General features: G+C 49.5%; 1 protein-coding gene across 1 annotated transcript; it reads left to right on the top strand.

Moving 5' to 3' along the window:
* The first annotated feature begins 11,677 nt into the window (after positions 1 to 11,677).
* Positions 11,678 to 203,194, top strand: GRIK4 (glutamate ionotropic receptor kainate type subunit 4). The gene is given in 21 exon segments (XM_051638644.1): positions 11,678 to 11,705; positions 70,300 to 70,431; positions 127,961 to 128,125; positions 135,039 to 135,136; positions 137,375 to 137,540; positions 141,625 to 141,803; positions 145,412 to 145,465; positions 157,375 to 157,536; positions 164,891 to 165,043; positions 166,341 to 166,445; positions 174,078 to 174,185; positions 175,196 to 175,399; positions 185,490 to 185,603; positions 192,035 to 192,144; positions 194,557 to 194,730; positions 194,851 to 195,016; positions 197,492 to 197,717; positions 199,429 to 199,557; positions 201,854 to 201,972; positions 202,819 to 202,983; positions 202,985 to 203,194. Coding segments are annotated over 20 exon segments (2,880 nt in total). The 5' UTR covers positions 11,678 to 11,705; positions 70,300 to 70,349; the 3' UTR covers positions 203,186 to 203,194.
* The last annotated feature ends 3,266 nt before the right edge of the window (positions 203,195 to 206,460 follow it).

Below are 206,460 nucleotides of genomic sequence, written 5' to 3'. Positions count from 1 at the left end.
TCCTTTAAAAGTCAAAAACAAAGACTCAGGGGAAAAAAAAACAACAACCTGCTGGATCTCAAGAGATTTTAATCAAGTCTTAACAATTCTGACACTTAAGGCACCAGGTAGAGACCATCACAGTAATAGTGGTTTATAATATAATGAGTGTCTTGCTAAGCCAGGGCCAAAAAAACAACTCATGAGATAAAATAACAGCAGAGGATGCTTGTTTGGGAGCTGCTTTTTAAAGGATGCTGGTGTTTGGTTCCTTGCCAAATGCAGTCTTTATTGTTCAGGGAAGAATGTCCCTCTGTGTTCCCTTCCGTGTTGCCCAGTAAAGAGGAATTAGCTCAAAGCATCAACGACAAGAAAACAAACAAATCTGCCACTTGATCTAAGCTGGGAATGACACTTCAGGACCTTCCCCACGGTAAGTGATGCCTTGGGTGTCTTTTGCACAGCATGTGGTGCACCTGTGTTTTCCTGTGGTTTTGAAGTGGAATTTTGGAAGTGAAATTTAGCCCTTCACAGTGAATCTCCTACCTAGGTGCAGCACCCTCTAGTGCAGTCACAGGAATCCTTTTTGCTTGCTGATTGTTCACTCTTTGTGTCACTGTTTGTTCTTAGTTTTTAAATGGATTCTGCCTGGACAGGATCTATCCATATGGAGCCTTTCAGTGTGATACTGTGGTTTAGTATCTGGCAGGTTTTTGTAGCATCACAGGATGGTTTGGGTTGGAAGGGACCTTCAAGATCATCTAGATCCACCCTCCTGCATGGGCAGGGACACCTCCCACCAGCCCAGGCTGCTCCAAGCCCCATCCAACCTGCCCTTCAACACTGCCAGGGATGGGGCAGCCACAGCTTCCCTGGGCAGCCTGGGCCAGGCTCTCACCACCCTCACACTCCAGAATTCCCTCCTCGTGTCTCACCTCAATCTCCCTCTTCCAGTTTCCATCCCTTCCCCCTTGTCCTCTCCCTCCCTGCCCTTGTCCCAAGTCCCTCCCCAGCTTTCCTAGATAAATTTTATCAAGGAAAAAAATGTTACCATTTTTTTTAATTATACATTTTTACCATTTTAACTCTGGCCAGACTGGCTCTTCCCCTGAAACTTTGTTGTGAGCATTTGCTGCTCAACCCTGAGGCTGCAGCTTCAGATCAGATGTTGGCCAGAGTCAAACTTTTTGCTTGTCTTCTGTCAAGTGAATCTTCTTCCTTTATAGATGCCTTTTGGTTTTGAACTTGATACCTTTGAATAAGTTTGGTTTCTTCTGGCAAGTGAAGAGTTTCTAGAAGATGAAACTTCACCCTTGTGCCTGGCAGCCCTTGCCAGCCCTTTACCACCTGTGGGGACAGTCCCATCACAGGAGCTCTTTTATACTGCTCTGTATCATGGGAGCACTTGAGGCTTTTCCCTTTCCATTCTTTGTGCTGGGTATTTTTCCTTCCACTAAGAGCAAACAAAGTTGAAAGAAAAGTGAAATTGAAACTTGCTGTTGAAGGAACTTGCACATTATTTTTCTTTTTACAGGCAACATCTGTGCTAGGAGTTTTGTGCCAAGGTCTCTGTTTTGTTGTATGATCTGCAGAGGAGTCTTTGCATGACTTCCTATCATTTGGTGATATTCCTGTCTTCAGCTTTTGACTTCCCTGGGAAGTAATGCAGTCACATTTCTGATAGACAAGCTGATTAAAAAATAAATGAATTTAAAAAAACCAACAACATCAAAACAGAAAACAAATTGAATCAGGTTTATTCCTGAATGTTTAGAGTCCTCTTTTTTTTTTTTTCCTTCCTTCTGCAATGTGTCTGTGGAGCTCCTTGAGAGATTAGTTTATTATAATTGGTAATCTGAGCTCTGTTATGCTTTCCTAATGATGCTGTTTGTGTTTTGCCTATTTAAATGTTATTTTATATATTCCCTTTACTGTGCTGCTGTAAATACATGATTCAAAATAAACAGCTCAGAGGAAAGAAGAAATGTGTGTCTTCTCCTGCAGCCTATGCCCTTGAACCCCAGCTGGGGATGGGAGAGAACCATTCTGCATCTTCTAGGGCTCTTTCACATGTGGCTTTTTATTCCATTTTGCTCCAGGAAACATCTTCTGGGGAGGGTGGCCTTGGTATTTGCTGAAGACTGTCTATAAGTTACCCTTTCTTTTGATCAGCTTGTCAGTGGATTTTAGATTGTTGTTGTTGCTGGTTTTCTTCTCCCAAAACATTGAGGAAGGTTGGCATAAAATGGCATGTGTCCAGTCCTTGGCTTGTGTTCTTTGCCAGTTGGTCTGATGTTGATGATGAGGGTAAATGTGTCACCAGAAAAACAGACCCGGGCAGAGCGACACAAAAGGAAAGCTTGGATGTGTTTGCTCCAAGTGTGATCCAACATTTAGGAAATACAGGAGTGTGATGCTACAGGGTGAGATTGATACCTGGCATCTGTCTGTGTCAAGGTGCTGGCTTAGCAAATCCTGAAACTTTTTAGGCACTGGTTATTTACTCATAGAATCCCAGAATGCCAGGTTGGAAGGGACCTCAAGGATCATCTGGTCCAGCCTTTCCAGGCACTACTCTAGTTTACATGAGGTGGCTCAGCTCCCTGTCAAGCTGAGACTTCAAACTGTCCCATGTGGGGGAATCCACCACTTCTCCTGGAGACTGTTCCAATGTCTGACTGTCCTCATGGTGACAAATTTACCTCTTGTGTCCAGTCGGAATCTCCCCAGGAGCAACTTGTGCCCATCACCCCTTGTCTTTTCCAAGGAACTCCTTGTAAATAGGGAGTCTCCATCTTCTTGGCAGCCTCCCTTTATGTACTGGAGCATGGTGATAAGGTTTCCCCTAAGGCTTCTCTTCACAAGGCTGAACATTTCAAAAGGAGGGTCAGGGTAGGTGCTGAAGGGCAGGCTGAATCAACCAAAAGGTTTGATACAGCTTCCAGCTCTACACTGGAAAGGCTGGAGCAGGAAAGTGTGACTGCTACTGTGTGAGAGACTTCAGAGCCAGCCTGCAGGGCTGGAAGTGTTGCAGACTGGTTCCCAGCCCCATCAACTGACTTGGAAACTAGTTCTGGAAGACGTGTGTGCCTTGACTGAGAAGAGTGTAGATCCCTCCTGCCTCTCTCCATATCACAGACCAGAAAACTGACAGGGCTTTCATCTACCCCTCCCCTTCTTCCTCACCAGATGGGAATTTACAGCTGCAAATCATCAGCTGGGCTTTTGGAAGAACAGAACACCCAAAATATCTCTGCTGCTTTCTTGAACCAGTTTGTTTGTTTCCAGCTGTCTGCAGCTTATTCAGTGTGAAGTATTTTCCCTGATCAATATTTTAACCTTCTTGTTGATATTTACTCAGCACTGATGAATAAACTGTGTTAAGTGGAGCTCCATGGATGGGAGAGTAAATCTACATTTCTATCAGCTCTCTGGAGGTTTTGCAATAATTCATGTTATCTGAGGTTATTGTTATACTAGGATATTAATGAGCACATCTTCCTTCCTCCAGATCCCACTTCTGGTGCTGAAACATCATCTCAGTTCTGAATTAGCTTTGTGGTGGCCTCTTGACAGCTCCAGTTTGAAAGAATACTTTCTCTTTGCTTTTCTGAAGGTGGATTTGAGGTAACTTCAACTGTTCCCCTTTGACCTTTGTGACGGGAAGGAGATTAAACCCTTTTCTCTAGGTCTTCATTCCATTTTTAAGTCCTGCTGAGGGTGTGCACTCCTTCTACCCTCTCCTTTTAAAACTCTGAAACCTAATTAGCACTGACCAGCAGAGTTGCCCTCCCTTTTCTCCAGCAGTTCTGCTGTTCTGTTTTCTATTCAACACAAGAACTTGATTATAGAGCTGCCCATTCTCTGTTCAGCTGTGCATGCCCTTTATCTACTATTTCACCTCCAAGCACTGACCTTTTCTTTATTTTTTAATTTTTTCTTAGCTTTCATCCTGGGAGAAACAGGTTCATAATGTTCTGAAAGCCCCCCTACCCCATCCATCACCATCATTTCAGTGGATGCATGCAGCAGAAGTCAAATAGCCTCAATTGTATCTTATATTGAACTCATCTTTTTTGCCTCTGCCATCTCTTTATTCCAGTATAATAAAACTCCCCCTGTCACTGCTAAATTATTGCTCATCTGTCTCTCTCTCTCTAAGATGGGCTCTGCGTCTGGGCTGGAGTTGGCAAGAAGAAAGTGCTTCTGTGAGGTAGGACAATATCAGTCCTTGGAAAAGAAGAAAACCTCCCCAAAAAAAGGATTTCTGCCATGCTGCTAATGCTGCTGGAGGTGGCAGCTGCAGCCCACCTGGGGTGGCAGTGACTGTGGATGTCAGTTACATGGAGGAGAGCTCATGGTAGCTTAACCATTCTTGGCAAAAAAGAAGCAGGGAAAGACTCTAGTCTGGGCTTCTCCATCTGCTCAGGAAACCTGCCCCTCCTACTGCACCAACATCTGCATGGGGAGCATGTTCTGGGATGGCTCTTCAACTGCTCCTTGAGGTCTCTGTACCTAGCAAGTGCTCCAGAGACCTGAGGGCTCTGCAGATCTAAATCTTCCTCTTCAGGTGGCCGTGCTGGTGGCACAACATCCCAGGCCTTGAGCCTTGTCTTCTCTGCTTTGCTTTATTAGCTCCCTGTGGAAGTGTTAGTGCTGGAAAACACTGCTGGTGAGAAAGGTCAGAAGGGGATGCTCAGAGCTTGGCTGAATCAGGTGTTTGCTGGCTGGAGACAGCTGGGTAGCTGGGCTGACCACCCTGAGAGACAGCTAAGTCTGGCACATCCACAGTTCCTTCAGAAGCTGGAGAGATAAAAGGTGGCTCTGCATCTCTGAACACCCTTTCCGTGGAAACCAGAGGCTTTATGGATTGGTGGAGATTTAAGGGCAGAGTAATTTGCCCCAGAGGGAGTTACAGCCAGGGCAGGGACTCCAGGACTGGAGTCCCCTCAGTCCATGGCAAAGAAGGGGAAGCTGCAATGCTCCTGCTGGCTCCAGGAGTGGCAGAGCCAGAGCAGCTCAACCAGCATCTTCTCTTCTCTCGGCTGTGTCCCTGGACTAACCTGCTGATGAGATCTCTGCAGTCAGTTTCATTCCTCATTACTCCCATTTCTTAATTATTTCTCACCTGAAAGTCTCTTCATCTTGTGCTTTCACATCTCAAAGAGAGGTAGGTTTTGTGGGGTTGTTTTTTTGGTTATTTTTTTTTCTCTTTTCCCCCCCTCCCTTGCTTTTCAAATGACTGCTTTTATTTTTCTTTAGTGTATGAGTAGAATGCATACAGGAGAAAACATCCTTTGATGACAGTAATTACAAGGAAGAGAACACCAAAGAGTAAGGAAAACTGAGATGCAAGAGAAGATAAACACTTTGCAAATAATCAGTCCATTATTGTCAGAAGAGAGTAGATCTTGTGAAAACACAGGTCAAGGACTAAAGAGGGTCTGGGTTTAGCTCTGAGATGTGCTGCACAAGCCTGTGTGACCTTCCTGAAATTATATCATTGCTCCAGCCCTCTGTTTGCCATCTCTGACATGGCAAGGGACCCTGTGTGCTTGTTTGAACCTTGTTTAAATGCTCAGATCTTCCAGGATTGCTTCCCATGTGCAGCACCTGAGAGGGGCTGTAATCAATCTCTTTTGGAAATGTTAGGCACTAACTGTACATATGTGTATATATTTGTGAGTTTTAATTGATCTGAGGGCTGGAGCAGCTCTGGAGACAGGCTGGGAGAGTTGGGGTGTTCAGCCTGCAGAAGAGAAGGCTCCAGGGAGACCTTAGAGCAACTTCCAGTGCCTGAAGGGGCTCCAGGAAAGCTGGGGAGGGACTTGGGACAAGGGCAGGGAGGGAGAGGACAAGGGGGGATGGATGAAAACTGGGAGAGGGGAGATTGAGGTGAGACATGAGGAGGGAATTCTGGAGTGTGAGGGTGGTGAGAGCCTGGCCCAGGCTGCCCAGGGAAGCTGTGGCTGCCCCATCCCTGGCAGTGTTGAAGGGCAGGTTGGATGGGGCTTGGAGCAGCCTGGGCTGGTGGGAGGTGTCCCTGCCCATGCAGGGGGTTAGATCTAGATGATCTTTCAGGTCCCTTCCAACCCAAAGCATTCTGTGATTCCATGAAGTGGTGGTTAATGCAATGGGTTGCTTTCACAACTGGGGATAAGCAGAAGTGGTCTCTACATGTCTCATTTTGCACAGCCTCACCTGCTGCATCTCACTGCTGTGAGTGCTCTGGCAGGGGCAGATCCTCACCTCTCCAGACAGGGTTACTGGCTGTCCCCCCGAATTTTGCCTCAGGATCACAGATACCATTTCTGACTTGAGCTCTTTTAAATTCACACACGTTTTCTTTTGACTTAAAAAAAAAATAAATAAAAAAGCAAACAAACTGTTCCACAAATGTTCTTTATTTATCTAACTCATCCTGCTAACTTCTTTGAGCCACCTAAATATATATATATAATTAGATGAGCTTTTTTATGTAACTACCACAAGATATTTACTCTGCTAACCGGTTCCTTCAAAGCTGTTCTTATCTATAGAATTATCTAATTTGGACACATTCGTAAAAGCTCTGTAAAGATCTTAAAAACCTTGAAGAAAAGAAAAATAATCTGGCACATATATATTAGATTTGGTTTTTTTATATTTCAATCAAGTGAGGAATCTTGCTTTTTTCAATGTCTTTTATCCCCAGAAATCTCTCAGTACTTCCTGCATTTGACTGACTCCTTTTTCCAGTGGTGCTGTTATTTACTCTTCTGCTGAAATAAAACCACCTATGAAGATAAATGTAGCAGTCGTTTAAATGATTCACAACTCAACTTCACGTCGAGTTGAGATCAGAGCCCCTCTTAGTGCAGCTGAGAGGGAACAGATAATTTAATTGCTTGGAGAGATAATACGCCGTCAGGTAAGCAGTGTGATTGCTGATGGTGGCTGTTCCCCCCAGGTGTTTGGAGCTGGAGGTGTTAGATTCCATGGAAAAAAAGAGGGGCAGACTGATCCATACGCAGCCCTGCAGGCTTTCTTATACCCTGCATGGCCACTGCTGAGGAAAGCATATTGTGGGCTCTATTGAGCTGGACCCACAGTAGTTCAACTATTGTTTTGAGCTCCTGTTTTGAACTATTACCTTGTTTTCTAAGGCCATGGGATTTTCCCCCCTGCGCCTTGCAGACCTTAGGGAGCATCTCAGTGATTCCTAGAGGAGATTTCAGGGCTGTCTGGTGCAGCAGGGACCTGTGCTCTGCCCACAGGGTCCTCTGAGCCCCTGGGACAGATGCTGCCTCTCTGAAATGTCAGTCTCTCTTCCCTGCCTTTCTGTGTGAGCAGGATCCCAAACCCTCAGTCATCTTGGGATTTATAGTCTTTCAGCAGTAGTTCCTTCCACAGAGTTTTCTAGGTCATTAAACTGCCTTGCTATTGCAGGCAACTGTGTCAGGTAACCTCATTCATAAAATGACCAAAATCTGCTTTAAAACTAGTTGGATGGCTTCCCTCCTCCTCTCCCCACACACCCTTTGTATCAGAAGGCACTTTCAAAACCTCTCTCTCTTAGGGTTAGAATCCTTTTTTGTTTCCAGACTAAACCAAACCGGATTTATTTGCAGATAGTTTCTATCCCGTTTGTTCCCTTGCTCAAATATCTCAAGTGTAACGATCCCAAAAGGTTTTTACAATAAAACACAACTGCCCAAGAAGCTGGAGGAAGCGAATGAAGTCGGAAATAATTGGAATCCCCTCATCTTTGCTCCAACGTGGTCGGGAGGAGGAAGAAAGGAAGAGAGGAAGGAAGGAGGGGGAAAGGGAGAGGGATGGAGCTGAACCATGCTGCCCTTCACTCTGTCTGGAGAGAATCCTAGGATGGGACTGGTGCTGTGGGGAGAGGCTTGTGGGGCCACACTCTGCTGCCCCCCACCTTACCTTGGGCTGCAGGTTTGTCTCTCTCAGCTGAGGTGGAAGGAAGACTTTGCCCCTCCGGACAGCGGGGGGCTGGCAGCTCCTCTGCCTCCTGCTTTCCAGCGCCCTGGTGGCCACAGACAGCTTCTCTGGAGGGCTGTCTCCTGCGGATTGTTTTCTTTTGAGTAGCTGTCCCCTGCTGCGGGCGGACAAGGCTGCCCTGACTTGTGATTCTGTGCTGACCTCCAGAGGAAGGGCCCATGGAGGTGCTGGGGTGAAGGGGCCATGATGAAGGGGCCAGGGAGGCACTGAGCCGGAGGCCTTGGACCAGCTTCCCCAGCCTTAAGTTACCATCTAAGAGTTCCACATCAAGGCTGAGCCTCCACAACTGGCAGGCAGGACTTTGCAGAGAGATACGTGCTCTGTGCAAAGGGTATCAGCCAGAAGGCAGAGCGGGGTGCACAGCAGAACCCCTCCCAAGGCCGGAGATGGCGGGAGCGACGAGGAGGAGGGCAGACCCGGCTGGGGCATGCAGAGGTGTGCTCAGACCTGAGGTAAGAGGTTGGCTGTGTCTATCTCCCTCTTCTGGATTTGTCACAGTGGCTGCCCTCGGTTTGGAAGCCACCCTGGCTCTGTCAGCCAGACCTGTGTGTCCCTGTCCCCCAGGCCCCCTGCCCTGTCCCTTCTCAGGTCCCAGCAGAAGGTGCTGCTCCCCGCAGGGCTGCACCACGGCCCAGACAGTTGGAACCTGGACCTCCAGGGCCACAATCATCAATTAAAAGCCAGTGCAGACAGACACAGGGAAGTGCTCTTCCGTTCTGAGCATGATGAATGCTTGGAACGGGCTGTTGGGGCAGGGGCATGGGGGCAAAGGCACAAGGATCATTCAGACAGCAGGCTTGTAGATGTTGTCCTAAGGGGAGTGATGTGTAAAAGGGATGAGCTCAAATCACCCTGTGCCTGTTACCTATGGATCTTATGAGTAATTTTTTCTCTGAAGCAGAGGCGTTTGTTGTTTTTTTTTTCCTCTCCTGTGAAGCTGATTCTTTTCCTCCAGCATATTTCTTCTCAGCAGGAGGGGAAGATGAATTTCTGTCAAATACTAGTTCATTGCTCCTAATTCAAGAGTCCAGTTAATTGATGGTTTAAAAGCTTTGCTTTTTTGTTGTTGTTGTTGTTGAAAGCAAGCAAGCAAGCAAACAAGCAGGCAGGAAAACAGAACTGCAGTGTAGCAGAGAAGGCTGGAGCATGACAGTCCACAGGGACGTGGCTTAGGGAGCTGACTGGGGCTGCATTTTTCAGCCTTAAACTACAGGACAGGTCCTGTCAGTCCCAATCCTGCCGTTTTCCCTGTGCTAGATGATGTCTCTTGCCCAGCCTGCATTCCTGTTCAGGGCACAAGGAGCAGATTAGCATTTCATGTGGAGATTTTAGGAGCTGTGGGCAAAAGTGTCTCACCCTGTGTCCTTCTCAGGTGGTGCGGAAGGAGAGGATACATGGTGAGAGGTCAGAGCCCTGACTGGTAGCAGGGAATCCCAGAGCAGTTAAGGGTGTGGGGAGAAGGAATAGCCTTTCCAAAAAACAAACAACTCTCCCACCAGTGCTCACTCCCAGCTTAGGAAACGTGGTCAATTTCAGAAGCAACGGTTCAGTTAGAAAAGGCTGGCTGTTCTGGAATGCCTTGTGGTGGAGCTGGGCTTGTGAATGATTTGTCTTAGAATACCCGAGGTCCCCATTGTGTGCAGGGACGTGCAGGTCTGATGCTGAGACAGACTCTTTAATGAACAAGCAGTGTTGATTCTGGGCGGGGGGGGGGGGGGGGAAACTCCATGCAGAAACCTCTTCCTAGGCCCAACTTTATTCCGTGTTATTGATGCACAACTTCCCCGTGAGCTCCCTCCCTCCTCCCTCCCCTGCCCTCCCAGCTTCTCCCCTCTCTCTATCTCCACTCCCATTCTCCCCTTCCCCCTGCCCAGCCCTTCCCCTCCCCATTCCTGACCCCCACCCTCCCCTCCATCCCCAGCCCTCTGCTCTCCCCCACATCCCACCTTCCCTCACCCCACCGGCCCCTCTCCCGCATCCCTCTCCCGCATCCCGGCGCTGCCCCGCAAGCCCGCGGGGAGGCTCCCTCGCCCGGCAGCCCCTTCCCTCGGAGCCGAGCCCCCGGTAACCGCCTCCCGCCCTCTGTAATTCCGCCTCTCTCCGCCGGGGACCCGTCTCTGCCTTCTCCGCTACCGGAGCCGGAGCCGGAGCAGCCGCGGGCAGAGCCGCGCAGCCCAGCCCAGGTAGGAGAACCGCGGCAGAACCGCAGGAGGGTGAACCGAGGGAGGGAGGGGGGGATCGGGTGGCCCCCCGTCCTGATGGAGGGTCTAGAGGGGAAAGAGGGGGGCTGCGGGGCTTGGAGGAGGCAAGAGTCCCTCGTCCCTACATCCCCCCCCCTCCCGCAGGACCGTTCCCCGGGGGTGGCCGGGGTACCCCGCGGGATGCTCGGCAAGACCACCCGCTCCGGGACCGGGACTGCGGGGCCGGGAGACGCGGGGAGCCCCGGGGCAGCCTGAGCCCCGGGCAGCCTGAGCCCTCAGCAGCCTCAGCCCGAGCAGCCTGAGCCCCGGAGCCAGCTGCCACCCGGCGCCGGTCTCTGCCGGCCTCTCGGATGGATGCCGGCCCCGCATCCCGCTCCGCCCGGGATGACAGCACCACTTGCCAAAGGACTTTCTCCCACCAGCCCCGTGGCGGGGTCGCCGCCGACCGCGGGGCTTTGTTTTTCTTAGCGTGGCAAGAGTTGCGAGATGTCGGAGTCGGGCTTTCAGGGGAGCCGAAGTTCAAAGAGTCGGTGTGTGTTGGGGAGGACGGACACACGACTCTATGGCTGCAACTCCTTTGGATAACCTGGGGACGATTCCCGGGATGTCTGCGGGATGTGGAAGGGGAGAGGAGGAGCGGGCTGGCTGGCATGGATGCTCCCCGGTCCTTGTGCGTTGCTGTGTTTGCAGCCTGCCTGCTACAGTCGTAGGCAGCCAGGAAAACCCCGTGGAACCGGGATTTTTCTCAGGCTTCGGCTTGGAGAGAAAAGGTTGGTTGTTCTGGAATGCCTTGTGATGGAGTTGGGCTCGTGAATGATTTGTCTTAGAATACCCGAGGTCCCCATTGTGTGCAGGGACGTGCAGGTCTGATGCTGAGACAGACTCTCTAGTGAACAAGCAGTGTTGATTCTGGGCAGGGGGGGGAAAAACTCCATGCAAAAACCTTCCTAGGCCCAACTTTATTCTGTGTTATTGATGCATAAACTCTGGCACAGCCTGGAGCTCTGCATAGGAGAGAAATGCTGCAAGCTCCCATTTTCTGTTGGGGTTCTTTCTTTCTTTATCAGCCTGGCAGGCTTGAGACCTCAAGGTTGTGACCCCCCAGGAAAGTTAACCTAATGCAAGCCAGGTTTGCTTTGTCTCCCACATGTGCCTGCTTTGTGGCCAGGTGTTTCTCGTTGGAGGATTCAGAGCTTTGCCCTGCCTGCTTGGGGGCCTCTTGCTTGTGAGAGCTGATGAGGAACATTCCTGCTGATTGCTAATGGGCACCAGCTGCCCCAACGAGCAGCAGGAGATCCACCTGCTTGCCCCAGCAGGAACTAGTCTCTCTTTCTCTCTGAGGCAAGACAGTCTCTTCTCCAGGAAGGTGTTCAGACCTTTCTCTGCCTTCCTGGACAGGGAGCTGAAGGTTTATGACATCAGAGAACAAGCCAGCATCCCCATGGAGCTGCTGGTGCTTCTGTAGAGCTGCCAGCAGCTGCTTGTGTGACCAGAGCCTGGCTGTTGGGACATGTGTGCTCACAGGTAGGAGCTGGATGTTAACTGTACTCGCTGCTTTTCTGCTTGCTTTACTCTTCATTTTGCACAGGGCTAGAAGTGTGCTCCTTTAAAACAATCTGCAGTGAGGCTCCCCCTCTGCCAAGGCGTTTTTTAAAGTGTCTTGATGCAAGTCTGCTTTAGTATTTATGCATATGAAGCTGTGTTTGAAGGGAACCATCTGGGTGGAGAAATGGATGGTGAGCAGCTGAACCTTCTCCCCGTTGATTTCCATTTTCATTGGGCCTGATTAGCAAAGCCAGAAGTTGGTGAAGTTGCTGTGTGGCTCTCCTTGCTTTGTAGGTGCTTTTTAGCAGGGACACCTGTGCCTGGGGGTGAGGGAGCTGATACTCTGTGCTGGGCTTGAGACTGGCACCTGAAAAGGAGAATAATATCTTTTTTTTTTTCTTAACTGTATGTAGGCTGTAGGGATGCTGGTTTCCCTGCCCTTGGTGGGGAGAGCAGAATGCCTGAGGCAGGTGAACCCCAAAATGGAGGGCTGTGTGTGGGGACTGGCCAGGGTGGCTCCCAGAGCCTTGCTTGGGGTGGGATGGGAAGGGAAGAGAGCCAGGCTGGTGAAAGGCATCAATATCTCCGTGAGAAGAGTCACCTCTGGGAGGTTGGCTCTAAATGGAGGGTTTAGAGCAGCTGCCTGAGGCTCTGAGAGACACAGAGACAGTGCTGCTGCTGCTGCTGCCTGCAAGTTTCTTGCTGGAGATTTCTTTTGCAAGCTGTGCAAGGAAAGTAAGCCAAGGAGTCATGTGGGCTGGCAAAGGCCTGGATACCTAGATGCCAAGGAGCATGCAGCAATCTGAGGGTGAATGGCAAGTGATTTGGAGGAGCCGGTCTTCAGAGAGCTCATAAAAGGAACAGCAAGGCAGGTATGTGCAGTGCTGCCTCCAAATTATCTATTCTGAAAGCTGAAGTGTGCAAGGAAATCCCATCTCCATTGTTGTGTGTGTTGCTCATGCTGATTTCTTTCATTGATGAGAAAACAGGAGTGAACTTAAAACTCACCCAGGATTTGGGGGAGATCCTCAGCTAGATGCTGGCTGATTTTATGAGTTCTGGTGGGAGAGCATCTGACTGCAGTGTTAGGATCTCTGCTTTGACCATGTTGGTTTACATTCCTCTTTCTCTGGGACAAGCAGCTGGTTTTGCAGGTGTGATAGGGCCAGAGGAGACCCAGGTCAGGCCTCTGGTCCCTGTGGCTGGGAGAGAAGTTCTGTGTTTCTCCTGGGTGTGCATGCAGAGGGGGGATGCTTGAGCCCAGGTGGGGGCCTGCCTGGGTGGGTGGAAGGATGGGCTTCGTGTCAGTGGAGGAAGAGGAGGAACACACTGACATTGTGGTCTAGCAAGATGAGAACAGCTTGACTGGTGCCTCTTAGACCTGAGGGAATTTGATGGGATGTCAGTGACTCTATGAGTAAAGCTTTGTATGGGAATGGAAAGCTGAGCTTTTTGGCTTTGTGAGGAAGAGATACAACTTTTCATCTGATCTGTGGGATGTGGCTTGGAAGGAGGATTTGTGGTGTTAATATAACTATGCTTTTCATGCTGCTTGTGCCAGTGCCTGCAGAAGGCAGCGTGCTACAGATGAGGGTGGCTGTGGCAGGTGCTTTTAATGAATGTGGAGGAAAATGTAGTGAGGATCAGCTTAGACAGGGTTATTTCCACACTGGTCAGCAGTGTGTGGCTGATGGGTATAGCAGAGCTGGCAAGGTTCAAGCACTTCCAAAGCTATCCAGGCAGCAAAACCAGAAATGGCTCCTGTATCTTAAAATAAATGCTCAACTAGTTTCAGGAAGGCAGCTGTGGTGAACAGAGGCTCCCTGAACCCCAGGAGGCATTGGGAGCCATGGCTGAGGGACAAGGGGAGTCACTTCCCCCTGCACCAGGGTGTTGAGGATATCCTAATTTACAGTGAATTAGCAGTGATTGGAATTGTTTGAAGAGACAGGAACAGGGCAAAGGAAGAAGCCTGAGTGTTGTAAATCAGTAGGGCTGGGAATGGTTCATCCAAGGGTCCTGAAGTAAGTAAAAGGTGAAATAGCAGCAGGTATTAACTTGGAAGGGATGATTCTCCCTCCTTGCTGGGAAGTTACCAAGGCAGGACCCCAACTGCTAGGGAAAGCAGAAGTGGTTTTATCCCATGATGCTGTTACAGAAACCAAACCTGAGAGGGGAACCAGGGTATAAGGCAGGTGAGTTTTGCTCCTGTCCTGTGCCAGCCTAATTATCACTCAAATATTTGGATGGGTCTAACTTTGGGAGTCAAATCACCATAGTTCATGTAAAGAGGATGGGTGAGCAGGAGGGAAGCCAACCTTTTTAGTGCTGCTTGCAGTTTGATAGGCTGATCAAACAGGAACTGAAAATGTACCCATGGACCTAATTTATTTAGACTTTTCATTAGAGGGACTCGAAAGAGATGATTTTAGGAAATAAATAGCAGAATGTGGGCAATAAGTAGTTGTAGGATAAAGGGCAGAGTTCAGTGCTGGCTTTCCTAGTTAAGCTGTAGAAAATAGAAGTGTAATGGAGGAGTGCTGATGGGAGCACGGATAGGTGATTATGTGAAGGTTCCTCACACTGTGGCTAGGCTTATTTATTATCTTTAATGATCTGGAGGTGGAAATGGATCAGAGCTGGGTTAGAGGGAGCAAGTGTGCCAACAGAAAGGGTTTGCTTTTGCTGCTAAACATTTGGAAGAATTAAGAGATAAGGCTGCTGCATTTGAGTGTGCCAGGGGTTTGGTCAATGTGATGCATCTCAGACCCGAGCAGCACACGGAGGTGGGAAAAAAGGAAAAACATGAGCAAATCTTTCCCTAATGATGTAGCCAGGGTGCTTGTGTGGGATTCTGCCAGGAGGATGTGGAGGGGTGTGATGTGTGTGTTCTGTGTGTGCAGCTGGCAGGGAGCCACACAAACAAAAAATAAACAACTGGTGTGGCAAACAGTGCTCTCCATCTGGGGCAGCCTGTGGCCCAGGGGCTTTCTGCAGGGCAGTCACACAGCAGTGACAATTGGCCCTTCCCAAAGCCCCTCACATCACACCAGGGACTTGTTGCTGCTGGGGCCAGGGTGCTGCTCTGGCTGGAGCAGGGGCTGTGGGCACCCAGACTGTGCCAGCATCCTACCTGGCTCTGCATTGCCTCTCACCCAGAGACCTGGGAGGTGCCTGCAGGGTTTGAAGGGGGTGTTGCTGCTGAGTGCCTGAAGAGCAGGGTTTGAAGAGGCTGTGGTCTCGTGGTGGTGGGAGGGAGATGAGAGAGCCCAGAGTGTTTGTGTTCCTGCTTGATTGCACATCCCTGAGCCAGGTCTCAGTCAGGTGGCAGGGAAGCAACATTGATTCTGCCCATCCTTTGCATGGAGGTGGCTGTAATACCCAAGCAGTGTCTCAGCCCAGCACCCGGTGAGCCCTCCAGCACAAGGGGATTTTCATCTCCTCTGAGATTTCCTGGCTTCAAAGTCTGCAGAATTTATTTGCATCCTTTATGAGGGAGAGAGCCAGGCATAGGTTTGTGGTTTGTTTTTTTTTTCCCTGAGTCTCTCTGTTCCTCTCCCCTTTCCCCACTGGCTTTTCAGTTTGTTTATTTGGTTAGCTCAGCATCAGCACAATGATGTGGAAATAAAGCAAGGGAGATTCATCTTGGCCTTACTGCATATGCATAAATGAGAGAAATAGATCATACTGGCAATCCTTAGCTGGGCTACAGTTAATGGAAATTCTTCTGTGACCTTATAAACCCTGCTTTGCAAGGGTTTATAATGAGTCTGCAAAAATTCATTCTGGGCACAAACAAGTCATCTGAGGTCTTAGGCCCTGTGAGCACAAAGCAATAATACTCATTTCCCACCCACTTGAGCATGTGCTCATCTCCTTAAAGATTTTACTATTTTTAAAAAAAGCAGGTTTTGGGTTTTTTTTTTCCTTTCTGGGACTGTCAGAATATTGTGTGTGTTTCCTGGGGAGGGGGGGCTGGGTGGGGAGATGACTGGTGGTGAGCAGCTCTTTCTGTGCAGTGGATGACCAGATCTCCTGCATCACCTCCCTTGGGAGAGTCCCCGTGGGTCCTGCTGTGGCTCTGGCAGGAGCAGTTCTACGTCATGAACTTTGCAGCCTGGTGAGCTGTCTGATCACACCTCAGCTGGGTCAGCAGAAAACCAGCTCTTTCTTACATGATTGTGCCTCTGCACCCTCTTCTCCCCTTCCTGCACGGGGATCTGAATCTAATATCAAAGATAATCTGGGCCTGGTCAGGAGGGGATGGATTGTTAAAAATCCCTGGAATGTTTTTCTTCAGCCTCAAGGTGGGTTGTTTGTTGTTTGTTTTTGGTTTTTTTTTAAAAAAACTTTTTGCTGAAGAACAGGGAGTTTCTGGTTCAATGACAGAAGCTGACATTTTTCTGAAGAGTATGTTGTGTTTTGATGCTGAGGGGTTTTTTTTACTGGCTCTGTGGCCCTGCTCAGAGACAGAGGGATTGCAAGGCTGGTTGTCACTGGTGTTTGAGTCCTCAGTGAGTTCCTGTTGGGCTTCCTCTTTGTAGACTCTGATGAGGAAGCAAATTGCTGTGTCTGATAGAGTTGCTCCTAATGAGGCTGATCTGGGGTGAAGAGGCAAGGCTGTGAAGTACCCAAGCCCCAGAGGGAGCCTGGCTGCAGGCACACTAGTGCTGCTACACAGTTCATTGAAACCAGTGCTGATCTGCCAACTCTTACATGTTCCAAACCTGCTTTTTTCACCCATAACAGGTTGCTCAAAATACTGGACCCAGGCTCATTGTTTGCCCTTGGTCTTTTTTTGTTTTTTTGTTTCACTCTGCTTTTTTCTCCCCACTTTTGCTCCACCTTGTGTGTGATCTGCTGAGGTCTAGTGTGAAAAGGCTGCATGTGTGCATGGAGAGCTTTGAAAGCAGGCTATCACATCTCTTTTTAGGCTGAAGAATGTTTGGGGCTGAGCCTGTGCTAATGTTCACAGAGCATCTGGTCCTCTCCAGGTCCAATTCATCACTGTCTTGCAGCTTGCATTATTGTTCACACCAAGGGAAAGTGGGTGTGAAGCTGGAATAATAATGTTTCACACTTGCTCTGCATTGGTTTTGATATCCAACAGCATTTTAACCTATCAGAAATGGCATAAAGGAGTAGAGTGGTGGGAAGCTGGGAACAGTTGACAAGTAACATGTTAATTACCCTCACTGAGAAAATGACCACTGTGCTTGGTCCTCTATCACTGGCAAATTTAAAAGCAAGGTGGGATTTTAAAATCTAACTCCAACATGGCTGGGTAACAGGGGTATTTTCCTGAGTCTGCAGAGAGCCCTAACAATACCTCTCTAGTGTTGTATTCCTTGGTCATGGTGGAAATACAGGTCATTAAATGTTGGATGTCAAAGCTGTAGTTTCTTTAATGAAACCTGATGGCATAAAGATAGAGAAATTCTAATGCTACCTGGTACCCCTGAAGTTCTGTGTTTGGGAAACAGGGCCTTTTGATATTATGGTAGTTGGACTTCCCAAGTGTCTGTAAGGAGATGTGACATCCCGTGATTTGGGCTGACGTGCCTTTTGTTCCATTCCTGCTGAGTGTTAAATAAGATTTGAGTCTCCTCAGTCACTACTTAGTTATTGAAGAACATCACAGCCAACAGAAATGCAAAGAAAACCGTCTGGATGTTTGTTTATGCAACAGATCATTAGAAAGTCGTTGGAAAAAAAAAAGGTTCTGGTCTGTTAGATAATTAATCTGCATTTTAAGAATTGTCTGAAGACATATTTGCAAGCTAGTCCATTGAGCTGCTGCACAGCTAGTCAATAACCCCCATATTTAATAGTCCCTAAGAATGTATTTCCATAATATGCTGCAAGCAGTTAAGAAATCTGCATCTTTTTTGTCTTAAGATGTCAGTGCTCACACATTTTCTGTGACAATTTTTTTCTGACAATTGGTGATAAATCCAAACACATGAGCTTCTAGCTGGTAGGTCTGGGGATAGGGAGAGAGGAGGCTTCTTGAGGTGAAGCAAACCCTTGGGCCCAGATGCCTTCAAATGCTGAATGAGTTGGCAATTTCCATCTGGCGTTGTGGTCTGAGCCTGCAATGTGCTGGCAGCCTTGCCCAAAACACAGCTCTTGGCCAGTGGGTGTGGGGAGAGGGGCTTTGCTGGCTTCCAAAGGCCCCAAATCCTCTCACGGAATTCGTTCACAGAATGATTGGAGTTGGAAGGGACCTGGAAGATCATCCAGATCCAACCCCCCTGCATGGGCAGGGACACCTCCCACCAGCCCAGGCTGCTCCAAGCCCCATCCAACCTGCCCTTCAACACTGCCAGGGGTGGGGCAGCCACAGCTTCTCTGGGCAACCTGGGCCAGGGTCTCACCACCCTCACACTCCAGAATTCCCTCCTCATGTCTCACCTCAATCTCCCTCTTCCAGTTTTTATCCATCCCCCCTTGTCCTCTCCCTCCCTGCCCTTGTCCCAAGCCCCTCCCCAGCTTTCCTGGAGCCCCTTCAGGCACTGGAAGGTGCTCTAAGCTCTCCCTGGAGTCTTCTCTTCTCTGAGCTGAACAACCCAACTTTCTCATTCTGTTTTCATAGAAGAGATGCTCCAGCCCTGAAGAACCAAATCCTTGTCCTGTGGGTGCCAGAGAAGCAGGAGCACATCTCTGGAAGGAGGGTCTGAGGCGTGTTCTTGAGTTACATCTGAGCCAGTGCTGTGTGTGTTAGAGGTGGCTCTGTTGGAAGGGATGTGAAATACACTAGTCCTGGTGTGGAAGATTGTTTATGGCAGGAACCTGGAGAGCAGCTACAGTGGCACTGCTTGGCTTTGACTGCTAGAGCTTGTTGGGCTCCTTGGAGCTTATTTTGCTGCAGTAGCACCAAGTCCAGCTTGGGACCTGCAGCTGTGTCTGTGCAACGGGTGCTTTGCTTCTGCCTGGGACCCTGACAGCATCAAGTTCCCTCATGGATGATGGGCCAGGCTGTGGTTTTGGGGTGTCTGCAGCAAAAGTATCTACCCATGTCTCCTGAGCCAGGGAAACCTGTGTTCCTGCACTGTGCCAAACGTTGAGGGTTTGAGAAAGGGGGTGAGGTTTAGTCAAATTAGCTTGCATTTATAGTGGAAAAAGGGTAAAAGCAGGGACATGTCATGCAGCAAGGCTGGCATGTGATAACTCCCTAACCCACATTAATGAGAGCAGGGAGTGAAATCCACACTTTGAGAGAGGAACCCCTGGGAGTCACCATGTCAAGGTGAGAAGCTGGAGCTTAATTTCGTTATCTTATCAATAACTAGCTGGTCTCATGCTGTGTTGTGAATTCTCAGGAGTATCAATGCTATCTTTGGCTGTCTAAGCAAAGTAAAAATGAATACAAGTAGGGACGAGTATTGTGTGCAGCCCTGGTATCTACACCTTAGATATGGTGTTGGCAAACTGGGGAGAGATAAGAGAGGAGCTACAAGGGTGATGTGAGGTCTGTAATGCATGCTGAAGGGAGAGACTGAAGCTCAATCAGTTTCTTTTTAACAAAGAGATGATTAAGGGGTGATTTTATTATTGTCTGGGACCAGGGGAAGGGACTTCTGTAGGAGGTGAGGTTCTGTTCCTTTGGACAATGAGGTGGAGTCCCAAAGTTTCCTGTGCACTACATTTCAGTATGGTTTTTTCACCCCAGGATCACCTGTCTTCCCTGCCTGACTCCTCCAGTAGGCTTCCTCCCTTTCCCCTGCCCTTCCCCTGGTTTTCTTCCATCTCAGAAGGTGTTTGGACATGCTGGTGGTGGCTGAAGGGTTCTGTTCTCATCAGACTTGCTCTTCCACGAGAGCCACCGACCTGCAAGGCCTCCAGGATGTGTCTGCACAGAAACAAAGGATGTTGTAGCCACAAATCCCTTATGCCACCACCCAAGATATGTCCAGCAAACTCAGGGAGAGAGATTAAGAGGCATCATTACCATTCAGTCAGTGGCTGGCCTGTTAATTAGGGCACACAGTGTGCTCAGGAAGGTTACTTTCACCTCATGCCCAGCTTCCCTCCACACTTAAAGATGCAAAGCGGGGCAGGAGTGGAAAAGGAGCAATGACAAGACTATGCAGTGACACGTTGCACCTTGGAACAAAGTGTCCCAGGTGATTGGGGCAGGAGGGTGGTCAAGTCTGCATCTCCCTTCCAGGTGGAAGGTGCTGCCAGGTGGTCATCCTGCAGCCTTGTCTTCTTTCTTCCCACCCCTTTGACTCGGCTCCTCTCAGGTGGTGGCATCTGGATGATTTTCCTTTCTGTGTTAGATGTTGGTGGATTGAAGAAAATTAAATTAGGGTTCTCTCACTGCAAGGGAGAGTTTGCCATTTGCAAAACCACGTTTTGCTTAAGTTAGTAATATTGTAACTGTTAATTAAGTGTTCATTGATTGCCTGTCACTACCTTGGTGTAATCTGTTATTCTTCCCAGGCTGATGTTCCACCACTGATTAAATAGTTTAGTTGCTCTTGTACCACTTAACTGCCTTGACTGTTAGTTTTTTCTCCTCCAGTGGTTCCATTTCACCAGCAGTATAATTACCATCATCTCCTTTTTGGAGTGATCTCAGCCTGCATGCCATCCTTGTTCTTTACCTTTAATGCACCTTATACTTCAGGGTTTTAAAGTGGCTGGAGACAAGACTTTAAGCAGGGGATGCATTTAACTGCAGCTCAAGAGCTGTTGTCTGGATGGATTTAGGGTCTGAGTTTCCACAGAAATGGCTTCATTCGTTAGAGGTTCTTTGTTGCTGATGGTTCAATTATGGAAGTGAAGAGTGTTTTATGGGGAAGGGGGAGGGAATAAACCCCAAACCCTCGCTCTCTTCTGGTGCCTTTCACATAAATGGCTCCACAGTACTCATGGACAAGTCCTTCAGGGTAACTGGCATGTAGCAATGAGACTGTGTGGGTGCTTGTGTGCTGCTTTTCACTGGAGACCTGTCAGAGCCTTTTCCAGTGCTTCAGGGGAGCTCTTCAGGCTCCCTGTGTGTGTGCAGGGCTGGGAAGGTTCCCGTGCAGGGCACACGTGCTGCTGAGCCAAGGGAAGGGCTGGTGCAGCAGCCTGGGCAGAGGGTTTGATGTAGCACCCACATCCACAGGTCCTTGAGCCCTCCCAGTGCTTCTGCAACACAAGCTGAGGAGCTGGCAGCACATTCCACTAATCCCCTGCACTAAATGATGCTCCTCTGCTCTATCCACTGTATGATCCAACGTGTCCAAAGTAATTGCCTTTTTTTCCTCAAAGAATGAGACTCGTGGCAAAACATGGGACTTTTTTGCATATTCAATTATTTCTTCCTTGCCAGATTTTTGCAGGAAATCTTGAAGATTTGCAGTGGGCTTTCCTGAAGCCTCAGGTTCTTTCTTCTGTGTGTTTAGTGGGCTCAAGCACCTTTGAAAGATTAATTAACCCTAGGTGAGAGACTATGTTTCAACATTTATATATGGGGAAGGAAATTAATATTCTTTCTGCCATCCTGAGTATGTTTAAACTTCCACTTTCTGCTTGTCTGACTTGGAATCTCTTCTAACTAGTACAAATGATAGAACAATTTATTTTAGATGCTGGGTTATGAGAATATTGTTTATGTGCCCAGAACATGACATTTTCAATCACATCTTCATTGCATTGGTAAGAAAAAAGAAAGATGATGATTTTTTGTATCTTGACATGTTTAACCTCTGGAGACTGAGTCAATTATCATATTGTGTAAGAGTTCACTTAGTAGCTCTTAGGTCTCTGGGAATATCAACATGTTAAAAGGAAAATCCTCAGGGGTTTCTCCCAGCTGTTAGAAAGTCAGGGGGAAAGCAAAAGGTTAGAGAGCTCTACAGGTGGCTTTCAGGAATAGAGAAATCACTTAATAACTGTGTGGTGTTAAAATATGTAAGATACAAGCACAGAAAAGCTTTCATGGGGAAGAAAATCTGTCCTGTAATACCTGCAGCTTGTTCCAGTCCTCTGCTACCCTCAGAGTCAAGAAGTATTTTCTTATATTCAGGCCAAACCAGTTTGTGCCCATTGACCCTTGTCCTGTCACTGGAAACCACTGGAAGAGTCTGGCCCCATCCTCCTCTGTCCTAGAAGGGTGCTACATGGCTCTCTGCATCCTGCTGACATCTTTATTTTTATTATTAAATGTGCTTTTTTGGTTTTTGGTGATGAGCAGCTTCAAACCTTTCTTCAGGGCCAAAAGAACTGGAAACTTGCTTTCCATCAGCCTGTTCAGGTGCAGCTGGAGATCCTCTTCTAACTCTTGAGCTGGGGATTCAGGCCTTTTATCCACCTATAAGAAATCATGAGTTGAATGATCAAATCAGCTGTGGCTTAAAGGGCTTTGTACCCCCTGCTGAGGTAACTGGTGGAATTTGAGCAGTGGTCTGCTCTGCCAGGGTTCATCCTGCTGGGAACTGCAGCAGTTGGAGTTATTGTCCTCTCTGTGCTGGTGGATTTGCTGGTTGTTTGGTGAGGGGCGCGATGCTGGAAAGAGGGGAGGGAAAAAAAAAACAACACATGGACAAGCCTGTGCTGCTGGAATGTGGCAGATTCAAATGGGTTGGCACTACAGGAGGGAGAAGTGCTGCTCTGAAAGTAACAACTCCAAGCAGTTTTCTCCTTGACTGTATGTTGAGCAAATTTCCAGCCACAGCAACAAAAATCTCCGTGTCCCATTTGCAGCCATTGGGGTTAATACAGTGCAGATGATATGCTCCATTTGCTTGCATAAATGCAGCTTTTAAAGCTGTCACATATGCTCCATAGAGCACTACCCCTCACCTGCTTCCTCTTGGAATGGCAATGTTTAGAAGGCAGTCCTGAGACAGTGGGGATGATGGTTGGATCTATACATTTGTGCATATGTTGGGGCCAGAAACCTACCATTTCCAAGCTGCTGCATGCAGCGATGCTGCAGATTAAGTGCTCAAAAAGCAGTTACACAGATGAAATTTTTGAGCTGTGCACCTCAGCTGAGACACTCCTGTTTCTTTGTTTACGTGGAGAAACTCTGCTGGCTTTTGATTTTCCCATTATCCAGGTAGTTATGTTTTTATAGTGTTGCATTACTCATTGGTTCCTTTTATTCTTTCCAACTTTGTCAGCCATGACTAATGAAGAGTTTTGCTGCAGCCATTTTATGGAGTGGAGACTCCAGCTGGGTGAAGAGGAGCCTTTTCTTTTGCCTTTCCCACCACAGAAATTTGATAATGAAGAGTTGGTGCTTTCAGTGGGAAGCTGTGAGTCCTTTCTACCCCCACAGCCAGACCAGGAGGGGGGATTCAGGAGTGCTGGTGTGGTGGCTCCAGCCTGGATCTGGCACACTGTGGGCAGAGAGCAGTGCATCCCCTGGAGATGCACAGTCACAGCATCACAGTGCTCAGGGTTGGAATGGAGCTCTGGAGATCATCTTGTCCCACCCCCTGCTAGGGAAGGATCTCGAGTCCCTGTGTTAGATCCTGGGAGTCCCTGACTAATGGTGCTGGGTTTTGGGGACAGTTAAGACTCATGATGGGTGTAAGGATTTGAGAAAATGTTCCGCCTTGTCCTGGAACAGTGACAATAGCCCTTCTAGTTAATTTTGTGTCCGTTCCTGGGGTGTTTGTGCTTTAATGAAGAGCTCCAAGCTGGTAAAGGAATTAGTGTCTGCCTTGGTGAAGGGATGAACTTTTGTTCAAGTAACAATCTGAGGCATTGGACCTGTCAGGAGCTGACCTGGCTTGGCAGGTGAGGGCCATTTTCTCCCTGGCTGTTGCCTTTGGGATGCCTGTGGTGTCCCTGTGTGTCCCCCCTGTTCCCAGCACAGCTTCTGACCTATTTGGGATCATTTAATGAAAACACTGTGGGTGTTTAGCAATGGCCCTCAATGTTTTGACAAGGTCAAATGCAGGGACCTACACCTGTGCTGGGGACAGCTGAGTTATTTCTGCTCCCCTGCTGATTTGGTGCCAGAATGTTTATCTTTCTCTGCCTCTCTTACGCAAAGCTTTGTCTTCCACACTGAGAAGCTCAGCAGATGACCTGGAGTCTGTTACACCATCTGTTTGGGTCATGTCCCCCTGCCCCCAACTCTTGCTGATTGAACTGATGCTTTCTTGGCACTGTGTCTTTCAGCTGTCAGTCAACCCTGGGGAGCTGGATAAGATGTGAGCAAGAGAAAAGAGGAGGGAAGTTAACACTGCTTTAAATAAGAATAATTCTCCCCTGCTCTTGAACCGCAGCTGCTTTGCCTGGACAGCTCCGTCCTGGGGTGAGGTGGTTTCTGCAGGAGACCCCTCTAGGTCTGAGGAGTGGTGCTGAAGTCCACGTGCTTTGCAGTGACCCAGAATCACAATCTGTTGAGCAGGAAGAAAGCAGCAGAAGCTGGTTTGTGCTGGAGGTGGTGTGCCTTGAGATGAGAGTAGGACTGTTTGTACGAGAGGTACCTTGAACAGCAGGTCCTGCTGAAACATTTGGGCATTTTCTCCCAGTTGGAAAATACTGATTTTTGTGATGGAGGCTGTGGAGAAGGAGAAAAAGATGGACTGTTGTTTGCTTGGTGTTGATGCCCATGGGCTAGGGAAGGTCAGCAGGCAGAAGACAGGGGTGTGGTAGGTGGCTGCAAGAAATGTAGTGCCTTTCAATGAGGGGATTGTCCCCAAGCCTTTTCTTCACAAAGGTGTTGCAGGAGGGTGAAGGGATCTGCCTGGGACAAAATGAAAAACCCTGGGGCAGAGCTGAGAGATGCACACACATCTCCTGACCCATCCAAATTAGCCCTGCTCATCCCACAGCTCTGCAGTGCTACCTACCAACCCTCTGCTCTGAACGTGAAATCTCAGCTCCGAAATTAAATCTTTCTGCATGTTTCTTGTGCCAGGCATTGGCACCTCCTGGAGTGCAGGTGAGTGTAGGAGGGTCCCACCAGAGCAGGTGACAAACTGTGCCTGGGAGGGCTGTGCATCCATGCTGTGTGCTGGCTTTTTAAACCTCCTTGTGATAGAGTTGTGGTTGTCACAGGCACCCCAGAGAGCAGGAGCTCTGCAGCTTTTCAGGGCCAAGGAGTGCTGATAAATATGGAGCCAGGTGTCCATTTATAGCACCAGGAGGCTTGGGGGTGGGAAAAAGAAGGAATATCCACGAGTAGGGCTTGGTTGTGTGCAAACAGTAGTTCCTGGGGATCATGGTGAAACCTGGATCTAGGTACAGAAGTGACATCCCAGAAGGAGCTTGCTGGATAGGACCAGCCTTTTCAGCCAACTGGAGATGTGTTCTGGCTGCTTCTATGTCTGACCAGCTGCTTCATGCACACAAGCTCTAGAAGGCAAATTGCATGACCTGACCCTGAGGGAGATGGGCTACAGCAGCACAGGGCTGAGCAAAGCCAGGGTCTCTCTAGAGAAAGACTTGAGCTCTGGTGAAGACCAGGAAGGTCCTCTTCACCACTTGGGCTGTGCTGTAGCTTGGTTGGAGGTAGAGGCCAAGCACAGAAGGTCAGGCTGTGGGAGCCTCCCAACCCTGCTGGCTGTGTTCTCAGCTGGTCCTCAGCACAGAAACCCAGCCCTGCTTCTTGCTCTTCCTCTCCTTTTTGTGCAAGCAGTCTCTGAAGTCTGGACTGAGAAAAGTGCGTGAGTGGGTGAGTTCAGGTGCTGTGCTTAGAATATCTTTTCTGACAGGGAAGCTCTTTTCAACTGAGACATGAATCCATGGGCTTTTCTGGGCAGAACCTGTCCTGGAACCTGTAGAGCACCAACAACCAGAGTGCTCTGAGCACCAGTGAGGGACTCCACTTGCATGGGATCCCAGTGCAAAGGATGAAATGGTTGGAAGAAACCTGAAATCAGTTTTAGAAAAGATCTGTGAGGTTCATTTTGATTCAGCTGGGCTCTCTAATGCTTTAGGGGTCATGGCATGTTTGGGTCTTGACACTGTTAGGAACGGCAAGGGTTGTAAGTGGATAATGTTTCAAATGATCTTTCACTCCATCTTCAAAGAATAATGGATATATAATATTCATAAAAGATGTTTTCTTTGTAAAAATTTGGATCAGTGTGACCCCATGTGATCCTTCTTAACTGTGAACAATTTGGGATGTGGGAACAGGTAGTGTTGGATCAGCAGACGTGACTTAATTTCTATTAAAAATGTCAAGAACAGTTCCTATCCTTAAAAAAACCCAACAAACCCAAAACAAAAACCAGTGGAAAACAGGTTGAGATGCCTTTTTTTTTTTTTTTAATTAAAGGAAGCTCTTGTCTTGTGTATTTTGATATTCTCACCTAGATGACTAACTGCAGAGTTTTATCTCACTGCACATTTTCTGTTCACTCTTTTCCAGACTCTCTAAGTGAACTTTGCCCTCTGGGTTAGCCTTGTTAAAGCTTCCAGCACCTCTAATTATTGGAGAAATGGCTTTCAGTGCATGAGAATTAGCAAGCCAGCTGCTGTGTATGTGTTGCCTTTTTTTTTTCCTCTCCTAGGTGTGGATATATCTATTTAATTTAAACAACAGGGAACATATAAGTGTGGCTTGATTGGTGTGTCTGCATTACTGGTCTAATCTGGCAGAATGAGATGAGCTTGTGTGTGTTTGCAGGTTGTGCCTCTACTCCTGTTCAAGAGAGCTCAGAATTGGTCTGGAATTGGGATATTTGTTGTTTTGCAAGTGAAATGAAGTAACATGGGCATTTTTTTTTCAAAGGCACAGAATAACCTGGAGCCTCTGGGAGCAGTTAGGCAGTGAACACAAAAATGCACCAGCCCTAATGATGACAGGGAGAAGTTCTTTATGGGGGCTGGGAGCAAAAGGCAGGGAAGGAATGGGTACAGGCTGCAGAGGCACAGGATGGAATTCATCAGGGAAACAGGGCTTGCAAATAATTGTATATGCAGTTGTTAATGTACCAGGTGATTTGTCAGGTCCTGCTGTCCCATCCTTCTTTGGCAAAGTGTCTGCAAGAAGGAAAAAGAAGGTTGCATGAAGTTGAGAGGAGCGACACAAAGGGTGTACCAGCATTACGGAGTAGTCTGGGGGAATGAATAAGAGGAGGCAAGTCTTCTAATGGAGGCATCTGTCTGGATTGTAGCTATTTGCAGTCAGGCAGTTATTGGCAAGAGGTTTTATGTGTGCGAAAGCAAGCCCCTGGCACATGGAACAGGGAGGGCAGTTTGCTGCCTGGTTTTCTTGTCTGTCCATGAAGACAATGAGCTTTTGAGTCCTGTGGCCCTGGCAGTGCTGGGCACAGGAATGGCAGGCAGGAGAAGGCAGGAATGACTGCTCCAGGAGCAGTGCTGAGGGGCTGTCAGAAGGCACAGTGCCTGGTGCCTGCTGCAGGGAGCTGGTGGGTGTCCTCCCTGGCCCTAAAGGGTGGCAGAGATGTGTGCTGGGAGGCTGTGCATGAGCTTGAGCTGTTCGAGCAGTCCTCTGGGCTTGTGGTTGGACAGAGGAGTGCTGCAGAGAGGAGGTTTGGGCCACAAAACCAGCAAATACAGCCATGTGGGAGAGCATGCCAAGGGCTGGCTCCTGCTCCCACTGTGTCTGACAAGGGAGCACCAGGGCAAGGTCCTCGGGCTGCCTTTGGGGGGCTGGGTGCTGTGGGGTCAGCTGAGCACCACCTTTTCTGCATGGATGAGAGGCAGGCAGCTCCTTTCATCGTGCAATGCTTGATGGTGAAACTGGAAGGAGGAGGATGCAGAACTGTCATGGTCCACTCTGGCTCTGGGGGTCTGCAGAATCCCATCCCTTCCCAAGCTGTATGCACAGCCAAAAATCTCTGTGCCTAAGGAAGAGCTGGGAACAGAGAGGCTGCTCAGCAGTTCTGCCTCAGCAACAGGTGTGAGATTTTGCCTGTCTCATTTGCATTGTGGTTACTCAGGGAGCTTTGCTGCTTTTTCATTTGCTTCCCAGCATGCTCTGATTTTTATTCCCCCCCTCCATCTTTTACTTTGTTTAAAAACTTGCTGGTGCTGCCTTGGCCCTGATTGGTGGTTGCTAGGTCCCAGCGAGCTGGCACGGTGCTGCTTTCCTCTCCTTCTGCTTTCCCAAGGCCACAAGCCAATGTTTCAAAGTCGGGAGCTTAAAGCTGAACTCCAACATCCCCTGGTAAAGCACAAAAACAATCCTGTGACCGTTGCATCTCTGAAGGTGATTAGCTGCTCTGAAACAGAAACTGATTCTTTGGGTGCCTGAACCTGAGGACCAGGGTCTGCCTTCTCTGTGGTCAGTGTGTAAGGGAAAATCAGGCCAGTGCCATTAGAGAGTGGCTCTTTCTAACTCTTTCAACTTTGGTTGCCAGTTTGAGACTCTAATACACAGAGCTCTAATTTGTGCTGTTGCTTGAGCTATGTCATATGCATAGGCTTGGATGGTGGTACAAGAACAGCAAATTTCCAAGCTGGGCTGGCAGAGGGCAGTTTAAATAAGATGGGCTATCAGTTCTGTTCTGTAATGTTTGATTTATTAAAGCCTGGAAACCTGCGGCCATCTCAGCACTGAGCACACACCCACAGGAATCAAACAGAAACAATCTCAAAGAAAGGGAATGAACTCTTCTCAACAGCAGAAATTGCAGCAAGAAAAATTGAGGCTGGACATGGGGAAACATTGTTGAACAGTAAAAATAGTGAAGCACTAAAATAGATTGCAAGGGGAGTTTGCAGAGTATCTGTCACTGGAGGTTTTAAAGAAGAGATTAGACAAATGGTTTGGAAGGATGGACCTTGTTAGATGGGGGGGGGACTGACAGAGCTCCTCATTTCTCCCTGTTTCCCACGGTTCCTTTATCAGTGTCCCAGCAGCCTGATCCAGCCAGGGCAGTGGCTGCATTTTGCCCTGAGCCCTTTACTTCACCTCTGCTTGGCACAGTCTGGTTCTGGGGCATGCAGGCTCCTGGAGGCAGGGAATTTGGGGTCACCCTGTTGTTATAAGTACCTTTTTTTAGCCCTGTGACCACTGAGGAGTCTATGCCAGGTATTGGCAGTAATACCTGAGTAGCAGCCCTGGGCCACTGCAAACTTAGGTTTAATTCACAGCTCTGGCAGAGACCTCTCATCTAACCTTGGGCAAGTTGTATTAACCTCTTGAACACGGGCCAAACTTTAAGCAACAAGTAGAGGCATCCAGGAAAGCTGGGGAGGGACTTGAGGCAAGGGTGTGTAGTGACAGGACAAGAGGTAGTGGTTTTAAGCTGGAAGAGGGGAGATTGAGGTGAGACATGAGGAGGGAATTCTGGAGTGTGAGGGTGGGGAGACCCTGGCCCAGGTTGCCCAGGGAAGCTGTGGCTGCCCCATCCCTGGCAGTGTTGAAGGGCAGGTTGGATGGGGCTTGGAGCAACCTGGGCTGGTGGGAGGCGTCCCTGCCCATGCAGGGGGCTGGATCTAGATGATCTTTCAGGTCCCTTCCCACCCAAACCATTCTGTGATTCTGTTATCTAAGACAGGGACTTGAGATGAGTGACGTTCTTTTACAGTCAATGGGTGGGATAGTGGTGATAAAGAAGAAAAGGTCTTGTATCCCGTGATTTCTGAGAATAAAAGCAGGGCCAAAACCAGTAATGAACTGGTTTTGCTCTGGATCAACACCTCTGCACCCCTTCTTGTGCAGGCTGGGAATGGTTCTGCTCCCCGTGGTGTGCAGTCCTTTCCTTTCAAGCAGCTTTTATGTAAATTGGGATGGGTGTTATATGAACACATTATACTCAAGGCTTTCAGTGCTCCTGGAAGGAAAACAAAATACATTTGGAAAATTAAATATTTCTGTAAAAAGCATGATAAATCTTTCCCCTTTTAGGAAGGTGAGAAATTAAAATTGCAAAACAGGCAGGAAGGGAGCAAGGCAGTGTGCGTGGCAGGGTTGGCTGGGTGTCTTGACTTCAGAGAGACTGTGAGGGAATCAGCAGAGAGACAGAGCTCCTTCATATTCAGAGAAGCCTGAGAGCCTTGGCATGGCACAGCTGTCATCTTCATGTGTGTGTAGGGTAGCAGCAAGCTCTTCCCATGTCGTGCTGCCTGCTTGTGTCTAGAGCTGGGCAACTGACTTAGGAGTGTTTTCCCTGTCTTTGTAGTGCTGTGATACGAGAGTGCTGAGAAGACTGGGGGGGCATATATCTGTGTGCTTCCCCTGTCTGTTTTCATCTGCAAAACCTCTACAAAGAGAAATGGTGGAGTCAGTTGAATAGTAGGTTCAAAAGTCAGTTTGCAAATGTGGAAGTGTAGGGAGAGGGCCAGGAGAGAAACGCACGGGTCGCCCGGTGATCTGGAGTTAGAGTATCAAGCTGAAGGTTCAGATGTGCAGTGGGGCAACTTCTGCCTCGCCCTCCCTTGAGAAGGAAAATCACAGGGTATTTTCATTTGATCTGGAGAGACTGCGTTCTCTGTCTTAGAGGGCTGCCTTAGCACTTGGTGTACAAAGCACAAGTTATGTCCTCCGTGTCGAAGAAAACCACTTCTGTTCAGCCTTTGCTGGTCGGCTGGCTCCCTGAGGCCTGGTTTTGCTGTAGAAAGCAGAAGACATCGTTGCTTTTTATTTCAGACTGAAGTACATTCTGTGAGAGATAGCCGATGCATTCACCTGTCAAGCATCCTCGCTGTGCTCGTGTTCAACTGTATGTCCAAGCCCTTACATGGGGGGAAAATACCTCTGGAAAACCTGGGTGTTCATCTCTGGCAATTGCAGTGAGGGGTAAATAAGTGATCTGGTCAGCACAGAGACTCTGGTCTGAGACACTGGGCTCTGGCTGGCTCTGGAAGGTGGGCTTGGACCTGGGTGGCAATACCCCCATTCACAGGGGGGAAGGAGTGGCTGATCCAGAGTCATTTGAGGACATCTCCAGCAGATGCCAAGAGCAGATTTTACATCTCCAGGGGCCTTCCCCTTTCCCCACTCAGCAGGAGCTCTGGGGGCAGATGTCACCCCTCGGAAGGGCTAAGAGGACCTCTTACCCATCTCCCCAGGGTGGTGGCAAGCAGGGTGCCAGGCAGCAGCCCCTTCCCTCCCCTGAAGCATGGCCCTGGCAGCTCCAGCACCTCCGTTACTCTGGCAACAAACTGCCAGCAGACAGCTCCAAGCAGCTGAATCCAGCCCCTTGTTCCAGGAAAAAATGCTCTTATTGAAATTGAGCCGGAGCAAAAACTCTCCTGCCTTCCTTCTGCTGAATGCCACCAGCATCCACTCTTGTGTGTGTGTGTGTGGTGGGGGGAGAGCCCACCAAGAGGCAGTGGTGGGCACAGCCACATCCTAACCAGGGCTGCTGTGCCATGTCCCTGGTATTTGGAGGTGGCCAAGTCCCAGGGGATGTAGAAAGGAGGTGAAAGCTGCGGGGGGTGGAGGTGGTGAGAGTGCAAGAGAGCCCAGGGATAAACAGAGTGGGGAGATGCTGGGGAAGAGGTAAAAACAGGGAGACCTGTGGGTCCTGTCACCCAGGCAGAGGGCTGGAAGTGAGAGGGAGATGGAAATCCTGCCCTCATCCCTCTGGAATAAAGTGCTTCTCTCCCTCTGCCTGTTTGTCAGCTCACAGAGGCAACAAAGGCTTTGGTGGCACCGGGGCTGTGCTGCTTCTCTGGGATGGAAGGAGCTGCCCAGAATGATAATTGGGGCCTTTTTCTTTTTTTTTTTTTTTTTTAAGGAAGCTAACAGGCTACTGCACAAAGTAATTAACTGGACAGATGGGTATAGCAGGATTTGTAAATGATGACAGCAACAAGAAGGCACTTCTTTTCTTTTTTGAAAGGCCTTGTGTCAGCAGAAGGGCTCCTAGTTGGGGCTAGCTTGCAGAGAAGCTGCAGAAATAAATGAAACTTTAAAAAATTAATAATCTTAATAGCTGCATATGATGCAGGTGTCTGGTGCTGGCTGTAAGGGTAGCCAAAAAGTGGAGGGGAGGGGAAAAAAAGGCCAGGATTTCAACTCCTTGAGTGTGTATTTTGGTTTGTCTCTGCAGAACATCCCCTCTCTGTGCACGGAAAAGAGTAGTTCCTCAGTGAGGTTAATCTGTTTTTCCTTGCAACTGGTCCCCAGTCTGTTTTCATCAGAGACCACATCTAGGACTGGGCATGCCAGCTAATCAGCAATTTATAAATGTTTATGGTCATCTCTTGGCTTCTAGGAGCTGAGATCCAGCAAACTGCTGAGCTACCACACTTCATATAAGCAGCAGGCAAAGGAAACAATCTTGAAATCCTTTCTTGCTTTGGTAGCTATAAACCAGCTTTACAACACACAGTGTATTGTGGATGAATTGTCTCCAATCAGGCCAACTCCTTGTTCTCCTTTAATGGGAAAAGCCTCCAGCCATTTCTGGGTGGCTTTACTGTTAAAAGCAAGATGATGTGAGCAGGTGAAGTGCCATATATCTGCAGGATCTTTCACAGGCAGAGGGATTTCTGGGAGCACAGCACCAGTGTTGCATCCCTTGGATTTTCGTGCTCTCTGCCAAAATGTTCAGGTCACTTAGAAGACAAGACTCCTGCCTTGGATGTAACAGCTCTGCTGTCAACTGCTGTAGTTCATTATGGTTTGATAATTAATAGGTGCTCTTTTCAATCTGCTGGAGCTCAGAGCTGTCAGGCAGGGAGCAGGGGCAGGTTGTGAGCCTTTGTGCATGACCCAAAGTCTTCTTGTGAACAGATAGCAAAGGAATGGAAATACCTTAAGAAAGATACAGCAAGTCAATGGCAACACCTGGAATAAAACAGTCTGTCCATTGACACCTTGCCTGTGTGAAAATGGGGAAGGATGTAGCCCAGGGGCAAAGAATGGCCAGGCTGGGCACCAGCATCCAGGCAAAGGAGAAAGGCTCTGAGCTGTTATTACAGAGCACCACTTCAAGCCATTAAAGTGGAAGGGAAAGCAGTAAAATTAGATAGGTAAAAATATATGAACAGTATAATCAAGTGGACTATTAGCTGATATTAGGCTGGAAGTGCTGCTGTGCCCCTGAATTGAGGCACTTGCCTTCTAGGTCACTGGAGCTGTTGCGCTGGGGAGAGGAGGCAAACACAGGTCGTGTCCCTGCTGCATGTCAGCCCACTCCCTCTCTGCTCTGTCAGTTTGTGTGCAAATAAAAGGCAGGGATAGCTGCTGGCCAAGAGTGTGTCTGGCACCTTCCTCAGAGAGGGCTCTCCTGCCTTGCCACGCTGGGAATGGGGAAGAACTTCTCCTGACTCGGCCTGAGAGCACACGTGGCCCTGAGGAGCCCAAGTTATCCCACCTGCCTCCTGCTCTGTGCAGGCTGGAGTGAACCCATGGGAGTTGGAGGAGGCTCCAAAATGGCAAAAATACATCAGTGGGAAAAGAATTGCAGCTTTGGAGATGGCAAACAAAAGTCACATTGCTCCTTCTCGTGGCTTCTTTTCTGCTTTTTTGTTGGTTTTTTTCTCCCCCTTTTTCCCCCTTTGGTCAGAGCTTTTTCTTCCAATTACCCCTAATAAAGGAGCTGGAAGCTGAGGGTGTTACTTGAGGGGCTTGTGTGAAAAATTGGAAACTTCTTGGGGAGGGGGCTGAATTGCAAAAACTACCAACTTTTGGAAGAAGGCCATTCACTTGACAAAAACTATTTGAGAAATTCTCCCCGGCTCTAGCTCTAATGTGTTTTGGCCACCGTCCTGTGTAATCACAGTTCATTATTTCTGAAGCACGGATGCTGCCTCATCTGAAACATTTCCCACAGGGGGAACAAGGATGCCTCAGGCAGGCAGCCCCACACCTGACTGAGGGTGCTCTGCCTGGCTGGGGGTGCAGCTTGCCTGACCTCTGCCTCTGCAGCGAGGCCAGGGAGGAGTGAAGAAGCAGTTTTTCTTTACCCTGTGGTGATGGATTGATTATGCAGTTTCAAGTTCCTTCAATTTCCTTGCCTTGAAGCAGACAAGAGCATTTTGCAAATGTTTTGAAGTGCCAGTGACAGCAGTACAATGCTGGTACCGTTCTGTTTGGTTCCTTACTCTACCTCTCCTTCCTTCCCCCTCCCCTCAGCCTTCCCTCCTCCCTGAACACCTGCCTTTTATCCAATTTAATTTTCACACCTCCTCCTGCTGCTGCTGTCCTTGCCAGTTAGCTCTGTGGTTAGGCAGTGGGTGTCTTTTGCCTTTACTGGAGTGGCTGCCTTGCAGCCTCGTATCCTGTGCCATCCCAAACATGCAGATCTGCTCCCAGAGCTGACTCTCCCTCTGTCCTAAGGTAAAACACTTCAGAACCCCAGCGAGATGGTACTAAAGCATAAAGTTAACTTCAAATTTGTACTGAAGTCCTGCTGATTTCAATCTAAGCAAGTCCCTTTGTCAGCCTGGCTCCTGTGTGTAATTGCCAGACTGGTACAGTGGGGAGGAAGGCACCTTCCTCCTCTGCCTCTGGGGACTTGTCTAGTGGTTGCTGTGGGATGCAGCTGCCATCACAAAGGTGTCAGCCTGGGTCCTTATTACCTTGTTTGGGAAGGGGAAGAAACTTTGCTGCTCTAAGACATCTTTAAGCTCTGTTTCAAGCTGTGATTGAATGTGGGGAGAGTGGTTAGCAGGGGTTTCTTAGTGGGGCACAGTAATTTCCATTCCAACCATGGTACCTAATGAGTCTCTTAGTCATGCCTCTCTTCTTGATGGCAGTGACCATCTGATAGTAATTTTCATGTGGTTTCATCCTTGGTACACTTATGTGCTTCAGTCAGACCTCTTCTGTGTTTATGCTCCTGCTAGCCCTGCAGAGACAGCACAGCAGCTAGAGGAGATGCCATCAGCTGCTCTGGCATCACCAGAAGTGCTATTGAAGTCTCAGTGGAGAGCCAAGCAATTCCATTTCTATATCCCCCCAACCAGAGCCAGCTTCTCCTGGGCCCAGTGGCCTTGCAGGCTGCATTTGGCTTGCGTGATCTTTATGACTCCTAATGGCCAAAAAGGATGGGACCCAGCATGAATCCTCAGCTCCTGTCTGAGTTTGCAGGATTGGCAGTTAAGAAGAGGAGAGAGTGAAAGGATGATGTGCTCTTAACAGAGAAATCTGGGCTCATTTGATCAGAGTCACTAATGTGCCAACGGGGATGCTTGCTCTACTGTTCCATGTTTCAGACTCCTATTCACTTTTAAATGGCTGGGAAGGCAGAGGCTGAATAGCAAGGAGCAGAAAGGCAGCAGGTTGGGCACAGCCACATCAACAGGACCATCCTGTTTGCTATTAATCTCTGGCTGAAGATCTCTGAGCCCTTCTCTAAGGTAAAAGAAGGGTGCTCAGAAATCCTCAGCCAGAGGTTGATAACGAGCAAGGTGCTCCTCACTAGATGAAGGGCCCATTCCCTTTGGGTTTAGTGCCCAGTGCCACCCTAGGGAGGATGCAGTGACTTGTCTTGGACTCTGCCTTGTCTCCACAGAGGATTTTTCCCAGTCATAAGACTAGAAGAAGTACTGGCACTGCTCTCTGCAAATGTGTAGGACCTCATAACCATTGACCTCGAGGAGCAGATGTAGTGTAGAAGACAGAAAAAGCCTCAGAGCACGAGTTACATACAGATATCCACTTTTAAACTGGAGAACTGTGTCTCCCAGCTAGTTTTCCAAATACTGTTTTTGCTCTGTGCATAACATTTAGCACTTGCATGAAATAATGGGATCTGGCCATGACTGAGAGGCACCATTCCTGAGAGAACAGGGAGGGTTTGTGATGTGCTGCTGAGGGCACAGTGGCATAGAGGGGTGGTCTCCCTGGAGCCTTCTCTTCTCCAGGCTGAACACCCTAATTCTCTCAGCCTGTCTCCAGAGCAGAGCTGCTCTGATCATCTTTGTGGCCTCCTCTGGACTTTCTCCAGGAGCTCCATGTCCTTCTTATGATGAAGGCTCCAGAACTGGACACAGTGTCTGCAGCCTCGTGCTGTTTCACTCAGTAAAGGACACAGGGTGAGATGATTATGAGGGACCTTGATCAAAAGGACAGAGATTGTCCTAAGTGGGAGGAGGAAAAGATGGTGCCTGCACAGCAGGGCTGTCTGCAGCTGGTAACCTGCCTCCATCTCCTCAGTGCCCTTTCCAAGGGAGGAAGCAGGGAAGGGGGGAAAATTGCCATCATTTGCTGGAGTGAAAAGAAAACAGAGGATGAATGGTCATAATTTAGTGGGCTCCTGGGTAAATTTGTATTCCATTCTGATTATTGAGTGCATTCCCTAATTGCAGCAATAAAAAGGAATAGTCCATCTTCTAAATGCAAACGCCAGTGCTGATTGTTATTTAATTAGTTGATTCCAGTGGTCGAGGGGTGAGCTTGGAATTACAATTGCAGCTTGTATTATTTCATGGAGATTGCCAAATTAATTAGGAGAACAACAGGATTCTTCGTTGTTGATGTCTTAAGAACTGGTGGCAATAAGTTTGAAAGTGAGGAAATAATAAAAAAGTCATAATGGGTGTTTTTTTGGCCAGGCACATGAGCACTGCAGAGAAACAGGAGGGAATTGTCCCCCCAGCCTCTTTTTCCTCCTTCACTGTCCTTCTCTGTTTACAGGGAAGTTTCTAGCCTTGGTGATGTGATCTGGAGACCAAACCCTACATGATAAATTCACCCAAAAAGTAGAGAGGGGACAGGGGGGAAATGGATGAAAACTGGAAGAGAGAGATTGAGATGAGACATGAGGAGGGAATTCTGGAGTGTGAGGGTGGTGAGACCCTGGCCCAGGTTGCCCAGGGAAGCTGTGGCTGCCCCATCCCTGGCAGTGTTGAAGGGCAGGTTGGATGGGGCTTGGAGCAGCCTGGGCTGGTGGGAGGTGTCCCTGCCCATGCAGGGGGTTGGATTGAGATGGTCTTGAAGGTCCCTTCCAAACCATTCCATGATTTTATAGAAAAAGTATACTTTTTCTGCATTTGATGTGCAAGTTTTCCTCTCTGATGAGCAAGCCAAAATGCATGCATAGATCATTCAGGTGTATCCATTGGGAAAGACTAGGTAATTTCAAGTCAAACTTGAGTTGCTGATTGTGGGTTAATTCCTAAGTACTGTGGGAAAATAGCCCATGGTATCCCTTGTCACACGGTATAATTGAAGCTGAGAGCAGATATTTATGTGGCTTATCAAATTTTTTACGCAGTTGTGACCTTAAAAGCACAAATTAATGGAAAGTTACAAATTCTTCTGCTTCAGGATATGACCTAACTTCTGCTTAATGAGAGCTGAGCAGAAGCTGAACCTCAGGATAAGCTGTTCCCTTTGCATTTTCTACTCTACTACTTGATGCTGGCTGCTGTCAGGCCCTGAGAGCCAGACCAGAGAGACCACTTGTCCCAAGAGAAGCTGAGTCAGTGCTCAGCTGGGGGATCTGCTGGCCCTCCACCCCAGGAGGTGCTGTCTTTCAAGGCATCCCACTGTGAGGGTTTTGTACAACTGGGGAAAAAAATCAGGAAACTCATGTGCCTTGTTCTCCTTGCTGTGCTGGGGGAGGACGTTTTGCATCCGTGTCAGGATATTGGTCAAGAAAATAAGGTCCTGACCTCTGCCACTAGCATCCAGATTCAGTGCCTGAGAATGCAGGCTGTTGGGAAAGGGCATTTCCCTCGAGGATGCTAATGGCTTGCACAAAACAATTCCTGAAGTGAAAAACAGAGAAGTCTTTAAGAAGTGAGGCAATCTGCAAGTGTGCCCATGAAAGTGATGGGCAAGAGGCACTGAGATTTTGCTCTGAAAATATTGGCTTTATTGTTTTCTTCTCTCTCTCTGTGTTTTTTTATTTATTGAAAATGTGTTTCACATAATGGCCTTTCAGCTGGTTTATTGTGATGTGGCTTTTATTGTAGCTGACTGAGTATTTGTGGGGATATTACAGCCTTGTAGTAGAAGAAAACACAAAACAGGTTTTCTCAAAATACATGGGGGGCATTATTATGTTAAAGTAATAATTTTTCCTGACCCAACTTGGCTTCCTCTTTCATGGGTGCTCTGCAGAGAGTTGATCCTTTCTTGCGTGTGCTTTTGTATTGTCAGGATTAATTTCTCAGAGGGAGAAGTCTTCATAAGGTGAATTTTATCCCTTCTTTCCTTTTTAGAGGCCTGAGGTTAGGTTTGTTTTTTTTTTTCCTCTCCCCTGCAGAAATCCTGTGCCTTGGATCTACCACATGGCTCACTTTCTTCCCTTCCAGGGTTTGCTGCCAACCTCTCTGTTTCCCCCTTTCTTTTTATGTGAGTTTTCTGTCTAGATTGGAAGTGCTTTGAGGTAGGCTCTTTTGTGGGAGTTTGCAGGTGCCCATGAAAGGCTGGTGTGCCCAGAGTGAAGCAGCTGGGAGTGCTGCAGGGCCCCTGGGGCTGGCTGAGTGTCCTCTGCTCTCAGCTGGCAGTGTGGGAGCTGGGAACCCCTCTGCCTGCTCTGTAGGTGCCCACTTGGGTGATGCTGAACAGAATGAGATGGAAAATGATCTGCATGAGCAACGTGGTAAATATTAAAAACATGCACCAGGGTGCTGCTTGGCAGGTATTTGTCTCCAGCCATGTCATACCAGGCAGAAAGGCACCCCTTGCTTTCACAACTGCTCTCCCTTCAGCCCCCTGCCCCTCTCTTTGGTGTGCCTCAGCTCTCCTGCTCCCAGCTCATCCCAGGAGATTTCACCTGTCCCAAGACCTCTTCTCTCTGGCTGTGCTTTAGTTGAGCTTTTAGCCAGGTGGGAGTAACTGCCTGTACCCCAGCAGAGCCAGGAGCTTCATGAGGGATGAGCTATGCCAGAGCAGGGCCTGAGCTGCTGGGAGATGGGGCAGGGAGCAGCCCTGGGGCCAAGACACCCTCCTGGTATTCTTGGTCCACAGCAATGGGAGGAGGCTGGCTGCTTTTTGGGGTGTAGGAGCTGGGAAAAGGTGAGTCTGGGCTGAGGAGGAAGAGTTAATGCTGGGGGAAGGAATGGGGTAAAAATCTGTGTGTGCCCCCACAGGTGTTTTTGGGGAAGGGGTGAGAAACAGCAGGACTCTGGGAGAGCCTTTGGTAAGGGAAGGGTGGCACGGAGAGGTGACTGTTCAAGGTGGGTGGGTTTGGGCAGACCTGCCCCTTTCAGGTCTGTCACTTCCTCAGTGTCTTGGAAGCTGCAAAAATCTCCTGATCCTGAACCTGAGGTCCAGAAGCTGGAAAGAAAATGTGTGCTGGTGTGTCTGTGTCCTGGGGAGAGGGAGGTGGGCTCTGGTAGATGTGTGAGGGCAATGGGGATTGCAAATGAGAGAGAGAATACCGTTTCCCCCTGCCCCCTCTGGTTTTGATGTCAGAGTGCTGCAGGCTCTGTTTGCTCTCATCAGAAGGGAGATGGTTGTGGCATCAGTGTCTTCACTTTCCTCAAAATCATTCTGAAGTGCAGGGCAGAATAGTTTGCAGTATCTTCTCTTCGTAGTCTGGCTTCCCCCTTCTGCTGTCCCTGCTTCACTTCTCAGCCCATTTTCCCTTGGCTTTTGCTTGTGCCTCTGCCTCTCTGCAAGTACCTTCTCTCTCTCTCTCCATTCACTGTTTTTTTCCTCTTCATACTCCAGAACATCTCTAATCTCTCTTCCCTTACTGATAAGTAAAATGAGTTCTTTTCCCCAGCCAGCAACAGCTCAGCTTGGACAGGGCTGAAGGGCAGTTCTGCTCAGGCTGTGATTGACAGAGGATCTTTGGGATATTGTGGGCTGTGTTGATTTATTTCCCTCTTTCCCACCCTCCCTTCCTCCTGAAGTTTGCCACCTGCAGCAGAAAGGGCAACTGAGCTCCATCCATCCCTGGCATGCAAGGAGCAAGGGGAAGGAGACACTGACCCAGCAGGGCATGGGTGAGATCAGCCTTGCTGGACATGGGTGGTCAGGAGTCCATCAGCCAGGAGCTGTGAGGATAAAGAAACCTCAGGGGAAAGTGGGGTGAACTGGAGAGGTGAAAAAAAGAGAACAAATAGCAAGGAGGAGGGAAAAAAAAAAAGAGTGGCACCCTGGAGATCTGGAAAGGAGCCAGAAAGAGCAGTGTACAAAATACCAGGGAACTGACAGTTAATTTACAGTCTCCAGGAGAGCAAAGGGGGGGAAAAAAAGTCTTTGTTGCAAAGAAATGAGTGATATGGGAGGGAGACAATGGTGGTGTGGGAATAGGTGGCATCTTAGTGAGGCTTTCTCCTTTCTTCTGCATGATTCCTTGGTGTCCTAGTCAGTGCTAATTGCATCTGTCTGAGGATCTGAGGGGAAACCCTTGTCCAGGAGCTCTCGTGGGGAGGTTCTAGGTCAGACAAGGTGAGAGGAGAAACACAGGAGCTGGAGCTGGACCCTGATCAGAAAGCTGTTTGCAGTGAGGCTGCAGTGAGGGGTATTTGTTTTTGTCACAGGTTGGATTTGAAGGGGGTCACCCCCCCAACAACGGGCACCTGCCCAGTGAGATCAAAGTGTGTCCATGTGGGGAAATGTGGTTTCCTGTTTCTGTGTCATCTTCTGTCCCTGAGAGGGACAGCACTTTGCCCTCTGGTCTGGCTTCAAGCTTTGCCTGGTCCCATTTTCTCCTGCTGCCTTCCTGTAGAAGAGTTTCTGGATTTGCTGAGCTTTTGCCCACTCCAGCGTGGGTTCTTCAGAGAACCACTGGGTGTTGTGTTCCCTTATCTCAGAGCTGAGGTTGACTGTAAACCTGTGCATCAAGTTCAGGTTTTGAGGGATAGAACAGATCTCTTGTATCCAGTGATGCAAAGCCTTGCATTCTGCCTGGGTGATGTGTCCCCAGAAGCAAGAAGCCTAAAGACAAGATGTGCCAAGGGGGAAGACGAGAGCAACTCATGAGTTGTGTTGTTTCTTTGTCCTTTGAGTTAAGAGCTCTAAGCTGGAGTTGCTGGAATGAGCAAGTCATGAGGCATATGGTGGCACACCTTGCTTCGTGCTGGACCCTGCTGTTCCCACCAGGAAAGCATTGCTGGCAATTAGGAACAACTGCTCAGCACTCTCTGCCTCTCCAAAGGCTTCCTGGAGCAGGATTTGCGTGTCCCTGCTGCAGGACCAGTGCTCCCAGCTGGAGCAGCACCTGTTCCAGCCTCCCCCTTCCCAGCAGAACTGCTGCCTGCCTCCTTAGCTCCCCAGCTCTCTGGGATCACTGGCTGCTCTTCCATTCATGTCAACACCAAAGTCACCATGTCCCCTTCTAATTTGCTGAATAACTTTCAGATTCTGCATTTTCAGCTTGGATGCAGCGTCCTCTCCTGGGAGAATCCCCAGTTAGGTTAATGGGATGCTTTAATCTGGATGAAGCCAGGGCACTGGGGAGAGTGATCCTGCTCTGGCAGGGGAGCTGGACTAGATCATCCCCAGAGGTCCCTTCCAATCCCACCATTCCGTGATTCTGTGCCATCTGGGAGTCTGAGAGGATGTGTCCAGGTAGTTCATTCCCTGGCCGATCAGCCACTGTCTCCTTTGACAGGAATATAGATGCAGTGGTTCTTTTTCACTCTGTCTGAGATTGCTTTGTAATAACAGTAGGAGTCAGAGAGGCATTTTTATTGATTAAACAATTGAGGCTATTTATCTTTACATAACCCAAAAATATAGAGGTGTCTTTTGCTTCCCACGTACACATTATACACATTTATTATATGCAGCAGGCTCTGTAATCAAGCTGATGTTTATGAAGGGCTGGTTTATAACACTGGATTGAGATGGTGTAATGTGAGCTGAGGTACTAGGGAATCCTGATGTAAATATGCTGGGTAACAAGGACTGGAGCTGAGGCAGAGGGAGGGGAGATGCTGGTTTCTTGCAGGTGAAGAATTACTTTTGAAATGTCTGCTCCTCTGCTCTCTCCCAGCAATGCACCAGTGATTTCTAACACATTCCTTTGATCAAACACCATTTCAGCTATTGGAAAATTTGTAGCTGCATCTGTCTCTTGACCCTTTCTGCCACTGGAGCTGTGTGCTTGCAGAGTGTCTGTGTTCCTGTGAGGCTGAGGCAGGAGACATCTCTGGTACGTGTGTGTCTGTGCAGGAGGAGCACCTCTGGTACATGCAGCTCAGGCTGCTCTGCCTTTGGCACACAGGTCCTCTTGTTTTGTGGCTTTCTCTGCCCTCCCCCTTGTTTGGCTAGGGTTTCTAGGTGGTACCTGTGATGTGCCAGGCCCAGAGCACTGATACAGATCTCATCTTTTTATTGGTGTTCGTACTAGCTCATGTGTAACTCAGGGCTTGGGAACTGGACCTGGCTGCTGTTACTCTTACAGATTTCCTTCTTTTTTCCTTTCCCCCCATTTCCAAGTGGGCACAGGAGTGTTTCTCTGCAAACAGGAACATGTGCCTAAAGACACCCAAGCTCCATCACACACACGTGGACTTTGAGGTCAGCCACTGAATCCAGTTTGTGTAACCTTTTCCAGCAGCCAAATGTGAGAGCTCAGCTGTGTCTGACTAAGTCCCCAGCTTTGGGCTGGCAAAAGGGGCTTACTTTGGCAGGCCTGCATTGCAATACCAAGTGTTTCTCCTTTGTTTCACACTTGCAAGCTCTGTTGCCTGCATTCCCAGACAAGGACGTGCAGTAGGAAGAGACCAGAGCCTTACCAAGAGTGAGTGGTTTGTCCAGGCAGAAGTGAAGCAGCTTGAATTTGACTGAATCATTAAGAGACTGGTGGAATGTTATCACCTGATGCTGGGTTGTTTGTTCTAGCTCTTTCTGGCTCCTTTAGGGAGCTGTGGCATAGAGATGGGAGAGAAACCAGTTTAACATGAAATGCCTTTGTAGGTGTGTTTGTTTATAAGGTATCTTAGGTGCACAATATGTCTGTGTATGCCACAGCCACCTTCATCCTGAAGAAGTGGAAGGCTTGGCTGAAAACACTGTGTGGCACATACGTACCATTGCTCTGTTCTCTCTGTGTGATGTGTTGAAGGAATATTGGATGTAAGCCCAGATGGGGACCTTATAAGACACACAGTCCCTGCCATCACAGGGACCTCCTCTGGTAAAGCTTAGCCCCTTGTTTTTTGCCCCTTGTTAGTTTTTGGGAGGCCTGTTCCTTGCTGCTCTAATGGATGGGAAGCCTTGCAGCCTAAATTAATTCAGAACATGCTTAGCTCCATAAGTTTTTGTGTCATTATTATCCTTGGACATAAATGGTCATTTAGAGGAGCTGCCCACTCAACTCATCTTCATCTGTAACTGTGCAGTAATGTGAGCATCCCAGTAGCAGGTTTCTGCAGGCTTTCCTGGGTTGGGTTTTTCTTGAAAGTCCCTTTCAGAAGGAAGTAAGAAGAAGGTGCCCTTGGCACTGCAGCTTTGCAGGGGATGATTTGCACTTCCACAGAGCCCCCCTTCAAAAGAACTTGTCAAACTTCCCCAAGTTAAAATGATAATGAAGGAAAACAAATAGAATTGGTAGGAAAGAGGCATCTTGTGGAAGATGTTCTTTAATGAAAAGTGTCTTTTTTGATGTGATGAGCACGTGCGTGAGGTAACATCAGAGCTTTGATCTTTGCATGGTTTGAGAACAACCAGCTTTGTCATGACCTAGGAGTGAGGAGAGGAAAGGATGCCAGTAGAAAGAAGCTGGTCTCTTGCTTTGGGTGGAAGTTGTCTGGCCTCTGTCAGGGGGCACAGTCACAGAATCACAGAGTGGTGGGGGGTTGGAAGAGACCTCTGGAGATCATCTAGTCCAACCCCCCTGCCAGAGCAGGATCCCCTAGATCTGGAACTGGTGTTTGCTCAGTAATGGGTGGGAGAAGTCCCTTGGCACAACATGGCGAGTGCTTTTGTCCCTTGGCTTCTTCCAAGCTGAGTCAGCTTCCCCAGCTCTTGGGTTCCTTCAGTGGGGAACAGAAAAAACGAGGGTGGTTTAACTGGCACACGTGTGTCTGAGGTGGAGGGCCAGCTGTAGGAACCAGCTGGTGGAGGGCTGAGCAGAGGGACCAACAGCCACTTTGGGGTGGGGGCAGAGGCAGAAACTGCTCTTTGGTTTCTCATGGCTGCTTGCAGAGATGAGGGCACTTGCTGCCTTCTTCTGCCTTGGCTTAGGATTCATCAAGTCATCTTCTTCCTGCTGCAGTTTCCCTTGATTCTAGTCTTGCTCTGTCTGCCCTAATTGGGTACCACAACAGTTATATGTGTTAAAATAAATGAACTTTTTGCTGCAAAAAGGGAAAAGAAGGAAGACAGATGATCCCTCAGCAACAGCTGTTTAGAGAGAGAATCCCACAGAAGCTGCTTCCTTCACTAATTAGAAGTCTGCTTTCTTTTAGGAAGGATAATGCCTACATTCTTGACTCCTGTTCTTGCTTCTAATTACTTCTTGGAGAAGTGAATAAAGACACAGTTTCACATGTTTTTCTTAGAGTTGCTGAGGCAGAAAATGTTGGGTGGAAATGTCTTCTGGAGATGGGAAGGGAGAAGGAGACTGAAATAAAGATGTCAGATGGTAGTTTGAATTTCAGGAAAGGGGGGTGGTTTTATTCTAGCAAGAGCTGCACGAGCACTGGGCTAGAAGCAGTGGTAGAGCTGACATGTGGAACCTCCTGGGTCTCTGGGGAGAGGATGCTGTTCCTTAGAAGGGACAAATCTGTGACAAAATGGGACATGGGGCTGATCACAGTGAGGGACTGTGGACAACTGGATGGGTCTACTGTGAAGCCAGCCAGGAAAGAGTTCCCTCTCCCCTGCAAATCACAGCTCCCTTGCACAGTGGCTTTTCTGCTTCATTTTAGTAAAAAAAAAAAAGCAAGAGGGTGGTGGTTGTTGCAGTAGCTGTGTTCAGCCAGGAGGGAATGAGTGATGGAGGATCTCAGAAGGGATGCAGGCCAGAGGGGTAAGGAAACGTGGAACCTTTCTGTGCAGGGAGTTGGGCTGAGGTTTGCAGAGGTGTCACTGAAGGCAGGGACCTGCAAGGAGGTGTAGAGCAGATGCTGACAGGAGCCTGTTGCAGGCTGTGGTGGGTGGCAGTGAAGGGAAAGTGCAGGAGTTTTGCAAAACAGCTGCTGTGGGAGGGCAGCAAAGTGAGTCACCACCAAAGCACCAGCATCTGGGGGCAGAGGTTTGTTTCCAAGGAAGGAAACAAGTGGAAATAAGCCTGGATACCTCCCTTGCTTATGGTGGGAATTACCTGTGTGAACCATTTCAGGGTTCTGGCCTGGTGATCACAGCACAGAAGGGGCTCCTTTTTGATACCTGGTGAATCAAGCCACTTCTCAGAAGTTTTCACTAAATTCATCCCAAAAGAATTGCTGGGAAAAATGGAATGTTAAAGATAAAATTCTAGAAAAGAGTAAAAGAGCTAGTTTGGCATCTTATAGAAAAACAGGCTTTGATTGTTTTCCAGTAAGAAATAGTTTTGTTTTGAAATGTGTGACACATTTTTGTTGTGGTTATAAATATAGAAATGGGAGAAAAACCACATGTTATTCAGCCTGAAACAAAGAATTCTGTATTTTCCCCAAGAGCTGGTGGGCAGCCTGGTAGGTGAAGGGGCCTTGGAGAGGAAGCACTTCTGCTCTCCACTGGAGAAGACACACTGGGGTCTGTTGGTCAGCAGTGGTGCTGGTTTGATTAAATCCTCTCTCTGTCCCTGCTGAACTTCTTAAAGCCTTGAGCAGGGGTTAATTTGCAATCCAATTACCTTTGGGCAATAAATTTCAAGGTACATGTTGGAAGCTCCATCATGTGAAGTAGCAATGTTTTTGTTCATTCTTCTGGTCGAGGTAGTATCATCAGCAGTGGAAGTAAATGCAGCCTGGTTTCCTATGGATTTCTTTCTCATGGCTGGATTCTCTGATAGCTGAGTGAGTGTGAGCTGTGGATGCCCCAGCCACAGAAAAAGCTTCAGAAAAGGTGCATTGTCTGTAAATTCTCTTTAATAAGAATAGAGCTTGTGTTGCATCCTGCCCGTCCGTGAGGATGTGGAGAGACTGGCTACTGTCTGGCAGCTCTTTTTGTGAAACTGGGAGCACTGGAGGGAGCTGGCTCTGTCCAGTGTGGCTGCAGGTGGCCAGTGGGTTCATTTATGGCTGTGGGAGGCTGGCAGACACCTGCTCAGGGGAGCTTGTTTCCATGGGAAAGCAGTTTAGAAATACAGGTGAGTAAAGAACAGTTTGGAAGATGTCCCTTTGATGTGACCCTGGTGGAGTCAGTGACACCATTTCTGGACTCTCAGAGGAGGAAGGAGCTTTTTTTTTCCCCCCTTGGGAGCTGGTTTATTCTGGGAGTGTGTGAATAAACATGTCCATTAATACAGTGACAAACAGGACTTGGCAGGCAGGGTGGGTGAGCGTGGTGCTTAAATTAAAACTGCTCGTTAACCATGACCAGTGGATGGGATTTAACTGCATTGGGCCTTGTGTTTGGTGAGTGCCAGATCTGCTGTTACCTGAGGGTTATTTAAATGTATTAAAAAATGATCCATTTCTCCACAAGCTTGCTAAAATCCCTTTACCTTCTCAGTCGTTTTCCAGAGTGTGTTTTCACAAAAGCAGTGAGGAGTGTCTGTGGGTCTGGGCAATAAGAAGGAAGAGGAGTGAAATATGGATTTCATAGGAGCCATATGGATGAGTTCCTCCAGCTCTGAAGCTGATGAGGTGGTGCTGGTGTTCTGCTTAGCACCCAGTGTAAAAACCAGGGCCAAAATCCGAACAGGAGAGCTGAATGATAAATATTTCTGTACAAATAAGCTGAAAACTGGAAGCCCAGAGAGGTAATTAATGCCATTGGTTAAATTAGCTGATGACAGAGATCTCCTTTAGTGTAGAGGTTTGCATCAAGTCTTTCTGCCCTTCCTTGAAGGCTTGCAGGGGATGGCTGTGGAGGATAGACATCTCCAGAAATTAGCAGTGACTTTCATGCAGAGGAAATGATTAATGGGAATTTATTGCTCTTGATGGACAAATGAAGCTCCTCCAGTTTGCTTGTGAGTGATGTTCAGCTTTCTTTTCTCCAATAAATGATTCAGCAGCTCAAACTTTTCTAAGAACAATGAGAGGTAAAGAGAGGGGAGAGAAGGGAAGAACTGGCCCCTCTCAGGTTGATTTACGATCTAACTCTTCTGTAACAAGATTTCCAGTGTTGTAAAATATTAAATACATCCTTATATTCAATATCACATTTTGATACATTTCATGCCTCATTTGCTACTGGAGTCAAGGACAACTTCACATTTTTCATGGCACAAGGCCCAGATTTGTCTATTTATTTATTTTTAATCGCCCCTTTTTTTCTTTACCTGTATCAATTGGGAGTAAATCTTGGCAACCATAGCAACCTATTCCACTGGGTGGTTTCAGGCCTCCAGAAGATGGGAACTTTTTGGCTTGGCTTGTCCTCCACGGGCTGCTGTGCAGTAACCATCTGTAGGGGATGGTGGTGAGCAGGGAATGGCTGAGAGCTGGTTCTGTGCTGAATGTGAGACTGAGACAGCTCTGGTTGTCAGGAGTGTCACTTTTAAACACTTTTGTTTAACAGCTCATGTGATATAATAGAGATTAAGTGGAATTTGCTGCCACAGTTAAAGGAAGATGCATGTAACTCCTGTTAATTAGGAAGGGCTTAGTATTTATCTTTGCCTTGATCTGTGTGGGAGTTTTTTTGATTATTGCTTCTCACACTGGGGAGTGACAGCTGAAGCCTGTTGCCTTTGTATCAAGTCACCAGGACACAGTGACTGCTCCTGCAGGTAGAGGTGGCAGCTTGGGATGTAGCAGAGCCTGAGCTGCATCTTTCTAATTGGAACATGGGCTCCATCCTCTTTCAGTTGTCAGACCTCTGGTGTACCCTTTTAAATTCCCACGTTGAGTGAAATTGTTTTTATGGGACTACTTGGACAGCTGGGCTCTGTGGAGGCTGCTGGGGACATGTCTGTGGTGGCCAGGGGTTGGGTGTTTCTGAGGAGGCCTCAGTTCTCATGCACACACCTCACCCTGGCTCCATCCCTCTTACCTTCATCTTATCTCCTCTTTAAGTCATGGAAGAGGAACTGGGCTGTGTTCCCTCTGGAGGTGATATCTCAGATGTGAGTCATCCTCCTGGGCTCAGGGTGTCTACTTTCTCTTTACAAAAATCTATTTTTTTCTTCCTGCTGGCAAGGTGACTCCATATTTTTATTTTTTTCCTTCTCCTTCTGAGAAAGTACAAGAAGAGCCATTTGCAAGTAAGTGGAGCTCAAGAAGTTCTGCCTAGAAATAAACCAGACGTTTTTTGAGCAGTGAGGGTAATTAGAAACTGTAGTATCTCCCCCCAGGCTTGTGGCCAATTGTCCATGAATGGCAACTTTACATTTGATTGGATGCTTTTCCTGAAAGCTGTGCTGCAGTTGAAGTTGGAATGAGCTCAAGAAGGCCCGTGGCTGGTTCTTTTGGAAGGGAGTCTGGACAACCACAGGGGTCCTTGCTGATCTGTAAGTGGGAGCTGGTTTAACACTGGTCCAGTGCTCACAGGCTTTTTCAAGTTCTTTTGAGCTGCTCCAGCTTTGCCTTTGAAACCAAACTCCTGAGAGAATGGCCGTGAGACTTGGAAGAGTTTGGCTGGATGGAATCTTTTACAGCTAATCTATTGGTGGTGTTGCTCCTCCAGGTCTCAGGGGTGTGAAACTCCTTTGTGAAATGCCCAGCACCCAGAAACTAAAGCTTTTCAAGCTGAAATGACAACATCTCCCAAGGGGCAGGCACTTGGCTGCCTTTAGGGGCAGGTCATCACCAAGGTCTGGGGACCTGAGTGAGGGACTTTGAACCTTTGGTCCATTGGTAAAGGAGTCTGTGAAAGTTCAGAGCTTCACAAATCATGAATAGATAAACAAGCTCCCCTATGGGAGCTTGTGTCTGTACTGGAGGAGAGCTTGTGTCTGTACTGGAGGAGAGCTTCTGAGACTTTGGATCAAAAAAGCTTCAAAGCCCTTCTTTTTAAATGAAAAGTGTCAATAGGAGTCTGGGGCTGTATTTAGGGGCTCTTAAAAATCCCACTGGGTGTTGTCTGCCTCTCCTAGTAGCTAATATCCTTTGAAAATCTATCCCAATGTACTCAAATCACTCCTGAAAATGGAACTTCCCCTTCTAAGTTGCCTGCTTGCCTGACAACACTCTCCCTAGCGTTGCCTTTTCCCAGTAGCCACATCTATCAAAAGCCTCCCTGCCTTTTGCTGCCAGCAGGATCTCCTCTCTGGCAGGAGAGCTGGAGTCTCACCCAGCCTGATTTTTATGATCCCCAAGCTTTGCAAATGAAACCAAATGCAGTGAGGGAAACCTGTCTTTGTGCCCTTCCTTCCCATCCAGCAAACTAATTGCAAGCAACATGAATGTTAATGATGCATTTCGCATTGGGAAGTTAGAGGGGTGATTAATACAGTGTATGTTGTGTATTAACACCTTCTCAGGGGCATAATGAAGACAAAATATATGCTCTGAGATGAGGTTGTTTATTTCGTGGCCTGTTTCCTGTGTTTCACCATTTCTTCTCATGTTGAAATACAAGCTTTCCAATCCAGAGGGTTTTGTTTCAAAGCATAATTTTAAATCAATAAACTTTTATGTTTTAATCCTTTTTTGTTTTTTTCTTCTCTCTCTCCTCCTCCTCTTTTGGATTGGATGGCTGAAATGAATGTACGAAGGGAAATGGAGCTGTGAGGAAGGCAGGAAGAGAAAAGAAGAGCTAAGAGGATGATGTGAAGGGCCAGGGATGTGGCAGGTTCCTGGTGCTCTCTCTTCTTGATGTTGGTGGAAATGGTCTGTTATTGCAGAGCAGGCTAACAAAGGGTGCCCTGCTAGAGTCCAGGGAAAGGTCTTTCCCCTCCCCTGCTCCTGGACTGCTGGCTCCAGAAGCCTTGCCATGCTTGGGTTTCTTTTAATTATTGCAAGAACTTGCTCCTGTGAAGTCTCTGGTGTGGCTGGAGGCTGACTCTAGGGATTAATCTGTGAGGCAGTTTGGCTGCACTGAGGGCATCTGTGTGACAAGCAGAGATCAGTCTTCCCTGGTACTGGAAAGACAACTGCTGGCTCCACTGGGAGCTGTGACTTCTGGTGACCTGTGCACGTGCTTCCTTGTCCTGCAGCACCTCACCTGCCTGAGATCAGCTGGGACTTGGGGTCTTCTGTGGCCACAGCCTTGCTCCCTGTCACAGCTTCTTGCCTGGGCCACATTTCATAGAATCACAGAATGGTTTGGGTTGGAAGGGACCTTCAAGATCATCCAGATCCAACCCCCCTGCATGGGCAGGGACACCTCCCACCAGCCCAGGCTGCTCAGAGCCCCATCCAACCTGCCCTTTCAAAACCTCTTGGCTTCCAGGAGGGCTTTCAAACGGGCAGGGCTTTCTGTGCAGCAGTGGTGGCAGGGAGGTGACCTGTCTTTGGCACAGCAGTGACCAGCATCAGGCTCCCTGGCACCCAGTGCCTGATGGAAACCCTTTCCAGCCTTGGCTGAGGTTTCAGCTGAGCAATTTCCTGCTCACTCTGCATCTTCACGTTCTAGAAGGGTTCAAAAATTGCCAAGTTTTCTGATTTTGTTGCAGATGTTTGAACGGGCTTGTAATTTTGAAAGCAAGCTGCAGTTCCTGGTGTCCTGGATCTTCCACACTCCTTCTGCTTTGCTTTTCTGAACCAAAATAAGTCTCTTGTTTGTGAACCAAACCTTAGGCAAACAAACCTGAGAAAGCATGCTTAGAAACAGGAAGGAAACTAAGGATGGAAGATATATTGGTGTTCATGTGTTGCTTCATGTGATAATATGGGTTGGGAGGGTTGTTACTCTTCGTGTGATTGTGTTACTGAGGTAGGAGTTGTTTGCTCTGATTGTGGTTTTGGCTGGGATCATGTAGGATGTGAAGATGTCACTTTTATTTTTTTATGTAACATGGTATGTGCCTAGCTCAGGGCCTCACATGGTAGGGTGGCATCCATTGAACTCATAAATTGCAGGCTCAGTGAAGTTGTTACCTGAGAAAGCCCCATAACCCTTCCAGGTGGGCAAGCAGGGCGGTGGTGTTGCATGGCTTGTGTAGCAGGAGAAGTCAGCAGATCCACAACTGCATGATAAGTCAAAACCTCAGCACCTGTTGGCAACTGAAGATGCTCCTGCAATCTCCTAGCCCTGCTGGCTAACCCAAGGAGCAGGGCCCCACAGCTCCTGCAGGTCACTTCAGCCACTGGCAGGGTGTTCACCACTCCCCGTGGTCTCAAGGGCTTCCTGAGGACCACAAAGGGTGCTGAGAGCCTGCATCTTTGTGTCCCTCAGATTGCTCACAGCAAAAAAACTCTGGGAAATGACTATTTAGCAAGATCCATCCCTTATGCTCTAATATTGTTGTAGGTGGGAGCTGGTGATGCAAGTGGCTGCAGGAAGGGAGATCACACGAGCTGTAACACGTCTATAATTAAGCACAATGAATGGCTATAAAACAACAAACACTTCTAAATGCCATTCTTGGCCACAACTGAATTATCTTTCTTCCTTGGCAAAGTCATTAAAGGGGAAGGCAGCAGGTGGGGGGTGGGAACGTGTGTGTATCAATCCACTCTGTGTTTGAAACCTTTTTTTTGTTCTTTTCTTTTTGATGAATGAAGCTTAAAAGTCTGAGAATGAGCAGAAAGTCCTCGAGAGAATGGCTCAGTTCCCCCAGGTTGGAGGCAGCCTGGCACTGCTGTTCCCACTGGCTTGGAGGAATAAAGAACCCCAATTCTCAAGTGTGTTTCAAAAGGCCAAGGGGAGGAGGTGAAATCAATCCACAGTAATTACTACTTTGAAAGTTCAGTGTTTATTGATTTTTCTGAATGGTGTTGAATTGAAATCTGCTTTATTTATTAAAACATGTAAAATACCTTTTTTTTCCCCTTCATAACTTGACATATTTTCTCCTGCTCTTGCTGCCCCCTGACCCTTTTTCTCTGCCATAAAGCTGTGTTTGCATGAAACCAGCTCCATCCCTCTTGTTTTGTCAAGGCTGAAATGAAGGCCCTCAAGCTTCTTGGTGGCCTCTTCTACCTGGGTTACTTGGCTTTGTCTCCCTGCCTTATGAGCAGGATCCTGTGGTTGTGTATATGGCCTTAACCTGTTGTGGCTTTGGTCTAATTAATCTTCTATTAGTAACACAGCCCAAAAGGTACAGCCATGGATTTCAGGAGTCCCATCTGGAAAGATCTGAATCTTAGAGCAGTGGTGCTAACTACAACCATGTCATCTTTCAGGATTGTGTAACAGAACAGATTTTATCCTTCTTCTGTAATTTCCAGGCCAGCTGTGGTAGGAAGCAGGATTTACTGCTGCTCATCCCTGGCAGACAGGGTTGTTCCCCTGACCTTCTGCTCCAGCAGCCATTCCAACCTGGACATAAATCTGGGGCTATTGCTTCTCCCAGTCATCTTGGTGATCTCAGTGCTGCCTTGTGCTCGCTGTTGCATGTCTGTCTGTCTGCCTGCCTCTCCTCTTCTGCTCAGATCCCACTTTTCTGGGGGACTCATGGGGCTGTGTCCTTGCTTATCTGCAGCTTGCAGGGTGCTGGAGAAACACATGGAGGGGGGAAGGTTATATTTTCACAGTTCAGGCAGCATTTCTGGCATGAAACCTGATGTGTCCTGAGCAAAACTTGGTGGATCTGGTAACATGGATAAAGGGTAACTGCCTGGGGCTGGATTGCAATTGACTGGAGAGAGGAGGCAGTGCAGGAAACTCCCAGGGAGGTGGTGCAGGAGCTGCCAAGGCTTGGGGTACCACCTATATCCACGAAGTTCATGGTTATTTCCTGTAAGAGAAACCATTTTGAAGGAGGAAATATAAGGTCCTGAATTGCTGTTTCTGGTCAAAGATTTGTCAGCCCTCTTTCTTTGGTGCAACTGGGGGGCCATCCTTCTCTGCTCTGGAAGTGCCTGTGCTGTGCTGACCTGCTGGGCAGCTCTCAGAAGCCTGGAGGAGTTGCTGATGGTATTGCTCAGTGATCTTGAGATCAGATGGGTTGATTTGATGGCTGCCTTGGCAATTCAGGAGCTCAGGAACAGTCAGGCAGGAGCCATAAGTAGCTGCTGTTGTAATTATTAACATAAAGAAGTTTCACATCTTGAAGGAGCAGTGCATCATAATCCATAAGCACAAGTCCTCATATACAAGTTCTTTGGCAGATTGCACAAGCTGCTTCCAGAACAATAACTCAGGTAATAAAGAGTCCCCAGGTTCAGCTTAGTAATAGCTTGTAATGACTCCCAGGGAGTGATTCCAGCCTCCCTGATCCTCCCAGCCCTACCCACCTTCTACAGCAGTGCCTGGGAGGAACCACACCTCTGTCACCAGCCATCTTGCCCCTTGTTGAGAAGCTGAATGCAGTGCTGGTGGTGGGGAGCAAAAGTAGGGGGGAGATGGAGAAGCAGGTGTTTTTTTTTGTCATGGAGTTGGGCACAGTGTGTGGGGAAACAGCACTGAAGGCAAGGAGGAGGGAAAGGGGACTAGGCTGGCAGGCAGAGGAGATGAGGAGACAGACCTGAATGTCATTTTAGACACTGATTCAAAAAAATTCAGACTTGGAGACTGTTAAGACCAGGCTTATTTCAATAGGCTTTGAATGAATTCCTATGGAAAGGAAGAATTTGGTTGTGACTTTGTAGGCACAGTGCAGGAGAATTGCCCCCAAAAGAGTAATTCCAGCCTTCCTCTCATCCAGATACTCAGGGATCTTAAAACCTGTCAGGTTTTAGTGGGCTTGGATAAGAAAAAAAAAATGGTGGGAGGGAGGTGGAAATTAAACCACAAATGTTCACAATAAAATGGAAGTGGATTGGGATGAAGAGAGCATCTGAATTTAGTCCCAGGAGACCAGTGACTTCCCAGGGCATTCTGAGCTCTTCTCCAGTCTTCTGTCTGTGTGCTGCAAAGGCCTGTGCAGGCTGAAGTCAATCCACTGTTGGGGTTCTGGCACATTTTGGTGTGATTTGCACCCAGGCAAATGCTTAGGTGCCCCCCACCTTTTAAAATCAGTGCAGTCCAAGCCTAAAAGGCAGTCCCAGGCCTGAGCTCTCTGGTGAGTGCATGCCAGAATGTTCTGCTGCAGCAGGGCCAAGCATTCCTTACCTCTTGTCAAATCAAGCTTCTTTAGGCTTATGTTCTGCAAACAAATAGGTTTTCCACCTTGAGGCTGAGCTCTGTGTATATATGAGAAGCTTGTTTTTTAATAGTGATATTTCATTTTTCTGTGGTACCTTAAGCTCCCAAATCTCCTTACAAAGGAAGGAACAACCTTGCCAGTGTATGTATATGTTGCCTTGAAGGCATCTTTTCTCCATGTAGCTGGTGAAGGATTCTTTAATAAGAAGTGTTTGAATCTGTGTTGGGATTTCCAGGCAAGTGTATGGCATGACTGAAATGGAAGGTTTGAAGCTCACTTGGATAGATCCATGCAGGACCAAGTCAAGAAGACCTAGTAGGGAGTATTCCAGTTTTTAGAGGGGGTGACAGTGGGAAGAAGAGACAGTGAGTTATTTAAAGATAGGGAATAGGGCAGTTGCAGAGCTAAAAATGGATTTCTGGAGGCCCAATGCAACAGACCAAACTATCATGCTGTGCATGTTCTCTTTTACAGGCTCACAGGCAGGCACAAACGTGTACCCACCCACACAGTTTTAATCTCAGTTGCTGTGTCAGACATTGCTGATGGGTGAACCCTGAAAACTCCAGGAGGCAATTTTAGAGGCTTTGCCAAAATTTCCCTTGCTGTTAGTCTAAGAGAGTCCTCCCCTTGGGTCTACCAAACTGAGCTGGGAACCCTTGGAGAAGCATCTGTTATTTCTAGCTGTGGAGTTCCTGAGAACTGGATTCCCCTGCAGACCGTTGAGCTGTGATTTTGTCCCACCCAGAGCTGAAAATGGGAACAAAACCATGAAACTTCTGCATCTTCCCGTGAATGTACAAAAACCTGGGTCACATTTTGATAGAGCATCTGAAACATGCAGGTGAGACTAGATGCTCTCTGCACTGACCTAAACCTGCCTCCTGGGCAGATGGATCAGGTACTGCCAAACCCAAATGGTGTCAGAATGCACTGAAAATGCTTTGATATTCTTTTCTTGGACTGGAGAGCCAAAACTGAAAGAAGTTTCCTAGCTACATTTCATGAAATCTTGTCTGTAATGTTTTTCCCTTGGTGGGTTTAGTGGGAGGAAGAAAAGTGGGATGTTTCAGGGCTTGTTGTGTTGTCCAGTGATCTCAGTTCAGTGCCCTGTCAGCCGTGAGCTCCTTGGTGGTTCTCTACAAATTCTTTTGTCTCCTCGAGTCTGGGTTTTCCCTTTTGCAAAGTCAGGATGGATTTATGGTACTGAGAAGTGGTGAGGAAAGGCAGGGCTGAGAATGGAAGGAAGATCTGTTGCTCTCTGACTCTTGCTGGCCAGGTTGGATGGGGCTTGGAGCAGCCTGGGCTGGTGGGAGGTGTCCCTGCCCATGCAGGGGGGTGGATCTAGATGATCTTGAAGGTCCCTTCCAGCCCAAACTAGTCTGGGATTCTATGATTCTATGAAGTACCAGGTTTATTTGGACATGTGTCTTTAGGGAGGGCTACTTAGTCTCCTCTCTAAATGCCAGCAAACCCATGCACTACTTGACAGCCCTTCATGTTGAGCTTTGATGCTCTATTTACACATGACAGAAATGAATTGCAGGCACAGCGGATGACTAACCAGATTAGTTACCAGGTTGTTAATTACCTTCATCCCAGCACTGCTCTGGAGGCTGCTCTGAGGCAGAGCAGTGACCTGAGGATACCAGCTCTGTGCTGCCTGTCCTGAGCCCTCAGCAGGATGATTGGAATTGCTTCAAACTGGTCAATCGCTGCCCTGTGGCTGGCTGTGGGCACCTCTCTTGGTTTGATCTGAGCCTCAGTTTCTCTCCTTGATGTAGCACCACTGCCTCCACCCCACAGCCAGGGTGTATGTGTTTGACCTTGGGGTAACCAGGTACCTGACAAGGAGGGGTGGGTCAGAGTCCCCTCGGGGAGCAGCCCCCCCCGAGCCCTGGCTCTTTTCCTTGGCTTCCCCTCCATTCCCTGCTGCAACTCAAAGGTGTTGGCTCTCCTCCCTCAGCTTCTTCCTCACCCTGGGGAAGAGCTGGGTCTCTCACAGGTGGCCAGGACAGTCTGGGGAGCAGATTCTCTCCGTATTTGTGAAGGCAAATAGGCTTTGAAGTGACTAAACTGCTACAGCAATAATGACAAGGGAATTTAGATGGGTTTTGGGATTGTTCTTAGGCTTGGTTCCTTGGGTTGCAGCTGGAGGCCCTGGCACGTGTAGGGAAATCCTCTGCATGTTTGCACGTCCCTGGTGGCATCTCAAGCTGCCCCTGACTGCAGGTTTTGCTCTGGACAGTGACATTGTGTCACAGTTTGTCCAACGTCTGCTGATAGTCACTTGGAAGGGGATATTGCCTCTCTCTTGGGAAACTTCTTCTTCATTAAGGAGTTTATCAGTTGAAAAAGTCACTGGGATGGAAAGAGCTATTTCTGCCCTGAGGAAAATCCCTGCCATTTATTTTGTGAGCTAAAGGACAATTTGGCAATGTTCCCTATTTAGATAAAATATGAAACTTGCACTTCTCTGCTGTAAGCCTGTGCTTGCCTGCCCAACTTTTGGTATTTCAGTGTGTCTGTAGGAGGGAGCAACATATATTGGAGAGATTCTGGTGCTCTTTAGGTCTCTTACTGACTTGGAGGCTTTACTCCCATCCCTACTGGATGTGCAGAGGTTGCTGCTACTGGCCATGAGCTGATTAAATGCAACACATCCAAGTTAGAGAGCTGGAGATTACCACTGCAGCTGGGATGGGCTGACAGGATGTGATACAGCCCCCAAATTCTAGTCAGGCTAAAATCAAATTAAAGTTTCCCAGCATGATATTTTAGGAGGGTGGGAGAAAAAAATTAAAATTGGAGAGAAAAAGAAAAACCCCAAACAAAAAAAAGCCCCCTGCAGAGCTCATCTGGTGGATGGAGTTACATTAAGGGAATGGAAATTAAAGGCTTTTCATAGAGATCTTCAGTATAATTTGATGGAAGACTTTAATTATTTCAAAGTGCCTAAGAAAAGGAGCTTGGAAAGATTTGGAGGGGGTGAGCTCTCATAAAAATATCTTTCTTCACAAGCATTTTGAGCTGTTGTTGGGCTGAAAGGCTGCTGTCAGCTCAAAAGGAAGGATTTGAAAATCCTGTGCCCCCCATCCTCCCCAGAGACCAATTCCTGCATGAGTGGCAGCCAGTCTCATAAGAGAAGGCCAGGGAGCTGCCGAGGAGGTGGGTGAGGGAAGAGCAAAGACTTGAGTGCTGCCAAGCAGCTCTCTTTATCAGCCTTCACAAGATGTGCAGGATGGAGAGGGCTCCTGGCTGCTAACGTGAGGATGGCAGGCTGTGGTTGATTCGGATCTCTCTTGGCATTTTGGACAGTAGAGCCAGAAAGAGCATCTCCTCCCTGGCACCCCAGGGAGATGGTCCATTGAAGTCATAATGCTCAAGTTGTCACTCAGCCAATTCTTGCTTGGACAGCCCAGGAATTAATGGGTCTTTGTCTAGTCTCCAGGTTGCCATAAATTCAAGTATCTGGAGGCCAGCCATTCTTTCCCTGGTCCTTGGATGCTCTTCTGTCCCCAGCCTCCTCACTTTTAGGCAGATATGTGGCCTCTTCAAGCTCTGAACACCCAGTGGTTTTGACTCCTCCAGACATGCCATTTTTGAGCTACCCCTCTCTACCTCCACAAGCCCCCCTCAGGAGGGTGGCCCAATGGTGTTGCAGGTACATACTGCTTTCCCGGGCTGTGGTGGAGGATTGCAGTCAGAAATGAACCCTGGGGCTTTGCTCATTTTGCTGCAGCCCAAGGGTTGTGCAGCACCAGGTGTTTCCCATCAAGCATCAACTTGGTCCTGATGTTGATTTCCCTGCGTGGGGCTTTGTGGGGGCAGCATGTGCTCTGTCAGTGGCTCGCCGTGTCCTCTCTGGTGTGCCAGCCCATCTGTGGGATAATGGCACAGCATTCCTGCAGGGATGCTCTGAGGAGAAACACGACCAAGGAAGCTCACAGAGAAGGAGAGTGGAGAAAACAGAACCAGCTTAGATAAACAGGTGGGATGGGGAGAACCGTGGGATCCACTCCGAGGGACTGAATTATCCAGCAGGAGGGGGCAGGTGCTCATTTCTCCTGCCTGTGAGAACAGGTGTTTGGCAGATAACTACTGAAAAGGCCGTGCTGGTAGCTGTGGGGATGGGAGAAGGGGTGGGATGCTCGGTTGCAGGTAGGAACCAGAGCGAAAAAGGACAGGCACGGATCTAACCAGCTGCACCAGGCAGATGAGCTGCCTCCACTTTCAGCAGCCTGTTGTCCTGAGCGACTGCTGCCAGGCTTGGGGAGCCACTGGGCTTGCACAGCTCGTGGGTGAAGTGGTTCCCAAGAGGGACCCATTGGGATAAACATCCAAAGCAACTGTCTAGAGAAACGAACTTTCTGTTTTTAGGAGGTTTGAGTGACTGCAGAGTCATAGAGCCTGCTTGTGAGGAGAGAGGGGGAAGGCACTGCAGTTTCAGAGAGAAGCTTGATCTGAAGGGAGATGGTGTTCCTTCAGCCCTTAATGAGCAGCTCCCTGAAAGTGCTGTCAGGAGAGGTCCTGTGGGGTGGTGTGTCTGGGAGCTGTTCAGAGGACACAGCTAACCCAGAACTTCAGCAGTAGGAAATGATGCACTGTTTATTGCAGCAAATGTGTTTTTCCTTGGTGTGTCAAAGACTCTGCACCAGTTGATCTTTGCTGCACCTCAGGTTGCTCCTGCCTGGTGCCACTGTGGAGATTGGGGTGTTGAACTGCTTGTGTTGTCTTGTCTCGGTACCAAACCACCCTCATCCAACCACTCTCCTCCCAAATCCCAGCCCCTGCTCTCTGCAGGTGCTTGAGCCGACACACGCTTGTGTCAGGGAGTGATATTAGAGTCCCCCATGAAGCCTGTGGGCCCTGAAGAAGATGATATTCAGGTCAGTGGCTGAAATCCAGGTGTGAAATCACCTTCCCCATGTGTCATCTCAGCAGAAGAGCTGCTTTGGTAGGAATAGCTGCTTGAGCACAGCCAGCAGAGTGCTGGATGCAGACAGCTTCCTAAGCAGCATGTCTTAAGGGCAGAGACTATTCACATAAGAGGAAGCAAGCACGAGGTGATGGCAGTTGGTTTTGTGTTTAATTTAAGGGTCTATTTGCACACACCAGGCTGTCCTTGTTCTGCTAATAACAACATCCACACGCTGGGGTCAGCATCTCGCGGCGCTCTTTGAGGACGTGTTGTTGAAGTAACAGCATTTGCTGGGGGTGGCAAAGAGAAAATGGCCCCCTAATGTTTAGTGATTGAACTTCTGGCAAAGCAGGCTGAGAGATGGAGGGGAGGAAGAGCTGCTCTGCATGGGGCTGGGGGAAGAGCTCAGGCTGGGGGTCTGGTAAGAGAGTGCCTTCCTTCACCTTCAAAGTGCTCCGCGTTACCTGTCGCTCTGGGGGTTTGTCCCTCTCCCACCAGCAGCATCTAAGCTGCTTTTGAAAAGGAGCAGTGTGGAGTTTAGCATGAATAGCTTTCCTTTTGGGGGCAGGAGGAAATGCAGAGGCTGCCAGGCTGCCATTTGACAAGCAGTTAGCCACCATCAGCTGAGCTGATGGCTACTGGGGTGGTTGGAAGCCTGCTGGGCTCAAAACTGGTTCAAAATGAGCTGTGCTGAATCACAGCCCCTCAAAACTCCCCCTGCTTGGAGTGGATCTGAGCTGAAGTGAATCCCAGGGGCTGAGGGGAGAAAACCCAAGTGGTTCCTGGGAGCTGGGGAGTTAAGGCAGCCTGGCGTGCAGTTTATGCCTCGTGGCTGGGCTCAGTAAGCTCTAATTGATGATTTTCCCTCTATTTGGGGCATGAATAACATGTATAACATTTCTCCCTGTGGATTCCTTGGTGTCTAATGGGACTCGAGCTAAACTCCCAGCCCTTCCCTCTGTGGAGAAATCTTTCTCTCCTCTACGAGACTGTTGTATCATGAAACTCAATGGAAACTGAGGGTTTTGAGAATCTGTGAATCCCTGTGAAATCTGGGTGGAAAATGGCCATCGTATTCCAGGTTTATTAGGGATGGGCACATCAATGGGTATTTGAAAGAACAACTGCTTAAGCCTCATTTTCTCTGGTGTTGAGACCAAACCAGAAGTGTCTGGATTAGAAAGAGCAAATTCAGGATGTCAGATGCCTGAGTCCTGTTGGCTCATCTGGCTTGACAGGCTGTGAATTCAGGCTTCGGGATAACAGCTGCATTGGAACGTGGTGCTGGATTTTGGATGGATTATAGGTCAAGATGCAAACATTAAAGTTGGGCAAAGGCTGGTTAATGAGGACAATTTATGCTTGGAGCTGGCAGAGAAGGATGTGATCAGGGTTTTCAGAGTGCTCAGTGTGGGCATCACTTCGTCCCTTTGTACATCCCTCATTTAACTGGAATTGATGTTAAGCCAGTGATGAGAACAACTGAAAAGCCAACTCTGGAAAGGGTTGTTCCTTGCTCAGTTTGGAAATTGGATATCACTGATGAAGATGAGTGCTCTGGGAGCAGTTTTGAGAATGCTGCTAAGTCAGGAGCACAGACAGCCTGCTTATAGCTTACTTGGAACAACAAGAAGGCAAGGTGGTCAGAATGAATTGGTTCTGTGAACAAATTTGTTTTTCACACTGAGGCAATCTCCTCTGCCTTTGTAGGCCTCTGTGTTATGCTGTGTTAATGAAGCCAAGTGATCTTTGCTTGCTCCACATCAAAACCCTGGTTAGAATCCTCAAATGTGGTGTCATCCTGCTTGTATCACCCTGCAGGTAGGAAGGGAATTCTTGTGCTGGGTTAAGAATGGAGTAGGGAGGTTGTAGAAGCCCTCTCCCTGGAGGTGTTGAAGGGCAGGTTGGATGAGGCTTGTGCAGCCTGGGCTGGTGGGAGGTGTCCCTGCTCATGCAGGGGGGTTGGATCTAGATGACCTTTAAGGTTCCTTCTAACACAAACAATTTGATGGTTCTATAAAGGCCTGCTAACTGCCTGTCAGATTTATCCCACCCTTAACTCTTCACAGTGATGGTAAAATGTAGGCTGGATTTGGATAAAGGGTGAAATTCTCTGCTGGGGTGGGATTTTAGTCAGGCCAATCCTGAGGTCAGCATGACAATTGAGTGCAAATCCCATCAGCACTTTCAGAGACCTCTGCTGGCCTTTGCTATAGAAGAGCTTAGATCTCTTTCAGGGCAAGAGAGAAGGCTCATGGCACTTGGCTTGCTGAAGGGAGAAATGGTAAATAACTTGGGCAAAACCAGATGCAAAGTCTGGAGTGGTACAGGAATTGTCTGTCATGGCTGTATCTGAAGGGAAGTGGCCAGATATTGGAGAACTAAAGGATAAGGCAGAAAGCAGGTATCCTGAGGCTTATGAAACTTTAATGGTGCTGTGTTCAAAAGCACTTTGTGCATCTTCAGGCAAGCTGCTCTGTGCCCATATTTCCTGTCACACAAAAGGCTCTCCAAGCCTTAGAAAAAATACATGAAAGGCCACGAGACAGAGAGAAGAGGATGGTGAGAAACTGAGAGGTGCCAGAGCCTAAACTGTGGGGAGAAGTCATGTCTTTTCCTGAATTATCTGGGCTGTCGTGAGGGGAGAAGCTGAGCAGCTATTTGCCAAGGATGAGTGTGTGAAGATTGCTCTGGTTTTTGCCCAGGATCAGCAGGCCTAGCAAGAAATTTTGCTTCTGCCAGCAAATGTTGCCTCTCTGCTGTCCTTTCACCATCACTGCTCCAAGGGTGCTCCTCTTGCTGAGCCAGGAAGGTGAGGGCTCATTCCTCAGCCAGCTTGTTTTAAAACTCTTTATTGGTTTAAATGAAAACCCTGTTCTCTCTGGGTCACATCAGTGATTTTTTTTTCTCTGAAACACTGTATACTTGTCTGGGGGCTGTTTCTCATGTGGCCAGGGCTCCCCTCACTCATCTGCTGCTGCTCATGTGCTGTTTGGGCTGTGGATGCAACAAATGGGGGAAAAATGCCAGAGCTGCCCATTCTCCTCCATCCCTCTGGGACCTGGATGTCTCATCTCAGTAACACAGTAGCACTGCACCTTGAATTAGGTGCTTTCTGGTGTTAAACTGTTAATCAGACATGTAGGCTTCTGGTTTGAAATCATTCCTGTGTCATTTATGCTACAAACGTGATTAAAAGCTTCTCTCATGCAAATTAACACCTTTTAAATGCAACATCCCTTACCACTTTGAACTTGAGCTCTGCTTGCTTGTGCAAGACTCTTTCTACAAGGCACTCCAGAACTTCAGCAGCTCTCTCTGGCATCTGGATGTTGTGTGCAGCTGTATTGCTGCCTCCAACTGCTCTGTTTCCCTCGCCTACCTTTAGTTTTGCCTCTTTCCTTGCTCTCTTGTGCAAACTTTCTTCCTCTGCCTGCTCTCAAGCACCCCTGTGCTTTCTTGTCTATATTCTTAGCTTGGCATCTGTCCTCTTTCCCACCTCCTTTCAAATCCATATGCTTCCTGTCTTCCAAGTGCACACCCCAAAATTCTTGCTCCATTCAAACAAACAAACCAAGTCCTACAAACATCCTCTTCAGCCATTCTCAAGTCTCCTCCTCCTGGCCTCAAAGTACAAGCTTTTTGAGCTTCTGTGCATCAAAGTGTGATAGATAGGAGATTATTTATTTCACTTTAAAAAAATATATATTTAAAGCAGCAAAACTAGCTTTTTGGCCATAAATCCACTTCTTGCAGGTTGATTTGGTAGTGGCTTCTATCTTTTCCTTTCTTATCCCTCTTGAATCTGCCAGAGATTTTAAGTGAAATGAATAGAATAATCTTCATTCTGTAGCCCAAAGATCAGGTTGATGCATTTAAGAGTCTTTTTCTCCCCCCAGACTCCTGATATGTTGAAAAATCTGATTAATGTTTTAGAACTTTCTTCATGTCTAAAGAGACTCAGTGGTAGAAGTAATTCTTCACTAACAGCTCGTAGGGGTTAGTGCTTGTTGGATTTTTTTCTGCAAGAGCTGGAAATTTCCCATCAAAGCATTTCTTGATAAAAGGAAATTCTGAGGAAAAATATCACTCTTTGGCTGGAGGGGAAAAAAAAACCACACCAACAAAACACCCAAAAAACCCTTCTCAAAACATGAAGACCTGCTTCAAAAGAAGAAGTTGTTCTCTTGCAAGACAGTGTGTCTTCCAGAAGGTTCAATTGCTGCAAGCCAAGGGGCTGAGAGCAGATTTCCAGAGTGTCTGTACTTCTCCAAACAGAGCTGTAGAAACGTCTGGCTGGAAAAATCATCAGTTTTCAGGAGGGGAAGATGTTTGTCTGAGCAGCTCTGCTTTCTGTGATGAAAGGGTGTGCACTGAGTCTAAGTTGGTCTGGTGGAAAGGGATTCTTAAAGCAGTTTATTCTAGACACATTATAAAGCTGGGGTCCTGGTGGCTGGGTTTTTTCTTCCAGGGTGTGAACGAGCAGCAGCATAGCTTGGGGAGAAACAGCCAGGCAAGTTAGAAGAGCAGAGGGTTTGATGCCATGGGGGTACTTGGGGCTTAGACTGCTCAGGGAAACTTGTGTTCGTGTCCTTTCCCAGTATAGCAGTGGGAAAATGGAAATGCCTGGCTTGGTCTTTCTCTTGCCTGGCTGCCCAGTGATCTCCAGCCATTTCCTACATTTTATTATCACAGAACAGTTTGGGTTGGAAGGGACCTTCAAGATCATCTAGATCCAACCCCCTGCATGGGCAGGGACACCTCCCACCAGCCCAGGTTGCTGGGGAGGGACTTTTGACAAGAGCTTGTAGAGAGAGGACAAGGGGGAATGGATGAAAACTGGAAGAGGAGAGATTGAGGTGAGACATGAGGAGGAAATTCTGGAGGGTGAGGGTGGTGAGAGCCTGGCCCAGGTTGCCCAGGGAAGCTGTGGCTGCCCCATCCCTGGCAGTGTTGAAGGGCAGGTTGGATGGGGCTTGGAGCAGCCTGGGCTGGTGGGAGGTGTCCCTGCCCATGCAGGGGGTTGGGACTGGATGATCTTGAAGGTCCCTTCCAACCCAAACGATTCTATGATTCTATAAATTCACTTCTTACTGGAGACAAAAACAAACAAACAAACAAACCCCAACAAACACACAGACACAAAAAAACCCCAAAACACAAAAAAACCCAACCAACCAACAAAAAAAACCCAGCAAAACTGAAAACAATTAAAAGAGAAAACTGAGCTCATATATTATTTTCTCCCTCCCTGGTGTCTACAATTTATTTTTATTAACAAACCAGAGCAGTTCAAAGCACTGTGGTCTCACACAGAGATGTCTGCTCTACCCACTTCAGACACTCTTAATTGGCTTGAAGCTGATAACTTAAAGGCAAAATCACAACAAGCCTGAGGGAAGGGGAGTGTCTATGGCTGGAAGATCTGAAAGGCAGATCTTGCAGCCAAGGACAGCAAGCTGCCACCAACCAGGGGCCAGAGTTGTCCACGCCACAGAATCATGGAATGGTTTTGACCCAGTGCTCCCAGGGAGGTGTTTGGCAGATGATCTCAGGGGGGTTGTGCTGGGATGGTTTGGAAGGTGCTCACTGGTCCTGTAGCCCCCATGGTTGGGTGGCCCCCTGTCTCCTTGGCTCACCTGCTCTGGGTACGGTGTAAATTGTTGCTTAGAAGCTGTGCATGTCCATCATTTTAAGCAGCTTGATGCCTGATCTCTCAACAGCCAGGGGACTTTCTTCATTGCTGAGGTGCTTGAAGGCTTTGCCAGGGTCCAGCAGCAGGCAGACCGGGTCCTTTCCTGAGCCCCAAGGGCTCTGCCAGTCTGGTTGTACTGACAATGTTTCCTAGCAGAGAATCAGCTCAAACCCATGCCTAGAACAAAATAAACTGCCCCAACAAATGAGTTTTAATGCTATAAAGTGGAAGTCTGCAATGGAGCTTTTGCAAGTGTGACTCTGAGGAGGCAGGGGGGGGTTCAGGCTTGTAATTCCCTTCGCTGTGCCAGTAAAGCTTTCAAGCACTGTCTGACCCTGGCAGGCCTGGCAGGTCGTGTGAGAAGCCTGCAGAGCAGTGGATAATTGAATAGAAATGTCCTGTGACTCAGCCTGAGACTGTAACTGCTGAATTCTCCCTGTGTTCACAGGTCTGTGGTTGATAAAGCTGGGGAAAATCTAACTTGGAGATAACCGAGTCTGTAGGCAGCTTGTATGAGGAATTAGGATGGGTACATATTGCTTTTATCTCTAAGCAATGATAGGAAAAGTTGATCAGGCTTTGCTAATGCTGGGGAGGATTGAGAAGGGGGAGACAAGAGAGAACTCAGGGCTGTGGGGCGAGAAAGTTAAAGAAAATAATCCACAGGAAGAAGAAATGTCAGGAATACATTTGTCCTTCTGCTTCACTGCCTCCAGAATTCTTTTCTCCTTGAAGTTTCCTGCTTCTTTTTCTAAAAGTCATGAAGTGAGGAGGAAAAAAAAGAAGGGAGAGATAAAAGAACACAGCTAGGAGAATAAAAAAAATATATAATCCATTTTATGTATCAGCTGAGCAAGTGTTTATCACCAGTATCACCTTCCCTTGAATATCCCCTACTCCAGTGCTACCTGAATGACCCTCACAAAGCTGTGCTGGGGGGCCTGAGGGCCTTTTATCCCCCAGCACCTGGGGAAGAGAGATACCACTGGTGTGTCTCTCACCACAGATGAGTTCATCCCTGGCAAGCCACGGTGGTGTGAATGTTGTGAGGACAGGGAAGGGCTGGTGGCTGGAGGGAAGGGCTGGTGGCTGGAGGGAAGGGCTGGTGGCTGGAGGGAAGGGCTGGTGGCTGGAGGGAAGGGCTGGTGGCTGGAGGGAAGGCAGGCTCTGCAGTGCTGGTGAAATCTGAAAAGAGACATTTTAATAGGAACAGAGAAATTGCTAGACTGGAACAGAAGTGTGCTTCATATTGTTAAGTGTCCTTTTTTAGTACTAGCTGCTTCCAGGAGCAGTGTGAGGAGCCTTGCCCCAAGCAGTGGTTCTTGCCATCCTCGGCACAGGGGGTTCCTGAGAGCATTGCAGCATGAAGGCTTTACACACCATCCAGTGCCTTCTTATAAAGTTGTTTTTAAAACTTCACTATTCTACTTCTAGCTATTCATTCACTTTCTAAGTATCTGATCCTTCTCCCAGTCGTACTGAGGTTTTGACTGCAACAAAACCTCGTGGTACTGATCTATCTGTGCTAATGATGCATTTTGCAGAGGAATGTGCATTGTTCCTGGCTTTAAATGCAGTCATTTCTTAGTTTATTTGAACTTACATCTCTAAACCCCTGGGGCAGGCTTGCAAATGAGTTCCTCCCCTCGCCCTGAGACCCACAGGTACTTTCTCAAGCCCAGCAACATTCTCCTGGTGAGATGTTTTTCAGGTTCTTTCCCTCTTGTCAGTTCCATTTAAATGTGAGCCTCTCCACAGATGAAGCTTTGCAAAAGGAAATAGCTCTCTTTGCTTGTCACAAGAATGAAAAAGCCTCTGTGAAGTTGTTTGTTGATATTTCCTGACAGTTTTTCAGAATTCCTTGCTGCTCTGCAGCTGTTAAATTTGTTGTCTCAGCTGCGAGGATTACTCTAGCTTTGCTTGAGCTGCTTTTTCTCACCATTCATCAAGCTTCTGGTGATGCACAGAAAGATCCATCAACACCAAAGCCACCTCCAAACTAGCAGTTGGGTAAAAAGTCTGTCTCCCGATTCCCTGGGTAAGATTGAAGCTGTTGCCAATTTTTAAAGGGTGTGTGTGGTTTCTCTGTGAAAAGTAGAGGTAATTGGAGGTTGCATCAGGATAAAGCACGTGTGGGGGTGTATGAAAGCCTGGTCCTGCACTGCCTTCCAGGAGCATTTAGAGATGTCTTCACTGCTTGTGTGGCAGCTGCAGGAGGAGAGTTTTATTCAGTGGTTTAACATTTGATTCTGCCTTTTTGGTTTTTGCTGTGTTGTCTAAGAATTTTTTTCTGCAAGAATCTCAATGTATCAGGAAGATGTGGCAGCAGCAATGAAGAAGAGCAGCATCTCATGTGGTCATTAAAAATGTATAAGTGGTTTCAGAAGCAAGTTGCTTCCTCTGAGAAGCAAATCGTCCATAATTCTGCTTGGTATTTAGAGACTTTTATCTCCAGAGAGAACTCAAAACTATGCAGCATCCTCTGGATTTATTTTATTCTCTGGAGTTTTCAGAGCTAAAGATGAAAAAGGGCTTAACATGGGGAAAAAAACCCACATACTGGTGTTGTGCAGAGAGAAGCCAGGGGCCAGCCCCATGAGCCACCAGCTCTTCAGCAATTCTCATACCATCCTGAAGGACCACTCAGCCCATTCCTTTTGGGAAGATCCAGGCTGCTTTATGAACAGCTGCCCATCAACCAGGCTCACTTGCTACCATAGGAGGCCACCAGTATAAGAAAGAGGAACCATTCATGCAAGAGGTGTAAAAGTACAGGCTGATAAAAATCCTAGTGTTCTCAATGGAAACTTCACTAAAGGAATTTGGGTTGTTTTATTTCCAGCAAGCTGAGGATGGATGAGTCTGGGATAAGTGCACACGGATTAGTGCAGCAGGTTGCTAAATATCCTTGTTCTTTTAAGTGTTTTCTTGGCTTCTAAGACTTTCTGCTTCACGTTGCATGAAAGAAGAATGTCATCTTCCCTCTCTGTGTGGAATTTTGGGCTGCACTGGAGTTGATGCCCCAGTCAGAGGTGGGATTCATTGCTGCACCTGGGCAACAAGCAGGTTTTCTGGCTTCTCCTGGGGAGATGAGAGACAGAAAGCTGCACCTTGCAGCTCCAAGGTAGCAGGAGCTGTTGGGAGCTGGCTCAGCAAGGCAAAAATTACTTTGCAACCAAGGGGTTTGAACTGTGTTTATTACCTTTTGGTGCCTGGATTTAGAGAGCAGGAGGAACGTGGGGACTGGGGCGATGAAGAGAGTGGTGAGGACTGAAATACCAACTTGTTTCTTGGAGAGTTGAAACCTTGATGTTAGGCTAGAGTGACAAATCCCCCCTCTCTCTCCCTTCTTATCCCACATCTGGAATTCCAGTGTCTGTTCCTACTGCTGGGTGGCCCAGGTGTGACGGGGGGAAGTGTTCTTGTGGTGAGCTCCCTGGGGACTTTTCCAAACACCTCCAGCATCCAGATGGTCTGTGGGTACGGGTTGTGGGCGCCTGCTCAGTTCTGCTGTTTGATGCAGCCCAAGGTGTATTTCTGTTGCTGTTCTCTGGGTTCCTGCTCCAAAATCGAAGCCCTGGGAAGCTGCTGTTAGCAGTGGCTGATGTGTGAGGTGAAGGCAGCATCCCCCTGTGCTCCATATCCTGGGTAATTACAACCCTGCCGCTCACGTAGCGCAGCACAGCGGGGGCCCTGTATTTATTATTTAGTTTTGCTGTTAACTGGGAGCTGGTGGTGCACAGGCAGCTGCTTCCCTGGGAACCTTGTATTCCACCCCTTCACTGAAGCAGGCTGCAAACAGGAGAGGTGGTCTGTCTCTCAGAGCTGAAAATCCAGGGAGCCTTTCCCAGACCTTGGCTGGCATGGTTGCCCTTGTGCAGTCTGTCTTTGCAGGGTCAAAATGAGAACCTCCCATTTGACAGAATCACAGAATGGTTTTGGTTGGAAGGGAAGGTTGCCCAGGGAAGCTGGGGCTGCCCCATCCCTGGAAATGTCCAAGGGCAGGCTGGATGGGGCTCTGAGCATCCTGGGCTGGTGGGAGGTGTCCCTGCCCATGCAGGAGGTTGGATCTAGATGATCTTGAACATCCCTTCCAACCCAAACCATTCTCGGGTAGCAGCACAAAACAGACCTGAGGGGGAAACCAAGCCTGTGAGTCTTGGGAAGCAGCCCAGGAGCTGATCCTGAGCATGGTCAGCACCTTGGGGCTCTGCAGGGGCTGGAGGGTCCTCTGCTTCTTTCCTGGCTCGGCAGGGAAGGGTTGAGAGGGGACACATGTGACTTCAGTGCTGCAAGCACCAGCTCAGCAGCCTGGGCTGTGACAGCCAGGTGAGTGAATTTGACACGATCCTGCTGTTTTGTCAATAACTGGGAAAGTTTTGAAGTAACTGCTTCAAAATGCTCAAATGATACATTGCTCCACAATCTGTCCCTGCTGCTGCCAGCATTTCTAACCCATTTACCATGTGCTTAAGCTTTTAGGGCTCTGCCTCCCTGGGCATTGCTCTGTAACTCCCACTGGAGAAAAGAAAAAAGTGCCACAGCCCTCCTCAGGGGTGGCCAATGATTTCCAGGTGGTTTTTGGCAGGTTCTGCTTTTTAAATAAATGTGTTGAGCACACAGCTCCTTAAATCAGGATGGTCTTTAAATATCTAGTGGGCACTTTTGCATGGGATCCCTGAGTTTTCTCAAAAAACAGGGAATTGGTACTCAAAAAACAGCTGGTGACAGGAGCTTCCCAAGGCAGATGTGAGCCAGGAGGAGATCAAGGTGCAGGGAGCTGGACACGTGTGGGATCTGTTCAGCTCCTGTGTTGTCTTAGTTTCTGTAGCCACATCTCAGTATTTCTTCTGCCTCCCTTCCCTGTCTGCAAAAGGGGATATTCCCTCTGGGGAGTGCTGAGATGAGGTGGAGGAAGTCTAAATGGCATCTAAAAATAGCTGAATTGAAAAACGGCAGGTAAAAAGCTGCGTCTTGCTCGAACAAAACTCCTGGTAGCTTCAGAAGGTAGATTAAAGACTTTGCCTGGATCTGGACTTCAATATTGGGCCTGAGAATTAAACAAATGAAATAGAGGGAGAATGTTTGCCAGAAAATTGGAGAAAGGAGAGATAAGGTAACAGATTAAATACTCAAAGTCAGCATTTAAGGACCTTGCTGCTCATGGAGATAATTTTATCAACTTGAGGGATGAGCATTTCTCCTATAAAGTCAAATCGACCCTCTAGGTAGCTGTTTAAAACTTGATTTGTTAAAAGTTGAAAGGTGTTTCAGGAATCTGCTGTGGGACAATGAGTGCCAACAACTGCACTAAGTGTGTGGATTCTCCACTGAATCGCTCTCCATTTTTCTGGTGTTTGGAATTGGAAAGTTATCCTCTGATTGTTGGGGTGGTGTTACCTTGAAAGAGGAGAAAAAAAACTGGTCCTGCTCTTGTCCTTCAGGTCTTGTCCTGGATCCTCTTGCACCTAAAAGGGAGGGAAGGAGGTGGTGACTGTCAGTGGGGCAGGAGCAGTACAAAGAATTGGCTTCTGGTTTGGTGGCCAAAGTGACTCTCTGTCTCTGACTCCCATCCCTCAAGTTACATTTTGGTGTGAAAATGTTTTGTCCTATTATAAAACAAGAAGTCAATATTATATTTGAAGTTGCAAGCTGCTTTGAGTGGAAAAAAAAGGGGGGGAAGAAGAAAAAGATAATTTAGAGATGTGACTCAGTATTGATTTCCCCTTGTTTTTTGTGGGAATGCTAAAAATGCCAAGATGAAATATTTGGACTTTTCCTCGCCATTCTTTTCCATTTTTTATTAGAAGCTCTTTGCCCAGTTTGACTCCAGTTCCTGAATAATTCATCGTCTGTAAATAGCTTCCTCCTCCTCCTCCTTTGGTAAATAGACTCTTTGTCCCAAGTGCTTGGCAAGCTGGAAGCAGTGTCATCCTGCTGAGTCTCTGGTTGGAGAGCAGAGGTGCTCAGGGGCTGTGTGTTCTCTCTCTGCAGAGTTATGTCATGCCCAGACCACCAAAGGGCTCCATGAGGATTTATGGAAGATGCCCCGTGTCTTGGCGCCTCTGGTGCTCCTTCTGCTGTGGCTGATGAGGATCTCTGCCAGCCCCCATGCCCTGAGGATCGGTGAGTACAGAGCTTGCCCTGAGCTGTGTTGAGCCATCCTGCCACTCATTTGGACCCGGTTGTGGAGATGTGCTGGGATGAGGGAAGCCAAGCCTGGCCGGGCTCCCTGCCCTCAGTGCTGTGCTCCCTGCTCAGGTTGGGCTGAGTTCTTCATCCCACCTGCATTTGGGAAATGTTGCCTCCTTCATCTTGTACGCTTTCATGTACAGTTTGTGGTGACTGTATGTATTTGTTTTGATGTTTCTGGTGATGATGTTACCTGGCAGGGATCTCCTTCTGGGTAAATTTGAAGTGAAAACCACTCCTTGAAGAGGAGGAATGAAACTTGCTTCCCCCATGCCCTACCCACCTGGATGCTCTTCTGTGCTCCACGCAGAAGGAAATAGGTTTTGTCACAAATGTGTTTGTCCCCAGATTGATGAGCAAGGAGTGCTTGAGCCCAAACTGAACCTAGTTAAGTGGTGCCACAGGAACATTAGTAACCCTGCAATGCTCTGTTTGTGAGAGTCCTATGCACTTGGTTTCCTTTGGGCTTTATTAAAAAGTGTCCAGGAAGAGGCACCATCATCTTTGCTTTGCTGCCTGTGCAGATTAGGGAAAAGAAATGGATCCAGAAACCTTGTAATGAAACTTGCTTTGTAGTATTGACACTTGGCTCTGTTGTTTAGAAAGGAAACTGCTTTTCCTCACTGTTCTCTCTGGAGCTACTTGCTGGTTTTATTAACCATTTGCTGCAGATAAGAAGCTAATCTATTCCTGTCCCCATTTGCAACTTTCACAGGTGACACTTGAAGCAAAATTACTTCTCCCCTCTGCTAGTGGAGCATGGAGCAGCTCAGAATTATAGCAAGGGAGGGTCTGTGCTGGCAGGAGCCTGGAATGGTGGCTGGGTGTTTTATATCCCCAGCATCTGTGATTCATGTGGAGCACTCATGCTGCATAGCCTCAGCTCCACAGCCTGCATTTCATGTTGATGGGCAGATCCTCCACTCCAGCCAGCAAACAGGGATGGGCACGGACAGTATGTTATCAGGATGCTGAAGGTGATAGCTCCTTCCTCGAGCCTTGTGCCCCCGCCGTGTCCTTCTGTTGGGAATGTTCTGTGGGTGCTTGGGAGTGTGAGGGGAAGGGCAGCCCTCCAGCAGCCCCGGGCAAACCAGCCTGGGAACTGGTGTGGTTGTCCACCTCCACACTGCAACCCCAAGGGGAATGGGAAGGTGCTGGAGAGGATGGGGCTGTGCTTTTGTGTTCCTGGTTGAGGACTGGAAAAGAAAATCTGTGCTGCACCACACTGGGGGCAGCTGCCAGGTGGGATTAGCTGCTGCCTTGCAGGTGGTGCATGCTCGAGGGTTCTCCAAATGGAGTGGATGGTGGTTGCTGTGAGGCCCCATCATTGCTGACCCCAGAGGGCAAGAGAGAAGAACCTGGGTTGTCTTTATGTTCAGGAGACACACGAGCAGCTGAGGTGGTGGTAGAAAATCTGTCTCCATCCATCTGTCCAAATACTGGTTTTACTTTCTGTCTGTGCCTGGTGTCTGCTGCTGGACAGGAGATCTGGAGACACTGCTGGGGCCTGAAGGCATGTCCAGAAAAGACAAGACAAACACTTGCATACAGGCAAGGTTCTCCTGTCCAGCTCCCACTGTCTCACACAGGCACAGTGCTGTTTGCCTGTGCCCTTGGCAGCAAGGGGTGGTGAATAGCTGAGCACATGCTGGTTAAACACAAGCATCTCCTTGGCACTCTGCACCTGCAGAGGCTCAGGGTTGATGAGCACTCAACCAGCCACACTCTGGTGCTTTGGTCTCCATCCTAGAGACCACTGCACCAGAAGTTTTCAGCTCTCCCACATTGAGGTTGTGCTCTCTTGGACCCGTCTCTCCAGTTTTAAAATCCTCATGGTTCAGGCATTCTTTGCTTTTCCCTCTGCACAAGTATTGGAGCTGCTCTTACACCACCTCTGCCAAGTCCTGGATGGAAATGCTGGATTTCCTTAGTCTACACAGAACAAGGCAGTGGAAATCTGACAGCTGAATCCTTCTAGGACTGAAGAACTTGTATTAGGATGTTGCAAGGGCAGTAGAAGCTGAGATTTCAAAGAAGGAATAATGTTGTTGGAAGAATGGGGAGGAATTTTGTCAGTCCTCCTGAAACTCCCTGGAGGTCGTGGCTTCTGTGGCAGATGGTGTTGAATTTAAGAGTGACCAGAGACCCTGCAGTCAAGTCACAGGTGTCTGCAGCCTCTGGAGAATGGGACACCAGCAGTCCTGACCTTAGACCTGCCTGATTCCTACACATGAGCCTAAGGGAAGAATTCACTGGAGCAGGGGAAGCTCAAGGAGGTATTGGAGCAGGTCTCTACTACTTTAGCTTTGCTCATGGCCACAGAGCCAACTTCTCTGAATGGTGTCTGAAGCAGATAGGCAAAGAGCTGAGGAGGGATTTGGGGTTTTACTTGTATCTCCTTAAGGCACTGTTGTATTTTAACAAGACATCCAGAAAAAAGACACCAACCAGTTAAGAAAAATAAAGTACAAAATAAAAGGAGAGAAAAAAATATTCCTGGTAGCCCTGAAATCATTCCCAAATGCATCCTTTGGGCAAGGCAGGGAGATATGGTATCTAGCAACATAAATCAATGCACTGCATAGGAAAGGAAAACAGACCAGCAGGAACATTTAAATATTCAAAGAAAATGCAAGCTAACTAACATTTAAAATAATTCTGAAAGCCATCTGGTAATGGGCTGCTCAAATGCACAGTGACATGATTAGTAACGTGGGGTGAACACAGGCAGTGCCACGTCTGGTTTCTTCACCGAGTTGCTGGAAGAGAGAATTTCCTGCTGCTCTTGGCTTCCAGGGGGGAAGGAGGCTCAGTGGTGCTGAGTCAGGGGTGCTTGGCTTGGCTTCTAAACGAAGCACTCAGCTTCCCTGCTGCTGCTTCCTCGGGGTTTCGGGTGGATCTTGGCCCTGGTGTTTCTCAGTGGAGCTTCTTGGCAGGAGATGGCTGAGGCTGTGAGCTCACAGTGACAGGAAGTTTTGCTCGCCTGGACGGGCCCGGGGATGAGTGTTGCATTGCAGAGAGCTGGAGAGACACCAGCTCTGCAAGAAACTGAGCAGAATACAGCCTGCAGGGTGACCTTCCCTGTGCCTTTGGCATGCACAGGAGCAATCTGGAGCCCAGCTTGTGCTCTGTTTCTCACCCGATACACAGGAAAAAATATCAGTGCAGACTTTCTTTTTTTTAAAGCCTTTTTCTTCAGCCTTAATCTCTGTGTGTTCCCTTCTGAGCCTGTCCCTGAGGAAGTCTCCTGCTCACATCGTTCTGGAGACCTTGGTGGGGAAAAGCACTGACCCACATGCTTCAAGCAAAATAGTGACTTTTTAGTAAATAGTGACTTTTTTGTTGTTTATCAGTCAGCTCACCTTGGTGAGGTGTTTTCTCAATAGATGCTCAAAATTGATTGTGTTCAGTGTACGAAGAAGGAGGCAGGGATGGGCACCTTCCTGAAAGTTTTCCAAGAGCTCCAGGAGGTACATAAGGAGTTGCCTTGAGACATCCTGTAGCCCTTGAAGGAGCCAATGTGTCCTACCAAAATGTCCTGGCAGCAAAACCCGGTAGTTGGTGCTTGCCCATCCACACCAAGAGCACAAAAGGCAGGCAAGGAGAATGGCTGGTGCAGTGCCCTCTGAGCCAGCATCTCCCCTTCCTCTGGTTTTTACAAGGGCTGGAGAAGTGATTTTGATTTTGTTTGTTGTTTGTTCACTCATGCTCAGTAAAGTGTCAGGTAATTTACTTGAGTTATTTACTGGGTCTTAAGGAACAGACCGACAGAGCCCTAAATTGCTGTTCTCTTGTTAGATTCATTGGGTGTGCTCACAGCTCATTTAAAATTCATACAGGAGCCAAAGTTGTGGTTTATACATGGCACTGCCCTAACTAGCAGCAGGCTCAGCAGCCGTGGCACAAGCTCTGCTGACAAACTCCTTGCAAAGCCTCCTTCAGCCCTCTTCAAAGTGCTCTTTTCTGTAATTGCCTCTCTCTGTCCAAATCATCTCTCACCCTCTACCTCCCAACTTTGCAAACTTGATACAAAAGGCAAGATGCAGCTCTAGATTTTGGAGTGTTTTGTTGGGTGAGGCAAGATGCAGCTCTGAATTTCAGAGTATTCTTCTTGGTGAAACCTGGTGGTTTTCTAGCCACCATAGCAAGTGGATCTGCATCCACCACTTGCTCAGCTGATAATTGAAGCAGTCTGCACTGGTGTCCCACTGCTTTGTGGTAGGGTTTCATCCACCAGAGAAGCAATGTGTGGTCCAAGTCTCCACAAATAGAAACTGATGGTGGGGTGGCACTAGAAGTGTCAGCCTGGAATATTTGTACCTGTTTCTAGGCATGTTTCCAAAATCTGGAATACCTAAAGGGCTGTGAATCTCTTCTGTCTGCTCTCATGGTGGAACTAGAATGTCAAGAACATGTTCTTGGGATTGCCCAGAGCACGTGGAGTCGTGGGAAAGCAGTGGCATTTAGCTGTGCATGCTGAAGTAGGTGGGAAGAGGCAGATTGGAGACGTGCATCCAGCTTTTTCTGGATCACTGTGAGGGGATGGTGCCCCTCTGTTTCATCCTGCCACCCTGTCTTGGGCCTGTGTAGCAGAGCATCAAAAGCAGCCTGGTCAGCAGGGCCAGGGAGGGGATTCTTCCCCCTTACTCTGCTCTTGTGAGACCCAACCTGGAGCACTGTGTCCAGTGCTGGAGCCCCCAAAAGAAGGACATGGAGCTCTGGAGACAGGCTGGGAGAGTTGGGATTGTTCAGCCTGGAGAGAAGAAGGCTCCAGGGAGACCTGAGAGCACCTTCCAGTGCCTGAAGGGGCTCCAGGAAAGCTGGGGAGGAGCTTGGGACAAGGGCAGGGAGGGAGAGGACAAGGGGGGATGGATGAAAACTGGAAGAGGGAGATTGAGGTTGGACATGAGGAGGGAATTGTGGAGTGTGAGGGTGGTGAGACCCTGGCCCAGGTTGCCCAGGGAAGCTGTGGCTGCCCCATCCCTGGCAATGTTGAAGGGCAGGTTGGATGGGGCTTGGAGCAGCCTGGGCTGGTGGGAGGTGTCCCTGCCCATGCAGGGGATTGGATCTAGATGATCTTGAAGGTCCATTGCAACTCAAACCATCCTGTGATTCGATGATTGTGTGGCTGTGCATCCCTGTGTAATTACTTTCCCAAGGTGCTTATGACTTTGAGCTGCTTGCTTAGTGACCCCGAGGCCCCACCAGCTGCCCTGTCCAGAGCAGTTTGTGTCTCAGTGTGTCTGAGCTGGAGGCCTGAAGCCAGGGAGAAACACTGAGCATTAAAAACCTGTAAGGCAAAAATGAACGATAATGGCAATGAACAGAATTGTGGACCATTTAGTTCAGCTTCCCCAGCTCCCAGAGGATATACATAATTCTCCTAAAGGCACAGCAGAGTAGATCCCACCAGGCAGAGTGTTATTTAACATTAACATTTTAAAGGGGGATATTTCCCTGGTGATGGAGCTGCAGTGGGTCCCCTGGATGCTGGAAGAGAAGCTGGCACTGTCAGCCCCACGGGCAGGTCGAGCAGCTCCTCACGGGGACGTGATCCGAGATGGGGCACCACAGGAGGGACGAGTGGTGTGCCAGGACATGAGTGTGCCCTTTTTGGCAGGCAGGGAGAGCTGTGGCTTTGTGGCAGGTTGCCTTGTGGCAGCCCCACTGCCCTGATACCTCAACTGCAGCAGCTGGCACAGCTGGGAGCTCCAGCACTCTCGCCTGCGCGGAGGCAGAGAAGCACGTTTCACACAGCACAGCCTCCTTCCCTGCTGCAGGGCTGCTCTCTGCCCCCCCCAAGGCCTTTGTGGACAACCCCAATGCAACCGTGACAGACTGCTGTCCACCATTTCACTGTTCCCAGCAGAGAAGTGACCTCACCCTGGCTTTGAAGCCAGCAAGGCTGCTGCCATCAGCTTAAAGCAGAGAAACAATCTCCAAGTCTCGCATGGTGGTGCTGTTGCTGGAAAACCTTCCCACTTGTAATTGCAATTAGCATTTAAGCAAACCGAGCTTCTGGTGGGGGTTAGGTGGGTCTCTCTGCCAGCTGTCCCAGCGGTTTTAGGTACTGCCTGTGCAGGAGGGGGCACAGCTCCTGACTCCTCTCCAGAAGGCAGCAGGCTGGAGGGGAAGAGCTGGGCTTGGAAACAAGCAGGTTGTTGGGACACTTGTGATGAACTGGCTTCTCTGTGCAGGCACCACACTGTTTGGAAAGGATTGAAAGGAATCCTTCTGCACCAGTCCCCATGGCCAGCTGCAGCCTCTCTGTGCCCAAGGCTGTCCCCACACTCCTGGGGGGCAGCAGCACCCGTTGGACACGCACCATTGAGTCCCCTGGGGCAGGTTGAGGGGTGCTTTCTGGGCACGAGGACTGGTGAAGGAGTTAGCTGCTCTCAAAATCTTTGCCAAGTTTCCTCGGGAGAAATAAGGCATGAAGGGAGGACTGTCCCTGTGCTGTGGTGACAGGAGGAAGCAAGGGTCACACCTAGGTTGACACTAAATGTGGGTGGATGCTTTCCATGTCTATGTTAGGGATGTGCCTAATCCCTGGGATCCCAAGGCAGAGGCTTTCCCAGGGATGCCCCATGACTCCCCTGAAGTCCACAGAGTAGTTGCCTTTCTCCTGGAGACCTTGTCCCATCTTCAGCTCCTGCTTCAATTCTATCCCCTGCTCGATTCAAGCCTCACTGGGCTCACTTGAGCATTTGTGTGTAGGGCTTGGCCTGTATTGATTTTATCTTACTTTTCTAAGAAGGCTTTCACATCTTATTTGGACTTTCCTGGCACCTGGGAATCTAAAGACACAGAGAAGTGTGGAAGAGGAGGAGGAAGAGGAGAGGTAGCCACATAGTTGTTGATGCATGACTTAGCACATTTGTCTAGCTGAAACATTGTAAACGTTCAATTTCCCCAAATGTTAAAAAGGCCCAGTGAAGTTTATTAAGGTGAAGTAGATTCATAGTTGTTTTGTCATTTGCTGCAGGAGAGTAGTGAGCAGTAGAGAAAAATACAATATTCATTTGGTAACTGTTTGCCCTTTTAATTCTGTTTCCGTTATTCTTTCAGGAGGGTGACACTTTATTTATGTTTTCCAAGTTCTGCACATAAATCTTGATTTTTTGAAGGAGTCCCTGGTGTAGGTGGCAGGCCCTTTCAGCAGTGCCTTGTCCAGGTTTGCTCTTGGATTCTTTGCAGCTCTCTCCAGGTACTGCTGTGCTACAGTGCCAGGTTAGCGTGGCTGACAGTGCCCCCTCTCCCTGGCCTAGGTGGTCTTGTAAAGGCACCTCATCCAGGGAGGCAACTTCCAGGAAAAAAGGAGCCTTTTTTTCCCAGGAAAAGGCAACTGAAGCTGTTCCAAGAGATGCTGTGTGCTGCTAGTGACTGCTGCAGTCTCTTATCTGACCTGTTCTTCTCTGAAAAGATCAGATGAGAAGGGATTTTCTGGAATGCTTTTGAGATTGGATGCTAGGGCAGAGGGTTCAGTCTCCCTGCGTGTGTTGGAGTCTGAGGAGAACGTGGTTGCTGGGTGGCCACCATGTGTGGGCTGGGTTTGAACATGGTATTTCAAGGGTAGGCTGGATGGGGCTCTGAGCAACCTGGTCTAGTGGGAGGTTCCGCAGGGGAATTGGCACTAGATCATCTTTAAGGTCCCTTGCAAATCAAACCATTGGTGAGGCACTGGAACGGGCTGCCCAGGGAGCTGGTGGAGGCACTGTCCCTTGGGGGTGTTCAGAAAATGGGTGGACGTGGTATTTCAGGAGATGGTTTAGTGGTTGGGGGTTGTAGGGCGGATGGTTGGACATGATCTTGAAGATCTGCTCTAACCTTGAGGATCCTGTGGTTTCCCGGGGATGCTCGGGGTGGTTTCTCTGCCTGCAGAGGCAGGAGGCTCATTAGCACCATCAAAGGGTGAGCAGAAACTGCAGGAGCAAAGTGAACACTTCCAGCAAGGAGCCCTGGAAGAAAGCAGGAGGAATTGGGTTGAGTGCAAGTGAGTGCTTGAGGGATGGAGAAGTCCTGCATCCCTGCTTCGTTTGCCTTTGATTTTAAGGAGTGAGGAGCCTGTTTGACATGCTGACTGAGGACTGGGCACCAGAGAGGGAGGGACTGCTGGTTTCCTCCACTGTGGGTGTTTCTGCATGAATTGTCTGTGGTCAAGATGGAATGCATTTGGCTTCAAATGGGCTGAGCTGCCTGTTCCAGGGAGCCTTCGTGGGAGGAACAGGGGCTTGGTGTAAAGTGAGGTGACCCCACCTGTGTGACTCGGGCATCCTGCCCTGTATGGGTGGCCCTGTGGGACACGAGTGGCCCTGTCTCACCTGGGACATCACTGTGGGAGGGATGTGCCTCATTCCCCTGGCTGTGGTTTTGTCACATCAAACATAACGAGCTCCTGGTCTACAGCTCAGGAATCCAGCACTATCATGCTGTGAATAATAAATGATAAGCAGATTTATATCTTGGATCAATGCTGCAGGGCACGGAGTGAGGAGAGGTGTGGATTCAGCTAGCCAGCCCATCTCTTTATGTGTTTTGCACCTCTGTGAAGGAGTTATTTTGACTGATCTCTTCCTGTTAATTTATGTCTGAGAAGCAGGCTGCATTGTGCATCCCAAGGGGCCTTAAGCTTTGTTTTGATTCATTATATATCCACGTAGATTTTTTTATAGGTATAGATCTCTGTGTGCAGAGCATCTGGATGGGAAATTCAGCTGGCAGTTATGGAAAAGAGCCACGTTGCTCCAGTAGCAAGTCAGCTCAGAGCTCTGTTGGGTTTGGTTTTTTTTTCATTTCCTTGTTTAATGAAAGTTCTTTGCTCCCCAGCACGGGTGAAGCTGTGCTGAGCCTGGGCACAGCTGCTGGACTGATTTTAGAGATGTGGAAGGTGACAGAGTTGGAAGGAAGTGCTAATTCAGCAGGAAAATGTGCTTTAAGGAGAGAAACCAGGGAGAGAGAGCCTGGTCACTGGAAAGGTCATGTATATCTCTCTCTTACAGGCACAGTCCTGTTTCAGGGTGAGGGGCAGAGGCTGGGCAGGGAGAGGTGCTTGAGCAGAGTTTTGCTTCAGAGAGCTGAATTTTTTACTTCTGTTCCTGAATGTTGAAGATTCTCCAAAGATCGTGACCTGAGAGTCACAGAACTTGTTTTAGAGCTGAATACTCTTAGTGCCCCCGGGCAGCACTTTGTGTGTCTGGCTGCTGAGCCACCCTTAGGACACATCTTTTTGTTTCATGGAGTGCAAACTAGTCACAGCAAGAGCTGCTCTGTCATTTCTTTCATCATTTTTTCATATAACTATATATGAATAGAAAAAAAGTCAATTACATGAATGAAAGATGCTTGGTTCCCTGCCTAAACAGCTGCCAAAATGAATTCCAAATCTGAGCCAAACTCAGCAAAGCTGGAATTGCTGCAGAAAGCTCCAGTGTGGCATGAGACAGGCTTGTGCATCAGTCTGCATGACAGATTCCTGCTGCCCAGCCCCTCGCCCTTGGCTCCCTGTGTGGGCAGCTGAGGAAAGATGGATTTCACACTCTCCATGCTGAGCTTGACTTCACTGTGGAATAAGCCTGAATTAAATATCCTCAGCCTTCCCTTCCTGGAGTGAGTGCCATCATACTGCAAAGCAGTGCTCACTCGATAGAAAGCAGCTGCCTTGGCAGCTCCAGAGCACCTGAAAACTCAGTGCCAGCCTCAGCAACACTTGGAGCTTCAAATTTGTTCCTCCCCATGGACCAATTAACTCGCGTTCGCCTGAATTGAACAGGAGAGGGGGTTTTGGCTACAGACAGGAGCTGGGTTGAGTTACAAAATCTGAACAGGAGTGCAGGGGAAACAAACCCTCCATGTAGGCAACATCTGCTGGTGGGGAGGCAGGGAGCAGGGCTAAGGCTGGCTGCCAAGGCTGGGGCACCTGTGGGGGTGTGGCTGGAGAAGGTGGCTGCTTGCTTTTAGGGAGATGCATGGCTGCAGTGACTGAGGTGTGACCTGGAGGTCCTTTTCAGGAGGTGGAGGATGGCCTTGCAGATTAAGGTAGTGGCCCAGGTTTCTGAAGGGGAGTTGAGCTAAAGCTGAAGTCATTCTTTCCTGTGAGAGGGACAGAGCCCTGGGACAGGCTGCCCAGAGAGGCTGTGGAGTCTCCTTCACTGGAGACATTCAAACCCACCTGGACACGTTCCTGTGTGATGTGCCCTGGGTGACCCTGCTCTGGCAGGGGGGTTGGACTAGATGATCTTTTGAGGTCCCTTCCAACCCCTAGGATTCTGGGATTATCTGTGAGCAGTTAGAACCTTTCTGAGAAGGCGAGCTGGAGGATGGGAGAAGGAAGACATTCAGGAAACTCCAGCTTGTGACAGCCTGTTGGAGCAGAGCTGAGATGCTCACACTGGGAGTGCAAGGTAGGATTTCACCCTTTTTGAAGTGAGATGCCTTCTGCTCAGAGGTTTGCTCCTCATTCTCCTGTTGGCAAGTTCACTTGTCCTTGCTCTCTAGAAGGGTGGACTCCAAGCTCAAGGGCCAGCTCTCCTGGATGCAACATTTGCAGGGCTCAGCTCAGTGAGGTGTTCAAGCCTTTTTGCTAGCACCAGGCACTGCAGGACTGTTGGGCAACCTTCCCAGGAAAGGTACTTTTGACCTAAAAGGGCACTTATCTCAAGTGCTCCTCTGCAGCTATCTGCTCGTGGCTCAGTTTAAGAAAAACACACTTGTGTAAAGCTAAGAGCCCAAATTGTCCTGGCTTGGTTTCAGATGCTCCAGCTCTTGTATTCAGGTGTTTTGAACCTCTAGCATTTGAGAAAGTCCCAACCCCAAAAGCAGACAGCAACCTCCTGATCAAGACAGATCCTGGTTCCTTGAGTGTTGCTGCTGCTGGGCCACACATGGGGCTCCAGCCTCTGGGAGGAGAAGGTCCTGCCCTTCCCTCCAAAGCTTTGCTCCTGGCTTTGAGCTCCTCTCCTCCCTCACTGGGATGAGATTGAAGCTACTGCCTGAGATTGCTGGGAAAATGGTGAGGAAAAAAGGGGAAGGATGGAGAAGCAAAAAAAGTTCATGTGTCAGCACAGAGGTGGACTTGAGCATGGAGTTAGAGGAGGATCTGCAGCTCAGCCTGGTGGTTGCCACCTCTGCCAAGTGAAGACTGGGAATGGGAGAAGGCTGCAGGGAGGGATGGCTCATTTTCCCAAAGACTCCACTGATGAATTCCTCTTGCACCTCCAGACACTGCAGGGTTTTGGAGAGACCAAATGGAACTTGATGTGGAACTGATGGTTGCATGTCGATTCTTTTGTCGAAGGCAACTTGGGAGCTGGAAAGTGCTAAAAGAATTAAGATTGTTAAATGGAAATAAGTCTACTTGGTTGAGATGAAATAGAGTTTAAATGAGTGAAATTATCTGTGGGTTACCCTTGTTAGAGTACTGCCTTATTTAATAAACTGAGTTTTTATCTGCTGCAGGGATTCCTGAAGGAAAAGCTTAGTCTTGGGGGGGGGGACATGTGTGTGATGAAGGGAAAGGATTGGCTGTGCAATCACCCTCCAGAATGGAGCCACAAGAGTAAAGAGGAGGTATTAGTCTGCCCACGAGTGCTTTGTCCTTTCATGAGGATCCTGTTTGCTGCTTGGTGAGTGGTTTGAGCTTTGTTTGAGTTTCTGGGGTAGCTCTTCTCTTGTGCTGGCAGAATAGGAGGCCAGTTCTTCTGGCTGTTCTGGATGCCACGTGTTCCTGGGGAGCATGTCTGGTGGGTGGCTGTGCAGCACTTCATGCCTCTTGGGGTAGATGGAGTCAGAGCTCTCCCTGAGCACTGGCAAGGAGTGCTGCAGGGGGATGAAGCCTTGATGTATTTAGGAAGGAGAGTGCTGGAAACCTTGAGGGCTGCAGTTTCACTGGGAAGAGAGAGTTCAGTAATTATTAATGGGCACTGATTATCTGCTTCTGCATGACTAGATCTCTTGCAGAAGAGCAACCAAGTACTCTTAGCTCACTTCAGCTGGCCACCTGACTCAATGCAGATGTCACCTGTCATCTTGCAGGTGTTTCTGACCCATTTCTCTTTAGTGATAGCCAGGAAAGCAGAAATGCTCCAGATGCTTCTCAAACCGTGGGGGGACTCGATCTCGGTGCTGAGCAGTTGCCCTTCAGCCCTGGAGGACTCTGCTCTTGGCTGCCCGAGCTGGTAAATGAAGCTGGGAGCTTATGGCACATGGCTTAGAGGGGAGACTCTCCATGTGAGGTTCAAAAGGCTAATGCACAAGGAGAAATGAGGCTTGATTCTCCTCTTAGTTGTGTAACTCAGAGGTTTCAGAGCACCTGATGTTCTGTACTTGGAAAAGTCATGAATTTTCAAGCTGTTTCCAGGCAGTTTTGAGAGAGAAATCAACTCCGAAGTCGTTAGTGGTTTAGGAGTCTCAGAAGGGATCCAGGATCCACCTCCAGCCCCTGTAGAAGCCCATGGGTAACCTCTCTGGGTTGTGCTCCTATCCATTCCCTGGAGACTGTCTTTTGTGCATACTCCATCTTTGGTAGCCCTTGTTGTGGCTGTCAGAAGAGCTAACCAAGCTGGCCAGCAGGCAGAGCTGAGCCAGACCCTTCCCATCTTAGATATTTTGCTTCTTTTCCTGGGACTGTCCTGACAACCTGGTCTCTAGAAATGCTGGCAGTTCTTGCCCCTCGTGCTGCTTGAATTGTGTTCAGGGAAGACAATAGAGATGGGGCAGCAGGAAGAAGGCAGCAGAGAGGCTCTGTGTGCCCATGTATTTTTTTTTCTTGCTGGGGGGAATTCTCTTCACTCCTCTGTGTTTTAGCACCGTGCAGACTCACTGGAGCTCACCCATATGTGCTGTGTCCTCTGGAATTAGTCCTGGTTTCATGTCATAGAGGTGCAGACCAGGTTGAATGCCTGAGATGTAGCCTGAGGCTCATTCCTTATGAGTTTAAGACTTCTGTAATCTTGCCGAGCCCAAGGGATAATGAAGTCTGAAAAGTCCTAACAGTGGTGTCAGCTTGGGTTTGAGGATCTCCACATTCGTTACAGATTCCACCCCCTTCCCAACCCTGATCTGTGGTTCTGCTTGGCAAGAGGAATCCACTAACCTGTGTCCATAGGATCAGCTGCCCCATCTCCCTGCTGGAGGCTTTTGTTGTCACCAGCTTCTTACAGAATTTGTGCTTACAGATCCGTGTGTGCACTCCATGGTGTTCAACAGGACACTTGGTAGCCTCCACCTCGTGCCAGATCTGACTCACGGGCATCTCATTTTGCCATGGCAGGATGTCCCTCCTCACCCTCCTTCCTGCACCCTGCAAAGTCCTTTTCCTGGTGGTGCTCAGCTGCCCTGCACACCTTCCCAGCTTCCCAAGCCTGTTCTGCTGTTTGAACTTGGCACTTCCAATTTGTGCCAATTTATTTGAATTTGTGCACATCCTTTGCACAGAAGATAGTTTGGCTGTTGCAGATCTTAACCATTTATTATCTGTTGTGCTTCTGTCTGTTTTAGTGGCACATGGAATTTTTTGGCATGCTTGTTTCACTGGGGGCCCTGGCACAGTGGGAAGAAGTCCTGTGTTGTTCCAGGCATGCCCAGAAATGATCTTAGTGATCACACAAGACAAAACCAAAGGACAGTTGTGTTGGCAAGGAAATGTCTTGCAGTACTGGTGCAAAGCCCTGGGAATCCCATGGAACAGCCACCCCAGATGTCTTGTTAGCCCCTGAAACTGGTGTTGGGCTTTTGGGGCCAGGTGAGGCTGTGGTGGCTTTGCCCAGGCAGCGAGCAGTGCCCTGAACAGTGCAGCTCTCAGCAGAGCTTGCCTCCAAGTCCCCAGCATGACCAGTCTGGAAGAGGTAATGCTATGGGATAGCTGCCTGCCAGGTCTGGCAGAAAGAAAGCACCGTGGTGGTCCAGCTTGGCATGGCTGAGGAGCATTAGCAGGTCTGAGCACTTGAGTTTTGCAGCAGAAATCTTGTTGTCAGTGCAGTGGCTGTGGTTCAAAAGCCTGTTCTTCTCTCATGCGTTTAAATCCCATGGAGCATCTCATTAGGAACAAATGATGCCTCAGGCAAGTGAAGCTATAGAAAAGTAATCTTTATTAAGCACCCTCAGTGGTCAGAGTTACTTGATGAGCTCCAGAGTTTTATTTGCAGGCAGTTTGGGTTGTTGTTTAGCAGGAAAGCACTTTGAACTCCCCCTCTTCCCCGTCTCTAGGTTACTGGTTTCTATTTCTGTATATTTTTAGTCCCTCCAGCCCTGCAAACACTGCTGGTAAAACTGTTGACACTGGGAGCAAAACAAATGAGAGAGGCTGGGTGTGCACAGGCCAGGAACATGCAGCCAAGCTTGGAGAAGAGGCTACAAGGTGCCTGCAACACATCGTGTGTTGCCCTGAGCAGGACACAAGTTGATGTGGTGACATCTAAGGGGAAGTTCTATCTCTGAATGCTTCATTGCTGTGTATTTGGAGTAGGAATGGCCACCAGGAGAGCAGCACCTCCTCCTGCAGCCCTGTGTCCCTCCATGGTGACACATACAGTAAGCTGCTCTGCTGGTTGTCTTTCATCTCCAGGCTTTGCAAGTTCTCCACAGGTAATAGAAAACAAGCTACAGACTGTGAGCACAAAGGCCAGTGAAAATCAAAGTAAATGTAGAACAGCTTCTGGCCAGATGTTTTGCTCTTGCCAGGCAGTTGGAGGGAGAAGGAATAAACACGTCAGAAAAAGAGAGCAGGACCTGGGGCTGTGGGTGTGAAGGTGTTGCACACCTCAGCTGGGTAGCTGACCCTGGTGGCTGGTTGAGGCTCTGCTGCTGCACGGGGCTGTGGGGGGTGTTTACAGCCGGGTGTGGAGGCAGCCCCAGCCTCCCCTTCTGTTTGAGTGATGTCAGGGCACCTCAAGGTGAGTCCAGGAAGAAAAAGGGAGGGAGCAAAATTAATCTGTGGCCACTGTGCTTGGCCTTATGAAAAGGAAATGAAGTGTGGGCAGGAAACTCAGAAGTTTGCCTGCATCTGTCTAGTCAAGCATGTGAAGCTGACACATCAATGGAGTTGTTACAGGCTCCTGTGTAAATACAGGCTCTTTTTAATATTTTTTTTTTCCCCTATGACATGTCTCATTTACTTAATGGCCTGTAATTGCTCTGGAGGAGCAGTCCCTGTTTCTCAAGGAAGAGCCTCTTGGACATGTCAGCCAGCTCTGGCACTCATGGCCCACAGGAGCTTTTTGGCACCAGAGCAGCCCCTCTGCAGAGTGCAGCAGCAAGGGGGCTCAGTGAACCCCTCTCACAGAGGTCTCTTGGCAGATGTTTTCAGTTCCCCAAGCTCTGCACTGTGCTGGGGGCCTTTTAGGAGGAAAACATTTTCCACAGACACGTGTTGCTGGAGGTGGCTTTGAGCTGGTCATAGTCCTTCTCCTTCTCCTCCTCCTTGACTGGCTCCTGCCCTGTTGGGTGGCCAACTGCAAGGGGTGGGTGGCTGTTTGTTGTCCTGGGACTGCAAAGAAATGGGAAGCATTTCCAGGCTTTGGCTAGCAGCACAGAGAGACTTTGAGCAGAATTTCGTGCCACCGAGCATCCTTCTGAAAGATGTGTCCTGATGCTTGGGGAAGCAATTAACCCTGAAAGATTTGGTGGCTTGGTTTAGAAGAGCAGCAGCTTTGAGAGTTTCCTCTCCTGCTACTGAAACAAGCTACCTCTAGCAAGGAAGCTTGATGCTTTCTAACAGGAAAAGTGAGAACAAAAATAATAAAAACCCACAGCAAAACTCCAGAAGCAGTGCAAGAAAGAGCATCTGTGTGACTAACACCCCAAAGCCCTTCTGAAAAAGAGTCATTTGCTGAATATAGCTGTCGACTTTTGTTTTAAATGTCCTGCCTCTATTCTTTGCTCTCTCCCCACCCCCCTATCTGGAAACAACCCAGCATTATTCATGCCTGGAAAGACAGAACTGGCTCTCTGTGCTGCCCAAGCTGCAGCCTCAACCTGAAGGGATCTTAATAACAGGTTACTTGGGTCTTTTTTTGCAGCCTCCTGAAGGGAGAGCAGAGTTACCTGCGTGCATGGGGTGTTCTGGGGGGGCTTGCATCCCCCCAGGTCAGTGCTACCCTTCAGGGTTAAAGCTTGCTGCTCTTCTGGGTGCTTCCAGGGTGCAGGATCTGCTGCAAAACATGATAGTTCATGGTAGTTCACTCGTGGTGCTTGGAATATTATTGCTTCTCTGATGTACATTTGTCACCACGAGGACAGTCAAACATTGGAATAGTCTCCCAAGGGAAGTGGTGGATTCCCCCACATGGGACAGTTCCAAGTCTGTGTGACAGGGTGCTGAGCCACCTCATCTAAACTAGGTTAAAAGCTGAGAATCTGGAGATGCAGAAATAGGCATTGGTCTGTATGTATTTTTCTGGATATCAGTGCCTGAGTGGTCAGACCAAGTGGGTTTCTTGTTGTGCAGAATAGTTTGTTTCTTGGAGAGCAGCAGGGTCCCATAGCTGTGGTTGGTGGTACAGGGTTCTGCTCCTGGCTGGCTTTATTTCTTCATTTTGTAAGCCTGGACATGACACATGAATCTTTAGATTTCAGTCTCAGCCAGTAAATCTGTTTTCTGACCTGGAGAAGAAAATAACCAGTCATTATTTGTTTACTTTGGAGCAATTCAACTGCTCAAGAGCTTCCTCAGAAGAGCCAGGCTAGGTGATCAGTAGAAGAGGTTTATTTTGTCTTCCACAGTACATTGTGTTTAAATTCAGTAGGACTGGCTTTCTGGCTTTTGCCATTTGGAGGAGACCTGAACCTTGTAACTGCATTAAATCTGTGACAGGAGGAATCAATGGGGTGGGTCTGCAAGGCACAATGTTCTCCTCAATTCCCACATTGTTCCTCAAAGTCAATCTGACCCTGCCTCCCACTGTATTTCTGTGGAAGCTGGAGGGTGCTGAGCCTCTTGCAGACCACAAAACCTCTCTTTTGTGCTGGGATTATTCAACTAATCTCGTGATTATGGTGATAATCCCCTTTGCAATGGTGCCCCTCTCTGAGGAGCTCTCTTCCCTTGGGGACTTCTAAATCCCAAATCGCATTTTCTCCTCATGCTGAAGTGCTCTGTATTAAGTTAAGGCTCTCTCAGGGATCAGAGGTGTGTGAGTTCTCTGGTCTTTGTAGCTTTGGAGTCTCTGGTGTGTTGTCTGTCACTTGATTGGCCCTCTCCAGGCTTGGGGTAGGGATGGAGGTTGAGGGACTCTCCTGGTGGGGAAGAGTTCTCCTAGTGGAGGGGAGGCTGAGGGGTGTTCCTAGTGGAGAGGAGGGCTTTTCAAACTTGAGCCCAGTGGAAGGAGCAAGCAGGAACTGACACACCACCCATGGGGGCTGTTCCAGCCTGGTCAACGATGCCTGGGGCCCACCAGCTTGGTTGTCTTCAGAGGTTGGCTGCCTGGAGGTCGGATTTTGCTGCAGACAAAGAGGGCAGGCACCTGATGTGCTGCTGCCTCCCAGGGCAGGCAGGGAGGCAGGGAAGCAGAGCTGTTCTCCAAGCTGTGATCCCTTCCCACTGCCAGGTGCTTGGCAGCAAATAAATATTTGGCTCACAACTCATTGGAGGTGGCACCTCACCAGATGTGCTCTCACTTGGTACGGCAGGAGATTTATTTGGTTGTCCATTTATAGCTTTTTATTTTCTTCTATCTCCCCCCCAACTTAATAGCAGTTTGCTATCCACCAGGGTATACATTTTCTTCTGATTAAGTGCCATTTAGCCCTTGGCTGCTTGCTCATTTTACTTTTATAGACACATTTACAGCAGCACAGACAGAGGCACAAGAGCCTAGGAGCAAGGGGAAGGAGAACAGAGAGCTACAACAGCTTGATTAGATTGGATTTTAATGAAGTTTCCAGCCAAACTGCATCACAACTATTCCTCACTGGGGCTTGCACAGCTTCTCACCTGGTGGGACAGCCAGTGGGGCCTGCACTGGAACCAGCTGGAGGGCTTCTCCTGAACTCCTGACCATCAGGGGTGTCTGAGTTTTATGTAGCTTGGAGATAATCTCTCTAGGGGGAAGAGAGATTTTCCAGCTTTCGGCAGCTGCTAATTAGTTGCAGATGATGAGATAATTTATAAAAATTAGGAGCGATTGTCTTCATTGTGCTAATATCACTTGGTAATAAAACCTCTCTGTGAAAAGAGTGACTTTTCTCTAATGCAGGGATCAAGGCTAAAAATACACACGTGTGTGTGTCAGGAGAGCCAGAGGGCATGTTTCTTACCCAGGCATGAAGAGGTTTTTCAAAAGTTCATTTGAACCTTAAGAGTGAATTAAAACTGAAATGCAAATTTCGGTGTCGGTCTTTGCGGTGAAAAATGCTGGATGGTGTCACCGGGGTGGCAGGGCAGGAGAAAAATCCTCTCCAGGAGGCTTGAACGTGGAGCAGCCAGCTTGCATGACGTAGGGGTTTTGGCAGTGAATCGGCAAAGCAAAGGTGGCTTTTCTCCTCCTTCCCCGGGAGTGACAGTGACTCATTGCCAGTTCAGAGCATCCTCCAGGAGTAGCAACTCGCTGGGAGCAGTGGGGAGAATTACTAGAGGAGTGTTTTGTCTCCTGTGAGGAGTGCCTGAGGGAAGCAGGGTGCATGAGCCAGGGGAAGGCGTGGAAGCAGAGCAGCAGGGAGAGTTTCAGCACCTGGTGCTGCTCTCCAGGGGCTTCCCCTGACGGCGAAGCTGAGATGCGGTGGTGGGACTCGCACCCCATGGAGCATGAGACAGGGGGGTAGGATTTGTTCCTCGTGCCACGTTTGAGGGGGAGCCCAGTGCTGTGGCATGGCTGCTGGACCTCTGCACTTCTCCTGAGCCCCAGGCATTGCTTGCACCTTGAGCTGATCTGAGAGCGAGCTGAGCTCCCAAACGCGCGTGTTCATTTCTGCCCGGTCTGGTGGGAACTGAGAAACTGGGGTGTTGCTGTTCTGGGTGTTTGGAAAAGCAGATTCATTAGGCTGAAGAAGGAATTTTCCGCAATCTCGGGTGGCCTCCAGTACTTCATCAGGTTTCTAATGATTTTGTCACGGTGTTAATCCCTCAGGTGAGTGGCAGCATTTTGATATCAGCAAACAAATTACGTTTCTGCATAGATAACCCAATATGATGTCAAGCATGAGAGCAGAAAACAATTCATCAGCTTCTAAGGGAGCCTGCAGGTTTCAGGCTGAGCTGGATTCAGCTGTGGTGTGGAAGGAAGCCTGTGCCTGGGGGAGCCCTCTGCAAGTACAGGGGAGTGTGTGTCCACATGGGACAGCTGTACAAAGGCACACAGGTAACCTGGTGTAACTTGTGGTGATGCTCGGGGTTTCCAGCTGAGATGGAGCATCCCTCAGTGTCCCTACACAGTTATTTATAGCAAGAGGCAATGTCTGTACCTGAGAGTTTTAAGGGAAGGCAAATCATGAGCAGCATGGGGAAGGTGGAGAGGATCAGTTGTTCTGTGTCTCTACTGGAAGGAGAACCACAAGTTGCCCTGGGAAGCTGTGGAAACCCCATCCCTGGAAGTGTTGAAGGGCAGGTTGGATGGGGCTTGGAGCAACCTGGGCTGGTGGGAGGTGTCCCTGCCCATGCAGGGGGGTTAGATCTAGATGACCTTGAAGGTCTCTTGCAACCCAAACCAGTCTGTGATGCTGCATGAGGACATGAGGAGCAAAGTCCAGACCGAAGAGCAGGCTGTTGGTTTGGTGCACTAGGTGATTTATATGTTGATCTCCAAGGATGTTGTGACTGTAGAAAGTTTTCATAGATTTAAGGGGAAAGAAACTGGGCAAACACAGGGAAGAGAAAAGCACTTAAGAGTTATTAACTATATAAACAACATCAGTTTCACAAGCTTCCTGACCTGAGAGTAGCTGAAGGCTGGGAGGCTATTAGTAGGAATTATTGGATGGACTTTTGGTTTGACAGTAACATTTGTTCTTAGGATCCAGATATGAAGCAGAGGCACAGAGTAAATGAGAGGAACTGCCTGTAGCAAGCTCTCCAATTAGCACCTACAGCTCTCAAGTCCTGCTCTGGTGTACTGTCCATCAAGGCTGAAAAGTGTTGAAATCCAGCTGGGCTGTTAGCAACGTGCAGTGGAAACTTGTGGTCTGTGGCTGCAGGTGCAAAGGGCCAAGCAGCAGGGATCAGGGTGGGGGAGCAGCAAATGGAAGGGGGGAGCAGTTTGCTGTGTGCAGATGATGCTGATGGTGTCAGGGTGCTGAGCCATTCCTGGTATCAGGATGCTCCCAGCATCAGATGGTGGTTGCACGGGAGCCTGCAGGCTGTGTGCACATGTAGGAGAGAAAACAGCACTTTGTGAGCATGAAATTCCTTTCCAAGCCAAGGGGGATGCTGGAAAGGGAGTGTGTGTGGATGGGATAGATCCTGGAACATGCATCAGTCTGACCATGACCAGGACATGCAGCCATGGGTGCACCAGCCCTGAGCTGGTGCAAACTGACCAGCAAACACTTTTTGAGGAGGTATTTGCACTGGAAACTGCTCTTTGTAGTTATTCATTGGAAGCAGAATTAGTTTAAACCTAAGCTTGTTTTTTTCTTACGTGAAACAAAACACCCTTCTTCCATTTCCATGGCTAGATGCTCATTTCATCTTTTTAATGCCATCCTTAAATATCTGCTTCATCTCTAAGTGATTCTCTCTTGCACTTTATGGTGGAGCTATGTTGCTCCTACCCTCTCCATGCATCAGTTTTAGTTGCCAGTTTTCCTAGAAAAGCATTTTATGTTCCTTCAACCTCGATGTAGATGTTGATACATAATTCTTCTCAGCACTTTATTAGCCTCCCTTGGATCCCTTCTAATTTAAACATCTTTGGCTTGATAGTTTTGGGTGCCTTGCTTTATTTCTGTCTATACACAGAGAGCTGTGAGGGCAACCTCATTGAGGCTCTGTTAGGAGGACTTATCTCATGGATAAGATTAGACCAGGATATGCCTTTAAATCTTTCCTTACTGCAAGTCCTTTTATAATTCAGTTTCTCAGAGATCCTTCCTTCAGACCAGAAGTCTTCTGATGGTGTTGCCTAAAGCTGCATGGCCCTGGGCTGTTGTCTTGTCCATGCTCTGCTCACAGACCCACCAGGTGAGCATTATGTTGTGTGGTCACTGAGTTGCTTTCCTCCCCAGTACAGACTCCTTTGGAAACCTCTTTCCAGTTCCACAGTGGGCTTAAAATACAGGAGCTGCCAATGATGCCTCCTCTAGGAGAAGTTTGTAGAGAGTCAGGAGGTGTGCATTTGGAGCACAAAGAGGCTAGAAGCTGGCATGAGTCCTTTCCTAGCTTTCCAGTTTGACAAGTGAGCAGGAACGTGGCAGACTTTTTTCATCACTCCTGCAAGAATCCTGGATAGCATCTGTCTCTGGCCTCTCTGAAATGAGGTGGATCTGAGTGACTGCTGGATGTTCAGAGGAACAAAAAGGAGAGGCAGGAGGAAGCAGCTGTTGCTCGTATAGCTCCACCTTCCCCAAGAAGAAGGTCTTTGCACGAGGCTCCTGCAAGGAGGAAAGTCACACAAACAGGAAAGAGCAAAACATCTCGGTCCTCTTGCCCTTCAGGTCAATAAAATGAACACTTACTAATGGCTGAATCAGAGACTCAACAACTTCATTACATGTGTAAAATCAATCACCATTATCTAGCTCTCTTTCTATTGATCTGAGCTGCAGTATGTCAGCATGTTCTGCCAGATGGCTACGAGCAAATTTGGTCAACTTCCTATGTCCACATGCTGAGGCCCATTAGAAGACAGGCTGAACAGATTGGTCTCCTCCTGATGGGTCTGACCTTCCTTGGGTCTTCCATCTGGGCTCCCTGCAGGTGACTCCCCACATCAGCACGCTGGTGGGCTGCTGGCCAGAAGCTGTGCTGGAGGAATGAGGCCACAGGCTGAGCAGAAAGGTCAGCTTGTGTTGCAAAAGGCCAAACAGCCTTGTGAGAAGGGCTACTGAGGTGAATTTGTAGCTTCCAGACTGCTGCTGGGAGCCTTGGGTGGAAATGACAACGGAGCTAATAAGGTCTAATTGGCTATTAAAGAAGGAAGCAGCCCCAGAGATGCTAAGGTCCAATTAACCCCGGGAGCTGGGAGCCTGACTCTGTGTGACCATGCAGTGATGTGTGCATGAGCCTTTCCTGAGTGGATATGGAAAAGGAGCAGTGGAGATCCTTAGCAACCCCCTTTTGGAATAGCTGGGGATATTTCAGCAAGTTCAGAGGTGTTGCTTTTGTAGCAGGCTGGAGCCTGGCTCAGTGGCTGCCTAACGTGGGCACAGCATGGGCAGAGCTTCCTGAAACTCTGTGGGGATCAAAGGGGCCTCTGTGAGATGAAACATCTCAGGTGGTTTTTTTTATTGTCAAATAAAAAAGGAACTAAGAGCCATGTGAGGTGGGATTGATCCGTGGAGAAGACTTGTTCCTGCTTGCTGGCACGTGTTCCCAGTGTGTGCTGGTAGCAGGAGGGTGCAGTTGGGCCACGGCTGAGGCTGGAGCTGGGTTAAAGGCAGGAATGGCCACACAGCTGGGGACTTGCAGGGAGGCAGGTCTGCTCTGACAGGAGATGGGCCTTGGAGAGCTGAGATTGTTTCTTCAGCAGCTCAGTCCAAAGCCTGTTGAAGTCAACAGGGGACTGTGGGCGGCTCAATCAATCATTCTGCCTCAAAACATCTTCTGAGATCAGGGCCGTGGGGAGCCCGTGTTTTGACACAGACTTGTCACTAATTTGAATAAACAAAGTGTGTCTAATGGCTTTGTCCTCTAATTGATGCCAGTGCCTTCTTATTAAAGGAAAATGGCAAGATTTAATGTTGCAAAGGGAGGCACCTTGTTCCATAGTCTGTTTTTCTTCTAGGAGCCTGCAGAAAAAGATGGGAATGGGAGGATCTGGGCAGGAATTGGGACCTGTCTGGGGGTGGTGTGGGCAATGTGGCAAATATCTTTTGCTTCCCAAATCTTTCCTGCATGAGGCTGGCTTGGTGTGTTGTTGTGATGCTGGTCTGGCTCCTCTTCATCCCATCAACTTGATTATTTTTGTAATCTGCATGTTTGCTGCTCTGAACTTTGGCCATTCTGCATTTGGAGTTCAGTCCAAGCTGAGGACAAGCTCACCAGTAGGGCTCAACTCGTGGGCTTGGAGGGAGGACTTCTGCTTGGCTTCGTGCAGAGTAGAGAGAAGGGGACTGTGACAGTAGGGGCTGCTCTCCAGTAGCACAGCCATGGCTTGGCCTGTTCCAGGGGAAGAAATAAGACTGATACACTGCTAATAGCACAGTTCTTACTGTAGTTTTCCATGAGCAGAAGCAAAGAGTCCTGTCCTCATTTCCTGGTGATCCCCAAGGACACTTTTCTCTTCTTGTGTTCAGGAACAGATGGAAAGAAGAACTAGCCCTGACCTCAGCAGTATAGACAAAATTGATGAGCTCCTTGAAACCTGTCTAACCAACTTTTAGTCTGTCTGGGTCATTATACTCCTATTGATGGTCTCCAGCTGAGGCACTTGCTGATTAGACGTAAGGAGGAAATTCTGGAGTGTGAGGGTGGTGAGACCCTGGCCCAGGTTGCCCAGGGAATCTGTGGCTGCCCCATCCCTGGCAGTGTTGAAGGGCAGGTTGGATGGGGCTTGGAGCAACCTGGGCTGGTGGGAGGTGTCCCTGCCCATGCAGGGGGTTGGATCTAGATGATCTTTAAGATCCTTTCCAAATCAAATCATTCTGTGATTTTGAAGTGGTCTGGCCTGAGTTGGAGTTCCTGTTCAGGAGAGCTAGGCAGGGTGTTTGGTGCTGAGCCTGGCAGGATGCTGAGCCTGCTGCAGCCACTTGTGGGCAGGAACTTGTCCTACAGCACCGTGGCCCTTGGGTCCTGGGAGGGGGAGAGGGCATTGGGGGACAGCTTTACCTCCTGACTCAGGTACAAGAAAGACAAAAGCTGCTCTCAGCCACCCAGCCTGAAGCACTTAGCTGGAATGACATCTGTTACCTCTTCCCTGTCTCAGAGGAAGGCTTTAAAGATCCTGCTGCCCATAGCAGGTAACCTGATGAGTCTAATTTGGTGGTATGAAAACACAGCCACTCGGAGCTTTCCCCTCCATGTTCTGGCTAATTAGACACTCTTCCCTTGCTTCCTTTTGCCCACCGTGCAGTGTTGCATGTGTTCAAACACCTTACCAAGAGCAAGAGGTGTCTATATATGCATTTTTTAGTTAAGACATTTGTGGAGGTAGGAGTGGATATTATTCATTATCAGCCCCAAAGAAATCAGGATGTTCCATCTCCTGCTGTAAACATTCCTTGCTGGTTCCTCCACCTTCAACAGACCACAGGCAACAACATGCAGGTGTCACTTTGCAGTCTGCTTTCCTCTTTTGCCTTGCAGTTTTATTTATTTTAATAACCCATGTTTGCAGGCGACGTTGGAGAGGTTTTGAGGGGAGGAATGATGTTCCCTAAGGGGAACAGGCTTGGGAGTCACAGTGAGAATGAGAGAGTGGCAGGACCCCTGGGCAGCCAGCTCAGAGCAGCTCTGGGTCACTGCCACTTCCAAGCAGTAGACAGAGGGGATGGTGACACTTTGGTGCTTCCCCACCAGCACTGAATTGCTTTGGAAAAGAGGCTTTGTTAGAGGGTTGCTTGCACAGAAAGGTGAACCATCTTTTCTTAGGAGGTGGCAAAGCTGCTGGTTTCCTTCCTTCTCTGTGGTTCAGTGCCGGGGAAAATTTAGTCCTTCATCAACAGATTGGTTTGTGTCCACTGAGAGATGCCACCAGCGTGTGTCCTGTCAGCACACACACCTTCTAGCACAAACATCAGCTGGGGGGGAAGGCACAGAAAGGCAAAAGGATCTGCCTGAGGTTTCCATCTAGGCAGAAAATAGATTGTCTGCTGCTGCTTTTCTCTTTTCTAAATTGGCGGTCTCTGGAATAGGGCCAATTTGCTTTTTCTTTCTTTGGGAGTCACCCCTTGCTTCTCCAGGGAAGTCTCCAAGGGGACCTGGGGAATAAGATTGGCTGGTGGCTATAGCAAGAGGCAGGGTGCTGCAGAGGTTAATTGCATCCAGCTGAGATGCTGCTGAAAAGCAGCATTTTGGGATGAAAAACTACTGCAAAAGTGAATCCCTGGTGGTGCAACAGCCTCTGCTCCATGCACACATTCCTCCCTCTCCTTTTCTGTAGGGCATATCATTTAGGTACCTGGGCAGCAGTTTACAACTACCACCCCATCCATGTTCACACCCAAGCTCTGCTATGGTTAAGCACTCCTACACTGATGATCCTAGCAACATTGTGCCTCCAGTGCCCAAGCACGTGTTGCAAATCTTTGCTTAAACAAAATCTGATGTGTTGAAAAGCTCCACAAGCCTCTTAAAGAAAATGAGGTCTTAGCAGGAAGTCTAAAAGCAAACAGAAAGCTCTTTGTTGACCCTCAGATTCTGCTTTCACAAGGATGCTGCAGGTGGCTGTTTCCATGTAGTAAAACATGGTCTGTGGTTGTGGGTTTGTTGGTGTGTTTGGTTTTTTTCAGATGGTTACGAACCAATAAAGCTAAATTGGTAGAACTGTCTAATGTGATCACAGCAAGATGGGGATAAATGTGGTCTCATTAGATCTTGTTTTGAAGTAGGAGACTGTCATTTTCTGATGGAAAACTGAGATGGCAGGGAGTACTGGTATTTGAAGTGCCTTTTTTAAGAATGACTTGCTCTGTCTTTTTGACATCAAACATATGTATGCAGCAAGAGAGCATTGGTTTATTTTTTTCTGATGCAGAAAAAATGGAAATTTCCATTTTTAGCCTTAAGTTTTCTGTCAAAGAATTTTGTGAGAGGGGGAAAAAACATTGGATAAAAATGAGTGTGTTGTTTCTAGCAGGGCTTGTGTGATTTTTCACCCTGGACTTAAGCTGAGGCCACAGTTACATGCAGGCACCTCCCACGCAGTGGCTGCTGTGGCCCCAGGTACATCCTGCAAATTCCATCTGCAAAGGGATTTGCAGGGATAGAGGTGAATCCACTAGTGAAGGTGGCTTCTGGCTACAGGCTCCTGCATTCGGGGTATCCCATGTCATGTGCTTTGAATGGTAGGTTTTAGTTTTGGTGGAACTCTTCAGTTGGTGGCATGAGCAGGACAAGCCACGTGCTTAGATCTGCTGTTCCTGGCTTTGAGGGGTTTGGGGAAGATACAGGCTGTGTCTCGGGATGACTCCATCCAGTCCTTGACCACCCTGGAACAAGGAGTCTGAGTTGTAAAGCTGGTTTCCTCTAGTGCAGAGGGTCTCCTTGCCACTTGATAAGGGATCCAGCACTTGCCCCTTTGGTTCCACCTGTTCCTGCCTGGTCAGTTCTAGGCAGAGGGCTCAAACTGGTGCTCAGCTCCAATCTGGTTTCTTTGCCTCCTGGCTCTGATCTCCCTGTCAGTTATGAAACGATTCACAGGGACTTCCCACCACCCCTGGGATGTTAATGAAAAGATTTCCAGCCTTAAAAATTCATTTGCACTGTTGGTCTTCTGCAAGAAGCTACAAAGTAGATTGTTATTTATGCTATTAATCCCCTGGTATCTCCAGGAGACAAGCACTGGCTGGAGCCACACACACACAGATTGATTTTTCCTGGTGGTTGGGAAGTTAGAGAAATGCAATGTCTGATGCCCACTGGTCAGGAGAGGAAATCTGGGAGGCAGTGGGTAGAAAAGCACCAAGGGGAGGGCAGGAGAGAAAAGGGATGGGCCAGAATCCATTAGAGCAAAGATGATATGTCATCAACTGAGTAATGCTGACGGAAAATGTAGCAAGTGACTAATGCTGCAGCCAGAGTAATTGTTTGGGGGACTGGCTTTTCTAGTATGGAAAGATTTAGAGTGAGCTTTCAGTAAATAAAGGAGAAATTGGCCCTGAAGTTCAGGGCCAAGATTTGGCAGCTGAGATTAAAACAGGGGAGGGTGGTTTTACGTGTTTTTAAGGAATGAAACATTAATTTTCAAGTGTATTCCAATTAATTGAATAGCAACGAGAAGGGCCCGACTGAAAATCTTTATTGCAATAGAACAAAGAGAACAAGTGTTACTTCACCTGGGCAACCTGCCCTGGCCACCCAGCTGTGCCCTGCAGAGCTAAGGGGACCTTCTGCATCCCTGCAGATGTGATTCCATGTAATTATAATTTCATTCTCCCTTTTTGTGCTGTTGTAAACATTAACTTCTTCACTCCTTGGGCAATCTCTGGCGTAACAGCCTGAAACTGCTTAGGCAGGAGTTTGCTGTCTGTGTGGTGGCAGCAACAGCAGCTTTTCTGAGCAGTGGATGCTTCCCTGAGAGATGGGATTAATCCATTTCCTTCATGGATGCTGGGTAGCCAAGGCAAGGTAGAAATCCCTTTGTGATGGGCTGCCTTTGCTGTAGTCTGTAACTGGGATTTGAGGCTATCCAGAAGAGCATGCTTGTGTAAACTAATGATCCCATTTTCTTGCTCCCTTTATCCATCTCATGATCTCTCTGCTCTCTTCTGCAGCAGAACCTTTTCCACTGGGTTAAATCAAAGTGCAAAGCTCTGGTTATCTGAGTGAGTTAGTGACCCTCAAGATATTTCAAACCAGGGCAAATGGGATGCCATCAAACACCAGGTTTTGGCCCTTGTTCTTTCAGGGCTTTTCTCATTACATGTGTGGCTGGGTGCAGGAGGGATTCGTTAGAGCAGAGCACAGAGAAGCCAGGCTCTAATAAGCTGCTTTTGGGAGGTTTTATAAAGATCTGTGGAGCTGATTGTGGCTTCCCAGATGGGCAGGGATCAGCCTTTTCTTCCTCACTTCTCCCCTTCTCCTTTGGTCAGAATCAAGAGAGCAGTGTAATGTTGAGGACACAGAGCTGAGTGTGGACCCTCAGGTCCCAGCTGTGCCTCAGTCTTGTGTTGGGACCAGACTGGGAATGGGGCTATGCCTTCCCAACCATGCCAAGATCAAAGCCACTGGGGGCTTGATCCCAAGAGCTCAGGACATACCTTGGCTGTGCAGAAGCTGGTAGGGAAGGAGATAATGGTTTACATTCAAGGCACATTCTCTTTGCCCCCTTTGTCCCTTCCTGCCCACATTGGGAAGGGACAGCACTGCCAGTGTGGAGGAGCTGGCAGGGTGCCTGTCCCCCTTTGGCAGCCCCCAGGTCAGGAGTGTGTCCTGGGAACCTGCCAGCCTGGAGCTGAGCTGAGGGCTGCTGATGCTCTGATTAATGCTGCAGCAGGGCTTGTTATGCTGGAGAGGAACCTTTACTCCAGAGACATTAAATATTAATAGCAGCAATAGAGACAGAGATAAACAAGAGCGAGTTATAAACTGTTCATTTTGAGGGCAATGGTGTTAACTCTGGCAAACTTGTGTTACAGCCAGCTCAGGAACATGGGCCAAAGGCTGGTGCTGCATTTAAATCCCTGCGTTTCCACTTGTCCTTAGAGTTCCAGACTGTTTGCCCAGCTCTGCCCTGGAGAACAGAAACCTTCCTACCCGTGATCGGGCCCCTGCTGCAAAGTGGCAAGGTCTTCAACCTGCCACCAAGGCTTGTGCTTGGTCTGAGCTTCCCCAGCAACTGCCAACTGCCTGGTGTGGTTTCTCATCCCATTGCAGTGCAGCTGGTCTGGCCAGGAGTGATTCTACAAGTTCTAGAGAGCTGAAAACTTAGTTTTCAAAAATCAGACTGATATCTTTAGCCTTGTACCTTGCCAGGTCATTGTAGTGCATCCAAGCTGGATTCTCTCAGTGCATCAGGATGGGGAGGACAGCCCAGAGCTGCTGGAGACAGCAGGAAGGCTTTGGTAGGGCAAGAGCTGCCATGGGCTGGTGTCTGCTGTGATGCTGGAGCTGTAGGTGTTTGGTTCTCTCTATGGAGCATCCATGTCCAAGTGCCCTTGTAACATGAATGGTGGGGGTTGGAAGGGACCTCTGGAGATCATCCAGTCCAACCCCCCTGCCAGAGCAGGATCCCCTAGAGCAGATCCCACAGGAACACGTCCAGGCTTGGAATGTCCCCAGGGATGGAGACTCCACAGCCTCCCTGGGCAGCCTGTCCCAGGGCTGATGTTTTTGAAAATCCTCCTGAAGCATGGTGATGGTTTACAAGCTGGGCAGGCTTGGGCATGTTTTTAAACTTGCCACTTAATTGTGGAAATGTCTAAAGCTTTTGTGATAGTATCAGCTGGATAGTCAGCACCTAACTGAGCCTATAGGAAAAGCACCAAGTATTTCCAATGCAAACTGAGAAGCAAGCATTGTGTTTGCTACTTAGATTAACCAGCTTTCAGGTGAGAAATGATTGTAGACCCGTATTTTAGTAATGCAAAGTGTTATTGACTGAATTCAAAGTGCAATCATTTAGAACGTGTCACATTTCCAGTGTAAGTTATCATGGATTCTTCCTCCCAAGGGATGAGAACAGGGGAGACTGTTGCCAGCTGACATGTCATACTGGAAGCAGCTGCATTTGGGTGTTTGGTGTGGTTTTTTTGGGTGCACTATTGGCTGCACCCCATTAGGGAGGACCACTGGGACATGGAACATATAAGGAGATTATGAGGATTTGGGCCAACCAGCCAGTGTGTAAAATACTTTAGATGCATCTTTTTTGAGCAAGAAAGTCTAGAAACTGCTTCTTGTATCAGCAATGTGCTCTTGCAGCCCAGAAACCAGTCATGTCCTGGGCTGCATCAAAAGCAGCCTGGCCAGCAGGGCCAGGCAGGGGATTCTTCCCTTTTATTCAGCTCTTGTGAGACCCCACCTGGAGCACTGTGTCCAGTGCTGGAGCCCCAACATCAGAAGGACATGGAGCTCCTGGGGAAACTCCAGAGGAGGCCACAGAGATAACTGGAGGCTGGAGCAGCTCTGCTCTGGAGACAGGCTGAGAGGGCTGGGGTGTTCAGCCTGGAGAAGAGAAGGCTCCAGGGAGACCTTAGAGCACCTTCCAGTGCCTGAAGGGGCTCCAGAAAAGCTGGGGAGGGACTTGGGACAAGGGCAGGGAGGGAGAGGACAAAGGGAAAGGGATTAAAACTGGAAGAGGGAGACTGAGGTGAGACATGAGGAGGGAATTCTGGAGTGTGAGGGTGGTGAGACCCTGGCCCAGGTTGCCCAGAGAAACTGTGGCTGCCCCATCCCTGGCAGTGTTGAAGGGCAGGTTGGATGGGGCTTGGAGCAGCCTGGGCTGGTGGGAGGTGTCCCTGCCCATGCAGGGGCTTGGATCTAGGTGATCTTGAAGGTCCCTTCCAACCCAAACCATTCCATGATTCTATGAAGAATGTAAGGCTGGAGGGATAGTTTTTCCTGTAAAGCAGAGTGATGAAGCACTAACAGTGTGAGAACTCCTGGGGAATGATGTGACCAACTCACGAGGTGACCTGGGAAACTCCAGCTAAGCAGAACCATGGAGCTGACCAGCTGCAGAGCAAAAATTATCGTCATTAATGTAAAAGAAAACAAACCCCAACCAATGGCTGCAGAGGGAAAAGAGCAGGAAAATGAGCCTTGCTCTGCCATCCAACCAGTGGGGTTTAAAATCCCCTCTTAATCATCTGTGCAGCAGCAAGGAAAATCAGACTAGGGATCTTAAAAGTTTAATATTAGGAAAAAAAAACAGGCAAACAAATACTCGTTTAGAAATTTTCTCTTCTTGTAATAGAATTATATTAATTTGTTTTCTTTTTTTGTTCTTTTAAGTGCCACTGGGACAAATGCTTATTTTAATCATTGGACTTTAGCTTGGCCAGAGTCAATAATATACGAATGTATTAAGGTGGTATTTGGGCAGATCTTTTCCAACATGAACAGCTGGGGAAGAGGAGATGTTGAGTTTTTTGGTTCAAGATCTAATTAGTGCCTCTACACACAGTCTTTATGCTGCTCAGCTGGTGTCACCATGTGCTACAGCCCTGGTGAGACTTCTACACTGTCCTGGAGGATAATTTAATGGAACTAGTTACCTACCTGGGTAGCCCATACACTAAGTGGCTATAAATACATTGCTAATCAAACCATGCTTAAAAGTAACCTCCAGAAGTCTGTCATAATAGATTATCTGTCTTCAGAGCCTGTATCTAGCTATTATTGACCTTGGTATTTACACAGAATATGAAGGATACTTTCTAGCCTTTTTTACACGTGGTTGATAATCCATATTGATGGATGGATGAACTTATCCGAGATGTCCAACATTTTTAGAAAAGCTGCAGTAATTAGCTCCATGAAGCAATAGTTCTGTCTGGTGGAGATGGCAGCTGGTGTGAAATGGAGTCCCTCTGCCTGCTTGGCCCTTGCTGAGGGCAGCTTTGGCCACTCAAATATTCAAAATGCCTGTGTGGTCTCCATCTTTCCATGTCCTCAGATCAAGGGCTGGTTCCTTTCTGGAAGGTCTTAGTGTACCATGAGATACTGGGTTTCCTGTGCACACAGTGGGACAAGATGGTGGTCTCTGGGATTGTTTTCCTCTCCTGGCCTCCTGCACAAGAGTCCCACCTTGTCATAATATGTAGACCCAAGAGGTGGAACTCTTGGGACACCATCAGGCTTCAGCACCAGCTATTTTCCCCTCAGGTGGCCATGTTTGCTGTCTGCATGGCTGGGTTAAAGCTCTGCCATGGTGGCACTGCTGGTGGTTCAGGGCTGCTACTTGCAAGAGGAGACACCAGGTTGCATTTGGTGATGGTAACACAGCTGAGGGCAGTGAGCTCCCCAGGCTCATGCTCTGCTGTGGCCCTGCTTGTGTGGCACTTGGTTGGCATCTCACCATCCTTCCTGGTCCCTGACAGCTTCCCCTTGCAGCTTGTGAAGCCCCACTTTGCCACTGATGGAGAGAGAGGAGTGTCTGACAGAACTGGATGGCATGCTTAGGAAATAGCCCTCATCACTTACATTTCTGTTATTAATTCCCTTTTCTGTGATAATTGGCCATTGGACAAGGCCCCTGTCAGCTCTGCTGGTTAGAACACTTGAATGCAGTTTATCTTAACCTGATTTATGGCAGTGGCACTTCAGAGGTAATTGAGATGGCTGCAGCAGCTTCTTGAAGACATTCCTGAGGATATTTTGGGTGGTGGGGGGTGTGGAGACGACCAGCAGGCTGCAGTTCAATGTCTGACTCCCTTTTCCCCTCACTACCTGCAATGCTGGCTGAAACATCTGGAGGCTGCCTGTGCAGAGCACCTGCCTCCCCCCCAGGGAGACACACAACCAGCTTCTCCTGCACAGTATGGAGCTCCCTGTCTTTTCTTGAATGAGACAGCTTAAAAGGGGAAGAAAAATATGGAGCCAAGTGTGTGGCTAATGCTTGCTTTCAATGCACCAAGCCTTGCTATCATCATTTCTTCCAAGGGCTGCTTTTGGTGGCATGGTGAGGAGATGGATGGAGCTATTGTGAACATTATGATGGGATGTGAGCAGCGTGGAGTCAGAGGGAGAGGGGCTGTGAATCTCCTGGAAGTGCATGTCAGCCAAGATCCTACACAGGCAACAGATGTTGAGCTGGCTTAATGGTTGATTTTTATAAATCCATTTCACCTTGTTTGAATCTGTTGGTACATGGCTGCTGTTGATAGGCACCGTGGCAGCACGTGCCCAGCCCCCTGGGCTGTGAGCTGCTGTACAGATCCAGGCAGGGAGGGAAACTCAAGTTTTTCCTGTCAAATGGATGAGACACCAAAACAAACCAACCCAGCTGGAGTCGGGTGAGGTGGAGCCTTCACCCCAGCTCATGGCTTGAGCTGATCATTGGGCTCTGGCCACGACAGTGGAGTTACCCCGAATAGTGTGGGTTGGAAGGGACCTTCAAGATCATCCAGTTCCAACCCCCTGCATGGGCAAGGACACCTCCCACCAGCCCAGGCTGCTCCAAGCCCCATCCAACCTGCCCTTCAACACTGCCAGGGATGGAGCATGACATGGACAGAGCCCTCTGCCCACAGAGCTGAAGAAATCCTTGACATTTCCAAGCTCCCTTGTGAGCTCTCATGTCACCTTTCTGTGTACTCAGCTGGCTGAAGGTGTTTGTGCTTAGTTTGGCTTTCTAGCAGCTTAATCTACCCAATCTTCTCTAGTTGGAGCTCAGCTATTGATGCCTCTGCATTGTGGCACCCCAAGCAGAGGTGAGCTGTGGCCACCACTGTGGTGCCACATGCTGCCAGGGGGCTGAGGTCTGCTCTGTGGTGGCACAGCTGCTCCAGCTCCTGTGCTGGCTGTGTCCAGGGCAGCCCCCTCCCTCTTCTTCCTCCTGCAAAGCTGATGGTGATGCCACAGAGCAATGAATTTGAGCACAAAAATTGCACTGGGTTTGGTTTTGGTTGGTTATTTTATTATTATACTTTTGGGGGGCTGTGTGGGGTTTTTTGGGGTATTTTTTGGGATTTGTTGGGTTGGTTTTTTTTGGTGTGGCCCAGAGGACTCAGAGGGGAAAGAAGCAGCCCAAAGGGAAAATGAACAAGGTCAGGAAATTAGCTGGAAATTAGGAATTTGTAAGCTGATGAAAAAATTAGATCCAAGAGAGCAGAGACTCTCTCTGGGTTTTTGGTGATCAATCCACATATAATTGAGGCAGCAGAACAAGGAGGAAGCTGATCTAGAAAAACCTCTGTTCTTCTCCCCTTTCCTTCCCAGGGATCAAAGTCAGGAAGGTTTCATCAAGCAACAGAGCAGGCTTCTTAAAAATCCTTGTGTGACCATTGCACGTTTGCAGTGAGAACAAGAACATTACCAATAGCCACGCCTGGAGTTGGAATTATTGTAATACCATTTGTCTTGGTTATTGCAAAATAGAACCTGGTGCAGAGCTTTGCTGAGGAGATCATAAAGGTTGTGTGAAAAGAGCTGGAAACAAAACAGAAAGGGATTTTACAAGAAAGTAATTACACTGGGAAGGGGGTGATGCTGTGATTGTCAGACCTCTGGCAATGCTGGTGCTTTTGCTTCTTATACTGCTCCTTTTCCATGCAGCTGGAATAACCTGTCTGTGCCCACTGGCAGGGGACAGTCCCCTCTGCCCTTCCAGGCTGCATCCCTGCCTTGGAGTGTGCTCCACACGTCAGGCTTGGCAGAGCCTGGGGAGATGGCAGAGCTGCTTCTCTCCGGGGGGCAGGTGGGACAAGTCCTCCTGCTCAGCCTGGGCCCCATGGATGTGTCCCAATCCAGCTGTTGTCACCCAGAGTCTTGAGCCACTCTCCAGACCCTGTAGGGTGCACAGAGCAGGGGTGCACGTGGCTGTGGAGGAAGCCAGGACCAGCAGCCCTGTGCCCTGTCATTAGTGATGGATGATGCACTTAATCCATGTCTTCCACGGGTTCCTGTGAGCAGCCCCCGAGCCTCTGCCCTGCCAGCATCCTCCTTCCGACCCTGATTTCTCCTCATCTGAGGAGAGAAGGGACTTCTGGCAGCCCCTTGGTCCTGCTGGAGCCGTAGGGAGAGGCAGCAGGTGAGGTGTGGAGGAGGAGGGGACCGAGAGGCAGGGCTGAGCACTGGAACCTGCCAGGCAGCTTCAGACAGGGGGTGATGCCAAGGGGCAGGGTCACTGCTGCTGAGCTGCCCTCACCCGCTGCTCCCCGGGCTGCTGGGTGAGATGCAGGAGCAGGTTTTTCATGAGGGCATCATTGAGATGGAGAGCTGGGAGCCCCAGCTGTCCTCCCTCCTTTGCTTTGCTGCCAGCAAAGGGCCTGTTCCCCTGCCAGAGCCTGGAGCATATGGAGGAGCAGCCGAGTGCTCCCTGGCAGCAGAGGGGATGGAAACTGAGATGTGCAGTCAGGGAGCAATGGCCCGGGGGTGGGGACAGCCAGGCCTGTCCTGATGCTGTCTGGTCTGTACTAAAGCAGTGCCAGCCCTGCTGCCCTGCCCTGGCACTGCCCCTGCACGGGACACAGGGAGGTGACACAGCAGGGCTGTCCCTCCTGCTGGGCTGGCAGGGACACAAGGGGTCAACTCTGCTTGGTGCTGGGGCTTTGCCCTGTCTGAGGAGAGGCAAGCTGGCACCCTGAGCCAGCTGAATGTCCAGCCTCCTGCTGCTCCTTTGTTAGTTGCTGCTGAGCTGCCCAAAACTCCTGTCACACACGGAGGGAGGGAGTGAGGCTGCTTGTCCACCCCAGAGCCTTTTTTATTACCTTTTCTTTCTCTGAGACACACAGAGTTGAGCTCCCACACTTTAGGGCAGGCCATTGGCAGACCCGTTGCACTGGAGTTATTTAAACTGGGAGAGCATTTCCTTGTTGGAGTGTTCTTTTTTTGGTAGTGGCACACAGAAAATGCCTGCAGGAAAGCATGGTTTGGTTGGTGTTGCATGAGGGTTAGACTTTGCTCCTGAATTTGTGCATCTTGTTTTGCCTCCAGAGGAAACCAGAGGCAGCATAAGCAGCTGGTCCGGGTTCCATGCAAGAGGTGACTGGGTGAAAATAGTGCCTTTATAAAAAGAGGGTTGACTTTAAAAAAGCTGTGGAGAAACCTGATCTGGGCTCCTCATCTGTAGCATTTGAGTCCCTAATACTTGTACCACAAAATGGAAAGGAGGAGGTCGTTGCCATGCAGCTTTCTAGGTTGCAATGCTTCAAAGAACAGCCCTAAAATTAAATACCTCATGGATAAACTCAGGAATTTCTCCCCTGTTCACTTTCACATGTATTTATAGTTAGTAATACTGTCTGCTTGTCTTTGGATCTATCCCAGACTGAAGCCAGGCTATAGATTTTGCAGTACTTTGTAATGGCAAACCTCAAATGAAATTAAATGTATTTATTTCAGGCATCTGTGTAGACAGGATACCTGGGAGCAGAGATAAAAGAGGAGTTGTCAGGTTTTTTTTTGTTTAGAAGAGGAGCCATAAAAGAGATTTTAGGTGATGCTCCTCATGTGGTAGCCAGACACAGTTCTTTGCTATATGGTGTGATATATAATGGATTTATTACTCTTTTTTTTTCTCTCCTTAAGCCATGGCTTGTGTATCTGTTGCCTGCATTAGATCTGGTCTCAGTCACAGGAAGGGTAGGCATGGACTGACAGTTCCTGAGCTCTCCCAGAAAGGTAAGAGGGGGCACATTCCCCCTCATTCCCACAGAGGGGACAACGTTTGGCTTCACCAAGTCACACTTAAGCCCCTGGGGTGCAAGTGATGTGTTGGCTTCTCCAGGCAGAGCAGGATGCAGGCAAGGACCTCTTTGTCCAGAGGAAGTCTCAGCTCTGCTGTAGGATCCCTTTTCACCAGCATCTTGTCCTGTGTTAGATGGCTCAGCTGGCTGGGCTCCTTGGAGACATTGTGGGTTTAAATTCACCACCTGCCTGCAGCTCTCAGATTCCAAAGGTGGTTTTGAAAGGAAGCCAAGGTGGCTTTTGACAGTGAGAAAAAGATTTCAGTGGTGTCAACAGTGTGAGGATAAGGGCAGCAGTAATCCTCTTGTGACAGCACCTTCAGCCAGGTTGTTAGTCCCATGTCAGTCTTAAAATATGCATAAGCTTGAGACTGTTTCCCCACTGAAATCCCAGGTCAGCACCTTATCTTGGCTGGCTGGGATTCAGGAGGGGAGATCTGGCCCAGGACAAGGACAGAGCAGTGTCTCTCAGTGAGCCTGTAAAGAAAAGTACTTTCCTATTATCCTTCTTGGGCTTATTACACTTGTCAGTTGCTGTCCTGCTGCAAGAACCAGCAAGGAGGGGAGCCTGGTCCAGCTGGATGGGTGAGAAGCTACATTTCTACAAAGCCTTTCCCTGGCCCTCCAGCAAGTAAGAGTAAGAACAGATCTGGATTTCTGCTCTTTCTGTTTTCTGTTATCTGGATCTCTTTAGTGAGATCATGTGGGGGAGTGAAAGGTAGTGTTCTCTCTTATTATCTTCGATGTGTTTTCATATTCTTCAATTCACCTTATTGACTCAGGTATTGGGAATATTGCTCTGCTGGCTCCTGGGTTCCAGGTACTGCTCAAGGCTGGTGGGGAGAGGAGAGACAGTGGTGGCTAGTAGTGCTCTGCTGTGGCTAGTGCCTCTTCCTGTAGTGGGGTTTTGCCTCGATAACCAGCTGAGGCTCTGTGGGACACGGGATTTTTTTTGTTGTGCTTTTTTTTTTCACCCCTTTAAGTAAGCAATATGTATTCAGGACTAAAATTAAAGACACGCAGGAAATAAAATTGCTGGCACTGCCTCTGCTTGCTGGGGAAACTGCTTCCACCCCTGCTAACGGAGGGGAGAGGTCCTGCTCTCAGCTCCAGAGGGTCTGAAGAGGGGGCAGAGAGTTTTCAGCAGCCACAGAAAGAAGAGAGGAGGAGGAAGGTTAAGTAAGGCCAGGGAAAGCCTCTAAAGGTGCTTGCATATCAGCTGTGTTTGGGCTGTGCAGGGGTTTTCCTAACATCTGGAACAGCTGGACACATGCCCAGCCCTGGATGTAGGATTATCACCAGGAATACTGCTGAAGAAGCCCTCACCAAAGGCTTTGTGTGGATTTACTGCAGCAAAGGAGAAACCTTCTCCAAAGTGTTCAGAGGAGCAGCTAATGCTGCTGTAAGGCCATGTAAGCTGACAGGCTCTTAATAGAGCCTGCCATGCAACTTGGTATCCCTGGCCACAGAAAGGCCAGGATACAGGGAAAGGAGGTGAAATCCCAAACAGCTCTAAGCCCTGCAGCCTATCTGTGGGAGAGTGGTAGGTTCTGTTGGCTTCCCCTGCAGACACACCACTGGGGCCTTGGTAAACTGGAGCCAGAGCTGTGGAAATCTCTGACTTGGTCTCCTGTGGTGAAGGGAACTGAAAACATTGGGTTAAATAAGCTGGTTTTTTCTCTTTTGTTTTGGGAAAGGGAAATCCTGAGAGTGAGTGAGTTCAGCAACTGAAGGCCCAAGATTCCAGTTTCTATTGCTGTTCATTAATGTGAAATACCAAGAGTGGAGGGTGGCAGGGAGTTCTGGAGTGATTTCAGGATTTTTCCTAAAGAAAACCCACTGCAGTAGCCTGAAGGCAACATGGAGCAGAACAAGCTTTGGGAGGTCTACACAAGAGTGGAAACCTGGCAGCTTTCTGGCCAGCTACTGAAAAAGCACCTCAGGCAGCTGATGCTACATGAGAAAGGAAAAGCAAGACAGGACCCTGAAATACCTGCTGGCTGTCCCAGGGGTACTCACCTTAATGCTTCACACCCTGCTTTTGCTCATCTTTTAAAAACTCTGCCCCCTGGGCTCGTTGCCCAGCTGTGCCCCCACCACTGGCTGGTCCTGGCCCGCAGTGGGACCCTGGGGCACTGCAGAAACCCCTTGTCCCCAAGAACCAGCCTGCAGGCATCCTGATCTCCTAGAGAGTGGGGAAACCCCTGGCAGTGCCTGGGAAGCTTCCTCTGTTGGTACCAACCATCGGTGCTGGGAAACGTGGAGCAGCTTTATGTTTTTTTTCTTGCAAGCTACGTGAATGTGACAGTTTAAAAGGAAATAAAGAAATGGGGCTGGAGGTGAGAAAAAAGCATGTAGACGTAATTTCTCAGTTGCTGCTCCCATAGCTTCTTTCATTTGACTGTTTCCCCTCTGAAGTGTGAAATCTGAATCCAAATCCAGGCTGTCTCTGCTCCCTCCCTGTTGACCTCGTCAGAAACACTGAATGCAAGAGAGAAAAGAACAGTAAATTACTTTAACTCCAGGCAGGAAAACCCTGCCCTCACCTTCCCAGGCAGCCTTTCCCATCTGTTCCCTCGCTGGGCTGCCTCTGGGTTACCTCAATGAGAAAACTTAATTGAGGCAGTGTCATGTCAGAAGAAAATGCTCCATCCATTTTCACAGCCCTGCTTTTGTAGCTGGTCTCACTCTTAGCAGATCTGCATTGAGCTTCATGTCTTGCAAGCTTTTTCCCATTGTCCTTCTAATAACAAGCTCCTTTCATTCTGTTTTCCATTAACTTGTGAACATATTGGTGGCGTTAATTTTGGTTTTAATAGCTGTGTTGCAGTCACTGTCCTGTGCATGACCACGTGTGTTTAATTCATAGATGCATAATGAGGGGTAATCTCTGCTCTGCTTACAGGTTGGACCAGATAAAGCGTGAGAGAACAGGAAGAGTTATCCCCCTGCTTTTTCAGACAGGGAGATGACATGAGGAGACTAATGGGAGGTTTTTAAAAGTAGTTAGAGAGTTGACAGGCTGTGAGCATTCTCTTTCTGTCATTATCATCTGCAGCAGGGAGCTGGTGTGTGTTCAGAAGTCCTGGCTGAGCCTGTCCTGGGCACGTTCTGCTCACTTGATGGTTTGGGCTGAAGCTGTGTTGTTCTTAAGCACCTTGGTAGCACAGACACCGAGTTGAGCTGCCTTAGAGACTCCTGCTCATTTGCTGCCTTTCCAGGGGCTGCAGCACCTGGGGAAGAGCAGTCCAGGCAGGCATCAGCAGCTCAGCACTCCACCTCCTGCCTTTAAAAACCACCAGTTTTCTAAAGCCACAGAACTTGCCTGAAGAGCAGGTCAGGGATGTGGTAGAGTGCAGGTGGCTCCTCAGTGAAGCCCTCCTGGCTCCTCAGAGCTTCTGCTCAGGCTCTTGATGAGGATGGTTTAGTTTGGAGAAGGGAGACCTCACTGCTCTCTACAGCTCCCTGCAAGGAGGTTGGAGTGAAGTGGGTTGGCCTCTTCTCCCAAGTGAATAATGAGAGGACCAGAGGAAATGGCCTGAAGTTGCCCCAGAGGAGGTTTAGGCTTGAGATTGGGAAGAACTTCTTGACTGAAAGAGCAGTCAGGCCCTGGCCCAGGCTGCCCAGGGAGGTGGTGGAGTCACCATCCCCAGATACATCCAAGAAATGTGCAGATATGGCACTTCAGGGCTTGCTGTAGGGGGCATGGTGGGGTTTTTGTGGGGTGCGTGGTGGTGTTGGTTTTGTGGGGTGTGGTTGTGGATTTTTGTGGTTTTGTTTTTCTGTGGGTGGATGGTTGGACTCGGTGGTCTTAGAGATCTTTTCCAGCCATGACAATCATGTGACTCTGTGAAGAGCAGGAAAGAGGAGGCTTTGTTGGCAATGTTTTTGGCCAGGTTCCCTCCATATTGTGCCTCTGTCACCTCTGAGATCCCCAGGGTACCCCTTATGCTGCTGGGCTTGGTGAGCCCATTGCTGCTGCTGCCTGGCCCAGCACCTGCCCAGAACATCCTCCCGTGCCCAGACTTTTTTTAAACAGCTTTTCAGTGACAAGTCTGTTCCTGTCACTCATCCCTTTGCAGAATCAATGTTAATAAATGGTAGCTGAGTGAGTGGGGGAGCTGTGTTTATCCCGTGGCTGCCAGGCAGACAATGAACCTCGTCTGGCCCAGATGGCACAGGCTCTTCTCCAAGCAGATAAACAGGGCTGGTGCCATTGAAAGGGGCCCAAACAGGCAGAGTTACAGTGATGGTAATTACAGTGCCTCCAGTGACCAGCTGGACCTGCAAACTGATTTTCTATTTGGATAATAAAACCTCTTCTATGTCTCTAATATTAGCCATGTATGGGGAGGCTAATTGATTTAATTGGAGCTCTGGATGTTTGGGGCATGGGTGTTGCCAGCCTTTCCAGGCTGGGTACCTGATGGATTTTAATGTTTAAAGGAAGGAAATGGGGGGGGGGGGTGTTCTGCTCTGGAGTTAGTTGCAAAAGGAAGAGGTGTTGGAAGTCCCAAAGTCTGGAATAAAGAGCAAAGGGAGATGGAGTAGCTGCTTCTGAGCTTCTGCAGGTGAAGGGACAGAACTTTGCTGCTTCTGGTGGGGCTGGAGTCCCATTAGCTTAGAATCACAGATTGGTTTGAGTAGGAAGGGACCTGAAAGATCATCCAGATCCAACCCCCTGCACGGGCAGGGACACCTCCCACCAGCCCAGGTTGCTCCAAGCCCCATCCAACCTGCCCTTCAACACTGCCAGGGATGGGGCAGCCACAGCTTCCCTGGGCAACCTGGGCCAGGCTCTCACCACCCTCACACTCCAGAATTCCCTCCTCATGTCTCCCCTCAATCTCCCCGAACAAGGAAATTATTCAGCTCCTTGGTTGGTTTTAAATAAAAGTTATCTTTCCATGGTTTATTGGTACATATGTGCACACAAGTATTAGATAAGAGTCATGGCCAAGTGATTAATATGATTTATTTTGTACTTTAGTGACATATCACAACACTGGCCATGAGCCACAAACCAAGTCCTGCATAAATAGCAAAGCAGAAAAGCAATGGATTCAGAGCCCTCCAGGGTAATGAGAGCCCTCTCTGTGCCTTTGAAAAACTGTTGATTTGGCTTATTTTCATAAGAAATTTCCTTCTTTCTTTTCACGGTTTGAAACTCACCAGTTTCAGCCTGAAAGATGTTGTCAGGGGGTCCTCTTGTCAAAAAATGATCCATGCTTGACCTTTTTTCTCTGCCCTTTTATGACCTTTTCCTAGGAAAAAAGCCCAGAACAACAACAACAAAAAGAAAAGCTACAACCTTGGGGCCAAGTTATGAATTATAGTTATAAGCAGTGTCCTTAGCACTTTGCTTCTTCCCCTGTAGCTTTTTGCCACCCTTCTGGAGGGAAATAATTTGGATTTTTTCTTCCTATGCTTTCTCTTGTTTAAAATAGGAGATCTGTAGTGGCTCACGTTGCCTTAATTTCCTGTTGATTTTGCTCTCTCCAGATTCCTCATTAAGTGTTTAATCAGGAACATGGGAAACAATGCCAAGCATTTTGTATGAAAGGCTTGTTGTGTTTGGAGGGAGTAGAACAGCTCAGAGGAGGCACCTGCAAGCAACCAAATTGTTGGCCTGATACCTTTTTATCCCAGCAGGCAGCTGGCTGGGAAAAGGGAGATGGTTGTGACCTTGCAGGAGCAGGATGGGACTTGGGCAAATGGTAGGACAAGTTTCTTCCCACCTGGAAAACTCTGATGGCCCCAGCAGGAGCTGGGGGAAAACCAAAGGGCAGGGAGCATCTCACTGGTGAGTTTTGGTGGTGTCTGGTGTGAGCAGAGCCTGGGAGGTGCCTGGTCAACATGTCTCAGAGATCTGGGGCTTCTATGGTTGGAAAAGCAGTCACAGGAGGACAGTCTCCAATGTGCAAAATGTCCCTTGTTGCCACCAGAGGCGATGCTGGAAGTTGTGCTCTGGGGCTCCCCGAGGAGGAGCATGTGGAGAGCCAGGACAGGCTCCTGGAGAGTTTCCTCCTGCTTCCCAAGGTGGAGGCTCCTGTCAACTGGCTCTCATGGGAGACTCCAGAAATAATCTTCCTGATGTCAGTGAACATGTTAATGGGACTTGACAGATGATAATGAAGAAGAGGCTGTGACTGAGAAAGGGTAGAAGGAAAGTCATAACTCTTGGGGAAAGGAGGAGCCAACAGAAAAGTCCAGATGTCCAGAAGTTACACGAGGTAACTCAAGACATTAATCTTTGCTGTTTCTGGTGCCAGAGGTGGTAGATGCAGGGGAAATAAAGTAGGCAGCCTGCAAAGATTGTTTTCCTTATCTCCAGTTCACACTCATGGCTTTGTCTTGCTGCTAACCCTTTTAGGAAAATGGGTTTTTTGGTGAGGGAACGTTTTCTCTGGAAACCATCATACCTAACTTATGTGTGTGCTGGAAAGGGGACCAGTTGCTGGAGGTACTGATGAATTGTTCCTGGCAAGCGGGGGTAGGAAGAGGGGGATGGTGAGCGGGTGCTGTGACTCCAAGCACGGAGCTTGCAAGCAGAGAGCAGCACCTTTCCCTGGGCCAGTGGTTCAGTGCCCGTGTGCCTCCTGGCTAATGTGGAAGTTGTCTTAATTAGCTAGGAACACATTTATGTTTTGTCTTTGCTGGAAGGTCAGCGTGTCCTCCCTTTGCTGGATGAATGTTCTGGCCTGCTGCTTCTGGCAGGGTGGGCAGGACCCCAGTGATGCCAGCAGAGCTGAGCTGCCCAGCTCAGCCTCTGGGCTTTGGAAGGTGCCCGTTCCATTCCCTCTCCCAGCTAACAGGCAGGTCCTTTAGACCCTTGAAGCTTTTTTAGATGCACAACTCTCATTTTTATCTAACTGCAACTGGCTTCTTGAACCGGGTGGGATTTTGCCTCCTCAGGGGCAGGATTTGCATCTAAATGCCCCTGCAGAACGGGGCTGTATCCCGTTTCTGCCCCGTGAGCTGCAGGTTGCAGCACTTCCCTCACTGCTGAGGAGCAGCAGCAGAAGGGCTTGCCTGGGGCACTGGGGGCTGCTTCAGAGAGTCCTGTGCAAAGAGTTGAGACGTGCAGGCTCGCTTGCCCCGTGACTGTGTAATGAAAAGAACTCTCTCCTTTATCATCATCAAGTCAGATCAAAGTGGCACCTGGCAGCTGAACTTCTCGTGTGCTCTGAGGAAGGTTCTGTGTGCCAGGGCTGTGCTGAGGCAACGATTTCCCTGCTCTAAGAGGCTGCACAAGGACCCAGCTCTGTTGAGGCATTCAGATTAGTTCAGAATAACCCCTCTTCAGCCAAGTCAGCCTGTGATCCTCGCTGCAAGGCTTCAGAGGGGGACAGAAATCCTTCCCATCACATTTCTGATGTGTTTCCTGATGGTGGGCTCTAATGTTTTGCTTGTACTTAGCAGCAAACTGCCTGAATGGGAGCTGAAATGTTTTTCCCTGACTGGCAGGAGCACAACACCCACTGATGAGTCAGGGGAGGAAGAGCTCCTACTGCACAGGAGAGGATATTAGGGCAAAGAGAGGGGAGAAGGCAGGGAAGAACAGCTGCCAGAGTGTTGTGGAATAAATAACATTTGTTTAAAGTCATGTTAGAACATTCATGAAGGGGAGTTAAAGCATGAAAGCAACAGGGTCTAATGGAACCCATTTTCTTTGCCATCTCCTGTAGGAACTCTTTGGAAGTAGAGAAAAGGGAAAATCACTTTACAGTAATAACTGTTATTTATATAACAAAACAACATTGGATTAATCAAAATGGGAAGTTTCAAGGTAATTACTTGACCCTCACAAACATTGTTATACATTTAAAAGGCAATTTCTGTGTTGGTGAATAGATGAAGGAAATAGCCCCAGTCCTGCAACTGATCATAAGTGAGGTTTATTTTATTATTATTGTTATTATTCAGCTCCCAATCTGGTAAGATCGTGTGAAGAATGAGGGAAAAGACTGGGAGAGAGGAAGGAGCTGATAATCATCCTTGCAGGGTTTGTTGCAACCATTTGATGGGCTCATTAGTGACTTAGGGCCTCATCTTGGCTCCCTCCACAGTTGATGTCAAGTGCCCCATTGCAGCGTCATTGATTAACATCCCATAAAGAGCAGCAAGCAAACAGAAAACATGATCTTGTAACCTCAGAGAACTGCTCCTCCATCTGCAGTTTGCACTGGTGGAAGGTGATTACAGTGTTGTTGCAAGTACAGGGTGGATTAATAGAGCAAGGCAAGAGGTTAATGATGGCTGTACTCAGTGGCTGTCTCCCTCCCGGTGTTACCTACGTGCACATCCTGTAATCAAATCACACAGATTTCCCTCCCAGAATCTACAGTCCACTCCCCCCATCTGGGTGTCCATGTGTCAGCACTTCAGGGGTGTATTGTGTGTATATGGATGTAGGTGATCAGAGGGCTGGAGCAGCTCTGCTCTGGAGACAGGCTGGGAGAGTTGGGGTGTTCAGCCTGGAGAAGAGAAGGCTCCAGGGAGACCTTAGAGCAGCTTCCAGTGCCTGAAGGGGCTCCAGGAAAGCTGGGGAGGGGCTTGGGACAAGGGCAGGGAGGGAGAGGACAAGGGGGAAGGGATGAAAACTGGAAGAGGGAGATTGAGGTGAGACATGAGGAGGGAATTCTGGAGTGTGAGGGTGGTGAGAGCCTGGCCCAGGTTGCCCAGGGAAGCTGTGGCTGCCCCATCCCTGGCAGTGTTGAAGGGCAGGTTGGATGGGGCTTGGAGCAGCCTGGTCTGGTGGGAGGTGTCCCTGCCCATACAGGGGGTTGGATCTGGATGATCTTGAAGGTCCCTTCCTACTCAAACCAATCGGTGATTCTCTGATATAAATAATGTGTGTGTGTGTATATATATATAATGTATATATACCCCCAGGTCTCAAGAACATGATGGGCTGTGCTCCACCTGGGCTGTCCTGGCAGGTCAGCTGAAGGCAGGAGGCTGTTTTTGTTGGGCTGTAGCTGAGGTGAGCAGGCTGTGGCTGTTGCTCCATGGGTGGAAGATGTGTCTTGCACACAGCATGAGCCCAGATCTTTTGCAGGAATCAGGACAGATTCGTGACAGATTCATGAGGAGGGGCTTGGGGTAGCAGGGAAGGATGATAATCATACTCTCCCTGTGGTCAAAACATAACAATAATTTGACCAGCTCTAATGTTTAATAACCACTGGCTTTGTGACCAAATGTGATAGATAAGCTTGAGCAAACCATAGCCTCCTAAGCTGACCTGTCACTTGAGAGCAACTAGGCCACTCTCTGAAATCCTGGGCCTGTGTAAAGCTTCTCAAGCTGTGGCAGGAAGGAGCAGGAAGTCAAAAAAGAGGGTGGAAAGGGTCTACCTGAGTTTCGTAATGTTCTGGTTAGGGTGTTCAACATGAGTCTTGCTTCATCCCAGTTCAGAGCAGTGCTTGAATGGGAATTTTATTGTTAAACCTTGTCTCATGGAGTGAAGTCTTTCCTTTCCAGGGTTTTTCCCCTTAGCTCTCCATGTTACCTTGAGCACAGAGCCTGGGATTGTGAGCCAGGGAGCAAGGAGTGGGTGATGGGGAGGGGATCTCTGGGTGTTTGCTGGTGAGCTAGCAGCTTGCTGTCCCAGAGGTGGCCCTGGCCATCTGTCACATGGCAAGAGGCTGAGGAAGATGATAAAGTAGCCCTGATTCTCCAGGCAAGTTCTGCTCACTGGGATAATGAAAAAGAATTGGCTCCGTGCGAGCAGCTGACACAGTTCTCTGTCTCCACGATGCTTTCAGTGCTGTGTTAAGATGCTTTTTACACACTTTGAGAATGAGGGCCAACGTGCTGCCGCCTGCAGCTTGCAACCCTAAAACTCCTCATGTGACAGCAGCAAGAACAAACTCCCAGTGGAGAAGCTTGGACCACTGCTGGAATGCAAGCTGGGGAGATCCCCTGCCCTCCTGCCCTGCCCGCTGGAATGTGTTCAGGCTTGGAGTGTTGAAAATGCCTGTGGCTGGATGCAGCTCTTGCAGGCATCCTCATTAAGGTGGTTGAAAGTAGGAGGATTTAATGATCTGAACCATGACTTTAATTAATCAGCATAAATGTTGCTTATTTATGCCATAAACCGCAGCCTATGGATAACTCTGTTGTTAATTAGACTTATCACTGTGAACCTTATCCAGTTCCTTGCTGCATTAGTGTAGCTAATTCAGTATCCCCTCTAAGAAGCATCGTAACAAACTACAGGGGATGTAATTCACTCCACTTATCCTCTGCATGACAAGTCTGCCTGGTTCTGCTGTGCCTCCTTCATGAGCCAGCATGGGAAGACCAGTTCCTCCCCCATCCCACCAGCATCAACCTGCGGGTTTTTCCATCACACCTAATGTCTGGGAATCTGGAGTAGCTTTTCCTTTGGGCTTCTTTCACCTTGTTCACTAAGGATTTTTGTGTCTGACTTAATTTTGTCCATGCAGCTGAGCTTTTTCTTTATCCTGGTCTTCTGCTTTCTTCTCCTCCTCCTCGCTCTTTCCTGTCTCGGTGAAACGTGGTGAAAACTTTTCCATCTTGCACAGATGTAGGGGAATCTGTAATGAGCTCCCAAGCTGAAAACAAAAGCTGTTTGCCAAAAGCTTGTTCTTTATCTACGTTGAAGGGCATCGTCCTAGAAACCTCAGGGATTCTTTGGGAAAAGTTGGAGGAGCTTTTAAGGACTTTGTGGTTCTTTTCTGTTATGCAAAGGCAATGTCTGTCACCCCAAGTAGGGATGGTCTCCAGAAGATGCTAAGACAAGTTGCCTTGGTTGGGGATGTTACTGGGCATCACTTCAGTCACTTAGATCTCTGTAGATCCCTTCTCTCAAGAAGTCATTTAGGAACAAATTTGGGTTGCTTTATTTTTTCCTAACAAGAGCAGCCACATGAGTTTAATGCACTGGAACTGGTGCACGTTTCCTTCAGATCTGAATGAATTTTGACTTTGCTGAATATCTGCATGTTTCTTGACCTCTTCAAGATGGCTGTGGTAGTGCTTCTTGGCCTCGTGGATTTATCAGGAGGGTGAATATTTGAGAAACTCCCAGGAGCCACTATGTGCAGGCAAGGAAAGAAAGAGCAGCTCTTGTCCTGTAACACATCAGCATTTTCTTAGCAAACAAATACACAAACTGGGATTAGATGAAGTAGTAGTTTGCTGTGAAGGTGGCTGGAAAGGAAGAGGAAACCAGAGTCCAGAGAAAAGAAAACTCATGTTTTATTTTCCCATCCAGAGCTCAGGGGAAGAAGTTATCAGGGGAAAACTAATGCAGTGAGCAGAGCACAGTAAAAAGGAAGGGCAGGAAGACATTAAAGCAACCTATTAAATTGCTGAAGGCTGAGTGGCAAAAAATAAATAAATAGAGGCTGTGTAGATTGATGGATATTGGATCTGAAGGGCTTCCACATCTGGTGTGGCAGCTCTTTAGCATCTAATTTCAGTGTGACTCAGCAGGAAAAGTTGTTTGTCCTCACAGTGAAGCAAAGGGAGGAAAACAATCCTGAGGTGCCTCAGTGAAGGGCTCACGTGACGTTGTTGTATAATTGGATCCAACTCCTTCACGTAGGTTAAAACTTCTGCAAATAGGGGGGAGGTTTCCAATGTCACCTTTTCCCACCCTTGTTCTTCAGCCTCTCTCTGATCACCTCCTACTCTTAGGCCTCAGTCTCTTCCCTTGTACATCTGTGCACCCTGTCTGGGAGGTGGGCAGTGAGGTTTCCTTTGGAGCAGGTGCATGGAGAGCAGAGACTCTAAAGGCCAGCACATCAGGGTCAATTTATTACCTGGTTTAGGTGCTCTGGAGGACCTGGCTCTCTGCACTGACTATAAAAGCTCCAAACAGTTTGAATCTTCCATCCATGCTGTGCTCAGCTTTCTAGCATTGACCCTGGTCTTTATTTACCTTCATACATGTCTCTTTTAATATGCTGCTGCTGTTGGAGGTTCCCAACTCCCAGAAGCTCTCTCAATAGTCCTCACTTGGCTTTTGGGATGCTCCTGGATACCTGTAGAATGAAGAAGTGTCAGGTTTCAGAGGCAGTCAGTAAACTGCCAGGGTGCTAAATGGGTTTCTGAAGTCTTGTGCCACATTAACTCCCATTATTTACCATGAGGTCTTGCAAAATCTTGAGGTTTATCTCTTTGTGCCTCAGTTCTTCATCCATCATAAGAGAGTGAAAGTCATTCCATTTATCAATTGTCTGTCTCATCTCTTTGAAGCAATTGTCATATCTGGTATCTACATCCAGCTGGAAGGTCCTTGTCCTTGGATCCATCTTTTAGAGATTTAATTCTGGGGGTTCATAATCTGTAAGAGCAGCAATGGCTGAGGGTTTGTAGCAAGAACAGAGCTGGTGCAAAATGCCTGTAGCCTCCCCATATTGGTGAGACCAAAACCCCTGAATTCTGTCACTGCTGCCTTTTTTTTTTCCCCTTCTCCCCTTGGCACTGGGGCTGTGTCCAGGCTATTGCCTGTCACTGTGTGTGCAATTAATCAGCTGGCTGGGGAAGCCTGGAGCTGGGACCTGGTACTTCTGTGCTCCATCGTTTGGTCTAAGCTGTGCATCTTCTGCAGTGCACTGGTGTTGGCCAGCCTGGGGACAATCGGTGGTGCCAAAGCCCCAGCAGCCTCCTTGAAATAAGGAGAGGCTGAAGGAAGAGCAAATGCCCTGAAAATGCAAAGGTGCCAGGAAGGGTGAAGAGGGAAATGGTCACTAAAGGAAGACATGGAAATCTACTGGTTTTAGATGGGCCCCAAGTTCCTTTAATCCTGAAGCATGCTGGAGGGTCAGGAAATGGTCCCCTCTGCCAAAGCCAAAGGTCTAAGCAAAATGAGGTTTAGACTGAGGTGAGCCATGAGGAGGAAATTCTGGAGTGTGAGTGAGACCCTGGCCCAGGTTGCCCAGGGAAGCTGTGGCTGCCCCATCCCTGGCAGTGTTGAAGGGCAGGTTGGATGGGGCTTGGAGCAACCTGGGCTGGTGGGAGGTGTCCCTGCCCATGCAGGGGGGTGGATCTAAATGATCTTTCAGGTCCCTTCCAACCCAAACCATCCTGTGATTCTATGATTCAGTTTTGGAAATACTGCTCTCCCTCCATCACTGTCAATCAGTAAATCCCAAAAGAGTGCAGAGAGCTGTGTGGATGCTGGAACAGCCTTGCCTGCCAGGTCTGGAGACAGAGCTGTGGGCTTTGGTGGTTTTCTGTCTTGCAGATACAGAACATGCTTGTTGTGGGGATGACACCAGGAAAGTGTCCTGCATTTTGTCCCTGCCCGTGCAGGGGGTTTCGATCTAGATGATCTTGAAGACCCCAACCCAAACCATTCCACGATTCTATGGTTGTCTGGGGCTCTGCATTTCCTTTCCTGCCTTCCCATCCTGTGCCAGGCTCTTTCCCACACCAGTGCCTGCTGCCTGCTCTTGGATGCAGAGTCCCACTGCTGCACTGTGCCTTGCCATCTTTCAAACCCATGATTAGAACTATAAATCCTGGTGGACTTTTCCCATTTGTTTTTTTGGCTTTTTTTTTTCCTTTCTTTTCTTTTATTTTTAGCTTACAATTTTACACCCTTTTGTTTGCCTGGAAGTGGCACTTGGGGTTTGTGTGGTTATTTTTCCTGTATTTATACTCTCCACTGACTTAATTAAGTTCTTGCTTCTTTCTTGGTATTGCCAAGTTTACTGGCCCCACTAGGATTTCCCAGTGCTCTCTTCCCAAAGACCACAGCTGCTGCCAGTCACCCAGGACCATGAAAATGGGCAGAAAATCTTCTTTTAGCAACTCAACGTGACATTTTTGAAACAAAAGGCAAACAGGAGAAGAAAAAACCCCACCAAACCAACCACGTTCCCAACTTTGGTGAGTGGGTTTTTTTGACTGGTTCCCTAAGAAAATAAGATTTAGGCACTTGGACTGACCTTGTGTGGATATGTGTACGTGTCCATCCAGCAGCTGGAATTTGGTGGCAAAGTGCAGTCCAGTGTGACAGGCTTTGCAGAGGAGCAGAAAATCTGCACTAAAAAAAAAAACCTGCCCTGAATAGCAGAGCTTCAGGGAAACAAAGAGACATCCCACCACACACTTGTTGCATTAACTGGCTCTTGGTGGCTGGAGTTGCCTGTTTTCTTGCTGGAATGTTTCTGACACCCCCAGGAGTCTCTTCCCTCCTGGTGCCCGTTTGCTTCCATGTGTCCTCGGTAGCAACATCCCTGAGCAGTTTCTGTGGCTCTTGGGATTCCTACAGTGAAAAGTGTCCCACCATGCCTTTAAGACCTTGAACTTCTTGCCTTTTCCTGTCCACAAAACCCTGCCCATGTGAGATGGAGCCCTTCTTGTTCTTTCTTCCAGCCTGTCCTGCTTGGAGGCCCCGAGCATCCCTTTCTTTCAGAGCCATAATAATTTATTCCCTGTCTCAGCCCTGACCTTACCCCTCAGGAAGGTTAAATCAGGCATTCTTCCTCCTCTCTGCTTTTTTCTCACCTCATTTTTTGGGAAGCCTTTTGACAGGCTTTTCAGGGGATTAGGTAGGACTTATCTGCTTGTAAACACACTGTTGGAATTCACAGATCAGGACATCACCCAAGGTTGCAGCATTCCTCAGCTCTCTGGCTATAGGAAACCTTAGTTTACTGCCCTGTTTTTGGAGGACAGGGTGACTTCAGATTGTATTAGTCAGCTCTGGACAGGGAATTTTCATTACAGACCATTTTCTTCATCCCTTCTTGCTCTTTTGCTTCTGTTTTCATGCTAAGGGTGTTGGCTGGCTTCCTCCTAGCAGGATTTGTATTCAGAAAAGCAGGTGATCTTATCAGAAGAGCAGGACCTTCTCTCATTAATGTGAGACAAGTGTGCTTTCCTCCTGAAGGAAAGGAGTGAGAGAGGAGACCTGGCTTGCAGATGCCTGCTTTCAGGATGGCAGCTGAATGTGTCCCCCCCCTCCCAGCCTATGCTGGACACCTCTGTATCATGCAGGTGTGTGTGGAGGAAGAATCTGGCAGTGCTTTCACCTGCCTGGACCAGAGGGACAGTATTTTCTGGGGCACAGAAATCAACTTGCCCCCACTGAAGCTTTGCATCCCAGCACTGGGACAGGGCCAGTGTGATTGACAGGCTGTCGCCTTTGCAGGCTCAGGGAGGACAGAGAAGTGTGACAGCATTTTATATCTTCCTGGAAGCTCCTGGTGTCAGAGAACGTTATTCTGATTTAATGTACACAAAGCAATTATTAAAGAAGAGAAAAGAGAGGTTGTGTTTCAAGCAGTAGAAACTAAAGCCCTCAGCTCTTTGTATCATGCCTTCCCTTCTCTCTCTCTCTCTCCTGAATTCACTCTCTCTGGGTAGCAGAACTGAGAGGGAAGCTCCATCTAAATGCAGATTTGAAATGCTGGCCAAGAGCAATAAATAGCCCTCTGCTACACGGATCAGACAAACATGATCAAATCTCTCTGTGAAGGAGTTTTTATGTTTTTTAGATTTTCTTCTTCCTTGATGAGATCATCTTTCCTCTCCAAGAAATAGCATATTGATGACTTTTATTTTTAAGCAGCACTTCGGAGATTATCATGTGAAACACAATCCCACCTGTTTCTCCACTGGAGCTCTACTTGACAGCCCTGTAATGAGGAAGTTTGCAAATTCCTTATCCTTTAATGCATCAACAGCCTCAAGGGCTGGTCCTGGATTCAGCAGAGGGGAAATGAGCAGAATGTGGCAATTCTGCAACCCTTTCTCATCCACTGCCCCTCAGATGAGTCTGGAGCCTGGGGGGATTTGAGCTGGCTCGGGGTTGCTGCAGTCAAGACATCTCCTGAGCCTGGTGGTCCTGAGCAGGACACGGGTGTGACAGAGCAGCACTTTTTTTGGTATTCCTTTGATCTGAAGGGTCCCTGTGATATGGGATTCTTTGTGAGAAAGGAATCATGAGCCAACAACGTGCCCTTGCAGCCAAGAGGGCCAATGCCAAGGGAAGTGTGGCCAGCAGGACGAGAGAGATTCTTCTCCCCCTCTGCTCTGCCCTGCTGAGGCCCCACCTGGAGCTCTGTGAGCAGTTCTGGGCTCCCCAGTTCCAGAAGGACAAGGAGCTACTGGAGAGAGTCCAGCACAGGGCACTGAGATGCTGAGGGGCTGGAGCACCTGCCTGTGAGGAAAGGCTGGGAGAGCTGGGGCTGCTCAGCTGGAGAAAAGGAGGCTGAGGGGGGAGCTGATCAGTGCTGGGCAATATCTCCAGGGGGTGGCAGGAGGATGGGGCCAGACTCTTCCCAGTGGTGCCCAGTGACTGGACAAGGGGCAATGGGCACAAACTGGAGCACAGGAGGTTGGACCTGAATATGAGAAAATCCTTCTGGACTCTGAGGGTGACAGAGCCCTGGGACAGGCTGCCCAGGGAGGCTGTGGAGTCTCCATCCCTGGGGACATTCCAAACCTGGATGTGTTCCTGTGGGATCTGCTCTAGGGGATCCTGCTCTGGCAGGGGGGTTGGACTAGATGATCCCCAGAGGTCCCTTCCAACCCCTCACCCCTCTGTGACTCTGTGTGACTGCTCCAGTGGTAACTATTGGCTCTTCCATGTACTAAACCTGCTTGAATTGAGGTTACAGCTCGAAACTTGAGAGTCCCTTCATCACAGAAACACAGAGGATTTGAGGACTCTTTTTACATGACAAATCACAAAAGCTTGTAGGTGTGATCTTAACCTGTCAGAGGAGATACTCAAGAAGTATTGCAGATGGCTTTAGAACTTGAACTTGGGGGGACAGGTTATGAACAGGGAAATACGTTTACTGAGCCCATGCTTTGGTAATTCTGCACCTTCAAGCCACCAAACTTGAGATGGCAATTGGGAGTAGGGGTTTACATCTCAGTGGTATGGAAATGTAACAACACTTAATAAAGTTAAGAGACAAAGGTCAGCTGAAAGCTGTTTGTTGTAGCAGTGCAGAAAATGCCCAGTAACATCTTTTCTCTGTTGTTGTTATAAAAATGCTGCTTCATTAGACCTTGGTTGGGTCATGAATTACACAGTGATAAGTTGTAAACCTTTCAGTTGTGTCAGGCTGGTCAGAGTGCACGTGTTGTGAGCCTGGCTGGTGGCACTCTGGAGAGCCACAGGGCTCAGGGGGATGGCAGAACAGAGACTTTCTGCTTCTTTAGCAGTGATTGAAACCCAGCTGAGGGTGGAAAGGGTTCAAATTCGGTGTTATCTCTAAGCTGGTTGGTGCTTTTAATCTGATGAGTTGCTCAGCTCCAGCAGGCAGCTGTCTGCATTGCTGAGAGCACACGAGCTGACAGCCCTGCCTGTCCCCTGGTCACTGCTTTGGAGAAAAGGAGAAGGACTGAACTGCTTGGGATGAGAAAAGAATGTCCTTCCTCCTCTTGGAGAATCTTGGAATAGTTTGGGTTGGAAGGAACCTGAAAGATCATCTAAGTCCAACCCCCTGCATGGGCAGGGACACCTCCCACCAGCCCAGGCTGCTCCAAGCCCCATCCAACCTGCCCTTCAACACTGCCAGGGATGGGGCAGCCACAGCTTCCCTGGGCAACCTGGGCCAGGGTCTCACCACCCTCACACTCAGGAATTTCCTCCTCATGTCACACCTCAATCTCCCTCTCCCAGTTTTCATCCATCCCCCTTGTCCTCTCCCTCCCTGCCCTTGTCCCAAGCCCCTCCCCAGCTTTCCTGGAGCCCCTTTTGAAGGAAAAAGGATAAGTTTATCCAGGGTAAGAGGAGAAAAGGCAAAAGAGTTTGAGAACTTTCATACTGCTGTGGCTGTGGAAATGCTGCAGATGCTTCACTTGAAGTAACTTGGCTCTAAGTCCCTGTGAAAATCAAAGCAGCCCTGAATCCAGACTCAGGTGCTCCTGACTCTCTCTGAAATATTCTCCTCATCACTCATAGAGAAGACAGTTTGGATGGGAGACATTTATTATGATGGGGAAGATGGCAGTGATTTTTGAGGCCAACACAGTTCAAAGATTTGCTGTAAGTTTTCAGGATTAAAGATTTACTTGATGCATCTTCCCATATTTAATAGACAGGAATAGATGAAAGGGAATTTTTATAAAGAATTTCGTTCATACTTAATGATCCTGCTATTAGATGAGCTTTGGCACCACGTCCCAAGACATGAAGTTTTAAACCCAACCTTTTTTAAACATTAAATGACCTTTTTCATCCGCTGGCTGTAATAAATAAAGATTAGTTCAGCCTCATTACCTAGTCTGTCCTGGGGATTGGTTTAATATTTGGTAAAACTAACTAGTCTCCCAAAACACAGCTGAAGACATGTTGCTGGTTTCTAGCACAAGCTCCACAGGGAGATAGGAAGCACTGCTGGAGTTGGGTTAGTAGCTGGGCTCTCCAGTGGCCACTTCCCCCCTGGGATTCAAGCAAGAAGGGTTTTCACCACTTGCTGTGTGGGCACCTTCCCCTTCCTCATGTGTTTGCTCCCAAGGTGGCCTTCAAAGTGCAAATTCCATCAGAGCTGAGTAGGGAAGAGAGTTTGGTTTCGTTGGGTTCTGTTTTTTTTATCATTATTACTTAGTTGCAGAGTTTCCAAATATAAAGATTTAAAAAAATAAAATGCAAAACCCTATCCTGAGTAAAGAGGGGGGGAAAAAACCACCTTTGTGCAAACATTTGTGCCTCAGTGGCCTGAGGAAATGATTTGAAATGCTTTAGTTTCAACTCTTTTGTTTTTAAAATGTGTGTAACTGTTCACTAGTGGAAGTGAATTTAGTTTGAAAACTGACAATGGAAAAAGAAGAAAAAAAGACTTTAAAATGCTGTCCAATTTAGTGATTTCGAAGATTTAAATTAGAAAATAATGAATCTAAGAATGCTGACACACTCTCTTACCAATTGATCTTTAATTTTGCTGTGTCAGCACCTGGAATTTAAGTAGGATTTTGTGCTGTTGATCAGATTCAGTACATTGCTTTGCCCTTTCCTGGAAACCAGGCTGGAGACAAAAGTTGACACCAAGCTTTAGCCATGAGAAAGTGAGGCCTGGGCAGGACTTTTCTCCCTTGTCTGCTGCTGCTTTTCTGGAGGAGGGGGAAGCTGAGGAAGCTGCTTCTTGGGACAGTTTCATCTCCTTTGTAAAAACCCTGTGATCCATGCTCCTGGGCTGGGAGGAAAGCACAACCCCTTTTTTTTGCACAATGAGATGAAGATGAACTGCCCTGGCTTTGCAGAGATTTCTGGTGCTTGGGTGTTAATGGGGCAGAGGAGCTGGTGTGGCCTGGAGGAGTGGGAATGTTCCCCAAGGCCTCTGTGTGGATCACACAAGTAGTAGTGCTGGATGTTTCTTTAGCACTGCTTAATTCAGTTTAGCTCCCATAAAAGTGGGGGAAAGTAGGAAGAGAAGGAATTCTTGGGTGGATATCCTCAGGATACAGAGTAAATCAGGGCAGAGTGGGCTACCTTTGCTTCACTAGTGGCTTCAGTACCTGGTCACCTTCCACAGTGGGGGTCAGAGTCAGGCTGGGAAGTCATGGAGGTGACATCCCACTGGGATGAGCACAGCAGGGCTGAGAAAACAGCCCTGAAATGCCACGTGAGTTGGTTGTAGAAACTGGGCCGTGCTTTGAGATTTGGGGGGGGGTTCAAAGCAAGCCTGAGGGGCAGGAAAGCCGAAGTAAAAGGTGCCTGAACCCAAGACAGGTTTGCTCATTGGCTTGGGCTGGGCTGGGGGCTCTTTGTGCTGGTGGCAGTGAAGCACTGGCCGTGCACTGGGGGAGCAAGGAGGACCTTCAAGGCACAAACCAGCCTCCTCAAGAACACACTCCCAGTCCATTTCAAAGCTTCAACAAGACACCTGGTGCTGTAATTCCCTGTTTCCCTGACACACAAACCAGCACAGCCCCACTCCTCCCTGCTTTGCTAAGCTGCACAGGCTGGGACCTAATTCTGTCTACACCTGAGCAGGTCCGAATGGCATCAAGCCCTTTGGAATGATTCTGGGGGAAGGAAGATAAGCATTGGTGCCTTTCTCATACACACAACAACCCCCAGTGCTGCTTTTCCCCAGGTATGACTGAAAAGCTGCTTTCTGGGAGGAGACCTCCTAGAAGCAAGGACAAACCCCCTGGGGAGCAGAAGTTGGGCCAACTCCTAAGGACACACTGTGGTTAATAGTTGACTCCTCTTTCTTCTTGCCTTAGAATAAAAAATAAAAATAATGCCCCACACTGTCCCCCTCTGCCTAACACAGATTTGAGTGGGCTGAGTTCAAGAGTCAAGTGTTTTCTGTTTGAAAAATATTTGTCCCACCCCACCCACAGCTGCCCACGTGCTTCCTGAAATATTCCAGCTATCAGCACCGTGCCGGGGTGTCCTCAGGAGTGCAGACCGAGCCATCTGGGGACATTCTCCCCCTGTTTGGGCTGAGATGTCTGGCTGCACAGCTGGATGTCCCTCTCCAGGAGCACCCTGGGCAAGGGACTGGGTGCTGGTGGGACACTGGGTGCTGGGCTGCAGCAGGACCCAGCGGCGGGGGCGGCCGCGCTGCAGCAGGTAAAGCAGCTGCTGCTGCTGCTGAGATTTCACCACCCACGTGTCTGGCAAGAGCAGGGGGTGGGTGAAGCAGCAGGAAAGGCCTTGAGTGGGAGGGAGGATGGAAGGAAGGAGGATGTGCTAACAATAGCGGTGCCAGGAGAATCATAGAATCATAGATAGGTTTGGGTTGGAAGGGAACTGAAAGATCATCTCAGTCCCAACCCCCTGCATGGGCAGGGACACCTCCCACCAGCCCAGGCTGCTCCAAGCCCCATCCAACCTGCCCTTCAACACTGCCAGGGATGGGGCAGCCACAGCTTCCCTGGGCAACCTGGGCCAGGGTCTCCCCACCCTCACACTCCAGAATTCCCTCCTCATGTCTCACCTCAATCTCCCCTCCTCCAGTTTTCATCCATCCCCCCTTGTCCTCTCCCTCCCTGCCCTTGTCCCAAGCCCCTCCCCAGCTTTCCTGGAGCCCCTTCAGGCCCTGGAAGGTGCTCTAAGGTCTCCCTGGAGCCTTCTCTTCTCTAGGCTGAACACCCCAACTCTCCCAGCCTGTCTTCAGAGCAGAGCTGCTCCAGCCTCCAGTCATCTCTGTGGCCTCCTCTGGAGTTTCCCCAGGAGCTCCATGTCCTTCTGATGTTGGGGGCTTCAGCACTGGACACAGTGCTCCAGGTGGGGTGTCTTGAATTCAGAGTAAATGGGGAGAATCACCTCCCTTGACCTGCTGGCCAGGCTGCTTGTGATGCAGCCCAGTACTCAGAAGCTCCAGCAAGGCAGCAGAGATCCTAGAGGGGTTAGGGAGGCATGGAGGAGCACATCCCTGCCAAGTCCTAACTGCTGCCAACACCTTTGCTCCCACAGCTGCCATCCTGGATGACCCCATGGAGTGCAGCAGAGGGGAGAGGCTCTCCATCACCCTGGCCAAGAACCGCATCAACCGCGCGCCCGAGCGGGCGGGGAAAGCCAAGGTGGAGGTGGACATCTTTGAGCTGCTGCGGGACAGCGAGTACGAGACGGCAGAAACCAGTGAGTACCTCTCCATGCAGCTGCTCCTTGCCCAGCTCTCATCTTGGCCAGCTGGCAGAGTGTGCCTGGCTCACTGCACTTGCTGCAGAGGATGATGGTGTGATAGTCGAGGTGGTCATTGCAGGGTAAAACGCACCTTTTTGCTTCTCTCTCAGCACTTGGAAGATGAAGGTGTTCAGGCATGGAAGGGGGAGTCTCTGTAGAACCTCAGACCTGCCCTGGCTGCCAGGTTTGGTGCAGGGGCTCAGCACAGTGTGGAGGTGGGTGCAGCCTCCTAGTGGGACCCCAAGCAGCACCCGTGCCACGTTCAGTGCCAGCCACAGGCTGGCAAGGACTGGTCCTGCCTGGGTGGGCCACCACAGGAGCCTGGTGGCGTGGAAGGGCAGGGTGGGCTCAGAGGGTGAGCACAGAGACCAGTTGAAATCGGAGGGCTTAGCGTGGTGGTGTGAGGTGAGCCCTGCCACGGGCTGAGAGCATCTCCATAAGCTCTGCCACCATTCAGCTCATTGGCTTGGGACAAATTATTTTCATTAATCTGCCTGTCAATAAACGAGGTAACGGCCCAGGAGGCGACGCTCCTTTGCGAAGCATTTCATGGTGTGCAAATAAGAGACTCTGGGCAAGTTCAGTGTAATTAAGTTATTTTTAAAACCCAATGGAATGCTGCGTGTCAGCAAACCTGATGGCTCTTTCAGTGCTTTGGTTTGGCAGTGGATTTGCTTCCACAAATGAAGTTGTTTTTTTTTTAATTGTGGCTTAAAAAGAGGTGATTTTAAAAGAGCAGTGTGCTTCCCACCCTGCTTTTAAGGTCTCTTCGTGCAAGGAGGTCTGTGCTGGAGGTGTTTCTTTGGAAGATCAACACATCAGCCACCTGCTCGTGCATAGAAAAAGGGGTTGATGGGCCCACAGACCTCTCTGGAGTGAAAGAAACCAAAAAAGATCTGTAATAGCTTCTTCCTGTAAGAGGGAAACCCCTTTGGAACAGGGCAGCTTCCCTCTAGAAGAATTGTTAAGATGACCTTTAGAGTTCAGGGGAAGGCTGGAAGTTCTTATTAGAAGCTGATTTGAGAAAGCTGGGAGAAATAATTTTAAATGATAGAGATTTTAGGCTCGTTTCCCAATGGTTCTCTGCTCCAAGCCTGTGTAATCTGCAGGGTACCCCAGGGTGGAGTCGTGTGCTGTGGTCTAGAGTGGGCTGGTTTTCCAGACAGCTTGACTGTGTGTTCTGGGCAGCACTGAGCATCCCCGTGCCTGGGAGGCCCTGTGGAGCTGTGTCCCCAGGGCTGCTCAGGAGCAGGTCTCTGGCTGACTGGTCGAACAGGCTGGATGGGCCTTGAGATCAGCAGCTGGCTCCTTCCTTTCTTAAATTAGCATTTGCATTATTTATAGAAGCCCTCAGTTAATAAAGTGCATTTCAGCAAGTACCTGGAGCTCTATTTATAGAGCCTGTCGCCCGTGAGGCAGTCTAGATTGAGATAACCACCTGCAGCATTCCAGGGACTGTTCAAAACAGCACTTCCCCACCTTTTTGGATCCCTTAGCTCTTTTAAGTTTCTCTTGGTGTTTCCCATCTGCTCAGCATTGTGTCCACCCTGCTTTACCAGCACAGGCAGGGGGCAAATCCAGTCTGACTGGCTGGGTTCTGCAGAAGGGATGGGGGCATCCCAAATCTCCCAGTGAGCCTCCTAGGAAAGGAGTAAACTGCTTGCTTGCCTGAGCCTCCCATGTCTTTGGAAGAACCAGGAGCATTTTTCATTCCATTCTTTTCACTTTCTCATAAATCTTCCACGTGAAACAATATTTCTGTTATTTAACTTCGCTCAAGGAGCTGGTTCGATTGCCCAGTGACCCCAGAGCTGCAGTAAAGAGCACGAGCAGCATTTCCCTCTCACTTGCCCCCCTGTAACACCGCTCAGAAATTCATTCATTCTAACATTTTTCAAGCAGAAGAATGTTAATTTGCTGAGAGTGAAGTATTATGCAAGAAATGGTTGATTTCAGCAAATGTGATAGTTGGGGAGCACATGAAAATGGGATGAGGAAGAGGCACTTCCATTTCCAATTTTCACTTCAGGGTGATTTTCTTTATTTTCTTTACTTTTGCTTGCAGAAGGTAAAAGGTAGAAATCAGAGCAAACTGGTTTCATTTTGGTGAAGTGACTATTCATGTAATTTTTGCAATATGTTATCTGCCTTTGCTTCAGAGGGAAAAATGTCTTGAAGGATTCCTTACAAAAGGAAAAAAATCTGGATTCTGCACGTCCCTGCTGTTAATGCCACTGAAGTTATTCTTAATTTATACTGGTAGCAGAGGAGAATCAGGTCCTTTCACTTACATTTCAAGGCTTTCAGATGTCTGACTTCTCAGCTTTAATGTGGCACTGATGTTTGTTATCACATGTAATATTAATAAAAGCAGTTTAGATGTTTTAACCTATGACTGCAGAGCTGTTCTACATCTGTTTAATACTGTTCTCACATTTCTTGCCCTTTGAATCACCCTAAATATCACAGCCAGCATGCCTAGCTGCCTGATCTGGGGCTGCTGTGATCACACCCCATCACTGATCCTCCCTGCACAGTCAGTGCTTCAAGAGCAGAAAGACTTTTTGAGAGGCAGTTTGTATTTTAGTGTTGAGCTGTCTGGCTTGCTTTATTTTCTCCCCCCTAACTGATTCTTGCTGCTTGGGGTGGGGGGGCACAAACCCACAATTGCTGTAACAGGTAAAATATGAGTCAGTCTTAATCACATTCAGGCATGGATTGGCATTTCAGCTTTTAGATATGAATGAAAACAAACCTTGACTGCTCTTGTGTGCAACATCTGTAAAATCCTGTGTTTTGAAATGAGTTTGCAGTGAAAGGGGGTGGATAGAGCTCTTTTTTTTTGCTGTAATAAGTCAAGGCTGTTCTCTCTTTGTGTTTGATGTTCCAGCTCCTCTTATGGAGATCCAAAATGACTTGATTAATCATGTCTTTATCTAAAACACCTTATTCCTTTTGAAGTCCAGGTAGGGACAGACCTTCTACTTGTCACCCTGTCCCCTATCACCTCCTCAGCCTTTTGAGCATCTTTCTGTTGTTAATCCCAGCATCTCAGGGCGGGTCAGCAGTAAAACAGAGTGAGCCACTGGAGGATATTTAATTTGTATTTATTCACACCAGTGTTTCAAAGCATCTGATACGTCCTTTCAGTGACATTGGTCCAAATGTGCTATTGACTGTCCCACAGTTTTTGTGATCCTGTTGGATTTCACATTTAAGCCTGGCCTGGTTGAGGGCTCTTGCTAAGAAGCATAAAGGATGCTGCAGGGAGCAACTTTGGAGCCCTGGTGTAGGATGCAACCTTTTTAATGTGGTCTGTTTATTCCCTTGGTGTTTCCTGGATGATGAGAATCCCATCCTGGCCAGTCCCTGCCATTCAGGATCCTCTGACACGTTTTGAAATCGTAGAAATGCTGAGGTAATTGCAGCTTTCTCTGCTCATTTCTTTGCAATGAGAGGCAGGGATCTTCTTTGCATGATGTTTGAAAAACTCGTCTCAGGACTCTGCAGTGAAGGAGATGCTGTGTTCTGCACCCTGGTGGGTGGATGATCTCACCAGAGAACTTTCAGCCACGCTTTGAGCAGGGAGAGCTCATGGAAGTGCTTGCCAAGTGCCCTGAGATGCCAGGAGATGAAAGGCACTATCCTTGACTCAGTGGATGTGTGAACAGATCTAATGCCAGAGCTACTCATTTGTTGTGCTTTTCCTTCTTCAGAAACAAGCACATCTTTCCATCTCCCTTTAAATCGTGTCTTGCTGTTTGCTGAGTGTCCAGACCTGCACTTCATTCCTAAACATGCTCGTGGGAACCATTCTGCACAGCCCTTTCTCACTCATCTGGCAGGGCAGGGTCACTGTTTTGTATTGCAAATGGACACTCATGTGAGGGCCACCTCCTAGCTCCAGACTGCAGCCTGTGCTGGGATGGGGACAGGAGTCTCTGACCCATTCCCAGCTTCTCAGCAGAGCCTATAACTGCATGGATGGAGGTACCGTGATGGAACACCTGAGCTGCACAAGCAGCAGAGGCAGAGGCAGGTCCATGTAGAAGTAGGAAGGCAGCAATCACCACCTCACACCTCCAAGGAGTTGCCTCCGAGCACAGAAGGGTGCTCCTGGCATCTTTCCTTTCCAAAGAGCTAAGTATTGTTAAGAAATCTCTTGGCTAACCCTGTTTCTTGTTTGTCTGTCCCACTGTCCTCAAGGATGTCAATTTGGAGCAGATGGATGCAGGCAGCCCAGAAAAATGGCAGGAATAGGAGGTCTGAGACATCTCAGGTCTTCAGGTCAAGGACAGTCTGTAGTACCCACGTCCTACCTCATGTTCAAGAGGTTTTTAGTGGGATGTCACTTAAATGTCCACTATTTCTTGAGGTATTGAATTTTACAAAACAAATATTGGGCACGATCCTGGGCCTCTGGACCTGCAGCAATCAAAAGTGTGTCCTGCACAGTCTGTAGCTCCTGTGGTGAAGTGTGAAGGGACTGGAGTGGCAGGGGCTGCACCATTACCAGCGGTTACACTCTGTGTGGTTATCAAGGATGAATTTTGGGTATGGGAATGATATTTCCAAATCCCTGAAAGGCCTTGTCTGAAGCCACAGTGCCCGTGTTGGTAGGAGGGATTCTCCCTGTCGAGACAGCACCAGATACTGTGCTGAAATAGGAAACGTGTTTGTACTTCAGTGGCAGCTTTCCAAGCTAAAACCTTTCCTTCAGGCACCTCTTCTTTGTTCACGTTCATTTTCCCTGATTTTACTGGATGTTTCACCCTTGGAGTGATAAGCCAGGTCTTTTCCCTCTGACAGTTGTTGCAACCCTGTTGCTGTGACTGCTGAACCCACATTTTGCTCTTGATACCTGAGATGAGAACAGAAATGCTCAACAAACTTTCCCCTCCCTGCACAACAAAATCCCCCCCAGGATTATTGCCCTAATGACCTGGGGATAAAAGAGAACTTGGAGCAGCTTCTTCCTCCTAGATCCTGAACTTCAGAGCACCCAGAGGGTTTGGTGTGGCTGAGAGGGGCTGAGATTGCATGTGGGGCTTTCAAACTGCTGCTGCTCTTACTTAAAAGGATCTTCTGAAGAGATGTAAGTGCCTGTAAATTTTTAAGCACAGAGCAAAAGCAAGGGCTGGATTCCTTTGAAGATGCCACAGAAAAGTCCTGCTTGTTCTGTAGCAGATTGAGATGGTGGAGGATGAAAGAGCATGGGAGGAAGGAAAACCCAAGAGAAGATGTTTGCACGTTGTTGGCACTTTTGGGAAGAAGTCAGAGCAATCAGTACGTGTGGGGACCTGGGAGTGTATCAAGTTTTTCCTTCAAATGGCATTTGGAGAGAACTAAAACCAGCTCCCCAAAGTGACCAACTAAGTCCTCAGCTTTTGGCCTCATATTCCAGTCAGGAGGCTGTGCAGAGGTATGAAGTCTGAGGCCAAAGATGACCACCTTGAGTGGCTGATCTACAGAAAGCAGACTGTAGACATTCACTTGCTGAAATGCTGGGAACTGGCTCTTGCCAGAACTGGTGAGTGGTTGTGGTGCTTCCTTTCTCCCTCGTGGCATCCTCTTTCTTCAGAAAGTGGCCACTTGAGGCCAGTTGAGCAAATGTGGCTTTGTGGCTTACAGGAAAGCTGGGAGGGACTTTTGGCAAGGGCAGGGAGAGAGAGGACAAGGGGGAATGGATGAAAACTGGAAGAGGGAGATTGAGGTGAGACATGAGGAGGGAATTCTGGAGTGTGAGGGTGGTGAGAGCCTGGCCCAGGTTGCCCAGGGAAGCTGTGGCTGCCCCATCCCTGGCAGTGTTGAAGGGCAGGTTGGATGGGGCTTGGAGCAGCCTGGGCTGGTGGGAGGTGTCCCTGCCCATGCAGGGGGTTGGATGTAGGTGATTTGTAAGGTTGCTTGAACCCAAACCATTCTGTGATTCTATGATTGTCAGTCCTGGGAGAAAGGAGCTGGGTGTGTGGTCCTGCTGAGGCAGGGCTGCTCTTCCTGGACAGCCGTGGCCAGCACGTGTTGAGACGAGGCTTTTGGAGCCAGGGATTCAGGCACGAGGGGCTCTCACCTTCTGTTCACGAGGCTTTGCCTGCACAGGCTGCTCTGGAGGAGGCTTCTGAGCGACGTGGCTGCTCGGGGTGGCAGTGGGGAGGTGACAGCAGCTGGGGTAGTGCTCGGGGTGGCAGTGGGGAGGTGACAGCAGCTGGGGTAGTGCTCGGAGTGCCATTCTGCTGCATTTGCACTGGGAATGAAAAGGACAAGAGGCTGCAGTTTAAACTTGGGAAGCTTGAGGGAAGAGATTCAACTTCTTCATTCTCTCTGGGTCTTTCTAGTGTCTTGCTAACCCTGGTGGCATGAAGCCAGGAGATGAACTCCTTCCAGGAAAAAAAAGAAAAAAAGAACACAACAAATTAAAACCAGTAATAAGATCCTGATTATGACCTGTAGAGGATGAGGGAAGTAATTCATACAAGTTTGTTTGCTGCTAAATGATGCTTTGAAGCTGGGTCACTGCTGTGTTTAGCATCTTCCATAAATTTGGGTTAATGTTTTATCTTTGAGCACAGCAGATGGGACCAAAAAGTGATGCTCTCAGAGAAAGACCCTAGTTCTGAGTCAGAGCTGAGGATACCAGGGCTTTGGGGACCTTTCAGGGGAGATTTAGAAAGGCTGGGGAAAGAGGGAGAGTAGGGTGTCACAGGCAGGGTGACAGTGCTTCAGAGGGAACAGAGGGATTTTGGGGGAGATAGATGGGACACGTGGTGTGAAGGAGACAATCCTGTGTCCCCAGCAGGTACTGTAAGCACGACTGTCAGCTGGAAACTGAGGATGAAGTCTAATGCCTGTTTCCTCTCTTTGATGTTCACAGTGTGCCAGATTCTCCCCAAAGGAGTGGTGGGTGTCCTAGGACCTTCCTCAAGCCCAGCCTCGAGCTCTATTATCAGCAATATCTGTGGGGAGAAAGAGGTAAGTGGAGATGTCCTGTGTTGGAGTAAAATCTGTGCCCTGGCACTGACTGACCTGGCCCCAAGGTCCTCCTGCCTGGTGGCTGCCCAGGGCTGGGAGGGCATTGGGGTAGGGGGGTAACCTGCCTGTAGCACCCCAGGACATCCTTGGCTCAGATGACTTGCTGCAGCTTTCTTACCTGCTGCATTGTCCTTCACATGCTCTGCCATGGCTCCTAATGAGCAGAGTTGACACCAGGTTCATCACCCCTTCTCCTAATGCACATATTCTGGCAGCTCCTCCCTTTTCTGTTTCCTCTCTCTTTTCTGCCTACTTTGCCCTTGTTTTCATCTGTGTCACCTTTCCCTTCAGCTTCTTTCACACCCAAACCAGATCTGAACCGTATCCCTGCTGACTGAGGGCTGCAAGAACCTCAGCTTGCCCTGGTGGATGGACATCCTGGCCAGAGTTCCTGGGTGTGACAGGACTTTGCACACACACTTGGAAAGCTGCACCCCTTTCTGTGTGCAGCTGTTCCATCAATGCAAACCCTTTTTATCTGTGTCCAGAGTATGTGCCTAACTTAGTATTTTATAAATCTTGAACCATCTTACACTGATCTGGCTCTGCTCTGGGAAGAGAAATTGAGTTCTCCTCTCATAGTTCATCCCTTTAAAGCCAGATAACATCTCTCAGTCATTTAGTGGAGTCTCTCTGGAGCTCAGGCCCCAAGGAGGGGTGTGCCTGGAACTGAGCACTGTAAATAACTCACATTCACAAATGACTGCTGTTCTTTCTTCCCTGAGAATCAGAAGTCTTGAAGAGATCTTTTAGACTTAGTGCCCTGGGTTACAGCAGGATGTGTCTCTTGAGAGTGTTTCATAGTGTTTTCTCCAGTTAAATGTCCCAGACATGAGCTCCATCCATCCCAGGTACCTCTGCAGGAACAGATTACAAGTCCCCCCTGAAATTCTTATTCAGCCTGAGTCTCTGATCTAAGTCTCTTCATGTCTTTTTTTTTTTTTTTTCCAGAAATGGAAGGTGTGTACTAGTGCACATCTAAGGTGTTTGATTCTCAAGCTTGATCTCAGCTGCTCTCCTAGGGAGGTAAACCTGCAGTAACTCCCTGGGATTTTATCTGTAACTTTCCTGTTGCCAACCAAACAGCTCATGCTGTCAATAAAGCAGCCATCACAACCTACTAATAGCCTTTCCCAGGAGGAGAGAGATGGGAGGCATGGGGTGATACCTTCCAGAAGGACTAATAATGGAGGAAAAGAGAACTTGACACTCGCCTAATGAAGCTGAAGCAGATGTTTCCTTTCTCCATCTTCTGTTTCTTCCAAATAATTCACTCAGCAAACGGAAAACAATATTCCTTCTCCTTCCTTGGTTGAATCCCCAGTGTCTGAGCTTGATCTATCTGCCTACCCATTCCCTGTGGGCAAAGCTGCCAGGTGTGGGGCAGAGCTGCCCCTACAGCTTCCCTGCTCCCCCTTTCCCCAGTTCCCTGGGAAACAGGATCCCTCTCCCACCTCCTGCTCCACTGTATTGATGACAAGCTCAGCATTATTGGGACTCATGGTGAGGATCTGGAGCTTGCCCACCACGTGGCCACCTGTTACACCTCTGCTGATCCAAAAAGCCCAAAGCTTCTGGCTGCTGAAGCCCAAGGCTTCTGGCTGCTGCATCTGTCTCTCTTTCTCTCTCCCCTCAGCTTTGCCAGCTCAGGGTCATCCTGCTCTTCCCTTCATCTCTCCCAATTACCTGACGACACACCAGGACTGCAGGCAGAGGTTGACTTGGAGCTCTTCATCCATCAGGCACACAGCAAAGGGCTGGGGGCTCCAGCAAGGGCTGGTGCCTGCCTGCCAAGCACCCTCCCTGTTCACCCAGGCAGCCAGCCCAAAATGAAGGGTGGGCCCAGTCACACTTAGTGGTCAGGCTAATTAGTTTGAACTAATCCAGACTGGTTTCCTGTACTGTAATCACAGCCCCTGTTGCATTTCTCTGAGTGGCTCAGCAAGACTTTTCCTGATCCGCTCCTTCCCATGGCTCCTTGTTGCTGTGATAATTTTTTTCTCTGCTGTTGCACAAATCCCACCCTCCTCTCCTCACTCACTTCTGCACTTTTGTTGGGATACTTCACTTTCTGCCCTCTGTGCGTTTCACACCCAAGGTCCTTTAGGACAGATCTACTTGGTTTTCTTTCCTTTTGCCTCTTCCATCACGTTTCCTTTCCCTCTCCTCCCCACGTAGGTTCCTCACTTCAAAGTGGCACCAGAGGAGTTCCTGAAGCTGCAGCTCCAGAGGTTCACCACCCTCAACCTCCACCCCAGCAACACAGACATCAGCGTGGCCGTGGCAGGGATCCTGAATTTCTTCAACTGCACCACAGCCTGTCTCATCTGTGCCAAAGCTGAATGTAAGTCACGGCCAGGGTGCTCCCTGTTTGTCAGAAAATCACAGAATAGTTTGGGTTGGAAGGGACCTTCAAGATCATCTAGATCCAACCCCCTGCACGGGCAGGGACACCTCCCACCAGCCCAGGCTGCTCCAAGCCCCATCCAACCTGCCCTTCAACACTGCCAGGGATGGGGCAGCCACAGCTTCCCTGGGCAACCTGGGCCAGGCTCTCACCACCCTCACACTCCAGAATTCCCTCCTCATGTCTCCCCTCAATCTCCCTCTTCCAGTTTTCATCCCTTCCCCCTTGTCCTCTCCCTCCCTGCCCTTGTCCCAAGCCCCTCCCCAGCTTTCCTGGAGCCCCTTCAGGCACTGGAAGGTGCTCTAAGGTCTCCCTGGAGCCTTCTCTTCTCCAGGCTGAACACCCCAACTCTCCCAGCCTGTGTCCAGAGCAGAGCTGCTCCAGCTTCTGATCATCTTCATGGCCTCCTCTGGAGTTTCCCCAGGAGCTCCATGTCCTTCTGATGTTGGGGGCTCCAGACCTGGACACAGGGCTCCAGGTGGGGTCTCACGGGAGCTGAGCAGAAGGCCTACCTGGCAGTGGTGGCAGGGTCCCTCCTGTGGGCAGCAGGTGAGCCTGAAGCAGAGACCTGTGGGGCAGGTTTTCAACCCTGTTGCCCCCTGTTGAGGTGTTTGTGAGAGGAGGAAAGGGGATGGGGAGAGACTTGCCTGCCTTCTGTTTGGCAATCTGAGGAGTGTTTTGCTTGCACAGATGGGGTTTCGAGAAGAGGGGGAAAAAAAAAAAAAAGGCTTAACCTTGTTTCTGGAGATTATTTTAAGCAAGTGAAGCTTTTTGAAATATGTCTTTCCCCAACCCACGTGCAGTTTGTGGCCTAAAAGCAGGACTTGATGAATAGTCAATACATTGCAGACCCTGCTGGGCTCTGGAGCCCTAGATCTGCTGGTCATTGTGCATCTGGATGCTGGACCTTTCACCTCAGCAAGACCAGGTTCCTCCTGCATAACTGCTGCTGTGGCAGGAGCAGGCTCTGCATCCCACTGGTTAGAGACAGTCAAGTGTGTCCTGTGCTTGTTAAGGTCAGGGTGTTGGTAGCTGGTGTGGAGTAGCCACACTGATGTTGCTTTTATTATCCTGAAGCCAGATTCATTAGAGCTGAAGTTCACCATTCAAACAAGCCTTGAAGAAGGACTTTGAGAAGGCACATGGGTCCAGTGAAGCTGCCTCAGGGGAGCTTTAGGTTGGATATCAGGACAAGGTTTTTCACCCAGAGGGTGGTTGAGCACTGGAACCAGCTCCCCAGGGCAGTGGTCACAGCACCAAACCTGCCTGAGTTCACAAAGCATTTGGATGGTGCTCTCAGGCACATGGGGTGATTCTTGGGGTGCCCTACACAGGGACAGGAGTTGGACTCGATGGTCCCCATGGGTCTCTTCCAACTCAGCATGTTCTGTGAGTCTTTGGTCCCTTCCCACCCGAACCATTCCATGGTTCTGTGACCCTGGCAGGAGCAGGCTCTGACAGGTACAAATGACTGGCGGCTTCTATTCCAGCTAGCCCTGGGCAAACTCACCCCCCTAGCTGTGCAAGCGACAGGGTGTTGTGGCAAATCCCTGCATGGGGATGGAAGGGATAAGAATGTGTATTTTTCTTTTTGCATTTTCCTTTTGCTTTATGCCCCCTGAGGAGACCACGTCCTCAGCTCATGTAAATCAGTAAATTGCCTTCAGTAAACATGTTCAGATGTAGCTCAGCAGAGGACCCGACCCCAAATTATGCAATTAAATCATGCAAATGGTCTCCTGCCTTGCTTCTAGTGTGGAGTTTTTCATTGTCTAACCTTAACCTTAAGCAAAAAGGAAGACAAGATAATTGGTTTTTCTCCCCTGCTGTGCAAGGTGCTCCCAGCTCAGTCCCTGTGCTGGTGCCAGGCACAGAGCACACCCACCCACCTCAGCACACCTCCTGCACCCCTGCCCCTCTCCCCAGTTACCTGCCAGAACATGCACGTGTCTCCCATTGAATGCCAGCTGGGATTAATCAGATTCTTCCTTTAACTGGATCCAAACCTTGGGAACCAAATCACTCACATCAAAATCACACCCTTTTCATTGAATCTGTTCAGTTTCTTTTACTCTGGTATTCCTGCATAACTCAATATTTAGTGCAACCCGAGTCCTTCCCAGGCCCAGGGAAGTAGTGGGGTGGGTGCCTTTCATGTATCCTGCTCTTTGTGCTTGATAAGGACCTTATCTGTGCTCGGATTGAAGCACAACATGCTTGGACTATAAAGAAGCTCAGGAAAAAACCATAATCCAGCTTCACGAAGGAGCACAAGCCCTTGTTTTCCCTTGGGAGAGGCAGTGCTCTGAAACACAGTCCTTAAACAACTAACTCGAGGCACTATGAGCTATTGGAAGGTTCTCTGGAGGCAAATAAGGGGAGCATACGAGCTGTCTGTTCATCAGTGAGGAGATGCTGTTTTGAGGGATGTTATTATTTAGGTCCCAGGAGGGGAAGTCAGAGCTGTTTTGGTTTAAGTACAAGGCTGTGTGATGGGACTCCTGGGTCCTATCCTGTCACGCTCATACTGCCACTGTAAGGAGTCACATCCTCTGGGAACTGATTGTAATTTCTTCTGGCAGAAGCAGAAAATGACCCTCAAAGTCAATGGACTTAGGCCAGCCTAAGTGTAATGCAAAGGTGGATGGAATGAGATGATGGGACTCCACTTCTCTGTGGTGTGGAGTGAGTAGCTCGTTTGTGAATTGCTTTTGTGAAGTGCCTGGATGGAAAGCTTTGTGTGCTTCCACAGAAACCCTAACCCGAAAAGGCAGCCACAGACAAGTGCAGGGGTGCACAGACTGCACAGGAGCTGCTCTGGGAGCTTTGGTTGGCAGAGGGAGGAAATTACAGCCAGTGCTGAGGAAGGGAGACCAGGGCACTGGGGTCAGAAATCTTGTGCACACCCTCGGGCTGCAGGGGGATGTTTGGAGCAGTGCTGGTGGGTGTCAGGGCAAGGCTAGATGATGGGAATCATCATTTTTCTTCTCAGCTGTCAGGGGAAACAACCAGCACAACCCCTGAGCAACCTTGAACAGAACTGCTGGTCCCCTGGGCCTTGGGCTTGCTAATGATTACATCTGGTGGTCTCCCTGGTCAATCAAACTTGACGGGAGGTTGTTTGCTGCTGGAACTCAGCAGCTGGAGAGAAGAGACAGACTCTCAAATATGCTGTCTGGACTAAGAAAAGCTGCAGCAGGAGCTTTGACATCTTATTAGCCATCAAGGAAGCTGTGCTTGCAACAGCCTAGCTGCAGGGAGAACTTCAATGGGGAGTGCCTGAGGCACAAATCCAGGGAAGTCGGGACTCAGCCCTGTGGGTGCTCACTAATTATTACTTCTTTTCTTCAACTCTCATCTGAAAGCAGATCCTAGTCCTGTGTGGGGAGTGAAAAGGTAGCCAGAGTCTTTGCTCTTTCCTGTGGCCAGTCACATCCAGGTGCTGCTCTAGGAATCCTCAGTCCACAAGGGTTTCTGCGCTGTGCTAGAAATCATGTTTTATGTAGACCTAGTGTTGTATTTTTGCAATGATCTCTGCTTTGTCTGACTCCCAGCAGAGCTTTCCATCCCCAGGGGACACCTACCCTTGGAATTCAGCAGCTCCCCATCAGAGTGCTCCAGGACAAAGTGACCTCCAAGTTGTGTCTTGCAGGGCCCTTAGTTTTGGAGGCAAAGGCTTAGGAGGAAGAATCATCCTCCAGCAATAACCAGGACAACCCTGCGTGCAGGAGTATAATGGAGAACTTGACTGGACTCTGGGGTCCTGAGCAAATTTGTACTAGTGATATTATTTCTTCCCAAGAGGTCTTTGGGGCCACGTTTTGTCTGGAGAGCAGCTCTATCCTTTCCCTGCTGGCCCAAGCCTGTGCTGCAGCCCCACATCCTTCCCTGTGCAGCCCTCAGACACAGAACTGCAGGGCTGCTTCCTACCAGGGAACGGTAGGGACCAGGGGAGAAGTGCTTTAGGAACCAAGCATACCATTTAAAGGTGTCTGGTGTGTTTTCTCCCTCTTCTTTGAAGGCCTTTTAAACCTGGAGAAGCTGCTCCGGCAGTTCCTCATTTCCAAGGACACGCTCTCGGTCCGGATGCTGGATGACAGCAGGGATCCCACCCCCCTCCTCAAAGAGATCCGAGATGACAAAACAGCCACCATCATCGTGCATGCCAACGCCTCCATGTCTCACACCATTCTGCAGAAGGTAAGAGCCTCTGGAGTGTCCCAGCTGGACGTGTGGCTGCTTCCACTTCTCCTGGTTTGAGTGGTTGAGTGACACCCCTCAGGCAGATCCTGTGCCCAGGACACCTGCAGGTGTGGTGTGACAATGGAGGGTAAAAACCAGCCCTGGAGGAGCACTGGAAATGGGCTGTGGTGGGAGGGAAATGGCCACTGGTGGAGTTGCTGGGGAAAACAATTTGGTCTCTCTCTTTCCAGGACTGTAGCCACAGAAGCAATGGTCTAATTGCTTTGAGCTGATGTCTTTGCTCTCTAGAAATGGTCCATGCTTAGGGCTCCTCTTCCCACCAAGCAGCCACAGAGGGCTGAAATCAACCAGTCCACCACTTTTTTCCTTTTTTCTCCAGCTACATTTCTTACTTTTTGCTTCCTTTATTAGTGCCTTATTAACCAAGATGTTATTTCCATCGTGTTTATATTTAAATGGTCTCTTGCTGCAGTTTGGAGCATTTGTTTTGATAGCCAACTTCCAAACTGAGCAGTGGCTCCAGATGGAATCTAAAGTTGTCTGTAGTTCCATCCTGGAAGGAACAAGAAGGTCCCCAGGTCTGGGGTGATGGGAAAACCTCTTTGCCAAGGTCCAGCACCATGACTGGAGACCAGCTGAGCTGGGCAGTGAAACACAAGCTTTCAGGAGGATCTGCAGATTAATCCCCCACTTTCCTCAGCATCTGTTCCCACAAGAAGTTCCTTCCTGAATGGAGCTGGGACCCAAGCAGGGGGATCCCCCCTTGGCTGTGGGTACAGGCATTACCCACAGTGTCCTGGCTCAGGGAGTCAGGCACTCAAAAGCCTTGACTTGAGCTCAGATTTATCCCTGATGGCAGCCAGCAGGAACCCTTAGAGCTCTTTTTATTATTCCCCCCTCCCTGCCCAAGGGTTTTATCCCCCTGCATGCAATTTTGCATTTCTGAAGAGGCAGGTTTTGGGGTGGTTTGGTTTGTTGGAGTTTTTTTTAGTTCCCTCTATGCAGGAGTTGGGGTTTTTTGGGGTTCGGTTTATTTGCTTTGGTTGGTTCTGGTTGGGGGGGGGGGGCTGTGTGTGTGGGGTGTTTGTTTTGTTGGGTTTTGGAGGGGTTTTTTGTTTGTTTTTCTTTCTCCTGGTCCCCCAAGCACACAGCAGAGCTCCTGGGGCACCTGCAGTCTCCCTACCCAGCTCCAGGATCCTTCCATGCCTGATAAAGGTGGCAGAGATTGCCCCAAGTTTTCAGCAGTTCAGTAAAAACTAATGTAGCCTTCCTGGCTAGAGGATTGTAAGGAAGGGAAGGTAATAAATAATGAGCTTCTGATCTGGCAACTTCTTGCACCTGGAGAGGCTGGGAAGTATTTTCTTCACAGAGTTGCAGCCAGTGTAGGGAGAGAGGTTTTGGTGAGCAAGTGGGTATATCCTTGGCCCCTGCCCCACAGGACAAGAAACCAAGAAAAATGCACTACTGCTTTGGAAGTGCCTTGTGTCAAACCTGTCTCAGGAGACCAGTCCTGGCCTTGGACAATGAGAGAAATTGCAATTTCTCATCTCTTCCCCTCCACATATGGTCTGGAGACACATGGTTGCTTCCTCGATTACCAGGCTGGCCCAGCCACCCCCTGCCAGCAGAGACACTGAATGGATGGGAGAGATGCTGGCAGGAACTGCTCTAGTGCTCCCTTTGATTTTCTGCCCTTAAACTCAAATTCACTGACTTCAAAGTGGGTCAGAGGATGAGCTGACATTATCACTGTCCTCAGGAAGGGAGAAGGGAGGGAAATAGGTGCCAGGTTTTATTGTGTAGGGGCTTAAAAATGAGACAGCTGTCCAGAAAGCTGACAGGCAGGTCAGCACCCTCCCGTGGAGTGTGGGGCTCTTGTGGTCAAATGACTGTCCATTTTGTCACCTGTGCAGGGGACCAGGTGACAATGTGCAACCAAAGGGCTGGGCACCACCAGACCTGAGCCACCCTGGGTTCTCTGTGGGCAGCCAAGGCTTTCCCTGCTCCCAGGGCATTGATGGTGACCTCAGGTTTGTGCAGAAATAGTTGAAAGCAGGTAGGAATGGGGAGAGGTGCAAGCTCAGCCTGCCCTTCTCTGAGTCTTCCCTTCACTCACTTTGTGTTCTTGCCACCCTGCAGCTCCTGGGTGAGGTGGACCAAAACCAGGCAAAGAGGTGCTGCCTTTGGTTCTTCCCTCCCTGCTTCCAATTCCTCTGTGTGGTCTGGGGTGATGGGAAAACCTCTTTGCCAAGGTCCAACACCATGACTGGAGACCAGCTGTGCTGGGCAGTGAAACACAAGCTTTCAGGAGGATCTGCAGATGAATCCCCCACTTCCCTCAGCATCTGTTCCCACAACCAGCTCCTTGCATACTGAGAACTGTGGATTTTGGGAAAGGACTTCAATGATCTGGCCTATGATCTCTAGACTGGATCATCCCATGTAAAAATCTTCTCTCTGCATCTCCAGACCCTCTTTTTTTCTACTTCTGTCACCATCACAACCCTGCCCAAATTCTGGAAAGCAGCCCAAGTTACTAGGTTTCGTTCCTGCTAACTCATTTGCAGGACTAGAGCCCAAATCTGACTGACACATGTGGGAAAGCCACCACTGGGAGGACTGTCCTTTTTCCTATAACTCCAGAAGAGTTTTTTCTGCCTTGTTCCCTGCACCAAGATGTTTGTGGTGAGAGGTGACAAGCACTGAGCTCTCAGCTCATGCTTTCCCTCATTATGTTCTGGAAGATACTGATAGTTCACAGAATCATGGAATGGTTTGGGATGAAAGAGACCTCAAAGATCACCTAGATCCAACCCCCTGCATGGGCAGGGACACCTCCCACCAGCCCAGGCTGCTCCAAGCCCCATCCAACCTGCCCTTCAACACTGCCAGGGATGGGGCAGCCACAGCTTCCCTGGGCAACCTGGGCCAGGGTCTCCCCACCCTCACACTCCAGAATTTCTTCCTAATAGTTGCAGAGGAGAAAAGCAGCACCCATTTACAAAACAACAATCCTCTACCAACCTCCAGACACACGGAACACCCAAGATGGGCTCATCCCAAGGGATGAGACTTCATCATCCCAAGAGGCCCTGGAGCAGTGGGCAAGGGCTGCAGGACCTTGCATTGCCAAGGTCTTTACAGGCTGTTGCTGTTCAGGGTGGAAAAGCTTTTGGTTCCACCAGGCTGCTTCCTTTGGGGTTGTTCTTGGCTGGATGCACCCAGGGGATGGGGCCACATGCAGAGATCCCTGAATGTCACCTTGCACCGTGCCCCAGAGGGAGCAGGGGTCACAGGGATCTGGGGCAGAGTTGGGTGGTTTCTCTCTGCCAGGCAGCTTTGTCAGGGCTTTGTCAGGGAGAAGAGACCTTAGAGGTAGGGAGGCTCAGTCCTGCTGAAAAATTGGTTCCCCAGACTTTAATTTCACAGGTCAAATTGTGTGTGTGTGCGTGTGTGTCCCACCCTTGCCTGCCTGCAGGAAGACAGCAGGGCTTGCAGGGGACTGATAAGGATGAAAAAGCAAATGTGGACCAGTCCCTGCCTTGCTGGAGTGGAGACTGAAGATTGTCAGACTCTGGTCTAATCTCCTTTCCTCTCCTTCACAGGCAGCTGAACTGGGAATGGCCTCTGCCTATTACACCTATATCTTCACTAATCTGGTAAGACATTTTTCTCAGCTTTGCTCCCCTCTGCATCTTGTGAGTCGTGTTAATGGGAGCTGATCTCCCCGGCCTGTGGGAGCGCTGGGAAGAGCCGTGTGCTTGTGGAGCAGGGGATTCAGGGTGGGGGAGGCAAGGGGAGGTGTGTCCTCCTGCAAACCTGAGCATCAGTCAGGGAAAATCTTGCCCTGGCCTTTGGGAGGTGAAAGCCAAGGGGTGCCCCAGCAGCACCCATCGATCCCATGCAGCTGCCCAAGGATTTGTAGATGTTGTGGTCAGAGCTGGTGTGATGAGGTGTGTAAGTTCTTGGGAAGCACCAGCAGCTGCTGACTGAGGGCTTAGGAGGGTTATGCTGGAGGTGGCACCCCCAGAGCCCCTTCCCTGCACTGGGACAAGCTGTGCCTGGGCCTGTGTGTGGAGGGCACCATGTCTCTCTGCTTCCCTGCTGGGCCTCTGAGGGGAGCTCTGTGGGACAAGGCAGGATGAGAACATAAAAGCTGAGAGGCAGAGCAGGGTAGATCTTCAACATGGCCTTGGTGATTTGGCTTTATAGCTACTCATAACCTTGATGGGAGGATCAGGGGGTTAAATCCCCAAGCACTCTGCTAAGCAAGGAGCAATGGGCTTAGGCAGCAGCAGGAGGAAAACCAAACCAAACAGCAGAGGAACTTCTCTTGCTGCAGCAGCTACTGGGCTGCCAAGACGTGTGAGGGAGATGCTATTGCCAGGGAGACCAGATACCTGCCTATTAATGCTGCTGGGGGGATGGTGGAAACCTGAGTGCAGCAGGATGGGCTGGGTGATTAAGTGGAGGTGCCTTTCAACCCCAAATGATACTCATATTCTCTAATTTCTATTAATATTTATGCCAGGGTGTGTGTGTGCCAGGAAAGCCAAGAGCTGAATCATGCTTTGTGTTTGGGTGGGAGACAGACGGGAAGGGATGGAGCCAAATGTGTGGGCAGAAGAGCTGGAGTGGAGAGGAGGAGGGGGAGGGAGTGAAATGGAGGGCTTGGAAGCCAAGAGAGCAATTGGGACAGAGAACAGAGAAGGGATAGGGGCAGGAAAAGTCAGGAAAATACAAAAAAACCCCACAAAACCCCAAATGATAGAGCTTCCTGCCTGAAGTAACAGCTTTCTGATTGCTGCCCGGTGCTCAGACCACAGCTCCTAACCTTGCTCTGTGGCAACCCAGCCAGAACGAGCCTCTTTGCTCCCGTTTATTCCCATGGGAATGATTGGGCAGGAAAGCAGGAGGAAGGGATGTACCTGGAGGGGATCAGCCAGTGAGGGGGAGTGGGGAAGAGCTGTGGGGAGGTGAAGGTCTCATGCCTGTCTGTCCTCATCACCCCCTGCTCACAACACCAAGCCACTCCAGTCCTTCCCCAGTCCCAGCAAGGAGTTTTCCTGTTGCCCTTTGGTCCCCACATCTCTTTCTTCTTCCACTTGCCCTCCCCTATGCACATCCTAGGGGATTCCTACTTACACATCACCGGCACAGTGGAGTCGGTGTTCCTGGATGGTGCTTGGACAACAGAAACAACTCTAAAAATTCATCTCCCCACTGCCACCACACCAGTTTTGGGCAGTGATTCAGCTTGTACTTGAGGTCAAGAAGTGAAATTTGCCTTTGACACCCATACACCAAGTGTAATGCAGTCCTGGCAGGTGAGAAAGAAATAAATTTGGTTGCCACTCACTCTCACAGGATATTTAATCTGTTTATCCAGGTTATTTTGCCAGTTTGTCCAAAAGACCAGTCTATTGTTGGCAGGGACAGATAAAGAAAGGTGACATCAGGCAAAATCCAGGCAGATGGGAGAGGTGTTTAAGGAAATTAGTAATATTTAAATGGGGATGAGAGATGGGAGTGAGCAATTTAGGCCAATAAATCTGGAGGGATTATCAAGCTTCAAATGGACCCTCTGAGGTTTTGCAATCACTGCCTAATAGAAAGGATAAAATCATAGTGAAGTGCTGTGAAGAGGAGCAAGCAAAAAGGTGGCTTTAAATGGAGAGAGAACCCATCAGAAGGGGAACAGCAAGTCTGGAGAGCATTATGCTACTTGGAGATGGAGAATTATTCCAGGCAAAAAAAAAGATATGGGAATAAAATGCTGAATTAAACACCTGCCTGGTGGCACTAGGTGGGAATTCTGTTGCTGTCTTCTAGCATTAATTTTATTTAATAAGCAAGTTGCTGCAACTCCCCTGGCATCAGCCCATGGGGAAGGTGATCTGGGGAGGTGACAGCTCCTCCCTGGCCAGCCTGATGGCTGCAGGTAGAGGCAGAGTGGCACGGGAAAGCAGGTGCCAACCTTTAGCTGTGGGAGCAAATGAGGAGGGAGCCCTTGGCCCCCAGTGCACTTCCATCAGTGCAGCCTGATGGAGAAATATCCACAGGCTAATGTACTGCCTGCAAATTCATTATCAGCCTCCTTCAGCCAGCTTAAGGGACCCTTTTTGTCAGCAAAATTTTCCAAGAGTCCTGATGAAACTGGCAGAACAGAGCAGCAGCAGGTCTGTTGCCTTTTCCTTCCCCACATCCATCAGCTGTGTGCTGGGTGCTTGTGGCAACTGAGCAGCCCTTGTCCTCAGTTCCCATGCAAAAATATCTCAGCTTGACCCAAGTTTCCTCCTGGCACTTCCCCACAGTGACAAACTCCCTTGCTCTGGGACTCATTTTCCTGGGAGGACTGACATTTGGAAATGATTCATGGCAAACAGTGACCCAGGGGCCAGCTGCTCCTTGCCCCTTGCTTTGTGTGGTGCTGAGGTGAGCTCAGAGCTGCTCCTTGTCCCTTCCCCACTCTCAGCAGGGCAAAGGCTTGATCTGTCCCCACACAGTGTCAGGAGGTGATACTGTGCTCTGTGATGATAATCATAGTAGTAGTAATAACACTCATAAAGCCAGTGCATAAATAGAGCATTGCAAACAGGCTGTTGTGCATAAAATGCAAAAGAAATGTTCCTCCTAATGCTGGAAATCCTTGAAATCAGCAGTGCAGAGCAGGAGGTGTGTTGGATGCCTCCAGAAACCTGTGCTACAATTGATTCTTTTAGCTTGTTAATTCTCTGGCTTGTTGTTGCTTTTCTCTGGTGTGGTGGGGTTTTTTTTAATATAACTTATGGACCTCAGGCTGGCTTTACATTTCAAAACATTAATCAAGGAGATGGAAATAACTGAACAATTAAAAGTATTACTGTGAAAAGGAAGGTGTCAGGGAGTTTTACTAGTGCCTTGAATCAGCTGATCTATTCATTAGATGCAGTTTTATTCCCTGACAATATTGTGTGGAGGTTGTTGCTGATAAAACAGCTGCCATATTCCATTTCCTGAGAGCAGATAAATCAGTTTTGCTGTGGCTTGGGGTTGGTTTTTTTGTTGTTTGTTTGTTTGTTTCCTTTTTTTTTTTGCTTTGTTTAGTGATTTATAAGGAGGTTGGTCTTCATATATAGGATGAGGTTTTTCAAAGCTCTGGATGCCCCACTGGAAGTGGAGGAGGAGAGCAGTGTCCACACCAGCACCACGTGTTCCAGTGGTGGTTTGTCATTATGGAAACACCCTTTGGAAGCAGGGAATGGTGTCAAGGAAGGCAGAGGGAGAAGTTGATTATAGCTTAGTATTTAATATTAGCTGTGGAGCTTGGGGTTTTTAGTCCTGCTTTGTGAAATGACCTTGTCTTGGTGAAATGATCTTTTCTTGCTGTGTCTGGGTCTGTGGTGTGGGCTCCAGCACGGGCCATGGGCCCCACTGCACCAGTTGTCTCCCTTCAGCAAATCAAGAACACGGACTTGCTTGTTAGACCTTTACCTCACAGTCCAGCCACCCTTCCTGACTCCCAGTAGCTGCTGCAACCCTTGCTGTAGAGCCCAGATCATCCCCTGGATCGATGGTTCATGTTGGCTTGTGGTGGCAGGGCAAACAAATCAGGTTTCTTGCAAGGGTGCCAAAGCAATTTCTCCTCACTCTAGTTATCAGGAGAAATGGAGAATTTAGATGAAGCAATAACTGTACCTCCCTGCCTTTTGCTGCCTGAGCTGTCCTACCTGTCTTGGGTCTTCTTTCTGTGCTGTTCAGAGTCCACCTTGTGCTTGATTTCCAGTTGCTGAGCAAATTGTTCTCTCAGCTAGAGCCCAGGCCCTCTGCTGAGAGGAAACCTCTCTCTTTTCCTCTGCCCTCATGCTGTCATGTCCTATTTGTCTTTCAGACTTCCATCCACCCCTTGTTTTCCAAGAGCTCTGCTCTTCAGGTCCCTATATCAGCACTTGACCTCTTTGATTTTTAAGTATTTGTCACTCTTCAGACCTCAGAGAAGTTGAAGTAAATGGCTTTTCCCGGGCACGTGGGCAATGTATTTTCCTCAAGTGCTCTCGTTTGAACATCAGCCTCCAAAATGTAATAGCTCTCCTTGCATGAGGAGGTAACAGACCCATCCTTACTCCAGCACATGGCATGCTCTGATGCTCCTGTGATGTATCAACTCGGTAAGAGCAACAGGAATGTACGTGGACAGTTCCCCTAAATTGTCCCCAAGTTCACTGAGGCCACAGCTCCTCTGCAGTGACACGAATGGCCAAATGACACTGCACTGGGTAGACCCCCCACATCCACTTACCCACTCAAAAGGGGACCATTTGTTGCTGTGATCCCTTTTTTTTCCTTCCAGAGAAATTGATTTTTACATGTGGCCCATTATAAACTTATTGACTCTGTCAATAGCTTATAAATAAATGGAGCCTTTCAAGAAAACCATAAAGCACTTAACATAATATTGTCCACTTGACTAAATAAATAAATATGTTCTTAGAGGAGCTTAGGAATGATTAACAGACTTGGCAGCTCAGCCCTGAGGGCAACAGGATCCAGAGATGCAAAGGCAGGTGTTTTCTCCTCTGCTGCACCTAATGGAGAAGAGATCCAGAGATCTCAGGGGATGAATTGGTCTCTGGTGCCGGGTTGGGAGGAACTGACCATTGCAGGGGCCAAGTGCCCCAGCTGTGCAACGAGCACACAGCCAGGCTGGTTCTGGTGCTGGGGTGGTGGTCCCTGGTGTGCTGCTGTTCTGGAGGAGGGTGGGAGGGGCCAGAAGTCCCCAGGGAAAGTCACCCTCTGTCATCTGTGTTTTGTGGATTTGCACGTTTTTCTTCCTTCTTATACTCTTGCTGCTATCAATGATCTCCATTCCTACAAGAGAGCTCCAGGGGGGACCTCAGTGACACAGCAGCCTGAAGTCTTCCCAGGCCTCTTGTGAGGAATCCATGTTTTAGCTGTTTGGGGGTCCCTGGAGGAAGAGAGTCAGAATCATGGAATGGTTTGGGTTGGAAGGGACTTCACAGATCATCTAGATCCAAACCCCTGCATGGGCAGGGACACCTCCCACCAGCCCAGGCTGCTCCAAGCCCCATCCAACCTGCCCTTCAACACTGCCAGGGATGGGGCAGCCACAGCTTCCCTGGGCAACCTGGGCCAGTGTCAGAAGAGTAGTCCTCCTGCTCCTCTCTCTGTCAGTGAGTCTTGCTCTGGACTCAACATGTTGTTTGTTACTGGACTGTGTAATCCTGAGTCACTGCAGAGCCAGTTGTATGAGATCCATCTGGTGTGACCAGGACCAGGATGGCAACTCTGCCCCTTTGGACTGGTCCTGACACCCATGGCCTGGGGAGAGACTCCCTGGAGAGAGTTTTGTTTGCCCAAAGAACCGAGAGTTGAGATGCTTTATCTCCTGTAGTTAACCCTACCATGGTGAGCAAGGGTGTGAAGACTGGCATCCAGGGAGGTTGGTAGGGAAGTCACCAGAGCTGTGCTGACTTTGCACCAGCTGAAGGTTTGGCTCTTGCCAGGCAGTCTCAGTATGGGAATTGAAAGCCTGTCTTTGGAGGGTGACAGCTTTCCTGAGCACCAACTACTCTTGATGTGGAAGTTTTGCCAGAGTGAGGGCTTAATAGAGAAATGGAAACCTTGGCCCAGCATTCTCCTTCCCATCCCACGTAAAATCAGAGCAGGAACAGTACAGTGTGTTCTGGACCCACAGCAAGGCTGTGCCTGGTGTACATCAGCCTTCTCCACCCTCAGGGGCTGAATGTGTTCAGTGCTGAGCTCCCAGCATCAGGAATTTCCCCTCCTGAGCCATGAGCAATGACAGAGGGTGTTTTGCAGGCTGCTAATCAGCAGATCCAAAACTCCAATCAAGTCCATAAGAGAGGAGGGTGAGGGAGGGTGAGGGAGATCGTAGAGTTGGTGCAGGTTGAATTGAGCAAATCCTGTTCCTTCCAGGGGCTTGTGATGGGGTGAGGTCGAGCAGGGCATGGAAAGGTTTCAGAGTCACTAAAAATGAAACAGGGCCCATATTTATAGTCTTCTCTGGGGTGCAGGTCGTGGCTGCCACCTCCCTGCTCCCCAGATGATCAAGGTTATTGAAAGTGTGATAAGAATCAAGTCAGGGAGGGAGGTTCTGCGCACACGTGGGATGCAGAACAACGCCAGCAGCTCAAACAGTGCAGCTGGAAGGAGCTCAAGAGCTGATGCAGGGCACTGAGTATCAGCCTGGCCATCTCACTGCTGCAGGGTGAGCAATTACCTGGAGCCACGGGTGAAGTGAGGCCCCAGTGTGGCAGCTCAGGGGAGCCTTCAGGGTGCACAGCTTTGGTGATTTAAAAGACATGGGTTTATCAGACAGCCTGTTCTGGCACTAATAATCCCCTGCTTGCCTGGCCATTTCCACACAGAAATCTCCAGCCTGCTTCCAGATATGGGAGGGTGGGTGGGATGGGTGGCAGTGGGGCCAGTAGTGAGGGAAGACCTGGACATGGTTTGTGGGGTCTACTTCAGTCTGGGAGTGGATGACTTAGGTGCCAATTTGGAAGGATTCTTCATTAGCTATATGCTTAAATCCAAATACTGGCTTTGATGCTTCTCATTGTAAGGCAGGTTGTTGATCCATGCCTCATTTAGGTTGAATTGTGCTGTCAGGTTTCTAACTGGTTGGGTTTTTTTTCCTCTGTGCCTCAGTTTCCTCCTCTGTATTGTGGGCAGGATAATATCCTGGCATGAGTCCCCATGGGGGAAGGCAGCAGTGGCCTTGGGCATTCACCCCACACTGGGATGTGGCAACGTTGTGTTGTGGAGCCAGAGAGAAATGGGCAGGGCAGGATTTCCATCAGAAACCCACCAGTGAGGTGGGAGAGGACTTGTGGGTGCCAAGTCCTGGGCAGGATCAGCTGTCACACCATCCAAACATTGGAGTCGAGAGACTTTGAGTCATAAACTTGCACCTTGTGGGTTTATGTTCCTAATGGAATGGAGACTAGAGCCTGTAAATCTCCAAGTCATAACTCACAGCTAGCAATGCCAGAAGATCCACCAAGCTCACGGCTTTAAAATAATGAATTACAGAGCTTGGCTGTGTGGCTTTTATTAGCCAGGTCCTCTCAATGATCTAAATGTTCAGGTCACTCCACAGGTTTTGTCTGCTGCTGTAAAGTGAGGATGCAGGTCGAGTGCTGCATGAAACCCAGGAGTGACTTCATCCTCTAATAACTCCTCCAGTGCTATCTCCCAGGGAACCCCTTTGTATTCAATTAGCTAATGTGTGCTTAGCTCTTGGAAAATATAGAGTGCCATAGAATTGCTAAGTGTTGTTATTTAACAGCACCTAGTTAGTCGTTGCTGCCCCGTAGTAAAAGTCAGAAAGTCTGCACTGTCAGTGCCTGGTGCTGCTGCAGAATTTGATGTGGCTTGAGCAAAGCCTGGGGATTTTTATCCTGTAAAAGTTCATCAATTTTACCTGCAGACCCTCAGAGCCTGCCTCTTCTGAGATCTCATGGGAGAGAACATTGACTTTTGGCGAGTGCTTTAAAAAAAAGACAACTGGGAGGCAAGAATTCAGCCAGGGTTGGTGTGCCTTAAATTTTGCCTCGGCATGGTTTTTGGTGGTGTTCTCTGTGCCTCGGGTTGCAGTGAAGGAGCTGAGCTGAGATGGAGGGCAAAGTGCTGATCAGCTATTGAAATTGTTCCAGTGTAAGGAAGGGGGAAAAAAAAAACCCAAACATTGGCAGAGGAATAGGAGGTAATGAGGCAGATGCTGTTTGCACCCATCTCTTTCATTTGCACCCTCCTGTGTTCAGCAGGTACCCCAGTCTTGCCTGAAATACGGGTGCAAATATTTGCATAGGACAAGGCACACCAGGGCTTGGGGACCCTTTAAAGAGAACCTGCTGACAGGTGTGTTATTTCCCTGGTGGCTCCTTGCTCTTAGTGCCTTGGAAAGCCATTTTCTAGCCAGCAGAAACACCAGCCAGACTGCAGTTAAGGAAGAGGAACTACACGAGCAGAGGTGGCCTTAAAGCCCTGGGCCCACCAGCTCTGTCTGGCAGCCAAGGTGAGGGCAGGTGTGTGCACTGCAGTTGTGCTCAGACTGTTGAACGTTTTTTCTAGCTTAGCAGAAGTCAGCTTCAGTACATCTTAATGAGAAATCCTTGGATCTGACACCAAATCCCCGTGCACCCACTGCAGAGCCACTCACATGTCTGAGTCTGGCTTCTGGGGTCTGAACAGTGTTTCTTTAATTCATAGAGTCCCAGAATGGTTTGAGTTGGAAGAGACCTGAAAGATCATCCAGATCCAACCCCCTGCATGGGCAGGGACACCTCCCACCAGCCCAGGCTGCTCCAAGCCCCATCCAACCTGCCCTTCAACACTGCCAGGGATGGGGCAGCCACAGCTTCCCTGGGCAACCTGGGCCAGGCTCTCACCACCCTCACACTCCAGAATTCCCTCCTCATGTCTCACCTCAATCTCCCTCTTCCAGTTTTCATCCCTTCCCCCTTGTCCTCTCTCTCCCTGCCCTTGAATTCCTTCCCCAGCTTTCCTATAGGAAAGGAGGAGCCACCTGAGATGTCCAAGGGCAGGGTTTTCCACCCCTTTTCCTGCTCCCCTCTTGCCGGGCAGCTCAGGCTCGGCTGTCGCTGCCACCAGGAGGGCAGGGTGGGAGGTGGGAGCAGGGCTGAGGGATGGGGCCTCAAGTTCTGGAAATCAGCTGAGTGGTGCAGCCTTGTGTGGAAAATGAGTTTGTGTTTGCAAAGCGTGGGTTTGGAAATGTCAAGCGTGGTGAATGGCCGTGGAGGAGAGGGAAAAACCAAACAGGGACAGAAGCTGAGCTGGCAGCTACTGGAGTATCTGGATGCTCTCACCCTTCTGCCCTCTGTAGCAAACCTGACCTTACCAATTCTCTCTTATCCTCCTGCAAATGAAGTGTATCCCCCCCAGGATGGTTTACTTCCATCTCATTGCATAGGCAGCTCATGGCTCATTTGCTTGTTTCTGACCTGGGCCTGCAGCAGAATGTTCTTGTGCACATCTGGTGCAACAACACAGGAAGGCAGAGGGTTGGAGCTGGAGCAGAGGGAAGGGACAGGAGGGACAGTGTCATGTACAGGCCGTGCAGTCCCTGTGTGTCACAGAGGGCATTGCTAGATGAGCCTGCCAGCGACAGAAATGGGCTTTTCTGCAGCTGGAGGCCTGCCTAGAAAAAGACAGATGTGGAGAGCACTGGCTGTGGGAAAAGGTGGAAGCTTGCAGTGACCAGGCAGCCCAGATGGGAGCTGGGAAAAAGCTGCTGGTAACATCTGAACCAGAGCAAGTTGTTGGCTCCAGGGGGAGAGTGTCCAGGTCTGCCTGAGATGGCTTTGCCAGGTGGTGAGCCCGGGCAAAGGGGCCCTCCATCCTTGATGGGATTTGGGAATTTCCCCAGGGAAAGTGGGGTGATGGGGTTGGGGGTCCCTCCCAACAGCCCAGCCAGGGGCTGGGCATGACCTGAGCCCTCAGCCAGCCCAAGGAGGCTGCACCCTGGGCTGTTCAGCCTTTGCCACTGCTGCCTGGCCAGGGCAAACGGTGCCTCTGCCTCAGTTTCCCCCAGATGAACCCACAGCAGCAGGGCTCATTCCCTCGCCTAGGAGCTGCTAATTTCTGTACAGCAAAACAAACCTGCCAGGGCCTGAGGAAACTCCAGACTTTAGAGGTGTTTTCAGGGAAGAAAAGGTGTCATAAACAAGGGCACTCATTTCAGCTGCCTTCACACAGCTTGGGGTGACCGGGCCTGACACTGAAGCCTCGAACTCTGTGGCTGTTTTGGTGCATCTTGTCTCATTTTCCTCCTGCTCTAATGAAGCCAAGAGGGCAGTCAGGCAGCTTCTCACTTTGTGCCCCACACAATTTGCCTCCCAGCTCAGGCCCTGGGGGGGAGATTGTATTTTAGCTCCACGGATCTCCTGCTGCTCTGCTTGCACCCAGGATCTCCTCAGGCCCAGGTCCTCATTAACCATCTGCCCTCGTTGTGCAGGTTGACAGGATGCCGTGGGTGAATGGATAACCTGTCAGGAAGGCAGGAGGATAATATCATTCAAATGAATCAATAGTTCACAGGCAATTTCATGTTACCTAACCATAATGCAGTTGTGTCCAAAATGTGCTTAATCCTGTGTCTGATCACAGTCTCGTGGGAGTTTGCTGGGCTGGAATAGTCTTGTAACTCTGTGTTTCAGAGATTTACAGACACTGTTCCTACGTGCAGGCATAACACAGGAAAGATAAAAAATGACTTGAGTCCCTGAGATCTCATAGCCCACAGAGCCAAAAAGGCATTTGTGTTGGTGATGGAAGGGAATGGGTATCCAGCAGTTTCTGAAATGATTCCTCCCACCTTCTCGCTCCATTTTAGCAATTAGCAAAAGAGAAATTAGCAAGGAAGGCCCCATTATTTCTTGCTAATAGGACAAGGTGGGCTGGACTCTTCTCCAGGAAGCTGGTTTTGTCATGTAACTGCTTCCACTGATGTGAGTAGCAAAACAGAGCTCTCCTTTTTTGCTGTTTTTAATGCCTCTTCCCACTTTGCTCTGCAGAAATGCAGGAGAATGAGCCCTGCACCAAAGCCACAGTCAAAGCACGTTTCCACCATTCACAAGGGACATCAGGATTTCCCATGTCTGGCATCTTCACCTGGTACTTGATGGCACGAAGGAGCAGGCAGGGTTGAGCCGTGGAGAGGAACTGATTTAATTCAGCATTGAATTTTAATTTCACTTTCCATCACTGGATTGGATGTGGTGGTGATAGAGCAGCTTGAGTCAGCAGATAATGTTTGCCAGCCAGGCTGGGAATCCAGTTCAGGGCACCCTGTGAGGAAACTAAGAAATGTAAAGAAAGGACAGACACGGGTCTCCACAGTCTGGTGGTCTGGGCAGCCTGGGGATCCCTCCTGCCCTGGGTTTGGATGGACAACCCTTGAGCTCACCCTGTCTGGGGCTCCCAGCTGTAGCAATATCCTGGCACAGCCATGGTGGGGTTTTCACTGGGAACAGAGCAAGGATCTTCTTCTGGAGAGAGTGTTGCTTGGGAAGTGTACATCTGCTAAGGAGCTCCAGGCCTCCCCCAGCAGAGCTGACCTTCTCTGGCCAGTTGTAGCAGGTTATTGGCTCATCTGAGGAATATTACCCACCTGCCTGCCTCCCCTCTGTGCTACAGGGAACCTCCTGTCAGAAGAGCTGGTTTATAAGCTGCAAAGAATAACACAGTGCCCAGGTGAGGTTGGCAGGAACCGTGGCTCAGAAGTGACAAGTTCCCAGAACCTGCTTTTTCAGGGGTGGGTGGTCTTTTCATGGAATTTGGCCAATGAAGTACTGGTCTTGGCTGTCTGAGCCAGGCAGCAGGCTGAGCTGAGTCCGGGTTGGCATCCAGGCTCTTCCTTAGGGGCCAGTGGGTGGATTTCAGCCTTAGCTTGGAGGTGGTAGGTTCCACGAGAGGTTCCTGTAGCTGCATGGTCCCATCTTCTCTTCAGTGCTATCAAGAGGGTCTAAATACCTTGGTGCCTGTCTTCTTCCCTAATCTCATTTTCTGTTTTGGGCTGCTTTAGGAGTTTTCCCTCCAGAGCCTGGACAGCCTGCTGGATGACCGAGTCAACATCCTGGGATTTTCCATTTTCAACCAGTCTCATGCTTTCTTCCAAGAATTTGTCCAGAGCCTCAACCAGTCCTGGCAGGAAAACTGTGATCACGCTCCTTTTACTGGACCAGCAGTAAGTAAATTCCATAGAATCATAGAAAGGACCTCAAAGATCATCTGGTCCAACCTCTCTAGCTACTACTCTAGTTTGCATGAGGTGGCTCAGCTCCCTGTTAAGCTGAGACTTTGAACTGTCCCATGTGGGGGAATCCACCACTTCTCCTGGGAGACTGTTCCAATGTTTGATTATCCTCATGGTGACAAATTTACCTCTTGTGTCCAGTTGGAATCTCCCCAGGAGCAACTTGTGCCCATCACCCCTTCTCTTTTCCATGTGACTCCTTGTAAGTAGGGAGTCTCCATCTTCTTGGTAGCCCCCCTTTAAGTACTGGAACATGGAAACTTCATAGTCTCCCCTGAGCCTTCTTCAGGCTGAACAAACCCGTTTTTCTCAGCCTCTCATCGTATGGCAAGTCCTCCAGTCCTCTGATCATCCTTTCCTCCTTGTTGACCACAGCCTCCCTGATTCCAAAGCTGGTATAGTCCACCAGGAGAACCTTGTGAAAAGGGCTGGTTCTGAGCAGGTACAGGCAGTGCAGTGTGAAGACCATGCAGAGGTAGAAACTCTCGTCTCAATGTGCATGGTACCTAATTATTTAATCCAGGTGACCCCTGTGCTAAAGAGATTGGGCACATCACCAGGTTGTTGCTGTACTGCTGCACCTTGGATTGGCTTTGGGGTTGTTGGTCTTGGGGTGATGGTGGTCCAGGAATGTGAGGAAGAAACCAGGCAGAGCCTTTTTGAGTTAAGTAGGCAGGAGAGATGTCAGGCTGTGCCTTCCAGGGGAGCCTCCTGATCTGGAGAATCCTAAGGTGATCCTGAAAGTCTGTGGTCACCCAAAGGGACCTCGGGCACCCGTGTGGGTTGAGAGCTTTAGAGGGCTTGTCTGGACTGAAGAGGCTGTGCAGCTTTAAATTCAAGCCCAATCTTAATTTGAATTATATTTAGTATGTGAGTGCAGGGGATGCTGCAGCCCTGATTCAGAGTCCCCCTTGTGAAATGTGTCCCCGTGCATTTAACTCTAGGAAAATGGCTCGAGGAGGTCGGAGTCTGGATGCAAACAGCATGGGAAGGGCTGGGCTTAGGCAGCTGCCCAGGGCTGTGCTCAGTGTCAGGCTGTAACATCTCCCTAAGGAGCGTGCAGATCAGCACTGAAAGCTCCCCCAGAGACTCTTCCTTCCTGGGAAGAGAGTCCTGCCATCCCTGCCAAGTCAGGGATGCGGGGCCATGGCTGGAGCTGAGAGGAGAGAGAGAAAATGCCACCAGTGCAACACTTTGCATTGTTCTTAATGAAGTCAGAGTCCCCCTGCCAAGCTGAGGCAGCTGTGCTCTGCTGGAAACCACCTTCTTAGCACTGCAAAGTGATCTTCAGCAGGCAAAAGAAGGAGCTTTCTGCCCTTTGTGCCCACTTCCTCTTGGCTTGAGGAGGAGCTCAGACTCAGACCGTCCTGCTCTCCCTCCTCCCAGCCCTCCTGAGTGGAGGTGGCTGCAGTGAACTTGCTCTCTGCTCTGCCACATCTCTACCAGGAAGCTTCCTATCTGGATGACAGATGCACGGAGTGTTCAGAGGCACTGAAAATAAATTTCCTTCTAATAGTGCAAAGAGCAGACAGCAGGAACAGGAGTGTAGCAGATGTGATAGGGAACTAAGTCATCTCATTACACTTCTTACCCCGTGTTGTCTTGAACAGCCAAATCTGTAGGTGGAAGGATGCAAGAGCAATTCCAGCACTTACAGAGGGAAGGAGTTCAGGGCTGAGTTGGGGCTGTTTGGCTTGTTGTGGTTTCCTTCTGGTGATGCACACGTTCATCACCAATATTCCATGGCCTGGGTGATGAGAAAAGGGCCTTTGCTCAGGGTGGTGAAGGTACAGAGCAGAGGTGAAGCGAAATATTCCCAGGCAGGTCATGTGTTCCCAGTCCCATTTTTGCCCTGTTTTCTCTGCCATTGGAAATCTAGCAGGTCTGATCTCACAGAGAGCATCTCTGTGTGTAAGAACTTCTCTTGTTAGTCCTGGGAAGCAGATCTTTTGTGGGATAGCTGATACTAAAAGGAGAGAAGGGAACTCAACAGCTGGAAGTGACAGGAGGGAGGTTTCCCCGTGAGCTGCAAAATCCCAGGGTTTTCTTGCTAGAGCTGAGAAAGTCTCTGAGGAAAGAGGAGGGAGCTGCTTGTTCTAATGCCATTCTCATTAATCACATTGCAAAGAAAGGAAATCAGAGAAAATCATTCAAATTACAGATGGCTAGATTAGGTAATTAGAATTCAGGCTAAAACAGATGTTTGTAATTAAGTGTTTATGTCATTGAATAAAATCCAGATTGTAAAGTCTATTTCACAGGATTTTAATGGGCTTGATTCTTTGTGTTATGTTTGGGGGCAAAGATACAGATGATAATATTTTAGGAAGGAAGGGGGAAAAAGAAAAACAACCACATGGCAAAACAGAGTAGCCAAACCTGTTCATAGAATTATAGAATCACGGAAAGGTTTGGGTTAGAAGGGACCTGAAAGATCATCTAGATCCAACCCCCTGCATGGGCAGGGTCACCTCCCACCAGCCCAGGCTGCTCCAAGCCCCATCCAACCTGCCCTTCAACACTGCCAGGGATGGAGCAGCCACAGCTTCCCTGGGCAACCTGATCTAGTGTCATTTTCCCCTGAAGATCAGTTTACCTTTAAACATGGGAGATTTTGGCAAATAAAACATGAAGTGGGGTCTTTCACTCCACCCTGCTTAGCCTGCTCTTAGTTCCTAGAGGGGTAGAGCTGGTGTTGGGAGGAAGTTGTGCTGCAGCCAGCAGGGAGCTGTGTTGTTCCTGAGGGGAGCTCAGGCACCATCCCTGCTGCCAAGGCACAGAGCATCCCATAGCGTTAGTTGTCCTGAAGACACTGGTTGGACTGGTCCTGCCAGCTGATGTGCTGGAGGTGTGTTTCTTCACCCTTTCTAGCTGGTAAGTTGTTCCCAGGGCTGTGTGTCACAGTTGCACCCTCCAACACCCCCTTATTTCTCAGGCACAACCCTTCCTCAGCATCACAGACTCACCTGGATTGGAAAAGACCTTCAAGATCACCGAGTCCAACCACCAACCTAACCCTGACAAGTCCTTAACATCCCTAGGGACTATATCTATACAACTCTTACATACTTCCAGGGATGGTGACTCCACCACTGCCCTGGCAGCCTGTTGCAATGCCTGATAACCCTTTCAGTGAAGAAATTCTTCTCAACATCCAATCTAACCCCCCCTGGCACAGCTTGAGGCCCTTCCCTCTTGTCCTCACGTGGCTGCCTAGCGTGCCCAGGGGAATGGAGCAGTGAGCCCATCTGCCCAGCCCTCCATCTGCTCCCTTTTTGGAGGCCTTCTTCTGATGAGGCATCCATCAAGTGGCATTTTTTATCAGCAGCTTTCCCTGGCAAGGATTAGGCTTCAAGGAGAGAGGGAAGTCCCCTGAGCCCCAGGAGCCTGGGAGTGCAGGACCACCCCAGAGCTCGCTGAGCCTTTCAGATGCAGCTGGTCACTGAGCTCTTACATTGCACAGGCAGAACCAAACCAACAGGGATCTGCACAAATCAGATGGTGCACGGAAGGAAGAGAATCAATTTGTTAACAGGGAAATTGGCTCTTGGTGACAGAGTGACAGAGCTGTGGTTTCAAATGAGGACGTAAAAGCGGTGAGAGATTTTACAGGTGACATGAAGAAATTGGAGGTGATGTGCACACGAGCAGTGACAAATCCCCCTCACTGAAACTGCCCAGAGGAAGTTAGAAGGTGCTGCCTCCAGCTCACTCTCCACTGCTCTGCTGAAGGTTAAGGCCCCAAAGCACAAGAGACCATGTGGCTGCTCTGCAAAGTCAAGCAGCTTCACTTGTTGCACCACTAACTCAGGTGAGCCTGCAGGGAGGTGCAGTGGATGTGCTAACATGATCCAGTCCTCAGCTGGACTTTTTAGGGCTACTGGGATATCTGGAAGCAGTGAGCTTGTGTTAACCTTGTAAACCTCAGTTAAACTGGTAAGAAGACACTTGCCTACCTAGGAAAGCCAGGGAGACCAAAGAACCCAGACTGCACTCCAACACTCTGTGATGGTGAACAGTTTCCTCCCCATAGCCTGAATCCCAAAAGTACCTCGCTGTGTCCAAGAAGTCCATAGAGGGTAAAGAGTGGCAGGGGGAGATGGCTCGTAGGTGGTGAAGGGCAACAGAGCAAACACTGCCTTGGGTTGTGATGGGAGAGAAGCAGGAGAGCAGCAGTGCTGCTGGAGGGGTTGCAGGTGGTGGTGGAAGAGGAGGATCCCATTGCAGTGACCACAGGGAGTGCCTTAGAAGATTTTGATATCTGAGGAGAGAAGAGAGTGAAGGCCATGAAGTTCCCTAGGTCTGAGTCCTAGTGGCTGGTCAAGAGATATTGAAGGGGGAAGGAAGGTAATTAATTAAAGGGGGTGCACGGGTCTGTTTACTTGCCTGTTGCTGGGTAGCCAGGCTCCTGTGTGTCCATGCTCCAGGGCCCACAGAATTGAGAGGCTGGTGTAGGAGCCTGGTTTGAAATCAGAAGGGAGATGCCAGAAATCCTAACTAATTGTTTGAAACTAGGGAGAGTAAAATATTCCAATCAATAATGTCAAATGCTTCACTAAGATCTACAAGTCTCTTGTTCAGCAGCTAATAAGAGATCATTAACTGCTCGGGGAAAATGGAAATGAAAACCCAACAGGAGACAATTAAAAATGTGGGGCCAATGTTCTGATTTGGTATGAGATGGTGCAACTTTGGGGTCACAGGGGTTGTGTTTGCTCTAGTGACAGTTTTGGTTGGCCAACTGGTGTTTTAATATGATTCCTGATTCAGGAAAGCAGTTGCTAGTTGTGGGTGGTATCCTGTAACCTGCCTGGCATTTGGTCCATGGATAAAAATGAAGTATATGCTAAAGAGCTTCATGGAACAGGGGCTGAGGACAAGACAAGCTGAAGAGGTCCTGTTAGGAGAAGAACTTGTGTTGAAGATAAAAAACACAAAGGGAGGGAGAAGGATATAACAGCTCCTTCAAGAAACACTGGGAAATGCTTCCCAGGAGGGGATTATTTGGGTTAGGTGGGAATACTAAGCAAAAGGCCTGAGCAGACTTATCCCAAACAGAGAAGAAGTAGTTCAGGAGAGATGCTTGCTGCTGTTGTAAAGGAGCCTGCCAGATCTCCTAGCTGAGGCAGGATAGGAAGCAGGATGCCCAGTTCCTGTTCCCACCAGTACCTAGTGTATCCCCAGACTGCTCATTTCCTCTGGTGTTATGTTTTACCTCCTGCAAAACAGCTGTAATAAAAGTTTATAGCTCCATCAGCCATTCTTATTAGCAGAAAGCTCTCGACATTTATGACCAAAGGTGATGCCCCTTGCATGGGAGACAGGTCAGATGCAAGACTGACAGATGCCAGTCAAGTTGCTCAGTGCTCACTGGAGGCTTCTCAGATGCTGTTTGTGTAGAATAGATTAAACTGCTATGTGCAGGAGGAGCATGGTAGAGCAACTGTGAGTCTTCACCAGGGCTGGAACAGTGAGAGGTGACTAGCGCCATTGGAGCTGCTGTTCGGGGTTTTCACAGAATCATGGAACAGTTTGGGTTGGAAGGGACCTGAAAGATCATCCAGTTCCAACCCCCTGCATGGGCAGGGACACCTCCCACCAGCCCAGGCTGCTCCAAGCCCCAGCCAACCTGCCCTTCAACACTGCCAGGGATGGGGCAGCCACAGCTTCCCTGGGCAACCTGGGCCAGGCTCTCACCACCCTCACACTCCAGAATTCCCTCCTCATGTCTCACCTCAAGCTCCCTCTTGCAGTTTTCATCCCTTCCCCCTTGTCCTCTCCCTCCCTGCCCTTGTCCCAAGCCCCTCCCCAGCTTTCCTGGAGCCCCTTCAGGCACTGGAAGGTGCTCTCAGGTCTCCCTGGAGCCTTCTCTTCTCCAGGCTGCACACCCCAGCTCTCCCAGCCTGTCTCCAGAGCTCCATGTCCTTCTTACATTGGGGTCTCCAGAACTGGACACAGCAGGGTTTTTTTTACTAGCATTAGGCTGAAATCTTGTCTTTTATCTCAGGCTACCTTGTACATTTTGAGGTTTTGTGCTGCTTGTTAACTGCCTAATCCTGGGTGGTTGTGGTCAATGAGGTCCCACCACTGATCCGAGCAAGATCAAGAAGGGTTAAGTCTGTTGAAATTAGTTCCATAGTTGAAGCCAAAGGTTCACTGGGATGATTGAGCTGGGTGACATTGTCTCTGCAGACAGAAGTGAACAAACCTGATCAGGCTTTGGGAGGAACAGAAGATGCAGATGAGGCTGAAGTGCCCTAAGTCACAAACAGGATAAGGTGGGGGAAAGGAGCACCAGGCTGAGCCCGTTGCTGGGAGCTGGGATGGTAAGAGATGCTCTGAGCAGTAGCCATTAGGAAGATGTAGCCTTGATAGTAATGAGCTACAGCAGCTTGACTCCAGCAGAGTGAGGAGGTGACAATAATTAAAAGTGAAATCTTAGTCACAACAGTGAACACAAGAGAGCAAATGGCTGATTATTAACTTGATCATAACCATCAGAACGGTTGTGCATGGGTGGAAAACATGGTTTGCAAGGCCTGATGGACAAAGAAATCTGATTAAAGTCAAACAGAGCAAAGATGAGAAGGAGAGGGGACAAGCTCTGTGGTGCTGGACATGGTCTCAGCGATGCAGGGAACAGCCAGCAGGGAACTGGAGGTTGTGACAAGGGACTAGATGGTTTCCATGGGGTCTGAAAGGCAGGACTCAGTGGCTTGAAAAGCAGGTCTAGCAAAACCTCATTTCTTGTGGATTCCCGTGGACTGGAGCAGCTCTGCTCTGGAGCCAGGCTGGGAGAGTTGGGGTGTTCAGCCTGGAGAAGAGAAGGCTCCAGGGAGACCTTAGAGCACCTTCCAGTGCCTGAAGGGGCTCCAGGAAAGCTGGGGAGGAACTTGGGACAAGGGCAGGGAGAGGTAGGATGAGGGGGATGGATGAAAACTGGAAGAGGGAGATTGAGGTGAGACATGAGGAGGAAATTCTGGAGTGTGAGGGTGGTGAGACCCTGGCCCAGGTTGCCCAGGGAAGCTGTGGCTGCCCCATCCCTGGCAGTGTTGAAGGGCAGGTTGGATGGGGCTTGGAGCAGCCTGGGCTGGTGGGAGGTGTCCCTGCCCATGCAGGGGGTTGGATCTGGATGATCTTGAAAGTCCCTTCCCACCCAAACCATTCCACAATTCTCTGATGAAGGGTAAGCAAGCAAGCACGAATGGAAGGAGAAACTGAAGGTGCAGCCGGTGGCTTGATTTTTGTCTTCCCCTCTCAATCCTGTTCTTCCCTTTCCCCACAGCTCTCCTCTGCCCTGCTGTTTGATGCAGTCTATGCCGTGGTGACGGCCGTGCAGGAGCTGAACCGCAGCCAGGAGATCGGGGTGAAGCCCCTGTCCTGTGGGTCTGCCCAGATCTGGCAGCACGGCACCAGCCTGATGAACTACCTGAGAATGGTGAGGAGGGACTGGAGTTTGCTGGTGGGGTTTTGGAGCTCCTGCTCAGCACTGTCAGCAGCAAAAGGCGTGTGTGGACATGCTGGTGCTGGCACAGTTTCCAAGAGCAGAGTGTTGGTCTGTTTGAAGGTAGCATTGGGAATGAAAAGAGAGGAGATCTGAGGGCTGGTTTGTCACTGGCCTTGGAATGACATGAAACTTTCCATTTTTTAAAGCTTTGCTGCAGAAAAAAACAGGAATTCAGTGCATACTTTTTAAAAGTCTGAATGTTTCTAAGTGATTTGAACTCTGTTTTGAGTGAATTTGAGTTGGTATAAGGTCATGCAGTACAATTGCTTAGAGCTCAGTGGCAAGATTTGAGTTTCCCTGTGAAGGGGTTTGGGCTCCTTTGAACCCAAAATGGGGGTTGTTGGAAGTGATCAAGGCCAGTTCTGACATGAGAACAGCCCCTGAAATTACAGCCTTGTGAAACAGTTGGAGTTTGTCAGTGTGATTCCTGAGAGCTGGGCTTGAGCATGCAAAGAAGGAGCCTGTTTTCTGAGACTGTTTGGGGTGCAGCTGAAATGTCATGAGATGAGGAAACTGGATGAGATTATTTTTTTCCCAGCCCCCAAAGGAAGGATCAGCTGAACCTCAACCTTTTGTCACTGTGGTCAATGCATGTGAACTCTGCTTTAAATCTCACCCTTAGTTAGAGACAAGAAAACTCTTCAGCTTCCCTGGGTTCTGCTGCTGGGAGACCCAGCATCTTGCCCTTGCTGCTCAAGGAGAGGTGCTCCAGCAGCAAGGGAGCAGAGCTCCATCTGCCCAGAGAGGCTACAGACACTCATCCTGGCTCGGTTGCAAAGTGCTCACGTCTCAAAAGCAGTGCAGTGAAAGAGCTGTCATGGTTTCTGGAGGAATTACAGGATGATTTTTAAGATCATCATGTCCAAAACCCCCAGCTAGGGGTGTGGAGTGTGACATGGTGAAGAGCTCCTGCCTGCTGGAAAGGAGCACGAGGTCAGCCTGGGGCTGGAGGGAGGTGGTGAGGGACTTGTTCCAAAGCAGCTGCTGCAAAGAAATCTGGGAACCTTTCACCCTGTGCTGCTGATTCTCCTGCTCCCCTCCATCTCTCCCAGTGCCACCCTAGCTGGGCTATGAAAGCAGTTAGGATGGAGACAAGAGGATTGCAGGGCCGTCCTGCCGGGAGGGTGGATGGCCAGGACATGGGGCAAACTGCCACCACCCTCATCTCCTGCGGGTTGGTGGGGTGAGCCACCTAGATGGGCGCTGTAACTCACTCTCTCTTGGACAGGTAGAATTGGAAGGTCTCACCGGCCACATCGAGTTCAACAGCAAAGGTCAGCGCTCCAACTACGCCCTGAAAATCCTGCAGCACACGCGCCACGGCTTCCGGCAGGTGAGGCTGCCCAGGGAGGGGACAGTGCCCAGGAAGGGTGCCCAGGGGTGGGCTGGGCAAGACCTTGGCTCAGGCCACTGCTGGGTGGGCCATGGGGGGGGCTGTGGACACCCCCCCTTTGCATGATGAGCAAAGAGTGACAAGCCCAGCGTGGCTGTCAGGGAGGCTCCGGCTGCGCGTTGCGCTTCATCAGGGAGGTGTTGAGATAATTTAGGTTTGTCTTAATCTATCAGGCCCCTGAGGGGGTGATGTTAGTGCCAATATCTGTCCTGTCAAAGCAACCCTCCTGTGCAGGAGATAATTCAGGGCGTAAAGCGTGTGCGAAGTAGAAGCTCCTGCTCAAGACACTTTTGTTCTCAAGCTTGTGGGGACACGTGTGCCCAAAATTATTTGTGTGGGGGAAAATGGGAGAATTTCCTATGAAATGGGCAAAAAAAAGAGGTGCTACAAACCTTTCCAAACAGCTGCTTCTGGGAGGGAAAGAGAAGGGGCAACCCCAGGCTCCCAGGAGCTCCCCACTGTCTCTCCCAGCCATGCAGGAGGAAGCAGAAGAGAATTTATTTCCCTTTTGGTTTATGGTGCGTGTTCCTGTGTAACGTGTTTGCTCAGCTCAGGCTCTCATTTGCTTTTTGTCTCAGTGCTTGTAGATTCCTCCCTGTGTTGGTCCTTTTCCTGCTTCTTACCTTCTTTCTGCCAAAGGGATATTTCCTGACTTCAGCTAAGGTTAAGGATAACCAGGGACGACCAGAGATATCGACCTGCTGAGATTGTGTGACACAAGCCCAAGGAATTAGGATTTTACTGGTAAATCCAAACCCCATTCAGGAAAAAAAGAAAAAGGAAAAAAAAAAAAAGAAGTAGCAGAAAAAGGGTTTTCATCTGTCTTATTTCCCTGCTGACAGCTCCATACCTGCCCTTTTCTCAGAGATTGCCACTTCTCCAAGACGCTGGCAGAGAACAAAAGCTATTGTATCTTACCCCACACTGACAGAGCATTTTGGCATTAGCAAATCTCTCCTGTTCTGGCAGCAGTGGGTTTTAGCCTAGGCAAGAATGCTGTCTGCCAGTTCTTACCTGTCAAGTGACAGCTCAGCTTTGATGCTGCCTTTAGCTGAGTGAGTGGGGGCTCAGGATGGCATTTTCCCCACAGTGAGAACTCTGGTAGCACCGATGCCCTTTTAATCATTTCCCCAACCCATCAGACTCTGAGCAAAAGTGACAGATCCAAGCCCGTCTCCATTCAGCTGCAGCAAAAGCAGTGAGTGCTCTACACCCCACTAAGGTAGCTAGTCCCCTTCTCAGGGGTCTTGCCTGACTGATGGGAATGCTCAGAGGGGTGTTAGAGCCCCTCAAGAGTTTGTCCTGATGTGCCTGACTGGGAAGAGCATCCCTAGACACAGCTGGGAAGCCTGGGCAGGGTTTCTGGTCCTGCCTATCCCTCTCAGTCACAAAGACCTCTCTGCTGTGCCATGGATGGTCATTTTCCTCTTGTCAGCCCAGCTTCTTGTAATAAAAATTAAGAAATAAATCATTAGAAATCATTTAATTAAACCCACCATGAGGGAATGTGGTAAGCAGGGGAAGCTGACGTCCTGGAGACAATCTTGCTCCTGAGGGTTGTATTCACTGATTTGCTCTTGTTTGAAACACTTCTATTCCCTCCTTAGTTTTAATCAAGCTCACACTCTCAACCCATTTCTCTCTTCCTTTTTCCCTCTCTCTCTTTCTCTCTCTCCTTCTCTCTCCTTCCATCTATAGAAGCCACAGGGACTTCCAGCTCATCAGCTTTGATAGAGAATTCACTGAATTTTGCAGCTGATCCAGCCAGCAAAAAAATTAGAAACATTTAGATTTTCTAACTTGCTGTTGCTTTGGGGCAAGGAGAGACAGAGCTTTTTGACACCCGATTTTGAACACATTTATGTACCACTCCAAACTTGTCTTCCCCTGATTTAGCTTGACTAGTGGAAATCTTTCCTCAGCCACAGGAGAGCTGCTCTCTCTTCATAGGATGCCTGGTAAAGCACAGGCTCATTAATGTGTTGGAGATCCATAGATCTGACAAGGATGGAGTTTGTAAATGTCATCTTTTCTCTTTTTTTTTTTTTTTTCTTTCCCCCTTTTAAAAAAATCCATGTCAGCCCATCCCTCTGCCTGCAGAGCAGTGATGTGCAGGAAGGCAAGAGCTAAGGTCTGGCAGCTGAGCAGGAGAAGGGAATGGAGAGGGCTGTGATTTATGTGGCCCCAGGGAGGGCAGAGGAGAGCAGGGTGGGTAGGGGAAGGGGAAGCTGCTGGTGGGACATGTTGTCCCCAGCTCGGTGTGTTTCCCTTTGCTATCATCTGGGTGCAGCCAATTTGTCTCTGTTTCACTCAGGACTCTGAGCACTGGAAGCAATGGGGGTGTCTAATTGGCATGTTGATGAGATACACACGAGTTACCAGCCCATAGCTCTGAGACCTTCCCAATCCCCACCACATCAAACCTCTTCAACTCAGAAGTGGCTAATCAGTCTCGATGGGACTTGTTCCTCTGTAGCCGTTACCCCCAGCAAGAAATCAGGGACTGATTCTGCCAAGAGCTGATTGTCTTTTGCCCCCCCAGGACCTGACAAAGTCAATGTGTGCCACCACCAGGTCCTGCCTGGGCTCTGCCAGGTGTCAGTCATGTTGTCTGAAGCAGGGGGAGGAGGGGGATGCTGGGGGCTGCATGGCCTCAGGGGTGGGCTGTGCCTGTGTCTCCTGGCTGTACAGGTTTCAGTACTTGGTGCTCTCTGTGTCCTGTGCTAATTTCTGTGGAGGAAGGTTTTGCCTGCTCACCTTGCTGGCATCAGTCTTGCTGATCCAACCACGTGGCAGATCTGTGCCTCCGAGGGCCTTCCTTCCTTTGTTGGTTTTATTCCCTTTTCCCCCTTGCAAATACCTCCAAAATCTCTCACCTTCGGGCCGATGAATCACAGAATCAGACTGGTTTGGGTTGGAAGAGACCTTCAAGATCATCCAGTTCCAACCCCCCTGCGTGGGCAGGGACACCTCCCACTAGACCAGGTCACTCCAAGCCCCATCCAACCTGGTTTTGAAGACACCACGTGCCAAGCACATATTAATTCTGTCTCCTCCTGGCACGCTGTTGTTCCCCTGGGTGCTGACAAGGCCCTCCTGGTGACAACCAGCATTTTGTACTCCACCCTTTTCAGGGGACACAGAGGAAGAGCAGGTGACAAATGCAAGCTGTAGGACAGTGCTTGCTCATCAAGGCCCAGAAGGTGTCTGGGTTTGTTGCAGTGGCTGTCCCCTGCCTGTTGTAAAACTCCTCTATTCAGGGCTGGCTTGACCTTAGTTTTCAGCTGGGGATTGGAGGTGGTAAGTACCTGTGTTGCCTCTGAAGCTTGTGGAGAGGTCTCCCTGTGTCATCTCTCCCTGCCACCAGCTGCCAGTCAGGCTTGTGAAGCCCTGAGCAGAAGACTTCATTAAAATCAGTAGTTTCAGTGGCATTTTGTCATCTCGTGCCACGAGGAGCTTGAAAGTCCAGGCATCATTAACACGTCTGCCTCTGAATGGGGGAGCTGAGGGATTGAAGGAGGGATCTGGGAATGCCCCACTGCCTCCTGTGGCTGCTGGGGACTGTCCACAGAGATGAGGAGTCTTCTTGCAGAGCAGCTCATCTGTGGGACCCTGCCTGCCTGCGGGGATGGAGCAGTGGCACAAGGCAGTGGCACTTCCTTGCTTGGAGGAAGCTCTTTGGGGTGATTTGTGCTGAAACGGTGCGTTTGCTCCCTGCCTGGAGCAAGGACACAGAACAAGACAGACCTCCTGCCTCCAGGCACTTGCAGGCAGGGGTCACACAGCCCGAGGACATGGAGGGAACTCTCCTCTCACCAGGTCCTGCAATCCCTCTCGCAAAGGTGTCAAGCTCCAGCTTGCAACCAGGTGGTTGTTGTTGCCCTTGCTGCTCTTCTGGAAAAGACGTGCCATCACGTCAGCTCCCCTGATCATTAGAAACTCTCTTCTAATTTTCAGCCTGTTTATTTCTGGCTGGTTTATTTATTTTTGTGCCATCGTTATCATTTTAGCTTCAAAAGCTGTTCTACCTCTTTGCTATGGGCCTCCTCCACCTGGTGTATTTATACAGACCAATCATATCTGCTACTAAAAACTCCCAAACCCTAAAACCTCTTAGTCCAGAACCTTAACAACTGAATATCCAGGTCCATGTAGAGCATTTGACTGTTTTCTAACCCATTTTGCAGATGGATAGAATTTCTGTTTTTTAGAGGCCCTGTTTTTAATACTTAGATAGAGATGATGAAAATCACCTTGACATCCATCTTGCAAGAGAGGGAGAGATCTGACAATCTCAGGCCTCCTCTGACTTATGACACTCCAGAAACAGCAGACAGCATGAGGGATCAGTTAGTGGCTTTATCATACTGTGGGGGGGGCAGGGGTGAGGTGGAACAGGCCAGGGTGGGGTGGAAATGCCCCAGCACATGGGAGTGTTTGGCTTTGGTGCTGTGTTAAAAGCAAGGTCAAACCCACTGCGCTGGCAGAGGAGGAGGCAGTCAATTAGTCTCAGTATGCCAGCAGGGGAGGGACAAATGGGAGCTCAGTGAGGGCTGTTAAAATTAAAGTTAATCTGTCACTAATCTCTGGCTGTGAAATCTGGGAGGAAAAAAAAAAAAAATCTATATAAAAATGAGGCAATGTTTATGAGTGATCACTTATTCAGCAAGGCAGTTGCTGCAGAGGGCCTGTCGTTCAGTAGGCACAGCAAGAGCCAAGCACCTTTGTGCAGAGCTGGGGAATGCAGCAGGGATAAATTCAGGGAATCACAGAATCATTCAGGTTGGAAAAGACCTCTAATACCATCAAGTCGAACCTCCAACCCAACCCCACTGTGCCACAAAGCCACGTCCTGATGTGCCGTGGCTCTGTGGTTTTTGAGCACCTCCAGGGATGATGACTCCCCCACTGCTCTGGGCAGCCTGTTCTGATGCTTGACCATTCCCTTGGTAGAGAAAATGTTCCTGGTATCCAATCTAACCCCTCCAACCCCTACTGCAAGCTCCCCCTTGCTTCCCTCAGAGGTAAACAAATCCCTGTGGAAGGACAGGTTGAGGATTTGTTCCCCCTCTCACCAGGAGCATGACATCCAGCTCAGTTGCACCGGTGCAGACCCTGCACAGGGCAGTTACAGCTGTGCTTCCAGGACTCCCTGTCCATGAAGTACAGGGTAAATCTCCCAGTGTGGGACTGTTATTCCCAGGGTTGAGTCTTCCTCTGCAGTGTCACCGTGATGCTACAGGCTCGATGGTAGTTAAGCCACGACAAGCAGGCAAGGGAATGGGCTGCCCAGGATCTGCTCCCAGCCTGCTCTGGGTCTCCATTACTGCTCCTCCATCTCCCCATCCAGCAAGTAAGACCAGTACCCCCCAGTGCCTCTGCTGATGGTGGGGAGCCTCTGAGAATGAACGCTTCCAGCACATCCAGAGGTCCTTGCTGTCACAGGTGCTTTTAGCAGGGTGTTATTGATGTTGGCAAAGGGGCTGGCTCTGCCTGCTCTACTGCATCCCAGTGCCTTGACTCCAGCTGGGAAGGAGAGCAGGCACGCACAGGACTGTCCTTTGCTTTCCTTCTGCACAGCTCTGGAGAGGAGGCTGTCCTGTTTGCACTCCCCACTGTTCCTTGTCCCTAGAGATGAGGAGCCTGGATCTGGGACTCCTGGGAATTGGCCACCTCTCTAATGGCTCCTCAGTCGCTTGGGCTGGGCTTGCTCCGACAGCCGGGAGAAGAAAGGACTTGGTCCTTCCCTCAGCATCCAGAGGCATCCAGTCTGCCCACAGTGCAGCAGCGTGGCAGCAGCTTCAGGTTGTGTTTGGCTCAGCTGCACAAGCTGGGAAGTGACTCTGGAGTCCTGGAGCCATCAGTCATGCTGGAGGCAGAGCGAGCACTGCCGAGACGAGCGATGGAGTCAGTCCTGGGGCGCTGCCGATCCGCCTGCTGCCCCTGCCTCTCCCTGCCTCTGCACCCGCCTGGCCTGTAGCTCTGCCTCGCCTGCCACCCACCCCTCGGAGCATAATGAGGTTACTCTTTGAGGGAAGAGGAATCGATTTGTTCCTGTCACCCTGACAGCCTGGGTACAGCCAAAGGAAAACCTGCCTCAGACCGACAGCGCCCGGCTGGGGTCAGCGCGAGGGGAGCGGGAGCAGATCTGCCCTGGCACTGGGAACAGATCTGCCCTGGCACTGGGAACAGATCTGCCCTGGCACTGGGAACAGATTTCCTTTGGCATCACATCTACAGAGGAGCCACGAAGGCCCCCCTGCTCCCTGGGGTCACCCCCAGCCCCCTAGAGTCACCCTCTACCTCCTTAGGGCCACAGCAGCTCGTCTTGGTGGTGCCAGAGGGGTTCGGCTGTGGCCAACAGTCACACACGCAGGGGGCTGAGACCTGAGGGGGGCAGAGGAGCTTTGCAGAAGAAAAGGGAGAGAGAAAGGGTGTCAGGGGGAGCTGGCAGCCCTCAGCTGCTGGTCTGTCCATGAAAAAAAAATAACAGAGGCTTTTTCTAGGGAGCATAAGGGAGCCAGAGCCTGATTTGCGTGCTCTGAATAAGCTGCTGGAGGTGCTGATCTCCCTGCCCAGAGAGCTCCGAGGGAGGGAGGTTAGGCTCTTGAAGTTAAAATCAGGGTTTTTTTGTTGCATATTCCTCCCCCTGGCTGAAGGCAGCCTGGTTGTGTTGCATCACAGCTGAGTCACCATGTCCTCCCAAGCGCTGGGAACTGGTCCCCACCGCCGGTGGTGGGAAACAGGTTTGCTGCAGCAAAGCTGGTGCTGGGGTAGGTAAAGGGGGCTGTCGGTGGAGCTGTTGGATGTGGTGAGCCTGCATCAGAGGGTTTGGAGGTACTTCAGCATAGCAGCTGGCATCTGCAGTAGCAGAGAGGGATGAGTCACCGTGCAGTGCTGCTGAGGATGTGGCTTCATTTCACCTCCTGCCACCCGGGTGGAGCTGCTGGTCAGGGCTGGAAGGTGTCTGCCCTGGGATGGCAGTGGGAGCTGCAATGCTGTGATAGTCCCTGTGAGGCGGCATTTTCCTCTGAGAACTCCCAGTGCCCTTGGCAGCCTTTCACTACTGAGAGTGACACTCACAGGAGGACTGCGGGAGGTTTTTCTTGCCCTCAGGCAGGGGAAACGTTTGCTCAAAGTTACAGAGGCAGCATAAGGCAGGGCAGGAGTTGGAGGCAGCAACCCCCTCTTGCAGGGTAAGATGGACCCATCTTGGTGGCATCTGGGGACAAGGCACAGGGCTGCTTGGCCACTGTGAGGAGCTCCAAGGAGCTGCCCACTGCATGGCTTCCTCCTAGTGCCCAGGCTGCAGGGAGGACACGTGGGACACAATCCCCTCCATGAGCAGGGACAGATTTTTGGCATTGTCACCCAGGTGGGGCGTGTTGGTGCCAGGCCTCAGGGGTTGATCTCTCTGCTGGCCTGTTGTGGGGTGCACTGTAAAGGTAATGGAGCATTCAGAACCACCTCTGACAGGGCCAGCCTGGTGGCTGTCAGTCGCCAGAGCCATATGGCAGGGGCACACAGTAATTTGCTCTGTAAATTCCCTGACTGTGCTGTTTATCCCTCCAGATTGGCCACTGGCACGTTTCTGAAGGACTCAGCATGGACAACAGGATCTTCTCCTCCAACATATCAGACAGTCTGTTCAACACCACGCTCATTGTCACCACCATCCTGGTAAGTGAGGGGGTCACCTACAGTTCTCAATAGCTCTTTGCCAACCCAGTCCTTAGGGGTGTCAATCAGCTGGAATATTATTCCCTCTCCCTGCTCCCCCCTTGGTCCCCAGCTTGCAGCACTGCACACTGATTCCATCAAGAACAGATGATCAGATCTCTAATTACAGCACTGAGGACAATTCACGACAGTGTAATTAAACTCAAGTTGATATTTCATATGGAAATGATATTTGATGAGTTCAGAAGCAGCTGGGGAGAGGGCTGGGATGGGGAGAAGTTGCCATTTTGCATTCATCTCTGAATGGCGTTTTGTGTACGGCTGGGATGTCGGATGGAAGTTGTCCCTTCTACCCATAACATTGCTGAAATTGGCCAAGATGGGTGCAACTTTCATGAACCAAGTCTTTGCATCTCCAGTCATTGCTGTCCTTAACAAATTCCCCTTCCACGTACTGCCTGTCCCATCATTCTTTCCAGTACTTCTGCTCCTTCCTTCAAAACACCCAAAATCCTGAGGAGCTCTGGGTGCTGCTTTCTGATGTCCCACAGAGTTTGTTGAAAAGAGGGACAAACTGGAGAAGTGGTGGTGTGCCAAGAGGGGCTGGGATCTCTATGTCCTGCCATAACTGGGAGCAGTCACTGGGCTGCTCTGGGGTGTACCGGATGGAAACATCCCCCAGAGCATGATCCCTTAGCTCTGCTTCATATCCTCAACTGGGATAAATCTGCTGCACCTCCAACACATCCTTGATCCAGCAGGGGCCAGTGAATACCAGTGTAGAAGCATCTCTTCTAGCTTTGCACCACCTGGGTTCCCAAGGGATCAAACCAGCTTTCCATATCTCTTATTCCATGGTTGAGAGGGATACGTTGGGATGGGAATTCGGCTTGGGTGTCCCTCTGTATGAGCCTCTGCCATCCTGGTGCATCCCACTCCCTGTGGTCAGTGCCATGCTGGTGGGACACCTCGGCTAAGATGGGAATGACAGCTGCCCAGTTTCAATGCAGGAAAACCCTTATTTAATGCTGAAGTGGAACCATCAGGAGCTGGAAGGCAACGACCGCTACGAGGGCTTCTGTGTGGACATGCTGAAGGAGCTGGCAGAGATCCTGAGGTTCAACTACAAGATCCACCTGGTTGGAGATGGTGTCTATGGAGTCCCTGAGGCCAACGGCACGTGGACAGGGATGGTGGGGGAGCTGATTGCTCGGGTAAGTGAATTAGCTGCTGGTTTTAACTGTGCTCTAGTGGGACTTGGCAGAGAAAAGCCCTGATGCTTCATTACGTGCTCCAGGGTGATAAGGGTGGATGGGGGTTTTAGTCCATTTGTGAGGCTTTGATCAGAGGATCTCCCTTGAAGGTGTTCTCTCTTCTGTTCTCTCTGGTGAATGTCTTTTGTTGTGTTGATGTGACACCATGCAGAGTGGTTGGAGCAGGAGTCAGGGCCCCTGGGTGCTCTCAGGGGTGCTTGTTTTTTTGGGAGGGAGGCCTGGACCCCCAGGTCCCTGCCAAAGAGCTTGATACAGAGCAGATTAGTTGTTTGTTTGTTTGTTTTCCCCAGTGAAAAAAAAATAACGAAAACTTGAAACAGAAAAATATGCAGGCTCTGGTAGGGGTTGATAGGATCATAGAATGATAGAGTGGTGAGGGTTGGAAGGGACCTTGAAAATGATCAGGTTCCAACCTCCCTGCCATGAGCAGGGACACCTCCCACCAGCCCAGGCTTGCACAAGCCTCATCCAACTGCCCTTGAACACCTCCAGGGAGGGGACATCCACAACCTCCCTGGGCAACCTGTTCCAGTGCCTTCCTACCCTCACGGTGAAAGGCAAAAAAAAGGAAGAATCACCTTTCCACCCAAACAGGTTTTGGCAGATTCATTTCAGCTGCTTGACTTTGAGTGTTGGGATTTTTTTGGAGAGGAAGTTTTTTTTGCTTTGCTTGAAGTGCAGAGATTGAGAACTTCTTGTGCCTCTGCTTTGTGGTGAAAGCTTCAGGCTGAAAGCTGAATGGTTTTAGCTGGGTTTGACAGCATTTCTGGGTCCATGTGTGCTCAGACAGCCTGTACCCCCGTCCCTGCTCTTTGTTTTCCTCTGCAGCTAAAGTTACTCCTTCCCTAGGGATCCTGAAGCTTAAATGCAGTTCATGAGATGCTCTGAGATCCTTAGGAAAACAGGCTCAGCCAAAGCAAACGTTAAGATTGATGTTATTTCAAGCAATACTTCCTCACTCACTGGTTTCTACCCGACCAAAGCACCTGGGAAAACACAGTGGATGATGAATCTGCAGTGAGGTGTGTGAGAGGAGCCCCTGAGCCACCCCATCATCATCCTCAGAACTGTACCATGCCCCTCCTGCAAAGCAGAGGAAGGAGGGCACAAAACCAGCCCCTGGGGCTCCAGGAAGAGCTCTGGGGATCCTTTCCTCCTGGCTGTGGGAGGTGAGTGAGCATCTCTAGATGATGCCCTCCAGCATCTACTTGCAGCTTTCCCAGAGGGCAAAGGGGACCTGGCAGACACTTATCCAACCTACCTTAGGAGCTTCAACTGAATGTCTAAAGTCAGGTGGGACAAGTCTAGGTCTAAAAGACTTGCTGAGGGTCAGGGACTGGAGATCCCTCCTGAACTAGCACCCTGTCCCCTGGGTCATCCTTCCCCAGTGGAGTGATAGCTATTGATGCCAGCAGAGAACCCATCTGCTTCTTCTAGAGAGCCTTCTGTAGGGTTGTTTGCAAATGCTCTGGGCTATTGGCTTAGTTTTTATACATCTCTCTGTGTGTGTGTCTATTCACACACACACAGTTACAGTTCTGCAACGTTCTTTTGAGAGGCAAGAAGGAAGGTGCACAGAACAGCATGTCATCTATGCAAACAAAGGAAGGGAACAGCCAGCAATTTTGGGGCCTTCTAACCTTGGCAATTCCCCCCCATTAAGTGGGGGCTTTTGGAGGGCTGGTTTTGTTGGGATAATTTTTTTTTTAGTGATAAATGTTTTAACTTTGTCTTTGCATAGAAACCATTTGTTTCTTCTGCAGCTCGAGCCTTATTTAGAAGGATTATTACTTCTGCTTCAGCTGGCAAAGCTGAAGAGAGAAGAGAAAGAGAAGAGACAAAGCTTTTTCTCTCTTAGTTATTTCTAGACCCTTTAGAGGCTTTGTAGAGGTGGTAGCAAGTTTTTGATCATTCCCAGTGACTGGCAGTGTAGGTCAAGTCAGCCAGGGCAGAGCTGGCTGTGCATGTGCTGTTGTGTTTATCCAGGGCTGCTTGGGACTCTGAGATCATTTCAGAGCCCAAGGGGTTGCTCTGCTTCCTTGACTGTCCCCAAGAGCTTTGTCCTTGGTTTCAGCCCTTTCCTCATCCCCTATCCCACTTCAGGACCACCCAAAGCAGAAGAGCCAAAAGATCCTGTGCTGGGCACGTGTTCCTCACTCAGTGGATTATTCCTTGGGCACTTTTCTCCATAAATCCTCTGTGGGCAGTTCTGGGCTCCCCACTTAAAGAAGGACAAGGAGCTACTGAAGAGAGTCCAGCACAGGGCACTGAGATGCTAGAGGGGCTGGAGCATCTGCCTGTGAGGAAAGGCTGGGAGAGCTGGGGCTGCTCAGCTGGAGAAAAGGAGGCTGAGGGGGGAGCTGATCAGTGCTGGGCAATATCTCCAGGGGGTGTCAGGAGGATGGGGCCAGACTCTTCCCAGTGGTGCCCAGGGACAGGACAAGGGGCAATGGGCACAAACTGGAGCACGGGAGGTTGGACCTGGATGTGAGAAAATCCTTCTGGACTCTGAGGGTGACAGAGCCCTGGGACAGGCTGCCCAGGGAGGCTGTGGAGTCTCCATCCCTGGAGACATTCCAAGCCTGGACGTGTTCCTGTGGGATCTGCTCTAGGGGATCCTGCTCTGGCAAGAGGGGAGTTGGACTAGATGATCTCCAGAGGTCTCTTCCAACCTCCACCCCTCTGTGATTCATACAGCCTTTAGCACAGAGAGGGGATTAGCTGGGACACAAACCTGTCACATGGACCAAAGCTCCCCAAATCCTCCCCAAAATAAAAACTCTGACCCTGATGGGCTGTCAGAAAGTGAGGTTTGGCTCATGTGCACTTAGTGCACAGGGCCAGAAGGTCAGGAAATTATCCAGCTCCATGCAAGACCTTTCCAGTGTTTGTTCTTTCTCTGCAGTGCCCCCATGGCACTGAATCTCCTACGAGCAACTCTCAGCTGCAAGGGAAAAGTGTTTCATTTTATTGCTTCTAAATTAACCAGATATTGATTTATTCTTTAGTGCTGAAAATTCTATTACAGCTAATTGTGCACTATGATATGATTGAGAAGGATGCAACATAAACATAAATTTGTTGTTGACCCAAATTCACCAGTACATTTCTTATCGACCTGCTGCAAAGCTAATTAAGACTTAAGATTTGGGGGGGGAACAGGATGACTTGGGGGATTAGTGGCAGAGCTGTAGACTCCTGTGTCTAGGTCAGCAGTCTGACTCCTTGTCACATCAAGAAGCCTGTCAACTTTGTGATCAGCTGCTGGAGGTTTGGCTTGGGAGAAATCCTTTGGAAGGACACACCTCCATTCCTTAGAGAAGGATCCCACAAACCCAGCAAGGCCGAGCTCATTGGTGTCTCTGTGCAAGCAGGGCAGGGAGAATCATAGCATCATGGAGCTATTCAGGTTGGAAAAGCCCCTTGGGATCACCAAGTCCAACCACCATCCCTACTCTACAAAGCTCTCCCCTCAACTATCTCCACCAACACCGCATCCAAACGACCCTTCAACACATCCAGGGGTGGTGACTCCACCACCTCCCTGGGCAGCCTGTTCCAGTGTCCAACCCCTCTTTTTATGAAAAAATGTTCCTAGTGTCAAGTCTAAACCTGCCCTGGTGCAGCTTGAAGCCCTTCCCTCTTGTTCTGGGGTGGCTGCACACCCTGCTGGTTCCTTGGGTGGGCAGGGCAGTAAATCCACTCTGCAGCTGGGGCAGGTTCCCCTGTCAGCCTTGCCAGCTCTGGCACAACCTGCAGCCTCCAGCTCTTTGCCTGGCACCCTACACGTGTGCTACCTGTCGCAAGCAGACAGCAAATCTTCCTGTCTCCTGTTTTGTTTCTTTGGCATCAGTTAGAGGACAACAGGGCTGGAAGAATTATTTCCTGCTCCTTCCCTCTGCTGTGCAGTCTCTGGCTTGGAGCCCCTGATGGTTCCCTGGTCTTCCCTTTCTCTCTTTCTCCAGTGCATCCTCGTGCTGAAATCAATTCACCAGTCTGATAGAAGCTGACAAATGTATTTTCAGAGCAGTGTGACAGCTTTCTGTGTGTCCTGCCATGCCTGTGTTTGCTGGCTCAGGAGCACAGAGGCTGTGCTCAGTGCCTGTGCCTCAGCTCTTGGTGCTCAGCTCCTCCCTGAGGAGATGGGCTTGTGTCTGAGAGATCCCTCAGCCACACTTCCTGAGTTTACCCAGCTTGGGAATGCCCCCGGAGAACAGAGCTGAGCTAAGAAGACATGGTATGGTTTGGTTTTGTCAGGAAGCTTTGTTGGCAGGAATCCCACTCTGCAGTTTTGCTGAAAAACCTCCGAGAAACATCCCAGTGGTGCAGCCAGGATCACTTCCCTGTCTGGTTGGGTCCCAGTGCCAGGTAACAGTCCCCTCTGCTGAGGACCTGGCCTGCTCACCCGTGGCAGGCTGCAGGGGACAGGGACAAGGCAGCCCTGGCAGGAGCATACCTCCTGCAGATTGGTGGTCTGGTTTGTGCAGCTTGTATCAGCTGCCCAGGCTTCCCTTGGTGCTGGGAACACAGCAGATCCCTGAGGGTTTCCAGGATGAGCCAATTTGGGCAAGTCTGGGGCTGGTGTAGAAGTCACGGAGTGAGGAGTAGGTGACTGGGGACAGCGAGCTCCTGCTCTTCCCCTCTGCACAGGATCATTTGGAGAGTGAGATGCTGTGGAATAACATGAGATCTTTGGTGTCTGTGACCTTGGTTCGAATCTGGCTGGGATCAGTGGTGGTCAAAGCTCTTTTCAAAATGAGGGAGATGAAGTTGTCCATCTTGTGGAAGGATCTGGCCTCAGGAGCAACGACATCAAGACCTTAAAGCTTTGGGGTGATGGCTTTTCCAGCTTCCTCCCTGGCAATGAGGTGGTACTTTACAATCAGGGACCCTCTCCCTTCAGCTGCTCCAGAGGTGGGGAATAGCAGGAAGGGGAAAGGAGGGAGAAGATACTTCCAAACTGGCAGAGTCCTGTTCTCCTCTGAGCAGTGGGTGTTGGTGTTCAGTGAGAAGAGCTGTGCGTGGGTGAAAGGAGGGAGGGGGAGTCTGTTTGCACTCTTATCACGCTGGCAAGTGTGATATGGGGGGGCTTGAGGGGGTGGGGAGTGAGGAGTGGGGAAGCAGAGAAGCGTGGGTTGTTGAGCAAACACAGTGGGGGCGTGGGCAGAGAGGTTTGCATCTCTGGGATGGTTTGGCCAAAACTGCACAGTTTTGTGTGCTGTGAGCTGGTTCAGTCTTGCTCCTTTTCCAGATGGACTGAGGGTCCCTGTTCCTGGTGCTGCAGCAGAACTGGCTTTTGCCACGGGCACAGGGGACACCTGGCACAGACTTCTGCCTCCCACCCCAGTCCAGGTGAAGAAACACGAGAGAAGGCAGATTTGAGGCTGGCATCTGCACTGGTTGCTGGCCATCCCATCCCTGAGTGTGGCTTCAGTGGAGGGCTGCAGCCTCCAGGCCTTGCAGGCTGGCACTTTGCCTGTGGCACAAATTCCCCCACGTCCTCAAAGCAAACAAACAAAAATAAAACCCCAAGCACCAGTTTTGAGTCACCCTCATCTGGCCCTGCTTTCGAATGCAAGAACATGCATCCGGGTGCACAACCTGGCTGCTGCCAGCTCCAGGGGGAGGAGCTGCACACCCCAAAATAGCTCCTCTCAGATCAGATGGGCAGCTGGAGCAGAAGCAATCAGGACATTGATCCGGTGGCCAAGTTGTACCCGTCGTGCCGTGGGACAGATCTGCAGATGCAGACTGCCCTGTCACTGCCCTGTCACTGCCCAGGGGAGCAGGGCTTCCTGCTTATTCCACAGAGCTGCACAGGTTGGAAAGCAACCTCTGGAGATCCTTTGTCCAACCCCCTGCACAAAGCAGGGTCACCTCCAGGTGCTCAGTTCTGTGTCTGGATGGGTTTCCAGTGGGGCAAAGCATCTCCAGCAGCAGTGTTGATGCCCACGGGGGTAAGAGCTGGGGGTCAGGTGGGTCCTGAAGGTTGAAAACTGATTTCAGCTTTCCAGGATGCCCTCCAAGCACAGAGCAGTGTAAGAAATAGCTTTCCCTGCCCATGGCCAGGCTGTCAGTGCTCTGTGGGCAGCCCTGGTGAGAAGAAGTCCCACCCTTGTGTCCTTCAGGCTCGTTTGACACAGAGGCAGACCCAAGCCTTGCACACTTGGACTTTCTGCCTGTTTAGACTCAGTACCTTGACAGGAGGTTGTGAATAGCTGTGGGGCTGGTCTCCCACTTGGTCCCAGTGCAGCAGAAGGCTTTGATGGGATCTGCCCAGGCTGAGGGCTGGCGCCAGGTCCCATTCATCACCATTAGCACCGAGATGAGCCTTGTCAGCATCTGCAGCGAGGAGGCGGCCGCCTCCTCTGGACTGGCAGTCCCTGCAATTTACCTCTTAAGGCTGCTTAATTGGTGTTCCCCTCCAGGAGCCTGGCTCAGCCCCTGTGTTTAACATCCTTAGCCTGTCTGCTAAGGCAGGCAGATCCCACAGTTAGTGCCAGGTGTGGTGGTGGCAGCTCCTGCTTTTGTCTCAGCCACCAGCCCACCTGGGCTTCCTCTCACCCAGCAAGTGCTTGGCCTTGTTTGAGCAGTGTTTTGTTAAAGAAGCATCTGTCTCTGGTCCCAAAATGCTCTGGGTCTTTTTCTAGGCCTATTTCATGCTGACATTCATAGCTGCAACCGCGCTGGAAAGATGAAAATGACGCAGTGTTTGCCCACTCTTCTCCCTTATCCTTTGCCTCCTGTTTTCCCTTTCCACAGGGCCCAGCTGTGGGCAGAGAGTAGAACCACAGATTAGAATCACAGAATCATTCGGGTTGGAAAAGACCTTTCAGATCATCAAGTCCAACTGTTAATCCAGCACTGCCAAGTCCACCACTAAACCACGTCCCTCAGCACCACATGGACAGGTCTTTTGAATCCCTCCAGGGGTGGTGACTCCACCACTTCCCTGGGCAACCTGTGCCAGGGCCTGACAACCCTTTTAGGCAAGAAATTGTACCTAGTATCCAATCTAAACGTTCCCTGGCACAACTTGAGGCTGTTTCTCCCTGTCCTATTGCTTGTTTCTGAGGAGAAGAAGGCTGGAGAGAGCTGCAGTTTGCAGAGCTCCTCTGTATCTCTGGCCTCAGTGGATCACAAGGAGTTTTGTGAACATCAGGAAGCAAAGTCAAAAGCATGAAAAGGATGATATTCAGGCAGAGAAATACATTGCATGCCATTCCCAGATCAAAGTTTATTACTCTCAGAAATCAGGTTTTTTAAGTTGCATGACTTCTGAGCCTGCAGAGGGAGAGAGAGGGAGCCTTTGGCAGAGCACAGCCCCAGGTAAAGCAGCGAGGAGCAGGGGCTGTGCTGCAGGGAGCTCTGGCACAGCAGGAGGCAGACCTGATAGGAGGTAGCCCTAATGCTGGCACAAGTCCTGAAGGGACAAAAGTTGACTAAGCAGGGGATGAGTGGATGGAAATCAACTCAAATGGCACGACAGGACCCTCTGGAGACAAGTAGAAGGGAGGACAAAACCTGTGTGCCAGAGGAAGAAGGCAGCTCTGGGTTTCTGCTCCGTAGGCAAAGGGAGGGGGATGGATTTGCATTATGTTTTGCGTAGGGAAGAGCAGCTTTCAAGATGTTGCTGCCTCCGTGATCTGGAAAGGTCCCAAAGGAAGGAAGCTGGGGGAATAACTGCAGCACACACAGTTCCCTGATGGCATCCATGTCCCATCCCTGAGAAGGGGGGGCAGGCGAGGGATGGTGACTTAGCTGGGTAAAGTGGGGAGTTGTGCTGCTCCTTTCAGCAGAGCCTTGATACTGGTCCCTGCTTGGGAATGGAAATGTCCTGGGAGCTTTTGCATGAAGAGCCTTTGATGTGGCATATTTCCCAGCTACTCAGTCTACGACTGTGCTGGTAGAACTGTGTTCAGTTTGGAGAACTGGGAGAAGAAAACCATTGCTAGAATAAACTGTATCTTCATGAGGGGCTTTGCTGGGAGAGCTCTGCACAGGACAGCAGTACCTGCAAACCCTTTTAAGTAGAGACAAGAGAGGTTTAGGAAGCTTTAGGCTGTTCTTGCAGATAAAATTCCTCACATGCCACATTCCATAGATGAACTGATCCCATTTTAGTAATCTGCTGCTATTTACGTAGGGCTCAACTGCTCACACACCACTTTGTGATTATTGGTGCCTTTGAAAAAACCCTGTGGGTAAATGTCTGGCTGGGCAGAAATTCTCCCAAGCTCATAATTCATTCCAGCCTGAACCTCTTAGGAATCTGCAATAGCTGCTTGAAAGCAATTGCAACAGTCTGGCCCTGGGCTTGTCCAATCAAGCAGTCCTGTCTGGACTGTGAAATATCCCAGTCTCCCTGACCCACCTTTCTGGGCTGCCCAGAACACCTTGCCTTCCTTTTCCCTTCTCTCCATCCTGCAGGCTCCAGCAGTGCTGCTCTTCCCTCCTGGAGCTCCAGCCCTTCCTCCCTGCCTGCCTTTAAATGGGCAAGTCTGCTGGGGTGGAGGTGTGGGGGAAAGACCCCCTGGCAAAGCTCTGATTAGTCCTCTTTATGGAAAATAGTGCAAGAGCAGCAGGGTCAGAGAGCATGTGTGGTGCCTTTACAACTAGTGCATGGACCCAGGGAGAGAAGATCCATATCTTGCTGGGTCTAGGGCCCTGATGGTGCTTCGACTTCTGCACAGACCTTATGAAACTTGGGGACAACAAGTGCAAAGAGTTTTTCTTGTCCTCCCCCTTCTCTTTTTCCACTTGCATAATCATCACCCTGCAAAGCAGGCAAACAAATGTATAAGGGAATGGAGGAGGTTTCATCTTTACAGAAAGCAATTACAGACATTAAAAGAGCTATAGTAATAAAAATAATATTTAAAATTCAAATCCCTTATCTATTTTACAAGGGTATTAACACTGGAAAAAATTCTTTTTATTTTCTTCCCCTTATCTCATTTGCTTTGCAAGACAATCTGGAAATTTTTGTCCAAGTTCTCTGAATTTTTTGGAAACTGATCTGCAGTTTTGGAAGTCTGGGGTTGGCAGGTTGGCAAGCTTCATGACTCAGGGCACAGGGGTAATGATGCTGCTTTGTGATGCTGTCCTACCTATGGCACTTGCAAGTAAGGGTGTTGTCTGGAAGGGAACAGCTGTGTTCAGCAGGGGCTTTGGAAGAGGGAGTTTGTATCTTCTTGCAGTGAGTACAATGATTATTTGTCTCGATGGCTTCTGTTTTGCCAGGTCTTAAAGCATTTGGGGTTGTTCAGCCTGGAGAGGAGAAGGCTCCAGGGAGACCTTAGAGCACCTTCCAGTGCCTGAAGGGGCTCCAGGAAAGCTGGGGAGGGGCTTGGGACAAGGGCAGGGAGGGAGAGGACAAGGGGGAAGGGATGAAAACTGGAAGAGGGAGATTGAGGTGAGACATGAGGAGGGAATTCTGGAGTGTGAGGGTGGTGAGAGCCTGGCCCAGGTTGCCCAGGGAAGCTGTGGCTGCCCCATCCCTGGCAGTGTTGAAGGGCAGGTTGGATGGGGCTTGGAGCAGCCTGGGCTGGTGGGAGGTGTCCCTGCCCATGCAGGGGGTTGGAACTGGATGATCTTTCAGGTCCCTTCCAACCCAAACGATTCCATGACATGATTTAATGAATAGAAATGGCAGTCGGGTTGTTAGAACAGCCCCAGGTTTTTGAGTTTTGTGTGTTTTTCCAACCTGTAAGTGTAGAGATAAAAACCCCCGGGTGAGGAAAGGAAAAGCACAGAGAATGATCTGGAGCACAAGGTGGGTTAAAGTTTGGAGTGTGCTTGAGTGAAACCACCTGGGGAAAAGGGGTTCAGGAGCACAGTCCAGACCAGTGAACCCCACCAGAAAAACCCCCGTGGTTTCCACAGAGCCTGGGTTTCTCCCTGCCCCAGGAAGATGGGGCATCCATCCTCCAGGAGCCAGTGTCTTGCATGGCCCTGGACACAGCTTTGCCTGCCCCGTGCCTTTCCCAGACTCAGGATCCTGATGTTCTCTGCTCTCCTTTCTCTCCAGAAAGCTGATCTGGCCGTGGCAGGGCTGACGATCACGGCGGAGCGGGAGAAGGTGATTGATTTCTCCAAGCCCTTCATGACTTTGGGAATCAGCATTCTCTACCGAGTGCACATGGTAAGAGCCTTATTTTATAACTGCTTATGTCCCTCCATTATTTGCATGCAATCGTGTCTGCTTATAGAAGAAAAATGAATCACTCATAAAAACAGTTTGGTTTCTTATTTAGAGGCAAATGGACTTGACCTTTGCTTCCTGCTTTTCCCTGTCATTCTGCCGTGTGTCAGCTTGGTGGGCTTGGCACTGGCCCAGGTTGCCCAGGGAAGCTGTGGCTGCCCCATCCCTGGCAGTGTTGAAGGGCAGGTTGGATGGGGCTTGGAGCAGCCTGGGCTGGTGGGAGGTGTCCCTGCCCATGCAGGGGACTGGATCTAGATGATCTTTCAGGTCCCTTCCAGCCCAAACCATTCCATGTGAATTGCTCCTTGTGCTGTCAGCAGGAAAACACTCAGGAATGTGCCCCTTGCAGCTCATCCTGCCCCTGGACAGACAACATGCACTTGGAGTGTGTCATGTTTTCTTTCTGTGCTCTGTTAGCCCTTGCTCTCCAGCAGTTGCAATGATTAGAGAAGCCACAGCAGAACAACAGATGCTGTGAAACCTGAGCGGGGAGGTGGGAAAGGGGACTGTCCCACCCCGGACACGTCTGGCAAAGGCAGTGGCCTGAAAGAGTGATTTTTAGGGTCCCTTCCAAACCTGGGTCTATGTTACTGGCACTTCTGGTGTGGCTCAGGGCACTGCCCCGGGGCAGGCAGGGCAGGGGCTGAACTCTGGAGGGACAATCATCTCCATGCCCCGTGTGGACTCTGCTTCTCTGCCCTCAGCCCTTCTCATTACCCTCCTCTCAGTTGCTCCCCCTAAAGACGAGTCTGCCCTGCAGCCCAAAGAAGGATCCTTACTCTTCCCTGCTCCCTGCCTTGTGATGGGACTCTCAGCCCCCCTTGCCCCTGCCCTGGCCATGGAGGAGTGAGAAGGGAGCAGGCAGGTGCTCAGCAACCCGCTCTGCTTGTGGCCCCACTTATGTCCTGTCTTTGCTTAGGCAACACTTGTTAATTTAAATTCTTACAGCTTCTCCTGCATTCCCATTTTCTGTTGTTCTGCCTTCTTCCTGAAGCTCAGGGGAGGACAAATTTTTCCCTGGCCCACAAGAACCAGGCAAATCCCCTTTCCCCAGTGCCACAGGAGGTGAGCTCTGGCAGCCTGGTCCTTTGGAAAAAGCATGTCATGTCATTCCCAGTCTCCAGTTTTGGAAGTGTGCTCTGTGCAGCACTGAGTGTGATGCAAATTACGGTCTTGGTTTACCCTCAGCTCAGCAACAGCAGCCAAAAGGATAAAACAACTAAAGCTGCCTCTCCCAGCCCCCTCTCAATTCACAAGGCAGTTAAGGATGCAGCGTTTGCTACAAGCATAAACAAACCTGCACATACCTCCCTCTGTGCTGAGTGGCTCCTGCCAACAACTAGTTACTAAAATCCAGCTGAAATTGTGTTTCATTTGGTGGTTGCAGAATTGAGGGTGAATGACTTAATTGATCAAAAAGGGTCAGACTCTTCAAGCTCCTGGAAATCCAGGGTAACCATCCCTTCCTTGCTACACTTGCTTTGTCACACCACCAGCTCCTCCATGGATCAGGGAGATGTTTCTGCCAGCATCTCTTGGCTGGGATTATAATTGAGTTTCTTGCTTTCTCACATGCATTTTTGACGTTTGGGGATTGAGGGCCACACGTGCTCTGCCTCCAATTTGTACCATAACCTGCAGCAAGACCCTTAACGAGGCACCATTCCCTGAACAGTGTGAGGCTGATGTCTTTCCCTCCAAAGGAAACACAGGAATATTGGTGCAGGGTTTGCATGGGATCTGCTCTGGAAGTGCAAGGCACCTGCTGCTGCCCCTGCACGAGCTGGAGATCAAAGTGCCTGACACATCTACTTAGAGCCTCAGTTCTCCAGGGCACGGACCATCTGCTGCTCATGCTGGTACCAACCCAGCCACTTTCCAGCCTGCCCTTTAGAGGCATTTACCAAACTGAGCAGGATTAATAATTACGGTCTTAAAAAGTGTCCCCTGCTGTTAGTCAGGGCTTGGTCTTCAGCTGAAGGACCCAGTTAGGACTTTGGTTAGGGGGCTTGCAAGGGGGACATAGGGCACCTCCTGGGTCAGGTCACCCTGCAGCCAGCCCTGCCATGAGGAGCAGGGGCAGCCTGGGCCCCTGCCCTCCCCTGGAGCAGGGAGGTCTCCCCAGCAGGGAAGCTTGGAGCCCCCTCTTCCCTTTCCAACACTTGGCCCCCTCTTTCTCCAGACTTTTCCTTCTTAGCTTCAGGAGAGTTTCCAAGAGCTGCGTCGCAATTAACTAATTAAACGGGTAAATATTTATTTAACAAGGAAAGGCAAGATAGCTAATTACCCTGGTTTTTTTTTTCCTTATGGATGTGTTTTGCAGACCAGTGGAAGGCAGCCCCATCTGCTCCTGTCCCCTCCCTTCCTTTCCCCATCCCAACAAACATCTCTGAGATGTCAGAAGTTGCAGCTGATGCACGTTAATCACAGCGCAGATCAGACGTAGCCTCATAAATACCCAGAAATAAATCCCTTGCTGAGGAGTTGCCTCCATGCCCTGGTCTCCTCCCAGTGTGATGACATTTTATTTTAATTTCCATGCAACTCCAGTGGCAAATGATTTCTCCTCCCCAGCCCAGGCACCACAGTGCTCTGCCTCTTATCACCCCTAACCAAAAATGGCAGCTTTAAATGGGGCTGTCATTTTTCTCAATTTCACTTGTTGTGATATAATAAACTATGGATTTCTGACATGGGGACTCTTAATAGGCTTTCTGACTTGCAGGCTGCTAAGAGAAAAAGCTTGCTTGGTTTTATTATGTTCCCAGTCAGGCCAGCTGGTGGGACCTGTGGAAAGCAGGAGATAGATGACAGGTTCTGAGCAGTCACTCTGCTTGGCAGAGGGCTGAAACCCGGGGCTCAGGGCCATTTCTGCACAGAGGGATGTTGAATTTTAGGTTTATTTGTAGCATAAACATGCTTTTGCTCACATACCTGCCTCTATAGCAGGGAACCAGGGAGTAGCTAGCACATTATTCTGGCTCATCAGCCCTGAAAGCCCTTTTTCTACCTTAAGATGAGAAGATGTAGATTTGGTGAGTGCACTGGAACAGCTGAGTTAAGGCCAAGTGAACTGAGGCTTAAAGTGTTTCTACTTGATTGCTGCAGTAGACACAGAATGGGAAGGACTGAATAAACAGCTCCTTCACTCCAGCCAGAGGAACTCAACAGCCAAGGTGGAGGAGCTGAGGGGAGCAGAGCTCCCTCGTGAGAGTCCCTGCAGCTCCTCCAGCCAGCCCTCCTGCTCACTGAAGCAGGGGTGGGAGCAACCACCAACCCCAGGTGGACCCAGGGCCATGGTACCTGTTGGCCTCTCAGTGTGGACCATCTGGTGACCCTGAATTAGGACTCTCAGCAGCCTGTGCTTCGGGTTTTGCTTATTGACTCCAGAGAAAGGACCCTGGAGAGGGAGAGATCTGGGATCTGGATCAGACGTGGCCATCCCAGAATATACATGCTTTGTGTTGGTGAGACCCAATGCACTGTGGCTATACCTAACACACATCAACATTTATGCCTTTCCAGGCTGTTTTCCTGCTTTTCTTCTGACGTAGAGGGACAGAAGAGGGTTCTCCCTTTCTAGGGACAAACATCCCTGGGGAATGCCGGGCAGGGCTGACTGCTTCTGCCAGGGGGAACAGGCAAGACTGGGTCCCTCCAGGCTGTGTGTGTGTGTGCAGGGCAGGCAGGGGTTTCTAAAGCACAGACAAACCCAGGGCCATCCCATAGAACTCCACTTTTCCTCCTCTTCCTGGATGTCCTGCACGTTCAGGCTTCCAGTCACCGACACCTGTCCAGAAAACTCCTCCTGTCTTCCTGAAAACGAAGACTTCCAAGAACCACCAGGGGAGGGTGAATGAATCTCTTCCTGCTCCCATCCGAGGATTTGCAGGAGGCCTTCATCAGGTTTTGGACATTTTGAACATTTCTGTTCCAGGAAAAATAGCTCTTCCAATTAACAAAGCTGTGCTGGGCCTGGCTAAAAATATCTGACAGTCACCAGATACTGTCGTTCCCATCTTCAAACTAGACAGATAAGAGAGAGTTTGTGCCCTCCGTGGGAACAGAGTATCTTTATTCTTATCCACAACTGTGAATGAAAAGAATATGTAGCAGCAGCCTGAAAATGACTGTAGCTGAAAAGAACCAGAACTACTACTACTGTAAAGTCACAGGAGAGAGTCATTGCCAAGCCTGAGATTTAAAGCTTCCAACGCAATTTCCTTAATGAGTGTAATTTATTGACAAACTGCCCCAGAAACATAGAGAAGACAGCAAGGCCTTAATTACAGAAAGGAACCTTGTTACAGGAGCATCTCACAAGGGAGCCTCAGCCAAGGCACTGCCAGTGTCTGGAAATCTCCTGCCAGCTCTAGGATGCTGGGCAGGGATAAGCTGCCTGGAATGATCTTGAGAAGATCCTCTTCCCTCTGCTGAGGGCAGACAGTGCCCTTCACCTTCAACTTTGCAGGTTCCCATTGCCTCATTTCATTCGGGCCACAGAGATGATGGGAGGGCTGGAGCAGCTCTGCTCTGGAGACAGGCTGGGAGAGTTGGGGTGTTGAGCCTGGAGAAGAAAAAGCTCCAGGGAGACCTTAGAGCACCTTCCAGTGCCTGAAGGGGCTCCAGGAAAGCTGGGGAGGGACTTTTGTCTTTCTCTTTCTTAGGAGGTTTAACAAGCCAGATTCTCTAAAAATGTTAATTTAGATCCTCATCTCATCTTGTCCTTGAGGATACAGGGACAGGATGTTACAGTGTGGTGGTTCTTTACCTCATGCAGGGCAGAGTTGGCTGAAGAAGGTTTCTGAGATGTTGTGGTCCAATCTGGCAACGGAAACTTAGAATATCACAGTATCCCAGATATTTTTAGTAGAAGAAGATTTTTCTGCAACAACTATTGCCTTTTCTAGCAGCAACTTAGTCTTCAGAAGAACTACCGAGACCTCGTGAAATTCATAGTTTGCATAAGATTAGGAATACTAGAATAGTAAAACAGTGGGTTTTTAATGGAGAAAGAATTTAAAGTGCTGCTGAGTCTGGGGAAGGGAAAAAAGAAGCAGCTCTGCTTCCTGGGGACTTCTGTGAAAACAGAAAATTATTCACTCTCTTTGGATTAAGCACAGCTTTAAAATCATAGAATCACAAAATGGTTTGGGTTGGAAGGGAACTGAAAGATCACCTAGATCCAACCCCCTGCATGGGCAGGGACACCTCCCACCAGCCCAATTTGCTCCAAGCCCCATCCAACCTGCCCTTCAACACTGCCAGGGATGGGGCAGCCACAGCTTCCCTGGGCAACCTGGGCCAGGCTCTCACCACCCTCACACTCCAGAATTCCCTCCTCATGTCTCACCTCAATCTCCCTCTTCCAGTTTTCATCCCTTCCCCCTTGTCCTCTCCCTCCCTGCCCTTGTCCCAAGTCCCTCCCCAGCTTTCCTGGAGCCCCCACCATGGAGATGTTGTGCTGCAGGGGAACTGGTCGTGCAGAGTCGCTGGTGGTGGGAGAAGCAGGGTCACCAAAATGGAGGGTGTTCATCTTTGGAGATACTTCTCCTAGAAATTAATCCTCCTTTGCTGAGTTTGACAAGATTTCCATGGTGGCAGTGTCCTTGTGAAAATTTACAGCACTTTAGAGAGAAGATGAACCTGTTTTTTTTTCATAGCAGGAGGCCTTACTTTTCAAGGAAAGGTGGTTTGCTGAGAAAAAAAACAGGAAATTCTGACGCATCCCAGTGATAAAAATACACCCTGTTCCCTGAGATAAAAGTAATTTCATTGAGTTTAGTAGAGAAGAAATGTTTCAAGGCTGAGGAAGGGAAACCAGAAATATTGCAAAGGTCTCTCTTTTTTTTTTTTTTTCTGCACAAAAAATAATGTTTTCCCCTTGTTCTGCTTTGTGCAAAGGATCCCACCCAGCTCTGAACCCCCTCCTGCCCATCAGGGGGGTTGTGCTGCCTGCTGGGCTGGACATGGGGGTCCAGATGGGGACAATCTCCTTGGGAGGCCCTTCAGGTGAGGGGTGCAGTGCACCCTGCCCTGGGCAGGGCACAGCCCAGGGATTGTCTCCCTTGCTCTACCAATTCACCTCTTTCTTTGCCTGGAGGAACAGAAGGGGTTGAGGTGTGGAGAAGAATTAGGCTTGGGAGATGAATCCCACGGGGGAGATGCTGCAACTTGGGCGTTTTGGTTGTGTTCAGGCTCACCTCCTTGCCCTGCAAGGCTTTTGCAAACCCCCACACCCCCTGTTTGCTGCTGCTCCCACCCCGTGCCAGCAGCGGGGCAGGCGAGGCTCTCGCTGCCCTTCGCACAACAGGCTGTTTCATTGGTGGAAGTACCAGGCGGCTCAGACACGGTTTTTCTTTCCCTTCCAGGGCCGCAAACCGGGCTACTTCTCCTTCCTGGATCCCTTTTCTCCCGGCGTCTGGCTCTTCATGCTGCTCGCCTACCTGGCTGTCAGCTGCGTCCTCTTCTTGGTGGCTCGGTAATGTCACCGCCGGAGCGTTTCCCTTCCTCGCGGTGCCATCTAGCGTCCCGCTGCCCGACCCGTGGCGGGAGGGACACGGGGACATCCCCCCGGCCACGAGCTCAGAGCGGGCAGGGCCTTTGGGGATGTCCCCTTGTCCCCCCCCGTGCCCGCGCAGAAGTGTGGCTGAGGAGCCTGGAGATGCTGCGGCAGGAGCAGCCTGGCTGGCTGGGGAGAGCGGGCACAGCAGTGGGCACCAGTGCCAGGAGCTGCGTGGGAAGGTCAAGAGGAGGTCTGGGAGTAGGGCTGGTGCTGCAGGTGGTGCTGCTCCCCATAGATCATACAGTCATGGAACGGTTTGGGTTGGAAGGGACCTGAAAGATCATCCAGTTCCAACCCCCTGCACGGGCAGGGACACCTCCCACCAGCCCAGGCTGCTCCAAGCCCCATCCAACCTGCCCTTCAACACTGCCAGGGATGGGGCAGCCACAGCTTCCCTGGGCAACCTGGGCCAGGGTCTCACCACCCTCACACTCCAGAATTCCCTCCTCATGTCTCACCTCAATCTCCCTCTTCCACTTTTAATCCCTTCCCCCTTGTCCTCTCCCTCCCTGCCCTTGTCCCAAGCCCCTCCCCAGCTTTCCTGGAGCCCCTTCAGGCACTGGAAGGTGCTCTAACATCTCCCCAGAACCCCGAGATGAGATGCTTGATCAGACAAACCAACCACTTAACTACAACAGGAGTGGGGAGGCTGGGAGGTGCCCGCAAATACCTTCAGAGATATCGACACGAATTCCTGTCGTGGTGCTTGGCTCCTCTGGCCCTGTAAAACCCAGTGCGTGCAAAAGAAGAAAGTTCATTAATATCTTTCAACAGCCTTTTGATTGATGGACAGGGCCTCACTTGACAGCTCTCAGCTCCTTTTCCCTATGACTAATTTAAATCAGCCTTAAATTACCTTCCTGTGTGCTTCTCTGCAGCTTGTCTCGTGCTGAGGCCCAGGGCTCGTGCTCCATTGCTGGTTGCCCTGACCTCCTAACAAACCACTTATGCTTGGTGGCATAGATGGGCCTTTCCAGAGGCAGCTGGACTGTGTCCTGGCAGTGTGTGTACCAAAGATCTGCTTGGGGCTGAAGACTGTTTGGGGACACTCCTCATACCCCCTTCTCCCTGTGCTGTCGCTCAGTCCCTGAGCATGGCTGAGGTTGCCATCCTGACAGGGCTTTAATAGCTTCTTGGAATACCATTGGAGCTTCAGAAACCTAGTTCTGAAGGAACCATTGAATAATGCAGGCTGGTGCTCTCTGCAGATGTGAGATTGGATGCCCCTTTAGCCCCCTCTTCATGTTTTAAACATGATCCTCCAAAAAGGTGATATTTCCATGGCTGCTGGAGATGGAGGCTTGGATGCTGCTCTCTGCCTTGCTCAGGAGCAAGGAGATTTTTCACTCTGTGAATTGCAGAAGGCTCTCCCAGAGCAGTATTTTTGACTGCTGGTGCTTGATCTAACCAGAGAAAGCCTTTAAGAAGTGACCTGTGTGCCTCACCAGCCTCACAGTGAGGCAGGAGGTGCAGAAAGGAAACAAAACACCTCATTTTGGTTCAACCCGCAGAGCCCTGGGGATATTGGCAGCACCCCCAAAATGACCCTCCCAGACACCAGCTTTATTAACTGTTAGCAATATAATGACCTGCAGCAGAGGGAATAGAAGACTCCTTAGCAACCAGGGAACTGAGGGTGGGACAAAGCAAAAACAAGGAGCTGGGCTGCAGTCACTGGAGTGAGATGCTGTCAGCTATTCCAGATTCCCACCTCTGTCCTGTCCCTGTGAGTGCTGAAAGTCTGTGACGCTCTGAAACACCAGCACTTGGTTTCAAACTACACCCAGCACCTACACCTGCAACCAGACCTTCTCAGAGCAACCGTTTGCACATGTCCAGTTATTTTTCTTGATGGTGTCAAGCAGTCAGGTCTCACGGGACTTTTGAAGCTCCTGTTGCTGGGCATCATCCTCCAGCAGGGGAAAAGCCAATTATGTTTAATTTCGACTTCACATCCAGTCTGTAGCACACCTGGAATTGTTGCTGTGGTTGTCCATGGTATGAACAGTTTGCACACAGAGCTCCAGCCTCCCCACAGCTGGATTTTCAGCAGAGCCTCTCAAAACTTTTGCAAATCTTTACAAGAAAAGCCTCTGGCTGCTGGGTCTTGGAGCAAGCATCTCACACAGCTCTGAGCCCTGGGCATCAATTGACAGCAAAGAGTTTCCTCCTTAGAAAAATCTGCCTCTGGGAGAGTTAGGGCTTCACAGGTTTTCTTTTTGGGTTTATTTTTTGGTTGTGTTTTTGGGTGGGTTTTTTTGCTGCTTTTCTCCAAAGCTCCCCATTTCCCAGTGAATTACCTCAGCTGCCTGTTTCTTGTCATTCTAGGCTGACACCATACGAGTGGTACAGCCCCCACCCCTGCTCTCAAGGCAGATGCAATCTCCTGGTCAACCAGTACTCCCTGGGCAACAGCCTGTGGTTTCCAGTTGGGGGATTCATGCAACAAGGCTCCACCATTGCCCCCCAGGCACTATCCACACGCTGTGTCAGTGGAGTGTGGTAAGGAGCTCAGCCCTCCTCTTCAGGAAGGCTTCTCTGGGGGTCTGTCCTGGGGGGCAGCAACCAGATGCAGGCCATGTGGAGATCTCAGGTCCCTGTCTTTGCTTCCCCTCTCCCTAGGTGGGCGTTCACCTTGATCATCATCTCCTCCTACACAGCCAACCTGGCAGCCTTCCTCACGGTGCAGCGCATGGATGTCCCCATCGAGTCTGTAGATGACCTGGCTGACCAGACAGCCATCGAGTATGGCACCATCCATGGTGGCTCCAGCATGACCTTCTTCCAAGTAAACCCCATGCTTTTGCTAACTGGGGCATGGGGGCACCCTTTGATCAGATTTGGATGTCACCCTGTTCCGTTCCAGTTTCTGGCACGGAGGGGAGAGACCTCTGACTGCTGGGTTGCACGGGACCGGGCTATATCCAGAGTGGGTGATGGTGGGATGGATGGTGGGGAAGCATGGCAGAGGACAGGGAAGGCAGGGTTGTGTAACACAGCAGCTGGCATGCTCTTGGGGTGCTGGATGAACGGAATCATAGAATGGTTTGGGTTGGAAGGGACCTTCAAGACCATCCAGATCCAACCCCCTGCACGGGCAGGGACACCTCCCACCAGCCCAGGCTGCTCCAAGCCCCATCCAACCTGCCCTTCAACACCCCCAGGGATGGGGCAGCCACAGCTTCCCTGGGCAACCTGGGCCAGGCTCTCACCACCCTCACACTAAAAAATTCAAGACCTAAAGATGCTGACCGGGGTCAGCAACTTCACACTGGGAGTGTCACCAGGTGGGTCTGCAGCAGATGAGCATTTGCACTCAGATTTCTGCTGGTCTCTCTGCTTTTTTGGTGTGATCTGAGCTTTCACATGAGAGTCCCTCAGGTTGGGTAAGCAGAGCAACATCAGCACAGCCCAGGCAGGCTGCAGCATCTGTGAAAGTGCCAAAGGCTGCATGTGGTCAGTGAAAACAAGCTAAGTCAAGTGGATGCAAACTCCTGCACAACATTTAGCCCAGTTTAATTTTTTGTCTTTCCTGCTCTATTCAGAAGGGAAAGAAGTGAGTGACTCTTTTCTGCAGTGTTCTGAATGTACAATGAGGTGCGTGAGGATTATTTATTTATTACTTGTTGAAATTTCAAGAGGAGAGGAAGCTTTTCTCACTTTTATTTTTCTCTCCTCCCTCTCTGAGTCTGAACTGAATTGGGAAATCTCCCGAGCCAGCCGGAGCTTTTTATCCAAACTTTGCACTCTTCAGGGGTTTGGCAAAAAGCTGCTTTTAAGCAGAATGTTACATCTAAAATGAGCTGAGCAGAGCCCAAGTGACTGAGGTGGTTGTGTGCAAGGCACTGGGTTCCTTTCAGGGAGGCTTTCAAGTTTAAAACCCTGGTGGGTGCTGGAGTCGCTGGTATCAGAGAAGAAACTGGTAGAAGGTGCTTTGGTCCCGTTTGTAGGTCTAAACTGTGCTGGGATCTGTTTGCCTCTGGTGTAAGGATGGTGGGTCAATGGCAGGGATGGATTGAGCAGGCATGGCTGGGGCTGTTGTCACCACCCCTCGGCTCCTGGCTCCACTGCTAGAGCTCTTGGTCTTATCCTGGCAGCAGCTTCCCCTGACACCAGCACCCAGGGCTGAGGTTTGAACGTGCAAGAAATCAGGAGCAAACACACACCCTGTTTGTCTGTGCCTTGCCCAGGTGACTGCACCCAGAGGACAGAGCTGCTCAGAGGGCACAGATTCCCTGCCAGCCACAGAAAAGGAGCCTTTGGAAGTGGGGTGGCAGGAGAGCCTGGCAGCACATCACCTCCCTGCTGCAGTGACCAGGCAGGGAGATGAGGAAGGGATCCCATGTGCTGCAGGAACGCCAGGGTGAGGGGAAAGAGGCAGGTTCAGGAGCTCCTGATGGAGACCAGAGTGTGGTCAGAAGGCCAGGGCCTTCCTCAGGGTGCTGGTGTCTGGTGATGGTGCTGGTGAACAGCACAAGGTTACAGTGACAGACAACAGGCTGTGAGCTGTGCAGGGAGCGGTCGGTGGCTTCAATCAGCTTTTTCTTCTGGCTTGTGTGTGTGTGTTTGATACACTGTTACAGAAACTGTATTTTTCTGTAATTGAATTTATGCAAAGAGCTTTGCTGGAACCTATTGGCATTAGGTATGCATTTCATGCCCAGCTTTGCCAACAAAGTCTCAAATTCACCCAGATATTTGGGCCTCTAAATCTCATTGGAATAAATGGAGGTTAGGCATCTGAATCTGTTATGATTCTGGCACCAAATCTGCTTTGACTGCTTTCCCTGTTGTGACCTTTTCATTGTGAGCTCTAATTTGGGGGGTTACGCTACAGGAAGATGCTCCATTTTCATAGAATCACCGACTGGTTTGGGTTGGAAGGGACCTGAAAGATCATCTAGATACAGCCTCCATGAATGGACAGGGACACCTCCCACCAGCCCAGGTTGCTCCAAGCCCCATCCAACCTGCCCTTCAACACTGCCAGGGATGGGGCAGCCACAGCTTCCCTGGGCAACCTGGGCCAGGGTCTCCCCACCCTCACACTCCAGAACTTCTTCATAATGTCCTTGCCTTCTTTCTCCTGCAGAACTCCCACTTGGAATAACTGGAAGTTAGGCATCCAAATCCTTTCTGCCTCTGGCACCAAATCTGCTGCGACTCCTTTTCCCTGTTGTGCCCTTTTCAAAGTGATGCCTAATTCTGGGGGCCAGGGCGTGATGCTCCCACCTTAGGCTCCCTTGCCTCCTTCCTCCTGCAGAACTCCCGCTACCAGACCTACCAGCGGATGTGGAACTACATGTACTCCAAGCAGCCCAGTGTCTTTGTGAAGAGCACAGAGGAAGGGATAGCTCGGGTGCTGAACTCCAACTACGCCTTCCTGCTGGAGTCCACCATGAACGAGTATTATCGGCAGCGCAATTGCAACCTCACGCAGGTCGGGGGCCTTCTGGACACCAAGGGCTACGGGATTGGCATGCCCGTCGGTAGGCAGTGAAGACCAATTCTAGTCCTTCTCAGCTGTCCTGCAGAGGAGCCCAGCGTTCCTGAAAGGCTGAACCAGCTCTAGAGCCAGCCTCACGTTTCACAGCCCCCTGCCCAGGGTCGTCGTTTTGTTTTGGCTTTTGATCTCGGGAGGAAAATCGAGCAGGTTGGAAACGGCCCGAGGGGCTCAGAGCCAGATGGATGAGACCCTGCTCTGGTCCAGAGCCCTGTGACACGTGACTGTGGCTCTCGAAATAATTCATGTGAAAGATGTTTCAAACTTGCTGCTTCTTTTCTGCATACGTGCTCTTTGCTGGCTGTTTCCCTTTTGAACCCCTGCTTTTGAATTGTGTTGTGCCCCTTGTTTTATAGAACCATAGAATGGGTTGGGTTGGAAGGGACCTTAAAGATCATCAGGTTCCAACCCCCTGCATGGGCAGGGACACCTCCCACTAGACCAGTCTGCTCCAAGCCCCATCCAACCTGCCCTTCAGCACCTCCAGGGATGGGGCAGCCACAACCTCCCTGGGCAACCTGGGCCAGTGCCTTCCTACCCTCATGGTGGAGAATTTCTGCCTAATATCTAACCTAAATCTCCCCTCGTCCAGTTTAGAACCACTACCCCTTGTCCTATCACCACCCTCTCTAGTGAACAGTCTCTCCCCACCTTTCCTGTAGGCCCCCTTTAGGTTTTATCTCCAAAGTGCTGTGAAAGGAATGCTGTCTAGCTTCTAGGACAAGTGTCTTAAGACCTGATGGCTCTTAAAAGTCCAGGACAGAGAACTGAGCGCTTCAGTGGTGATATCAGCTAATAATCAGGTTTAACAAATGCAGGGGTTTTGTCTTTCAAATCTGAGAGCTGGCAGGAGAACATCATCTCCCAGGGCAGCACAGAAAAAGGATGTAGTAGTTGTTATTCCAAGCAATCGACTGATCTTTTGGGAAAGCTTGTTCCTGACCTTTAAGCACCTGCACTCAGCAGTACACAGTTAAGGTGACTTGCATAAGAACTGTCACACAAACAGTCCCTCTAGTTCAGCTGACATGCATAAGCTTGTAAAGTCACAGTAACCTGATCGTGAGTACAAATCCTCACTTTCAGGGCTGAATTTGTTCTGACATTGTCTTGTTAAACAGTGAAACTGTAGCAGATAAGAAGAGCAGAGAGCTGCTGGCTGGGACAATAGTGCAGAGTTACCAGGGGAAGCGTGGTCTTTCCCACGGCCCTTCTTGGGGATCTCTGGTTGGAGACATCAGCAGGACTGCAGCAGAGCTCGTTTCTGAGCACAGGAGAGACCCTCCTGCACCACCCTGCAGGCTGAACTTGCTGTTGCACCGGTCGGAGGGAAGGAGTGTTAGAGCAAGGTTGAAGCTGGAGGCAGATGAGAGGAGAGGGAGCTCAGTGCTCTGGAGGAGCAGGGGGGTGGTGCTGAACTGCCTGTTCAGACCCTGCCCCTGAAGCCAAAGCTTCCCCTTGTCATGGGCCTCTTTCAATGGCCTGTGTGGGTCTTGGTGGACAGGAGAAGTTACCAGCTGCAAGGGATGTTAACAGTTGACAGCCCCAGCAGGGAGGCTGCAGGTTTCAAGAGCTCACACGGACTGAAGTCCCTTCCAAACCCTTCAGAGATGAGTGTTTCTAGTTGGTGGTGGGGATGATGGGGTGGCCAGGCAGGTTGGGGTGGTCCCTTTACCACGTCCCTCTTGGCCTTGCAGGCTCCGTGTTCCGTGACGAGTTTGACCTGGCCATCCTGCAGCTGCAGGAGAACAACCGCCTGGAGATCCTGAAGAGGAAGTGGTGGGAAGGAGGCAAGTGTCCCAAAGAGGAGGACCACAGAGCCAAGGGTAAGACGTGCTGCTCTCCCATAGCCTGCAGAAGGGACCAGGCAGCAGAAGCACCCTTGCCAGCAGTGCAAGGACGAAGGTCCATCTGCACATGAGACCTGCCAGGTTGATCTGCCCAGGAATTTGTTGTTTCCCCTTCTTCTGACCCGAGTTTCCTTCCTTTGCAATTCAAGGAGAAAGCCAAACTGCTCTGCTGTGCCTCATGCTGTGTGTTTTTGCCTGGGGCAACGAGAGCAGGAACAAGCAAATGACAAATATTGGAGGCATATGGAGGGTAAATTAGCTTCTAATGAATGTCTGCAGCATTACATGGGAAAATGGATGGCTAAAGGGATCAGACCCAAAGGCTGAGTTCCTTCAAGGGAGATGGATTCCCACCACAGGCCCACTGGTTAATGGCTCCAAGTGAAAGAGCCTTTTAAACAACCAAGGGGAAGGGACACAAGGACTTTATTAGTACATCTGTAAACTGAGGAGCAAATTCTTTTGGGTAATGCTATGCAAATTGCCATCAAAGCTACCACATTAGGCTGATGTCCCAGCGTGAGAGCAGTTGCCAGCTTAGGCAGTTCCTGCATTTTTTAGTTTTGGCAGTCACCCCTGTCCTCAGCAGGTGTTTTCTGGGAGGCCAGCAGGTCCCCCAGTTGAAAGGACAGTCTTCTGACCTTCCTGAGCACAGAGGCAGAGAGAAAAGCTTAGTCCATGGTAGCTCTTCTGTTTTCCTGGCACTGGAGCAGGTGTAGGTGTGTGTCTGTGCTCTTTGTGAACTGGGCTGGATGGGAAGCAGGTTCCTGGCTTGTTTCTGGCTCTACCCAGAGCACCCTGTGACCCTGGACAAATGTTTCTGCTGTTTTGTGCCCTCTGTTGTGCTTCACTTCCTCATTTGGGGAAATCAAGAAGGCTGTAGCCTGCTGGGATGTGTATATGGAGGAAGGAAACCCCTCTTGGATGAGCTTGGGAATGGGTGTCTGGGGTGGCACCCAGGTTGAACAATGTAGAGTGAGGTACTGGCCCTAAATTCAAAATTGAGAGCTGCTGGGAGGAGAAGATGGCCTTAATCTTGGGTCTAAACTGTGATTATGGGCTATGTTTTCTGCCCAGCAGTGGAAAACATCTCTGCAAAGGGCTGATTTACAGAGTCACTAGATTGCTGCTGAGCCAGTGCCAAAAGGATGACGAGGAGGAGGGAGAAATGTGACCTCCTAAGTTTCAGAACAAAACAGGTCAGCAATTTACAAGGATTTTGGTGAGATTTTATGTCTAAAAGCCAAGCAGAGATTAAGTCAATAAATCATTGATTCTCGCACTTTGATTTAATGTTACAGAGGGGAGAGGAAGATTTTTATAGATGTTCTTGTTGAGTAATGGCCTCATATAGTCACCTCCCTGCAAAGCACCACATGCTTTTTAGTAATCAATCCTCTCAGGGGTCCAGGCTGTGGAGGACAGGGCTGGCATCTGCCCTGGGTGGCATTTAGTCCCTCCCAAGGTGAAGCTGTCCCCATGTCTGGTGTTTGCCCCAGGGTGGCTGAATGGCTCCTGTGACCAGTAGAGATGCAATCATCCCCTTGTCAGCAAGTTGTCCAAGGGAGGTGAGCTAAACCACCCCACGGAAGAGGCTGTTTCCATCTCATGGGCCAGAGGTTGCTGGGCAGAGAGCACCCAACCCACAGCCAGGTGCCCCTGGGTGGCAGGGACCCCGTTTGGTCACCATATAGTGTGAAGCACTGTTGGGTCCTGGTGTTGTTTGGACCCTCTCCTTGCTGCTGCAACACAAGCAGCTCTAATCATTTCTCACCAGCGTTTTGAAATGCAATCAAAGGAGCTTTGCTTGGTGCCAGCTTCCTTCAAAGCCCCTTCTTGTCTCCTTCATCTCAGCTTCTTTAAGTAGATTGCTCATCTCCCTTCGCAGAGTTCAAAGCCTGAGCTGGGTGAATAATTTGCAGGGATTAATGTGCCCCATTGATCTCTAATTTATGACATTATTTTTTTTTTTCCCCCTTCCTGTTTTCGGTGTGTCCACAAATTGCTTTGTACTCCCTCCCAATGGACTTGCAGTTTATCTGCAAAATCATCATTTCTGAGGACACTTCTTCGATCGGGCAGTTATTGCAAGTCACTCAGTTTGCTATCAGAGCCATTAATAGGACAGTGCTACGTCCTTTTGGTCCCTGACTGGGGACATGCCATGCCAACCAACCCGGAGTTTAAAGGGGTTGAGATGTCTGGGCAGTGATGCTTGAAGTTTATGTCGTGTCTGCCCCTCCACAGCATTGTCTCTTCTGCTTTCTTTTAGGCCTGGGAATGGAGAATATTGGTGGAATCTTTGTGGTTCTCATCTGTGGCTTAATCGTAGCGATTTTTATGGCCATGCTGGAGTTTTTGTGGAGCCTTCGTCACTCTGAACAGTCAGAGGTAGGACCTAAAAGTGTCCTGAGGGGATGTGTGTTTATTGCTATCAGTGAGGTGCTCCCCTGGAGCAAATAACACACTGAGGTGGGAGTTCCTAGAAACGAGACCTGAAAGGCAGGAGAAGGCTGAGTGCCTTGGCTAGGGTCTAAAGTGCACAAGCTCCTCATGCATTCCTGCCAAGATTGAGCCTGTAGGGATGTTCCAAGGGCTGAAGGATGTGTACAACGTCCAGGTGCCTTTCCTGGGGATGGGAGCACCTGAGGATTTCTTCCTGCCATAGCTCTGGGGAGACTGAGGGGGGATCTGATCAGTGCTGGTCAATATCTCCAGGGGGTGTCAGGAGGATGGGCCAGACTCTGCTCAGGGGTGTCCAGGGACAGGACAAGGGGCAATGGGCACAAACTGGAGCACAGGAGGTTGGACCTGGATGTGAGAAAATCCTTCTGGACTCTGAGGGTACCAGAGGCCTGGGACAGGCTGCCCAGGGAGGCTGTGGAGTCTCCATCCCTGGGGACATTCCAAGCCTGGACGTGTTCCTGTGGGATCTGCTCTAGGGGATCCTGCTCTGGCAGGGGGGTTGGACTAGATGATCTCCAGAGGTCCCTTCCAACCCCCCACCCCTCTGTGATTCTGTGTGTTGATCTGGGGATCCAGAACACAGGGGTGTCTCTGGCAAGAGGGAGAATCCGTTGTGCTAAATCAAGCACGGATATCCAGGCACTGGCTGGGAAATCCAGCGGCCAGCTGAGCGCCCGAGTCCGTAAGGCTTTGGCATCAGGATCCAGAGCAGCTGCGGGGCTGCTGTGCTGGCAGCTGAGGTGAGCAGTACGTCTCGGGTGTGCCTTCTAGGTGTCGGTGTGCCAGGAAATGGTGACAGAGCTGCGCAGCATCATTCTCTGCCAGGACAGTTTCCAGCCCCGTCGGAGGCGAGGGGGAGCGATTCGGACTCGCCCCGTCCCCCCGGAGGAGCGCCGAGCCCGCAGCACAGCCACGCTCAGCAACGGGAAGCTGTGCGGGGGGGGGAGAACCAGACCCCCTGGCACAAAGACTGGCCCAAGAAGCTGCCCTGGTTGCCCGGGGGTGCACGCACATCCGCGTGTGCCCCGAGTGCCGCAGGTTCCAGGGGCTCCGGGCGCGACCGGCGACGGGCTCGCCTGCCCAGAGCGAGGAGAGCTTGGATTGGGAGAAGACCACCAACAGCAGCGAGCCCGAGTAACGCTGGGGCCAAAGGGGGGGGAGCTGGGGTGGGCCGAGAGGGTCCTGTTCCATTTTACAGAACACGGACTTGTGCAACGTCAACTCGTTTTTTTTTTGTTTTGGTTTGATTTTATTTTTTTATATAAATCAAAAGCAGTTAACCCAGCTTCTCCAGAGCGAGGTGGCCCTGGGGGCTGAGAAGCTGGCCTGGCCAGAGGGACAGCTTTGGTTCCAGTGTCCCAGAGGACACGGGGCTCCCCAGCACCTGGAGCAGCAGGAGCGAGCTCCTCCAGCTGGCCCGGACCCAGCAGTGGTCTCCGTGCCACCAAGTGGCTCCCCAGGCAAGAAGGAGGGCTGTGGTGGGCAACTGGTGGAGCAGATACCGCCCACCCAGGGGCGAGAGTGGTTCTCTTTGGGACCTCACCACCACAGGAGAGAGGATGCTGGCCCCATCTCCCCGTCACGTAGACTTACTGGGGGATGCTCTCAAAGGGTGGGGTGGGTGGGGGATCTTTTTTTATTTGACGTGGGTGAGGGATGGGAAGGGAGGAGTCATTTGTTTGGTTTGGGTTTATTTTTGGGTAGGTCAGGACCTAGTCTCCAAGGCACCGGGTTCCAGGTGCTGAACTCTACTTCCTTTTCAGAGTGTGGCAGGTGGACTGAGGGAAGGACAGGACACGCTCCCAGTGAGAAGCAGCATTTGCTGAGAGTCCACATAAGGAGTTGTTAAAATATATATAAATATATATATATATACATACACATATATATATATATTACAAAGCCAAAAACCAACCAACGAACACAGTGAACTCAAAGAGGCCTTGAAACGCCTGGAATTTCAGGGGTTCTGTGTCTTTTGTTTAGTTCTGGGGTTTTCTTCTGTTGTTTTTCTTTTCCTTTCTGTTTTTGGGGTGTGGGTGGGGGAGCCTTTTGAGGAAGCTGAGGTGGGAGCAGGTGAGAGCAGGGAGTGCTGGGGAAGGCTGCCCTTTCCCGACAGCTGAGGGAGGTGGCATTTGCTGCCCATGGTCACACTCTCCAAAGCATCCATGGCCCGTGCTCTGCACACTCCTGAGAAAAGGGACTCTGAGTTCTGTCTGGAGCTCATGAGCTCCTCTTGTCCCTCACCCACGTGGCACCCTCAGCTTTGAGGGTGGCTTTTACAGCCCGTGTGACGACGCCACACAGCGTTTGGGGAAAAACCATCAGCCCAGGATCTGGTGTGAGGTAAATATTTACATCCCTAGCAACAGCAGTAGCTGACCCTCTGCTTGGTACAGACGTGGGGTTTCCATTGACGAGTTTAATTTTCTGATTGAAAAACAAAATTCTATGCAATTTCTGGTTGTAAAAGGAAAGAGACGACAAGGGAGAGGAGGGGCAGGGGAGGTAAAGCCTTGAGTGAAGGTACATCCTGTTCTTGAATTGTTTCCTTTTATTTTTGTCTTGAATGTACTGGAATAAAAGATGTCCTTGTATAATCATGCTTTTTTTTTTTTTTTCTTTTCTTTTTTCCCCTCTTTCCTTCCCTGTCTACCCTGGCAAAAGTTGTGAGGCAGTTCAAGGCCCAGGGAGAGAAACCCAGCGACTCCCCTGCTGAAAGGAAAGAGGTGCTTTGGCTGTTGCAGGTCTCTGAGTGTGTCCACGCCCCTGGTGTTGCTGTGATCTGTAGCTGAATGGAAAGGGGAGGAAAAAAAAAAAAGGCCAAAAAAAAAAAAAGGAAAGCCCAAGATACATGGTGGTAAGGAGGGAAGGAAAGGACAACCCACTGCAGGGCAGTTGGGCCAGCAGGCACTGGGTGATGAGGACCAGGGGAGCTACAGCCTTCCCAGACCTGGAAGGAAAGAGGCTGGAGGTTGGATTGCTGGTCAAAGGGGGCTGAGTTAGGTCAACTCCATCATGTTATTGCAGGCAGGAGCCTGTCTCCAGCAGGTGTTTCGGAGGAGGGAACTGGGATGTGGTGCCACAGGGATGGGGACTTTAGGGCTTTTGTGTCGTTTCAGGCTGCACGTGAAGAGAAACTTCTGCCACCAGGAGAACGTGTACTTGGAGACACCAAGGAGAGGATTTAGAGCTTGTGGTGTAGGATGTCATGTGAGGTGTTCATTAAGGTGCTTTCTGTCTGTAAATCTGCAGGACCTTCCCCTCTCACTGTCTAAACAGAGCAGTGAAGGTGTGAGCGTGGGATGAGGTAAGAGCCCAGGAGCCCTGGGATCAGAGGGGCAGATCCTCAGCTGAGGTAAATCAGCAGAATCTTCAGCCCTGCACACTCTGCAAGGAGCCAAGCTTGGGCTTTCAAACCACTGACAGCAACACCAGAGACATCTGAGAGTGCCTGTGTTGTGTTTAAAGGCCAGGGTGTTTTTACGAGCAGCAGAATATAGTCATCAAAAAGAAGCTGCTTTTTAAAATTTATTTACAGATTAGCAGAAGAAAAGGCTCCATGAATCATTTATCAGACCCGGTGTTTTTTCACCCCTTCACCACAGTGAATAAAGAAGTATCTTGACACAGCCAGACATTATTCCTCTGCTTCTCCAAAGATCTTGCATTCAGCTGCTCAGAGAGAGGATGTCAGAAAAGAAAGATGAGAAGCCACCAGGTTTCTCTCTATCTTTGCTATTTTTATCTCCCCTGCTAGCTTGCCCCACCCATATAGTATTTTATATCTGGGTCTGTATTTTAAAGGAGATTTTCTGCATGTCCCTCTTGCCCTCTTTTCAATTTATTATTTTTTAATATTCAGAGTGTTTGCACTCAGAACTGCATCTCAGAAGAGGAGCGGATGGATAAAAGCTGCTATCATTTGGCTGCCTTTTCTGGCCTCTCTGTAGGTTCTGGATTTTCTGCTCAGCTGCAGGTTTTCCCCTGGAGGGACCCCACAACAGGCAGCACGATGCACGTGCCTGGGTTTCTGCTCATATTTGCATGCCCAGGTGGGTTTACATCTCACACACTCCCTCTCTGCCCCTGGTTTTGGCTTTCATCTTTGAAACTATTGTGGGGGCTCTTGTTCTTTTCTCAGCCATTCCCCATGCTAATGCAGTTCAAGATCTGTAATGCTTTCCTGTCCAGAAGGCACTTTCCCAGTATTGCCATCTCCTGATAAAACCCGAGTCATTCTAGTCAGATATCTGCCAGTCCCCCCTGGGAGCCCAAGATTAGATCCATTAAAATGTAATACTTTGCTTTATCCCCTCTAACTGTTTAGTTTGACCCTCCTGCTGCCCCCTCTGTTCAGGGAGCCTGGCAGCGGGGCCACTCGTGTCCCTCCCTGCTGTGACAGCCAATTCT

Source organism: Apus apus, chromosome 22 (genome assembly GCF_020740795.1).
Source record: "Apus apus isolate bApuApu2 chromosome 22, bApuApu2.pri.cur, whole genome shotgun sequence".
Classification (NCBI taxonomy): Eukaryota; Metazoa; Chordata; class Aves; order Apodiformes; family Apodidae; genus Apus; species Apus apus.
The sequence above is the reverse complement of the archived record's forward strand: the minus strand, read 5'-3'. Positions and strand labels throughout refer to the sequence as shown.